This window comes from Cyanistes caeruleus, chromosome 11 (assembly GCF_971803275.1).
Source record: "Cyanistes caeruleus chromosome 11, bCyaCae1.hap1.1, whole genome shotgun sequence".
Taxonomy (NCBI): Eukaryota; Metazoa; Chordata; class Aves; order Passeriformes; family Paridae; genus Cyanistes; species Cyanistes caeruleus.
Window position 1 is genome coordinate 20622126 of NC_141711.1, and position 237811 is coordinate 20859936.

At 46.3% G+C, this 237811-nt stretch overlaps 8 protein-coding genes and 4 long non-coding RNA genes across 48 annotated transcripts; 5 read left to right on the forward strand and 7 right to left on the reverse strand.

The window, feature by feature from the left end:
- Window positions 1–1186: 1186 nt before the first annotated feature.
- LOC147651091 (uncharacterized) lies at window positions 1187–17766 on the reverse strand. The gene is made up of 3 exons (XR_015275062.1): window positions 16608–17766; window positions 9764–10004; window positions 1187–5240 (listed from the first exon to the last, which is right to left on the reverse strand). It is a non-coding gene; the product is annotated as an uncharacterized LOC147651091 (long non-coding RNA).
- Window positions 16239–32782, forward strand: LOC147651092 (TOG array regulator of axonemal microtubules protein 2-like). 2 transcript variants are annotated; one of them, XM_086846366.1, is made up of 6 exons: window positions 16239–17644; window positions 19325–19413; window positions 21176–21337; window positions 23458–23590; window positions 28845–28950; window positions 29676–32782. In XM_086846366.1, exons 3-6 carry the CDS (start codon window positions 21292–21294, stop codon window positions 29898–29900), a joined length of 510 nt encoding a protein of 169 aa, XP_086702492.1. In that variant the 5' UTR covers window positions 16239–17644; window positions 19325–19413; window positions 21176–21291; the 3' UTR covers window positions 29901–32782. The 2 variants fall into 2 exon arrangements, with proteins under 2 accessions (XP_086702492.1, XP_086702493.1); XM_086846367.1 differs by lacking the exons at window positions 16239–17644; window positions 19325–19413; window positions 21176–21337 and having other exon boundaries at window positions 23209–23590.
- Window positions 32783–56212: 23430 nt separating this feature from the next.
- LOC111921976 (E3 ubiquitin-protein ligase PHF7-like) lies at window positions 56213–63386 on the reverse strand. 4 transcript variants are annotated; one of them, XM_086845353.1, is made up of 16 exons: window positions 63218–63386; window positions 62847–63122; window positions 62428–62519; window positions 62241–62342; window positions 61859–61983; window positions 61620–61782; window positions 61427–61533; window positions 61097–61210; window positions 60832–60950; window positions 59860–60672; window positions 59256–59538; window positions 58235–58361; window positions 57717–57787; window positions 57417–57504; window positions 56624–56704; window positions 56213–56405 (listed from the first exon to the last, which is right to left on the reverse strand). In XM_086845353.1, the coding sequence occupies exons 2-10, from the start codon at window positions 62887–62889 to the stop codon at window positions 59906–59908; spliced, it is 1632 nt and encodes a 543-aa protein (XP_086701479.1). In that variant the 5' UTR covers window positions 62890–63122; window positions 63218–63386; the 3' UTR covers window positions 56213–56405; window positions 56624–56704; window positions 57417–57504; window positions 57717–57787; window positions 58235–58361; window positions 59256–59538; window positions 59860–59905. The 4 variants fall into 4 exon arrangements, with proteins under 4 accessions (XP_086701479.1, XP_086701477.1, XP_086701480.1 ...); XM_086845351.1 differs by having other exon boundaries at window positions 59256–59541; XM_086845354.1 differs by having other exon boundaries at window positions 59852–60672.
- A 5374-nt stretch (window positions 63387–68760) lies between these two features.
- On the reverse strand, window positions 68761–99382 carry LOC111943844 (membrane-anchored junction protein-like). Of its 14 annotated transcripts, XR_015275063.1 has the most exons (14): window positions 95922–99382; window positions 95163–95283; window positions 94827–94872; window positions 93453–93528; window positions 91581–91706; window positions 90238–90269; window positions 89354–89463; window positions 86948–87002; window positions 84083–84155; window positions 83832–83976; window positions 82992–83061; window positions 81961–82115; window positions 70865–70973; window positions 68761–69296 (listed from the first exon to the last, which is right to left on the reverse strand). XR_015275063.1 is itself a non-coding variant. In XM_086846368.1 (11 exons), the coding sequence occupies exons 1-11, from the start codon at window positions 95995–95997 to the stop codon at window positions 83019–83021; spliced, it is 903 nt and encodes a 300-aa protein (XP_086702494.1). In that variant the 5' UTR covers window positions 95998–99382; the 3' UTR covers window positions 82720–83018. The 14 variants fall into 14 exon arrangements, 7 of the variants coding, with proteins under 7 accessions (XP_086702498.1, XP_086702501.1, XP_086702494.1 ...); XR_015275064.1 differs by lacking the exon at window positions 81961–82115; XR_015275065.1 differs by lacking the exons at window positions 83832–83976; window positions 84083–84155.
- On the forward strand, window positions 69242–70866 carry LOC111945154 (uncharacterized). The gene is made up of 3 exons (XR_015275070.1): window positions 69242–69332; window positions 69550–69651; window positions 69966–70866. It is a non-coding gene; the product is annotated as an uncharacterized LOC111945154 (long non-coding RNA).
- Window positions 99383–105679: 6297 nt separating the features above from the next.
- Window positions 105680–113390, reverse strand: LOC147651093 (uncharacterized). Of its 2 annotated transcripts, XM_086846376.1 has the most exons (10): window positions 111120–113390; window positions 110759–110830; window positions 110598–110675; window positions 109844–110510; window positions 109119–109190; window positions 108661–108732; window positions 108387–108464; window positions 108201–108299; window positions 107448–107613; window positions 105680–106921 (listed from the first exon to the last, which is right to left on the reverse strand). In XM_086846376.1, the coding sequence occupies exons 4-10, from the start codon at window positions 109863–109865 to the stop codon at window positions 106477–106479; spliced, it is 954 nt and encodes a 317-aa protein (XP_086702502.1). In that variant the 5' UTR covers window positions 109866–110510; window positions 110598–110675; window positions 110759–110830; window positions 111120–113390; the 3' UTR covers window positions 105680–106476. The 2 variants fall into 2 exon arrangements, with proteins under 2 accessions (XP_086702502.1, XP_086702503.1); XM_086846377.1 differs by lacking the exons at window positions 108201–108299; window positions 110759–110830 and having other exon boundaries at window positions 111120–113287.
- An 833-nt stretch (window positions 113391–114223) lies between these two features.
- On the reverse strand, window positions 114224–125223 carry LOC147651094 (uncharacterized). Of its 10 annotated transcripts, none has more exons than XM_086846384.1 (24): window positions 122919–125223; window positions 122500–122568; window positions 122051–122122; window positions 121783–121854; window positions 121594–121695; window positions 121034–121141; window positions 120673–120744; window positions 120513–120590; window positions 120324–120425; window positions 119765–119872; window positions 119404–119475; window positions 119244–119315; window positions 119067–119159; window positions 118531–118650; window positions 118142–118213; window positions 117964–118041; window positions 117775–117864; window positions 117216–117323; window positions 116855–116926; window positions 116695–116766; window positions 116518–116610; window positions 115983–116102; window positions 115191–115353; window positions 114224–114659 (listed from the first exon to the last, which is right to left on the reverse strand). In XM_086846384.1, the coding sequence occupies exons 1-24, from the start codon at window positions 123013–123015 to the stop codon at window positions 114497–114499; spliced, it is 2268 nt and encodes a 755-aa protein (XP_086702510.1). In that variant the 5' UTR covers window positions 123016–125223; the 3' UTR covers window positions 114224–114496. The 10 variants fall into 10 exon arrangements, with proteins under 10 accessions (XP_086702510.1, XP_086702507.1, XP_086702514.1 ...); XM_086846381.1 differs by having other exon boundaries at window positions 116695–116772; XM_086846388.1 differs by having other exon boundaries at window positions 120513–120584; window positions 122057–122122; window positions 122919–125200.
- Window positions 125224–152257: 27034 nt separating this feature from the next.
- On the forward strand, window positions 152258–174920 carry LOC111942730 (TOG array regulator of axonemal microtubules protein 2-like). Of its 4 annotated transcripts, XM_086846393.1 has the most exons (12): window positions 152341–152972; window positions 154653–154741; window positions 156504–156665; window positions 158788–158920; window positions 161098–161204; window positions 161930–162118; window positions 163690–163842; window positions 165022–165138; window positions 166100–168339; window positions 169517–170887; window positions 173068–173517; window positions 174685–174920. In XM_086846393.1, exons 10-11 carry the CDS (start codon window positions 170815–170817, stop codon window positions 173301–173303), a joined length of 309 nt encoding a protein of 102 aa, XP_086702519.1. In that variant the 5' UTR covers window positions 152341–152972; window positions 154653–154741; window positions 156504–156665; window positions 158788–158920; window positions 161098–161204; window positions 161930–162118; window positions 163690–163842; window positions 165022–165138; window positions 166100–168339; window positions 169517–170814; the 3' UTR covers window positions 173304–173517; window positions 174685–174920. The 4 variants fall into 4 exon arrangements, with proteins under 4 accessions (XP_086702515.1, XP_086702519.1, XP_086702516.1 ...); XM_086846389.1 differs by lacking the exons at window positions 169517–170887; window positions 173068–173517; window positions 174685–174920 and having other exon boundaries at window positions 152258–152972; window positions 166100–166699; XM_086846390.1 differs by lacking the exons at window positions 152341–152972; window positions 154653–154741; window positions 156504–156665; ... (1 more) ...; window positions 173068–173517; window positions 174685–174920 and adding an exon at window positions 158532–158711 and having other exon boundaries at window positions 166100–166699.
- A 16347-nt stretch (window positions 174921–191267) lies between these two features.
- Window positions 191268–198625, reverse strand: LOC147651095 (E3 ubiquitin-protein ligase PHF7-like). 6 transcript variants are annotated; one of them, XM_086846395.1, is made up of 16 exons: window positions 198289–198625; window positions 197918–198193; window positions 197499–197590; window positions 197312–197413; window positions 196908–197032; window positions 196669–196831; window positions 196476–196582; window positions 196150–196263; window positions 195885–196003; window positions 194913–195725; window positions 194308–194590; window positions 193288–193414; window positions 192771–192841; window positions 192471–192558; window positions 191679–191761; window positions 191268–191460 (listed from the first exon to the last, which is right to left on the reverse strand). In XM_086846395.1, exons 2-10 carry the CDS (start codon window positions 197958–197960, stop codon window positions 194959–194961), a joined length of 1632 nt encoding a protein of 543 aa, XP_086702521.1. In that variant the 5' UTR covers window positions 197961–198193; window positions 198289–198625; the 3' UTR covers window positions 191268–191460; window positions 191679–191761; window positions 192471–192558; window positions 192771–192841; window positions 193288–193414; window positions 194308–194590; window positions 194913–194958. The 6 variants fall into 6 exon arrangements, with proteins under 6 accessions (XP_086702521.1, XP_086702523.1, XP_086702520.1 ...); XM_086846397.1 differs by having other exon boundaries at window positions 194126–194590; XM_086846394.1 differs by having other exon boundaries at window positions 194308–194593.
- A 4697-nt stretch (window positions 198626–203322) lies between these two features.
- On the forward strand, window positions 203323–216881 carry LOC111922080 (uncharacterized). The gene is made up of 7 exons (XR_015275071.1): window positions 203323–203712; window positions 204008–204108; window positions 204424–204477; window positions 204807–205383; window positions 206283–206475; window positions 208118–208297; window positions 212315–216881. It is a non-coding gene; the product is annotated as an uncharacterized LOC111922080 (long non-coding RNA).
- Window positions 204415–219368, reverse strand: LOC147651096 (uncharacterized). Its single transcript, XR_015275072.1, has 2 exons — window positions 218815–219368; window positions 204415–212492 (listed from the first exon to the last, which is right to left on the reverse strand). It is a non-coding gene; the product is annotated as an uncharacterized LOC147651096 (long non-coding RNA).
- On the forward strand, window positions 218849–232168 carry LOC111946077 (TOG array regulator of axonemal microtubules protein 2-like). 2 transcript variants are annotated; one of them, XM_086846400.1, is made up of 6 exons: window positions 218849–219857; window positions 221539–221627; window positions 223330–223491; window positions 225624–225756; window positions 228295–228400; window positions 229126–232168. In XM_086846400.1, the coding sequence occupies exons 3-6, from the start codon at window positions 223446–223448 to the stop codon at window positions 229348–229350; spliced, it is 510 nt and encodes a 169-aa protein (XP_086702526.1). In that variant the 5' UTR covers window positions 218849–219857; window positions 221539–221627; window positions 223330–223445; the 3' UTR covers window positions 229351–232168. The 2 variants fall into 2 exon arrangements, with proteins under 2 accessions (XP_086702526.1, XP_086702528.1); XM_086846402.1 differs by lacking the exons at window positions 218849–219857; window positions 221539–221627; window positions 223330–223491 and having other exon boundaries at window positions 225375–225756.
- The last annotated feature ends 5643 nt before the right edge of the window (window positions 232169–237811 follow it).

Sequence of the window (237811 nt, forward strand, 5' to 3'; positions counted from 1 at the left end):
AATAGCTCGGCAAGGAGTAGCCCTGGGAGCACCATCTCCCAGGAAAACCTTTCACCGCCGCTACAGTGGGGCAAAAAAAACTTCTAAAAAAACCCAAAAAACCAAAAAAGAAACAACTTCAAACACTGAATCACATACCAGCTCACCAAAGCGACCCCTCCCCTGCAAGCAGCTCTTGTTGCCCAGGGGGGAGGAAAGGCACGGAGGGAAGATCACCACTAAAGATAACCTTGGCTCTGCTCTGAGACCAGAGCTGCTATCCCGCTGAGAACAGATTTGATACAACACCCCCGCGGCTCCTGGGCTACAAGCCCCAGTTCTGGTTTACCACCCCGGGGCTCCAAGACAGGAGCTCGCAGGGAGGAAGCGAATCACTCCATGTGTCCCCACCGTGATCCAGTCCCTGTGGAAACATCGACCCGTGTTCACTCCTACTCCAGCACAGCACAGGAAACCTTTCCTCTTTTGCAACACAATTCCAAAAAAACCACAAACTTTAACGCAACAATCACACCTATTTACGCATTCTCACCTCTGTTCATTCAACTCCACCCAGTCACAGCAAGACAAGGTGCTCTTTACTTCCCTTGTTAATATCCGCCCATGGGCGCTGTAATATGTCAAATATCCCAAGCTTCTTGGATTATTCCTCAATTTGGCAGTTTTAAGTCCAAATTTCTTGGATTTTGTCAAATTTCTTGATCTTGTCAACTTGACAAAGTTTTAGAGAACCCACATTTTACTCTGTTTTCCCAATGGATTGTGCCAGGAAAACATTGGGCTCCCTTTCCTGAGGGGCTCACCCCTCCCCTGAGACCCAGTCCCAGTAACCCCGGGGGTATCTTGCAACCCCCGCTTCCTGCTCCCCCAAAGATTACTTACAATCCGTCTTCTTCTTTGGGTCTTTGTGCACAAGAATTATGAAACAAAAACACCGCGGTTTTTTTAGGGAGTCTTTTTTTTTTTTTTTTTTTTTTTTTCCCCTTTCCTTTGCATTATTCCTCTCCTTCTTGTCCTCGGGGTTTTGACCTGCAGCCGCTGGTCCACGCTAGGAGAAACAGAATGGGATCTGCTGAACTCAGCAGGGGCGCGCCTGTTTCCCCGTTCTGGATCTCTGGTGGTCCTAGAGGTGAGGTGCTTATCCCGGAAAGAGCCCCCAAAAATTCTTAAAAACGAGATTCACTTAATAAATTATAAAAAGAATTTAATATAAACAAAAGACAATTAGGAGACAAAAGAAATAAAGCAAAGGGTTAAAACGGCCGGGTGCCCTGGTGGGTTGCCAGGAACACACCTGGTATCTCAGGAACACTCCTTTTATCCCATCCTTGCTGTGAGAGGTTAATGCATATTCAAGCATGTCCCCTCCCTGGTTCTACCTTCTTGGATCATGTTATTTTCTGCTGGTCAGCATAATTTTTGCTGGTCATCATTATTCTTGCTGGTCAGCATTATTTTTGGAGTTTTGGTTTCCTTTTTGCTGCAGATGGTCACTTGTTGATAACGGCCTGGGCCCCTCATCCTTCCCCTGAGGGCAGCTGGTCTTCATATCTTCCGCTGATAACAGTTTGGGTTCTATTGTTCTCCTGATCACAACTTGGGCCCCAGTGTCCTTGCTCTCTGAGGTTTCCTTGCCTTGTACCTAGGAAATTCTTTTAAACTTAAGACTTGTTAGCATAGCTAAAAAGTATTTAATATATATATTCATCTGCGAAAGCCAATATCACAATACAAATTTATAACAGTGAATTATGGCAGAATTAGCCCATGGCAGAATTACAAGACTGTAAGTACTATAAAATGAAATAATTTTTTACATTCTTCTGTCTTTCACAGACCGTTCAAACTTATGTTGGCTTGATGTGACCAACAGAAGAGTTTGGCTCTGCTTTTAATTCAAACAAGGAGCAGAGCTGGAACCTGTTGAAAAGAATCTCTTCCCTTCATAGTTTAAGCAAACTGCCAGGGTTCTTTTTTTCCAGCTCTGGGCTGGAATTTAAAATTATCCCAGCAACAAACACTCCTGTAAAGTAACTGATATAAATTAGGGATTTGGTGTGATTGCTCACTAACCCCTGAGCCCCTCTGAGCTGCAGCTCCCTGTTCTCTTTGCAGACAGAGGCTGGCTATGGATGACAGTCGTGCGTCTGGCCTGCTGCACAGCACATCCACACAGGAGCTAAGGGATCATCCTTGCACAGCCCATCCTGGAAGAAGAGAGTTCACTGATGAATCCGACACCGTTTTATGGCATGGCAGCAGAATAAAGGCTAGAATTGGTCCTGTTCCAAGCCCTTTACATTTTGCTGTGTGTAATGGAGACAGGAACTACGAGTTTCCTATTCATGCACAATTTGCTGTCTGAGAGCACACAGTCCTCAAGGTCACAGGGGCTTGCAGATCTGTGTCTGAGATGACTTTAAAACAGAACCAACCTTTATGTGCAACACCTGTGCTTCAGAACTTTACAATACAAATCACAAGCTGATTCCGACTGTTAAGTGGGAAAAAACTAAACCAAAGAACAAACCAAAACTCTGACCCCACAAAACAAACAAAGAAAAGAACCACTAAGAAAAAAACCCAGAACCAACACCAAAAGCCCCACAAATCCAGAAAAAGATAAAAATCAGGTGAAGGAGGCAGAGATCCAAGAGCAACAAATGGGCAGAGGAACTACAAAAAGACAGGTAATAAGAAGGGGCAGATAAGAAGTGGCTATGGCACCAAACTAGCCAGGGCATCTGAGATACTCTTCTCAAAAGCCTTCTGAAAACCATCTGACACAAAAATAAACAGAAAATAAATGATGATGTCTGTGATAATGGGGCTCTGCATGTTTAGCTGTAATCTATCCACTGTGTGTAAGTTCTGTTTCCTTATTAAGTCACATCATCTGGCAAGGCTGTTTTTCTGTCCAAAGAAAAAACACTGCAGTGGAAAGGAGGCCAGCTTGGAAAATACTAAAAGCAAGAGCTAAAAATAATATGTTGTTTGGTTGGTTTGCTGTTTCCTCACGGGTTTTTTATCTGTATTTGAAAGGAGCTCCTTGGATGTTTATGCAAGCAAGAAGTCCTTTGTAAAGGGCTGTCTTTGTAAAACACCTGCCACTTCTGTGATGCAAGACAGAAACAGCTTCCCTTGGGCTGCAGCTGTGTAATAAATTAATCTATGAGTAGAAATTCGTAAAGGTATAATTAAAATATATATGTGATTGCGATGTCATAAAAATATAACATATAATGGGAATAAGTCCTTCTCCGGATCTGGTCGTGATTCTCCTCCGAGAGGCAACAGATTGCAGCCAAGTACCCAGATAACAATCGCAAGCAGGCACATCAGCCCAGAAAGAATAGACAGGACACGGGCCATCGAACGAACAAAGGAACGGGCCCGGACGAGATATCACCGAGCCCGAGCATCTCCGCCCTGCCCACCTGTGCTGGAGAAATGGAAAAACTAGACAAAGGAAGAGGAGACAGCCGAGATAGCCATCGGCTCCAGGATGAGTCCCACCACTCCACCCTAATGGCCCGGACCAAAATGATATCAAAAAGACATCCTGGACCTCTTTACATATGAGGGGCCTCTGCCCAACGTCTATTGACCCTATTCTCCAGTGCCAAGAAATCTATTCTTCGAACAATCAAGAACCTCTTAACAAAGGGTGCCTGCTTGGAATTTGGCCTCGGGACACAAACTTCCTATAAAAACCCAGGCCAAGGGACTCTCAGGCATGGATTTGGGAGCACCTATACCTTGCCTATAGACCCTGTCCACCCAGCGCTGCGCTGCTTATTTTATTGTGGTTTTTTCTCGTTGTTCAAATTTATTATTGTTTGATAATAAATTTTCTCTTTTATATAACCCGAAATTGCCTTTGCATTTATAACAGCTGGAAGGCTTGAAAATGTGTTCCAGAAACTCGTGATATGACAGAGTCTGATGAACACAATTTAATGTCATGAACTGCAAGTGTAAGTTACCTGATAAAATAATCCGAGTATTTCTATGGCAAGCAGCAGGAAAGGGCTGTGCATTGGAATGACAGGAAACAGCCCCAGAGTGCATGATGGACAAGTTTCCCAGCCAGAGCAGACCAGAAGCACTGGGAGCACAAAGAGACACACCCAGGAGGCCCAGCAACTCCTTGCTGAGGGCCCATTTCATGCAAGGACTGGCAGTCAGAATATTAAATCAATTAAAAATAAAAGGGTGGGGGCAGGCAGCAGTGAGGTGGCCTCAGAGGTTCAGCTCTGCACTCTGCTTTTGTCACCAATATTCTCCTAGTTCCTGTGTTGGTTTTCCTAGAGCATTTGTAGCCAACAGAGCTTCCAGTCCCTTTGATCAAATCAGTCTTAAGAGCAGTTTGAGGCTGTGTCAGTCATTTGGATGTGAGCACTGACAGGGCTCCAGGCAACAAAAGAACATTAAGTGCAGGCCACCCCTACAGCTTTTCATATTAATGAGCACAAAGCCTTTATTTTTGCAAAAGGAGGGAGGGATGTTGGGGGCATTTTTGCACCATCAGGTCGAGGTACAAGGCTGCGGATCTACACCGCACTGTGGTAAGGAGAGGAACACAGGTGGGGACAATCCAGGCTGTTAGCAGTGCCCCCACCCCTTCATTAGGGACATCACAATTGCTTTTTGAGCTCCTAAAGCAGCTGGTGAACAGCTCTTCTTCTTTTCTCGCCCCCTGCACACTGACAGGCAAGTTGAACAGAAAATCTGCCCCTCCCTCTATAATCTCTGAGCACCAAAGCAAAGAACCAACAAAAAAAACCCAAAAAAACCAAAAAACAAAAAAAAAACCAAACCGAAAAGAAAAGATCACTTTGTGCCCAGGCAGATGTTTTTAAGAGCTTTCTAAGATAGACTAAGCCAGTGCTAACACCATTAATCTCAACAAATATTTTTACTTCCAAAAGTATTGTGCTGAATGAAGTGTCACACATTGTGTGCCTTGCACAAAGCATGGGCCGGCTGCTGCCATGCACAGGTGGGTGCCGGGTCAGACCCTTTACCTTCAGAACCAGCCCTGCCTTCCTGAGGGACAGAAATTCATCTGTCAGAATCCCTTGGAGCTTCTGGAGCTGCTCTTGGCTCACCTGTGGATAACTGGGCTTCTGTGGAGAACTTTGAGCTTGGTTCCAGCACATGGGGTCTGCAGAATCTAAGCAGCATCTTTGTGGGGCTGAGAGGAATGACGCATTTGCCTTTACAAACAAGCTGTGGGTCTGCTGAGGAATAAAAATTGGATATGGAAAGAGAAAAGAAACTGGTGAAAAACCATAAATTCTATAAGAATTAAAAATTAAGAGGGAGAGTTATACATTAGAGGGGAATCTTAGGTATCAGGCACTCTGGGAAGTCTGTACCTCTCAAGTACCTCAGCCAATGGGGAAAGAGAGAGGGATGTGTCACCAGGAAATTAGGATATAAAGGAGGCTGCATCCTCCAAAAATTGGAGAGAACCCAGGGGAATGCCCCATGGCCTGGCCCTTTATTCGAATAAAGTGAAAGGACTCCTCTGTCTCTGTTTTGGACATAAACCTCTGGTGTTTGTGGATTAATTTTCCTGACAAATGGTGGCTTTGTCCAGGATATTTGCACCATCCAGGGCGGTGGGCAGCGAGCGCAGCTGAAGGCGCCTCACCCAGTTTTGGTGGCCAGCTCCCCTTGGTGGTGGCCAGCACTGGGCGATCGATTGGGTTCCCGAGACTGTCCAGGAGACAGACGAGAGGTGGACCAGGGGGGTCCATGAAGAGTCCACAGGGAAGGACCACGGAAAATCTCACTGGTGAGTAAAATGGGATCTTTGGGGAGCAAACTTGAGAGTGCACCCATGGAGGGTTGCAAAGGTAAAGCTGGGAAGGGCCCCCAGCAAAAGGAATGACAGTCCCATAATAGCCCCCAAAAATCCCTTGGAGAGAATGCTGAGCTCTTGGGACAGATTGTGCATTCACCAGGAGGTAACTGGGGAGATAATGGTAAAATATTCTTATTTTATGTGGCCAGAATATAAATTGCCAAAGAGGCTTATATGGCCGCCTTATAAAACCAATGGAATTTGTTTGTGTCAAATTTTATGGAACTAGGTAGAGGAGAATTGGAAAAGATACACTGAAAGGAAATGTAGATTGATATGGTTTTGACAAGCAGAAGGAGAAATCTATGTGTCAAGAGAAAGAGGAGGAAGAGGAAAACAGTGAAGATTAGGATGTTTTTCAGCACCTTCCCCTGTCTTGTAAGCCAGTGTTGCCAGCTGCAGGTCCCCTGTATCCTCAGCTTCTGGAGCAAAGGGATCAGGGCAATGCTGTTCCTATGGTCCCACCTGCAACTAATAATGGTGTAGTGGGAGGGGAGCAGCATATCATACCACCCCCTAGAACTAGAAGAGGAGCTCAGTTTAGGACATTAGAAGCCCCCCAGACCCAAGAGACAGGGGTACACCAGATGCCACTCGGCCAAGTTCCTTTGGGAGGTCAGGGGGGAGGGTTTGGCTTTGTCATTGTAGCACTTAGCACCCAGGATATAAGTGGATTGAAAAAAGAATTACCCCCATATTAAGATGATCCCATAGGGGTAGGGAAATGATAGAAGATTTGGGCAATGCAGATTATACCGAGAAAGATTGAGATTTTCTTTTGGGGGTTTTGTTTGGGTCATCAGAGAAACAAACGATTTTGCAGAAAGCTGGGCAGCTGTGGGAAGATGAACATCCACAAGCAGTGGGGGGGTCTGGACCTAATGCACCTACAGTGGATGATGCCAAGCCCCAGGCAGAGCCCCAGTGGGACCCAAATAAACAGGCCAGTGTGGCTCACCTCTGCAATTAGCATGCTTACTTGATTAGGGCAATCAAATCAGCGGCTCCCAGAACTAACAACATAGCTAAGGCTATGTGGTTAGAACAAGAAAAACATGAAAGCCACTCTCATTGGTTAGAGAGGATTAGGGATGCCTTGCGGAAGCATGGGGGGATGGATCCTGAAGGACCAGCCTTTGACACATGACTGAAGGTACAATTTGTTACTAAGGCCTAACCTGATATAGGGAAAGTGTTACAGAAAGATCAAGAGTGGCAGAAGAAGCCTCTAGAGGAATTGGTTAAGAAAACCCAGCAAATATATGTAAGAAGGGATGAGGAAAAAGCAAAGGCTAAGGTGAAAATATTTGCAGACTTTTTGCAACCCCTAATGAATACACCACAGGGTTCAAGGGGTCCCCCGGGGCAGAGGGGACGGCGTTGGCCACAAGGAAGTGGCAGAGGCGTTCCCTCCTCGACAGGGAGAGCCGACCCAAACAGCGGCTGGGGAGGAACCAGTGTGCTGCCTGCAAGGCAGAAGGGCATTGGCAAAGGGAATGTCCACAGAAACAGCTGGATCCTCAGGAGGAGGAAGTCCAGAGGATCATGAAACTGGATTGTTAAGAGTGTCAGGAGCTCCCATGATATCAAGGACCCACCACTTTAGAGCCCTTGAGAATTTTTAACGTGGGTCTGGATCGAGAGGAGGTGTGTTCTGGTACACACACAAGGACATCTTGATCCACCTTAAATTTTATACCTAAGGGGCAGAAACTGCCAAAAAGATCATTGGTTATTCAAGGAATGAGTGGAAAGGATGAAGGAGTGCATTTTATTCTCCCTCTCTTAATAGATGTGGAGGACAGGTTTAAAATGCATGAATTCCTCTTTCTTCCTAATTGTGATTGTAATTTAAGAGGAAACGATTTGATGGCTAAAGTGAAAATGCAAATTAGGATTGTAAAAAATGACACGGAGTCCAACACTGTAATATCTTTGTGGAAAATGTCTGAAAAGGCTTATGCTAAAATAAACCTGGACGTGTGGTGAGACCCAAAGAAATACAGGAAACTTGACACAGAGCCTCTCCAAATGACTTTGAAGCAACCAGGACAAGTGGTGTCTAAAAAGCAATACCCTCTTTCAAGGGAGGGAAAGAAGGGGTTACAGCCTGTCATTGAGTCCCCGCTACAAGCAGGTCTTTTAGGGCCGTGTATGTCTCCCTACAACACCCCTATCCTGCTGGTTAAAGCACCAGCTAGAACCTACAAGATAGTGCAAGATTTAAAAATAATAAATGAAATTGTCAGATCAAGGCATGCCACAGTTCCAGATCCCCTCTACAATCCTGAACCAGATCCCTTCTTCACATCAGTATTATTCAGTCCTGGATTTGAAGGATGCTTTCTAGGGGAGTCCAATTGCAGAAGACAGTAAGGAGTATTTTGCCTGTGAGTGGGAACAAGAGGAAGGAAAGAAAATAGGGAAGCAACAATTGACATCGACAGTGCTCCTGCAGGGATATCCAGAGTCACCGGTTTTGTTTGGGAAAGCTTTGCAGAAAATATGAAAAGAGTTTACTCCAGCCTCAGGAGTTAGGTTGTTACAGTATGTGGATGATTTGCTTTTATCAGGGAAACAGGAAAAGGTAGTTGAAGAGGCTACTGTAAAGCTGCTTAATTTTCTTGCTAAAAAAAGACTTGAGTGTCCAAAAAAAAAGGACAGTTAGTAGAAAAAAAGGTCAAATGTTGAGGACGTATTCTGACTGGAATGTTAAATGTATTGATCCAGAAAGAATACAAGAGATTTTACTGGTACCATTAGCCCAGCCGAAAAAAGAGTTACAGCAGTTTTTAGAGTTATTGGGGTAGTGCAGAGTATAGACTGAAGATTTTTCTGTTGTGGCCAGACCTTTATATTTCTTTTTAACCCAAGACAATCCTAATGTCATCCTATGGACACCAGAAGGAGAGCAAAGCTTTAGAGAATTAAAATACAAATTGGTTAATGCTGCAGTCTCAGCCCTTCCTGACTCAGAAAAAGAATTTGAACTATATGTGAACGTAAAACAGGGTGATGCTAAAAGAATTTTGGTGCAAGAGCATGGGGGAACACGGAGGCCTGTTGCCTATTTTCCCAAGCCCTTAGAGCCGGTGGCCAGAGGCTGGCCCCTTCGTCTGCAAAACTGTGCAGCCACAGCTCTGATCATGGCTAGAGCCTGAAAGCTGACAAGGGGGAAGGTATCTGATTGTTAAAGTTTCACATCAGATTAAAGCTTTGTTAACTAAGAGACCCTCTAAGTAGATGACCAGTGCTCAGTTTTTCCAGTATGAGTCTTGTTTAATGGAACCAGAGGATTTAGAATTTAAAATTAGGAAAAGGTTTAACCCAGCCTCCTGTTTGAACAGCCCTGAAGAGGGGGGACAGGAAGAAACCCATGACTGCATTCAGGTAGTAAATCTCCAGATGCAAATGAGAGAAGATTTATGAGATAGTCCCTGGCCTGAGGGAGAAAATGTGTTTATAAATGAGTCTTCAAGAGTGCTAGAAGAGAAATTATTTACAAGATATTCTATCGTCAATAGAAAGCAATTAAGAAAAAAAGGAGGCGGTTACTGCCCACCTGGTCAGCTCAGACAGCAGAACTGTGTGGGCTTGTGAGAGCCTGTGAATTATATCAGGATGTAGAGAATATTTTAACAGAAGGTGGGCATGATATTTTAGTAAAAGCCTGTCTGCACAAACCAGCCTTTGGTATAAGTTGCAATATTAAAGGCTAATGTCCTTGAAACTTTCCTGAAGCAGAGAGAATGAAGAAAAACAATATCCTTGTGTCTAAGAGAAAAAATGTAAACCTGTGTGTATAAGCCAATGGTAACATGCTTAGCCCGCGGACCCTGTAAAACCCTATAAGAGTGTGCTAAAGATAGAAATAAACGATGCTTGCCATACTTCTGTGAAGACTGGTGAATAGTCTGAGCTGTTTCTCAATATCTGGCGCTCCGAACAGGGACCCTGCGGGCAGGGGGCTTCGGCAGGTCGGTGTGCGGAGAGACTCAGTTACGGACCATGGCTGGTGGAGCGGATCCGTGTGCGGAGAGACGCGGTCTCGGATCGGTACCGGGTAGGCTCGCCCGTGTGCGGGGAGACACTTTTAGCACCACAATCTTACCTAAGTTCCAACTTTACTACCCTGCAAGAAGAGAAACCTGATTTAAAATGGTTTCCACCTGAACCAGGGGGACATGGGGGAAAGCACTGAAGTGTGCACAGAGAACAAAGGCACCCCCAGGGCAGAGGCAGTGCAGAAGAAGCTCCAAGGCCACGCTGGACAAATATCAGCAATTATGGAAACAGTTGAAACAAAAACAGGTGGCTCAGACAGCTTCAAAGAGAGACAAAATAGCCAAAAAATCGCTAACTATATGGTATCTAGTTTGAAGTTCATCACTGTAATTAAAAGTTGATAAGCTGCAATGGTCACCATTGTTACCACCTGGCCCTGAGAGGCTTTTCATGTAACATCGCCTGGTGCCCTTTTTCCTCTATCTGTGAACAACGCGAGAAATATTGAGAGAAAGAACTGCATTTGTTAAAGTTAACTTTGTGAGGTTTTTTCTTTCTCTCTGTTTTTCCTCTCTGCGAGAGTATGTGGGGGATGATGGAGACATTACTCAGACCTTCTAGAGATAACAGCAGCAGAGCAGCAGCAGAGCGGGAAGTTCACCCCCCTGCTACCTCTCTAAGAAAAAGCACCGGGACAGTATCCAGTTTGTTAAAAAGTCATGAATCATTGGGTTTTTAAAATGTTTCTGTATACCCTGTTAGAGTGAATTTTGTGTTTTAAGTAATTATGAGTTAATGCAGTTGCAGTTTTTTGGAGAAAAGTATTGTGATTCTTTGAAAGTTTAAAAAGCCCCTTGTTTAAAAAGTGTTTAAGGTGAATATTACCAGAAGTAAAAGTTACCTTGCAATAATTAGTTTTAAAACCTAATGTTAAAATATTGAATGATTTAGAGCTCCTAGGAAAACAACCTTCCAATTAAAGTTATCTACAAAAGAGATTTATGGTTTCAAAAATAATTAGCGAGGAGAACTTTACTGTAAAAGACAAAGTGAAGTTAAGCATATATTACACATTTGTTTGTTTTTTTCCACAACTTTAATAAGATAATTTCAATGTGAATGTTTTTTGTTATAAAAACACGCGTAACATGTAAATATATATTCCAATTTGGACTTCAGATTGTAATTAAGAATTGGACTTGATGTTTCTGAAAAGTGCTACAAAAGCTGAATGGCAACTTGCCAAATCATGTGTTGCTGTGGTTTTTCTTTAGTAAAAGTGCACTTTAAAATCCTAACCGATTTAAGCATATACTAGGCAAATTCCTTTTATGAATAAGTATTTTAGCAACATTTGTAATTATTGTGAGTTATTATTAGAGCAAATTGACATAGAATTCTTGTGTATTTCTTATATTTTTCTAATCATTGTAGTGAATCCATGCTACTGTTATATTGTGTCTAAAAAGTATATGCCAAATTTTCAGCTGCCTTTTCATAATAATAGAGGAAGATTAAGTTACGCTTTTATTTGATATAGATTAAGTATTAATAGAATAAAGCAAAACTAACTTTTATTATGTTTAAGTTTGAATGTTTTTAAGTTAAGTTTTATAAATTTGATTTTCTTTTAATGTTTTGTTATTTCCTTTTGTTATAACTAATTTTCATCATGTTTAAATATGGTTCAATTTGAATTGTTCTATGTTTGGTTAAACATATTTGTTTAAACTGTAAAGGATAGTTATTTCTTTTAGAGAGATGGAGATGACTACAACTAAAACAGCTGTGATAGAACACTGATGAACCTGCTTGTGGATAAAAGTGAATGCAGTCTGTGACACCCTTGATTTCATTGGGAGTTCTTTTGTTTGTTGCAATCACTGCAGTTTTTGTTTTTTATAGCTTTCTTATTTTTCAGTGTTTCCAGAATTCCAAGAAAATGTACCATTGCTGAGAGTCAGCTGCCATGGGAGAGGCTTCAGATTAAACCAACTGCTGAATGGTTGAATTGGTCTGGTACCTGAGGCTTCTGATCATTTGCTTTGTACAAATGCATTTTAACAGTTTGCTGTGCTGTAAGCATCTCATAGCTGCTACTATTGAGAACCTTGTTTTAGAAATGAGTTTAGAGGCATCTTTCCAGTTTAAAGCCAGGCCCTGGCCAAGCCTTGACTTTATCTGGACAGAATGTTTGCCAACAGATCCAGATGTTTTCTGCACCAAATCACTATTTGAGTCACTTTTTGACTCAGCAATTTGACCCTATTAATATGACAGCTGGATCAATTTTGAAGTGAGCTTGGAGAATCATTTCTGGAGGTGGTTGTCCAATCCTTCACTGATTTCTTTTGTTTGTTTGCAGACCCCATGATGCTGGTGCAGTATTTTATTGGTTAGTGGTAGTTTGATATTATATATGTTATTAATAATGTTTATGATTTATTTGATTTTTAACTGCTATGGCTTTTTATTTATTGTGTATATGGTTTTATGTTAATGTTGATGTGTATGACAGAAGTACATCTCATTTTATTATTTTTTAAAAAAAAAAACCAAAACGGGGGGAATTGATGCCCTAGAAGCATTTGATTAGTGTAATATGTACATTAGAAATTTGGACCACAATAATGAAATATTTATATTGAAAGTTTAGAAAGATCATATAACTTAAATTTCCAATTGGGTGAACCATAGCTAAGCCAAAATGCTTCATTAACTTCAAGGGGAGAAGAGTCTGTGTTTTGTTGGCAGGTTCAAAGAGGTCACCTGTCCATCTGACCAGACTGTCTGCCTCTGAACACATGAGATCCAGTAAACAGAGAAGTCACCACACAGCCTTGGTACTCCAGACAAGATCAAAAGTGGAGCTGTCAGGACACAGTTGTGTCTGAACACTACACAGACAGTTTGCTAACAGAAATTTTGTGTTGTTCTCATGATGTTGTGTCTCTACCAATTTTTCAGTTATTCTCTGTTTTAAGATTTAGAAGAATGTGAAGAACAAGCTGAACATCGATGCCCTCAGTCAGTCACCGATCAGCTGCCAGTTGACATCACAGGAGCAGCGGACATTCCAAGACTGAATCACGTTAAATCATTGTTTGTGAGAAGAGTTTTATAGAAGATCTAGAAGAGTGTAGAGACTCTATCTAACTGTATATAAAGCAAATTGTAATTGTATTTGACCCTTTCAGCAAATTGCTTTCACGCTTAGATTGCATAAATACCAGAGCACGTGTGTTAAAAGGGGTTAGATAACAGTTTAAGATAAAGAATGTAGCTTGTGTGATAATTGTTATTTGTAGGTTATTGATAACTTTAGAAAAGATATTAGTATGAAGTATAAGTATTCCCCCTTCAAGAGTTAATATAAGCATATTTGAAAGTTCATTTCACATTAATGCCTTAATTGTGAGTCTGCAGGCATGGTGTCATTTGCATGGAACACACTGCTTATGGTAATTGTGCTGTGTATAGTCCCAGCTGTCTGCTGATATCCAAAAGTGACAGAACATTTGGGTCACTCTAGCACACTTGAGTGGCCAAAAAATCGATGTGTTTTAGCCTAGCCACACCTGGAGATCCTTTTCACACCTGTCTCATAGGAGTCCCTGAATGGGATACTCAAGTATTTAAACGTTTAGTTTACAATGAAATTCGATTGAATCAATTGGCAATGTTATGAGAGTGCAATCGCACTGTTGGCTTCACATTAAGACAACTTGAAGCCTGCTGGCAAACAAAAATTATCAAAGTTCTCAATGTTACCATAGAGCCCCCAGAAGAATTGGACTTGTTAGGTTCCACCAATACCTCAGGTGGATGAATAATGTTTGAATCCCCAACAGAAAGCCACTCCAACAAAGTAATGCAACACTGAGCTCCAGTTAACCCTATAGTTGATCTTGTTACTAACACTGAAAGTAAAGCTTTTATTCACGGTGCAATCTCACAGGACAATTACCAAAGCGATTACCTAGTTCAATATTCCTAATCTGTGGAGATAGAGCATGGAATGGAATTCCTGCTAGTCCACATGGAGGACCCTGTTATCTTGGGAAACTTACATTGTTCCATCCAAGCTTGCATCAATTGCTGAATGTAGCTGGTAAAATAAAAAACATCAAACAGTCAAAGCGAAGCCTGAATGAATTACAATGTAATGATGTTAGAGACCCAGACTTTTGGAATCGTGGTATAATATGGGCAACCTCCTTCTTTACTCCAGGAGCAGCTGCTGCTAAAATCTTGTCAACTCTAGAAAGGCTCGCTTATCAGACTAGAAAAGAATTCTACTAAACATCCACAATGTTAAGTGAACTTTCAGCCGATGTGAGTAGTGTACATCATGCAGTATTGCAAAATACTTGCAATATTGCAACTACAACAGCTACAGGATGGGTTACATGCCCTGAAAGAAGATAGTGACCCCATTGGAAGTTGGTTTGCCAGCTGGGGCATCACTGGATGGTTGTGGCCTCTTGTGCTAGAAGAGGGATGGATTTTACTTATAATGTAATTGGGATGGTGGTTTTAAGTTGTATGTTATCCTGTCTTCATAGAAGTGTAATGTAACTTTTCTTTAAAAACTCCTTTCTCTGTTTCTCTGTTTCTGCTGTATCTCTTCTGTATTTTTCTGTCTCTTCCCAGATTTCTCAGCCTCCTTTGGACTGAATTCTTTTGGGATTCTCCCTCGTGGGGAGCCCTGCTTATCTCAGTTCTTCTGATTTGAAGAAAACTCTGGAGCTCATAAGAATCTCGTTTCTCATGTTTATTAAAAGGTCATCACAAAACTTAACAGGTCTCTCCAGGCTGGCTACACAAGGCTAATCTTTGCAATCTGGTACATTTCTTTCTTCTGATGGTACAAACAAGGCCTTGTGGCACACTTTGTGTCTGATGCACAAAATGGCCCTGAACTACGTAGTTCTTTAATCTTTATACCTATTGTTACCTAATTAACAATAGACACGTATATTATTTTTCTTAATGACCCAAAGACCCATCACCTGTGTGCAGCACTGTGGCATTTTCTGTCCAATCACTTACTATTACCCAAAAACCTCTAGGAGAAGAACATGAAGAAGAAAGAGGAAGGGACAAGAGACAACACTCTAAATCCTCCATCTTGTCTCCTGTTCTCTAAACTAACTTTTTCACCCAGTGATTTAAAAAAACTTTCTAATCTACACACACTTTTAGCTTTTATTATCTACCTTTAACATTTGTTCTCATATATCACCATGAAAACATGCTCATGAATTTCATGTTATATGAAATTCAGTGTTTTTCTGGATCTTATAACTAAGTATCAGAAACAAGGGCACACACTCTGTATTCCAGACTCCAACAGGTTCTGATCACTCAGAGCAACCAGAGGTTTTTCAGGAAGCAGAAAGCCTTTATTTTGGGTTTTTCAACCCTTTTTTAAGGTGTTCCAATACAGGTTATCTTGACTGGTAGAAAGAACAAGACCTCCCTCATCCCACTGGTTGGATAAGAGAAAAACACTCTCAGGACATCTGTGTCTTGTTTTGGGAAAGCAAACCTTACTCTCACTGACACTCCTTGAGAGAGAAAATGTTCTCCAAAGACTTTCCCTTGGAAACAATCAGCCCCTGAGAGCTTGAATGTCTCTCAGGTTCAGAAAATCATGTCCACAGTCAGGCTGTGTCCCTGGTGTTGTTCTTGATGGTTCCTTCTTTTCCTGGGCACTCCAGTGGAGGAGGTGCAGGCCCAGGTGATGCCACTGAAGGAAATGTGCCCTCAGCCCAGGGACGCTCAGCTTGGACTCCCCCAGCCCCTCGGGGCCCCACCGCTGGTCACAGCAGCCCCTGCCTGGCTCCTGCCTGCCCACACCATGGTCAGCCCTGGCAGCTCCTGGACATGGAGCTCAGCCAGGGCTGGTGCTGTGTGGGCTTTGCTGGTGCTACCAGCCGGACACTGGGCTAACAGCTCCATCTCTTTATTGGAACGGATGAAGGGGCCATCACCTACACTGGCAGATGGGCTCACCTTCAGTGCTGTTTAGAAGGCAGGGCCAGGGGGCTCAGGGACACAGGAAGGGCCATGTTGGTCTCAGGTGGGGCTGGAGGGTGCTGGGCTGGGCCTGGGGTCTCTACAAGAACTAAGGATTGGGCTAGGCTGGGGCAGAGGAAGACCAAAAAAGGGACTGAAGGGACCTTGGGGATACCCATGGGGAGAAGAGTTGGCCGTGGGATCTACAGGGTTATAGGAGGATTCCTCCTGTTCTGGGATGGCTGCTCTGGGATCCTCTTCTCAGAGCTCTTGAGAGAGCTGCCCTGCCCCTCATTACTGAAGAGGAGCTGCTCAAGCTGTTGGGGTGTTTAGTGCAGCCACTGTCCTTCAAATGCTGTCCAGAAGTGCTCCTGTGGAGAGAGGAGGTGGCTGAGGCCTCCAGCTGCCGCTGGCACACAGAGACCCTCCTGCACAGCAGGGCCCAGAGCGGCCAAGGCTCCCCAGCACGGCTGCAGCTGCTGGCACAGCTTGGCCCAGCTGCAGAGCTGCCCCTCAAGGCCCCGGCGAGCAGGGGATGGCTCTGGGCAGGGTCCCTGGCCAGGAGCAGGCCCCAGAACGCCTCTGCCTTTCAAGGGCAATCTCGTTCCCGCTCTTCTTCCACCCTTCCTCAGTCTCACTGAGAATGTTTCCTGTCTACAATAGACTTTCAAAAGAAGCTGTTTGAGGGAAAAATGAACAAAACACTCACCGTTTTCTCTTCCAGGCATAGCAGATTCCAAAGCAGAACAACATGAAGATAAGTTCCAAACAAAGCACGCCTGCTATTATCCCTAGCCAACAGAGTGTTCCCTGACAGAAAGCCCTTTCAATGCCCTGGGAATCAGGAACATGAGTTGTGGTGCTGGCTCCATCTACGGAAGCAATGGGCAGTGTGAGCCCGTGCTGTGCTCTGCTGCTGAGCTGGCAGCATGCTGGATACGGCCAGGACGTTCTCTGTTTGCCCCAGAGCTGGGGTCTGCAGGCACCTTGCTGCCCCTTGGCACAGGCTGTGCCACCCAACAGAGCCCAGAAGGCCGGGAGCAGAGCCCAGGGACAGCGCAGCCGCTTGGGCAGTGGCTCCTTCCAGGGACTCAGGCCAAAGCCATCCCTGAGCAGCCAGAGCCACCCCTGACCCTCCCTGCTCTGTGATAGCTCCCCCAGCCCAAGGGGACAGAGCCAGGCCCTGTCAGGAGCCAGTGCAGGCCCTGCCCAGTTGGGAGCCAGAGCTGGCTGTGGCCCTGGGCTCTCAGCAGGGCTCCCACTCCCTGCTCCTGTGCCTTGGGCCTCTGGGCGCTCAGGGCCAGCTCTGGGAGCAGCTGCAGAGGGAGTGATGTTGGTGCATGAGTCCCATTTCCCAGGGGCTGGGAATGAGCTCCGGAGGCCTCGGAGCTGAGGCACCTCCAGCTTTGGCTGCCGCCGCACTGTGCAAGGGCCGGCCCTGGGGGGAGAGCTGCTGGCACACAGCCCCGCCGAGGGCTGAGCCCAGAACAGCAATTACCTCCTGTGTCTGGGCCTGTGCCTGGCATCGCCTTCTTTCATGCAGCAGAGTCTGGCACAGAATCTCTGCTTCCTTCAGGAATGGTTTCCTGCTGCACAGGCTCTCGTTTCATTCCTGGAGAATGGAAGAGGGAGAGCTGGATCAGATGGGGCTGTTCCTCATTGTGGAGGTGCCATCTTCAGGAGGCAATATTTGTGAAAGGCATGGATAAGGATCAGCAAACATGCAGGATTTCAGGATTGTCCCAGGTTGGTCCCTTCTCCAAACAGTCCCAAGACCTGATCTAGCTGGAGACTGAGAAATTGCAGGGGATCTCAGCGTGTGCATGGCCTGTGCTGCAGTTTGGGCTCCCTGTCAGCTGATGCCAAATGCCTTCCTGCAGAGGCTGGGGAGAAGCTGCAGCCAGGCCAGGCTGGGAGACAGCCCTGCAGGCTGTGAAAGCATCAGCGGGGCCCAGGAGCCCCGGCAGAGGCAGCAGAGCAGCGCTGCCCCCAGGGTCACTGCCAGGGAGGACAAGGTGAAGGCTGAGCACGGCTCAACCTCACGCAGAGCTAAGGTGGGATCTGGGCTGCTCTCTGGCAGGAGGAAGGGTCTTGTGCCAGCCCAGAGAGCCTGTGCTCATCCCCAGGGAACAGTTCTGCCCTGCATGTGCCCCCTGCAATGAGCTGTGCTGCTGCCAGTGCCCCGTGTAGCTGTAGGGCTGCTCAGCTGTGGGGCAGGGACAGGAGCAGGAGGCTGCATGTGCAGCTGAGCCATGGCTGCAAAGCCCAGGGCTCTGGGCTCCCTGCTGTCCCAGGCCAGCCCAGAGGCCAGGGGGTTCCTGTGGTAGCTCTGTGCAAGTGGGACAGGGTTTTCCCCCTGGCTCACTTCAAGTGGCTGCTGGCAGGAGCATGTTTCCCTGTGCAGCTATTTAGAAGTTTGCAGGAAGTCTGTCCCATGAAATATGGAGCTCCAGATGTTTTAGGTTTGCATTGTGGCCTCTGTTACATTTTGTGTGTCCATTTTGCAGACATGAATGACTGCAGTGGTCCCAAGGAGGTTACCCTGGCGTCAGAAGTTTCCCTGCCAACTTCCCAGATGCTCTTACCTTCCAAGGCCTTGCCTTCCATCTAGAATTGCCTTTTTCCCTCAAAGGATTTATCTAACTCTCCTTTATTTTTAAGCTGACCATTCTGCAGGGGTAAAAAATCCTGATTTAAAACACTGGCTATTTTCTGCTTTGCTGCCACTTGATTTTAGCCTCTGTGAAGTTGTTGTATAGAATGAGTAGTTCTCTGAATTTTTACAGCTCTGTTGGATAGTATTTCAGAATGAGCTGCATTATTCTACTTGCATTAAGAAAATCAGCTTTTAGTCAGTCTGTCCCAAAAGTGGCCCAATCTCATACAGTTTTGAATGAAAATCCTTGGGGAAGGCAAATTATCTAGTGTCAAGAACAGAGTTCATGTTTAGGTACCACTCCTGCACTCCTAAGCTTTTCTTTCAATCTCCTCTAAAATACTCCAGCAAAGAGAAGAAAGTGTTGATTTAAATGCCCACAGGTATTAGAACCAGGGATTTCTTTTAGAAACCCGAAGGAAGATGTTTACTAAAATCAGCATAAGGGCAGATAAGAATCTCTGCCAAGAGCAATCTCCATCTCTGCCCTTCTCTTTCAAACACCGAGGCTCTCCAGCATCCAGGGGCTGAGGCCTTCATCATGCAGCAGGTTTCAGTCTGCTGGCCAACAGAGTAATGTCCTGTCTGCTGCCAGTAGCACATCCACTGGGAGAGGGTCCAGGCATATGTACCTTGCTGCTCTCTTACACAATCTCTGTGTCTTATGAGAGCTCTGCAGTCTGGAACCTGTCTTGCCTGTTGCCCACATGACGTTTTTGAGGGCTTGAAGTCTGCCAGAGGTTTACACGAACCTTTGCTTCCATTACCAGGCCTCCCACTGAGCCAAGCCAAGGAGAAGGATTATCCCAGCAGAACTGGTCTTAGGAGTGACAAAGACCTGAGGGATGGCTTTGGAAAGGTAAGGGATAAAGACATAGATGAGCAGACTTCCTTCAGGGTCCTTCAGAGTCCTTCAGAATCCCTCAGAGCTGAGTCCTTCAGAAGCCAGGAAGTGAGAAACAGCTGCCATTCCAGGCCATGAGTGTTAAGCAAGAGCAGTTACCCCTCCTTGCTGCGTATTGCACGTGGTTTTTATTCTGCTGCCATGGCCTGTAGGAACTGAACTGCCTGCTCACTGGGCATGTGAGCTCTTCATCTGTCTTGGAGCACTCTGATGACTTTTGTGCTTCAAGCAGGGCTTCCTGTCATAGGTTGCAGTTGGAGCAGTGTAAGGTTGTGGTCCTAAAGTCTTCCACCTCCCTGTGTGTAATTGCCAAGGTGAGGACAGGAGACATGCTTGTGAAACTATTGGAATGAATATGGAGCTGCATTAAAGGCTGTGGCACTCTATGGACCCTGTGCTCCTGATGAGATGTTGTGTCTGGTTTGGGTGTCTCTGCTTACATCTGTGATGTATTTCCATTGCAATTAGACCTAGTTGCAATGCATTGTGCAAGTTGGCTCAAAAGAACTTAGAGTGGAAGGTTGAGGAGCTTATTGAGGAAGAAGTGAAGAAAAGGACACAAAGGAAAACATCCTTGCAGCTGCCTGCACAGACAGTTGACAGTGGGAATGCAGAAGAAGCAAGTAGGTGGTGGCTACACTTGTAGTCTTTTTTGACCACTTGCTTGCCCTTTGCACGGTGCTGCAATCAGACAGGGGGGCTGCTCTGATTGCATCTGAGTGGAAGCTTGAAGAGGAGTTCTTTCTTCTCCCCCAAGAAATATACAGAAGCCCATAGCCTCACTGAGTCAAAAACAGAATATCAGTTTCCCACCTTCACCTCCAAAGCCTTTCAGAGTAGAAAATTTTGTCTTGCAAAGTTGACTGAGGCTTCAGACTCTCTCCTGGAGAGCAGCCTCCAGGGAAGGGGAGTCCAAAAGAATGCTCTTCAGCCATGGTGGAACCGAGAAGAAACAAAATTCAACTGCTTCTAATGGAAACACCAGAGATCCTCCTCCTGCCACAGCCTGCAGAGGAGCTGGCACTGTAGAGCTGTGCTGAAGCCCCAAGCCAGTGCTTCTGCTGTAGCCCCAGGAGCCAGCAGTGTTCCTGACTGAATCCTGGCTGAGGGGCTCTGACTGCAGTGCTGTGTGCGCTGCCCCCAGGGTGGCAGCAGGGACCTTAGGAGGCAGCACTCAGCCCCAGGGCATCACGCAAGGCTATCTGCACTTTCATTTGGTAACTTCCCCAGCCAGCCTCTGAAACAGGAAAACAAAAGCAAAGCAATACCGGGTTTTCCCTGTTTATTAGGGGAAGCATCACTGCAATTTGGTTTTAAACTAGAAGAGGGTAGATTCAGATTAGATACTAGGGGGAATGTTTTTATAATGAAGGGGATGAAGCACTGGAAGGGTTTGCTCAGAGAAGCTGTTGTTGATCCAACCTTGAAAGTGTTCAAAGCCAATTTACATGGGGCTCTGAGGAATCTCATCTAGATGAAGATGTCCCTGCTGACAGGGGTTGGACTAGATGGTGCTTAAAGGTGCCTTCCAACTCAAACTCTTCTAGGATTCTGGGATTCTGGGATCACTGTCCCATGTTAGTGTGCCAGTGTTATACTTGAAGTTCTTTGGGATAACAAAGAGATGTTACCCAACTCCAGCAAGTTTTCTGGCCCTTTCCATCCTCACCCTGTGCAGCAGCCTTCACTTACAAGCTCCTCTTTGGTCTCCCCACAGGCTTTAGCCGACTGCCTATCAATGGCACAGCTTCCAGTGTGCAGAGAAAACACCCTGGTAGTGCCTTGAAGAAGAAGGTCTTGAGGAAGCAGGACAATGTGCCCGTACTGCCCAATATGCCCATCATCCATGGGGATGGCAGCTTCCCACAAAATTCCTCAGGTAAGCCTGCTCCGAGGCAGCTTCTTCCCACACAGGTTTTTCCTGCCCCAAGAAGCCCAAACTGCCACCTGCCTCACCCAGCAGGGTCCCTAGCCTGTCCTGAGAATGAACAGCAAATGTACTTTTGAGTCACTCCAGCTCTGCAGTAGTGGAGCAGCTGGTTCTTAGAGATCCATTGGAAAGTGGAGCTGAATAAAGTAGTGGTGAAGGCCTAAGCTCTGGCTTTTGCCCCACCTGATAGTCCAAACTACAGCACTGGTGCCAGGAGGCAGCTGTAACTGCAGGGATGTGGTGTGGGGCAGTGTGCCAGGGTGTGCTCACTGGGCACCCACGAGTACCACCACGATCAGTTGTCCACTCACCATCTCGGCCCTCTGCCCGTGCTGCTGTCCAGCTCTGCAGCCAGATTTCTGCTATCCCAGCAAGGGCTGTCTCTGCATGGCAGTCAGCCCTTGGTGCAGTCGTGCTGCTGCTCCCAGAAGTGCCCAGTGGCTCCTCACTGCTGCCATCCCACGGCCTGCAATGCCAAGAGGGAACAAGCAGTGCCTCCTGTGTCCCCCCAGCCAAGTACAGTGGCCGTATGTAGCAGGTGACAGCCGGGCGGGGCTGCCTGGTGCTCCCAGGCTGTTTGCTGCCTGCAGTAAATACCCAGCAGATAGTCCCAGTGGCTCTTGTCTCTCCCTTGTGGGTAGAGTGCCTGTGCTATCATTCCAAGTAGGGAGAAATGAAAAAGAAAGGAGCTAGGATTGATACTTGGAATGCTCCTTTCTAGAGGTGCTACTTCCATGTTCAGAATTGACCAGAACTAGCGTGACGTGGCTCTCCATTGATAGTGAACCTAGATGTGTATGTCTGCACACTTCTGCAGTGACATCACTGATGTCAGTGTCTGGGGTACATCAGTGACATCCACATTAGCTCCTGGCTGAATATTTTAGATGTTATGGTATACTTTGTGAGAACAGGCAAGGTAGCACATAAACCCTGGAGAGTCTAGAGCAGTTCATCTGGGTTCTGTGCAATGTTTATACTCCATCATTGTAGACAGCTCAGATGTTTTCATCCACACATTAGTAAATGATCTTTTGAGTGCACAACATGAAATTTTGGATGGACAGTGCTTTTGATGACAATTTGGTTTCATAAGAAATGCTTTTATCATCTGATTTTTCTCATACCATGTACATTTTTTTCCTTACAAAAAAATTCAGTTAAGGAAAAGCCTGGACACCTGATTATCAAGAGCATGTGTCTGGCAACCATTTGCAGCTGTATTTGCATATTTTTATCAGAGTTTGCATTTGGAAGGCTATTTTATCAACTGTCTAGACTGGAAATTGCATTTTTCCACAAGTGAAGGCTTAGGCACTGCTGAGTTCACAAATATGAACATTTGATGACAAACAAATTTCACCTCAGCATCTTTGAAATACAGCCAGTGTGTACCTATGCAAGAGCAAAGATTCATGATGCTTGGAAAGAGCAAAATCCATAAAGTACTCCCTGGCCAACAGTAAGCTACAATGCATGTGCAGTCAGCTGCCTGCTGTCTAGAAGATTTGAAGGCAATGGAAAGAGAGGCGCTGTCAGGAGTGAAGGGTCAGGTATCGCTGCTCCCTGGTCGCTGCTGCGTGGGGATTCAGCCGGGCCCAGCAGGGCTGGGTTGTTCAGCCTTGGCTTGGGGCTGTGGCAAGGCAGCTGCAGGTGCTTCCTCAGGGAGCTGCAGAGTGCCTCTGTCCTCGGGGCTGGGGGAAATCAGGGTGCTGAGACAAGAGAGGCAGCTGAGGGGTTCCCTCCTGGGGTAGCAAGTGCTGCTGGTGGGCGCTGTCTGGCAGGCAGTGGGAGCTCGGCGGCCTCAGGAAGCTGCCGCTGCCTGTGGTAGCTGTGGCACTTGGGAGCTGGTGTGTGTGGGCAGCTGTCAGCTTTAGCCTGGAGCTGTGCCCAGCTGGGGGGGCTGGGAGAAAGCAAGCAGCCCAAGGAGCCAGGCAGCAGGGAAGTGTCTGAGCCAGTGCCACTTTGTCCCACATGGAAGCCTGGCTGGGAGATGGGGCTGCAGGCCGCTCCATGGCGGGGTGCCTTGCCCGGGGCTGCAGCGCTCATGGCTGACCCTGTCCTTACAGAGACCTGGCAGACGGCCACTGGTGCCAAGCGTCGAGAGGAGCCGCTGCGTGGGAACAGGCAGAAGGACACAGCCTCTTGTGACCCACAGCAGGCCTTGCTCAAGGCACTCTCCTTGCTGGGCAGCGATGACTGGTAAGAAAGGCCCCGTTCACTCTGTCTCCCTCTTAGCGTTAAGGTAGCTCAGAAGTGGATCTTGCTAGTGCCTCTGAGCCCCAAGAGCCCAGAGGGCCAAGGAGCACCAGTGAAACCACTGCAGAGCAGTGGGAGGATAAAGATCTGACAGCAGCCTTTCCTTGGCCTTGGTCTGCAGCAGTGCTCCAGCTGCAGCAGGTCCCTGCTCTTTGCTGGCTTTGCCTGCTGCTCCATGGAGCTGCAAAGGAAATCTTGAGGGAAGAGAGAAAGCTGTGGGACAAGATGATTTGCTGGCTGAAGGCAGAAGCAGGACAGCAGCACTTTTGAGTGTAGAGATTTGGGTGCCTTGGGGCACTGGCCCAGTGGGACTGAGTAAGGTTTCTTCTCTCTGGTCCCACTGCTGACAGCAATGGCAGCTGACAGGGTCTCCCTGGCACCTCCTGCATGTGAATGCCACAGGCAGCTCCAGGGAGTTCCTCTTTCTGAGAAATGGCCTGACTTGTGCTTTCAAGTCCCTCAGCCTGTCATTACTGCAGAAGGGCTCATGGCAGAAGAGAAGGAAAAAGAAATATAATCCTCTAGGAATCTTGCACTTTTGGAATTCAACTTTTTCCTTCAACTTTTTCCTTCTCACTGCATCATATGGGCCTGAGATGCCTGGTCAAAACTCACATCGTGTCCCAAAATTTGACACAGGCAGAAGGAGGCCCAGAGCTGCTAACCTGACAAATGTTAGTTGGTATTGTTAGCGTTCAGGAACACAGAATCATGGAATGATTATATGAAGGTGCTTTATTGAAGAGCTCTGGGTGTCAGGGGTACTCATACCCAAATCTGACCCGCCTTGGTTTCGAGTTGAACATGTTTTTATACTCTATCATTATATAACTTACATATTAATTATTAAACTTACATTGTTCTATTGTATCCATTGTTTTTACTCAAGCAGGAATTTCTCGTGATCCCCTCAAAACCCCCTCACATTGTTTCTCATGTTCTTTAAACAATAATTATATCTAATCACATCTAACAATTGTATCATTCATCATATACTGATTACACAGGTGCAGTTTCACATGATCTTTAGCAAGCACAAGGCCGACCATTCCCAGGACCTACTTTTCCCAGGGCGTGCCAAGCCTAAGTTTCTTTCTAAGTCCCCAAATTTTCTATGATTTTAAAACCTTTTACTATCAGTATTGATTGTCTTTTTGATGTCTGTGTTAGCATCCACTCACTGGTGAATGCTTCATTCACATGGGGATAAGGACTCCATTCACATTGGGATAAACATGAAAAATCTGCTACAATGCATCTCCATGTGCAGTCGCCTTTGCTTTTCTCTTTCTCTTCTGATTTCTCTTCCCCATTTCTCTTTGGTGCCCTGTGAGGTGCAGAGAGCATCTGCAGGTGTGGGGGTGTCTGGGTGACACTCAGGGGTGCCCGTGGGATCGATCACCAGCCCTGTGCTGCATCCCTGATGCCTCACCAACCTTCCTGGAGCTGAGGGCCTGCACAAAGCAGGCGCTGAGAGATGGAGTTGTTGTTTGCACGTTTTAAATAACACATTGCTGTTATGGGGGTTGTTTTAGGTAGGGGGTTTTGCCAGAGTTTCAAGTGTTCTTGCCCAGGTGTGGAATCTTCTGGGACATGCCGCTGCTTTTTTCTGGGCAATGTGGAGGAGGAGTGGAGTGGGTGACAGACAGGCCTAGATTGCAGAGTGGAAAGTCAGCTCCAGAGTGCCAGTGCAGTCTCTTACTGCTGAACTGCCTGCTGGGGCTGGTAAAGAAGGAAAATGCCCCAGGAACAGCCCAATGGGACTGTGTCTCAGGGACAGGAACAGGGAGGTGACAGGAAACAGCAACTTGGTCTGGTCTCACAGCTTCTAGGAAGCAGTGACAGAGGAACTTCATGGGCCAGAGGTTTCAGAAAGGCTGTCTTGTAAAACTGTCGTTCCGATTGGGAACGGCTAGGAAGAACGACAATGGACTCTCAAGGGAGTCACGACAGGAGAAATCCTAGTTTATTGCTTCAGCTCTGTCTTATAGACAGATACGTGGAAAAGTACAGAAAGGAAACTCTTATTGGTTAACAAAGTACTACATCACTATTATTGGTCAGGGGCACTTTGCCCCCCCTGACTCTTTCCTGCAAGGAGAAACAACAGGTTGCAAAACAACACCTGCAAGGCTGTTTAGTATCTCTGAGAATTGTTTTAATTCCTTCTCATGAATTTCCCAGGCTAGGCTTCAGTCAGGCCGGAGAGCTATGTGGCCTGCAATAACTACAGGCACTCTGGTTCAGATTTAGCATCCACAATTCACCTTTTTCGCTTAGGAAAAAAAAAATAAAAATGTACTGTGTTTGTAATTTTCTGTTGGGCCTTTCAGAAAAGGAACAAACACAGCACAAGAGGTTTCTTTTACTAGAAATTGGAATGGATGCTGATTTAGAATTAATTTAGAATTTTGGTTTATGTTTTGGTATTTAGGATTTGTTCTCCTTGCAAGGATTTGATGGTTGAGTCTAATATTTCTAATTCAGTGAATTAATACACACACTATACAAAACTATATACAACATTGTTAGTCTGTTCGAATTGACAGTCTAACATGTCAATAGAGTAGTTTGAAAGAACACCAAAGTGATAACAAAGTGATAAAAACAATGCACAATGCAATTTATATGCAATTTGATCCCCTCTTCTTATCCCGCTTTTTATTTTTTTTTCTTTTTTTTTTTTTTTTCTTTTTTTTTCTAAATACAATTGAGGGATTTTTGAGGGATTTATAAAGTTTTCATGGTTGCTGTTATTGTTCATCGGGTTTGAACAGTAGTTCATGAATTTCAGGAAGGTTTAGGGAATTTGAAGTTACCATCTCTTCACGGCTGTTTGTCAGTTCTGTAAACACAAAATTTAAAAGATACAAAGTGAGTGAGTAAATTTGGGTCCCGCAGGACGCTGGCACGGCTCAGGCCGCTGGAGTTGACAGACTTCGTCGAGGCATCTCCTCGGGTCGATGCAGAAGGTCCCGGTGGAGTGGCTCACCGTTGTCTTTCTCTCCCCCCGCCACCTTTATGGGTGCGGGGGGGCCGCTGCTAGAGTTCAGATCGGGAGCGGAGCACGGCAAGCGCTCTCTCTCTCTCCCGCGCCTCCCCGCTGGAGCGCGGGGGGAGCGTGAGGGCGAGCCGTCTCGCGCACGCGCGCGGGGAGAGCGAGGTTCGCCGGGCCCCCCCCACCGCGCTTTCTCGCCGGTGTTTCGGATGTGCGGGGGGGGCGATGCTTGCCACGGGCCTGGCCCCGGCCCCAGATTTGGGTTTGAGTTCAGGTTTTTCGGGGTTTTCGCGGCCGGCGGCGGCGGGCAGGCGCAGGGGGAAAGCGAAGCTGTTGCTTTTCTTCTCCCCGCCGCTCCTCTGCCCGCGGTCGGCCAGCGGCCGGCCGGACCCCGGCTGGTGGCGGCGGGCAGGCGCAGGGGGAACGCGGCCGCTGCCTCCCTTCCCCCCGCCGCGGCGGCGGCAGCTCGCCGCGCTCTGGATCCGCGCTCGGCCTCTCCGGCGGCAGTGGCCCGCGCGCCGGGCGCGGGGGAGCCGAGCGCCGACTCTCTCCCCCTCCCCCGCCGCGCTGACGGGCCGCAGCGGGGATGTCTGCGCTTTTGTTCGCGGCACAGAAGGAAGAAGCTGGGACAGCTCGGAGGCGCTGGAGAAAGCAGGTTCTGCGGCGGCCGGCGGTGGCGCTTTTGGCGCCAGCGGAGGCTCTGCGGGTGGCACAGGCGGAGGTGGGCAGTCTCCCGTTGGCAAAGCCCGCGCGCCCAGCTCCGCGGATGGCGGCCGCTCAAACGTCTCTGTAGAGGGAGATCTCTGGGCTGCGGGTTGCTCTCGCTCACCGCTAAAGTCCTCCGAGGGTCTGGGCAGAGCTAAAAGAGCACTATGCAGCTCATCCACGGTTTCATCTCTCGGTCCCTTATCTTGTACAAAGGAGGCACTCCCGGCATCTAAGTTTTTCATCCCGGTTTCACTGTCCTCAGACTGGCTCCGTTTCAGCGTTTTAAAAAGCACTCCCCAGGTGGCTGCTAGGCTACACACGCTGATATCTCCGTTCATGAATTTTGACCGTAAATGGTGCTCTATCGACAGCCAAAGTTCGAGATTAAAGGCATTGTCCATAGTTATATTAAAACCTTGCTCTTTAACCCACTGGAATAAAGCACGCATGGCATCTTCAGAAACACTGAGTCCCATGCGGGGCAGGGCATCCTGCCATGCAAGGTAGGCAAGCTGTTCATCAGCTGAAGTGCAGTCCTTCATTATGAGGACTTTATCTTGGCGGCTCCGCGAATGTAATCACACACACGCTAACGGCTCGGACCCGGGGATTTTGAGCTCTGCTTCGCCAAGACGACCGTTCCAAACCTACTCACCGGCAGGCTCCACTATCCCGTTGGTTTCCAGAACCAGCTTCCTCTTGGAAAGCCCGGGAGAATTCCACTCACCCCTCTAGGGGGAAGGGCTGGCTTTTTCCCGCTCGCTGCTTACCCTCAGGGGATTAGCAGATCACGTCGGTTGCCTTCTGACCTCAGGGGTCGGCTGCAGTTTATCTTGGGTTACTGGACCTCAGGGGTCGGTTCAGCATCACGTCGGGGTCACCAGATGTCGCTTTGATTGGGAACGGCTAGGAAGAACGACAATGGACTCTCAAGGGAGTCACGACAGGAGAAATCCTAGTTTATTGCTTCAGCTCTGTCTTATAGACAGATACGTGGAAAAGTACAGAAAGGAAACTCTTATTGGTTAACAAAGTACTACATCACTATTATTGGTCAGGGGCACTTTGCCCCCCCTGACTCTTTCCTGCAAGGAGAAACAACAGGTTGCAAAACAACACCTGCAAGGCTGTTTAGTATCTCTGAGAATTGTTTTAATTCCTTCTCATGAATTTCCCAGGCTAGGCTTCAGTCAGGCCGGAGAGCTATGTGGCCTGCAATAACTACAGGCACTCTGGTTCAGATTTAGCATCCACAGTAAAACGGCCACAAATGAAGACTCTGAGAAAAACCCTCTATTTGCCTCTTGGATTTGTGTATGTTTTTGACAGCCACAGCATCCTGTGGCAACAAGTTGCACAATTCGCTTAAGTGCTCCTTGAAAAGCACCTCCCACTGAGGTGCCCCTGAGCTGCCAGCCTGTTCATTTCAGAGGGTGCTGCCTAGTTCTTGGGTGGAGAGAAAAACCAATCTTTTTGGTACTTGCCTTTCAGGGAGCTGAAGGAGAAGGCACTCTCCAGCATCAAACAGCTGGCTGGGTCCCATTCAGAAGTCGTGCTTTGCAGACTTTGTGAAATTTACCTGGCAGTTACCAGCGAGGTGAGAACATTCTTCTGAATTGTCCCCTGTACTTCATACATGGTGTGTAGAGTAGATATGTGCATGTTCATGTCCATGTGTGCTCAGGAATTGCCTCCAGTTCTGTTTTTAGACCGTATATTTCTAGTGTCTGTCAGCTAGGGTGTGTGTGTGCATGTAGCTGTATTTCCTGGTAGGTTGGGTGTCTGACACTCATCTTTGAGTGAGGTGTCATTGTAGTGCAAGGTGCAAATGCACAAACTGAGACACTAATTATGTTATTTACCAGAGTCCTAACCTCTGCCTGAGCTGTAATTCAACACTGCCAATTAGTCTGTAGACTTGAGCCTGTGCTTTCCGTTTCTTGGCTGAGTGCTTCAACTTCTGGTGTTGCTTTTTTGAACAGGAGCACATGATTCTTTTGTCTTTATGACTTGGGCCTTATGGTTTGCTAGCAGCCCTTGTTTAATTTGTTTGTTTCCAAACAAAAGGACCTAAAATCAAAGGGGTGAACATTATAGAAGAGTTAAGTGAAATTGTTTGTTTTTAGGCCTGCTGTCAGCAGGTCTGAGGCCAGAAATTGGTGCCAGACTAAGTGTCTTTCTGTGCTTCAGCTCTCCTGCTCTTATTGTGCTTTTTGTTCCCCTGGACAAATTGGGATGTGTTGCCATTTCCTGAGACTTTTGTCTAAGGCCACTGGTTTTCTTTTCAAGGTGATTCTTATGTTTCTCTCATCACTTCCCCAGGTGAGCAACCTCTGCTCCAAGGTGTCCTACACTGCAATCGTCACTCTTGGAGAGCTCTTTGCAACCTTGAAGAAGGACATGGACTCCAAGGTGGATGAGGTTGCTCAGGTCCTGCTCCCGATGGTTTGGAATTCCCCTGAGTTTGTTGAGAAAGCAGCCAATCAGACCCTGGGGATCATGGTTTGTAGGAGACGGATTCGGGAATCAAGAGAGGACCCAATATGAGTTAGCTGCTTGTTCTAAATTTATTACAACCTTAGCTACATTTTTATAGTATTTTGAAAAGGCAACATGCGATCTGTATTCTACTAGGTTTGGATAATTGCTATTTTTCATGCGTTAATTTCTACATTTCCATTGGTCCAGCTCATAACACCCAAGATCTATAAGATACTTTTTAGTGAAACTTATTAAGATACATTAAGCAGTTATAAAATAAAATTAATAATCCTGTTTTACATGAACTCTTAACCCATCCTGTCAATCCAAGCTAATCAGCCAGTCCATCAATCCTAACATCTCCTTTGATCTTCTGTGTATCTCTAAACACTTTGTCTACTTATCTATATTAAAAAGTTTTAAAAATGGATAATATAAAATTGAGTAAAATACAAAATACACTATATTTAACTAAAAAGCTAAAAGCTTATAAAATGGATACTATAGTTTGCATTAGTAAATATAAAGCACATGCAGTAACTAAGTATATTTTAAAGCATTTAAAATATACTTATGCCTTTCTATAAACAAAATGTTAACTTTTTCTAGTCGGCTTTTAACAAAGGACACAAGCTTATTTAAAATACATGGTCTAAAGATTAGCACGAGTAAAATCATCACAACTGGTCCAATCAGGGTAGACACCAGGGTGGTTAGCCATGGAGATTGATCGAACCAGGACTGGAACCAGCTTTGCTGGGCTTCTCTCTCTGCTTTCCGTTGAGACAGCCTGTCTCGCAGCTCTGCCATGGTGTCTCTCACTACTCCGGTGTGGTCTGCGTAGAAGCAGCATTCTTCTTTCAGGGCGATGCAGAAGCCTCCCTGCTGCATGAATAGAAGGTCGAGACCTCGCCTGTTCTGCAAAACAACTTCAGAGAGTGAGGAGACTGATTTTTCTAGAAAGGATATGGATTTCTCAATTCTCTGTAGATCCTCATCTACAGTCATCTGTAGCTGAGAGAGGCTCTGACTCTGGGTTACCAGAGCGGAGACACCCGTGGCTGCTCTGGTCGCTCCCAAGCCGAGCAGCATTGCTATTGACAGTCCTGCCAGCAGCTCCCTTTTCTGAAGGCGGCCTGCTCGCTCAAGGTACTGGTTCACTTCCTCTTTGGAGTGGTATAGAACTCTGGGAATGATAACACCTAATGCACAAAAGACAACAGAGGAATTAAAGCTTTGGGTATAAATGCAGGGGCTTAGCCCACTGCTTCAGGTGTTATGACTATAAACAGCACAATTACTATAAGCAGTTTACCATGTAAATGACACCATACTTGCAAACTCACAGCTAAAACTTAAAAGTTAAATGAACTTTCAAAGATACTTACACTACCTCTTAAAGGAAAAATACTTACACTTTATACTAATGACAATTACTACACAGGCTAAACACTTTACCTTAAACTATTATTTAACTACTTTTAACACACGTGCTCTGGTATATATGTAGTCTAAGCGTGAAAGCAATTTGCTGAAAGGATAAACATACAATTACAATTTGCTTTATATACAGTTAGATGGAGTTTCTACACTTCTTAGATCTTCTATAAAATTTCTCTAACACGATTCAGTCCTGGAATGTTCACTGCTCCCGTGATGTCAGCTGGCAGCTGATCGGTGACTGAGGCCTTTGATGTTCAAGTTGTTCTTCACATCCTTCTAAATCTTAAAACAAAGGATAACTGAAAAATTGATAAAGACACAACATCATAATAACAACATAAAATTTCTGATGGCAACTGTCTGTGTAGTGTTCAGACACAACTGTGTCCTGACAGCTCCACTTCTGATCCATGTCTGGAGTACCAAGGCTGTGTGGTGACTTCTCTGTTCACTGGATCTCATGTGTTCAGAGGCAGACAGTCTGGTCAGATGGACAGGTGACCTTTCTGAACCTGCCAACAAAACCAGGCACTTCTCCCCTTGAAGTTAATGAATTACACTAATCAAATGCTTTTAGGGTATCAATCTCCCCGGTTTTCTTTAAAATATAAAAATGAAATGTACTTTTGTTCAACATTAACACAAAACTATATACACAATTAGTAAAAACTTATAACAGTTAAAAATCAAATAAATCATAAACATTATTAATAACATATGTAATATAAAACTACCATTAATTACTAAAACACTGTACCAGCATCCTATAGTTAATAAACAAACAAAACCAAAAAATCATCAGTGAAGGATTGGATAATCACCTCCGGAAATGATTTTCCAAGCCCACTTTAAAATTGATCCAGCTGTCATATTAATAGGGTCAAATTGCTGAGTCAAAAAGTGACTCAAATAGTGATTTGGTACAGAAAACATCTGGATCTGTTGGCAAACATTCTGTCCAGGTAAAGTCAAGGCTTGGCCAGGGCCTAGGCTTTAAACTGGAAAGATGCCTCTAAACTCATTTCTAAAACAAGGTTCTCAATAGTAGCAGCTCTGAGATGCTTACAGCACAGCAAACTGTTAAAATGCATTTGTACAAAGCAAATAATCAAAACCTTTAGGTACCAGACTAATTTAATCATTCAGCAGTTGGTTTAATCTGAAGCCTCTCTTAATGGCAGCTGATCTTCAGCAATGGTACATCTTCTTAAAATTCTGGAAACACTGAAAAATAAGAAAGCTATAACAAACAAAACTGCAGAGATTGCAACAACTCAATAGAGCTCTCAGTGAAGTCACAGGTGTCACAGACTGTATTTATTTCTGTCCACAAGCAGGCGTTCATCAGTGTTCTATCACAGTTGTTTCAGTTGTAGCTGTCTTCATATCTCTAGGAAAATAACTATGTAATTTAAACAAGTGTCTCCAATAAAACATAAAACAATTTAAATTAAACAATATTTCAACTTAACAATAATTATTTATGACAAAAGAAAATAACAAAACTTAACTTTAAAAAAATATCCAAGTTATACAACTTAACTTAAAAACATTCAAGTCTAATTTTTAAACTAAAATTCAAAACCCAAATTGGTATATATGCTGTTATATGTGTTTTATATAACAAAAAGATTCACATTAAAATTTCATTATTAAAATTGTCAAAAAACCAAGCAAATGGGTAATATATGGTTAACATAACTTTGAGATTACTGAAACAAAACAAAAATCTTTTAAGTTTCTTGGGATGCATAAATATCATCATTTTCCATGTTATTTTGTAAAAACAAAACCAGCAGATATTATTAAAAATACAACATCTGTATATATTTCACTATAAAATATCTATAAACTTTTTAATCTATTTTTGAAGGCACTTCATTCAATAGAAACTTATTTTTAAATCTCAATCTTGATTACAACAATTTGCTGATTTATAAACAATACAATTTACAAAGCTTCTAATTTTTGAATTGTCCAATTAAAACTCTCTTTTTTATCCCTCTTCAAAATGTCCAGATTTCTGTTGTTTCTCTTTTGTTTTGTTGCTTTGCTTTCAGTCTTATGGGGGGCTGGGGGCGGGGGGGAGGTGAACCGCTCGCTCTGCTGTTGTAGCTCTGCTCCCATGCCCCTTCACATTTTCTACTGTTTTTTTTTCTGAGGACTCGGGCTCTGAGCATTCATCGCTCGTATCTCGATCAGCGTCAGAGTTCGACTGGCTGGTTACTTCCTGTTTTCTGTGCCTTTTTGTTGGGCTCCGGCCCCGCCTGCCACCCCTGTGGGTGGGCTGTTCCCTCCCTCCTGGTTCTCCACGCCTTTTGTTCCACCCTCCATTCCGCCTTTCACCCTGCCTTTCACTCCGCCCCTCACTCCAGGCTCTGTTCTGCCCCCTGTTCTCTCCTCTTCCTCCCTTTGCATTCCAATCATTCTGTACCCATCCTCCACTTTCTTCTCCACAGTTCTTATCTCTCTCAACTTCCTGCCTGTGCCCATCTTTCAAGGCCAGTCTTTGTTCTTTGTTAAAGACATTTTTTCCCGCTTTATAACTTTTTTTCTCAGCGCCATCTTTGAGTCTTTGGGGGGATGTTTCTCCCCTTCCTGTCATTGCTACATTTCTGGCTTCTTCTGTTAAATTTTTCCAAAAATCTCTTGCTTTCTGTTGCCCTTCTGAGGGCAGCTCAGGGTTTGGGGTTTTAGGGGGCATATCGTCCTCCTGTGTCCCCTTCTGCTCAGCTGAGCTGCTCTCATCTGGAGGCTCTAAAGTTTGTGTTGTAGCACTGACTCCTAGTTTTGGGGTGACCAACAGACAGCTTTTTGCTGCTGTCCAGGTTTCTTGCTTTTGTCTAGCTTTTTTCAAGGCCTTAACGACCTTACCCCATGACTTAAGATGTTTTATATTACCAGAATCTAGTTTCATTAGCCAGAGCTCTGGTACATTTCTCCCACACCTCAGGGTGAAGAATGTCCACTGGCTGCTCTATAACACCGATTTGTAAAAGCTGTGTAACAGCAAGCATAAAATCCTTAGATTTACAATCTACCCCCCACTGTTTATATAATTCAGATACGACCTTTATCAACGATTCCATCTTTCTTCTGGGCCCAGGATTTCCCTCGCCAAGATTAGTCCAGCTATCTTGGCCGCTGCTCGGTGGTCCAGGGTATCCTTGCTTTCTGAGTTTCTTGTCACGTTTCTTCCCACTTTTCCTCCCGGGCTTCGGCACCATATGAAGGTTTTTAAGCAAGGCAGGCACCCTGGCCAGCGCCAGCACGGTGGCTATCTCCAGCCACACGGGCCATATCCCACAGCATCAATGTGATGGATGGCATAAATGGTGTTTTATTGCAGGGGAATTTAACATTTTATAACCTAGGGTCATTGTGTTACTCCCATCTGCTTACGTCATCGTTAGGTGCTACTGGCTAATTGCAGGAGGTTTTACTATCCTAGAGAGAGGGGTGGGTTACTCCTTTCCGTTACATCCTGATTTCTTCCGCACCGCAAGGCCTTAAACTACAACAGCATTTAGATAAATACAATAAGCAGCATCTGATGAATCTGCTAGATCAATTTCTTGTGGCTCAAGGCCTTCTGGAAGATGATCATTTCAAACATCATAATTCTCTATACACTGTGAAAAATTGTTATGGCCATTCCCTAGACGCTTTGTCTTAAAAATGTCCTGAGTCTCTTTCATTGCCTTGTCTAACAAAGTCCATCTTGATTCATTGACTGGAACACCAATCAGACAAGTAATGAAAGGAGTCTGAGGTGTAGACAGACTAGCACAGAAGGTCGTGGTATTTAAACTACGAGTGAGTGAAACCCATACATTTTCCCGTGGATCTATGTTAACGTGCCTGTTATTAAAGGTAAAATTACGAGAATGAAAATGCCAGTTGCCATTTTGAACTCTTTCCCACTGTCTATGTGAAATAGTACAGTTTCTGCACTGTGCTGCAATTATATTAGTTTTCTGAGCAAGTTTTGTAAAAGTTGCTGTTTTCTGAATTCTAAATATTAGACTGGCTCTTTCTAAGGCACCCACATTTTCCCATAATGCTAAGGCTTCTGCCTGTGTTAAAGAACAATTTAAGTATTTTGTCAATGCAGTAAGCGGAATTAAATGGTGAATTTCTCTATAACACCTAAGACACCCTCCATGAGATCTTGATCTCTGATATTTCCACAAATCTCTTTTACAACCTCCACACACAATTCTTATCTACAATTTTTCTGTGGTTTTACAATAGTAACACCTTATACCTTCTAATTTTTCTTTAACCTGTTGTAGATAAACAGAAAAAGAAACACTTTCAATATATGGATTTCTATAATCAACTGGTACACCTAATAGATAATTGACTTCTCTCACTAATGGTTCAAGGGCAAGTTGCCACCGTTTATTTTCTCGCCACCGTCTACTTTCTTGCAGTCTGGCTGTGATATCCCGCTGTTGATGTGGTTGATCGCGGCTCGTGTCCATTTACTCGGCACCCATAACGGTCCTGTAAGGGTATCAACACACACGTAGCCTCGGCCATTAAATAGGACTTTGGCTGGTCCTATCCAATGTCCTGTTTTAGGATTTCTGTAATCAACAGATATTTCATTAGTTACAACACCTGATTTTACACATCCATTGTGTATGACAACTGGAGGATCTTGACAATCTGCAAAAACACACAAATGGTTAATTACAAAAAGAACTTTATCTAATTTTTCTTTTGGATCAGAGATGTCTCTGAATTTGTTAAGATATTCCTTTCAGGTTCTGTTGGTTCGTTCCACTATTGCTTGTCCTGTAGGAGACTTTGGGTCCCTTCAATATGCTCAACTCCCCATTGCTGCATGAATTTTCTAATATTGTCACTGGCATATGCAGGGCCATTATCAGTCTTAATTTGTTCTGGGACCCCCATAATAGCAAAACATTGCGTTAAATGCTTCTTTACATGCAAACTCTTTTCTCCTGTCTGGGCTGTAGCCCATACCAATTTTGAGCAGGTATCTACAGTAACATATTTTAATCTGCCAAATTCAGAAGCATGGGTAACATCCATCTGCCATTCCTCTAGGGCTTTCAACCCTCTAGGGCTGACTCCTATCCCTAACCCAGGACCATGATGACTACATTGTGGACATGCTTGTACAATTCCTTGTGCTTCTGAAATTGATAATGAGAACTGTCTTCCTAGGCCCCTTGCATTTTGATGAAACTGTTCATGAGCCATACGAGCAGCCTCAAACTGATTGAGAGGAACTCTCCTCTGCACCCAACTAGCTAATTGATCTGCAAGATGATTGCCAAGACTAAGGCCTTCTTGAAATTTATGACTTCCAATATGTATTACACAATATGGTGCTGATCTTAATTGTGTAGTTTGTTGTATTTGTTGAAACAACTGCATAAACCGTTTATTTTGAGTTTCCTTAATAAAAGCATCCTCAATCCTTTGTAAAACACCTGCAACATACAATGAATCTGTAACCACATGAAGGGGACAATTTATCCACCGACACATAGCCCAACAAACAGCTGCTAGTTCAAGTGCCTGTAATGAGTCTCCCTGTTCAGCACGCAAAATATGATAAGTCCAAGATCCTTGTTGCTGCCAGACAATTGCTGCTCATCTGGTTGTTTTACGAGCATCTGTAAAAACTGTATGTCCCTCTTTTAAAGGCATTAATGAATGTTTAGGCAATTGAATCCAGTTATGATCTTTCAATATTTGAATAACTTTACTTTTTGGAATTTCATTAGTTACTTGCCCATTACATGCCAATAATGCAAGCTGAAGAGGATAAGAGTGAGGCATTGTCCATTCAAGATCAGCAGCAGTCATTGGGATATGAATACTCGCTGGTTCATTTCCCGAAATAGCAATTGTACGATCACAACCTTTTTTAATTGTCTCTCCCACTTGTTCCATCCGGGTCTGTAAGCTATGCTTAGGTTGCATTGATACAAAGACCCACTCAATTACGTAAACCAGATCTTCTCCCCCGTTTTTCTTTTGCCATTGGACAATAATGGCACACACTGAACAAGGCTGTGAAATAGCAAGCAAACAAAGAGGCAAATTTATTACACACTGTGACGACCATCTTTTAACAAGTAAAGAAGCGAGATATGAAATACACTGTTGCTTTTTTTCTGTGAGGACAATTGGAGCAGCAGGGTTAGTTCCTTTTAATAAAGGTCGCAAGGGGGCAAGATCTTCATTAGTAATTCCAACAACAGTGCGGACCCATTGTAAATCACCCATTAAAGTTTGCGCATTTGTAAGATTTTGTATTTTGTAATTCAGTGTTGCTTTCAGTGGACGTATTATGCTGTTACTAATTTGCCACCCTAAGTACTTCCATGGGGCAGTTTCTTGGATTTTCTCAGGAGCAATTTGTAATCTAGCATTAGCTAATATTTGTGTGAGCACCTTTAATTGTTCATCTGTAAAAGGGTGTTCCTGTGCAATGAGAATATTGTCCATATAATGATAGATGATAGATTGTGGCCATTGTTCACGTATTGGCTGCAAAGCTGTGGATACAAACAGCTGACACATGGTGGGACTATTGCACATTCCTTGAGGCAGTACAGTCCATTCATATCGCTCACTAGGTTTCTCTTTATTAATTGCAGGTAATTTGAATGCAAACCATTTTGTATCATCTGGATGTAGTGGAATAGTGAAAAAACAGTCTTTCAAATCAACAATTAACAGTGGCCACATCTGTGGTAACATTGCAGGTGAAGATAATCCTGGTTGTAAAGCTGCCATGGCCTGTATTTGTTCATTGACCTTTTGTAAATCATGCAAAAGTCTCCATTTCCCTGATTCCTTGAGTACGACAAAAATAGGCGTATTCCATGGACTTACTGATGATTTAATATGTCTTGCATTAAGCTGTTTTTTAACTAATTCATGTGCTTTTTGCAGCTGTTCCTCACTTAGCGGCCCCTGCTCCACCCACACAGGATCATTAGTTTTCCAGGTCAGTTGTCATGGGGCTGGCTGCACTGCAGGGACCACTGTGAGAAAACTCAGTCTGGGGTAGTTAGTACTAGTCCCCATTGAGTTAAACATTCTTGACCAATGAGGGCAAATGTTCATTCTGGCAAAGGTATTACTGTTGCAACTGCACGGGCCTTTTTCCCTTCAAGCACAAATGTTAGGATCAGGTGTGACTAAAGCAGCTGCAGACACTCCTCCAACTCCATCCACAGCAGTTGCAGTTGTTTGCAATGGCCAATAGCTTGGCCAAATTTTGTTAGAAATGATGGTAATATCTGCACCTGTAACTAACAGTGCTTGTATATTTATTTGTTCTTTTCCATTTATGATAGTTATTTTTTGAACAGGACGATCATGCATTTGTAGTGTTAGATATGCAACTGGTCCCGTTGAACCAAAGCTAGCATCTCCTCTCATGGGTCACATAGGTTTGGATCCTTTCATCATTGCAGATACAAGATTTTGAAAGGGAATTATTTGTGCAATTTTACTGCCTTGAGGTACAAACAAAGGCGGATGCAGTGTATATGCAACCATTTGAATAACTCCCGTGTAATCTGCATCAATGAGTCCTGGTATCACTAAGATACTTTTTAAGCCTGCCAATGAACGTTCTAGCAATAATGCTCCTACATCATGTTTAGAGGAATGAATTGGACCTTTGAAAGTTGTAGGTATCTTTTGTGGCCGATTATCAATAAGGGTAACTCCTACTGCTGTTTCCAAGTCGATTCCCAGGCTCCCTGCGGTTGCGGGGCATAGCTCTGGGTCTCGGGGGCAGTTGCTGTTATCCATGCGTGACTGCCTTTCGCGCTCTTTCGCCCGTTTCCCGAACACCGACATGCCATGGTAGCATGAGTATTAGATTGGCAATTATTACACCAGACATGGCCTACACATTGCTTTCATAAATGCCCAGTTTTTCCACACCGAATGCAAACATTTGTCGGTCGGGAGCGTCCTCCTTTTACAAGAGGTTTTAAAGCTGCAGCAAAAGCTTAGTTTTGGGTGGTTATTACATTTAACATTGTTTCATTTTGTTTTTTCACAGCAGTAGCCACAGCCTCTGACATAAAAGCAGCTTGTTGTTGATACACTGCATTGGCCATGCGTTCTAACATTGTTCCCAAGTCAGCTGTGTGTGGGAGAGCAGTTCGTATCATTTTAGCTTTTGGATTTGCATTTTCAAATGCAAAAGTCCTTGTTAGTTGTTCTCGTACTTCAGGAGTTAGGTCTGCTGCCTGATGGAGTGAAATGACAAGTCTGTTAATAAAAGAGATCAAAAGACTCATTCATTCCCTGTTTGATAGTGGTGTAGCTTGGTGTCCTTTTATCAGCTGGAATCCTCCACAGGGCTTGCTTTGTTTCCTCAGCAGATACATTATGCAAATCTGCTGGAAATTGTAATTGCTGTGCCGCTGAGGCATAGATACCTTTGCTCATTAACATATCGATAGTGGCACCATGAAGAGGATCAATTGGCTGTCATGGTGTATTTATAATTCTCTTACAGCCAGATTCCCATTCTCGCTCTCCTAGTACATACTGTGAGGGACAGAGTAATAGTTTTGCTATGGCCATACAATTGTCAGGTGACAAAATATTAGGTGCAAAAATATAATTAATCATTTGCTTAGAGGGCTCTGAATGTAGTCCATATTGAGTAATTTTATTTTGTAATTGTTGCATTAATTTCCATTCAAAAGGTGTATATTGTGCTCCAGGCTGGCCATTATCAAGAGTTCCTTGCTGTACTGGATAGTGTGTGGAGAACAGGCAGCTGCAGCTTCTCATTGTCCTTCTAAAATAACATCCCTGATTACTCCAGACCAGCGACTATGAGATTCGACTGATCGTATCTCCATTCCCCCTGAAGTGGTAATTATCATGTCACCTACTGGCTGCCTTCCATGAGGATTTAGATTGCTCATGTAACATGCGATCTATATTCTATTATGATTGGATAATTGCTATTTTTCATGTGTTAACTTCTACATTTCATTGGTCCAGCTCATAACACCTGAGCTCTATAAGAGACATTTTAGTGAAACTTATTAAGATACATTAAGCAGTTATAGAGGATACATTCTGCAGAATTCACATCCTGACAAACTTCATAAGATACATTCACAAGATACATTCAGTAGATTTCTTATCCTAAATTCTCATCTATTCTTCATTGTCTTATCAACAATTAGTCTTCTTTATTTCTTTGACACAATATTTTGCTAAGGACTCATGCTAACTCAAAGTCAGGGTTGTGCAGGCCTTCTAGGGAGCTATGGCCTCGAGAAGCAAGCCATTCTTCAACATTTTGTGACCTAGGAGGCTGCCATGACTTCAGCCTCTTGTGACCCCAGAGTCTGCTGTGACCTCAGCTTGTTGTAACCCCTGAGATTCCTCTGACCTTGGCCTGTTGTGTCCTCAGAGCCTTCTGTGACCTCAGCCTGCTGTGATCCCAGAGCTTGCTGTGACCCCAGAGCCTGATGTGACCTCATTGCCTTGGCTGTACCCCCTGAGTGTACCCACAGTGACCCTTCTACTTCACCGCCAAGCTGGGGTGCTGTGGGGTGGCCGGGAGTGCTGGTGCTCTTCTTTCCAGGGTGACTCCTGCTTCTGAGACTGTGTCTGAGAGCTGCCAAACCAGAGGGTCTCTGGGCTTCCTAGGGGCAAAGAAGAGTCACACATTCTTGGCCACAATGCTGGAGCTACAGAGCTGTTCCTGTGGAGAGAAGAGGTGGCTGAGGCCCCCAGCTGCTGCTGGCACACAGAGACCCTCCTGCACAGCAGGGCCCAGAGCGGCCAAGGCTCCCCAGCACAGCTGCAGCTGCTGGCACAGCTTGGCCCAGCTGGAGAGCTGCCCCTCAAGGCCCCAGCGAGCAGGGGATGGCTCTGGGCAGGGTCCCTGGCCAGGAGCAGGCCCCAGAGCGCCTCTGCCTTTCAAGGGCAATCTCGTTCCCACTCTCTGTCCTGCCCACCTTGCTTTGCCTCTGCCCACTGCTCCTGGGGCTGCTCTTGGCCAGGCAGCCTCAGTGGCAGCCAGCACTGGCTGCAGCCCGAGCGGGCTCCCCAGGACAAGGCCCAGCAATTAGGAGGCCAATGAAAGGCCTGGGCAGCAGCAGAACTCTCAGCAGAATTCTGTGGACTACCATTGACTACAAACAAGTGCACAGCAGCATGACTATGTGTCAGGCTACCAGTGCTGTGTGCAGAGTTTTAAGAAAACCCTGGAAAAAACCCAAAAAATTACTGTCTGATCTTGTACACTTTCTGGACCCCAAAATAACAGCATTTAAGCACAAGTGGCACAGTGAACAGTGTCACTACTGTGTCTATCATGCAGGAGTTGAGCACGTCCTGGGGGCAGACAGTTCTTGAGAAGTGTTATGCTCTGAAGCCGCATGATCAAGTCCAGGGGGGCTGCACTTGCTGGTGACAGGCATGGGACTCCAAGGAGATGTGCTTCTCCTCAGGAAACCATTTATTCAACACAGGAACCAACTCAGCTTAGATCCAGCGACAGAAAGCTCCAAACAGGGGCAGGGATCCCCAATCTCCCCAGGGAGAAGGGAGCACTGTCTGGGGGAAAGGGGAACCAGGCTGCCTGCTCACCTGCTCGCCATGCTCGCTGTGGAGCAGCCTGGGCAGCCCTGTCAGGCAGGGCCCCTGCCAGGAGCAGCAGGAGGAAGAGGTGCAGAGCAAGGGCCATGATGCCTTGCCCTCTGCCTGTCCCACAGCTCTTGCTGCTACCACTGTCCTGTCACCGCTGTCCCAATGTCTGCACCACTGCTGCCGCTGCTGCAGCTGCCGCAACATTCATGGTCAAGGACTGACTGCTCGGTCCTCGTGGTGCTGTGCAAGTGCGGGGCTCTGGGACCTCTGTGACCACAGAGCCTTCTGTGACCTCAGCCTGCTGTGACCCCAGAGTCTGATGTGACCCAAAGCCTGCTGTGACCTCAGCCTGTTCTGACCCCAGAGCATGCTGTGTCCTCCGCCTGCTGTGATCTCAGAGCCTGCTGTGACCTCAGAACCTACTGTGACCCCAGAGCCTGTTGTGACACCAGAACCTGCTGTGAATTCTGCCTGATGTGACCTCAGCCTGATGTGACCTCAGTCTGACGTGACCTCAGAGCCTGCAGTGACCTCACTCTGCTGTGACGCCAGAGCCTGCTGTGATCTCAGGCTGTTGTCACCTCAGCCTGTTGTGACCTCAGCCTGCTGTGATCCCAGAGCTTGCTGTGATCTCAGCCTTTTGTGACCTAAGAGCTTGCCCTGGCTTCAGCCTCTTGTGACCCCAGAGCCTGCTGTGACCTCAGCTTGTTGTAACCCCTGAGATTCCTCTGACCTTGGCCTGTTGTGATCCAAGAGATTTCTGTGACCTCAGCATGCTGGGAGCTCAGAGTCTGTTCTGACCTCAGCATGTTGTGACCCCAGAGATTGCTGTGACCTCAGAGCTGTCTGTGACCCCAGAGGCTACTGTGACTTCAGAGCCGTCTGTGACCCCAGAGGCTACTGTGACCTGAGAGCCGTCTGTGACCCCAGAGGCTACTGTGACTTCAGAGCTGTCTGTGACCCCAGAGGCTACTGTGACTTCAGAGCTGTCTGTGACCCCAGAGGCTACTGTGACCTCAGCCTGCTGTGATCTCAGTCTGCTATGTCCTCAGTCTGCTGTCACCTCAGTGTGCTGTGACCCAAGAGATTTCTGTGACCTTGGCCTGTTGTGACCTCAGAGCCTGCTGTGACCTCAGCCTGTTTTGACCCCAGAGCCTGTTGTGATGCCAGAGACTGTTGTGAATTCAGCCTGCAGTGACCCCAGAGCCTGTTGGGACCTCAGAACCTGCTGTGACCTCAGAGCTTGCTGTGACCTCAGCCTCTTGTGACCTCAGCCTGTTGTGACCCCAGAAACTGATGTGACCTCATTGCCTTGGCTGTACCCCCTGAGTGTACCCACAGTGGAGCTTCTACTTCACAGCCGAGCTGGGGTGCTGTGGGGTGGCCGGGAGTGCTGGTGCTCTTCTTTCCAGGGTGCTTCTGAGACCATGTCTGAGAGCTGCCAAACCAGAGGGTCTCTGGGCTTCCTAGGGGCGAGGGAGAGTCACACATTCTTGGCCACGATGCTGGAGCTACAGAGCTGTTCCTGTGGAGAGAGAAGGTGGCTGAGGCCCCCAGCTGCTGCTGGCACACAGAGACCCTCCTGCACAGCAGGGCCCAGAGCGGCCAAGGCTCCCCAGCACGGCTGCAGCTGCTGCTGGCACAGCTTGGCCCAGCTGGAGAGCTGTCCCTTGTAGATAATATTTTATATATTAGTAAAGACCTGTCTGCACAAACCAGTCTTTGAAGTAAGTCATGATATTAAAGGCTAAAGTCCTTGAAGACTTCCTGCTGAAGAGAGAGTAAAGCAAAACAATATCCTTGTGTATGAGTGTTGTGGTTTTAAAGCAGCAACTAGAAAATCTCTAGAAAACTTACTTATCTCTTGCTGTGAGATGTGAATTAGAACAAGAGCAAAACATGTTTAAAACTTAAAATGAATAAAGAAAGCTTATTAACAAAACTACAAGAATAAGAAAATCAAACTATAACCTCCAGAAAACTCCTTTTTCTCCCACTACCCAACAATTCCCTTGTTTACATGACAACATAGAGACAAAAAACTTTGGAACTTTGGTGTTTAAAACAGTCCCAATTCCTGATAGAGTCTTTTCATCAGCCTTTGTAGAGAAACAGAAGTCTTCTTCTGCTAATCTATGGACTTTCTCACAAGAAAATTATTTCTGTTATAGCTTTCTATTTCTCTGATGCCAGCTGCCCGAAATCTGCTATCAGTTCTCTCCTCCCATTTCACATCACTCTGAGGTGTGTATGGGTCAATGAGTCTAGGGATGTCATTTTAAGGATGAGTTATTCAGAGGTAAAAGTTCTCTTCATCTGTCTCTGTGAGCCTCCCTGGAAACAGAAGTTTTCTCTTTGCCCTTCAAGGCCCCAAATCTTCAACTGTTACTTCTCCCCCCTCTGTTCCAGCACCTCACTGTATCACAATTACTCCACCTTTTGCTCAAAATCCACACTTTGAACATTCCATTCCTCCCAATATACTCTGTCATGAATTAAAGGAGTTTTTTTTCAGGACGCTATTGTCCATCTCCATAGCTTTAACAGAAAAATATTTCAGCTTAATTAAAGCATCTCCTTATTCTCTCTTCCTCATCTAAAACTTAACTCTTTTCTTCGCTGTCTTTGATGGCTTTATGATGTCTTCTTCATGTTATCTCTTTCTCTCTCTCCTTCTCTCTCTCTGGGAAAAAGGATTAATCTGTAAGTCTCATCCAGGTAGTAAAAGAGTCAAAGTCTTGGAAAGCTGCAGATGTTCATGGTGTCAGGTTTCAGTTCAGCAGCAGAAACTGCAAACCCAGTCAGGCCGGCCGGCTCCGTTTGTCTTCCCCCCGCCCTCTGCAGCCTTGTCCGGCCTGGACGGGGGAGGGGGAGGAGGCCGAGACAGAGCCTGTTACCTCCTCAGAATCAGGAAACCAAAGAGAGCAAGAGAACCCTGGCTTTACATCTTAAGGTGATGTTCACAAGTTGATCTTACTTCTGAATGGTTAAAACCAACACCAATTCTCAGAAATGACCAATAATTGGTCAGAGGAAAAACTCCCATCAGCCTCCAGCAGCTTCAACTTCTTCCCAGCTCCCGAAGCTATCTTAAAGGTAAAGTCACCCCATGACAATAAGAGAAAAAATGTAAATCTATGTGCATTAGCCAATAGTAATTTGCTTAGCCCGCAGATCCTGGCAAGCCCTATAATAGGTGTGCTAAAGATAGAAATAAACGGTGTTCACCTTTACTTCTGTGAAGAGTTGTGAATAAGCTGGTGGTCTCTCAATATCGGGTGCTCCAAACGGGACCCTGCGGGCAGGGGGGCTTCGGCGTTGGTGGAGCGGATCTGAGCGCGGATAGACGCTACCTCGGATTGGTACCGGACAGGCAACCTGTGCGCGGTGAGACGCGGTGGTGTGACACGGAGCCGGATTTTTCCCCAGCCAGCTCCTGGCACCGAGCCAAGAGTGGGCTGCTCCTGGAAAGCAGGGCAGCTTAGGGCTGATGCTCTACAGCAGTGGCTGTCCAGCGTCGAGGGCAGGAGCAAGGACGAGGGAGAGGTCTTCCATGTGGTTTCCAAAAGGGATTTATTCTCTTGAAGGTTCCAGGGAAGAAAGACAAAAGATACAAGGGTACAGCAACTTATGTGTGGGTGAGGAGCAAGGGGAGTGTACAAATAATAAACCAATAGGGAAGACTTAGGGGAGGAGCACAAGGCAGGGTTACATAATACATAAACCAATGGGGAACACAATGGGAGGAGAGTGGGGCACATGTGTTGCCCTGAAAACTCTCTCTTTCTTCTCACCACACCTCGACCTGTGTCCGTGTGATCTATTCATCTTCAGCGGCAACACACATGGGCCAATGGGGCTTGGAAGAATAGGGGAATTCCAAAGGGGGTGGTCCAGGAAGGGGAGTGGCACAAGGGAGGATTGACAGCTTTATGGGAGGGGGAACAGGGAACATTCGGGAACAAGGGGCAGATATCAGGGTGGATTGGCAGCTGGGGTAGGAGGGCACAACTGGGACCAAAGTATTAACATGGCGGGGGTGGTAGAATTTAACAATAAAGAATGTAATTGAATCAAATATAATGAACAACAATGCACTGCAACAGTGCTGTAAGACGTGGAATTGGAATTCAGGTTGCTGGGGGAGACCGAGTGCGGAGGAATAAGTGAGGGGGCGCGATCCTCCCCGCGCCGTGCGCCGCCAGCATGGAGGTTGAATTTGCAGCGGCAAAAAAACTGCTTCTGAGTATTCTCGTTAAACAAGGTGAAGCAGTCAAGGAAAAGGACCTGGAAAAGCTTGTTGTGTGGGCTTAAAACCATGGGCACTTGGCAGTGCCCCCTCTGCTCTTTGCAGTTGCGGAATGGACGGATAGAAGGGCTCTGATGTGGGAAATGGCAATCACTGGAAAGAGTAAAGACGTAATAGCACTCAGTTCGATATGGAAAATTGTGTTAAATACCTTAAGGAATATGAAGGCAGAGTCCAGAGTCGTAGCCGCCGATGTAGAAGCCATGGCACATCCCGAAACGCACGTGGCACCACAGTCACCTCCTGCCACATCAATCAGCCGTCTGGGAGCTTTCTTTGGGGTTGGGCACGTTTGGCCAGCGAAGGGGTTCACAGGAAGGCAGTGTAGCACCGTATCGGAAATTTTAAAAGCTCAGGAGTGTGCCAGGGCAGGCAGGACCGTGGCAGCAGAGCCCAAACCTGAAGTTACTCCGCCGGATGTGGATGTAGAAATGACTCGTCTCTGGAAGGAGATGGCGCCAGCCCCAGGCAGGCACAGCCTCACACATCATCAGAAATCAAAGCCCCAATTGCCAGCCCCCATCTACTGTTCACTGGGGAAAGCTGCAGGACGTCCCTCTCCCCCCTTGGCGTGTTGATACATTCAACAGACAGGCAACCACCGGCAGCAGATGAATCAGTCAATTGTAATGGTGCATCTAAAAAAGATCTATTAGGGAGGCAACAACAAATAAAACAGCTCGTGCAACAGTTGCAAGCTCAGATTGAGCAGACACTACGTGCAAACGAAGTACAGCGGTATCAAGAGAAAGCAGCTCTGCATCAAACACTGAAGCAGCAGGGAAGAGTCTGTTCAGCTACGGCAGGATGTGATATGTCCTGAACTATTTGCTTCACTTTTGGACACACTCTTAACACTACAATCTTACTCTACATATCTAACTATATGGTATCTAGTTTGAAATTCATCACTAATTAAATAATTAATTAAAGTAATTAATTAAGTAATTAAGTAATTAAAAGTTGATAAGCTGCAATGGTCACCATTGTTACAACCTGGCCCTGAGAGACTTTTCATGTAACATTGCCTGCTTTTGTAAAATCGTGCCCTTTTTCCTCTATCTGTGAACAACAAGAGAGAAATTGAGAGAAAGAACTGTATGTGTTATAGTTAACTTTGTGAGTTTTTTTCCTTCTCTCTGTTTTTCCTCTCTGCAAGGGTATGTCGGGGATGACAAAGAAAGATAACAGCAGAGCTGCAGCAGCAGCAGAGCGGGCAGTCCTTCCCCCCTGCTCCCTCTCTAAGAAAAAGCACCAGGTTAGCACCCAGTTTGTTAAAAAGTCATGATTCATTGGATTTTTAAAATGTTTTTATATACCCTTTTAGAGATAATTTTATAGTAATAGAGATAATTTCAAGTAATTATGAGTTTATGCAGTTGCAGTTTTAAGAGTTTTACTAGAGAAATTATTGTGATTCTTTGAAAGTTTAAAAAGGCCCCTTTTCAAAAGAAGGGGTTAAAGGTGAATATTAACAGAAGTTACCTTGCAATAATTAGCTTTAAAACCTAAGGTTAAAATATGGTATGATGTACAGCTCCTAAGAAAACAACCTTCCAATTAATGTTATCTACCAAAGAGATTTATGGTTTAAGAAATAATTAGTTCACAGAACTTTACTATACAAGAGAAAGTTAAGTTAAAGCATTTATTACCCATTTGTTTGCTTTGTCCACAACTTTAATAAGGTCATTTCAATGGGAGTCATTTTGTTATATAAAATACATATAACTGCATATATACCAATTTGGATTTTGGATTTCAATTAAGAATTGGACTTGATGTTTCTGAAAAGTGCTACAAAAGCTGAATGGCAACTTGCCAAATCCTGTGTTGTTGTGGTTTTTCTCTAGAAAACTGCACTTTAAAATCCTAACCAACTTAAGCATATACTAGGCAAATTCCTGTTATGAAGAAGTATTTTTAGTAAAATTTGCAGTTATTGTGAGTTATTGTCAAAGCTAGAAGACATAGAATTGTGATGTATTTGTTACATTTTTATAATGTCTTTATAGTGAATCCATGTTATCGTTATATTGTGTTTAAAAGGTACATATCAAACTTTTAGTTGCCTTTTTGTAGGAACAGAATGAGATCATGTTATGTTTTTATTTAATATAGATTAAGTGTTAATAGAATTAAGAAAAGTCCAGCCTGTATAGTAATTGTTATATTAGTATAAAGTATAAGTATTCCCCCTTCAAGAGTTAATATAAGCATATTTGAAAGTTCATTTAACATTAATGCCTTAATTGTGAGTCTGCAGGCATGGTGGCATTTGCATGGAACACACTGCTTATGGTAATTGTGCTGTGTATAGTCCCAGCTGTCTGCTAACTGACATCCAAAAGTGACAGAACATTTGGGTTACTCTGGCACACTTGAGTGGCCAAAAAATCAATGTGTTTTAGCCTAGCCACACCTGGAGATCCTTTTCACACCTGTCTCACAGGAGTCCCTGAATGGGATCCTCAAGCATTTAAAGGTTTAGTTAGTAACGAGACTCGACTGAATCAATTGGCAATGTCGCAAGAGTGCAATTGCACTGTTGGCTTCACATTAAGACAACTTGAAGCCTGCTGGCAAGCAAAAATTATCAAAGTTCTCAATGTTACCATAGAGCCCCCAGAAGAATTGGACTTGTTAGGTTCCACCAATACCTCAGGTGGATGAATAATGTTTGAACCCCTGACAGAAAGCCACTCCAACAAAGTAATGCAACACTGAGCTCTAGTTAACCCTATAGTTGATCTTGTTACTAACACTGAAAGTAAAGCTTTTATTCATGGTGCAATCTCACAGGACAATTACCAAAGCGATTACCTAGTTCAATATTCCTAATCTGTGGAGATAGAGCATGGAATGGAATTCCTGCTAGTCCACATGGAAGACTTTGTTCCATCCAAGCTTGCATCAATTGCTGAATGTAGCTGATAAAATAAAAAACATCAAACAGTCAAAGTGAAGCCTGAATGAATTACAATGTAATGATATTAGAGACCCTGACTTTTGGGATTGTGGAATAATATGGGCAACCTCCTTCTTTACTCCAGGAGTAGCTGCTGCTAAAATCTTGTCAACTCTAAAAAGGCTCGCTTATCGGACTAGAAAAGAATTCTACTAAACATCCACAATGTTAAGTGAACTTTCAGCTGATGTGAGAAGTGTACATCATGCAGTATTGCAAAAATCGAGCTGCAACTGACTTTTTGCTCTTAGCACAAGGCCATGGTTGTGAGGAGTTTGAAGGCATGTGCTGCTTGAATCTTGGTGATCATTCAGTTTCCATCCATAAGCAACTACAACAGCTACAGGATGGGTTACATGCCCTGAAAGAAGATAGTGACCCCATTGGAAGTTGGTTCGCCAGCTGGGGCATCACCGGATGGCTGAGGCCTCTTTTGCTAGAAGGGGGATGGATTTTACTTATAATGTAATTGGGATGGTGGTTTTAAGTTGTATGTTATCTTGTCTTGGCAAAAATGTAGAACAAGTCACATCCAAAGCCTGGTTTGTGCAAAAAGAGAATCAGGGAACTGTAGATAATATTCTAACAGAAGGTGGGCATGAAAGGCCTGTCTGCACAAACCAGCCTCTGGAATAAGTCGTGATATTAAAGGCTAAAGTCCTTGAACCTTTCCTGCAGAAGAGAGAGTAAAGCAAAACAATATCCTTGTGTACAGGAGGAAAAATGTAAACCTGTGTGTATTATCCAATGGTAACTTGCTTAGCCCGCAGACCCTGTAGAACCCTATAAAAGGTGTGCTAAAGATAGAAATAAACGGCGTTCACTTTTCCTTCTGTGAAGAGCCGTGAATAGCTGGCGGTCTCTCAATACACCTCTGTCCCTCCATTGGGAACCACAAGAAGAACGACACAGACTCTCTTGTGCATTGAACAGGAGAGCGAGGTTTATTACCTCAGATCTTCTTTTATAGACCGATACATGAAAGTACAGAAAGGTACAACTCTTATTAGTTAGTAAACTAACACATCACTGTTATTGGTCAGTGCGGTACACCACCCCTCAACCTTCTCTTGCAAGATAACAAGGAACAGACAAACAGCACCTGCAAGGCTGTCTTCTATCTCTGAGGGTTGTTTGAATTCCCCGTTACGATTTCCCAGGCCACTTTTCTCAGGCGAGACTGAGAAAGTTATGCGGCCTGCTTTTCCACAGGCACTGTGCTCCCTGCTTTTGCTCACAGTTAGCATCCATACACCGCTGCCAGAGAAGCTGTCTTTTCCACCAGAGGAACTTGAGATAGTTAAAGAGAGTGGGGCAGAGGAAAGAGGGGGTAATTGGTTTACAAGGGATAGTAAGCAGTGGATACCAAAAGCTCTAGCTTTACAGTTGTTAAAACAACTTCATGAAGGAAGTCATTGGGGCTCCCAAGGAATAGCAGAAGCCTTCCTCAAAATGTACGCTGCTGTGGGTCTTTTTACTCTGGCAAAGCGAGCTATTGAGGGTCATCTGATTTGTGCTAAAAACAGTAACTGAGTTACAATGAAACTTGCCAGGGGAGGGAGGCCTTGGCCTGTACATCCCTTCCAGACATGCCAGGTAGATTTTACTGAAATGCCTCGAGTGGCAAGATTTAAATATCTTCTGGTAATAGTATGTCTGTTAACAGGGTGGCCAGAAGCGTTTCCAGACATTTCAGCAACTACAAGACCAGTTAGTAAAGTATTTTTGGAACAAATAATTCCAAGCTATGGGACTGTGGAGGCAACAGACTCAGATAGGGGCACTCATTTTACAGGAAAATTTCTTAAAGGAGTAATGACTGCTTTAGGGATACAATGGAACCCCCTGGCACCCCCAGAGTTCGGGCCAAGTTGAACAGATGAATGGGGAAATGAAGAAACACATTCTGAAGCTGGTGATAGAAACTAAGATGCAGTGGGTACAGCTCTTGCCACTGGCTTTTGCAAGAGTGAGTATGGATGCTAACAGTGAAGCAGGGAGCATAGTGCCTGTGGAATAGCAGGCCACATACCTTTCTCAGTCTTGCCTGGGAAAATGGCCTGGGAATTCATAAAGAGGAATTCAAACAATCCTTAGAGATAGAAGACAGCCTTGCAGGTGCTGTTTGTCTGTTCCTTGTTTTCTTGCAAGACAAGGTTGAGGGGTGGTGAACTCTACTAAGAAATGATGGTAATGTGTTAATTTACTAACCAATAAGAGTTTTCCTTTCTGTACTTTTCACGTATCGGTCTATAAAGAAGACCTGAGATAATGAACTGAGAGAAATTTTCCAGTTCGACTCCACAAGAGAGTCTGTGTTGTTCTTCTCGTGGTTCCCAATAGAGCGACAAATAAGGGCCAGACCCAGGGGGGATATTCAACTATCTCCCTTTGAATTGATGTTTGGAAATCCTTATCCTTGTAATTCTCTGCCTGGGGCAGGGCTAAAGATAAGTGATGTATATTTAAAACAATTTGTGGCCCAGATACTGACTCTTGTGAAATCTCTTCAACAGGAAACTCAGCTGGCACAGACCTTGTCTTTGGACTTTGCTGTTCACAACATCCAGCCAGGAGACCGGGTCCTAGTTAAGGAGTGGAAAGAAGCACCACTGGTGGTTAAGTAGCTTGGACCTTTCCAAGTGTTGCTGACCACAGAAACAGCCGTCAAGAGAGCTGAACACAGGTGGACCCATCGCACTTGGGTCAAGATCTCTGAAGCCTCGGAGATTTGGACATCTCAGCTGGAGGAGAAGGATGGGAAGCTGTGACTGACACTCCACAGGAGTGGACCAGAGCAGGAGCCAGTGCGCCGACATCGGGGGGAGCCCCGAGTGCCTCCCCACAGACTGCCTGCTGAAATAGTTTGTGTGGGCATCCCTTCTCTCCAACCTCCAGTCATTAGAGGCCAATCCTGGCTGTCATGGCTTTCTTTATGTTAAGCTGTTTCTGTGCCTTCCCTCACCACAGGTGGTGCAGGAGACAACATGAAAGTGAAAATTAGGTGGGGAAATTAGATGACACCATTAGAATGTTTCTCTTAATAATCTTACCTTTATACTGTCAGGCTGGGGCCAAAATTGGGAAAATAATTTTTTAACCTTAGGAGAAGAAGTAGCAGAAACCTTTAACCTTAGCAATTGCTGGGTCTGCAGAGGCCCAGGGGAATCTGAAAACTGGCCATAGGTGGCCAGCCCAGTCAAACCTTAATAGTGAGTTAGCACCCTGGATGAGGTCCATAATAGAAACAAGATTTTGGGATGAAGAAAGAAATCCATGACAGCTTCATTCTTCTGAAAGAGGCATTTATTGTCTAAATACAACAGGAAGCATATACAGGAGAATGGGACATGTTTCCATGGTTACCTCATGAGCTATAGATTAAACAAATGCTTTTTTGTGCTGCAGCAACTCTAACCTTTTTACCATGCATCATCCCTTGCTTAGTACAAATTATTCAACGTGTGATCAAAGAGATGCAAGTATTAGCTATGCCTACTGATCCAGAGATGGCGGCAAAAGGACAGAAATTGATGTCACTGCAAATAATTGCAAAATCAAAAAAGACCCAGGAACAAGGAATTAAGTCAACGATAACTAAAGTTTGTAAAGACAATTATTAAAAAAATAAAAGGAACAGGATTGAGAGGAATAACAGATTTGTCTTTACAAATAAGCTGTGGGTCTGCTGGTAGGTAAAACTAGCACTGAGAGATAAAAGAATCAATGGGAAAGATTCCACTGACCGATGAATGGAAAAAAGATATTTGCCTTTACAAACAAATTGTAGGTTTGCTGATAAATGAAATTGGATATTGAAAGATGAAAGAGACAATGGGGAAAAACCATAAATTCCTAAGAATTAAAAATGAAGAGGGAGGGTTATACATTAGAGGGGAATCGTAGGTATCAGGGGATTTACCAAAATATGGATATGATCTAGTATCAATATCCAACTGGATAGACAAAAACTCTCTAATTATTTTAATTAGAAAGGATATGTTTAATTAGCGCTGGACTGGTGCTGGGTCATCCCTAATGTGCACGCAGCCCTGAGTACAAATGGTAAAAGGCTTTGATTTACAAAAGTATTGAATACAAATACATATTCATAACTCAGTTACCACCCACTCTCCATTTCTCATGTTAATGAGGAAAAAGGAAATTAAGCACGCCTGGTTTGTTCTTTGAAATAAGTCGGTGGTCTTTTTATGAGTAGTGGTCCTGGAAGGGAGAAAGGAATGCATCTTGACCTTCCTACCTTTCAGGGTAAGATGACAAAAGGGCCAGATGGGCGTCTGTCTGCGCTCTTAGTTTCTTGTTTTCGTGAGCCTTTCTGATTTACTCTTGTCTTTATCAGGTTTTCTGTTTTCTTTCTTAAGCCCAACTGAGTCAGCGTCTCCATCTTCTACCCTTGGTAAGGCCTCCCCATTTGCCCTTGGTGTCTCGGTTTTAGAAGACTGGTGTCTGCTAGGGAGGGCAGGAGCCTCCCTTGGAATAAAAAAATGTAGACCTCCTCCCTCCAAATTATTATAATACTGAAATCAAGGGGCCTCTCAGGCAGAGATCTGGGGATAGGAATAACAGTTCTTTACTAGTATTTATAACAAGGCAAACAAACAACAATAACTACAGCATTAGCAAGAAAACAGAACCAGGGACCCCGTGGCAGCTTTCTTGGCCGAGACGGGAAGGGATGGAGGAGAGGCTTTGCTTCACAAACCCCCTCGGGCGGGCAGTCCCGGTGCTCCTGCAGGGCTCTGAGGAACAGTCAGCTGGAACAGCAGGGATGAGCAGAGATCCCGGAGCACTGGCTGAGGTGTAGGGAGACACCATCGCAGGATGACACATCCTGGTCATCCCCCGATGTGTTATCCATCTCCCAACGTGTCTCAATGCATCCCAATGTTCCACCAGGCACATTGGGCCTCCAGTCCAGCATTCCACTGCCCTCCAAAGTAGAGGCCAGACCCCCAGAAAGAAAGGCCAACCATGCAGCTGGCTGTGGGACAAAGTCTGGCTCCCAGCAGCTCTGTGGAGCCTCTGGCACAGGAGCCTCCTCCACCAGCTGGCTCTGAGGGCTGAGAGCCAGCAGCAGCCCCATCCTGCGCCCTGCCCTCAGCCCTTGGGCCGCTTGGGGAGGCCTCGAGGCTGCCGCTGATGGGGCTGCCTGGCTCATTCCAGCACTGCTGCGTCTGTGGCCAAAGCAGGGCCACCCTCACGTGCTGCAGGGAAAACTGTGGCACATGGGAGTGTGACAGCTGTGCTGGTATCGGCACGGGTATAAGGCCAAAGAGCCGGGTGCCCCTGGGCTGGAGGCAGTGCCCAGGCTGGGCTTGGCAGAGCCTGTCTGCTCCTTGGGGGCTGGGGGCACTGCTCTGGCCTGGCCGAGGCCTGGGGAGCCCTTGGCCATCCTGCTCGGCCTTAGAGCCTGCACTTGTGAGCCAGAGTTCAATGTCCCCAGCCTGACCAGACACTCAGGGCTGGAGCCTTCCTGTGGTTACGCAGAACCTGAGGCCATCAGAATCTGCCTCTGCACGCTCCACCTCCAGGGGCCAGCAACCGCAGGAGCCCCCAACATGAAGCATACCAAGAGTCGCTGCCATCTTGCTCTCTGGAGAGCAGCAGCTGCAGCACACAGAGTGAGGCAATAGCAGGGTCAACATACAGCAGCTCCCCAGGCCATGGGCACCATGAGCAGTGCCTGTTGTAGTTATAGTAGTTGTAGTAGTAGCAGTATTAGTAGTAGTACTTAGCGGCCTCAGCAGAGTTATAGACATGCTGGGCCTGATCACTGGGGAAACAGCTCCTTCCAGCAAAGGGAAAACCTCCCAAGTGTAACCAACATTAAAAAGGGCCACCTTCATAATTTTGCAAGTATGTTAAACTCTTTACCAAGCAGTCAGCTATTCCTATGTGCAGTTCTAACAATGTAATGCTGGGATTTGATACAGTTGCCCCTCAAATACCCCAGGTAAAGAGAGCTGAGTGCTTTGATTCCAGGGAAACCATGAGTAAGTATTAAGAGAAGTATGCTGCTATGTAGCAGTTCTGTAGTTAGTCGAGCATTCTTCCTTTCTGCCATGGAGGGAGAGGACTTGCACGTGGAGGACACCATGGTGTTCCTGCACAGGGACTCACCACTGACCAGAATCATGTGTGACAGGGAGCAGGAGAGCTCTGATGGCAGGGAGCCAGGTGGGGGCAAAACAGCCCTCCCACAGCCTGGCCCAGGGGCTGTCGGGGTGGCCAGCGTGGGGCCCAGAGCAGAGGCCGGGGCAGGCAGGAGCTGCTCAGCCAGGCCAGGGCTGGGAGCCTCCTTCCTCCTCAAGTGGAGCCCAGCTGGGCCAGGGGGCAGCTGTTGGGAGCCCCGTGCCCGCAATGGCCGCTGCTCTCCAAGGCCTCCAGTCCTGCCCATCAGCCAGGCACGCAGGCAGGGACAGAGCAGCCCTTGGGGCCGATGCTGCGGGCTGAGAGCCCCACAGAGCTGCTCATGCCCACTGCCATTGCCTCTGTCCCCTGCAGCATGCATGCTGTGTTGTCCTGTAAAGGCCAACCCCTGCATTGCCCCAGGCCCTGGCAAGTGCCCCTGTGCTGCTCCTGCATTGCCCAGGGCACCCACAGGTGTTGCTCGTGCCTGACAGCGACCAGAACCAGCGCCGAGTGTGACAGCTCTGTTGCTCTGGGCACAGCTGTCAGGCCAAGCCCCCTTTTGGTCTTGGCAGAGCCCGTAGGCTCCTGGAGGGCTGGGGGCACTGCTCCGGCCCAGCCTGGCCCAGGCCTGGGAGGCCTTTGACATTGCTGATTGCCCTCACAGCCTCCAGGGCTGAGCCGGAGCTCAATGGCCCCAGCCTGACCGGACAGTCTGGACTGGAGCCTTCCCGTGGCTCCCCGGAACCCGAGAGCATCAGCGCCAGCTCAGAAACACTGCCTAAGCGGGTTTGCCAGTATTGTTTCTTGTTAGATCCTTGAAAGGATTTAAAAGGTAAGGTTGTTTGGCAACTTCTTCAAGGAACAAATAGGACAGGATTCTTTTCAAGAAAGGGTTTATTAGTTTGGGTTCAGTTTCCGTTTGGAATTCTTATGCTTCCTTAGACGATCCAGAAATTAATGAAAATCTAACATATTCCTAGGAGAAGTTTTTGAATCCACTACTTGCAGAAGTCTCTAAATTCACTGTTTCTCTTAAACACTTCCCTTACATCTAGTTAGCTAGCTGCTCCTGTAACATACAGAGATGCAGTGGTTTACCTGGCTGGACATCACAACATCATGTTACACACACCTGTATACTAACAACCTTTTGTTCCCTGACAGTTACAAAGTTTCAGGCTCTTCTGGAGGTCCTGAATTAATTTTGCATGCACATCCATAGCCGTGTTCCCTCCCCATGCTCAGCATTCAGCCACAGTTACCAGGGAACAGATGTTCCATACTCACCTCAAACAATAATCTACATCTGTCTTCCCAACCCACTTTTTCTTCACTGAGCTCTACAGATCTACAAAGTAACTCTGGGCCCTGTGCACAAAACAAAACACAACACCAATCAGTAGGGTTCAACCCTTCTGATTCTGCTGCTGCTCCCAACAATCATGAATGAACAACACAACAGTCAAGTCAGAAGCTCTATTCTTCACGTCCCTCCTATTCTCTTGCCCCCCACCACATGTCGGCTTCAGCAGAAATGTTCCCTACTGCAGCCTGGTGTACTAAGAAAAATGAAAGGCAGCAGCTGTCTCCCTGAACCTGCTGAAATCTAAATTGCAGTGAAACAGCAGCTCTTGCATTAAATGCTCAGCAGCAGGATCCCACAGCTGCCCCCAGAAGTGCTGCCTGGCAAGGGCTGAGATCTCCATTCTGACACACCCTGTAAATCAGACGGGCTGGAAGATTGCAGGGCAGTAACTGTATGAACACAGCCATACATTTCATCCGCGTTATCTAGCAAGTCTCAAGAAACAAACGTCATTTAAGCCTGACTTGAGACTATATTCTACAAAATAGAACAAGCAATTTTTTTGGCAGCCTGTGTAATTTTTCGAGGCTGTGTATGTTTTCTTTTGTTGTTGTTGTCTTTGTTTTTAAATCGAAAATTCATTGGGTTCAGAAGAGAAAGCCCCAGATTCATTAGGATGAAGAACCGCACGCACATATGTCACTGACAAGAGCACTCGGCATTCCTCAGATTAACACCAGAAAGACAGGAAAAAGTTAAAGGTGATAGACCTACCTGAAAGGATCCTAAATGTCTCAGTAACCTGTCTAGTGACTATAATTTTGCTAAGCTCTAAAAGTTCCTATAGCTATGAGGCAATTATCTGAAAGAAAGGAAAGACAGAAAGCTGCTCAGCCTTTATTTTTTACCAGGACTCTCTCATGGGATCCACCACAACTTTGACCACAAGAAAGGATGGCAAATTTTGACTACAGAGCATTCATAACCAGGCAGCATTTTTTCCTCCTTACTCAAGTCCAGTAAGGGTTTAAAAGGGAAAAATATACAAAAGGGGCTGAACAAGTTGTGTTGTACCTCTTAGGCATTCATCATCTATGGAGAAGAAGAAAATTCTAGCACTTTCTGTGTGTGGTAGAGAAAAAACCCTAGAAAAGTACAAAGGGGTTTTAGCATCCTAAAAGGTCCTATCAAATCCCATGAGCATGAGTTAGAGCTGTAGTGCCTCAGAGAAATGGTACACGGAAGAGCTTTACTGCATAGTATGCAAATAAAGCCTTCTATTAAAAAACCCCACTTTTTACAAGAAAACTGACTGTGTCTTTGCCTTTTGGCAAAACTCAGTTTGGGGTTGGCCAAACCAAAACAACCCAGTCAATTTCTTGTGCTCATCTTCTCTCTCTTCACATTCAACTTCACATCCAATGGGCTGCTGGGACTCTGGACTCCACACAGCACCAATGCTTTTCCAAGATGACTTTCCTTGCTCAGAGGTGTGCAGTGTCAGTTTCCCATTTCCTTCAGTGCTGCCATTCATATTCCCACAGCATCCAACTACTACAGCCAAGTAGACAACAAATACAAATGGAACTTGCCTTTCTTGGTGCTTTTCAATTTCTGACATCTCCGGCTCATCAGCACCCTCAGAAGTGATGTCTTGGAAATGTGAATCCTCTTGCCACCGGAAGTTTTCCGGTTTTATTGTTCCAAGTACGTGAGGCTCTGCAAAACCAGCACCAAAAGAGAAAGCAAGCCAAAACCAGATTATTTCTCTGCTTGCCAGGAAAAATTCCTTCTTTCAAGTGAAATATGTACACTGGAGAAGACAGATTTAGGACGGACAGAATCTTCTCCTCCCTGATTTTCTGAGCTGTAGCTCTGCTCCAGGATTTTCCACTTTGTTCAAGGCATCTCCTATGTATTCTTCAACATTTATCATCACATCCAGAAGACAGTGAATAGCTTCTGAATTCAGCACAAGTGTGGGGGGCTTGTTGCTTTGTGTTGTTCTTTGTTAATATTTTGGATAACTTGGCACGGCTTCCTTTCATTCCTACCTGACTGTGACTTGATTAAATATTCCTTCATCTTCATTTCATAAGGCCTTATTTTATCTGAGCTTAGGACACCCCAATGATCCTTCAGTGTCATTCAGTTTCACTTTTCTGAAGGTCCAGGAATAGAATTTGGTAACTAACAGAATGTTCATGGAGCTTGGGGTCAACTCCAGGATTTTGCTCCTCCCTCTGCCTTAACACCCATTTTCCTTAAAATCCTGTTGCGTTCCATGTAACTTGGTATGACTGCTGTGTCACCTTTGTCCCTGTTTGAGAACTTTAGGGCATGACAACAAGCTTTTTCACCACTCTGCAAAAATCCCAATGCCTTCTCAAGGCGTGCCTCTTAAAATTCCTGAGATGCAAGCAGGAGTTACCTCTCATTAATCTCCCACAGCCTTGGCAAGTAGCAATGAAGATCAAAATGCTTCAGCGTAAGTACTGACTTCTGCTGCTGATCATCCTCTGGATTATGACCTTCTTTACACCATCTTGCTCTACAGTGCCTGCCAGAAGCCGTTCCTTAGAAATGGCTCTGTTAGGAGGGTTCTGCTGTTACCTTCTTTGATGCCCAACTCCTCTGTGTCTCCAAAGAAGGAAAACTTGAACGCACTCGACTCCTGAGTTCTGTCTTTTTCAGGTAAAGGTCTCGGACATTCGTCTGGGGCAGAGTCCTGTGCATCCTCTTTGTCCCAGGCTATTCCCACGGTCTTTTCCGGTTTGCCTTTTGAAGGTCCAATCAAGTCTTTAAAATCAGCAGCAGTGTCACAATCGATTTCTCCAGACACTTGAGGCAGTGTCTCACTCTCTTCTTTCTTCTTCTGCTTCACTGAAGGAAGGCTCTACTGAAATGAGATGGTTTAAGGATAGCAACTCAGCACACGGCCTTTTCAAAGACAGCTTCCCTAAGAGCCACCTTGCTTTTCATGTCTCCCTAAACATATCCAAGCCATTAAGGACTGGTTCACGTTCAAGGGTAAGCAGTGGGGAAATATCTGTCTAAAGGCACCAATGAGTGTCCTTTTTAATTAGCTATGTCCTTAAGTGGCTTTTCCCTTAACAATACACAGTAACAGAAACCAAGAATCATAGAAATGCCAAGAGCTAATTCGGGTTTTCCCACAGACCTGCAAATCTCAAGGTCCCTGTACTGACCTTCTCACCTTCACTTACAGCAGCAAACGGAAGGACTAGAAAGAAAAGATGACACTACGTGCTGCTGTTAGAGGTCCGAGTTGAGGCCCGACGTGGCTGGCGGGAGCGGTTGCTCCAGCGCGACGTCCCCGATGGTGTCCCCCTGCGCCTGGGCCTCTCAGCACTTGCTGCTGTCCTCCTGCTCCTGTCCTGGTGACTCCTGGATTGGACAGGTTGATTTGAGGCCCGACGTTGCAGGCGGGAGCGGCTGCGTCTGGGGGACGTCCCTGAGGATGTCTCCCTTCGCCTGGGCCTCTCTGCCCTCGATGTTCTCCTGCTGCGCCTGTCTCGGCAACTCCTCGACCGGGCAGGTGGACTCTGGGCATGAGCTTGCTGCCGGGAGCGGCTGTGTCTGCGGGAAGCCCGCGATGGTGTCTCCCTTTGCCTGCGCCTCTCTGCACTTGATGTTCTCCTGCTGCTCCTGTCATGGCGACTCCGTGACCGGACGGCTCCATCTGAGGCCCGCCTTTGCTGGTGAGAGCGGCTTCGCCTGCGGACAGGCCCAGCATGTCTGGAATGGACCCTGTCCTCAGGGCCCGTCCAGCTGCTGGATCTTGCCCTTGCTGTGCGTGGGCTGCCGGTGTCTGCCAAGGAAGAAGCTGGACACCGGAGGCTTCTGTGACTGCTGGTCCCTGGAGTTGGAGACTGGGGAGCCAGATGCGATGGCACTGCGCTGCTGGAGCTTGGCCTGATGGCCTCAGATTCTGACAGGCCATGAGCAGGCTCCAGTCCTGACTGTCTGGTCAGGCTGGGGCCATTGAGCTCCGGCTCATCCCTGGGGGCTGTAAAGCCAAACAGAAATGTCAGAGGCCTGCCAGGCATGGACCAGGCCATGCCCGACCACAGCACTGCCCCCAGCCCTCCAGGAGCCCATGCGCTTTGCCGTGCCCAGCCTGGGCACTGGCCCCAGCCCAGGGACACCCGCCTGCTTTGCCTCATACCCGTGCCAAGACCAGCACAGCTGTCACACTCCCAGTGGGTTGTCCTCACTGTCAGGCCAGAGCAGCGCCTGTGGGTGCCCTCGGCAGCACAGGAGGAGCACAGGAGCAGCTCCCAGGGCCTGCGGAAGCAAACGGGTTGATGGCTCTGAAGACAAAGTGTCCCAGCATGGGATTGTGCAGCCGAGCTCCTCTGGCTCTTTCCGCTTTGATCCCTTCCCGAGACACAGGTTCCCTGCAGAGCCCCGGGTGCAGCTTCCCAACTCACCCCTCTTCCTCTGCCTCCTCCCTGCCTCCTGGGTAAAGGCATTCCCTGGCATTGCACGTGTTGTGCCTCTCTCCTAGATCTGCAAAGGCGTCATTGTCCTCCCATGTTGGGTCTCTAATGGAGAAAGGAAAAGCTGATGTGTTTCTGCTGCCCTGACCCCATGGAGGTAACAGGGTGTCCCTGCTCTTCCTCCAATGCTTTTCCAAGTCCCGTGAGAAGCGGAAGTCCAAACTCCCTGGATGGGGCAGGGTCTGGACTTCTGGGGCAGGGCCTGGCACAGCACAGCACTTGCACCCTCCTGCCTTGTGAGCCCCGCAGAAGGACACCAACCTGATGGGGATGCGAATTCCCATGACAAACAGTTCAACAAGGAATGTCTCACGGTCTCTGCAGAGGGGGCAGCAGAAGGAAAAAAGACCAGCGCGCATGGCCTGTCCCTGCAGGGCAAACAGAAGCAGTGTGAGCCAGGCCCCGGTGCTGCTGAGCACCTGCTGTGTCCCAGGCCTGAGGGCATGGCTCCCACCTGGAGGCAGTCCCTGTGGAACCAGGCTCTTTTGCACGCCGGGCACACGATGGTCTTGTAGGTCATTCTGTCCTCCACTGGCTCCATGCAGATGGGGCATTCGGTGCCCGGCTCTGGAGTCACCTGCACGTCCTGCTCTGGACGGTGCTCAGGGCAGAAGGACCTGGGGGCAAAGGGATGGGCATAATGAGAAAGACTTGGTCCTTCCCTGGGGGTGGCCAGGAGGGGAGAGGGGCTACCTGAATGGGGCAATGTACAGATTGACACAGCCGCCCTCCTTGGCACAGGGCAGGTGGAACCATCTGTCGCAGCCTTCCTCGCAACACATGATGGTGGCCCCGCTCTGGCCACAGACGCAGCAGTGCTGGAATGAGCCAGGCAGCCCCATCAGCGGCAGCCTCGGGCTCCGGGCAGGGCGCAGGATAGGGCCGCTGCTGGCTCTCAGCCCTCAGAGCCAGCTGGTGAGGGAAGCTCCTGTGCCAGAGGCTCCACGGAGCTGCTGGGATCCAGACTTTGTCCCACAGCTGGCTGCATGGCTGGCCTTTCTTGCTGGGGGTCTGGGATAAGCTCTGGCCAGCCTCTCCTGGCACAAATGTCCCTGCTCTTTTGCCAGGCTCTCACCTTCTGTGCCGCCCGCCTGACTGCAAGTTGGATATCTCGAGGCAGAAAACCCAGGAGTCCAACACGTTCATTTTGTTGCCGAAAAAGAAGAGTGGCAAAATACTACAGAAAATGGGAAGAGCTGATGAGGACAGGGTGGCAGGGACTGCCCATTCCAATGCTGGGTGGAGTGCCCCGAGCCACTCACCAGGCAGAACATGTGGGCACAGAGCCCGTATTTCTCTTTTCTGTTTCCGCAGATGTCCGGGTCAGCCTCTACACGGCGACACAACACGCATGCTGCAGGGGACAGAGCCAATGGCAGCGGGCATGAGCAGCTCTGTGGGGCTCTCAGCCCGCAGCATCGGCCCCAAGGGCTGCTCTGTCCCTGCCTGTGTGCCTGGCTGATGGGCAGGGCTGGAGGCCTTGGAGAGCAGCGGCCATTGCGGGCATGGGGCTCCCAACAGCTGCCCCCTGGCCCAGCTGGGCCCCACTTGAGGAGGAAGGAGGCTGCCAGCCCTGGCCTGGCTGAGCAGCTCCTGCCTGCCCCGGCCTCTGCTCTGGGCCCCATGCTGGCCACCCTGACAGCCCCTGGGCCAGGCTGTGGGAGGGCTGCTTTGCCCTCACCTGGCTCCCTGCCATCAGGGCCCTCCTGCTCCCTGTCGCACATGGCGGCTGTCAGCGCTGAGTTCCTGTGCAGGAACGCCGCTGTCTCCGCCAGGTGCTGGTCCTGTCTCTCTCTGCGGGAGAAAGAAGAGTGATGGGAGTTTGCAGAACAGGCCCAGAGCTACGAGGGTGCTACTCCCTGGTAAGCCCTGCGTGAGCCCTGCTCCTGTCCGCCTTCTGCTCCCGTCGTCGCGTTCAGGAACACCGCCGTCTCCTCTGGATGTTCCTGCGCTGATTCTGGGAAGGGAGAGGCAGGTGAGCCTGCAGCACAGGCCCAGAGGCCCGAGGTGTGGGGCCCCTCTGGTCCCTGGGCAGCTGCTTCCCTGCCTTACCTTCTCCTCCCGTTGCCAGGTCGCACTGACACACGGCCTGAGCCCAGCCTTCCCTTTTGGGGCTTTGGTTGCACGTGTCACAATGGCCACTCTGACATCAGCATCTTGCTCCCAAGGTTCAGGCAGCCATGGCCTCAGTTGCCCGGCAGCCACTTGAGGCCGCCCCCTTGGGAACCGAGATTCTGAGATGGTTCCAAGCCTTTGGTCAGCACGGAACCAGGCCAGAGACTCCTGCAGCAAGTGCAGGGTCCAATCCCAGGCCCCAGGGCAGTCATCGATGGTGGCACTGTAGGCACAAAGGTGCTGTTCAGGCACGGCCATGCCAGGGCTCTTGCCCCTGGCAGTTGGTTGCCCAGAGAGCTTGTGCAGAGTCTCTTGCACTGCACAGATTCCAAACCTGCTCTTGGTGCACCGACGTTTTCCTCAAGACCTCTCTGCAGTAAACTGAGATGAACCTGATTTCATGCCCGTGCTGATCACCGTTGGGAACAGGAGATAAAGCTGGGGACCACTGCAGCTGCCTCCCAACCTCAATTCTCCTGTCATCTAGCCATCTAATGAATTTGACATTTCATATTAAGTGGAAAAATTAGCATTAAGCTCCTTAGAAAGATCATTCTTTACATTGACTCAATGGAAACCCGGGAAATTCAATGGAAGATTACCTTGTATCTGACTGGAGAGCTTGCGACAGTACTCAGCTCAGGAGTCAAATGCTTTTCCCACATTAAAGAACTTTGTCAGTTTGGTCCATGCTTTCCTTCTAGCAAATACATTGAAAAAAGTAAAGACGGGACACACACAAACAGTTCTTGTAGAGTTTTCGCATTCACGTCTTTGCAAACACGCTCCTGCAAAATCCAGATCATTGACTGCTAGAACAGTCAGCGGGATCCCAGGGAAACAAGGCAGGGGCTGACAAGCAGAGATAACCTGCACCTGCCTGATGCTGGGGCACCGGGAGTTCATCCATGTTCCTGTCTCCAGGGGAGAGCCCCCCTGGGTGGAAAACAATGCTTTCACTGAACTAGGAGGGAGGCACAGCAGGGGCAATGCCAGGGAATGCCTTTACCCAGGAGGCAGGGAGGAGGCAGAAGAAAAGGGGAGAGTTGGGAAGCTGCACCCGGGGCTCTGCAGGGAACCTGTGTCTCGGCAAGGCATTGAAGCAGAAGGAGCCAGAAGAGCTCAGCCATGCAATCCTGAGCTGTGGACACTTTGTCCTCAGCACCAGGAACCCGTTTGCTTCTCCAGGCCCTGCGAACTGCTCCGGTGCTGCTCCCGCAAGTTATGCATCGACACACAGCCACCGACTCTTTCTCAACCCTTTTCAGCACCACGCAGTAAAATGTTGTCACTGCTGCACAACCTAATTACTAAAAGTCTAATTATTCAAAGTCCTGCAAAGAAGCAACTTACATTCAAAGCATACACACCAAAAACCCCAAACCCTGGTACAAATCTTGAATTGACACAAGAAACATGTTCCTATTCAGAAACACAGGCTAACACTTTTGGACAATATTTTTTCCTATTAGATCTTTGAATGGATTTCAAAAGTAACATTGTTTGGCAAGTTCTTCAAGGAACAAGCAGGAAACACATGTGAACTCTAAAAGAGGATTTATTGGCTTGCTTTCACATTCCTTTTGGAATCCCTATGCTTCATCCAGCATGCCAGAAAGTGGTGAACATCCAGCTTCATATTAGGAGAAGTTTCTGAATTTGCAGTTTGCCTCAAAGACTTTCTTTACACAGTTAAGGAACTGGTTCTGTAACTTACAGAGATTGAGTGGTTCCCCTGACTGGACATCACCACATGACCTTATACATTCCAATATGCAAAACAACTATTCTTGCCTAGCAATTACAAAGCTTCAAGCTCTTCTAGAGGCTTTGTCCTGAGCAACTTCATTAGGTCCCTCTCTGCTCGGCTGTCGAGCCTGTCCAGGTCACTCTGGAGAGCAGCACAGCCTTGTGGTGTATCAGCCCCTGCTCCCGCTTCTGTGCTATCAGCAAACGTGCTGAGGGAGCGCTCCGTCCCTTCTGCCAGGTCACTGGGGAATAAGGCAAACAAGGCTAGCCCCAGCACGGCCCCCTGAGGTCACAACCCCTCTGAGTTTGGAGCTCCACTGTCCACTTCTCCACCCCACTCTCCCTCAGCTGCCTCAGGAGCATGTGATGGGAGGCAGGGACAAAGCCTCGCTGAAGTTCCGACTGACAACTCAGCCACTGCTCTCCCCACACAAACCCAGCCAGTCACTGCAGCAGAGGTGGCTATGCTATGAGATTCCTCAAGCATGGTTTTCCCTTCCTGTTATTCCAGAGCTTTGGAGATGACATCCAGGAGGAGGCGTTCTGTCACCTGTCGGGAGATGGAGGAGAGGCTGATGGGCCTGCAGTTTCTTGGCTTCTTCTTGGTGCCCTTTGGCAAGACTGCAGTGATGTAGGCTTGCCTGCAATGCTCATGCCTCTCTTGTGGAGCATCACTTTGCCTGACCGGCTGAGAAAGTGCCCAGTGCCGGGCCAGGAGCAGAGATTTCCCTTGGCCCCAAAAGGGAAGGCTGGGCTCAGGCCGTGTGTCCGTATGGCAGGGAGCCAGGTGAGGGCAAAGCAGCCCTCCCACAGCCTGGCCCAGGGGCTGTCGGGGTGGCCAGCGTGGGGCCCAGAGCAGAGGCCAAAGGAGGCAGGAGCTGCTCAGCCAGGCCAGGGCTGGCAGCCTCCTTCCTCCCCAAGTGGGGCCCAGCTGGGCCAGGGTGCAGCTGTTGGGAGCCCCGTGCCCGCAATGGCCGCTGCTCTCCAAGGCCTCCAGCCCTGCCCATCAGCCAGGCACGCAGGCAGGGACAGAGCAGCCCTTGGGGCCGATGCTGCGGGCTGAGAGGCCTGTGAGGATGCACACGCACAGCACCATTGGTTTGTTACCACAGAAAGGAACGTGTTTGCACCAGCCTACCAGCAGAAAACACCTATTTTGCAACAGTCCATTACTAAAACATTGCCTTTGCAGGAAACCTGCATGGATGGATCAGGGATCAGCATCCATGCTCGCACAAAACAACAGACTTCTTTTACTGAATACTGACTAACTACAGAAATACTACACAATGGCAGATTTCTCATACTAACTCATGTCTTGCCTGTGAGAGAAATGAGAGATCTATCTTTACAAAGACGCTGTGGGTCTGCTGGCAGATAAAACTAACATTGAGAGATATAAAACTACGGGAAGGATTCCACCGATTAATGAATGGAAAAAAACATATTTGCCTTTACAAACAAACTGTAGATTTTCTGGTAAATGAAACTGAATGTTGAGAGATGAAAAAAACAATGGGGAAAACCCAAAAATTCTATAGGAATTAAAAATGAAGAGGGAGGGTTATACATTAGAGGAGAATCGTAAGTATCAGACATTCTGCAAAGTCTGTACCTCTCAAATACCTCAGCCAATGGGGAAAGAGAGAGGGACAGGGAAATTAGGATAAAAAGGAGGCTGCGTCCACCAAAAACTTTGAGAGACCCCAGGGGAATGCCCCATGGCCTCTCCCTTTTTTTGAATAACGTAAAAGGACTCCCGTGTCTCCTTTTTGGATATAAACCTCTGGTGTTTGGGGATTACTTTCCCTGACAACAAGGCACAGAGAAGAAAACAAAAATTAGAGAACCTTCAAAGAACCAGGTTTTCTTCTTTGTCTTCTCAGTACTTGCTCTTTGAACTTTTCTCATCCTACTTGTCCCTCCTCCAAACAAGGCACTTTACAGCTTTTTTTTTGTCTCAGTGGTGTATTTCTCCAATTGCTGACTTGCCATTTAAGCTCCGGTTTATCAAAAATACACAACAAGGGATTCTCCATGGAGGAGGGTTGCAAAAGCCTCTGGATTCCTGACCATTCACCTGTGCCAATGCTCACAGTTATCTCCTAACACACCTGAGCTTCTTGTCTTTCTCTGAGGGAAGGATTTAGCTCAAGTCTAGGAAACGGGGCAGGGGAGACTGAAAGCTTCCCCTGAGATGCTTTCTGGAAGGCCTGCAAGGACCCTGTCTTTCTTCGGGACAGAGTGTGATCATTATGCACAGTGTCTTGCCCTAGATGCCCCCTCTATTCCAGAAGGACTTTTGTCCACTTCATCGCTAGTCTGAGCCTCCACTTCCAGGGCCTCCAACCTGCTCTGTAAGGTACTACATGTGTAAGTCGACTGCGAGGTTTCAGAATAAAGCAGTCAGCATGGCTCTAACTAGGTTTTTTTAGTCAGGCTTACAATATATTTTGAGAAGGAGGAGAGAAGGGGGAGATTCCACACCAGAATCCAGCACAGTCTGGCCAGCTTTCTCAGCTGGGTTCTTGAAGCACAATGCCCAGCGCTCGCACTGCGCCATCTTTACCTGTGTTCTGGTGACCGGGACCATCCCATGGTCAGGCCCAGGATGATGTTGGTGCCAAAGCCCTGTTGCCTGCAAACATCACACTCTTTTTTTACCCAGCTGGAGCTGAGTTCAGCCTATTTGCTGAGTTGTCTTTATCCGAGTTTTCCTTATCTTGGCAGTTCTACCAGATGTCTTTATGGCCCCTAAATCCTGCATCCTTTGTGTCCCCTGGCAGTGGGCATCCTTCTTCTCAAGCTTTCTCAGCCTCCCTCTGGGGCTGAGATCCGTGAAACTGAGCCTTAAAAAGACAATTGTAGCAACAAGCCCTTTGCTTTCCTAACACCTGGACATCAGTTGGAGCTCGCAGGCTGCTGTGTGTGTCACAGGTGAGATGTCTCTTCTTGTGGATCAGGCTTGAAAGTGTGTAAAGCTCAAGCACGAAAGGCCATCCTTTCTTCAGGAAATGTGACCTAGGCCGCAGTTTGCAACAGCTCCGCGCCCGCCCCTTCCTGAGAGCCAGACCGCTGGCGGCGCCATTCCAGGGCTCAGGGCGCTCCCTGCTGGGCCAGAGCCGCCATGACAGCGCGGGCGCCGTGCGGCGGGGGCTGGACGGCGGGAAGGGGAGAGCGGGCGCGAGGGCCGGGGCGGTTGGTGCCCAGAGCCGGGCTGGCGCTGCTCCCTCAGAGCGTTCCCGGCCCGCGCTCGGGAGCCGTGCGGCTCTTGCTCGGGCTCTGGGAGAAGCGTGCGGCCGCTGCTGGGCCCCGGCCCGCAGATCTCGCTACTGGCCGAGGCTGGCCGAGGCTGCAGTGCCAGAGCTGCCGTGCGGCGTGGCACTGCCAGGGCCTCCCGGCCGGGCCGGGCTGGAGGTGCCCACACCTGAGGGAAAGCCCGCCATGGCAGCGCCGGGGCCGCTCCTACCCCGGGGCCGCCGGCAGGAGCCACGGCTGGGACGTGCCGACAGACCGGCACTGCTTGCACGTCTTCAGTAGATGGAGGTGGTGCCCGTGACTAGGCTGCAGGGCTCCAGTGTCAAAGGGCTTTGAAAAGTGTAAATTACTCTATTTTTACTACATAGCTTTGTGTATTGTGAAAAATGAGGTACACATTTTTTAAAATGGAATTTAGAAGTCTAATAGAAAGACAAGTAGGATGATAAAAACAGGGCTAGGAGACCTTCTTCTCCTGTTTTAAAGCCTTTATTAGAATCAGCTTGGGGTGGGGGCCCGACGGGGCATGCGCACATTGCCGTCTCTCCCTGAAGCGGCTCGGTGGAGGAGGAGGAATGCGGCTCTTCCTACGGGGTGCAATGTAGGCAAAGCTGGGATCTCCGTCCTCGCGGTTAAACCCGGAGTCCCCTTTGGCTTGAAAGTCCAGGGGTATCATCTCTAGCGAGTCTCTTATCAGTCATGGCGAGGAGAGCGGAGTTGGCGGATAGTGTCTTTTGATCCGACTCCAGGGCACTGCTCTTGGTTTCTTTATTCCGTGTTCCGATGCTCCATGGATCAGGTTTTTCATCTGGGATGGTGTTTTTCGGTGTCTAATTTACAGAAACCCCGGTTGCCATGTTGGGAAGTCTCCGGTCGCCATGTTGGGAAGTCTCCAGTCGCCATGTTGGGAAGTCTCTAACTCCGGCAGTGATAGGGTAGGGGTAACAAGGAACACTTTGACATGGAACTCAGAACCGGAACACTTCTAACTCAGAACCTGGAACAGAAGCTGTAAAGAACACTTTGTCAAAAACCCCGATTTTAGGTAAGGCCTGCTCATATCATAGGAGATAATGTAAAATATACGGATGTGGCCGGGTGTCTCTGCTTTCAGCTAAGACAGCACACTTTGTTAACAAAGGATTGTCCCTTAAAAGCAGAACCCTACTACATAGTCATAAATTCTCATACAGAATTCAGACATTCTTCTTAAGTTTTAGATGTTCTTTTGTTTAGTTTTTAACTTCCCCTCTTCTCAATAGATCAATCTTCTTGGTGCCACTGGGTTTTACCCTCTCCTATAACGGGTGCAATAAATTCCTCTCTTGGAGGGTTTGGAGGACTGCTGTCTTCATCTGGACAAGGTAATCTAAGAATGCAGGGGGGTCTCTGACTATCTTTTCAGTCTCTGGGTTATATAAACAAAAGTAGTTTGTGCTTAAATACCATGTTATAGCCTAACATCTATATGTATTATACCAGTATTTCTAAGTTTCATCAATAACAGAAATAAAAGAACCTATATTAACGCACAAAGTTTTCTAACCTTACACATATAACTTCTATTTTAATATTTGCAAAAAGCCAATAATAGAGTATGCACTTAGAACATGTAGGAAATTAAGTCACTTTTTTTAAACTTTTTTTTAAAAATCTTCTTCTCCACTTCTTTTTCCAGTTATTTGATACCGTGAATTACGGCAGAATTAGCCCATGGCAGAATTACAAGACTGTAAGTACTATAAAATGAAATAATTTTTTACATTCTTCTGTCTTTCATAGACCGTTCAAACTTATGTTGGCTTGATGTGACCAACAGAAGAGTTTGGCTCTGCTTTTAATTCAAAGAATGAGCAGAGCTGGAACCCGTTGAAAAGAATCTCTTCCCTTCATAGTTTAAGCAAACTGCCAGGGTTCTTTTTTTCCAGCTGTTATAAATTTGTATTGTGATATTGGCTTTCGCAGATGAATATTATATATTAAATACTTTTTAGCTATGTATGTACTTTTTTTCTTGCTAACAAGTCTTAAGTTTAAAAGAATTTCCTAGGTACAAGGCAAGGAAACCCCAGAGGGCAAGGACACTGGGGCCCAAGCTGTTATCAGGAGAACAATAGAACCCAAACTGTTATCAGCAGAAGATATGAAGACCAGCTGACCTCAGGGGAAGGATGAGGGGTCTGGACTGTTATCAACAAGTGACCATGTGCAAAAGAAAGGAAACCAAACTCCAAAAATAATGCTCATCTGCAAGAATAATGATGACCAGCAAAAGTAAATGCTGACCAGCAGAAAATAAAAACTGTACAAAAGCATAATCTAAGAAGGTGGAATCAGGGAGGGGACGCTTTGAATATGCATTAAACCTTCACAGCAGGGGGGGATAAAAAAGAGGGTTCCCCGAAATACCAGGTGTGTTCCTGGCAACCCACCAGGGCACCCAGCCGTTTTAACCCTTCGCTTTATTTTTTTTGTCTCCTAATTGTCTTTTGTTTATATTAAATTCTTTTTATAATTTATTAAGTGAATCTCGTTTTTAAGAATTTTTGGGGGCTCTTTCTGGGATAAGCACCTCACCTCTAGGACCACCAGAGATCCAGAACGGGGAAACAGGCGCGCCCCTGCTGAGTTCAGCAGACCCCGCTCCATTTCTCCTAGCGTGGACCAAGCGGCTGCAGGTCAAAACCTTGAGGACAAGAAGGAGAGGAATAAAGCAAAGGAAAGGGGAAAAAAGGATCCCTAAAACTGCGGTATTTTTGCTCCATAATTCTTGTGCACGAAGACCCAAAGAAGAAGACGGATTGTAAGTAATCTTTGGGGGAGCGGGAAGCGGGGGTTGCAAGATACCCCCGGGGTTACTGGGACTGGGTCTCAGGGGAGGGGTTGGCCCCTCGGGAAAGGGAGCCCAAGGTTTTCCTGGCACAATCCACTGGGAAAACAGAGTAAAATGTGGATTCTCTAAAACTTTGTCAAGTTGAGGATTAAATCTAAGAAATTTGGACTTAAAACTCCCAAATTGAAGAATAATCCAAGAAACTTGGGATATTTGACATATTACAGTGCCCATGGGTGGATATTAACAAAGGAAGTAAAGAGCACCTTATTGTCTTGCTGTGACTGGGTGGAGTTGAATGAACAGATGTGAGAAATCATAAATAGGTGTGATTGTTGCGTTAAAGTTTGTGGTTTTTCTTGGAATTGTGTTGCTAAAGAGGAAAGGTTTCCTGTGCTGTGCTGGAGTAGGAGTGAACACGGGTCGATGCTTCCACAGGGACTGGATCACGGTGGGGACACATGGAGTGATTCGCTTCCTCCCTGCGAGCTCCTGTCTTGGAGCCCCGGGGTGGTAAACCAGAACTGGGGCTTGTAGCCCAGGAGCCACGGGGGTGTTGTATCAAATCTGTTCTCAGCGGGATAGCAGCTCTGGTCTCAGAGCAGAGCCAAGGTTATCTTTAGTGGTGATCTTCCCTCCGTGCCTTTCCTCCCCCCTGGGCAACAAGAGCTGCTTGCGGGGGAGGGGTCGCTTTGGTGAGCTGGTATTTGGTTCAGCGTTTGAAGTTGTTTGTTTTTTGTTTTTTTGGGGCTTTTTTAGAAGTTTTTTTTGCCCCACTGTAGCAGCGGTGAAAGGTTTTCCTGGGAGATGGTGCTCCCAGGGCTACTTCCTGCCGAGCTATTGGGACGGAGGGGCGGGTCAGCCTCAGGAGTGCAAGGGAACTCCCAGAGCTCCGGCCCACGGTGAGTCAGGCCGAACCCTGATAAGATCAGGGCACGGAGGGTGCCCTGAGGGGATGAGTTCAGCCCATCCCTTTTGAGTAAAGTGAGGGCAGGGGCCTTCTAAGTCTTGGTGCCCCTGCATTGTTTAAACTTATTTTGGAGCTCTCGAGCCGCAGAGCTGTGTTTAGGCGGCTGCAGGCAGGCTGGATTGAACCACAGATGCTGGTTCGGGTTCCCTGCTCCAGGCACAGGGGGATCAGAGGAGCTCTCAGTGACTCCTGAAACCTCCTGAAGCTGTGAAACAGGCCGGGAACATGCCCAATGGTGAGAGAGCTGGGTGAGTCCCTCTGGGACCCAGGTTTTCTATGCCGGGGTCTTATGAGACCTCGGGCACATTAAGTTCTGTGATATCGAGAGTAAGGACTGGTGTCAAACTGTCTCAGAGAGCTTTTTCTTAGCCAGATGTGTGAGTGAGATATGGAGCAGTACTGGCGTATGGTATCAGCTCCAAACCAAGGGATCTGCAAGTTGCAAGCCTTTGTTTTACCAGGTTCTGAGAGAATTCCGTGTATGATGGTGCTGTGGGCTTCTGCAGCAGTAAGCTGTGTCGCTGCTTAAAATTTGAGATTTCAGGAAGAGCAGAGAAGTTTTGGAGAGAAACTTAGAAGAATTCCAAGAAGTGCATCCTGGGAGAAAGTGGAAAAAAAGTGAGCTCTGTTTGTTTTTTTTCTTGAGTGACTGCAATATTTATTTTGTAGAGAAACAAGCCCATTTCTTAGTATGCCTTCCAATTTCTTTAGTGAATATCGTAGAATTTTGTGGTTGATTTTAATTTTAAAGGCAAGTTACAGTAATTTGCATAGTAGTCACTTCTTGAGATGAAAACTTATCAGTTTGTCAATAAGTGTTAGAGCTGTTAACCCTAATGTTGTTTGTATTCCGTGCTGATGGGCACAGCCCATGGTTCTTAACAGCAGAACCTGGTACCAGCCTAAAAGCAAAATCCTGTGGATTGTTGTAAATCTTTTTACTGCTGCTGAAAATTATTTTGTCTTTTCACAATATGAAATGCTGATCATCTCTCTGATGATTTCTAAAAAGAGTTATTGTGATGGTGTGTTTAGCTGAAGATCAGGCTCAGAACTGCCATGATTTCTTGTTCTTTTGAATTTGCCAAGAAAGTGCACATGTCTCTAGGAGTGCTTGTGTTGTTTTGCAGCTGTGCGTATTACAGAAGCAGAAGTGGACCCAGTTAAAAGATCAGAATTAAGATGGTTGGTGTTTTGAATTGAGAAAAGAATTGTGGAGACTCTAAACTTGGTCTATTTTAATAAGTACATGTGTTAATTTAGAGATGAGTCTTTTTTTGTGAAAGAAGAGTTTGAAAACAATTGTAAAACTAGTTCTTGCTATAGATGGTTCATAGTATATAAGCTGCAAGTACTGTTGAAACATAAAGGTATTGTCAGAAGCTTGTCAATGTATCTAAATGCCTGTAAAAATAAAAGACCTGATCATATCTTGTCATGAGAAAAGTTACACTAGAGATTATTCACATTAAGCAGCTGTGTGAAGATGAACTCCTTTGTACTTGTAGAAGAAAATTTAGAGAAGAATGATGTCTGTGTCTTCATTTCTAGCTTGACTGAAGATCTGTTCAAGGCAGTAGAAATAGTAATTGCAGATTTGTTTTCGTTGGTAAAAGTAGCTGGCTAGCTGACTGGTCTCTGTGTCTAGCGCCTTTGGTGGCTTTGGGGAGGGTCCCCAAAAGGAGGTGTTTGAATTTGTTGTTGATTCTGAAGCAAAGTGATTTGTGTAGTGGAGATTCTGGAGGGATGTGGTGTAAAGAGTGGTGAGATGATAGTGGCAGAGAGAAAGAGAGAGAGGTTTGCGATTCCTTTCATTAGATTTGTAGAGATTTTTAGAAAGAGGGCGAGAAGTGTCTTGTTGGCTCCGAAGAGTGAGCACTGGCTTGTGGGGAGAAAAACTTTCAAGCGCGATTAGAGGTGAGAATTGTGCCCGAAATAGGGGATGTTAGGAGCATCTGGAGCACTGGGTTAAGAGTTGCTAGGTTTAGGTGTTGTTTTATTGCTTTTATGTAAAGCGGCTGCAGCAGGACCCGGTCCCTGTGAGTGGCGAACAGCAGGGCCTGGTGTGGCGGTTCCCGGTCCTCTCCCACCCCATGTGAAGGGTGCAGAGCGCGGTTCGTGAGTGGCGCTGCTGGAGCGGGACCCGCCCTGTCTGTGCCGGGGTCTCCAGGGGTGCGGGGTGCCGGCAGTGCTCGCCGGCCCGGCAGCGGTGCTGGGTGAGGTTTGCCGCTGAAGAGCAAGCTGGCCCAGCAGAGGAGCCCCAGACCAGAGCGCTGTGGACTCCGGGCTCTGCCCCCCGGCAGTGGCGGGAGCTGAGTGTGTTTGAAAATGCCAGTCCTGTGTGTGAAGGGACGGCACAGCAGGGAAAGAGGGGACACGGGCTTTGTCCCAGGGTCAGCACGTCAGCAAGTGACTGGCAAGGACACAAGTGGGCCCCTGCAGAGCGAGCGGCTGAAACAGCCTGCTCAGCCCAGAGCTGCAGCAGCAGGGGTGGGGGAGAGAGATAGCCTGAAAAACTGCTGTCAATGGGAAAGAAGGAACGGAACAAAGGTCGAGAAACAGACCGGTGGATGATGAGACCAAAGCAAAAGTAGTCTTGCTCGTCAGATTCTGAAAACCTCATCAAGGAGTTTAATTTCTTGAAATAGGATCTCTTTTTTTCTCTTATTTTTTTCTTCCCTTTCTTTCTTTTACTCTTGTTGTTAAAAGGAAGGGGTTTGTTCTAAGAAACCGATAAAAGAAGTTTGTGAAGCTAAACAAGTAAACAGTAACCAAAGGGTAAAAAGGTAATGAATGTAATTTATTTGAAGTCAAAACTAACCTAGCCTTTTTTGTTTAACTAATTTGAACGCGCAGAAAGAGATTGGCTCCTATGTTAACTGTTAAATTTCGCTTAACCCAAGAATTTTAAAGAATACTGATGGAAACTTTTGATGTGATGTTTTCATTCTCCCTGTGTTATTAAGAAATTGTTTTCAGGTACTACTGATAATTAAGGCAGAGAAGCTGCAATCTGGACCCAAGAGTGAAGTTGGAGTCACACCAGTAAGATCAAAAGACCTGAGGACTGGACTGTAACACCCAAACCCAGTGATACCAAATGTACTCTTGGGCAGAGACCGGCGGTAATGAACTGAGACAATCCAAATGATCCAAGGAATGAGCTAAGAATCACACCTAACTGGAAAGTAAGACCAAGTCTGTATCAGTAGTTTCAAGTCCTGCCTGGACAAGTTCTGGGACACTTTCTATATCCACCTTGGGGAGGAAAACTCCCACTCCAAGCAGGAGGACTGGGGCTGTTTTGGTTGGGAAATCCTCGTATATTTTTGCTTTTGCCTGTGATTTGTATAAAGGAGGGGGGAGAACCACAACTTCCATCAGTGCCACATCATATATATTGTCTAAATCATCCCAATACGGGACATGCTATCTGGATTAAATATAAGTGTTTAAATTAGAGAATAATAGGTATTGTGGTTCACAAAGTTAAGCCTCTCATTGCAGGAAGTGTTGGGTGCCAAATCTATTAAGAATAACTTAAATGATAACTTTTTTTCCAGATGGGAAATTACTAGTGTGTGTTGAGTGGGAAGTACCTGAGGAACGGTGGGAAACTGCTGTTAAAAGGTGTCAAAAGAAATTTGCTTGGAAATTACAAAAGAGGAAGTGACAAGGAAATAGGGGGCAAGACCAGACTGACCACTACAACTCGCCACCGAGAAGAATATAAACACCTGCTGTGAGCTGCAACCTCATAGGCAGGATTGGTGGGGGTGTAAGCCATCCTGGACCCCTATTATTCCTTCTTCTGTCACTTATCCTTTTTTTCCCTTTTGGGACACCAGCAAAGCCATGTTACAAATGCTATTGAAAGCTTTACATGGAAAGACACCGGGGTTTCTTTCTTATTACCCACACCAGTGTCAATAATCACTGTTACAACCCATCCAAATTAAGTACCTGTATGCATAAAAGGGAAAATATTAGACCACAGAAAATCTAGGAACAAGTAGTAACAGCTTAGAAAACAACTGCCCAAAAAAGAGAAAAAGATGGATTTGCTTCACAGTTGTTGCCAGGAGAAATAAGCAAGATTTGGTAAGAGAGCAAATGGTAAGTGAAAAGATAAAGCCAACACAGCAACCTAGACCTGTATTAACCTTATGTCAGGACATGTAAGCAAAGCTCAAACAGCAATTAAATGGAGAAAATTTCTTCATGAAGTGAGAAATACTCCTGGTAAAAAGTATAAAGCTGGTAATAAAACTTGTACATAGTAAGTTCCAGAGAAACCAACTCTGTATTAGACCCAACGGAAAGTAAAAGAAAAAAATTGTGTACATGGTAATAGAACCAGATTCTTCCAGTGTAATAGTACAGGGAAAAATCCTTACTCTGGAATCCCAGAAATAGCCAAATTTTGGGGAAATATAAATCAACAGAAAAATGACTATTAGAAAGCACCAGAGGTCTTATTTTGGGATATGTGAGAAAAGGGCATACCCAAAGCTCCCTTCACAATGGAAAGGGAGTTGTACTCTGAGAATGATTCAGCTAGGATTTTTCTTTTTGTCAGGACGAGACAGAAATCAGTTGGGGGTGTTGGTTTTTGAGGTCCTAAAAAGAAATAAAAGGGAATGGTTTTGAGCACCTCAAAAATGGGGAGATGAGAAATAGCCCCTGAACGCATATTGGAAACATTCTTGGGCACAAGATGGAAGTTGGCGATATCAAACCCCAATTTTTGCATTATGAAACTCCAAGCTGTTGTAGAAATCATAACCAATGAAACAGCTGGAGCTATGGAATTAATAGCCAGTCAGTGATGCAAAGGCACAGCTGCAATATATCAAAATAGACTGGCTTTAGACTATTTATTGGCTAAAAGAAGGGGTGTTCTGTGAGAAAATTAATACATAAGATTGTTGTTTTCAATGACAATAAAAATGCCATTCTAGATATCGCCAAGGATATCAGAAAAATGGCCCATGTGCCGGTCCAAAAAATGAAAATCAGTAATGACCACTAACTGGTGGGATAATATATCAGGGATAGAGTAGTAGAAGAAGCTAAGTTTCTTCTCCTTGTAGCAGTGCTACAGCTGGTTTAATATTTCTTCCTTGTTTAATCCCCTGTTTAATTTGGCTAATCACCAAAGTAGTGCAAGGCATGCAAATAGTAGCAATGCCTACAGACTCAAAATTGGCTACATCTGGAACGGCACAAAAAAAAAAAATAAAAAATTCATGAACGAGTGCTAGAAGCCAGAAAACAAGAATTATTGCTCAAGCCAAATGATTTATAAAAAAGAAGAGGAGGGGTTTGTTATAAATTTGTATTGTGATATTGGCTTTCGCAGATGAGTATTATATATTAAATACTTTTTAGCTATGTATGTACTTTTTTTCTTGCTAACAAGTCTTAAGTTTAAAAGAATTTCCTAGGTACAAGGCAAGGAAACCCCAGAGGGCAAGGACACTGGGGCCCAAGCTGTTATCAGGAGAACAATAGAACCCAAACTGTTATCAGCAGAAGATATGAAGACCAGCTGACCTCAGGTGAAGGATGAGGGGCCCGGACTGTTATCAACAAGTGACCATGTGCAAAAGAAAGGAAACCAAACTCCAAAAATAATGCTCATCTGCAAGAATAATGATGACCAGCAAAAATAAATGCTGACCAGCAGAAAATAAAAACTGTACAAAAGCATGATCTAAGAAGCCAGAACCAGGGAGGGGATGCTTTGAATATGCATTAAACCTTCACAGCAGGGGGGAATAAAAGAGAAATACCGAAATACCAGGTGTGTTCCTGGCAACCCACCAGGGCACCCGGCCGTTTTAACCCTTTGCTTTATTTCTTTTGTCTCCTAATTGTCTTTTGTTTATATTAAATTCTTTTTATAATTTATTAAGTGAATCTCATTTTTAAGAAATGTTAAAAGTTATAAAATGTTATAAATATTAAAGTTTCCTTAATGGAAGTTAATTTGTTAGTCACCTCCCTATGCCTAAGATAGACTTGATGCAAAAAATTGAGATAGAGAGTAGTTGTAATGTAATTAGCTTGAAACAGTGGCAGTACTTGCTGCTAAACTAAATCATGTTTATACAAATTCATGCAAAAGAAATTTTAGTTCAAGAGCATAAGAGAACACGGAGGCCTGTTGCCTATTTTTCAAAACTGTTAGACCCAGTGGCCAGAGGCTGGACCCATTGTCTGCAGAACTGGGCAGCCACAGCTCTGATAATGGCTGAGGCCCAAAAGCTGACAAGGGGGGTTATCTGATTGTTAAAGTTTCAGACCAGATTAAAGCTTTGTTAACTGAGAGAGCCTCTAAGTGGATGACCAGCTCTCAGCTGTTGCAATATGAATCTTGTTTATTAGAACAGGAGGATTTAGAATTTAAAAGCAAGGAAGGTTTTAACCCAGCCTCCTGTTTGAATGGCCCTGAGGAGGGGAGCCAAGGCAAATTCCATGACTGTATTCAAGTAATAGATCTACAAACTAGGGCAAGGAATGATTTGCAAGACATCCCGTGGCCTGAAGGGGAAAATGTGTTTATTGATGTGTCTTCAAGGGTGATAGAAAGAAGACGATTTACAGGATACTCTGTCCTAAATGGAAAGCAATTAAAGGAAGGGGGGAGGTTACCAGCCACCTGGTCAGCTCAGACGGCCGAGCTGTATGCCCCTGTGAGAGCCTGCAAGTTATACCGAGACAAGACAGTAAATATTTTTACTGATTCTAAATATGCATATGGTGTGATACACACATTTGGGAAACTGTGGGAAGAGAGAGGTTTATTAACCTGCAGAGGAAAACCGTTGGCTCATGAGAATTTAATCTCCCGCCTATTGGAGGTGGTGAATTTACCAAAAAAGGTAGCAATAATACACATCAAGGGACACCAGGCAGGGTGCTCGGAAGAGGCAGTAGGAAATAGACTGGCTGATGAAGAAGCTCGGAAAGCTGCATTGTTGCCAGAAATCTCTAAGTTACTTCCCTTGCTCCCAGTAACCACCCCCTTGCCAGAGAAGCTGTCTTTTCCACCAGAACTTGAGATAGTTAACAAGAGTGGGGCAGAAGAAAGAGGGAGTAATTGGTTTACAAGGGATAGTAAGCAGTGGATATCAAAAGCTTTAGCCTCCCAACTGCTAAAACAGCTCCACGAAGGGAGTCATTGGGGCTCCCGAGGGATAGCAGAAGCCTTCCTCAAAATGTACGCTGCTGTGGGTCTTTTTGTTCTGGCAAAACAAGCTGTTGATAGTTGTTTGATTTGTGCTAAGACAAATAACAAAGTTACAAAGAAACTGGCCAGAGGAGGGAGGCCTTGGGCTGTAGTCCCTTCCAAAGATGCCAAGTGGATTTTACTGCGATGCCCCGGGTGGAGAAATTTAAATACCTTTTGGTAATATTATGTCAGTTAACAGGGTGGCCAGAAGTGTTCCCAGCTGTTTCAGCAACTACAGGGTCAGTTATTAAAGTATTTTTAGAACAAATAATTCCAAGATATGAGATGGTGGAAGCGATAGACTCAGATAGAGGAACTCATTTTACTGGAAAAGTTCTTAAAGGAGTAATGACTGCTTTAGGGATACAATGGAACCTCCACACTCCCTGGCATCCCCAAAGCTCAGGCCAGGTTGAAAGGATGAATAGAGAAATAAAAGAACATCTTCTGAAGCTAGTGATAGAAACGAAAATGCCATGGCTGCGGCTCTTACCACTGGCTTTAGCAAGAATAAGGGACAGACCCAGGGAAGATATTCAACTGTCTCCTTTTGAATTGATGTTTGGAATTCCTTATCCTTGTAATTCTCCGCCTGAGGCAGGGGTAGAGGTAAGTGATGTATATCTAAAACAGTATGTGGCTCGGATACTGTCTCTTGTGAAATCTCTTCAACAGGAAACTCAGCTGGCACAGACCCTACCTTTGGACTTTGCTGTTCACAACATCCAGGCAGGAGACCGGGTCCTAGTTAAGGAGTGGAAAGAAGCACCACTGGAGGCTAAGTGGCTTGGACCTTTCCAAGTGTTGCTGTCCACAGAAACAGCTGTCAAGAGAGCTGGACACAGGTGGACACATCACACTTGAGTCAAGGTCTCTGAAGCTCCAGAGATTTGGACATCTCAGCTGGAGGAGAAGGATGGGAAGCCGTGACTGACACTCCACAGGAGTGGACCAGAGCAGTAGCTGGTGCGTCGACATCGGAGGAAGCCCCGAGTGCCTCCCCACAGACTGCCTGCTGAAATAGTCTGTATGGGCATCCCTACTCTCAAATCTCCAGACACTGGGAGCCAATCCATGCTGTCATTGCTTTCTTTATGCTAAGCTGTTTCTGTGCTTTCACTTGCCACAGGTGGTGTAGAAAACAACATGAAATTGAAAATTAGAAATTAGATTATAACACTATTAGAATGTTTCTCTTAATAATTTTACCTTTATATTTCCAGTTAAGTTGGAGTCTAAAGTGGGAAAATAATTTTTTACTTTAAGAGAACAAGTAGCAAAGACCTTTAACCTTAGAAACTGTTGGGTCTGCGGGGGGCCAGGGGGATCTGAAAGCTGGCCATGGGTGGCCAGCCCAGTCGAGCCTAAATGGTGGGTTAGCACCCTGAGTGAAGTCCATAATAGAACAAGATTTTGAGACAAAGAAAGAAATCCATGGCATTCATTCTTCTGAAAGAGGCATTTATTGCTTAAACAGAACAAGAAGCACATATGTGGGAAAGAGCGTTTGTGACTGAACTTTAGGTTTAGATTGTTGGACCCCCAACTGCCCTCCTTATGACTGTTCCAGATATCGAGGCAGATGGAATCAAACGCATGTTAAGCTCACTAATGGTAGCTGAGTAAGATGTTCCATAATTACCAAAAAGATTTTGAAGGCTGTAAAGCAGTGGGGAAGGATAAGTTTTTTTTGACCCTTTATTTTTAAGCTGCCCCCGGGATAATTCCACAAGTCAGACACATGTTGTCTGAGACTATCAGTGGAAATGGCAACACCAGAATGAAACTCAAACCCTTTTCAGTAAGTTCTGGTCCAGATCTAATAAAACAGATCTGGGATGTGATTGCAAGTGGAAACCTCATGTAGGAGGTTAGAAATGTAAATATTGTGATTCTTATGGCAAGGCAACTATTGTTGGTGGACCCCTAGGCCCTGGAAGCAAGCTGTATTTTGACCCGCCAGTTGATGATAAAAATTGGAAAGGTCCCTTCACTAATGGGACCTGGGCTCTAAAGGGGCATTACTGGATTTGTGGCCAAAATGCTTACCGCAGGCTATCTCCAAACTGGTCAGGAATATGTTATGTGGGGTATATTAGACCATTGTTCTTTCTGCTACCACAAGTTCAAGGAAATCAGTTAAGAATCAAAGTATATGATGATCTAATTAGAGAGAAGCGGTCCATTGATACATCCCTGGTTGGAAGGAGCACCCAAAAGTGGGGAAAAGATGAATGGCCACCTGAACAAATCATACAACACTATGGACCAGCTACCTGGAACCCAAATGAATTAATATCAGGTGCCAGAGAACCCATTTATAATCTAAATCGAATAATTAGGTTGCAAGCTGTCTTTGAAATGATAATCAACCAGACAGCTACAGCTCTTGACCTTCTTGCTGACCAGTCTACTCAGATGAGAAATGCAATATTTCAACATCGGATGGTATTAGACTATTTATTAGCAGAAAACGGGGGGGGGGTGTAGAAAATTTAATGACTCAAACTGCTGTTTGCAAATAAATGACAATAGAAAAGTGGTAAAACAAATAACAAAAGGAATAAAAAAGTTAGCCCATGTACCGGTCCAAACATGGAAAGGATGGGAATGGGACATGTTTTCATAGTTACCTGGTAGCCTGTAAGTCAAACAAATGCTTTTTTCCTCTTATGTGTTGTAGCAACTCTAATCTTTTTACCATGCATGATCCCTTGCTTAATACAACTCATTCAACATGTGATCAAAGGAATGCAGGTAGTAGCCGTGCCTACTGATCCAGAGATAGCTACAAAAAAGCAGAAAGTAATGCCACTGCAAATAATTGCAAAGCCAAAAAAGAGCCAAGAACAAGAAATTAGGTCAATGATAACTAAAGTTTGTAAAGACAATTATTAACAGAAATTAAAAGAGGAGGGATTGAGAGGAATGATGAGCTTGTCTTTACAAACAAGCTGTGGGTCAGTTGATAAGATGTAGCTATCAGTGAGAGACAACAGAAACAATGGGATGGATTCCAGTAGAAGATCAAAGAGACACTGAAAGAACACTATGAATTCCATAAAAGTTAAGAAGGGATTATGCATTGGGGGTGGGGGGGGAAGGTATCACCGCCGGTATCAGGCGTTCCAGGAAGCCTGTACCTCTCAAGTACCTCAGCCTATGGGGAAAGGGAGAAGGGACAAGTGGCCGGGAATTAGGATAAAAAAGGAGGCTGCGCCCTCCAAAAATTTGAGAGACCCCAGGGGAATGCCCCATGGCCTCTCCCTTTATTCGAATAAAGTAAAAGGAATCCTCTGTCTCCTTTTTGGACATAAACCTCTGGTGTTTGTGGATTAATTTTCCTGACAAGTATCTTCAGCATGGGTAAGTCTGATTAAAATAACACACAGTTCCAAGCTGATTCTAGTTTTATTAGAATACCACATAACGTAAAATTCACAATTTACGACACTTAAGGGTCAAAATCTTGCTCTATTCCAAAACCTCTAAGATGTGAAGAAAAACCCAACAGGTTGTTCTAACCCAACATCTTCAGAATGTTACTTTGAAAACGTTAGCAAAGTAGAATTTAATTTAAAGCATTTAAGAGCTGAGACATGCAATGTGAAAAGCTGAATTACAGAAGAAACATTGCAACCCAATATTCATACTACAAATCTACCTTTCCGCAACAATTAGTACTTCCAGGTCAGTTTTTTCCACCAAAAAGATGTTGTAGTGGTGAAAAGATGCTGGGGAAACAATAACAACAAAAAGAGCATATTAGACTTCTCTGAAAATCATGAAAAAGCTAATTTCTGTCCAACAGAAAGACACAATGCCAGTACAAAATAATACAAAGGGAAACTGAAAAAACAGAGGAAACAATAACTTGTGCACTAATGGTCTGGTCTCAGTCATTAAAGGAATGGCACACATTACAATTAACAAGGAGTTTTATTTTTTAAAACACTAACAAAAACCAGCAGCTGCCAATATCCAGCTGCTGCTGTGCAGTGATGGACAGCACTCACAGGATCCAGCCTCAGCAGCATGAAATAACTCCTTTAGGCAAACAGCAGGTGTCTGCACAGTGACACTGATTTCCATTTGAAATGGTGACTTTGGGAGTCAGAGTTACAAAGTCCAGATTTGCTCAGTGGCCAAATAAAGGTCACATGAAGCTTAATGGGGCTGAAGGTCCATCTGGGAAGACCCTTTTAGCTGGCACTTCTCAGCTGAGGAAAGCCACTTTGTATAAGGGCTGAGATGGAGATTCAGTGACTCTCTTATCAGGAGTTTTTCCTAAAGACAGTTCAGAAGAGGAACATTTAGTGGGAATGCTGCCCCTTAGCACAAGATAAAACAACATCCCTTTCTTTGCCTTGGGGGACTTTGGTTCCATCACAGAAAAGATGTCTCCATTCTTCAAAATGATGGAAAACAACCTGGCACTGCCAACCTTTGACATAGGCTTGGACAGCGCCAGGATTGCCTCTGCTCATCAGTGCAGGATTAGTACCTTCTCCAGAACTGTGAAAGACCTCTTCCCTCTGACTTTGTGCTTCCTTTCTTTCCTGTTTGCTCCATTTGCTGCAGCAGCTGCACTGCACCCTCAGCCTGACTGGCTACTCTTTTTTGTTCAGGGGCAAATTCCACAGGTTCCCCTGTAAGAAACAGCAGCAAGAACAAAACCACAACCTCACGCTCTACACACTTCCTGTGTACCCAGGGGAATGAAAACTCAGTGGAATCCAGGAATTCCTTACTCACAGCAACTCAGCTGGTCACAGTCTTTAGTAAGGGATGCTGGGTTAAACTCAAGCTCATTTACTTTGGAGGAATTCTAAAAGGAAAAGAAACCCAAGAACTGTTACATAATACTAAATTCTATTGTACAGAAATTTTTGTTGGTTTGCTTCCTGAAAGTATTAAAAAGCAAGCTCTACACTCCTTGTTGTGTGGTTTCATTTGGGGATTTTTTTCTGCTATGATGAAGCTTTCTTCACTAAGGTATTTTTACACCTCCCTCATCAGGACATAACAAGATGTAATTCATTTAGAAGACTTTAGCATAGCAGACAGTGAACTAATAGTAGCTATGGAATAAGCAGAGATTTCAAAAAACATGAAGAGCTGTGGGAAATGCCAGTCCCTGGACAGTGCAGGCCCTTGGGCACTAGCCCTTCTAAGACATAGTCCTGGGATATAGACTTAACTCACAAGGGACAAAAATGAAAAGTGCCAGAAGCAAGAGGTGGGCCAGGGATACCCATTAGGTATCACTAATCAACACTGATCAACAACACAAAGTACTACAAAAAACCAAAAGAAACATATAAAACCACAACAAAATCAGCAGGTAAGCTTCTAAAAGAGAGTAAACCCTAAAACAATGACAGGTCCTGATGGTGTTTCCCTTGCACTAATCTCAGAACCATTTAGGTTGAAAAGCCCCGTAAGATTGATTGCTAACTGGGCACTGCAAAAGCCATCAATAAACCCTGTCCCCAAATGCCACACCTAAACTCAGGTTAACACAAAATTCCAAACCTCTGATGGCCTGAGATCTTTGCAGTTTAGTCTGAGAGCATTAATTAAGTTAGGAAAATTGTCTGGAATGACAGGCAGAGTGTCTCTTTCTTTCTTTGACTTTCACTGGTGCACTGTGTAAGTGAAAAGACACGCAGGTTTGACTACATTCATCCTGACCAGATGTCACCATCACAGGCCTGGGAGACATCTGGATGACAGCTGAAAATGCAATCCATTTAACAGTCATGTGCCTGTGGCACTTCTTTACTCCTCGTTCCAAACCCAACGTCCTAAAGTCAATCCCACGTGTACTATGTAGACTGACTGACCTCCTGTTTAATGAGACCCTTCTCTTTTTGAGAAGCATTATAAAATACTGGGTGGATTTGAAACCAAAGCCATACACTGTTGAAAAAATAAGAAAGAGTGTTGGAAGAATGACCAGAAAAGCTCTGATAAAGTACAGGAGCTACTGACATGTTTTTATCTTAAACCTAATCTTTCTTCTCATCCTGAATTGAAAGGAAAAAAACCCAACAAAACCAAATGGAAAGCATGTCACACAAATATTTGGCTTTCATCTTCTAAGAATGCATGTTAGGAAGAGGACTTCTGCCCATGATTTCAACAGCACTAGTGACACCTGATCTGGTGTTCATCAACAGAACAGTGTCCAGACATCCCTCTCAGTGTAACAGTGCCTTCACTAGTGCAATTTTGAGGACAAGTAATGATGCCACAAGCAGCTGCTCCAGAAAAGGTTCTTCTCACCTGAGTTGGTATCTGCTGAGTTGATTTTTACATCACAGTTCCAGTTTACCCAGAAAGTGCTCAAGACATGTCCTCCCACATTAGTTAACACAAGAGGAACTTGCAGTGATCTCTGCCACCTGTAGTATGTTTCTCAGGGTCCAAGCTGCTAACCTGGAGCTCCAGCTTTCAAGGACTCTAATGTCTTGAAAACTGTACAAAAACCAGAGGAATTCTGGAGACACTGATTATAGCAAAGTGGGGAATAAAAAAGCATCATTCAGAAAACGATACTTATCTCACCAACAGTGTTTTGAGTACTTGAGGAAAAGCCAGAGAAGGCATGTGTAGACACCTGTCACTAATACTGCAAAGGTAAGCAGAGCTGGGGGGGAAAAGGGATACAAGTTTTACAGACAAATAAACCTGCTTGTTTTAGAGAAGTTATTCTTTACTGAATGTTCCCAAGGAGTTATCAGGCAGTCTTCTCCTGTCTTGCAAATCCAACAGACCTGTCAAAAAACCCTGCTCTGAAAGAAAGTTTTGGGCTTCCTTCGTGGGCAAACCCAAGAGAAATGTGTTTGCCTCCTTGGAAAAAAAACACTTCCAAAGAGTTAGAGAGGGGGGGAAAAGCCAGAAAGGTGATAGTGTGGTAGGGATTTGAATTGAATTTAGAATGGGTATCCAGAAAATAGATGAAGTGTATTTGGGAGGATGTGCAACAGCCAGGAGGACACGGGCATTGGGGTATGCCTAAGAGCAGCTCTGTCTGAGCAACCTTGGAGCCTGTGGGCTACAAGAGAAAGAATCTTCTCCTCCTAACAAGGTCTTTGGAGAACAGTGGCTTTAGAGACCAACAGCCAATCCCTCTGGAACAATCCTGTCATGAATCTGCCTTCTGATGCCATAGTGAGAAAAGGCATGGCAGTGTTTCAGCCACAGGGTGATGCCTGCATGGCCATCAGCAGAGAGAGGTGGGGAGTGGCACATGGTCACAGCGAAGCCAAGGTAAAGATGCCAGCACCCACTGTTGGCCCTTTGTGGAATCCTCCATAAAGGGGCATGTGAGATGACAGAGGACTGGAGTCCTGGAGAAAAGGCAGGGCATCCCTCAGGCTCACATCTCAGAGGCTGAGCTTACCCCCAAGCTTGTAGCTTGACAGTCAGAAAAGCTTGTGTCATCTCAAAAAAACCATAATTCATCCCTTTGCAGTCTGGAGAGGAGTAAAAATTTATTAGGGTGATGCAGGGAAAAAGGAGACTAATTACCTGCAGGCATTTTTATGCTTGCCACTGTAAGGGTCCAGGACTAAATAGGTGCTGTTGTCTCTTTCTGAATATTCTGTAGCTTACCTTTTCAAATCCATGCTCTGCTTTACTCATCTGGTGAAGACACTCTGCTCCAGTTCTAAAGATAAGCAAATAAAAACTGAGTTTACAATAAGTCACAAGAAGGAATCAGCTACTCCAAGTACATCACTAGAAACCAGGACTATAGTAAAACTCTACTCAACAAGATAGATACCCTTAATCTGTATTTGTACTCATGTTTCAAACTCTTCCTTAAAAATGAAAATATGCACTCATTTTGCTTTTCTATGACAAACAAGCAGTTAAAAAGCGTTAAATGAAAAGGGGGATGAGCAGATAGCTGAGAGAGCTTGTGAATCTTACAAGGTTACCAGAGCAGATAGCAAAGAACCACAGAAAGATCTTGCAAGGCTTGGTTGTGGAGCATTAAAATGACAGAGGAAACTCCATATGGAGAAGTACAAAGAGATGCATGTGCAGAAAAACCATCCCGGCTTCACTTGAGGTGATCAGAATCACTGGCAGTGTCACTTGGAAATTCTGATTTCTCAATGCTCAGTAGCACCCCAAGAAAACCCAACCCCCCCAAGAGAACTTAGGAGCAAAAGAGCTTGTCCAGAAAGAAGACAGAGAGCTGGTCTCACTACAGCAGACACACTCCTTCCTGGGGCAGGGAAGATGCTCAGCCTGAATGAGCTCTCCAGTATAACAGTGTAACTGGAAAAAAATGACAGAAGGCTTGAAGCTAATGCTCACAAATTTGATTTTGAATTCAAGCATACACTTAGGAATTATGGATTGTTCTAATCATACCTGCTGAGGCAAGATACAGGACCTACAGAGAACTGCTAGACTGGATCATGAAATAGTCTTTTTTCACCTTGTATTTTATTAATCTACAACTTGATTGTCTTTGGCTAAAAGAAATAAAAGCATTCTGAATCCTGGGCTCATTCTTCCCTCATATCCAACAGTTGTACTGAGAGTAGAAACAAGCCAGGGGGATGGGGGAGGGATTAAAGGACTACATTTGCATGAGCAGGAGAAGAACTGGCTTCAAACTTTGTTAATATCCCTGCATGAAACACATCTGGGAATTGGGAAGGATATAAGGCAACAAGGTAGATGATTGCATATAGTCTGTACATGGGAGGGGAAAGGTGTGTGTAAACACTTCTGACCATGGATGGATCCACGACTGTTTGACACATACTTGTAAGGATCCAATACAGGTATACATTTTCTTCTTTTAAAAAAAATAAAAGAAGCCTGCCAGCCTGAAAATAACACTGGGTCTCTGAGAGGTAGTCAAGAACTAAGCCCAAGGTTAGCCAAGAGCCAGTTCTGTACCCCCACACTGAAGGTGTCCAACAACACCCTGAGCTGAATTAGGCAGAGCTCTGCCAAATCACTGTCTTCAAGCAGTGATCTCTGCCCTCTGCTCAAGGCTGCTGAGGCACCTCTGTCCCAGTCTGGAGCAGAAACCCCAGTACATGACTGGGACTCACCGGGGTAAACTGAGGCTTTGAGAGATGAGGCTGTTTAGCCTGGAGAAGGCTTAGGTGGGATCTTACCAATGTACACCTGATAGGAGGGAATGAAGAACAGAGAGCCAGGCTCTCTTCAACCTTCTTGTCTTCTGGCAGGACAAGAGGAAAAAGGCACAGACTGCAAAACATGGAATTAAATTTGAACACAAGAAAAACCTTTTTGACTAGAACTGTGGTCATACACTGCAAGTGGCTCTCTCTCACAGTTGTGGTGGTTCCACCCTCAGAGTCTACTCAAGACCTGAGGGAAATTGCTTTGGGTGACCCTGCTTGAGCAGGAGGGCTTGAACTCGATGATATCAAAGGACCTGTCCAACCTCAACCATTCTGTAAAATCCAAAGCTAGAGATCTACTTGGGAATCACCATGAGAAGTATAGCTTCTCACATGGTGAAGTTGTGGGAGAATACTCCTGTGTACACACAACATATGCAATTTCTCGAGACTTTAAAGCAGTTGGAAAAGAGCAAGTTCCAAGGTGTTTTGCCATCAGCCTTGAGCCAAGAGGGCAGAATTCATCAGCTGGCTCAATGGAGCAGGCTGGGAGGCAGGTGGAAAACTGGTTCCAGTTCTTCCCTTGCTGTCCTAAACTCAGGTGTGCAAGTCAGTGCACTGTTCTGTCTGGCTGCTGAGCTATCACCTCACTGTGACTCAAAAGGTGATGTGAACACAGAGGAATTAAACAGGCAGAGCTTTGGTGAATGGTATGGGAACTTGGAAAATACAGGACCACTTTCTTCCCAATATAAGCAACGATGCTTAGATTGTGTTACCCAAGGAAGAAAAGGAAGAAGAAAAATGGGGCAAAGGATTGCACAGAAATGAAACATGAAGAAGGTACAAGAGACATTAAAAATATTAATATGTGTCCTGGGAGACTCTTTTGGAGTCAACTGACCTGTCCATACATGATTGTGGGCATGAGATATCATCTCTGACTTCCACTCTTCTCCTCTTCACTACTTCTTTCGTTGCAGTACTTTCTGACACTTCGTTTCTTCTCCTGACCTTCAAAACATTGCAAACTGGGTAGTGATAACAATTGATTTTGACTTTTCTATTTTAGAACAAAATTCATAGTTAATGTACATTCATATTTTGCAAAAATTGTCCCTGCTTATACACTGAAAACCAAAAAAGGATTCAGGACTGAAGAAGCAAGCACTGGCAGGTCAGCCAGAGAATTATGCTCAACCGTTTTAAACAAAGTATTTCTTTCTAGGATATCTTATTTCCTCCATTTTCAGAGGACTGCCAAGGAATGTAAGTAGCAGGAATGCAGAGGTAGAAAAAAAATCCGTAGGGGAATCTGGACACTTCTTTGGGGAAATTTGGATTTGAATTATTCTTCTTTAATTCACTTCAGACACTTACCTATATTGAAAATAAACCTACCCTGAGCTCTCATTACACAAAACCTCCTCAAATAAGCATAACTTTGCTGTTTACAACACAGTACCTGGGGAACTAAATTACTCAGCAATATCAACCTCACAGATTCTTCCAGTGAGAAAAGACTGGACAGCTCACTCAGGCTGGCAGAAAATCCGGGGAACTCAAGGCAGCAGGCTCTTAGGTCCTGATACAAGACTGCTTTCGAGGCCCAGCAGAACTACTACAAGAACTTCTCTCCCTTGGATGGCTCCAGGTGAGAATTTGGTGCCACTTTACACTGACTGACTAACTCCTAGTGGTAGGAGAACTCTAGCATTGCCTAAAGGCATATATTCTGCTTCTCAAGAATACTTAGAACAACAAAAGAAAACCAGATGCACAACTTACAAGCTTATTACTGCCCTTTTTTACTTCTTTACCTGCAAGAGAGGTATAAAACTTGGTGAGTATTTAGACTGGACTTTAACTAACTGAAAAATACATTTTTGCACTGCAGTTCCTCTTCCAGGAGCAAGATAAACTACTGGACCTGCACAAGATACACTGAAATTGAAAATGTTCAAATACAGCTCTTCCTGAACCAGAATTCCTGGCTATGAACACCAGATATCAATGGGATGTGACAATTGCTTGTCTTCAAGAAGTCAAAGGTGTCTTCAGAAGACAAGGGCCTGAAGAACAGTTAGCATCTCACTGTGCTTTGGGCACCAGATGGAAGATGCAAGGACATCTGGAACACAGCCCCTAGAGAATACTGGCCAGCTGTAGGATGTATGGGGTTCACATGTATTTCCCTGAAAACAAATCCCCACCAACAGAAATTTGAAACATCAAGTCTGAAAGGAACAGAGCCTTATACTGATCCTAATTTTAGAATAGTAATGCACTACAACTATCTGGATAGGGCAATTAAATACTGGAACAGGTGTAGAGGGAAGTTAGTGAACTCTCCATGGCTAGAAACTTTTACATCCAAACATGGGATGTTTGATAGTCTAAGAAATTATTAGTTTCTTAGACTTCTTCTTTCTCTTGGTCATTTTATAAAGATCACATTATCAGCTAAGCAGTCATTAAAAAAAAAAAACCAGTAACTTTTTTCAGAGCTTGATAATCAGAACAGGAAATAGTAAGAATACTCAGTTTTCACAAAAGAAGTTTAAATGTAGAGTCCTTAAGGAGGCCTTAGTTGCAGCCTGAGGTTGTTCAGAGAATTCACAGAAAACCTGGAAAACGAGACACTGTTGAGGGGAAAAAGTTTGCTAATTATATAAAAGAGGCTATTACCATGATTACTATCATTATTTTTTTACAGAAATCCATTCTTTCTTTAGTAAAATAGCAACAAAGAGTGGGATGTTCTCTGTCAACAAACATAGTAAAGCACAAGGAAGAAAAAGGTGTCCCATATACATGCATGTGCTGGCTCCAGCCCAATGACTGACATTAAAAATGAAGGTTGGGAGCCAATGGGCACTGCTTCATAAAAATACCAACTAAAGAGTCAGCCGTGGTTGGAAAGACAACAGGAAATTCAGGGAATTTTAGAAAAGCAATATGAGACAACAAAGTACACCCTGTTATGCTCTATTTCAGACTCATGGTACAGTTATCCCACATGCAGTTTTGTTTTCTCTGATTCAGATACAGTAGGAGAAGGAAAAGAGAAAAGCAAGACATAGATCATAGATGTTTCCCAAAATTACCCAAACACAATCACAGTGACTTACCACAAGATATACTTTGCTGAAATGAGTTCAATTCTAGGTACAACTTACAAATGTAGGGATAAGGCACAAGATGGACATTCTCATGTTTGAATTTCATCTTTGATACTCGCTCCCATTTACTCAAATCTGAGAAGAATGGTAAGACTTAAAAACACAACACTAACATTTCAAAGGAATACAAGTCCTGAAGATATCTCCTAAAGCTTCAAAAGACACAGCACACTGCACATGTGCACAAAGGAGCAAATACAACCTGCTACTATGAACTTGTGTAACGCACTACAGGAAACACTTACCCAGGTTTACTTATCCACACTGCCCCGTCAGTCACCTGTATTAAGAGTGTTCTGTTCCCTTAACTGTGTCTGCCTTTAGTATTGGCACCCTCCTGCAAAAAACCATGCCAGGCTCTTCTAAACCTATGAATAAAAAAACCCCCTCAGCAGTCTTCCCAATTAAAAAGGAATTATTTTAAAATTTTATTTAAAAATTTTATTTAAAAATTGAAAAAGATTTGGATTCATAGAAGCAGCATCATTACTTCACAGTTCAAAACAGGAGGAAAAAGATAATTTACATGACAGCCACCACAGTTATAGCCTTTCCTTCATGTGAGTGCAGGTCTGACATCCAGGAGCTTCTGCTTGGAAGAACAACTGGTGCTGGACATGTCTCTTCACACACCTCTGATCTCAGGGAGAAAAAGGTGAAATGTATACTGTCAGTCCACATTTGCTAGCAGAAACTAACATCCCAGGGACAGACAATGATGAAACATTGATACAATCAGTTCCTTTAAGGACTGAAATTGCCTGGATTTTGGCTTGAAGGACTCATAGCTGGTGATTAACAGAGTCGCTCTACAGAGAGGAGCCTGACACACCAACTGAAAGACAACTCCTCATGCCAGGCCTCTGAGCTCACAGTTCTCTTCCAGGCCCAGTGCTGCCTGAGCATGTGGATGGACTTACAAGCTCTAGAAATACAAGTTTGTGAACCAAACACTCCTCAACACACAGGCAGAACTGGCTGAGCTTAGAGAAGCAAACCAATAATGGCTGGGTTGGCTGCCTCCTGTATAATGATGCTCTTGGCTACATTATCTTCCTGCCTCTAACAGGAATAGGTTGCTGTCGTATGTACCTGCTTCAAACAGAGAAAGAGGATGGCCTCATTCCTGTCTGCTATTAGGAGGCATAATGCAGTCTTCAAAGACAGGAGGGGAATGCCTTGGAGCTCTTCATGACTCCTGGGCACTCAGAATCACAGGAGGTGATGCCAGATCTGATCCAAAAGCTGACACACCTTTAAGATGGAAAATGCTAACATTTAACTGAATTACTTTTCTCTTCAACAAAAGCCTCAGGAGAGTAACTTCTTAACCCATTACACAACAGCAACTACAACAGAAATATGAAGTCATCTCTTTTTTCAAATTACTGTTGTTTTAAATTAACAATCTGCAGAATATGTAGCAGACACGACTAAATTCTGTCCAGTTGCACAAGCCAGAAGACAAAAACGAAGGCCAGTCCGTGCATTCTGATGAAAAAACACCTAGAAAGCAGAGGAGCCTGCAGTACAGCTGCTAGCTAGAATAATCCAATCTCAAATGCCACAGCACTTCTATATCAAAAGTGAAATCCCAGGAAACCACACTCCTCAAAAGCTGTGCATGCCAATATTCATGTATAGTATCAGCTTCTCTATGACCATGCTGTGCAACTGCACAGAGCTTTTACAGTACTGTCTGTGGACAGCAGCCCAACGCCTCTGCAAACTTTAGGGAAGATGGAAAAGATCTGCTGACTGGTCCCAAAGGAGACAAGATACAAGTCATTGAATCTTCTACGAGTAGGGAAGAAAGGATACATGGAAAGACAGTGAAGTGGTCTGTAGAAAATGGATGTAAATCATCAAGATTTCCAAGGATTACTCGAAAAACTTCCTGGAGAGGCCAAAAAAATAAACAAAGGAAAAATATTAAAAACATCGTCACAATTCCACTGTCAAGTACACTCTCAAGGCTTGGGGAAAAAATTAACATTACTTTCCAGTTTCTGTGAATTATGGAAGACCAGGCTTGAATTATGGAAGACCAGGTTCTATATACTCTGCTTTTCCTTCTCCCCTTCTCCTCCCCACTCCCACCTGCCATTTTAGAGTGCACTGCACTGACAGACTCATAGAAATTTAGGTGAATGAGTATCTTAATCTAGAATTAATAGAAGAATTACTATGGAAAAATGAGGAAAATCATATTTAAGAAGCTTTAAATTTAAGGAGTGTCATTTCATTTTTCCAGCAAAACACACATAGCATTTACCTACTCTTCTTTCTCTGAATATTGACCCAAATCAGTTACAAGGGAACTGCAGTTAAGCCCCAACAAGCTCCTCCTCTACAAACACAAAACTTTTTCTTGTAATACCTTTTAATATTTTCAAAAGTGAAAAAAAAAGAAATGTAATTCTTCCTATCAATTAAAATCAGCACATTTTCTTCAGTAAGGTTTTTAATGCAATTACTATATTCTGAATATCTTTAGAAATTAATAGGAAGGAACATTTTTAAGCAGGCAATATATTTGTCTCAATTTCTTAGTAATGGCAGAGTCCTTCTTATGTCTCAGGAAGAAGATAATAACACAACTCATCAATTGTGACCATCAATTTGTGTCCAAAATTTGGACACAAAGCAATGGCATCATTAAAGGAACACCCATGGGTTCCACAGCTGCAAGGAAAACACATGCAATTTAGCATTAGATTAGCCTCCATCAAGCCAGCCCACCAGTATTGCCACAGCTCCTGAAAAACCAAGGGGTATTAACAGCCAGTCAAGCCGGACAACTTGAAATTGATGGTCAGTTTTGAGGTGGAGACTAAAATCCTGAGAAAGAGCTCCTGCAAGAATCACTCTGAAGAGGAATCAGATAGAAACTGTCACTAACTCAACAGGAAATGTTGAAACATGGAAACAGCAGTTTCCATTTGTCCAATTTTAAGAGTCAGTAGCTTCTTTGGAATATTTCAAACAAAAGCATGACTCTTCTACACTAAATTTTGTCTGTTGAGGAATATTTTTCATTAATGTAATTTTTTTTTTCCACACTCAGACTCTCCAGGAAGTTCCCCATTATTCACACCTGAAATGCTGCATTTGACAAAATACTGTCAGTGCCATAACAAGCATTTGCTCACCTAACACCCATCTGAGGTCCTATGGACCTGCCTCAGCTCCTACCTCTGACTCCTTGGCAGCACTTTCAGTGAGACTGAGATTGGGAGAACTGTGAAACAAAGAGAGAGCTGGAACCATCCCAGTCAAAATGCAACAAAGCTACATTTCATGTAAGAGTTTAAACAGCAACAAAACATAATTCCCACTGAACAGGAAAAAATACTTAACAGGCAGATTAATTCCTCATTTATTACTCTTAAAAAAACATCCCTTATTCCAAGGATTGCTCTGTGCAAACTTTCTACCCACTTGTATTCTGTGTTTTAAGGTCTTGTATTAACTCACTACCACATGCAGTCAACAGACAGCAGGCTGACTTCTTGGCTTTAACACACGTACCTGTTGAAGTTGCCATACCGGATTTTAAACTTGTACACATGCCTGCCAGCATGAAGAAACCTTGTTTCGGGCAATGGATAGGTGAATGGTTTCAACGACATCTCTCTCCCCGAACGCCAGACTAGCAAAGCAGGAGAGTCAAAGGTTAAGTCCTAACCCCCCTCACCACATCTCGTTCTGTCATACGAAAAGATTACATGCAGGTTTTTTTCTCCAGGGGACATCAGCAGAGAGAACTCTCCTACCAGTCAGCAAAAGGCTGATCGGAGTGTCCGTTTCAATAGCGCCTATTTTTGAGCAGGATCCGAGGACAGACCTAGAGCAGACGGTCACCCCGTCTTCAGCTGTGCTGCCCTGCACCTGTTTCTGCCGAGGTCCCTGGAGCTTTAGTGGCCTCCCGCCCCGGGGCCGGCAACCCCCAGCCCCCTCCGCAGAGCCTCATGGGGCCCGCGACCCCCTGAGGGGGAGCCCCGGCTGCCGCGGATCCGGGAATCCCCGCGAGTCCGGCCCGCAAGAGCTCGTTGCTCCCCGCCCCCCCCGCACTTCCCCGCTGCCCCTCAGCCGCCGCCGCCGGCACCAGCGGCGAGCAGTGCCCGGCTGCCCCCGGGGTGGGGCGGAGAGCCCAGGCCCGCTGGAGCAAGGCCGGGCCCCGTTGCGGACGCCGGCCCAGCGTCTGCCCTGCCAGACGCGAGATGGCGCCGCCTTCCCAGAGTCGGGGGCGGCCTGAAAGGTCTCCGGACAACTCCGGCGCCTACCGACCCCCCTCAGCTCCGCGTCCACCGGGCCGGGGCTGCCGACTGAGCGGAGCCGAGTGGCGCTCAGCCGAGCCCAGCATAACCGAGCCGAATGGAGCCGAAGCAAGGCGAGCCCAGCCCAATGGAGCCGAACCGAGCCGAACGGAGCCGAAGCAAGGCGAGCCCAGCCCAATGGAGCCGAACCGAGCCGAATGGAGCCGAAGCAAGGCGAGCCCAGCCCAGTGGAGCCGAACCGAGCCGAACTGAGCCGAAGCAAGGCGAGTCGAGCCCAATGGAGCCAAAGGGAGCCGAATGGAATCAAACCGGGCCGAATGGAGCCGAAACAAGGCTAGCCCAGCCGAATGGAGCCGAACTGAGCCGAAGCAAGGCGAGCCCAGGCGAGCCCAGCCGAGCCCCGATGCAGGTAGCGAGGAGGGACGTGGCCCAGAGCGGGTCCGCAGCTCTCCAGCCCCTTTCCTCTGAGGGGTAGCGGAGCAGGACGTGGTGGTGGCGGATGCTGGAGCTGGGCGGGCTTGGGCTGCTGAGGTGGCATCTCAGATGAGACAGAGGCTCCAGCAGGCACTAGACCTGCCACGAGAGGGGCTGGGGGTCGATCCTTAGCTACCACAGCACGTCTTTCTTTTCCTTTTCTGACTCACACAGCTCCTCTTCTGCTGCAGCCCCTGTTGTCCTCCCTTTATGTAACTGGAACATTTTATATACTACATCTTTTTAAGAAAGACTGGAATTGAAAGATCTTCCCTCTTCCCACGGTGTTAATACCCAGGGACTTACACAGCGTCCCTCGCCATCCACTCAGTGGGATGATCTCAAGTGCAGTTCCTATAAGCAGCTGCACGATGCAGCCCCTCAGCATTGGTAAAGACATGATGTAGAGAATAATTCAGCAGCTGCAGAACAGTTCGATTTTCACTGGCTTTTGGTTTTAAGAAAAGGAAAATAAGCTTAGGGAGTCAGGAAGTGAATTGACACATGAATTTCATGCACAAGCAGGAAATCGATAACTACGGGGAAATGATGTTCAAGCAAGCAGATAACGCAGTGGAAAACAAGCTTCACTAACAAAGCTAAACCCACCCTTTTGGGTGCATCTCAGCAACAAGGGCTATGTCCTGCTTGAGCTGCTCTTCAATAGCAAATGGGCGGCTCTAAGTTGGTTTTACAGTAGGATAGCACCCTCAGGAATCCTACTGCACTACTGCCAGATAAAGTGACCTCAAAAGCTGGAATCCAATTTATTTTTTTTTTAATTGTCTTAGCACTACTGTGCTTCCTGATATCCTCTGGTCATTCCTGGAACACTGTATGCACCTCCCCCTCTTACCCAGACTAGAGAAAATGCTGAGGGGGGAAGGCTTGCAGATGTAGTTCATCAAGTTTAACCCACAGCCACCTTTAATGTATGCCTGTCTTTCCAACATTTTCATGTCCAAGATCAATATATTTTATACACTACGTTCTTGTGCTCAATATTCCATTGATATGAATAAATGAGGAAAAAAACTGGTTCCATTCCCCTTCTCTAAGAAAATTATATGGTTTCTTTCAGCTGTACTCTAAAGAACTGAGATATGTGCCATGCAAAACTATTCAAATTAATGCCTAAGATGTTTAGGCACTTAGGAATTTTATTCCATTTTGTGTTTCAAAACAATTCCAGTAAACAAATATTTTTGGTAATAAAATAATAATCCAGTAATAAAGTATTTTTGGTTTATATAAAACACATGGTAAGCTCTTAAGGTGAGGTTTGGGCACAGGAAGTTGTCTGAGATTGACTTTTTGTGACAGTGACATGGCAATACTCTCTTGTGAGCAATTCCAGTATCTCCCAGTCCTGGCTGCTTCTGAAGAGAACCTGTGCCAAGGCAGGGGAAGGTACTTAGGCATTCTGAATATTTCTTTGTATATGCTCTGAAAAATGTCATTTGAACATAATATGTGGGAAACAGTAAAGGTAAGAGGACTTTCAGAAGCTGTGAAAATAGGCCTCAGAAGAGAAAAAGCAGAGAACTTAGAGCTAGCTGCAGCTGCAAAGCCTAAAAGTAAAGAAGATACAATATGCAAGGACATGAAACAATAGTTGAGTTGTTAGGCTTGGCTAAGCTGGACCTTAAGACTGCAGAAAAACAAGCTTACAAAATAGTAGAAGGTTTTAAGCTTAGTAATAGAATATAACAAACTGTTAATAGAAAGCAAACAAGCATTGTTTGGAGGTATACATGTGCTTTTAATGTTTGGCTAGAACAACTGTCTGTAAGCTTTAGCAATATGCTATTGCCTGAAAAACTTATAAAATGTTCTGTAACAAAGAGATTTTGGAGCTGCTTGTGGTAGACGTGAGCTTGTGCCATCTCCTGTGTCTGTAGCTGAGACTGGTGCCTGAAATAAAAGCTTCAGCCGGTGGTCCCATCCCGTTTGTGAGAAAATTACCCTCCAACAGTAATACTTGAAAAACAGTGAATATGGCCAATGTGATAATTTAACAGTGTGACTGTATTTTTAATTAAAAAAAAAAAAAAAGTTGTTTTCCAGTACTTTTTAAGGGATTATTATGAATATCCTCTAGACAGGTGGTAACGTCTTGCTCTGCCTTGGTAAGAAAACCCAGTGTTCTTCAGTCAGTTTTGCTTTTGTGGGCCTACTGTGTTAGAAAAAGAATTTGTTTCTTTTCAATGCTTGTTAGACCACCCAAAATTTTTTCTTCATTCTCTTGCTGTTATATACCTAGATGTGACTTGTTTGAATGTGTTACCAACAAGTTTTCAGGTTTATCTTTCTGCAGGATTACTATGGAGGAAAAAAGCCTCAGATGGGAAATGCTTGAAGATCTACCAAAAACATTTCAACACTGTGCAGGAATGCTCAGACAGAAACTACTGTTGTACCAAAGATAGGCACGTGTTTACTATAATTTGTCTCTGAGAGGTAAATTCATTCAGGTAAAGCTTTTAATTTCTTATGTATGTAATTTTTCAGTATGTAGCTGAAAAGACCAAGAATTTTGTCATTGTCTTAATCCATATCATAAACCAGAATCAAAATACTAAAATAAATGCGGCAGACTAGACACAACTATTTGGAAGACGTTAGAAGTGAAACCAGACCTTTGCATATATTTGTTCTTGTACTATATACACTCTAGAAACTGGATACATTAAAATTATATTTTAGCAACAGTAGAGTATGGTAATTTGCTGTATTCACAGAACACATAACAGCAATTACCTAATAGATTTTCAATACATTTTAGTATTTGATAAAGTTCTGTGTTATGTATGCAAGAATATAATTTTTAATGTTAATGCCATTGTCGTGGTTTTAAAGCAGTAACTAAAAAATTACTAGAAAACTTACTTATTTCTTGCTGTGAGATGTGGATTAGAACAAGAGCAAATCAGGGGTAAAACTTAAAAGGAATAAAGAAAGTTTATTAACAAAAGTACAAGAATAAAAAAACTAAAATAAAACTTCCAGAAAACTCCTTTTTTTCTCCCACTACCCAACCATTCCCTTGTTTACATGACAACATAGAGACAAAAAACTTTGGAACTTTGGTGTTTAAACAGTCCCCAATTCCTGCTAGAATCTTTTCATCAGTCTCTGTAGAGAAACAGAAGTCTTCTTCTGCTAATCTATGGAGTTTCTCACGAGAAAACTATTTCTGTTATAGTTTTCTATTTCTCTGATGCCAGCTGCCCAGAAATCTGCCATCAGATTTTCTCCTCCCATTTCACATCACTCTGAGGTGTGTATGGGTCCATGAGTCTAGGGATGTCATTTTTAAGGATGAGTTATTCAAAGGCAGAAGTTTTCTTCATCTGTTTCTGTGAGCCTCCCTGGAAACAGAAGTTTTTTCTTTGCCTCAAGCAGCCTGTGATAGACTGGCATTTAAGAAAACAAAGAGAAACACCTAAGGAAGTTAAAACCGCTGGAGGCTGGTGGGAGTTTGTCTCCTAGCCAACAGCTGGCCATTTCTAAGAATTGACAGCAGTTTTAACCATTGAAAAGTGAGATCAACCTGTGAACACCACCTTAAGACCTAAGCCTGGGAATTTCTTTGTTTCCTGGCTGTGAAAGGTAACAGAGCTCCAGCTGGCTTCCCGTCCCCGGCCCAGCCCATGCGGCCCGGGCAGGGGCTGGGCTGGGCCCAGCGGCTCCAGGCCGGGAGATGGGGCCTGCGGGGCTTGCCCTGGGCTCTGGCCGGGCCAGGCCGGTCCCTGGCTCGGCTGCAGTTTTTGCTGTGACTGAATTCACCAGAGACTGCCGAGTAAAGAGAGAAAAAGCTCTTGACCTGTGGCGGGCTGAGACAGTGACCACACTCTCCAGAGCAGCCATGAAGAATCTTCCATTGCAGACAGCTCCAGCTGCTGCTCCGGCAGAGATCACAGAACCATCTACAAAGCCTGGGCAAGATTTTAACCTTTTCATTACCCAGATAAGACTTGCAGATTAATCCTTTTACTCAGAGAGAGAAAAAGAGAGTAATCAACATGTAAAGAGACTTTATAAACTATAAGAGACAGTAAAGAAAAGAATTAAGCTTCAGAAAAGGTAGAGAATAAGGAGATGCTTTAATTAAGCTGAAATATTTTTCTGTTAAACCTATGGAGATGGACAATAGTGTCCTGAAAAAAACTCCTTTAATTCATGACAGAGTATATTGGGAGGAATAGAGTGTTCAAAGTGTGGATTTTGAGCAAAAGGTGGAGTAATTGTGATACAGTGAAGTGCTGGAACAGAGCGGGGAGAAGTAATAGTTGAAGATTTGGGGCCTTGAAGGGCAAAGAGAAAACTTCTGTTTCCAGGGAGGCTCACAGAGACAGATGAAGAGAACTTTTGCCTTTGAATAACTCATCCTTAAAAATGACATCCCTAGACTCATGGACCCATACACACCTCAGAGTGATGTGAAATGGGAGGAGAGGACTGATGACAGATTTCTGGTCAGCTGGCATCAGAGAAATAGAAAACTGTAACAGAAATAGTTTTCTCGTGAGAAACTCCATAGATTAACAGAAGAAGACTTCTGTTTCTCTACAGAGACTGATGAAAAGATTCTAGCAGGAATTGGGGACTGTTTAAACACCAAAGTTCCAAAGTTTTTTGTCTCTATGTTGTCATGTAAACAAGGAAATGGTTGGGTAGTGGGAGAAAAAAAGGAGTTTTCTGGAAGTTTTATTTTTTTTTATTCTTGTACTTTTGTTAATAAACTTTCTTTATTCCTTTTAAGTTTTACCCCTGTTTTGCTTTTGTTCTAATCCACATCTCACAGCAAGAAAATGAGTAGGTTTTCTAGTAATTCTTTAATTACTGCTTTAAAACCACAACACAGCCCCAAATCTTCAACTATTACTTCTCCTCTGTTCCACCACCTCACTGTATCACAACTACTTCACTGTTTTGCTCAAAATCCACACTTTGAACATTCCATTCCTCCCAATATACTCTGTCATGAATTAAAGGAGTTTCTTCAGAACACTATTGTCTATCTCCATAGCTTTAACAGAAAAATATTTCAGCTTATAAAGCATCTCCTTATTCTCTCTTCCTCATCTAAAACTTAACTCCTTTCTTCACTGTCTTTGATGATTTTATGATGTCTTTTTTCATGTTGATTGTCTCTCTCTCTGGGAAAAAGGAGTAATCTGTACGTCTCATCCAGGTAGTAAAAGAGTCAAAGTCTTGGAAAGCTGCAGATGTTCATGGTGTCAGGTTTCAGTTCAGCAGCAGAAACTGCAAACCCAGTCAGGCCGGCCGGCTCCGTTTCTCTTCCCCCCGCCCTCTGCAGCCTTGTCCGGCCTGGACGGGGGAGGGGGAGGAGGCCGAGACAGAGCCTGTTACCTCTTCAGAATCAGGAAACCAAAGAGAGCAAGAGAACCCTGGCTTTACATCTTAAGATGGTGTTCACAGGTTGATCTTACTTCTGAATGGTTAAAACCACCACCAATTCTCAGAAATGACCAATAATTGGTCAGGAGAAAAGACTCCCATCAGCCACCAGCAGCTTCAACTTCCTTAGCTCCCAAAGCTATCTTAAAGGTAAAGTCACCCTATGACAGCCATGATGTCACAATTATTTTATTTTGAGGAGTAATAGATTAAAATTGTTATTTATCATGGGTTTTACAGTCAGGAGTGGTAATTTAACCAAAAGTGTCGAAATAGTTCCCAAGCTGCATGTTATCGGCTTATTATTAGTTTTCTTTGAATAGCAGAAAATGAGACATACTTGATTTGTTATATTTTGCAATTCAAAATATACTAGTATTAAATATTAATGTCATTACTGTCACACTATGCTTGTGCAGCTGTGGACATCATCAAGCCTAAAATAAATACAGAATTTCTGCTTATACTCATTTATGTATTAAAGCTTTTATTTTGTATTCCAACACAGGAGTATTTGCTGTTGTTATATTTCTATATTCCAGCCCAGAGCCGGAAAAAAATGAAAGAACCCTGGTAGTATGCATAAGCTATGAAGTGAAAAGATTCTTTCCAACAGATTCCAGCTCTGCTCTTTGTTTGAAGTAAAAGAGGAGTAAAACTCTTCTGCTGGTCACATTGAACCAACGTAAGTTTGAATACTCTGCGAAAGACAGAAGAGTATAAAAATTACTTCATTTTATAGTACTTCAGCCATAATTCAGCCATAGGATAATTATGCTGTAATTTACTTGATTACACTCAATTAATCAAAGAACTGGAAAAAGAACTGGAAAATAAGTTTTTCTAAAACTAAGTTTAAAAAAAGTGAATTAATTTCATACACAAAGCCATGTAGTAAAAATATAGTCATTTAAACTTCTCAAAGCCCTTTGATAATGGAGCCCTGCAGCCTAGTCACGTGCAGTGCAGCCTCAGTTTCCTCTTGGAGCCCAAATCTGCTAAGGGTCAGGGCTGGGATGAGCCTTCACCCAGAACTGGCTCCAAGACTGATTGGGAGTCAGTCCAGAACAGGGCTCACACAAAGAGCAAAGTCTCAAGGCCAAAGCCAAAATTTCATCAGGTTGGATTGGTTTTAACACTGAATTGTAGCAAATTTGCTTGTCCAGTAACATCACTGTTACCATGAAACTTTACATGAGCTCTTAAATAACCTCTGTCCTATCATGAAATGCATTGCCAAATATTGTGAACTTGCTTTGCCTCTGCCTGCTGTTCCTGGGGCTGCTCTGGGCCAGGCAGCCTCAGTGGCAGCCAGCACTGGCTGCAGCCCGAGCGGGCTCCCCAGGACAAGGCCCCGCAGTGAAGAGGCCAAAGAAAGGCCTGGGCAGCAGCAGAACTCTCAGCAAAGTTATTTGGGCAATGAAGGACTACCCACAAGTGCACAGCAGCATGACTGTGGACAAAAATCAACAACTTTCCATCTCATGTCGTAAAGCTTCCAAATCCCAAAACAGCAGCATATCAGGACAAGTGGCACAGTGAACAGTGTCACTACTGTGCCTATCATGCAGGACCTGTGGACATCCTGGGGGCAGACAGTTCACTGCATCCTCGACATAGACTCCTGTTTCAGTGATAACATCTACAGAAGCAATGGGCAGTGTGAGCCCGTGCTGTGCTCTGCTGCTGAGCTGGCAGCATGCTGGATATGGCCAGGACGTTCTCTGTTTGCCCCAGAACTGGGGCCTGCAGGCACCTTGCTGCCCCTTGGCACAGGCTGTGCCACCCAACAGAGCCCAGAAGGCCGGGAGCAGAGCCCAGGGACAGCGCAGCTGCTTGGGCAGTGGCTCCTTCCAGGGACTCAGGCCAAAGCCATCCCTGAGCAGCCACAGCCACCCCTGACACTCCCTACTCTGTGACAGGTCCCCCAGCCCAAGGGGACAGAGCCAGGCCCTGTCAGGAGCCAGTACAGGCCCTGCCCAGTTGGGAGCCAGGGCTGGCTGTGGCCCTGGGCTCATGGCAGGGCTCCCACTTGGGGCTGCTCCTGTGGCTTGGGCCTGTGATTCCAATGGCCTGTGCATGCAGCACTTCAAGCAAGTAATGCCTGGCTCTTAATATTAAAGTTGTGTTAAAGACATTTATTCCCAACTTTGACAAGATGAAAGAACTGAAGCCAGTTTTTGTAAAATGCCTGCATAAGCACTACCATAAATCACAGCCAAAAGGTGCCCCACAAGGTATCCCACAAACATGGACCAAGCAGCTGCTGATCCTTTTTTAATCCTGGCTGCATTGCAGCCCCCCAGGCACCAAGAAGAAAAGGCTCTTACTGAGAGCAAGCAAACTTAACCCTCTGCCAGGACACAAATTTAGAGGGCAAAAAATTTAAAAACGCCACACCAGCAGCCATGCTTCCCAGTGAGAAGGGTTGGAATTCTCTGCCCCTCAACACTTCCCCAGCAGGTTCACAAAGGTAACTGGGATTGAAGCTGTGCCCTCGGAACCAAGAGAGCCAGCCTCCCTTCAGGGTGAGAAGCCACTGCCCCAGTTATACCCCTGGGTGCCTCCTGTGCCCCAGAGAATGGCCATAGCTGTAAATGTCTGTTTGGCTGCAGCACAGGGCCAGGCTGAAGCTTGGCAGCCTCATCAGACCCCACAGCTGCAGCCATTCCCTGCCAGGGCCCTCACCAGGCCCAGCCCGGCCTGAGCAGCCCAGACTGGCCTCAAGGGATGGGCTTCACTTGCCCACTGTGCCCACAGGCAAGGCCCAAGGGCTCGCAAGAGGTTTTCTCCAAGCACTGCAAAACCTCAGCCAAGAGTGTCCCCTTTGCTGTGCTGAGAAGAGTAAAAAACCCTCTCAATTAAACCCTACTGCACACCTCATGTGAGAACACTGCACACTTCAGGAGAGAGCCGAAATTTGCCCTGCGTGCCTCATGAGGTGCAGGCCCAGGTGATGCCACTGAAGGAAATGTGCCCTCAGCCCAGGGACGCTCAGCTTGGACTCCCCCAGCCCCTTAGGGCCCAGCCACTGGTCACAGCAGCCCCTGCCTGGCTCCTGCCTGCCCACACCGTGGTCAGCCCCGGCTTGTTGTGTCATTCCCCTCTGGCTGTCAGCTCGGGGAGTGCCCACTCCTCCCCCGTACCCCACTCCGGGGGGAGCGCCAGAGGTTGAGGCTTTTTTCCTCTGTCCTTCCCCGCTCCCTGCCGGGGCCCAGGTTTATCGTTGTTACTGGAGTTTCCTTTTTCCGGACCCCTCTGTTTGAGTCCTTGCTGCCGGGGGCCGTGCCGACCGCCCTCCCCCTCTGCCCCGCCGCGGGGATGCAGCGGGGAGCCTGAGGGGACGGAGAGAAAGCGCCGCTGTCATTTCCAGCAGTTGGGGCCGCTCTGTGTTTCTCCGGCCCCGGCCCAGGAACGTGCGGGGGACTCAGCCTTTTGGTTTCCCGAGGATAGTGAAGTGTTCTCGCCGGTGGTCCCTGGGGCATTTCCGTCTCCTGTGTCCCATCTAAAGGAGGTCGGGTGACTGTCCCCCGCCCCGCTCTCCCCGAATACCCAAGTCCCCTCCTGTGAGTTTACTCCTACACCTTTGTAGGCATTCGAAGGAGTCTGTGTCTGTTATTTCTTATCTTAGCGTGTTTAACATTGATTTGTAAAAAGTTGTTAAGTTTGCTAGCTGTGAAAAATAATTGGTTCTTTCTGAAACTCGCACCCTCCAAAGAAGTCCTGTTAAAATAATCAGCCCAGACCCCCAAACTTTGCCTCTTCCTGGCGTTCCCTTTGCAAGAATACATTGTGAAATATAACCCAGAAGAGTCCCCCTTATGGCTTCTGTTATAAATTGTCGTGACAAAATAGAAGGGACAATTTATATAATAATTAATGAAAGCCAATTTTTATTAATTCAGCAAGCAGTAAAGCAAGCAAAAACCCAGCTGGGGGCGAGCCGGAGGACACTTCCTCTTAAGTGTCCTGCACATGGCGCGCGCCTTGGCTGAGGAGGTTCCCTTTTTTATACAGTCCCTGCATCTGTGTCTTCCTGGATCGCATCAGCACCTGCGCCTCCTGTTGCTAGGGGGTCTTCTTCTGCCTCTTGGTGGTCGTGGGTAGGCAATTGTCCTTAATAAGGAGATGTTCTACTTCCCCTTTGTACAGCCGGATAGCATTTTGCAGCTCCAGATCTGCAGTTTCAGCTTCTTGCCTTCACAGCCACATATGTGGTCATTGTGGTTAGGCGTTTCTGCAATGTTAGCTTTTTTAAAACAACCTTAGCAATCATGTTTTAGTAATAATATTTAATTTGATTAACAAATAATAAAAATTTATTACAGCTTCTTTACTTGGTCTATAGACTTGTGCTCAGAGGGAATTGGACTGCTCAAATCCTGATCTAAACCCAGACAGCAGCTCTGGCCAAGATCCATCCTGGCAGTGGGCCGGAGAGAGAAGAAAACCTGTATTTGAGCTAGCTGGAAAACTCTGGCTTGAGTCACCGGCTGCTCCTGGACATGGAGCTCAGCCGGGGCTGGTGCCGTGTGGGCTTTGCTGGTGGTACCAGCCAGACACTGGGGTAACAGTTTCAACTCTTTATTTGAACGCAAAACATGGGCCAATATTTAAACACAAAACATGGGCCAAGGCCTGCTCTGGTGGACAGGGGCTGCCCACCTTCAGTCCTGGCCAGGGTGCAGGGCCAGGGGGCTCAGGGGCAGAGGGTCTCGCTTTGGAGGTTTGGGTTTTATGACGCCCTCAAAACGGGGCTGCACCCGCAGCAAAGCAGATGGGGACAGAGCTGAAGCGCAGGGATAACAGGTCAAGTGCTCGCTGACTAAAGTCTTTGTCAGGTCTTCTGAAGGTGCAGAGGTGCTCCTGATCAGAGAGGAGGCAGCTGAGGCCCCATCTGCTCCTGGCACAAAGGGCACCTCCTGCACACTAGAGAGCAGATCCAGGGGGGTCTGGGGCATAGGGTTTAGCTTTGGAGGTATAGGTTTTGGGACACCCTCAAAATGGGGCTGCAGCACAGCAGATGGGGACAGATTTAAAGACCAGGGATGACAGGTCAGCTTCTCGCTGAGTGGAGTCTTTGGCTGGTCTTCTGAAGGTGCAGACGTGCTCCTGTGGAGAGAGGAGATGGCTGAGGCCCCCAGCTGCCGCTGGCACACAGAGACCCTCCTGCACAGCAGGGCCCAGAGCGGCCAAGACTCCCCAGCACGGCTGCAGCTGCTGGCACAGCTTGGCCCAGCTGCAGAGCTGCCCCTCAAGGCCCCGGCGAGCAGGGGATGGCTCTGGGCAGGGTCCCTGGCCAGGAGCAGGCCCCAGAACGCCTCTGCCTTTCAAGGGCAATCTCGTTCCCGCTCTTCCTCCTGCCCACCTTGCTTTGCCTCTGCCTGCTGCTCCTGGGGCTGCTCTTGGCCAGGCAGCCTCAGTGGCAGCCAGCTCTGGCTGCAGCCCAAGTGGGCTCCCCAGGACAAGGCCCAGCAATTAGGAGGCCAATAAAAGGGCTGAGCAGCAGCAGAACCCTCAGCAGAGTTCTTTGGGCTACCAAGGACTATCCACAAGTCCACAGCAGCCTCACTGGGAATGTTTACTATGAGCAGCCTTTCAAGAAGCTGTTTGACGTAGAGATCAGCAAAACACTCACCCTTTTCTGTTCCAGCAATACCAGATTCCAGCACAGCACATCATCAGAAAAAGGGCTCCAGCAACCAAAATGGCCATTAGCTTAATCAAACCATGTGTTCCCAGGCTGAAAATTCTTCTCATGCTTTCCCAGATAGTCTGAGCATGAGTTGTGGTGCCGGCTGAATCTGTGGGAGCAATGGGCAGCGTGAGCCCGTGCTGTGCTCTGCTGCTGAGCTGGCAGCACGGTGGATATGGCCAGGATGTTCTCTGTTTCCCCCAGAGCTGGGGCCTGCAGGCACCTTGCCTCCCCATTTTGCACAGGACATCTCAGTACCCAAAACCCCTGAGCTTGCATGGTATAATTCCTCTGCGCTGTGCTGGTCTTCTTCAGGCAATACTTGTCAAAGATATGGATAAGGATCAGGAACAAGCCCATGCTTTTGGAACTGCTCTGGAGCCCTCCCTCTTCCAAACACCCCCTATAGCTGATCTAGCCCGAGACCGAAAAATTTCAGGGGATCTCAGGATGTGCATGGCCTGTGATATACTTGGGGCTCCCTGTCAGCTGATGCCAAATGCCTTCCTGCAGAGGCTGGGGAGAAGCTGCAGCCAGGCCAGGCTGGGAAACAGCCCTGCAGGCTGTGAAAGCAGCAGAGGGGAAGTGAGGCTGCCATGGATCCCTTCCTGCTGTGCTGGGCACGGCGTGTCCAGATGTGCAGAGAAAGTCCCTGGGTGCTGAGTCTCAGGAGAAGGCTGAGGGACATGGACCCACCTTGTCCTCCCTGCACTTCTTTCTCTGTTGGTCTCAGGAAATCATTTGATGATAGAGACTTTTTGGTTCCATTATCTTGGGTCTTTCTTTTTGGAGGACCTTAACACAAAGTATTTCCATTTCCCAGGAATGGATCCCAAAAAACCAGTCCCCAGCCTGTGGGGTCAGGAGGGACACACCACTTACCCCTGCGATGGGAGCCAGGCTTGGGTGCAGTAACCACCTCAAGATCTGGGGAAGTGCTCCCTGCAGACACACCTGTAACTAAACAGCCACAGAAGCTTCTCTCATCTCTGCTGATCTGCACAGGCAGCTCTGAGCTGCAGGAGCTGTGAGGGGATCGCGCAGGCCAAGGGCACACACGTGCACGGCTCTGTCCTGGCACCTGCAGCGATGCTGCCCTGACCGAGCTCTGGGCTCTGAGCTGGCCGCTCTCCCTGGGGGAAAGGCCTTGACCTACCCTCACCACCTCTCTGAGGCTCAGTCCTGGGTGTGGGTTGAGAAGCTGCATCACCTTCACCAAGCGGCTTGGCTGCAAAGAAAGGCAGGACAGAACAGCTGCTGTGGCTCTATAGGAGATTCTCAGGGTCCCTGGGGCCAGCAACGGAGCCGTGCAAGGCACAGGCCCGGGGCACAGCCCTGGGCCTGGCCCCTTCCCTCTCTGCTCCTCTCCGTGGCTACACAGAGCATGCAGAAAGAGACACTGGTATTGCACATGGGAAGAAGATTGACAGCTAAACGCTCCTTCCTGCCACTGACAGGGATCCTGTGGGATCCCTCCAGGCTGCAGGAGGCAGTGGGACAAGATTTCCAGAATCCATGACCCCTGAGATTATGTTAAGGGAAATGGCACATGGCTGAGCTCTTGCAACCTTGACATTGATTATTCTGTAAGTAAAAAGGGAATTGAGAACTTGCCTCCAACATCCTCCAAGAATTTCAGACCATTTTCCACCAGGGCTTCCACGTAATCCATATCACAATCCCAATCTACAACGGAGCACACATGAGAACACTTTTCAGTCCATTCTGGGATCCCCTTCTGCCTTAGGGGACTGGGCACTACAAGGGGTTTGGGTAAGGCCATGGGAGCTATGTGTCAATGGACAGGGCCAAATCTGTAGAGGGGCCTGGGGAGCTCTGGGCTGGCTCCTGGTCACTCTCCACCCTCTTTCCGTGCCCTGTGCAACATCCCTGGAGAGGAAAGTGGGGCAGCCGGGGGCTCCTGGGAGCTCTCTCCCCTCCCAAAGAGAAAACCCTCCCTAAAGCCCTGGGGAAAACAACAGCAGGCAGTGCCACAAATATCCCTTCCCCGCTCCATCCCTCCTGCCCTCCCTCTGCTGGGACAGCTCCTACAGCCCAAGGGGACAGAGCCAGGCCCTCTCAGGATGCAGTGGAGCCTTGACCTCCCCCTCTGCCCATTCCCCACCATGGACACCCTTTTGCAGCCACTGCTGGGTTTTGGGACGTGTCTCCCATGCAGGGAGCCCAACAGGACTGATCAGTAGCCGACTGTCCTGAGCCTGCTGGGGATAATTCCTCTGGGCTGTGCCGGTCTTGTCCAGGCTGTGCCTGCACTGCCAAGCAGCAGAGATGGCAGCTCAAGCCTCAGCAGGGCTCAGGCCCAGAGGCACAGCAATTACCTCCTGGGACTGTGCCTGGCATGGCCTCCCTTCCTTAAGCAGAGGCTGCCAGTGAACCACTGCTTCCTCCGGGAAACACCGCCTTCAGCACAGCCTCTTCATGCACTTCTGCAGAAAGGAAGAGGCAGAGCTGGATCAGATGGAAACATTCCCCATTGGGGAGGTGGCATCTTCAGAAGGCAATGCTTGTCAAAGGCATGGTTAAAGATCAGGAAAATGTCCATGCTGTTGGGGCTGGGCCATAGCACTCCTTCCTGCAAACAGCTGCCCCTCCTGGTCTGCCCCAAGATCAGGAAATTGCAGGGGATCTCAGGGTGTGCATGGCCTGTGGTGCACTTGGGGCTCCCTGCCCGCTGATGCCAAATGCCTTCCTGTGGAGGCTGGGGAGAAGCTGAAGCCAGGCCAGGCTGGGGAACAGCCCTGCAGGCTGTGAAAGCAGCAGCAGGGCAGCGAGGCTGCCATGAATCCCTTCCTGCTGTGCCGGGCACGGCGTGTCCAGATGTGCAGAGGAAGCCCCCGGCTGCTGAGTCTCAGGAGAAAGCTGAGGGACATGGACCAACAAGGTGCTGTTCTCCCTGCTTGAATTCCTTCAGCATTTTCCACATGACTTCAAAAGGCCCCAGGGATTTCTTGTCTGATGTGTGTTTGGTCTTTTCTGTTGGAGGAACTTAAGAAGAAATATTTCAACCTCCCAGGAATGGATCCCAGAAAAGCAGTGCTCAGGCTGTGGGGTCAGCAAGGACACACTACTCACTGCTGGGATGGGAGTCAGGCTTGTGTGCAGCATCCAGCCCAGGTGCTGGAGAAATCCTCTCTGTAGACACACCTGTAACTAAAACAGCCACAGAAGCTTCTGTCACCTGATTCCTGACAGGTTGTCAATGATTATTCCTCCATGGGATACTGAGAGCATACCTGCAGGAGGCCCAGTGGGCTTCACAACTTTATGCAGCCAAGCTAATGGAGAAACCTTGCCAGGAACCTTATCTGGAAGGGTGCACACATGAGAACCTTTTTTAGGGTATTCTGGGATATTCTTCAGCCTTAGGGAACTGGGCACTGCAGTGGGGCTGGGTAAGGCTGTGGGAGCCACATCTGTCCTGAATGGACATGGCCAAAGCTGCAGAGGGGCCAGGGGAGCTCTGGGCTGCTTCCTGGTCACTCTCAACACCCTTTCCATGTGCTGTGCAACATCCCTGAAGGGCAGGCACTGCCAAGCAGCAGCGATGGCAGCTCAAGCCTCAGCAGGGCTCAGGCTCAGAGGCACAGCAATTACCTTGTGTTACTGTGCCTGGCATGGCCTCCCTTCCTGCAGCAGAGTCTGGCACAGAATCAATGATTCCTTCGGGAATTGTTTCCTGCTGCACAGGCTCTCGTTTCATTCCTGGAGAATGGAAGAGGGAGAGCTGGATCAGATGGGGCTGTTCCTCATTGTGGAGGTGCCATCTTCAGGAGGCAGTATTTGTGAAAGGCATGGATAAGGATCAGCAAACACCCAGGATTTCAGGATTGTCCCAGGTTGGTCCCTTCTCCAGACAGCTCCCTGGGGCGGGGGACCGGGCCCTTGGCCAGCTCCTGCGGGGGAGCAGCTGAGCCCCTCCACAGGCCCAGTGAGAGAACGGGGCCCCCAGAGCCCGGCAAGGGTGGGTGTTGGTGGGGAAACCCAGGGCATACCAGCCCTGGAGAAGATGAAGATATGTTTACAGCTGCTCCTGTAGTATATAATAAAGGCAGAGGAGCAATGCAAATCCAACCTCGGCCTTTCAATTACCAAGTGATCAGAGAGTTATGTAAAATAAATAAATAAAAAAAATTTGGCACGGATAGTGAGGTTTTAAGTGGAATAATAAGAACTATATTGAAATCACAGGATTTAATTCCTGCTGAGCTTAAAGATTTATTCCAGTGTCTACTGACTCCTGCTAATCATTCTAAATCATCCTCAGAATCACCCTAAAATAGGCACATTTGTAAACAAAGTATCACATGTGAATCACAAACACAAATCCAGTTTAGCAAAGAGGCAAGGCAGCATGACAGGCAGTTCTGTGTTAGCATTAGCAGTCAGGTTAAACAAATCTATTTTACGGAATGCCCTCTTCTTCAGTGCCTGCCCTGATGCTCTGCCATCTCACACACTGGAGTGTGATTCACATACTGCAGCCCAGGGTTAGGTTTTTGCAATATTTTAAATGGGTGTGGTCAGCACGATTGCTGGGGATAAGTTACTAGAGAACTAAACAAAATGTGTGCACCATCCCAGGCTGGACCTGACTAGGCCCATGAATTTTAGAAAGATGAGGACAAGGTAGCAGAGCAAATAGAACAATATAAAAATCAGCTGAAAATAAAAGGAGGAAATGGTAAAGGAGGTTTATTGGTTAACAAATGGTTATTTGTGCACTTTTGGGGGTTTATTTATCTTGGGTGCAAAGCAAAATCAAAAGCTCCCAAATGCCCAAAAGATTGGAAATGTAGAATGTACTCCATAGCAGACTGTCAGACCACTGGATCCTTCAAACAATGTTATCATGGTGCAAGAGTGGCAGCTTGAGCTGGTGCCTCTGGGGGACCCTGAACCAAGAACCCCTGGGCTTTTATACCCTCCCAGCTGAATTGTGATAGTCTGGGGTCTTCCTGCTGTGTGCCAGTCACTGTGTCCCCAGGCCCTCTGCTGAGCTATCCCTCTCCTACAGTCAAGTTTAGTCCATCAAATTTGGCTTTCCTCTCTGATCCACCATGAGGACCACAAGAGCACACCGTCCTGAGGGTGTAAAAATACCTGCTCTTGCTGGAATATTGCTATTGTGTGTTAACTCTGAAGGCAGAGAGGGCATCTGTAGGGATGTGAACTCGTTTCCCTTGTCCCAGCCGTGCTGCACACAGCAGAGCTCCTGGGTGCTGGTGCTGGCTGGGACAGCACCACGGGCCTGACAGGGAGTTGCAAACAAATTGTTTTAAAAAAATCAGCACACATTAGAACACACTATTTAGCCTGGGATTTGAAGTTGTTTCTCAGTTCATCTTTAGAAAGGCCTAAAGAAGTCTCCTATGAATTGTTTCTCTCCCTGGCAAGTTCAGTTGCGGCCCCGAATCGCCCTCAGCATTCCCAAGGTGCTCACTCGGAGCCCCGTTCTGTGGGGAGAGCGCGGCACAGAGCGAGCCGCTCCCGCCCGGGCTGCCCACAGGCCCGGAGAGCCGGGCAGGCCCCACGGCTGCTCTGGCATCGGTTCTGTTCCCCTCTGTGCTGGCTGGGGCCCGGTGCCGCCGCTCTGCCGGCTGGGCTGTCTGTGTTCCCAGCACAGATGGAGGCAGTGCAGGCCATGGCCCCTCGTCTCGGGGTGCTCAGCACCACCCGAGCCGTGCCCGTGCAGCAACCACCTCGGCCCCTCGGCCCTGCCATCCCGGCACGGCGGCTGCCCCTGGGTGCCCCTGGGCCGTGGCAGCTCCGAGCCGGACCTGCCCCAGGAGGGACCCCGGGAGGGACCCCGTCCCCTGAGTGCCTCAGAAGAGACTCCAGCCCCACTGTATGCAGCAGGAGGGACACAAAGCACCAGCAGGCTGATGGGAGCCCACAGCCCTCTCCACATCTCAAATAAGAATGCAAACCCCCCTCATGTACCTCAGGAGAGACCCCATCATCCTGCACACCTTGGGAAAGATCCCAAACCCCCTGCATGCCTCACATAGGATTCCAAATCCCTTGCACGACTTACAGGGAACCCCAGTGCCCTCCATACCTCGGAGGGAACCTGAAGTATCCCTGTGTGTCACACAAGGGACCCCAGCCTCCCGTGTACCTCATGGGGGACTCCAAAGCCCCCACGTGCCTTACAGGGAAGCCCAGCCCAGCTACACTGAGTGTTTTGACCTGGAAATCAAGTGTAGTTGCAGCTGGGTTCTTGTGCCTCCAGTGCTGTTTGTCAGCCCCATTGGGGCCCACAGCTACCTGGCCCTTCCCTTCCCTTCTGGCCCTTGCCCAGAGCAGCAGAGCCTGTGCAGCACCCTGCAGGATTGGTGATGGCCCACCAGTTAGGTCCTATCAAGTGTGTGTTAACTGGGGAGAGACTTTGTTTTCCCTGCTGACATTGCTGGTCAGGCTGTGTCCCTAGAGATGGTCTTGATGGTTCCCTCTTTTCCTGGGAACACCAATGGAGGAGGTTCAGGCTCAGGTGATGCCACTGAAGGAAATGTGCCCTCAGCCCAGGGATGCTCAGCGTGGCTTCCCCAGCCCCTTAGGGCCCAGCCACTGGTCACAGCAGCCCCTGCCTGGCTCCTGCCTGCCCACACCATGGTCAGCCCCGGCAGCTGCTGGACATGGAGCTCAGCTGGGGCTGGTGCTGTGTGGGCTTTAGTGGCGGTACCAGCCGGACACTGGGGTAACAGCTCCATCTCTTTATTTGAAGAGAAGAAGGGGCCATCACCTACACTGGCGGATGGGCTCACCTTCAGTGTTGTTTAGAGGGCAGGGCCAGAGGGGCTCAGGGACAGAGGAAGGGCCATGTTGGTCTCAGGTGGGGCTGGAGGGTGCTGGGCTGGTCTTTGGGTCTCTACAAGAACTAAAGAACGGGCTAGGCCGGGGCAAAGGGAGATCAAAAAAGGGAGTGAAGGCAGCTTGGGGATATCTATGGGGAAAAGAGGGGGCAGTGGGATCTACAGGGTTATAGGAGGTTTCTTCAAAGAGAGCAGTCCTGGGATCCTCTTCGCAGGGTTCTTCAGACGGCTGCTCAGGCCCTTGTTACTGCCAGAGGTGCTGCTCAATCTGTCTGTGTGTTTAGTGCAGCCACTGTCCTTCAAATGCTGTCCAGAAGTGCTCCTGTGGAGAGAGGAGATGGCTGAGGCCCCCAGCTGTCGCTGGCACACAGAGACCCTCCTGCACAGCAGGGCCCAGAGCGGCCAAGGCTCCCCAGCACGGCTGCAGCTGCTGGCACAGCTTGGCCCAGCTGGAGAGCTGCCCCTCAAGGCCCCGGCGAGCAGGGGATGGCTCTGGGCAGGGTCCCTGGCCAGGAGCAGGCCCCAGAGCACCTCTGCCTTTCAAGGGCAATCTCGTTTCCACTCTTCCTCCTGCCCACCTTGCTTTGCCTCTGCCTGCTGCTCCTGGGGCTGCTCTTGGCCAGGCAGCCTCAGTGGCAGCCAGCACTGGCTGCAGCCCAAGTGGGCTCCCCAGGACAAGGCCCCGCAGTGAAGAGGCCAAAGAAAGCCCCAGGCAGCAGCAGAACTCTCAGCAGGGTTATTTGGGAAACCACTGGCTACCCACAAGTCCACAGCAGCCTCCCTGGAAATGTTTCCTGTCTACAATAGGCTTTCAAAAGAAGCTGCTGGAGGGAAAGATGAGCAAAACACTCACCATTTTCTCTTCCAGGCATAGCAGATTCCAAAGCAGCACAACATGAAGATAATCTCCAAACAAAGCATGCCTGCTATTAGCTCTATCCAGCAGAACATTCCCTGACAGAAAGCCCTTTCAATGACCTTCTGGGAACCAGGAACTTGTGTTGTGCTGGTTGCATCTACGGAAGCAATGGGCAGTGTGAGTCCATGCTGTGCTGCACTGCTGAGCTGGCAGCATGCTGGGTATGTCCCGTACATTCTCTGTTTCCCCCAGGGCTGGGGTCTGCAGGCACCTTGCTGCCCCTTGGCACAGGCTGTGCCACCCAACAGAGCCAAGAAGGCCGGGAGCAGAGCCCGGGGACAGCACAGCTGCTTGGGCAGTAGCTCCTTCCAGGGACTCAGGCCAAAGCCATCCCTGAGCAGCCACAGCCATCCCTGACCCTCCCTGCTCTGTGATAGCTCCCCCAGCCCAAGGGGACAGAGCCAGGCCCTGTCAGGAGCCAGTGCAGGCCGTGACCAGTTGGGAGCCAGGGCTGGCTGTGGCCCTGGGCTCATGGCAGGGCTCATGCGTGGAGCTGCTCCTGTGCCTTGGGCCTCTGGGCACTCAGGACCAGCTCTGGGAGCAGCTGCAGAGGGAGTGATGTTGGTGCATGAGTCCCATTTCCCAAGGGCTGGGAACGAGCTCCAGAGGCCTCGGAGCTGAGGCACCTCCAGCTTTGGCTGCCACCACACTGTGCAAGGGCCGGCCCTGGGGGGAGAGCTGCTGGCACACAGCCCCGCCGAGGGCTGAGCCCAGCACAGCAATTACCTCCTGTGTCTGGGCCCGTACTCATGTGTGCCATCCCATTCCTTCCTGCAGCAGAGGCTGCCGACGAGTGACCGCTGCCTGCAGGAAATGCTGCCTTCCACAGAACCTGTATGTCCATGTCTTGAGAAAGAAAGGAGCCAGCTGGATCATATGGAACTGTTCCCCATTTGGGTGGTGGCATCTTCAGGAGCCAGTATTTATCAGTGACAGGGACAGGAAAGTGCCCAGGTTATTTGGCCTGGGCCAGGGCCCTCCCTCCTCCAAACAGCTGCCCTTTCTGATCTGCTCAGAGACTGTGGAATTGCAGGGGATCTCAGGGTGTGCACGGCCTGTGCTGCAGTTTGGGCTCCCTGTCAGCTGATGCCAAATGCCTTCCTGTGGAGGCTGGGGAGAAGCTGCAGCCAGGCCAGCTTTCATGAGCCTTGCAGGGCATGAAAGCAGCAGGGGGCCGTGCAGGGCACAGCGTGTCCTGATGGGTAGAGAAAGCCCCTGGCTGCTGAGTCTCAGGAGGAGGCTTAGGGGGACATGAACCCACCAGGCCCTTTCTGCAGTTCCTCCACAATTTGTTTCCAGATGTTGTTTGACTGCAGTGATTCCTTCTCTCCTGTACGTTTGTCACTCGGAGGACCTCAACAGAAAACATTTCCATTTCCCAGTGGTTCCCACAAAACCAGTGCTCATCCTGTGGGGTCAGCAGGGACACACTACTCACCCCTGCGATGGAAGTGGGGCTTCTGCACACTAATCAGCAAAGGAGCTGGGAAAGTCCTCTCTGCAGACACACCTGTAACTCAACAGCCACAGAAGCTTCTGTCACCTGGTCCCTGACAGGCTGTCAATGATTATTCCTCCATGGGACACTGAGAACATACCTGCAGGAGGCCGAGTGGGCTTCAAAACTTTATATAGCCAAGCTAATGGTGAAGCCTTGCCAGCAACCTTATCTGGAAGGGAGCACAGATGAGAAGATTTTTCAGAGTGTGCTGGGATCCCCTTCAGCCTTAGGGAACTGGGCACTGCAGTGGGGCTGGGTAAGACCGTGGGAGCCACAGCTGTCCTGAATGGACATGGCCAAAGCTGCAGAGGGGCCAGGGGAGCTGTGGGCTGCCTCCTGGTCACTCTCAACACCCTTTCCATGCTCTGTGCAACATCCCTGAAGGGCAGGCACTGCCAAGCAGCAGAGGTGGCAGCTCAAGCCTCAGCAGGGCTCAGGCCCAGAGGCACAGCAATTACCTTGTTTTACTGTGCCTGGCATGGCCTCCCTTCCTGCAGCAGAGTCAGGCACAGAATCACTGCTTCCTTCAGGGAATGTTTCCTGCTGCACAGGCTCTCGTTTCATTCCTGGAGAATGGAAGAGGGAGAGCTGGATCAGATGGGGCTGTTCCTCATTGTGGAGGTGCCATCTTCAGGAGGCAATATTTGTGAAAGGCATGGATAAGGATCAGCAAACACCCAGGATTTCAGGATTGTCCCAGGTTGGTCCCTTCTCCAAACAGCCCCTCGACCTGATCTAGCCGGAGACTGAGAAATTGCAGGGGATCTCAGGGTGTGCATGGCCTGTGCTGCAGTTTGGGCTCCCTGTCAGCTGATGCCAAATGCCTTCCTGTGGAGGCTGGGGAGAAGCTGAAGCCAGGCCAGGCTGGGGAACAGCCCTGCAGGCCATGAAAGCAGCAGAGGGGAAGTGAGGCTGCGATGGGTCCCTTCCTGCTGTGCCGGGCACGGCGTGTCCAGATGTGCAGAGAAAGCCCCCGGCTGCTGAGTGTCAGGAGAAGGATGAGGGACATGGACCCACCTTGTGCTCCCTGCTTGAATTCCTTCAGCATTTTCCACATGACTTCAAATCGCTCCTGGGATTTCTTCTCTGAGGTGTGTTTGGTCTTTTCTGTTGGAGGTAATTAAGAAGAAATATTTCAACCTCCCAGGAATGGACCCCAGAAAAGCAGTGCTCAGGCTGTGGGGTCAGCAAGGACACACTACTCACCGCTGGGATGGGAGTCAGGCTTGTGTGCAGCATCCAGCCCAGGAGCTGGGGAAATCCTCTCTGCAGACACACGTGTAACTGAAACAGCCACAGAAGCTTTAGTCACGTGGTCCCTGCCAGGTTGTTAATGAATATTCCTTATTATATATATATATAATTATATATATAATGAATATACCTGTAGGTGGCCCAGAGGGCTTCAAATCGTCATATCTCAGGGCTAAGGAACGAGCCTTCCCCGCAACCAAATCTAGAAGTAAACCAAGATGAGAATCATTCCCATGGTGTGCCAGGGCTGGCTGTGGCCCTGGGCTCTCAGCAGGGCTCCCACTCCCTGCTCCTGTGCCTTGGGCCTCTGGGCACTCAGGACCAGCTCCGGGAGCAGATGCAGAGGGAGTGATGTTGGTGCATGAGTCCCATTTCCCAAGGGCTGGGAACGAGCTCCAGAGGCCTCGGAGCTGAGGCACCTCCAGCTTTGGCTGCCGCCGCACTGTGCAAGGGCCAGCCCTGGGGGGAGAGCTGCTGGCACACAGCCCCGCCGAGGGCTGAGCCCAGCACAGCAATTACCTCCTGTGTCTGGGACCGTACTCATGTGTGCCATCCCATTCCTTCCTGCAGCAGAGGCTGCCGACGAGTGACCGCTGCCTGCAGGAAATGCTGCCTTCCACAGAACCTGTATGTCCATGTCTTGAGAAAGAAAGGAGCCAGCTGGATCATATGGAACTGTTCCCCATTTGGGTGGTGGCATCTTCAGGAGCCAGTATTTATCAGTGACAGGGACCAGGAAAGTGCCCAGGTTATTTGGCCTGGGCCAGGGCCCTCCCTCCTCCAAACAGCTGCCCTTTCTGATCTGCTCGGAGACTGGGGAATTGCAGGGGATCTCAGGGTGTGCACGGCCTGTGCTGCAGTTTGGGCTCCCTGTCAGCTGATGCCAAATGCCTTCCTGTGGAGGCTGGGGAGAAGCTGCAGCCAGGCCAGCTTTCATGAGCCTTGCAGGGCATGAAAGCAGCAGGGGGCCGTGCAGGGACCAGCGTGTCCTGATGGGTAGAGAAAGCCCCTGGCTGCTGAGTCTCAGGAGGAGGCTTAGGGGGACATGAACCCACCAGGCCCTTTCTGCAGTTCCTCCACAATTTGTTTCCAGATGTTGTTTGACTCCAGTGATTCCTTCTCTCCTGTACGTTTGTCACTCGGAGGACCTCAACAGAAAACATTTCCATTTCCCAGTGGTTCCCACAAAACCAGTGCTCATCCTGTGGGGTCAGCAGGGACACACTACTCACCCCTGCGATGGAAGTGGGGCTTCTGCACACTAATCAGCAAAGGAGCTGGGAAAGTCCTCTCTGCAGACACACCTGTAACTCAACAGCCACAGAAGCTTCTGACACCTGGTCCCTGACAGGCTGTCAATGATTATTCCTCCATGGGACACTGAGAACATACCTGCAGGAGGCCGAGTGGGCTTCAAAACTTTATATAGCCAAGCTAATGGTGAAGCCTTGCCAGCAACCTTATCTGGAAGGGAGCACAGATGAGAAGATTTTTCAGAGTGTGCTGGGATCCCCTTCAGCCTTAGGGAACTGGGCACTGCAGTGGGGCTGGGTAAGACCGTGGGAGCCACAGCTGTCCTGAATGGACATGGCCAAAGCTGCAGAGGGGCCAGGGGAGCTGTGGGCTGCCTCCTGGTCACTCTCAACACCCTTTCCATGCTCTGTGCAACATCCCTGAAGGGCAGGCACTGCCAAGCAGCAGAGGTGGCAGCTCAAGCCTCAGCAGGGCTCAGGCCCAGAAGCACAGCAATTACCTTGTTTTACTGTGCCTGGCATGGCCTCCCTTCCTGCAGCAGAGTCAGGCACAGAATCACTGCTTCCTTCAGGGAATGTTTCCTGCTGCACAGGCTCTCGTTTCATTCCTGGAGAATGGAAGAGGGAGAGCTGGATCAGATGGGGCTGTTCCTCATTGTGGAGGTGCCATCTTCAGGAGGCAATATTTGTGAAAGGCATGGATAAGGATCAGCAAACACCCAGGATTTCAGGATTGTCCCAGGTTGGTCCCTTCTCCAAACAGCCCCTCGACCTGATCTAGCCGGAGACTGAGAAATTGCAGGGGATCTCAGGGTGTGCATGGCCTGTGCTGCAGTTTGGGCTCCCTGTCAGCTGATGCCAAATGCCTTCCTGCAGAGGCTGGGGAGAAGCTGCAGCCAGGCCAGGCTGGGGAACAGCCCTGCAGGCCGTGAAAGCAGCAGTGGGGAAGTGAGGCTGCGATGGATCCCTTCCTGCTGTGCTGGGCATGGTGTGTCCAGATGTGCAGAGAAAGCCCCTGGCTGCTGAGTCTCAGGAGAAGGATGAGGGACATGGACCCACCTTGTCCTCCCTGCTGCATTTCCTTCAGCATTTGCCGTATAAGTTCAGATCGTTTCAGGGATATCTCTTCTGCTGTATCTTGGGTCTTCTCTCTTGGAGGACCTTAGAACAGAATATTTCCATTTTACTGGAATGGATCCCACATAACCAGTGCTCAGCATGTGGGGTCAGCAGGGACACACTACTCACTGCTGTGTTGAGAGCTGGACTTGGATGCAGTAACCAGCTCAGAAGCTGGGACAATGCTCTCTGCAGACACACCTGTAACTGAACAGCCACAGAAGCTTCTATCACCTGATTCCTGACAGGTTGTCAATGATTATTTCTCCATGGGACACTGAGAACATACCTGCAGGAGGCCCAGTGTGCTTCACAACATTATGCAGCCAAGCTAATGGAGAAACCTTGCCAGGAACCTTATCTGGAAGGGTGCACACATGAGAACCTTTTTTAGGGTATTCTGGGATATTCTTCAGCCTTAGGGAACTGGGCACTGCAGTGGGGCTGGGTAAGGCTGTGGGAGCCACAGCTGTCCTGAATGGACATGGCCAAAGCTGCAGAGGGGCCAGGGGAGCTCTGGGCTGCTTCCTGGTCACTCTCAACACCCTTTCCATGCTCTGTGCAACATCCCTGAAGGGCAGGCACTGCCAAGCAGCAGCGATGGCAGCTCAAGCCTCAGCAGGGCTCAGGCCCAGAGGCACAGCAGTTACCTCCTGGGACTGTGCCTGGCATGGCCTCCCTTCCTGCAGCAGTGTCTGGCACAGAATCACTGCTTCCTTCGGGAATGGTTTCCTGCTTCACAGGCTCTCGTTTCATTCCTGGAGAATGGAAGAGGGACAGCTGGATCAGATGGGGCTGTTCCTCATTGCGAAGGTACCATCTTCAGGAGGCAGTATTTGTGAAAGGCATGGATAAGGATCAGCAAACACCCAGGATTTCAGGATTGTCCCAGGTTGGTCCCTTCTCCAAACAGCCCCTCGACCTGATCTAGCCGGAGACTGAGAAATTGCAGGGGATCTCAGGGTGTGCATGGCCTGTGCTGCAGTTTGAGACTCCCTGTCAGCTGATGCCAAATGCCTTCCTGCAGAGGCTGGGGAGAAGCTGCAGCCAGGCCTGGCTGGAAGACAGCCCTGCAGGCTGTGAAAGCATCAGAGGGGCTGTGAGGATACCATGGATCCCTTCCTGCTGTGCCGGGCACGGCGTGTCCAGATGTGCAGAGAAAGCCCCCGGCTGCTGAGTGTCAGGAGAAGGATGAGGGACATGGACCCACCTTGTCCTCCCTGCTGCATTTCCTTCAGCATTTGCCGTATAAGTTCAGATCGTTCCAGGGATTTCTCTTCTGCTGTATCTTTGGTCTTCTGTCTTTGGGGAGCTTAGAACAGAATATTTCCATTTCCCAGGAATGGATCCCGCAAAACCATTGCTCAGGCTGTGGGGTCAGGAGGCACACACCACTTACCCTGGGAGCTGGGCTTGTGTGCAGTAACCATCCCAGGAGCTGGCAAAGTCCTCCCTGCAGACACACCTGTAACTAAACAGCCACAGAAGCTTCTCTCATCTCTGCTGATCTGCACAGGCAGCTCTGAGCTGCAGGAGCTGTGAGTGCATCACGCAGGCCGAGGGCACACACATGCACGGCTCTGTCCTGGCACCTGCAGCGATGCTGCCCTGGCTGAGCTCTGGGCTCTGAGCTGGCCGCTCTCCCTGGGGGAAAGGCCTTGACCTACCCTCACCACCTCTCTGAGGCTCAGTCCTGGGTGTGGGTTGAGAAGCTGCATCACCTTCACCAAGCGGTTTGGCTGCAAAGAAAGGCAGGACAGAACATCTCTTGTAGCTCTGTAGGAGATCCTCAGGGTCCCTGGAGCCAGCAAAGGAGCCGTGCAAGGCACAGGCCCGGGGCACAGCCCTGGGCCTGGCCCCTTCCCTGTCTGCTCCTCTCCATGGCTACACAGAGCACACAGGAGACACTGGTATTGCACATGGGAAGAAGATTGACAGCTAAATGCTCCTTCCTCCCACTGACAGCAATCCTGTGGGATCACTCAGGGCTCCAGTGGGACAAGGTTTCAAAAACGTATCACCCCTGATATTATGTTAAGGGAAGTGGCACATGGCTGAGCTCTTGCCACCTTGACATTGATTATTCTGTAAGTAAAAAGGGGAATTGAGAACTTGCCTCCAACATCCTCCAAGAATTTCAAGCCATCATTCATTACTTCCAGGTAATCCATGTGATGATTCCAATCTAGATTGGAGCACAGATCAGAACCATGTCCATGGTGCATTCTGGGATCCCCTTCTGCCTTAGGGGACTGGGCACTGCAAGGGGTTTGGGTAAGGCCTTGGCAGTCAGATGTCAATGGACATGGTCAGAGCTGCAGAGGGACCTGGGGAGCTGTGGTCACTCTCAACACCCTCTTTGCAGTCCCTTTGCAACATCCCTGGAGGTGTGGCAGGAGCAGCCCAGGGCCCCTGGGGACTCTCTCCCTCCCACAGAGGAAACCCTCCCTTATGCTTTGGGGAAAACCATTCCCAACGCTTCCCAGGGAGAAGGGAGTGCTGTCTTGAGAAAGGGAAACCAGGCCGTGGGCTCACCTGCTCCCTGTGCTCGCCAGGGAGCAGCCTGGGCAGCCCTGTCAGGCAGGGCCACTGCCAGGAGGAGCAGGAGGAAGAGGCGCAGAGGAAAGGCCATGGTGCCTTGCCCTCTACCAGTCCTCCAGCTCTTGCTGTCACCACTGTCCTCACAACGCTGTCCCAGTGTCAGCACCGCTGCCACCGCCGCTGCTGCCACAGCCGCTGCTGCCGTCGCCGCTGCTGCTGTAGCCGCTGCTGCTGCTGTAGCCGCTGCCACCACCGCTGCTGCTGCTGTCGCCGCTGCTGCTGTAGCCGCTGCTGCTGTAGCCGCTGCTGCCACCGCCGCTGCTGCCACCGCCGCTGCTGCTGTAGCCGCTGCTGCAACAGTCGCAGTCAAGGACTGACTGCTCCGTCCTTGTGGTGCTGTGCAACCACGGGGCTCTGCCACCTCTGTGACCTCAGAGCCTGTCGTGACCTCAACCTGTGTAACCCCAGAGCCTGCTGTGACCTCACAGCCCCGGCTGTACCCCTTGAGTGTTCTCCCATCTGACTGCCCTGATTGTAAATCTTTTACTTCATCAAAGGGCCATTGATAAACAAAACCTTGGTTTTGTCTGCTGACATTGCTGGTCAGGTGTTGCTAGAGGACACGAACTATAGAACGAGGGTTCCAATCACACACAGCAACCAGAGTTTTTTTCAAGAGGCAAAAATCCTTTATTCTGGGGTTTTTCAACACTTTTATAAGGTGTTCTGATACAGGTTATCTTGACTGGTAGAAGGAACAATACCTCCCTCATCTCATTGATGGGAAAAGAGAAAAACACTCTCAGAACATCTGTGTCTTGTTTTGGGAAATGAAAGCTTATTTTCATAAACAGTCCTTGAGAGAGAAAAACTCCTCAAAAGACTTTCTCTTGGGAACAATCAGCTCCCGAGAGCATGAAATTCTCTCAGGTTCAGAAAATCATGTCCACAGTCAGGCTGCGTCCCTGGTGTTGCTCTTGATGGTTCCCTCTTTTCCTGGGCACTCCAGTGGAGGAGGTACAGGCCCAGGTGAAGCCACGGAAGGAAATGTGCCCTCAGCCCAGGGACGCTCAGCTTGGACTCCCCCAGCCCCTCGGGGCCCCACTGCTGGTCACAGCAGCCCCTGCCTGGCTCCTGCCTGCCCACACCGTGGTCAGCCCCGGCAGCTCCTGGACATGGAGCTCAGCCAGGGCTGGTGCTGTGTGGGCTTTAGTGGCGGTACCAGCTGGACACTGGGCTAACAGCTCCATCTCTTTATTTGAAGAGAAGAAGGGGCCATCACCTACACTGGCGGATGGGCTCACCTTCAGTGCTGTTTAGAGGGCAGGGCCAGAGGGGCTCAGGGACAGAGGAAGGGCCATGTTGGTCTCAGGTGGGGCTGGAGGGTGCTGGGCTGGGTCTGGGGTCTCTACAAGAACTAAGGAACGGGCTAGGCCGGGGCAAAGGGAGATCAAAAAAGGGAGTGAAGGCAGCTTGGGGATATCTATGGGGAAAAGAGGGGATCTACAGTGGGATCTACAGGGTTATAGGAGGTTTCTTCAAAGAGAGCAGTCCTGGGATCCTCTTCGCAGGGTTCTTCAGATGGCTGCTCAGGCCCTTGTTACTGCCAGAGGTGCTGCTCAAGCTGTCTGTGTGTTTAGTGCAGCCACTGTCCTTCAAATGCTGTCCAGAAGTGCTCCTGTGGAGAGAGCAGGTGGCTGAGGCCCCCAGCTGCCACTGGCACACAGAGACCCTCCTGCACAGCAGGGCCCAGAGCGGCCAAGGCTCCCCAGCACGGCTGCAGCTGCTGGCACAGCTTGGCCCAGCTGGAGAGCTGCCCCTCAAGGCCCCGGCGAGCAGGGGATGGCTCTGGGCAGGGTCCCTGGCCAGGAGCAGGCCCCAGAGCACCTCTGCCTTTCAAGGGCAATCTCGTTCCTGCTCTTTGTCCTGCCCACCTTGCTTTGCCTCTGCCTGCTGCTCCTGGGGCTGCTCTTGGCCAGGCAGCCTCAGTGGCAGCCAGCACTGGCTGCAGCCCGAGCAGGCTCCCCAGGACAAGGCCCAGCAACATGGGTGTGCATGGCCTGTAGGTGCTTTGTGAGGGAGTGGAGATTTTTATGGTGTAAGTTTCAGAAACATTTTAAGCTCCTGATCAAAATTTGAGATATATATATATATAAAAAAGGGGGTAATTATTGTGAGGTGCCCCAAGAAGGCAAAGATTTAGTTTCAGATAAGTACTGTTAAAGGGGAGGCAGGGCTGAAATGCTCAGCTAGTGTGAATTTTGACCTCCTGCTTTGGGGGATGGGCTGTGTGAGGCCTGGATGAAGTTGCCCCATTCCAGACTCTTTGTGAAGGGCGGCCCAGAGGAGTTGGGTTTGAGCCCCTGGGGTTTCTCCCTTGTTATGTTTCTAGTGGTCCTTGACTCTGAACTCCACCCTAGTTCTGTCCCTCAAAACCCCTCACCCTGCCTTTGTTCGGGGCTGTAACAGATTGCTATTGTTTGTTAATCAAATTTAATATAATAAGATTGTTTAATACGATTGCTGAAACTCTTTGCTTAATACAATGTGAGAGCTGAAACTGTGCAAGGCCAAACCACAATATCCAGCTGTATAAACAAGAGCTGAATCTGCAGAAAGGCCAAACCACAATATCCAGTTGTACAAACAATAACAAGAACATCTCCTCATTAGAAGTCATATAACTGGTATAGAACCAATGCCTGTGCACTCACATCAAGAATGAGGCAGATTACAACCACCTAGCAACTAGTGACACAAGCACAGATGCAACCCAGGAAAAGTAATGAAGACACGTATACAGGAAATATGAACTGTATATAAGGGGAAACTTTATCAGCCAAGGCACCGCTGCTGGTGGAGTGGAGACTCCCCGGCCCGCTTGCTGAATTAACTAAATTGATTTTCATGAATGATCATTTAAATTGGCTCTTGGATTTAGTCACGACAATTTATAACAGGGGCTCTCTGTCCCTGAATCTGAGTTTGTTCCCATGCTGAATAAATGGTTTCATGAACAGAAGCCTGTCTCGTTCCTGTCCCATGCTGGTTCCTAGTAATTGTAGCTTCTCTGGACATGATGCTGTGGTTGCAGACTGCAGCAATGGGTCTACCCATGTTCAGCTGTCTTGATGGCTGTTTCTGTGGTCAGCAACACTTGCACAGGTCTATGCTACTTTGCTTCTAGTGGTGCTTCTTTCTACTCCTTAACTAGGACCCAGTCTCCTGCCTGGATGTTGTGAACAGCAAAGTCCAAAGGCAAGGTCTGTGCCAGCTGAGTTTCCTGTTGAAGAGATTTCACAAGAGTCAGTATCTGAGCCCTGCCCCAGGCGGAGAATTACAAGGATAAGGAATTCCAAACATCAATTCAAAGGGAGACAGTTGAACATCCCCCCTGGGTCTGGCCCTTATTCTTACTAAAGCCAGTGGCAAGAGCCATACCTACAGCATCTTAGTTTCTATCACCAGCTTCAGAAGGTGCTTCTTTATTTCTCCATTTATCCTTTCAATCTGGCCCAAACTCTGGGGGTGCCAGGGGGTTCCATTGTATCCCTAAAGCAGTCATTACTCCTTTAAGAATTTTTCCTGTAAAATGAGTTCCCCTATCTGAGTCTGTTGCCTCCACAATCCCATATTTTGGAATTATTTTTTCCAAAAATACTTCAATAACTGACCCTGTAGTTGCTGAAATGTCTGGAAACTCTTCTGGCCACTCTTTTAACTGACATACTATTACCAGAAGATATTTAAATCTTGCCACTTGAGGCATTTCAGTAAAATCTACCTGGCATCTCTGAAAGGGATGTACAGGCCAAGGCCTCCCTCCCCTGGCAAGTTTCTTTGTAACTGTTACTTGTTTTGGCACAAATTAAACAATCTTTAATAGCTTGCTTTGCTAGGGTAAAAAGACTTACAGCAGCACACATTTTGAGGAAGGCTTTTGCCAGTCTTTGGGAGCCTTAATGCCTTTCATGAAGTTAACAACTGTAAGGCCAAAGCTTTTGGCATCTAATGTTTACCATTCCTTACAAACTAATTATTTTCACTTATTCTTTGCCTTACTCTTTTTAATTATCTCAAGTTTCACTGGCGGAAAAGACTGGTTTTTTGGTAGCAGTGCAGTTACTGGGAGCAAGGAGAGGATCTTCAAGACTTCTGGCAACAATGCAGCTTTCTGAACTTCTTTATCATCCTGTCAGTTTCCTATTGCTTCCTCTGAGCACTGTGCCTGCTGCTCCTTGATGTGTATTATCACCACCCATTTTGGTAAGTTCACTACTTCCAATAGGTGGGAGACAAAATTCTCAAGAGCCAACATCTTTCCCCTGCAAGCTAATAAACTTTTTTTTTTTTTTTTTTTTTTTTTTTTTAGTTTTTTTCTTTTTTTTTTTTTTTAGTTTTTCAAATGCTTGTATTACTTCATATGCATATTTAGAATCAATAGAAACGTTTACTCTCTTGTCCGCTGTCTGAGCTGACCAGGTGGGTGGTAACCTCTGCCTTTTTTTTAATTGCTATCTATTGATGATAGAGTATCTTATAAATCATTTCTCTTCTAGCACTCTTGAAGACTCATTTATAAACACATTTTCTCCCTCAGGCCAGGGACTATCTCATAAATCTTCTCTCATTTGCATCTGGAGATTTACTACCTGAATGCAGTCATGGGTTTCTTCCTGTCCCCCCTCTTCAGGGCTGTTCAAACAGGAGGCTGGGTTAAACCTTTTCCTAATTTTAAATTCTAAATCCTCTGGTTCCATTAAACAAGACTCATACTGGAAAAACTGAGCACTGGTCATCTACTTAGAGGGTCTCTTAGTTAACAAAGCTTTAATCTGATGTGAAACTTTAACAATCAGATACCTTCCCCCTTGTCAGCTTTCAGGCTCTAGCCATGATCAGAGCTGTGGCTGCACAGTTTTGCAGACAAAGGGGCCAGCCTCTGGCCACCGGCTCTAAGGGCTTGGGAAAATAGGCAACAGGCCTCCGTGTTCCCCCATGCTCTTGCACCAAAATTCTTTTAGCATCACCCTGTTTTACGTTCACATATAGTTAAAATTCTTTTTCTGAGTCAGGAAGGGCTGAGACTGCGGCATTAACCAATTTGTAATTTAATTCTCTAAAGCTTTGCTCTCCTTCTGGTGTCCATAGGATGACATTAGGATTGTCTTGGGTTAAAAAGAAATATAAAGGTCTGGCCACAACAGAAAAATCTTCAGTCTATACTCTGCACTACCCCAATAACTCTAAAAACTGCTGTAACTCTTTTTTCGGCTGGGCTAATGGTACCACTAAAATCTCTTGTATTCTTTCTGGATCAATATATGTAACATTCCAGTCAGAATACGTCCTCAACATTTGACCTTTTTTTCTACTAACTGTCCTTTTTTTTGGACACTCAAGTCTTTTTTTAGCAAGAAAATTAAGCAGCTTTACAGTAGCCTCTTCAACTACCTTTTCCTGTTTCCCTGATAAAAGCAAATCATCCACATACTGTAACAACCTAACTCCTGAGGCTGGAGTAAACTCTTTTCATATTTTCTGCAAAGCTTTCCCAAACAAAACCGGTGACTCTGGATATCCCTGCAGGAGCACTGTCGATGTCAATTGTTGCTTCCCTATTTTCTTTCCTTCCTCTTGTTCCCACTCACAGGCAAAATACTCCTTACTGTCTTCTGCAATTGGACTCCCCTAGAAAGCATCCTTCAAATCCAGGACTGAATAATACTGATGTGAAGAAGGGATCTGGTTCAGGATTGTATAGGGGATCTGGAACTGTGGCATGCCTTGATCTGACAATTTCATTTATTATTTTTAAATCTTGCACTATCTTGTAGGTTCTAGCTGGTGCTTTAACCAGCAGGATAGGGGTGTTGTAGGGAGACATACACGGCCCTAAAAGACCTGCTTGTAGCGGGGACTCAATGACAGGCTGTAACCCCTTCTTTCCCTCCCTTGAAAGAGGGTATTGCTTTTTAGACACCACTTGTCCTGGTTGCTTCAAAGTCATTTGGAGAGGCTCTGTGTCAAGTTTCCTGTATTTCTTTCGGTCTCACCACACTTCCAGGTTTATTTTAGCATAAGCCTTTTCAGACATTTTCCACAAAGATATTACAGTGTTGGACTCCGTGTCATTTTTTATAATCCTAATTTGCATTTTCACTTTAGCCATCAAATCGTTTCCTCTTAAATTACAATCACAATTAGGAAGAAACAGGAATTCATGCATTTTAAACCTGTCCTCCACATCTATTAAGAGAGGTTGAATAAAATGCACTCCTTCATCCTTTCCACTCATTCCTTGAATAACCAATGATCTTTTTGGCAGTTTCTGCCCCTTAGGTATCTTAAAAACGAGATTCACGTAATAAATTATAAAAAGAATTTAATATAAACAAAAGACAATTAGGAGACAAAAGAAATAAAGCAAAGGGTTAAAACGGCTGGGTGCCCTGGTGGGTTGCCAGGAACACACCTGGTATTTCGGGGAACCCTCTTTTTATTCCCCCCTGCTGTGAAGGTTTAATGCATATTCAAAGCGTCCCCTCTTAGATCATGCTTTTGTACAGTTTTTATTTTCTGCTGGTCAGCATAATTTTTGCTGGTCATCATTATTCTTGCAGATGAACATTATTTTTGGAGTTTGGTTTCCTTTCTTTTGCACATGGTCACTTGTTGATGACAGTCCGGGCCCCTCATCCTTCACCTGAGGGCAGCTGGTCTTCATATCTTCTGCTGATAACAGTTTGGGTTCTATTGTTCTCCTGATAACAGCTTGGGCCCCAGTGTCCTTGCCCTCTGGGGTTTCCTTGCCTTGTACCTAGGAAATTCTTTTAAACTTAAGACTTGTTAGCAAGAAAAAAAGTACATACATAGCTAAAAAGTATTTAATATATAATATTCATCTGCAAAGGCCAATATCACAATACAAATTTATAACAAACCCCTCCTCTTCTTTTTTATAAATCATTTGGCTTGAGCAATAATTCTTGTTTTCTAGCTTCTAGCACTCGTTCATTTTTTTTTTTTGTGCCGTTCCAGATGTAGCCAATTTTGAGTCTGTAGGCATTGCTACTATTTGCATGCCTTGCACTACTTTGGTGATTAGCCAAATTAAACAGGGGATTAAACAAGGAAGAAATATTAAACCAGCTGTAGCACTGCTACAAGGAGAAGAAACTTAGCTTTTTCTACTACTCTATCCCTGATATATTATCCCACCAGTTAGTGGTCATTACTGATTTTCATTTTTTGGACCGGCACATGGGCCATTTTTCTGATATCCTAGGCGATATCTAGAACGGCATTTTTATTGTCATTGAAAACAACAATCTTATGTATTAATTTTCTCACAGAACACCCCTTCTTTTAGCCAATAAATAGTCTAAAGCCAGTCTATTTTGATATATTGCAGCTGTGCCTTTGCATCACTGACTGGCTATTAATTCCATAGCTCCAGCTGTTTCACTGGTTATGATTTCTACAACAGCTTGGAGTTTCATAATGCAAAAATTGGGGTTTGATATCCCCAACTTCCATCTTGTGCCCAAGAATGTTTCCAATATGTGTTCAGGGGCCATTTCTCATCTCCCCATTTTTGAGGTGCTCAAACCATTCCCTTTTATTTCTTTTTAGGACCTCAAAAACCAACACCCCCAACTGATTTCTGTCTCGTCCTGACAAAAGGAAAAATCCTAGTTGAATCATTCTCAGTGTACAACTCCCTTTCCATTGTGAAGGGAGCTTTGGGTATGCCCTTTTCTCACATATCCCAAAATAAGACATCTGGTGCTTTCTAATAGTCATTTTTCTGTTGATTTATATTTCCCCAAAATTTGGCTATTTCTGGGATTCCAGAGTAAGGATTTTTCCCTGTACTATTACACTGGGAGAATCTGGTTCTATTACCATGTACACAATTTTTTCTTTTACTTTCCTTTGAGTCTAATACAGAGTTGGTTTCTCTGGAACTTACTATGTACAAGTTTTATTACCAGCTTTATACTTTTTACCAGGAGTATTTCTCACTTCATGAAGAAATTTTCTCCATTTAATTGCTGTTTGAGCTTTGCTTACATGTCCTGACATGAGGTTAATACAGGTCTAGGTTGCTGTGTTGGCTTTATCTTTTCACTTACCATTTGCTCTCTTACCAAATCTTGCTTATTTCTCCTGGCAACAACTGTGAAGCAAATCCATCTTTTTCTCTTTTTTGGGCAGTTGTTTTCTAATCTGTTACTACTTGTTCCTAGATTTTCTGTGGTCTAATATTTTCCCTTTTATGCATACAGGTACTTAATTTGGATGGGTTATAACAGTGATTATTGATATTGGTGTGGGTAATAAGAAAGAAACCCCGGTGTCTTTCCATGTAAAGCTTTCAATAGCATTTGTAACATGGCTTTGCTGGTGTCCCAAAAGGGAAAAGGATAAGTGACAGAAGAAGGAATAATAGGGGTCCAGTATGACTTACACCCCCACCAATCCTGCCTATGAGGTTGCAGCTCACAGCAGGTGTTTATATTCTTCTCGGTGGTGAGTTGTAGTGGTCAGTCTGGTCTTGCCCCCTATTTCCTTGTCACTTCCTCTTTTGTAATTTCCAAGCAAATTTCTTTTGACACCTTTTAACAGCAGTTTCCCACCGTTCCTCAGGTACTTCCCACTCAACACGCACTAGTAATTTCCCATCTGGAAAAAAAGTTATCATTTAAGTTATTCTTAATAGATTTGGCACCCAACACTTCCTGCAATGAGAGGCTTAACTTTGTGAACCACAGTACCTATTATTCTCTAATTTAAACACTTATATTTAATCCAGATAGCATGTCCCATATTGGGATGATTTAGACAAGGTATATGATGTGGCACTGATGGAAGTTGTGGTTCTCCCCTCTCCTTTATACAAATCACAGGCAAAAGCAAAAATATACGAGGATTTCCCAACCAATACAGCCCCAGTCGTCCTCTTTGGAGTGGGAGTTTTCCTCCCCAAGGTGGATATCGAAAGTGTCCCAGAACTTGTCCAGGCAGGACTTGAAACTACTGATACAGGCTTGGTCTTACTTCCCAGTTAGGCGTGATTCTTAGCTCATTCCTTGGATCATTTGGATTGTCTGAGTTCATTACCGCCAGTCTCTGCCCAAGAGTACATTTGGTATCACTGGGTTTGGGTGTTACAGTCCAGTCCTCAGGTCTTTTGATCTTACTGGTGTGACTCCAACTTCACTCTTGGGTCCAGATTGCAGCTTCTCTGCCTTAATTATCAGTAGTACATGAAAACAATTTCTTAATAACACAGGGAGAATGAAAACATCACATCAAAAGTTTCCATCAGTATTCTTTAAAATTCTTGGGTTAAGCGAAATTTAACAGGTAACATAGGAGCCAATCTCTTTCTGCACGTTCAAATTAGTTAAACAAGAAAGGCTAGGTTAGTTTTGACTTCAGATAAATTACATTCATTACCTTTTTACCCTTTGGTTACTATTTACTTGTTTAGCTTCACAAACTTCTTTTATCGGTTTCTTAGAACAAACCCCTTCCTTTTAACAACAAGAGTAAAAGAAAGAAAGGGAAAAAAAAAATAAGAGAAAAAAAGATCCTATTTCAAGAAATTAAACACCTTGATGAGGTTTTCAGAACCTAACGAGCAAGACTACTTTTGCTTTGGTCTCATCATCCACTGGTCTGTTTCTCGACCTTTGTTCCGTTCCTTCTTTCCCATTGACAGCAGTTTTTCAGGCTATCTCTCTCCCCCACCCCTGCTGCTGCAGCTCTGGGCTGAGCAGGCTGTTTCAGCCGCTCGCTCTGCAGGGGCCCACTTGTGTCCTTGCCAGTCACTTGCTGACGTGCTGACCCTGGGACAAAGCCCGTGTCCCCTCTTTCTCTGCTGTGCCGTCCCTTCACACACAGGACTGGCATTTTCAAACACACTCAGCTCCCGCCACTGCCGGGGGGCAGCGCCCGGAGTCCACAGCGCTCTGGTCTGGGGCTCCTCTGCTGGGCCAGCTTGCTCTTCAGCGGCAAACCTCACCCAGCACCGCTGCCGGGCCGGCGAGCACTGCCGGCACCCTGCACCCCTGGAGACCCCGGCACAGACAGGGCGGGTCCCGCTCCAGCAGCGCCACTCACGAACCGCGCTCTGCACCCTTCACATCGGGTGGGAGAGGACCGGGAACCGCCACACCAGGCCCTGCTGTTCGCCACTCACAGGGACCGGGTCCTGCTGCAGCCGCTTTACATAAAAGCAATAAAACAACACCTAAACCTAGCAACTCTTAACCCAGCGCTCCAGATGCTCCTAACATCCCCTATTTCGGGCACAATTCTCACCTCTCATCGCGCTTGAAATTTTTTCTCCCCACAAGCCGGTGCTCACTCTTCGGAGCCAACAAGACACTTCTCGCTCTCTTTCTAAAAATCTCTACAAATCTAATGAAAGGAATCACAAACCTCTCTCTCTTTCTCTCTGCCACTATCATCTCACCACTCTTTACACCACATCCCTCCAGAATCTCCACTACACAAATCACTTTGCTTCAGAATCAACTACAAATTCCAACACCTCCTTTTGGGGACCCTCCCCAAAGCCATCAAAGGCGCTAGACACAGAGACCAGTCAGCTAGCCAGCTACTTTTACCAACTAAAACAAATCTGCAATTACTATTTCTACTGCCTTGAACAGATCTTCAGTCAAGCTAGAAATGAAGACACAGACATCATTCTTCTCTAAATTTTCTTCTACAAGTACAAAGGAGTCCATCTTCATACAGCTGCTTAATGTGAATAATCTCTAGTGTAACTTTTCTCATGACAAGATATGATCAGGTCTTTTATTCTTACAGGCATTTAGATACATTGACAAGTTTCTGACAATACCTTTATGTTTCAACAGTACTTGCAGCTTATATACTATGAACCATCTATAGCAAGAACTAGTTTTACAATTGTTTTCAAACTCTTCTTTCACAAAAAAAGACTCATCTCTAAATTAACACATGTACTTATTAAAATAGACCAAGTTTAGAGTCTCCACAATTCTTTTCTCAATTCAAAACACCAACAATCTTAATTCTAATCTTTTAACTGGGTCCATTTCTGCTTCTGTAATAAGCACAGCTGCAAAACAACACAAGCACTCCTAGAGACATGTGCACTTTCTTGGCAAATTCAAAAGAACAAGAAATCATGGCAGTTCTGAGCCTGATCTTCAGCTAAACACACCATCACAATAACTCTTTTTAGAAATCATCAGAGAGATGATCAGCATTTCATATTGTGAAAAGAGAGACAAAATAATTTTCAGCAGCAGTAAAAAGATTTACAACAATCCACAGGATTTTGCTTTTAGGCTGGTACCAGGTTCTGCTGTTAAGAACCATGGGCTGTGCCCATCAGCACGGAATACAAACAACATTAGGGTTAACAGCTCTAACACTTATTGACAACCTGATAAGTTTTCACCTCAAGAAGTGACTACTATGCAAATTACTGTAACTTGCCTTCAAAATTAAAATCAACCACAAAATTCTACGATATTCACTAAAGTAAAGAAATTGGAAGGCATACTAAGAAATGGGCTTGTTTCTCTACAAAAGAAATATTGCAGTCACTCAAGAAAAAACAAACAGAGCTCACTTCTTTTTCCACTTTCTCCCAGGATGCATTTCTTGGAATTCTTCTAAGCTTCTCTCCAAAACTTTTCTGCTCTTCCTGAAATCTCAAATTTTAAGTACCGACACAGCTTACTGCTGCAGAAGCCCACAGCACCATCATACACGGAATTCTCTCAGAACCTGGTAAAACAAAGGCTTGCAACTTGCAGATCCCTTGGTTTGGAGCTGATACCATACGCCAGTACTGCTCCATATCTCACTCACACATCTGGCTAAGAAAAAGCTCTCTGAGACAGTTTGACACCAGTCCTTACTCTCGATATCACAGAACTTAATGTGCCCGAGGTCTCATAAGACCCCAGCATAGAAAACCTGGGTCCCAGAGGGACTCACCTGGCTCTCTCACCATTGGGCATGTTCCCAGCCTGTTTCACAGCTTCAGGAGGTTCCAGGAGTCACTGAGAGCTCCTCCGATCCCCCTGTGCCTGGAGCAGGGAACCCGAACCAGCATCTGTGGTTCAATCCAGCCTGCCTGCAGCCGCCTAAACACAGCTCTGCGGCTCGAGAGCTCCAAAATAAGTTTAAACAATGCAGGGGCACCAAGACTTAGAAGGCCCCTGCTCTCACTTTACTCAAAAGGGATGGGCTGAACTCATCCCCTCAGGGCACCCTCCGTGCCCTGATCTTATCAGGGTCTGGCCTGACTCACCGTGGGCCGGAGCTCTGGGAGTTCCCTTGCACTCCTGAGGCTGACCCGCCCCTCTGTCCCAATAGCTCGGCAGGGAGTAGCCCTGGGAGCACCATCTCCCAGGAAAACCTTTCACCGCTGCTACAGTGGGGCAAAAAAAACTTCTAAAAAAACCCCAAAAAACCAAAAAACAAACAACTTCAAACGCTGAATCACATACCAGCTCACCAAAGCGACCCCTCCCCCGCAAGCAGCTCTTGTTGCCCAGGGGGGAGGAAAGGCACGGAGGGAAGATCACCACTAAAGATAACCTTGGCTTTGCTCTGAGACCAGAGCTGCTATCCCGCTGAGAACAGATTTGATACAACACCCCTGCAGCTCCTGGGCTACAAGCCCCAGTTCTGGTTTACCACCCCAGGGCTCCAGGACAGGAGCTCGCAGGGAGGAAGCGAATCACTCCATGTGTCCCCACCGTGATCCAGTCCCTGTGGAAACATCGACCCATGTTCACTCTTACTCCAGCACAGCACAGGAAACCTTTCCTCTTTAGCAACACAATTCCAAAAAAACCACAAACTTTAACGCAACAATCACACCTATTTATGATTTCTCACATCTGTTCATTCAACTCCACCCTGTCACAGCAAGACAATAAGGTGCTCTTTACTTCCCTTGTTAATATCCGCCCATGGGCACTGTAATATGTCAAATATCCCAAGTTTCTTGGATTATTCCTCAATTTGGCAGTTTTAAGTCCAAATTTCTTGGATTTTGTCAAATTTCTTGATCTTGTCAACTTGACAAAGTTTTAGAGAACCCACATTTTACTCTGTTTTCCCAATGGATTGTGCCAGGAAAACCTTGGGCTCCCTTTCCTGAGGGGCTCACCCCTCCCCTGAGACCCAGTCCCAGTAACCCCGGGGGTATCTTGCAACCCCCGCTTCCCGCTCCCCCAAAGATTACTTACAATCCGTCTTCTTCTTTGGGTCTTCGTGCACAAGAATTATGAAACAAAAACACCGCGTTTTTTTTAGGGAGTCTTTTTTTTTTTTTTTTTTTTTTTTTCCCCTTTCCTTTGCATTATTCCTCTCCTTCTTGTCCTCGGGGTTTTGACCTGCAGCCGCTGGTCCACGGTAGGAGAAACAGAATGGGATCTGCTGAACTCAGCAGGGGCGCGCCTGTTTCCCCGTTCTGGATCTCTGGTGGTCCTAGAGGTGAGGTGCTTATCCCAGAAAGAGCCCCCAAAAATTCTTAAAAACGAGATTCACTTAATAAATTATAAAAAGAATTTAATATAAACAAAAGACAATTAGGAGACAAAAGAAATAAAGCAAAGGGTTAAAACGGCTGGGTGCCCTGGTGGGTTGCCAGGAACACACCTGGTATCTCAGGAACACTCCTTTTATCCCATCCTTGCTGTGAGAGGTTAATGCATATTCAAGCATGTCCCCTCCCTGGTTCTACCTTCTTGGATCATGTTATTTTCTGCTGGTCAGCATAATTTTTGCTGGTCATCATTATTCTTGCTGATCAGCATTATTTTTGGAGTTTTGGTTTCCTTTTTGCTGCAGATGGTCACTTGTTGATAACGGCCTGGGCCCCTCATCCTTCCCCTGAGGGCAGCTGGTCTTCATATCTTCCGCTGATAACAGTTTGGGTTCTATTGTTCTCCTGATAACAACTTGGGCCCCAGTGTCCTTGCTCTCTGAGGTTTCCTTGCCTTGTACCTAGGAAATTCTTTTAAACTTAAGACTTGTTAGCATAGCTAAAAAGTATTTAATATATAATATTCATCTGCGAAAGCCAATATCACAATACAAATTTATAACAGTGAATTATGGCAGAATTAGCCCATGGCAGAATTACAAGACTGTAAGTACTATAAAATGAAATAATTTTTTACATTCTTCTGTCTTTCACAGACCGTTCAAACTTATGTTGGCTTGATGTGACCAACAGAAGAGTTTGGCTCTGCTTTTAATTCAAACAAGGAGCAGAGCTGGAACCCGTTGAAAAGAATCTCTTCCCTTCCTAGCTTATGCGAACTGCCAGGGTTCTTTTTTTCCAGCTCTGGGCTGGAATTTAAAATTATCCCAGCAACAAACACTCCTGTAAAGTAACTGATATAAATTAGGGATTTGGTGTGATTGCTCACTAACCCCTGAGCCCCTCCGAGCTGCAGCTCCCTGTTCTCTTTGCAGACAGAGGCTGGCTATGGATGACAATCGTGCGTCTGGCCTGCTGCACAGCACATCCACACAGGAGCTAAGGGATCATCCTTGCACAGCCCATCCTGGAAGAAGAGAGTTCACTGATGAATCCGACACCGTTTTATGGCATGGCAGCAGAATAAAGGCTAGAATTGGTCCTGTTCCAAGCCCTTTACATTTTGCTGTGTGTAATGGAGACAGGAACTACGAGTTTCCTATTCATGCACAATTTGCTGTCTGAGAGCACACAGTCCTCAAGGTCACAGGGGCTTGCAGATCTGTGTCTGAGATGACTTTAAAACAGAACCAACCTTTATGTGCAACACCTGTGCTTCAGAACTTTACAATACAAATCACAAGCTGATTCCGACTGTTAAGTGGGAAAAAACTAAACCAAAGAACAAACCAAAACTCTGACCCCACAAAACAAACAAAGAAAAGAACCACTAAGAAAAAAACCCAGAACCAACACCAAAAGCCCCACAAATCCAGAAAAAGATAAAAATCAGGTGAAGGAGGCAGAGATCCAAGAGCAACAAATGGGCAGAGGAACTACAAAAAGACAGGTAATAAGAAGGGGCAGATAAGAAGTGGCTATGGCACCAAACTAGCCAGGGCATCTGAGATACTCTTCTCAAAAGCCTTCTGAAAACCATCTGACACAAAAATAAACAGAAAATAAATGATGATGTCTGTGATAATGGGGCTCTGCATGTTTAGCTGTAATCTATCCACTGTGTGTAAGTTCTGTTTCCTTATTAAGTCACATCATCTGGCAAGGCTGTTTTTCTGTCCAAAGAAAAAACACTGCAGTGGAAAGGAGGCCAGCTTGGAAAATACTAAAAGCAAGAGCTAAAAATAATATGTTGTTTGGTTGGTTTGCTGTTTGCTCACGGGTTTTTTATCTGTATTTGAAAGGAGCTCCTTGGATGTTTATGCAAGCAAGAAGTCCTTTGTAAAGGGCTGTCTTTGCAAAACACCTGCCACTTCTGTGATGCAAGACAGAAACAGCTTCCCTTGGGCTGCAGCTGTGTAATAAATTAATCTATGAGTAGAAATTCGTAAAGGTATAATTAAAATATATATGTGATTGCGATGTCATAAAAATATAACATATAATGGGAATAAGTCCTTCTCCGGATCTGGTCGTGATTCTCCTCCGAGAGGCGACAGATTGCAGCCAAGTACCCAGATAACAATCGCAAGCAGGCACATCAGCCCAGAAAGAATAGACAGGACATAGGCCATCGAACAAACAAAGGAACGGGCCCGGACGAGATATCACCGAGCCCGAGCATCTCCGCCCTGCCCACCTGTGCTGGAGAAATGGAAAAACTAGACAAAGGAAGAGGAGACAGCCGAGATAGCCATCGGCTCCAGGATGAGTCCCACCACTCCACCCTAATGGCCCGGACCAAAATGATATCAAAAAGACATCCTGGACCTCTTTACATATGAGGAGCCTCTGCCCAACGTCTATTGACCCTATTCTCCGGTGCCAGGAAATCTATTCTTCGAACAATCAAGAACCTCTTAACAAAGGGTGCCTGCTTGGAATTTGGCCTCGGGACACAAACTTCCTATAAAAACCCAGGCCAAGGGACTCTCAGGCATGGATTTGGGAGCACCTATACCTTGCGTATAGACCCTGTCCACCCAGCGCTGCGCTGCTTATTTTATTGTGGTTTTTTTCTCGTTGTTCAAATTTATTATTGTTTGATAATAAATTTTCTCTTTTATATAACCCGAAATTGCCTTTGCATTTATAACAGCTGGAAGGCTTGAAAATGTGTTCCAGAAACTCGTGATATGACAGAGTCTGATGAACACAATTTAATGTCATGAACTGCAAGTGTAAGTTACCTGATAAAATAATCCGAGTATTTCCATGGCAAGCAGCAGGAAAGGGCTGTGCATTGGAATGACAGGAAACAGCCCCAGAGCGCATGATGGACAAGTTTCCCAGCCAGAGCAGACCAGAAGCCCTGGGAGCACAAAGAGACACACCCAGGAGGCCCAGCAGCTCCTTGCTGAGGGCCCATTTCATGCAAGGACTGGCAGTCAGAATACTAAATCAATTAAAAATAAAAGGGTGGGGGCAGGCAGCAGTGAGGTGGCCTCAAAGGTTCAGCTCTGCACTCTGCTTTTGTCACCAATATTCTCCTAGTTCCTGTGTTGGTTTTCCTAGAGCATTTGTAGCCAACAGAGCTTCCAGTCCCTTTGATCAAATCAGTCTTAAGAGCAGTTTGAGGCTGTGTCAGTCATTTGGATGTGAGCACTGACAGGGCTCCAGGCAACAAAAGAACATTAAGTGCAGGCCACCCCTACAGCTTTTCATATTAATGAGCACAAAGCCTTTATTTTTGCAAAAGGAGGGAGGGATGTTGGGGGCATTTTTGCACCATCAGGTCGAGGTACAAGGCTGCGGATCTACACCGCACTGTGGTAAGGAGAGGAACACAGGTGGGGACAATCCAGGCTGTTAGCAGTGCCCCCACCCCTTCATTAGGGACATCACAATTGCTTTTTGAGCTCCTAAAGCAGCTGGTGAACAGCTCTTCTTCTTTTCTCGCCCCCTGCACACTGACAGGCAAGTTGAACAGAAAATCTGCCCCTCCCTCTATAATCTCTGAGCACCAAAGCAAAGAACCAACAAAAAAAACCCAAAAAAAACAAAAAACAAAAAAAAAACCAAACCGAAAAGAAAAGATCACTTTGTGCCCAGGCAGATGTTTTTAAGAGCTTTCTAAGATTGACTAAGCCAGTGCTAACACCATTAATCTCAACAAATATTTTTACTTCCAAAAGTATTGTGCTGAATGAAGTGTCACACATTGTGTGCCTTGCACAAAGCATGGGCCGGCTGCTGCCATGCACAGGTGGGTGCCGGGTCAGACCCTTTACCTTCAGAACCAGCCCTGCCTTCCTGAGGGACAGAAATTCATCTGTCAGAATCCCTTGGAGCTTCTGGAGCTGCTCTTGGCTCACCTGTGGATAATTGGGCTTCTGTGGAGAACTTTGAGCTTGGTTCCAGCACATGGGGTCTGCAGAATCTAAGCAGCATCTTTGTGGGGCTGAGAGGAATGACACATTTGCCTTTACAAACAAGCTGTGGGTCTGCTGAGGAATAAAAATAGGATATGGAAAGAGAAAAGAAACTGGTGAAAAACCATAAATGCTATAAGAATTAAAAATTAAGAGGGAGAGTTATACATTAGAGGGGAATCTTAGGTATCAGGCACTCTGGGAAGTCTGTACCTCTCAAGTACCTCAGCCAATGGGGAAAGAGAGAGGGATGTGTCACCAGGAAATTAGGATATAAAGGAGGCTGCGTCCTCCAAAAATTGGAGAGAACCCAGGGGAATGCCCCATGGCCTGGCCCTTTATTCGAATAAAGTGAAAGGACTCCTCTGTCTCTGTTTTGGACATAAACCTCTGGTGTTTGTGGATTAATTTTCCTGACAAATGGTGGCTCTGTCCGGGATATTTGCACCATCCAGGGCGGTGGGCAGCGAGCGCAGCTGAAGGCGCCTCACCCAGTTTTGGTGGTCAGCTCCCCTTGGTGGTGGCCAGCACTGGGCGATCGATTGGGTTCCCGAGACTGTCCAGGAGACAGATGAGAGGTGGACCAGGGGGGTCCATGAAGAGTCCACAGGGAAGGACCACGGAAAATCTCACTGGTGAGTAAAATGGGATCTTTGGGGAGCAAACTTGAGAGTGCACCCATGGAGGGTTGCAAAGGTAAAGCTGGGAAGGGCCCCCAGCAAAAGCAATGACAGTCCCATAATAGACCCCAAAAATCCCTTGGAGAGAATGCTGAGCTCTTGGGACAGATTGTGCATTCACCAGGAGGTAACTGGGGAGATAATGGTAAAATATTCTTATTTTATGTGGCCAGAATATAAATTGCCAAAGGGGCATATATGGCCACCTTATAAAACCAATGGAATTTGTTTGTGTCAAATTTTATGGAACTAGGTAGAGGAGAATTGGAAAAGATACAATGAAAGGAAATGTAGATTGATATGGTTTTGACAAGCAGAAGGAGAAATCTATGTGTCAAGAGAAAGAGGAGGAAGAGGAAAACAGTGAAGATTAGGATGTTTTTCAGCACCTTCCCCTGTCTTGTAAGCCAGTGTTGCCAGCTGCAGGTCCCCTGTATCCTCAGCTTCTGGAGCAAAGGGATCAGGGCAATGCTGTTCCTATGGTCCCACCTGCAACTAATAATGGTGTAGTGGGAGGGGAGCAGCATATCATACCACCCCCTAGAACTAGAAGAGGAGCTCAGTTTAGGACATTAGAAGCCCCCCAGACCCAAGAGACAGGGGTACACCAGATGCCACTCAGCCAAGTTCCTTTGGGAGGTCAGGGGGGAGGGTTTGGCTTTGTCATTGTAGCACTTAGCACCCAGGATATAAGTGGATTGAAAAAAGAATTACCCCCATATTAAGATGATCCCATAGGGGTAGGGAAATGATAGAAGAAGATTTGGGCAATGCAGATTATACTGAGAAAGACTGAGATTTTCTTTTGGGGGTTTTGTTTGGGTCATCAGAGAAACAAACGATTTTGCAGAAAGCTGGGCAGCTGTGGGAAGATGAACATCCACAAGCAGTGGGGGGGGTCTGGACCTAATGCACCTACAGTGGATGATGCCAAGCCCCAGGCAGAGCCCCAGTGGGACCCAAATAAACAGGCCAGTATGGCTCACCTCTGCAATTAGCATGCTTACATGATTAGGGCAATCAAATCAGCGGCTCCCAGAACTAACAACATAGCTAAGGCTATGTGGTTAGAACAAGAAAAACATGAAAGCCACTCTCATTGGTTAGAGAGGATTAGGGATGCCTTGCGGAAGCATAGGGGGGATGGATCCTGAAGGACCAGCCTTTGACACATGACTGAAGGTACAATTTGTTACTAAGGCCTAGCCTGATATAGGGAAAGTGTTACAGAAAGATCAAGAGTGGCAGAAGAAGCCTCTAGAGGAATTGGTTAAGAAAACCCAGCAAATATATGTAAGAAGGGATGAGGAAAAAGCAAAGGCTAAGGTGAAAATATTTGCAGACTTTTTGCAACCCCTAATGAATACACCACAGGGTTCAAGGGGTCCCCCGGGGCAGAGGGGACGGCGTTGGCCACAAGGAAGTGGCAGAGGCGTTCCCTCCTCGACAGGGAGAGCCGACCCAAACAGCGGCTGGGGAGGAACCAGTGTGCTGCCTGCAAGGCAGAAGGGCATTGGCAAAGGGAATGTCCACAGAAACAGCTGGACCCTCAGGAGGAGGAAGTCCAGAGGATCATGAAACTGGATTGTTAAGAGTGTCAGGAGCTCCCATGATATCAAGGACCCACCACTTTAGAGCCCTTGAGAATTTTTAACGTGGGTCTGGATCGAGAGGAGGTGTGTTCTGGTACACACACAAGGACATCTTGATCCACCTTAAATTTTATACCTAAGGGGCAGAAACTGCCAAAAAGATCATTGGTTATTCAAGGAATGAGTGGAAAGGATGAAGGAGTGCATTTTATTCTCCCTCTCTTAATAGATGTGGAGGACAGGTTTAAAATGCATGAATTCCTGTTTCTTCCTAATTGTGATTGTAATTTAAGAGGAAACGATTTGATGTCTAAAGTGAAAATGCAAATTAGGATTGTAAAAAATGACACGGAGTCCAACACTGTAATATCTTTGTGGAAAATGTCTGAAAAGGCTTATGCTAAAATAAACCTGGACGTGTGGTGAGACCCAAAGAAATACAGGAAACTTGACACAGAGCCTCTCCAAATGACTTTGAAGCAACCAGGACAAGTGGTGTCTAAAAAGCAATACCCTCTTTCAAGGGAGGGAAAGAAGGGGTTACAGCCTGTCATTGAGTCCCCGCTACAAGCAGGTCTTTTAGGGCCGTGTATGTCTCCCTACAACACCCCTATCCTGCTGGTTAAAGCACCAGCTAGAACCTACAAGATAGTGCAAGATTTAAAAATAATAAATGAAATTGTCAGATCAAGGCATGCCACAGTTCCAGATCTCCTATACAATCCTGAACCAGATCCCTTCTTCACATCAGTATTATTCAGTCCTGGATTTGAAGGATGCTTTCTAGGGGAGTCCAGTTGCAGAAGACAGTAAGGAGTATTTTGCCTGTGAGTGGGAACAAGAGGAAGGAAAGAAAATAGGGAAGCAACAATTGACATCGACAGTGCTCCTGCAGGGATATCCAGAGTCACCGGTTTTGTTTGGGAAAGCTTTGCAGAAAATATGAAAAGCATTTACTCCAGCCTCAGGAGTTAGGTTGTTACAGTATGTGGATGATTTGCTTTTATCAGGGAAACAGGAAAAGGTAGTTGAAGAGGCTACTGTAAAGCTGCTTAATTTTCTTGCTAAAAAAAGACTTGAGTGTCCAAAAAAAAAGGACAGTTAGTAGAAAAAAAGGTCAAATGTTGAGGACGTATTCTGACTGGAATGTTAAATGTATTGATCCAGAAAGAATACAAGAGATTTTACTGGTACCATTAGCCCAGCCGAAAAAAGAGTTACAGCAGTTTTTAGAGTTATTGGGGTAGTGCAGAGTATAGACTGAAGATTTTTCTGTTGTGGCCAGACCTTTATATTTCTTTTTAACCCAAGACAATCCTAATGTCATCCTATGGACACCAGAAGGAGAGCAAAGCTTTAGAGAATTAAAATACAAATTGGTTAATGCCGCAGTCTCAGCCCTTCCTGACTCAGAAAAAGAATTTGAACTATATGTGAACGTAAAACAGGGTGATGCTAAAAGAATTTTGGTGCAAGAGCATGGGGGAACACGGAGGCCTGTTGCCTATTTTCCCAAGCCCTTAGAGCCGGTGGCCAGAGGCTGGCCCCTTTGTCTGCAAAACTGTGCAGCCACAGCTCTGATCATGGCTAGAGCCTGAAAGCTGACAAGGGGGAAGGTATCTGATTGTTAAAGTTTCACATCAGATTAAAGCTTTGTTAACTAAGAGACCCTCTAAGTAGATGACCAATGCTCAGTTTTTCCAGTATGAGTCTTGTTTAATGGAACCAGAGGATTTAGAATTTAAAATTAGGAAAAGGTTTAACCCAGCCTCCTGTTTGAACAGCCCTGAAGAGGGGGGACAGGAAGAAGCCCATGACTGCATTCAGGTAGTAAATCTCCAGATGCAAATGAGAGAAGATTTATGAGATAGTCCCTGGCCTGAGGGAGAAAATGTGTTTATAAATGAGTCTTCAAGAGTGCTAGAAGAGAAATTATTTACAAGATATTCTATCGTCAATAGAAAGCAATTAAGAAAAAAAGGAGGCGGTTACTGCCCACCTGGTCAGCTCAGACAGCAGAACTGTGTGGGCTTGTGAGAGCCTGTGAATTATATCAGGATGTAGAGAATATTTTAACAGAAGGTGGGCATGATATTTTAGTAAAAGCCTGTCTGCACAAACCAGCCTTTGGTATAAGTTGCAATATTAAAGGCTAATGTCCTTGAAACTTTCCTGAAGCAGAGAGAATGAAGAAAAACAATATCCTTGTGTCTAAGAGAAAAAATGTAAACCTGTGTGTATAAGCCAATGGTAACATGCTTAGCCTGCGGACCCTGTAAAACCCTATAAGAGTGTGCTAAAGATAGAAATAAACGATGCTTGCCATACTTCTGTGAAGACTGGTGAATAGTCTGAGCTGTTTCTCAATATCTGGCGCTCCAAACAGGGACCCTGAAGGCTGGGGGCTTCGGCAGGTCGGTGTGCGGAGAGACTCAGTTACGGACCAGGGCTGGTGGAGCGGATCCGTGTGCGGAGAGACGCGGTCTCGGATCGGTACCGGGTAGGCTCGCCCGTGTGCGGGGAGACACTTTTAGCACCACAATCTTATCTAAGTTCCAACTTTACTACCCTGCAAGAAGAGAAACCTGATTTAAAATGGTTTCCACCTGAACCAGGGGGACGTGGGGGAAAGCACTGAAGTGTGCACAGAGAACAAAGGCACCCCCAGGGCAGAGGCAGTGCAGAAGAAGCTCCAAGGCCACGCTGGACAAATATCAGCAATTATGGAAACAGTTGAAACAGAAACAGGTGGCTCAGACAGCTTCAAAGAGAGACAAAATAGCCAAAAAATCGCTAACTATATGGTATCTAGTTTGAAGTTCATCACTGTAATTAAAAGTTGATAAGCTGCAATGGTCACCATTGTTACCACCTGGCCCTGAGAGGCTTTTCATGTAACATCGCCTGGTGCCCTTTTTCCTCTATCTGTGAACAACAGGAGAAATATTGAGAGAAAGAACTGCATTTGTTAAAGTTAACTTTGTGAGGTTTTTTCTTTCTCTCTGTTTTTCCTCTCTGCGAGAGTATGTGGGGGATGATGGAGACATTACTCAGACCTTCTAGAGATAACAGCAGCAGAGCAGCAGCAGAGCGGGCAGTTCACCCCCCGCTACCTCTCTAAGAAAAAGCACCGGGACAGTATCCAGTTTATTAAAAAGTCATGATTCATTGGGTTTTTAAAATGTTTCTGTATACCCTGTTAGAGTGAATTTTGTGTTTTAAGTAATTATGAGTTAATGCAGTTGCAGTTTTTTGGAGAAAAGTATTGTGATTCTTTGAAAGTTTAAAAAGCCCCTTGTTTAAAAAGTGTTTAAGGTGAATATTACCAGAAGTAAAAGTTACCTTGCAATAATTAGTTTTAAAACCTAATGTTAAAATATTGAATGATTTAGAGCTCCTAGGAAAACAACCTTCCAATTAAAGTTATCTACAAAAGAGATTTATGGTTTCAAAAATAATTAGCGAGGAGAACTTTACTGTAAAAGACAAAGTGAAGTTAAGCATATATTACACATTTGTTTGTTTTTTTCCACAACTTTAATAAGATAATTTCAATGTGAATGTTTTTTGTTATAAAAACACGCATAACATGTAAATATATATTCCAATTTGGACTTCAGATTGTAATTAAGAATTGGACTTGATGTTTCTGAAAAGTGCTACAAAAGCTGAATGGCAACTTGCCAAATCATGTGTTGCTGTGGTTTTTCTTTAGTAAAAGTGCACTTTAAAATCCTAACCGATTTAAGCATATACTAGGCAAATTCCTTTTATGAATAAGTATTTTAGCAACATTTGTAATTATTGTGAGTTATTATTAGAGCAAATTGACATAGAATTCTTGTGTATTTCTTATATTTTTCTAATCATTGTAGTGAATCCATGCTACTGTTATATTGTGTCTAAAAAGTATATGCCAAATTTTCAGCTGCCTTTTCATAATAATAGAGGAAGATTAAGTTACGCTTTTATTTGATATAGATTAAGTATTAATAGAATAAAGCAAAACTAACTTTTATTATGTTTAAGTTTGAATGTTTTTAAGTTAAGTTTTATAAATTTGATTTTCTTTTAATGTTTTGTTATTTCCTTTTGTTGTAACTAATTTTCATCATGTTTAAATATGGTTCAATTTGAATTGTTCTATGTTTGGTTAAACATATTTGTTTAAACTGTAAAGGATAGTTATTTCTTTTAGAGAGATGGAGATGACTACAACTAAAACAGCTGTGATAGAACACTGATGAACCTGCTTGTGGATAAAAGTGAATGCAGTCTGTGACACCCTTGATTTCATTGGGAGTTCTTTTGTTTGTTGCAATCACTGCAGTTTTTGTTTTTTATAGCTTTCTTATTTTTCAGTGTTTCCAGAATTCCAAGAAAATGTACCATTGCTGAGAGTCAGCTGCCATGGGAGAGGCTTCAGATTAAGCCAACTGCTGAATGGTTGAATTGGTCTGGTACCTGAGGCTTCTGATCATTTGCTTTGTATAAATGCATTTTAACAGTTTGCTGTGCTGTAAGCATCTCATAGCTGCTACTATTGAGAACCTTGTTTTAGAAATGAGTTAAGAGGCATCTTTCCAGTTTAAAGCCAGGCCCTGGCCAAGCCTTGACTTTACCTGGACAGAATGTTTGCCAACAGATCCAGATGTTTTCTGTACCAAATCACTATTTGAGTCACTTTTTGACTCAGCAATTTGACCCTATTAATATGACAGCTGGATCAATTTTGAAGTGAGCTTGGAGAATCATTTCTGGAGGTGGTTGTCCAATCCTTCACTGATTTCTTTTGTTTGTTTGCAGACCCCATGATGCTGGTGCAGTATTTTATTGGTTAGTGGTAGTTTGATATTATGTATGTTATTAATAATGTTTATGATTTATTTGATTTTTAACTGCTATGGCTTTTTATTTATTGTGTATATGGTTTTATGTTAATGTTGATGTGTATGACAGAAGTACATCTCATTTTATTATTTTTTTAAAAAAAAAAAACCAAAACGGGGGGAATTGATGCCCTAGAAGCATTTGATTAGTGTAATATGTACATTAGAAATTTGGACCACAATAATGAAATATTTATATTGAAAGTTTAGAAAGATCATATAACTTAAATTTCCAATTGGGTGAACCATAGCTAAGCCAAAATGCTTCATTAACTTCAAGGGGAGAAGAGTCTGTGTTTTGTTGGCAGGTTCAAAAAGGTCACCTGTCCATCTGACCAGACTGTCTGCCTCTGAACACATGAGATCCAGTAAACAGAGAAGTCACCACACAGCCTTGGTACTCCAGACAAGATCAAAAGTGGAGCTGTCAGGACACAGTTGTGTCTGAACACTACACAGACAGTTTGCTAACAGAAATTTTGTGTTGTTCTCATGATGTTGTGTCTCTACCAATTTTTCAGTTATTCTCTGTTTTAAGATTTAGAAGATGTGAAGAACAAGCTGAACATCGATGCCCTCAGTCAGTCACCGATCAGCTGCCAGTTGACATCACAGGAGCAGCGGACATTCCAAGACTGAATCACGTTAAATCATTGTTTGTGAGAAGAGTTTTATAGAAGATCTAGAAGAGTGTAGAGACTCTATCTAACTGTATATAAAGCAAATTGTAATTGTATTTGACCCTTTCAGCAAATTGCTTTCACGCTTAGATTGCATAAATACCAGAGCACGTGTGTTAAAAGGGGTTAGATAACAGTTTAAGATAAAGAATGTAGCTTGTGTGATAATTGTTATTTGTAGGTTATTGATAACTTTAGAAAAGATATTAGTATGAAGTATAAGTATTCCCCCTTCAAGAGTTAATATAAGCATATTTGAAAGTTCATTTCACATTAATGCCTTAATTGTGAGTCTGCAGGCATGGTGTCATTTGCATGGAACACACTGCTTATGGTAACTGTGCTGTGTATAGTCCCAGCTGTCTGCTAACTGACATCCAAAAGTGACAGAACATATGGGTCACTCTAGCACACTTGAGTGGCCAAAAAATCGATGTGTTTTAGCCTAGCCACACCTGGAGATCCTTTTCACACCTGTCTCATAGGAGTCCCTGAATGGGATACTCAAGCATTTAAAGGTTTAGTTTGCAATGAAATTCGATTGAATCAATTGGCAATGTTATGAGAGTGCAATCGCACTGTTGGCTTCACATCAAGACAACTTGAAGCCTGCTGGCAAACAAAAATTATCAAAGTTCTCAATGTTACCATAGAGCCCCCAGAAGAATTGGACTTGTTAGGTTCCACCAATACCTCAGGTGGATGAATAATGTTTGAATCCCCAACAGAAAGCCACTCCAACAAAGTAATGCAACACTGAGCTCTAGTTAACCCTATAGTTGATCTTGTTACTAACACTGAAAGTAAAGCTTTTATTCACGGTGCAATCTCACAGGACAATTGCCAAAGCGATTACCTAGTTCAATATTCCTAATCTGTGTAGATAGAGCATGGAATGGAATTCCTGCTAGTCCACATGGAGGACCCTGTTATCTTGGGAAACTTACATTGTTCCATCCAAGCTTGCATCAATTGCTGAATGTAGCTGGTAAAATAAAAAACATCAAACAGTCAAAGCGAAGCCTGAATGAATTACAATGTAATGATGTTAGAGACCCTGACTTTTGGAATCGTGGTATAATATGGGCAACCTCCTTCTTTACTCCAGGAGCAGCTGCTGCTGAAGGCTTGTCAACTCTAAAAAGGCTCGCTTATCAGACTAGAAAAGAATTCTACTAAACATCCACAATGTTAAGTGAACTTTCAGCTGATGTGAGTAGTGTACATCATGCAGTATTGCAAAATACTTGCAATATTGCAACTACAACAGCTACAGGATGGGTTACATGCCCTGAAAGAAGATAGTGACCCCATTGGAAGTTGGTTTGCCAGCTGGGGCATCACTGGATGGTTGTGGCCTCTTGTGCTAGAAGAGGGATGGATTTTACTTATAATGTAATTGGGATGGTGGTTTTAAGTTGTATGTTATCCTGTCTTCATAGAAGTGTAATGTAACTTTTCTTTAAAAACTCCTTTCTCTGTTTCTCTGTTTCTGCTGTATCTCTTCTGTATTTTTCTGTCTCTTCCCAGATTTCTCAGCCTCCTTTGGACTGAATTCTTTTGGGATTCTCCCTCGTGGGGAGCCCTGCTTATCTCAGTTCTTCTGATTTGAAGAAAACTCTGGAGCTCATTAGAATCTTGTTTCTCATGTTTATTAACAGGTCATCACAAAACTTAACAGGTCTCTCCAGGCTGGCTACACAAGGCTAATCTTTGCAATCTGGTACATTTCTTTCTTCTGATGGTACAAACAAGGCCTTGTGGCACACTTTGTGTCTGATGCACAAAATGGCCCTGAACTACGTAGTTCTTTTATCTTTATACCTATTGTTACCTAATTAACAATAGACACGTATATTATTTTTCTTAATGACCCAAAGACCCATCACCTGTGTGCAGCACTGTGGCATTTTCTGTCCAATCACTTACTATTACCCAAAAACCTCTAGGAGAAGAACATGAAGAAGAAAGAGGAAGGGACAAGAGACAACACTCTAAATCCTCCATCTTGTCTCCTGTTCTCTAAACTAACTTTTTCACCCAGTGATTTAAAAAAACTTTCTAATCTACACACTTACACTTTTAGATTTTATTATCTACCTTTAACATTTGTTCTCATATATCACCATGAAAACATGCTCATGAATTTCATGTTATATGAAATTCAGAGTTTTTCTGGATCTTATAACTAAGTATCAGAAACAAGGGCACACACTCTGTATTCCAGACTCCAACAGGTTCTGATCACTCAGAGCAACCAGAGGTTTTTCAGGAAGCAGAAAGCCTTTATTTTGGGTTTTTCAACCCTTTTTTAAGGTGTTCCAATACAGGTTATCTTGACTGGTAGAAAGAACAAGACCTCCCTCATCCCACTGGTTGGATAAGAGAAAAACACTCTCAGGACATCTGTGTCTTGTTTTGGGAAAGCAAACCTTACTCTCACTGACACTCCTTGAGAGAGAAAATGTTCTCCAAAGACTTTCCCTTGGAAACAATCAGCCCCTGAGAGCTTGAATGTCTCTCAGGTTCAGAAAATCATGTCCACAGTCAGGCTGTGTCCCTGGTGTTGTTCTTGATGGTTCCTTCTTTTCCTGGGCACTCCAGTGGAGGAGGTGCAGGCCCAGGTGATGCCACTGAAGGAAATGTGCCCTCAGCCCAGGGATGCTCAGCTTGGACTCCCCCAGCCCCTCGGGGCCTCACCGCTGGTCACAGCAGCCCCTGCCTGGCTCCTGCCCACCCACACCGTGGTCAGCCCTGGCAGCTCCTGGACATGGAGCTCAGCTGGGGCTGGTGCTGTGTGGGCTTTGCTGGTGCTACCAGCCGGACACTGGGCTAACAGCTCCATCTCTTTATTGGAACGGATGAAGGGGCCATCACCTACACTGGCAGATGGGCTCACCTTCAGTGCTGTTTAGAGGGCAGGGCCAGGGGGCTCAGGGACAGAGGAAGGGCCATGTTGGTCTCAGGTGGGGCTGGAGGGTGCTGGGCTGGGCCTGGGGTCTCTACAAGAACTAAGGATTGGGCTAGGCTGGGGCAGAGGAAGACCAAAAAAGGGACTGAAGGGACCTTGGGGATACCCATGGGGAGAAGAGTTGGCCGTGGGATCTACAGGGTTATAGGAGGATTCCTCCTGTTCTAGGATGGCTGCTCTGGGGTCCTCTTCTCAAAGCTCTTGCGAGAGCTGCCCAGGCCCTCATTACTGAAGAGGAGCTGCTCAAGCTGTTGGGGTGTTTAGTGCAGCCACTGTCCTTCAAATGCTGTCCAGAAGTGCTCCTGTGGAGAGAGGAGGTGGCTGAGGCCTCCAGCTGCCGCTGGCACACAGAGACCCTCCTGCACAGCAGGGCCCAGAGCGGCCAAGGCTCCCCAGCACGGCTGCAGCTGCTGGCACAGCTTGGCCCAGCTGGAGAGCTGCCCCTCAAGGCCCCGGTGAGCAGGGAATGGCTCTGGGCAGGGTCCCTGGCCAGGAGCAGGCCCCAGAACGCCTCTGCCTTTCAAGGGCAATCTCGTTCTAGCTCTTCTTCCACCCTTCCTCAGTCTCACTGAGAATGTTTCCTGTCTACAATAGACTTTCAAAAGAAGCTGTTTGAGGGAAAAATGAACAAAACACTCACCGTTTTCTCTTCCAGGCATAGCAGATTCCAAAGCAGAACAACATGAAGATAAGTTCCAAACAAAGCAGGCCTGCTATTATCCCTAGCCAACAGAGTGTTCCCTGACAGAAAGCCCTTTCAATGCCCTGGGAATCAGGAACATGAGTTGTGGTGCCGGCTCCATCTACGGAAGCAATGGGCAGTGTGAGCCCGTGCTGTGCTCTGCTGCTGAGCTGGCAGCATGCTGGATACGGCCAGGACGTTCTCTGTTTGCCCCAGAGCTGGGGCCTGCAGGCACCTTGCTGCCCCTTGGCACAGGCTGTGCCACCCAACAGAGCCCAGAAGGCCGGGAGCAGAGCCCAGGGACAGCGCAGCCGCTTGGGCAGTGGCTCCTTCCAGGGACTCAGGCCAAAGCCATCCCTGAGCAGCCAGAGCCACCCCTGACCCTCCCTGCTCTGTGATAGCTCCCCCAGCCCAAGGGGACAGAGCCAGGCCCTGTCAGGAGCCAGTGCAGGCTCTGCCCAGTTGGGAGCCAGGGCTGGCTGTGGCCCTGGGCTCTCAGCAGGGCTCCCTCTCCCCGCTCCTGTGCCTTGGGCCTCTGGGCGCTCAGGGCCAGCTCCGGGAGCAGCTGCAGAGGGAGTGATGTTGGTGCATGAGTCCCATTTCCCAGGGGCTGGGAATGAGCTCCGGAGGCCTCGGAGCTGAGGCACCTCCAGCTTTGGCTGCCGCCGCACTGTGCAAGGGCCGGCCCTGGGGGTAGAGCTGCTGGCACACAGCCCCGCCGAGGGCTGAGCCCAGCACAGCAATTACCTCCTGTGTCTGGGCCTGTGCCTGGCATCGCCTTCTTTCATGCAGCAGAGTCTGGCACAGAATCTCTGCTTCCTTCAGGAATGGTTTCCTGCTGCACAGGCTCTCGTTTCATTCCTGGAGAATGGAAGAGGGAGAGCTGGATCAGATGGGGCTGTTCCTCATTGTGGAGGTGCCATCTTCAGGAGGCAATATTTGTGAAAGGCGTGGATAAGGATCAGCAAACATGCAGGATTTCAGGATTGTCCCAGGTTGGTCCCTTCTCCAAACAGTCCCAAGACCTGATCTAGCTGGAGACTGAGAAATTGCAGGGGATCTCAGGGTGTGCATGGCCTGTGCTGCAGTTTGGGCTCCCTGTCAGCTGATGCCAAATGCCTTCCTGCAGAGGCTGGGGAGAGGCTGCAGCCAGGCCAGGCTGGGAGACAGCCCTGCAGGCCCTGAAAGCATCAGCGGGGCCCAGGAGCCCCGGCAGAGGCAGCAGAGCAGCGCTGCCCCCAGGGTCACTGCCAGGGAGGACAAGGTGAAGGCTGAGCACGGCTCAACCTCACGCAGAGCTAAGGTGGGATCTGGGCTGCTCTCTGGCAGGAGGAAGGGTCTTGTGCCAGCCCAGAGAGCCTGTGCTCATCCCCAGGGAACAGTTCTGCCCTGCATGTGCCCCCTGCAATGAGCTGTGCTGCTGCCAGTGCCCTGTGTAGCTGTAGGGCTGCGCAGCTGTGGGGCAGGGACAGGAGCAGGAGGCTGCATGTGCAGCTGAGCCATGGCTGCAAAGCCCAGGGCTCTGGGCTCCCTGCTGTCCCAGGCCAGCCCAGAGGCCAGGGGGTTCCTGTGGTAGCTCTGTGCAAGTGGGACAGGGTTTTCCCCCTGGCTCACTTCAAGTGGCTGCTGGCAGGAGCATGTTTCCCTGTGCAGCTATTTAGAAGTTTGCGGGAAGTCTGTCCCATGAAATATGGAGCTCCAGATGTTTTAGGTTTGCATTGTGGCCTCTGTTACATTTTGTGTGTCCATTTTGCAGACATGAATGACTGCAGTGGTCCAAAGGAGGTTACCCTGGCGTCAGAAGTTTCCCTGCCAACTTCCCAGATGCTCTTACCTTCCAAGGCCTTGCCTTCCATCTAGAATTGCCTTTTTCCCTCAAAGGATTTATCTAACTGTCCTTTATTTTTAAGCTGACCATTCTGCAGGGGTAAAAAATCCTGATTTAAAACACTGGCTATTTTCTGCTTTGCTGCCACTTGATTTTAGCCTCTGTGAAGTTGTTGTATAGAATGAGTAGTTCTCTGAATTTTTACAGCTCTGTTGGATAGTATTTCAGAATGAGCTGCATTATTCTACTTGCATTAAGAAAATCAGCTTTTAGTCAGTCTGTCCCAAAAGTGGCCCAATCTCATACAGTTTTGAATGAAAATCCTTGGGGAAGGCAAATTATCTAGTGTCAAGAACAGAGTTCATGTTTAGGTACCACTCCTGCACTCCTAAGCTTTTCTTTCAATCTCCTCTAAAATACTCCAGCAAAGAGAAGAAAGTGTTGATTTAAATGCCCACAGGTATTAGAACCAGGGATTTCTTTTAGAAACCCGAAGGAAGATGTTTACTAAAATCAGCATAAGGGCAGATAAGAATCTCTGCCAAGAGCAATCTCCATCTCTGCCCTTCTCTTTCAAACACCGAGGCTCTCCAGCATCCAGGGGCTGAGGCCTTCATCATGCAGCAGGTTTCAGTCTGCTGGCCAACAGAGTAATGTCCTGTCTGCTGCCAGTAGCACATCCACTGGGAGAGGGTCTAGGCATATGTACCTTGCTGCTCTCTTACACAATCTCTGTGTCTTATGAGAGCTCTGCAGTCTGGAACCTGTCTTGCCTGTTGCCCACATGACGTTTTTGAGGGCTTGAAGTCTGCCAGAGGTTTACACGAACCTTTGCTTCCATTACCAGGCCTCCCACTGAGCCAAGCCAAGGAGAAGGATTATCCCAGCAGAACTGGTCTTAGGAGTGACAAAGACCTGAGGGATGGCTTTGGAAAGGTAAGGGATAAAGACATAGATGAGCAGACTTCCTTCAGGGTCCTTCAGAGTCCTTCAGAATCCCTCAGAGCTGAGTCCTTCAGAAGCCAGGAAGTGAGAAACAGCTGCCATTCCAGGCCATGAGTGTTAAGCAAGAGCAGTTACCCCTCCTTGCTGCGTATTGCACGTGGTTTTTATTCTGCTGCCATGGCCTGTAGGAACTGAACTGCCTGCTCACTGGGCATGTGAGCTCTTCATCTGTCTTGGAGCACTCTGATGACTTTTGTGCTTCAAGCAGGGCTTCCTGTCATAGGTTGCAGTTGGAGCAGTGTAAGGTTGTGGCCCTAAAGTCTTCCACCTCCCTGTGTGTAATTGCCAAGGTGAGGACAGGAGACATGCTTGTGAAACTATTGGAATGAATATGGAGCTGCATTAAAGGCTGTGGCACTCTATGGACCCTGTGCTCCTGATGAGATGTTGTGTCTGGTTTGGGTGTCTCTGCTTACATCTGTGATGTATTTCCACTGCAACTAGACCTAGTTGCAATGCATTGTGCAAGTTGGCTCAAAAGAACTTAGAGTGGAAGGCTGAGGAGCTTATTGAGGAAGAAGTGAAGAAAAGGACACAAAGGAAAACATCCTTGCAGCTGCCTGCACAGACAGTTGACAGTGGGAATGCAGAAGAAGCAAGTAGGTGGTGGCTACACTTGTAGTCTTTTTTGACCACTTGCTTGCCCTTTGCATGGTGCTGCAATCAGACAGGGGGGCTGCTCTGATTGCATCTGAGTGGAAGCTTGAAGAGGAGTTCTTTCTTCTCCCCCAAGAAATATACAGAAGCCCATAGCCTCACTGAGTCAAAAACAGAATATCAGTTTCCCACCTTCACCTCCAAAGCCTTTCAGAGTAGAAAATTTTGTCTTGCAAAGTTGACTGAGGCTTCAGACTCTCTCCTGGAGAGCAGCCTCCAGGGAAGGGGAGTCCAAAAGAATGCTCTTCAGCCATGGTGGAACCGAGAAGAAACAAAATTCAACTGCTTCTAATGGAAACACCAGAGATCCTCCTCCTGCCACAGCCTGCAGAGGAGCTGGCACTGTAGAGCTGTGCTGAAGCCCCAAGCCAGTGCTTCTGTTGTAGCCCCAGGAGCCAGCAGTGTTCCTGACTGAATCCTGGCTGAGGGGCTCTGACTGCAGTGCTGTGTGCGCTGCCCCCAGGGTGGCAGCAGGGACCTTAGGAGGCATCACTCAGCCCCAGGGCATCATGCAAGGCTATCTGCACTTTCATTTGGTAACTTCCCCAGCCAGCCTCTGAAACAGGAAAACAAAAGCAAAGCAATACCGTGTTTTCCCTGTTTATTAGGGGAAGCATCACTGCAATTTGGTTTTAAACTAGAAGAGGGTAGATTCAGATTAGATACTAGGGGGAATGTTTTTATAATGAAGGGGATGAAGCACTGGAAGGGTTTGCTCAGAGAAGCTGTTGTTGATCCAACCTTGAAAGTGTTCAAAGCCAATTTACATGGGGCTCTGAGGAATCTCATCTAGATGAAGATGTCCCTGCTGACAGGGGTTGGACTAGATGGTGCTTAAAGGTGCCTTCCAACTCAAACTCTTCTAGGATTCTGGGATTCTGGGATCACTGTCCCATGTTAGTGCGCCAGTGTTATACTTGAAGTTCTTTGGGATAACAAAGAGATGTTACCCAACTCCAGCAAGTTTTCTGGCCCTTTCCATCCTCACCCTGTGCAGCAGCCTTCACTTACAAGCTCCTCTTTGGTCTCCCCACAGGCTTTAGCCGACTGCCTATCAATGGCACAGCTTCCAGTGTGCAGAGAAAACACCCTGGTAGTGCCTTGAAGAAGAAGGTCTTGAGGAAGCAGGACAATGTGCCCGTACTGCCCAATATGCCCATCATCCATGGAGATGGCAGCTTCCCACAAAATTCCTCAGGTAAGCCTGCTCTGAGGCAGCTTCTTCCCACACAGGTTTTTCCTGCCCCAAGAAGCCCAAACTGCCACCTGCCTCACCCAGCAGGGTCCATAGCCTGTCCTGAGAATGAACAGCAAATGTACTTCTGAGTCACTCCAGCTCTGCAGTAGTGGAGCAGCTGGTTCTTAGAGATCCATTGGAAAGTGGAGCTGAATAAAGTAGTGGTGAAGGCCTAAGCTCTGGCTTTTGCCCCACCTGATAGTCCAAACTACAGCACTGGTGCCAGGAGGCAGCTGTAACTGCAGGGATGTGGTGTGGGGCAGTGTGCCAGGGTGTGCTCACTGGGCACCCACGAGTACCACCACGATCAGTTGTCCACTCACCATCTCGGCCCTCTGCCCGTGCTGCTGTCCGGCTCTGCAGCCAGCTTTCTGCTATCCCAGCAAGGGCTGTCTCTGCATGGCAGTCAGCCCTTGGTGCAGTCGTGCTGCTGCTCCCAGAAGTGCCCAGTGGCTCCTCACTGCTGCCATCCCACGGCCTGCAATGCCAAGAGGGAACAAGCAGTGCCTCCTGTGTCCCCCCAGCCAAGTACAGTGGCCGTATGTAGCAGGTGACAGCCAGGAGGGGCTGCCTGGTGCTCCCAGGCTGTTTGCTGCCTGCAGTAAATACCCAGCAGATAGTCCCCAGTGGCTCTTGTCTCTCCCTTGTGGGTAGAGTGCCTGTGCTATCATTCCAAGTAGGGAGAAATGAAAAAGAAAGGAGCTAGGATTGATACTTGGAATGCTCCTTTCTAGAGGTGCTACTTCCATGTTCAGAATTGACCAGAACTAGCGTGACGTGGCTCTCCATTGGTAGTGAACCTAGATGTGTATGTCTACACACTTCTGCAGTGACATCACTGATGTCAGTGTCTGGGGTACATCAGTGACATCCACATTAGCTCCTGGCTGAATATTTTAGATGTTATGGTATACTTTGTGAGAACAGGCAAGGTAGCACAGAAACCCTGGAGAGTCTAGAGCAGTTCATCTGGGTTCTGTGCAATGTTTATACTCCGTCATTGTAGACAGCTCAGATGTTTTCATCCACACATTAGTAAATGATCTTTTGAGTGCACAACATGAAATTTTGGATGGACAGTGCTTTCGATGACAATTTGGTTTCATAAGAAATGCTTTTATCATCTGATTTTTCTCATACCATGTACATTTTTTTCCTTACAAAAAAATTCAGTTCAGGAAAAGCCTGGACACCTGATTATCAAGAACATGTGTCTGGCAACCATTTGCAGCTGTACTTGCATATTTTTATCAGAGTTTGCATTTGGAAGGCTATTTTATCAACTGTCTAGACTGGAAATTGCATTTTTCCACAAGTGAAGGCTTAGGCACTGCTGAGTTCACAAACATGAACATTTGATGACAAACAAATTTCACCTCAGCATCTTTGAAATACATCCAGTGTGTACTTCTGCAAGAGCAAAGATTCATGATGCTTGGAAAGAGCAAAATCCATAAAGTACTCCCTGGCCAACAGTAAGCTACAATGTATGTGCAGTCAGCTGCCTGCTGTCTAGAAGATTTGAAGGCAATGGAAAGAGAGGCGCTGTCAGGAGTGAAGGGTCAGGTATCGCTGCTCCCTGGTCGCTGCTGCGTGGGGATTCAGCTGGGCCCAGCAGGGCTGGGTTGTTCAGCCTTGGCTTGGGGCTGTGGCAAGGCAGCTGCAGGTGTTTCCTCAGGGAGCTGCAGAGTGCCTCTGTCCTCGGGGCTGGGGGAAATCAGGGTGCTGAGACAAGAGAGGCAGCTGAGGGGTTCCCTCCTGGGGTAGCAAGTGCTGCTGGTGGGCGCTGTCTGGCAGGCAGTGGGAGCTCGGCGGCCTCAGGAAGCTGCCGCTGCCTGTGGTAGCTGTGGCACTTAGGAGCTGGCGCTGTGTGGGCAGCTGTCAGCTTTAGCCTGGAGCTGTGCCCAGCTGGGGGGGCTGGGAGAAAGCAAGCAGCCCAAGGAGCCAGGCAGCAGGGAAGTGTCTGAGCCAGTGCCACTTTGTCCCACATGGAAGCCTGGCTGGGAGGTGGGGCTGCAGGCCGCTCCATGGCGGGGTGCCTTGCCCGGGGCTGCAGCGCTCATGGCTGACCCTGTCCTTACAGAGACCTGGCAGACGGCCACTGGTGCCAAGCGTCGAGAGGAGCCGCTGCGTGGGAACAGGCAGAAGGACACAGCCTCTTGTGACCCACAGCAGGCCTTGCTCAAGGCACTCTCCTTGCTGGGCAGCGATGACTGGTAAGAAAGGCCCCGTTCACTCTGTCTCCCTCTTAGCGTTAAGGTAGCTCAGAAGTGGATCTTGCTAGTGCCTCTGAGCCCCAAGAGCCCAGAGGGCCAAGGAGCACCAGTGAAACCACTGCAGAGCAGTGGGAGGATAAAGATCTGACAGCAGCCTTTCCTTGGCCTTGGTCTGCAGCAGTGCTCCAGCTGCAGCAGGTCCCTGCTCTTTGCTGGCTTTGCCTGCTGCTTCATGGAGCTGCAAAGGAAATCTTGAGGGAAGAGAGAAAGCTGTGGGACAAGATGATTTGCTGGCTGAAGGCAGAAGCAGGACGGCAGCACTTTTGAGTGTAGAGATTTGGGTGCCTTGGGGCACTGGCCCAGTGGGATTGAGTAAGGTTTCTTCTCTCTGGTCCCACTGCTGACAGCGATGGCAGCTGACAGGGTCTCCCTGGCACCTCCTGCATGTGAATGCCACAGGCAGCTCCAGGGAGTTCCTCTTTCTGAGAAATGGCCTGACTTGTGCTTTCAAGTCCCTCAGCCTGTCATTACTGCAGAAGGGCTCATGGCAGAAGAGAAGGAAAAAGAAATATAATCCTCTAGGAATCTTGCACTTTTGGAATTCAACTTTTTCCTTCAACTTTTTCCTTCTCACTGCATCATATGGGCCTGAGATGCCTGGTCAAAACTCACATCGTGTCCCAAAATTTGACACAGGCAGAAGGAGGCCCAGAGCTGCTAACCTGACAAATGTTAGTTGGTATTGTTAGCGTTCAGGAACACAGAATCATGGAATGATTATATGAAGGTGCTTTATTGAAGAGCTCTGGGTGTCAGGAGTACTCATACCCAAATCTGACCCGCCTTGGTTTCGAGCTGAACATGTTTTTATACTCTGTCATTATATAACTTACATATTAATTATTAAACTTATATTGTTCTATTGTATCCATTGTTTTTACTCAAGCAGGAATTTCTCGTGATCCCCTCAAAACCCCCTCACATTGTTTCTCATGTTCTTTAGACAATAATTATATCTAATCACATCTAACAATTGTATCATTCATCATATACTGATTACACAGGTGCAGTTTCACATGATCTTTAGCAAGCACAAGGCCGACCATTCCCAGGACCTACTTTTCCCAGGGCTTGCCAAGCCTAAATTTCTTTCTAAGTCCCCAAATTTTCTATGATTTTAAAACCTTTTACTATCAGTATTGATTGTCTTTTTGATGTCTGTGTTAGCATCCACTCACTGGTGAATGCTTCATTCACATGGGGATAAGGACTCCATTCACATTGGGATAAACATGAAAAATCTGCTACAATGCATCTCCTTGTGCAGTCGCCTTTGCTTTGCCCTTTCTCTTCTGATTTCTCTTCCCCATTTCTCTTTGGTGCCCTGTGAGGTGCAGAGAGCATCTGCAGGTGTGGGGGTGTCTGGGTGACACTCAGGGGTGCCCGTGGGATCGATCACCAGCCCTGTGCTGCATCCCTGATGCCTCACCAACCTTCCTGGAGCTGAGGGCCTGCACAAAGCAGGTGCTGAGAGATGGAGTTGTTGTTTGCACCTTTTAAATAACACATTGCTGTTGTGGGGGTTGTTTTAGGTAGGGGGTTTTGCCAGAGTTTCAAGTGTTCTTGCCCAGGTGTGGAGTCTTCTGGGACATGCTGCTGCTTTTTTCTGGGCAATGTGGAGGAGGAGTGGAGTGGGTGACAGACAGGCGTAGATTGCAGAGTGGAAAGTCAGCTCCAGAGTGCCAGTGCAGTCTCTTACTGCTGAACTGCCTGCTGGGGCTGGTAAAGAAGGAAAATGCCCCAGGAACAGCCCGATGGGACTGTGTCTCAGGGACAGGTACAGGGAGGTGACAGGAAACAGCAACTTGGTCTGGTCTCACAGCTTCTAGGAGGCAGTGACAGAGGAACTTCATGGGCCAGAGGTTTCAGAAAGGCTGTCTTGTAAAACGGCCACAAATGAAGACTCTGAGAAAAACCCTCTATTTGCCTCGTCGATTTGTGTATGCTTTTGACAGCCACAGCATCCTGTGGCAACAAGTTGCACAATTTGCTTAAGTGCTCCTTGAAAAGCACCTCCCACTGAGGTGCCCCTGAGCTGCCAGCCTGGTCATTTCAGAGGGTGCTGCCTAGTTCTTGGGTGGAGAGAAAAACCAATCTTTTTGGTACTTGCCTTTCAGGGAGCTGAAGGAGAAGGCACTCTCCAGCATCAAACAGCTGGAGAACTTCCCATTCAGAAGTCGTGCTTTGCAGACTTTGTGAAATTTACCTGGCAGTTACCAGCGAGGTGAGAACATTCTTCTGAATTGTCCCCTGTACTTCATACATGGTGTGTAGAGTAGATATGTGCATGTTCATGTCCATGTGTGCTCAGGGATTGCCTCCAGTTCTGTTTTTAGACCTTATATTTCTAGTGTCTGTCAGCTAGGATGTGTGTGTGCATGTAGCTGTATTTCCTGGTAGGTTGGGTGTCTGACACTCATCTTTGAGTGAGGTGTCATTGTAGTGCAAGGTGCAAATGCACAAACTGAGACACTAATTATGTTATTTACCAGAGTCCTAACCTCTGCCTGAGCTGTAATTCAACACTGCCAATTAGTCTGTAGACTTGAGCCTGTGCTTTCCGTTTCTTGGCTGAGTGCTTTAACTTCTGGTGTTGCTTTTTTGAACAGGAGCACATGATTCTTTTGTCTTTATGACTTGTGCCTTATGGTTTGCTAGCAGCCCTTGTTTAATTTGTTTGTTTCCAAACAAAAGGACCTAAAATCAAAGGGGTGGGCATTACAGAGGAGTTAAGTTAAATTGTTTGTTTTTAGGCCTGCTGTCAGCAGGTCTGAGGCCCGAAATTGGTGCCACACTAAGTGCCTTTCTGTGCTTGAGCTCTCCTGCTCTTATTGTGCTTTTTGTTCCCCTGGACAAATTGGGATATGTTGCCATTTCCTGAGACTTTTGTCTAAGGCCACTGATTTTCTTTTCAAGGTGATTCTTATGTTTCTCTCATCACTTCCCCAGGTGAGCAACCTCTGCTCCAAGGTGTCCTACACTGCAATCGTCACTCTTGGAGAGCTCTTTGCAACCTTGAAGAAGGACATGGACTCCGAGGTGGATGAGGTTGCTCAGGTCCTGCTCCCGATGGTTTGGAATTCCCCAGAGTTTGTTGAGAAAGCAGCCAATCAGACCCTGGGGATCATGGTTGAGAACGTGAGTCCTGCACAAGCACTGGCTGCTCTCATGGACAGGGGAGACAAGTAGTTTCTTCTTCTTTTAGTGATCTTCTTCACCTTCTTGTGTGTGGGTGGGGAAAGGGATGAGAGACAGAATGGGAATGGTGGGAGGGAAGGCTCCTGCACCCTGCATCTTCTGTGAACTCAGTGACTTTGTTCTCCCACCAACCTCACTTCTTTCCTCTTGTCACCTATTTCTGCCCTCCTGCAGCCTATTAGTTCACAGAATCATAGAGCTGTAGAATGTGGGGAGTTGGAAGGGGCCCATCAGGACCGTCGAGTTCAGCTCCTGGCCTTGCACAGAGCACCCCAAGGATCACACCAAGTGCCTGAGATTGTTGTTAAAATGCTTCTTCAACTCTGTCAGGCTTGGTGCTGTGAGCACTGCCCTGGGGAGCCTGTTTCAGTGCCCAACCACCCTCTGGGTGAAAAACCTTTTCCTGATATCCAACCTAAACCTCCCCCGACTCAGCTTCCTGCTGCTTCCTGGAGTTCTGCCAGCCTGTCAGAGCTTCCCAGAACTGGTGAATGGTGGGGAAGGGAAAGTGCCTGCAAAGGCTAAGGATAGAGCCTTGGGCTTTTGTGGGGAGAGGGACAGTTGCAGTTGCAGCTGTGAGCGCTCTTTGATATTTCACAGTGCCAAGCACAGAGGCCTGGGGAAAAACCACACATCCTCATTATGCCATTAGCTTGAGAAAGAAGGAGGGGACTTGCTGGGGTGAGGAGCACATGGGGGAGAATGTGCTGGATGGGGCACAGCCTGCACAGCAGGTGCAGCTCCTGCCAAAAGGAGTCTTGTAGTACTGTCCTGGCCTTAGAGCTCTACTTTCTATTCAAACTGATGTTTCATGTTAGCCTTGAGATGATGAATCACTCTACTGGCACCTTCACAGGCTGACTGCCATGGGACAGCTGAAGCAAATGCTGCCTTCAGTGTTGGTGCTGGGCCTGATAGTTCCCAAGAGACACTCTCTAGAACAGGACAGCCTGGCTAAACTGCCTGCCACCCCTTCCTCAGCTTTGGAATAGGGTAAAACATTCAGATGTATCCCATGCCAAGCCTCCCAGAAGGAACAGGCAGCATTGCTGGATATTCTGCAACGTCAAGCCCCACAGCAGGTTTTTCCCTGCATTTGTTTTTTATCAAAGGTCTGCAGATTTTGGGATAAATGGGTGGAAAGAGCCTCAATCCTGCTGCAGCTCTGTGTAGTGAGTGTCCTCTGATAAGTCAGCATGAGTTGTCATTAATTTCTAAAGAATTTTTATGTAATCTATTTCTTTAATCTTTCTCAGAGCAGATTTTGGGAAAGAAATTGAATATCAGATAATGCAGGGAGACCAAAATTCCTCCCTCTTCCTTTCAGGCAGTCCTTCTGTTCAATGCTAACTTTGTGTTTATCTGAGGACAAAACCTCCTACAGGTGTCTAAAGTTGCAGGAGAACCCAGGCCTCCTTTGCCCAGCAACAACAGGGAGCATTCTCTGGCCAAGGCCTGTGCTGCTGTGCCTCCTTCTCCCTGTGTCCCAGTGTTTGCTCTCTTCTTCCCAGGAGCCGCTACGTCCAGGTGCGGAAGTGTGCGGCCAAACTCCTCCTGTCCTTGATGGGGAAAATTGGAGTCACGAAGCTCGCAGACACACCCAGGGCTGAGAGCCTGGCACAGGTGGCAGGGAAACTTGCTCAGGACTGTCACAAGGACACAAGGTAATGATCTTCATTTCACCTCCTAAAACAGGAAATCTGTTTGGTGTCTGGCATTAAAAGGGAAATCCAGAAAAGTGTAGGAACTACAGGAAATAATACTTTACCTCTCCGTGTGGCTAAGGGTCATAGAATCATGGAATACGCTGAATTGGAAGGGAATCATCAGGGTCATCGAGTCCAGCTCCTGGCCAAGTGCAGGACACCCCAAGAGACACTCCATGTACCCAAGAGCATTGTCCAAACGCTTCTTGAGCTCTGTCAGCCTTGTTGTTGTGACCAGTGCTCTGTGTTCCCTGGGGAAATGACTGTACTGGGTAACCTGAGCATGTCCAGCAAGAAGGAGCATTGCCAACTTCCTGTGACTTGAAGGACTCTTGACTGTGATCAAAAGAGCTCAGATTAGCCAGACTAACAGTTTTGTTTGGCCTTAGGTGCACAACCCAATGCCAAAGTGGTGGCTAATGTTCATCACTGAAGGATCCCAAACATCAATTTCTCATTAACTTAGGACTTTCCTAGAAATATTTCAGGGACCTTTAGCCAAAGTATTCAGTCTTTCTAAACCTCTCTTGCAGATTTCTATAATGCTGCTATCTGTGGCTGAATGACCTCCAAATTGCTTCTTGAAGACCACTGCGGTTTCCTAGTGGCAAAATCAACCCAAACCACCAAAATCCCCTTACTTTGATAATTATATTCATTTACGTTGATGATTAGATTCCCATTAATAACTGCCAATAACACAGGAACAACTAGCTGCCCCTGTCCATACATATGGTATAGAAGAATCAATAGGAAGCATGAGGTGTTTTGTCCTGGCTTCCCTGCCAGTCAAAGGAAGGCAAATTATTGTGCAATGGCAGCAAGACACTGCTAATGGTTTCTGACAACAAAGCAGATGTGTTTTGCTTGTTCCCTGGGATCCATTGATCCAAGAGCCACACACACAGTTTCAGAATGAAATGGTATTTTCTGTTGCCTCATATTCTCCTCTTGCCTCTTGTGTTCAGCTGACAGCACTGTGCAGCGACAAGTGGAGGTAAATGTCTCTCTTTGCTGAGTAGGTAATGCCTTCTTATGCAAGGATTGCACCTGATGAGTTTGAGGTATCAGCCTCTTCTGTTAACACTCTTCCTATGTTTGTTCACTTTTCTTTCTTCTCCTTCCTTTGTTCCTTAGGCACTATGGACAGGAGATGGTGAAGATGTTGCTAAATCATCAAAAATTTAAAAGGCTTTTGGAGCAATCTGTTTCTACCATGACCTGGAAGATATTCTGTCAAGAATTAAGAAGAAAGTAAGTGTTTGGCAGGAGAAATGTCTCCTTTGTGCAAGGATTGCCACTACTAATATGAGTTCAAACGTACCTAATCAGTCTTTATCTCATTCTTCTTCTTCTGAATCACTTTGCTTCTGGGAATGAGCTGTTAATCCTCAGCCTGTTCATCTGCAGACTACAAAGGAACTGATATTCTTAGGGAAGAAGTGGGGTTTTGAATATTTTGAATATCACAAAGGGGAAAAGGGAAGAGGAGAAAATGGGGTTTCATTTCAGCGTAACCCCTCACCATGCTCTCCAGACTCTGCCCCCAGTAAAGGAATTAAGTGAGAATTGTGCTTCTGAAGATAACAGAATCTTTGGAAAAGACATTGGACATAGTAGTGCCATGAAAATTTCCAAATATACAAAAGATGTACAGTCAATCCCAATTACAACAATTACTGTCTGTCTGCTGGGAATACTGCCCTGCTCTCGAGCCCTGTGGAGCTAGAGGAAGCTTAGTGAATTCAGCAGAGTCCAGTGGAAAACCATAGGCTTGTTTGTGGGTTTTTGTTTTTATTCTTCTTATCTACATTATAGAAGGGAGTGTGACTTTGTGGAGGAACAGGGAGAGCAGGTGTTGAATCAAATCAACTTCCAACACAATGGGCCAGCCCCCAGGGAATCTAAATTTTTCTGCCGCTTCCTTTAAGAACACTCATTGCCTACCAGTTTGCATTATTCCCATTCCTGCTCAAGACTAATGAAATTGGGATTTTAGAGTGCTGCTCAGTATGGCAGCACCCATAACCTGCCTTGGGCTATTGAGAACAAAGAGTTGGCATCACTGAATCTCTGGTCCATTTCCTTCTGTAAGCCAGGAAATGTCTCCCTAAGCCTTGGTAGCCGTGATCCTGAGGTTCTAACCTTTGTTTTAAACAGGGACTTTCCTACTGTATATTCTAAAGAGTCATGGGCTTTCTTTATGTCTTTGTAGGAGATGGAAAACCAGAAGAGTGAAGGCCCATCTAGCTAGCTAGATGACTACTAGCCAGGCCTCTACAGCTGATGTTTTCAGGAGCATCCAAATAATCGGGAACATCAGGAACTCAAGGATGGTTTTGCTCTCCATTTTCTATAACAGGACATAAAAGACTAGCTCTGATTTTTGGAGGGTGGCGGGGGGGGTGGTGTTATTTTCTTTTTTCCTTTTCTCTCCCATCTCCCTCCTCTTTAAAACAAACCAAACAATTATAAGCAAGGTTATTCTGTGTATTGGGGACACATGACCCGGCACCAGCAGCAGCACAGAGGTACATTTTGGTGTAAACTGGCAATTTGGGCTAGGCAACGAGGGCAAGAAGGGGAAGAGGGAGGGAGTTAAGAAGACTTGTGAACTGTCACAGTGTCAGGTATGACATTGGCAGTCGTCTCTCGTCGTGGCCCTGGTAGCAGGACGGTTTGGCCTCTGTCTGGTTGTTGGTCTGGTGGCAGGTCGGTTCGGTGGACTCCGACAACGTCTCCATTTCCAGGCTGCAGTGGACTGCTGTTTTTCAGGACCTGTGTGGGTCTCAGGAGACTTTGAAAGTTCTGAGTCAAGATGCCAGTGAAGAAGAGCAGCGATTCCTCAAAGAAGCCCCAGGCCACATTGCCTTCTAGTAAACAGTACTGAGCACTTTTGTTAGATGGGACAAAGCACATGACAAGCTTTACATGTGTCTTCCTCAGGAAATTCTTTCTGCTGGAGATGACCTGTGCTGGATTGTTTCCATCCCCTACAAATGCCCTATGATAAAAATTGGCTACTTCTGCATTACACTGAACACAGCTTCTCTGGAGAGGTTTCCACAGAAATTGGGTGACAAAAAGACACCCATTGGTTGTGGCTCAGACGATCCAGTGCACTGGCAAGGGCAGTGTTGTGGAGGCGTGGAGAGGGCTGTGTCTCTGCTGCCTGACTCGGGACAAGTAAATTCAATCAGGGCTGTTCTTTTTCATCAGAGAGGAGTCTTTTTCAGATTGGTGTTTTGATGAGAAGTCCCAGTCAAGAAGCAAGATGCCATTCCCCAAAAAAGCAGCTCCCATGCAAGTTATTTGGCCTGGCTGATTCATGGCTTTCTTACTCTCAAACAGTACCAAGTTTGAGTAGTAAGTATCAAGGCAATTCCTAAGCAACATTGGTCAACAGGTGTCTCAATGTGGATTTATGATATTCCTGTCCTTCACACTGTTTGCTTGATGGACAGCATGTTTGGTTTATTTCCCCCTGTGCTGCAGTCCAAATTTAAGACAGGAATTTGGTCCTTGCTGTCCTTTCTGGCAGGGGCAGAGCTACTTGTACCTGTACTCCTCTGATAACAGAGAGTTATTTAGCTCTGTCATGCTCAGTGGTGGCAGAAGAGTGACCACATGCCTCAGTAGCATAGCTAGGATCTTGGAATGCTCATGGAAGAGACAGGTTGATCCAGGAGAATTGTTCCCTGTGGGTTTGTTAAGTTGTGGATCTAGTCTCTGGGGAAGCAAACATCATGTTAGCATAGTGCTGGGATGTCTGTTTTGACTATTCTGATTTTATCTCTGTTACTGATTTCCTGGATCCTTCAGATATGCCCCTGTTCATCTGTTCAGATGCATCTGAGCTACTGTTACAGATTGTCATGCCTGGTGTAGAGACACTTCTCCAGAGTGATGAGTTTCCTTATTATAAGACACACATGTCCCCTATGAGGAGGCATTTAAACTTGGAAGTAATGTCCCTCTGTCCCCACAAAGCAGTGAGACCTGTGTGCCTGGAAGCCATCTGAAGGTAGATCAGATACATCTCATCCTTGGTTTACCTGAGTGAGCACTGGTGAGAGTGTTACTCACAGATTGTCTCCTGTAATAATTGTCATGAGGTCCATGTTGTTTTTCAGAGCCTCATGATTTTCCAGCTTGAAATCACATCATTAGGGAAGCTCCTCGAGATGTTTTGCTCACAATTAACTGAAGGTATTATCAACACCAAGTTCTAATATGGTTTTATTTCCCAGGGTGAAGTCTACCTCTGAGGAACACCTCCTACACCGTGCAAAAGCCCAGGTCACGTTACCTCCACCTGTGGAAGAAACGGAGCCGCTCCAGAAGCTTTACAATCTCCTGGAAGCCAAGGGGTTTCAGACACAGCTGGAATGAGTGGCATTCCTTCTCGAGCTGTGCAAAACCAGCCCCCAGCTCATCTCCACTAACATTGTCCAAGTATGTAGGGTATCTTCATTGTTCCTTTCCTTTAGCTCCTTTCCCAAGCCTGGAGCAGTGAAGTTCATTCTGTGTGTCTTGGCACTACATCCTGGCAGTTTGGGACAGGCTGGTCCCTCTTACACAGACAAATTTCATTTGGGTCCAGGCTTCAGAACAAGTTCTTTCAGTCCAGCTGTATTTGTCAGGCAGGGGCCTATTGATGCTGTTCATCAGATGATGACAGAGTTTGCTGCTGCTGTAGCTCCTGCTGTCTCCTACTCCCAGCTGGGTTAAGTGAAGGGAATACCAGCGCTGAAAGCATGGCAATTATTCTCTCGATAAAAAATGGTTGATCATGAGGAAGAGAAGTATCAGGCTGGGTTGGTTTAAACCCATATTTTTTGAAAGGTTACTTCAGTAAAGACCACCTTGTCTTGCACAGGCACAGCTCCGGGTTACTCATATCCATCTTTGTCCCTATTCCTCTTGGTAGAGATGGTGCTCACCCTCCCTATGGGGGGCCTATTTTACTCTCTGGAAAGGGAGGAAAATGACTAAGAACAGATCTGTGCCTTCACCTCCCAGAAGCTGCATTTCCCTTTCTCCAGAAAATGGTGCCTGATAATGTGGTTGTCAAGGGACTGAACCTGCTCTAATGAGAGCTGTAGAGCACATTAAATTTCAGAAACCTTCCTGTTAGTTAGACAAATGGTGTGGATCCTGGAAGAGGTGATCAGAGCCCTGCACTTCTCCAGACCCAGAGACAGACAAAAGAAAACTTAGATCTCCTCCAGCCATAGTTTTGGCAAAATCAAAACTGCCCTCAGTACTTGAGGCAAGTGCATAGAAAAATGGGCACATTAAATATCTGGTTCCATACTTCTAAAGCAAAGGTCATCTTTTTGAATTAATAAATGGAATTGATTTAATGATTTACAGGTGGAGAGAAACACCACAGGAATTATTCTTTCCCCACTCAAACCTCTTCAAAATAGATGAAAATCTTTCAACCAGCATGAGGTTGTGCAACCACTCCAGTGAGTGGCCCCCAGGAAAACAGTGACATTGTGCAAGCAAGTGCTGACCTGTCCAAAAGGATCAGATTCATCTTTTACGTTGCTGAGTGCGCTTGTCCACATCCCCTCTTCAAACAAGGACATTGTAATCCAGCTGTCATGTTGTTTGTTCTCTCCAGATTTTTGATTATTTTGTCCTGAGAATATCTGACAGCCACGAGAAGGTGAAGCAGAAGGTGCTGGACGTGCTGTCAGAAATCACAGGCATCCTGGAAGATGCCTTGAGCCCGGTGATCATCCATTTGGTTGAAGGAGTTACAAAGAACCTGAACTCAAAGGATCCTGGGGTTCATGCTGCAGCTGTGAAAGCACCGGAAGAATCCATTTCTCATTTAGACAAGGCTGAGCCCTGACATGGACTCTCCTCAGCTGTGTCTCTGCCTCTGCCACACAAGAGATCACTGAGAGCCCTGATAGCTCTTGTTGTCTGTGGAACACTGCAGCTGACATCCACCAGAAGCTGTGGAGCTGCAGTCCCTACACACCAGTCCCCCAACAGGCTTGAATGTGCATCAGCATTTCCCAAAGGTCCCAGGAGCCCTTGGCTCTGTGCTGCTTGTCTGAAGAGGAAGCCCTGGACTACAGCTTTGCTAGAATTCAGAGCCAAGGGGGTTTTGGAGTTTGCTTGGGCCCCATTTGACTCCCCAAATGAATAGCTTGGCTGTTGGCATGAAGGGACACAGGCCCATCAGAGCTTCTGCAGAGCAGCCTCCTGGAAGGCTCTACATTATAGGCATTAGCTGCCCATTTCCCACCTTTCTTCTTTGGCTTCTTTTTTCAAAGGAGAACTTTTGATTCACCAAGTTCATTTCCTTATAACAAACAGGTAGAAATCCAGCTGTCAATGATGCCTTGTTCCACATGTTGTTTTGCATGGGGCAAGATGGCTGTAGCAAATAGCTACCTAGGCAAGGGCTGCTGCAAATTTCTTTGCCACACAGATTGATGTCAGCTCTGAAAATGCCGCACTGGGGAATGTGCCTGAGCAATGAAGTGTTAAAAAGGCAGGTCTTCCAGGGGAGTTTCCACTTTCTCCACCTCAGCTGTTCTGTGAGCACATGAACTGCCTGACTCAGTGCCTTTCTGTGTTCCAAGTTTGCTCTGGGATGCAAACCCTTTTCACTGCTTACATGTGATTGAACTCTTGAGGTCCCTGGTGTGAAATGTTTAATGTAGCTCCTGGTACAGCAGACGACTTTGGATCTACAATTGTGCAAGGAGATCTTTTCTTTTGGAATTAAAAACCCTCCCAAGGAAGCTGGAAGGAAAGAAGAAAAGGATTCAAGGATCAGCAGAAATTCACTTGATTTTATAAAATGGGCTTGCCCCTGCCCTTTCCCACCCCACTGTCCTTTCACTTAGGACTTCTGAAGAGTGAGCAGAAACGTGTGTTTCTCTTGTAGATAAAGTATCACTGATGAAAGAGTTTGGCCACCGATGGAGTCAACTGAGTGGCCAAGCTCTGCTGGATGTCACAGAGCGTATCACAGGTATGGCCAACCCTTCTAAGCCAAGAGGTCTTCCAAGGGAGAATGTACAGGGAATGCCTGTGAATAGACAGTAGAGTAGCTCCTCCAAATCAGGAGGTGCTGAGCTTGTCCCTCCTGCCCAACACCCATGGCAGGTGTATTGGGCAGGTTTTCCTGGCTGCTGCTGTGGTGTGCAGCATCTGAGACGGGGGCAGCGCTCGGCCTCGGGGCTGAGCTCTCACTGGGGCATGTCAGAACCCACCTCCAGGAAAGGGAAGGGCTAAAAATACCCTAGCTGGCTCCTCTCTTGGAAGTTCAGGGACATCTGTGATCCTTGAGGGAAAGTGGTGGCAAATGCTGTTTCAGGGGATCAGTTTGTTTTGTCCTCACTGAATCCTTATTTTGGTCTTGGAAGGTTTTGAGGCTGAACCCTGCAGGGCCTGGGGCTCCACAGCTTAGGTCAAAGCTCAACACACATATTAGAGGCACAGATTTAGTGCAAGGGTAGCATTTGTTGGCAGAGAGGCAGAAGCAGAGTGCTGAGGCTCCCTGCCTGTGCTGTCCAAGTGGCATTGAGCTGAGCATTTCAGGGAGTGCAAACAGTGTCTTCCTCTGTCAACGCTGTCCAAAATGCTGCAAATGCAGCTGCTAATTGATTCCTCAGAGGAGCTTGCTATGGCAGCAACAGCCAAGGAATGGAAATGTGATCGTCTCAATATATAGTAGAGAAGATGATTTATGGCCTTGCTATGGCCTTGCTGGGGCTAAATCCACCACTAATTCTGCCAGCACCTTTAAATGCAAGGTTTAATACACTTTGTGTCTCCATTATGAATCTCAAAAGGGCATGTTCAGCGATTGGGAATGTCAAAGGCCTATTAAAGAACAGTTGAATAAAGTAGATCTCCAGGAATAGGGAGTTTAATTTTGCAGTTATTTTGATCTCTTTTTCAAAAGAAGGAATTAAACATAAATTAGGACTACTTTAGAAAGAGCAGATGCACTCTCTGAGATTTAGTAGGAGCACACAGCTCTTTCTCTTCTCGACTTCCATACTGACCAGCATCTTTAATTGCATTTAAACTCAAATGAACTCCCGTTTTTAAATGGATACCATAACGCTTTTCCCACTTAGAAGCATTGGTTTTGGGTACTTCCAGGAGCTGTTGAAATGTTGATGACTGCTGGTGGATTAACAGCATTGAGAAAATGCAGTCTTTTCCACCACAGAATAATAAATGGCTCCTACATAACATTTTACCTGTTCAGAAAATGAGAATGGTCTCCAGACCATTTCAGCTTTTGATGTCTCAGCCAAATCTGCTGTGCAAGGAGCCTGTTGGTAGTCAATTTTTGTCTGTGTTTGATGTAGTTCAGTTCAGAAAACAAGCGGAGAGGATGCTTCTGACACAATGTGAGAAAACACTCATGTTTTGGTTAAATTGCAGTCCCCTGGGTAACAGTTTTCTCTCTCTTTCCTCCTTTCTGTCTGCATTGTAAGGAAAAATGCCATTAACATTGGGAGGGGAAATGCCATTGAAATGTGGAGATGCTCAGATGCCATGGCAATGGGGTGTGGGTCATTATCTAAGACACCCTGAGGTTTGGAGCAGCTGTTTGTTGGAAGCCACAAAAGCATTCTGCCAATGACACCAGCAAGTCACTGATGTTTCTAATCCAAGTGTCATCAGTATTTATCTCAAGAGGGCTGGAGTTTTGAAGTGTGGTCTAACAGGCCCCTTTACTGTGTGCCACTGAGCAAAGGGAAGAGCCAGATTAGACTTTTGGCACTTGACATCAAGGGTCACAAAAATGGAATCATCCTTTTTATTGAAATTCCCTCAATTGCCTCTCTATGGTGCACGTCTGGATTTTCAGTGTGGGTTTAGACAACTTCTTAATGGAAATAAAAGGCAATTTGACATTTCAGGCACTGTCCCTGCAGAAACAGGTCACGAAACGGATTAGTAAAAGTACAAAGTCTGCCAGAGCTACAAGGCCCTGTTTGGAGGAATTAGTTCTGGGGTTTGGTGGTTCTGTTTCTGGGAGGATCAGCTGCTTTGCCTGTTTCTGGCTCATGGGGGTCTGTGTGCTCTTTCTCTGATCTTAGCCAGAGAGGCTTCCACGAGGCAAAACTTGGAGGTAGATCCTTGTTTGCATTAAGGTTGGTGGCTAAGAAGCTTGTGTCTCTCTCCTGGCAGTGCTTGTGGAATGGGTTTATCCCAGGAGCCCTGAAGTCGTCCAGCACTACGCCCTGCCCGTGCTCTGGTCCTTCCTGGGGAACAAGGCGCTGCCTGTGCGAAGTGCCAATGTCCGCACTGTGGTCACCAAGCTTGCCTCTGCCCTCTACGAGGTGATGGGCACCAAGCTGAGGAAGTGTGCTGCCAGCCAGCCTCCACATGTGCGGGAAAACCTCTCCAGCATCTTGGGCTGGTGAAGGCCTGATGCTCTCCAGAAAGCTGAGGAAGAGCTGAGTTGGACACCTCCGGATGTGACTTTTTTGCTGTTTCAAAAGCGATGAAACACTGAGGAAGGGTTTGCATCCGCTCCCACTCTCTCCACTGCCCTTCCTAGTCAAGGCATGGGGGGCCTGAAGCAACTTCTGATTGAAGACAAGATGAAGGCTGAGCAGGGCTCAGCCTCACACACAGGTGAGGGATGGGGTCTTGTGCCAGCCCAGAGAGCCTATGCTCATCCCCAGGGAACAGTTCTGCCCTGCATGTGCCCCCTGCAATGAGCTGTGCTGCTGCCAGTGCCCTGTGTAGCTGTAGGGCTGCTCAGCTGTGGGGCAGGGACAGGAGCAGGAGGCTGCATGTGCAGCTGAGCCATGGCTGCAAAGCCCAGGGCTCTGAGCTCCCTGCTGTCCCAGGCCAGCCCAGAGGCCAGGGTGTTCCTGTGGTAGCTCTGTGCAAGTGGGGCAGATTGTCCCCTGGCCTGTCTCAAAGGGCTGCTGGCAGGAGCATGTTTCCCTGTGCAACTATTTAGAAGTTTGCAGGAAGTCTGTCCCATGAAATATGGAGCTCCAGATGCATTGGGTTTTGTTGGGGGTTAGGTGTCTTTTTTTAGTTCTGGCTTGCCCGTGGAATTTTTACCCATTAGTTGCGGGGACAACCTAACTGTGGGTACTTGGTGGGTGCTTGACAAAAGACAGAGTTTGGCTGGGCCCAGGAGGGATAGGGGGCAGGAAAAAGGAGGGTGGGGACAGTTTGGTGGGCTTTCTTCAGGTTTGGAGAAGAACACTTTGGGCTTGGAGTTATTGCGGTGGGGAGAAGGGAATTTCACCATCACCCAGACGGAGCTGCTGCTGCTTCTCCTTCTTCCCTCTTTGTTGGTGGCCTCGCACCCCCTGTCCTGCGTGTGGCAGTGCCAGCCACCGCCACAGAGCTGCTGATCCACCTCAGCCACCAGCCCAGGATCTCAGCTCATCCCTGCTGTTCCAGCTGACTGTTCCTCAGAGCCCTGCAGGAGCACCGGGACTGCCCGCCCGAGGGGGTTTGTGAAGCAAAGCCTCTCCTCCATCCCTTCCCGTCTCGGCCAAGAAAGCTGCCACGGGGTCCCTGGTTCTGTTTTCTTGCTAATGCTGTAGTTATTGTTGTTTGTTTGCCTTGTTATAAATACTAGTAAAGAACTGTTATTCCTATCCCCAGATCTCTGCCTGAAAACCCCTTGATTTCAAAATCATAATCATTTGGAGAGAGGGGGTCTGCATTTTTTCATTCCAAGGGAGGCTCCTGCCCTCCCTAGCAGACACTTGTCTTCTAAAACCAAGACAGGTTTGCACTGCAGTTTCTGTTACAATTTGTGTTTCCATTTTGTAGACCTGACAGGCTCTACTCTTACCAAGAAGTTTTGTCTGCATACTTCCTATGTGTCCTTACTCACAAAGTCCTGCCTCCCATCCTGAAGAGCTCTCTTTCCACCGAGTCCAGGAAGAAGCTGCTGCCTCTCAAAAGAGTGATTGAAGAATAGGATTTATGTGTTAGGCTTTACTGTTACATGTGTTCATATGTTATGATATTTTGATGTAGGTTTGAATAAATGTGCTTTGATTGTATCTTTCAAATTGTGATGATATTTTAATTTTATATATATATATATATATATGTGTGTGTGTATATATATATATATATATGAGATCCGGGGGGGTTTAATTTTAAATAAATTAAATTTTAAAAAAAACAAGCAGGGAATGTGAGACCAGGACCTGCTAGCCTAGAGGAGATGTGCTGAGGTTATGGGAGTGCAGCTCACTTGATGTCCCAGTGTCTCAGCACATTCTTTCCTCACTGGGCCTCTCTTCTTCCACTTTTGCCATGTTTTCTTTGTGTCATTTGTGCTGCTGTTCGTGACTTGGCATTACAATGGGGCTACCCACTGACATGTTTGGGGGACAATAGACCCAAAAGATCCTGTATAGTCAAAAGTTTTCTACCTACATGTATTCTATGCTCACAAAAGGCCTGAGCAAAGAAACAAAGAGAAGTGTGCCCAAATCCCAAAGCTTTGCTCCTTTGCAACCTCACGCCGATCTGGCTCAGCGGTATCTTCAATCACAATTTCATAGGAGTGGTTGTGTATTTCCCTGGAAAAGATGCACAGCTTTGGAAAAGTCAGCTATATGTACATTTATCCAGGACAGCAGTCCAAGTGTCTTGTTTGCAACTTATTTGCAGAAGGATGAGTGGACTGTGAGCTCAACAGGTGACAAGGGTTCCTCAAATCTATCTGCACTCCAGCCTGGGTGCCATTCAGCCCAGGGGTATGGGATCATTTGTTACCATGGACCAGTGCTTGCCAGCATAATGAATTCCTGCGTAGCTGGAACATGCAATCCTGGGTTCAGCTCCATGTCTTGGTGGGCTGCATGTTCATCGACAATGCTACCTTTCCAGAATTTTTTTTTGCTGCTTCCTTTCGTATTCATTTGAGGTTTTTCACTTCACATTTCAACTTAGGTTGCCTTTGGGAAAACCACTTCTCGGCCCAGTGCAAACTGGAACCTTTTGACAGCAAAGTCCTCATGGTTGCCAGCTTCTGATGTTACAGGAGAAAATGCATGTGAATGTGATAATTAGGTTTTCTGAAGTGGCTGCCTAACTTTGAGTCTAGTCCTGGCCTAGTAAAGCCCAGGCAGGGTGGCATGTTGCAGGGAAAACTAGTCTGTGAGCTTATGGGGTTGCCACCATCAGCAGAGTGAATGTGTCCTTTGGAGATTCCTCTGGAGAGAAAATGAGGGACCCACTCCATGCTGCAGTATTCTCTTAGATCTTTCTAAAATATCTTGGAAAAGGCAGTGGAACTTCACATCTCCTTGCACACCCACTGTTTGAATTGGGGCATTTTTGTCCCTCCTCAAAGCCATTGCTCTTGCACACCACAAACATGAACATCCACAAATGGGAATGATGCATGGTCCCCCTGATGGTGCTTCAGAGTACGGGGAAGTGAAGATCTGGGTAGCTACCAATATGAACACTTAATTAGCATTTCATGCTCCTTCAAGATATCCAGATCTCAGGGCTTTTTGTTTCAAAGCAACCACTGTACTGGCTCTAGGGAAGAACAGTAAATGGGAAACAGCGACTGCCAGCTCTGCATTGCAGGAGTGTGGGGGAAGACCTGAAGTGTCTGTGTCAAAAGGTGAATGGGAAGAGTGTAATTGCCAAAGCCAAAGCTTCATTAGGATAGCAGGATCTGTTCTTTAGTGCATGCTTGCAAGAAGATCATTAGGGACCTTCTTTTTGTATCTCCTGCAGGAAAGGAACTCTTAATAATACCGTGCTGCTTAAACCCACATTGGGATGTAGCTCTGTAGTGGTTCACAATGAGGCAGACTGCCTGCTTTGTCCCTGCCCACCCTGGTGATCCTGCGAGGGACTGTAGTGTATACCATGCACGTTTTGCCTCCAAGAAAGGCTTGGGTTTGCTTCTTAGTGTGGAATAAATATTAGAGTAATAAAATGGACAATTAAATTGCCCATTTTGGAGGGCATGCTCGTGCTTTCATACGTCAGCCTTGCACCTCATGCTCCCAAGGCTTGTTCCTCATCATGAAACAGTTTAATAGAAAAACAGAGATCCCATGTTACATCTGAATGCAATTGCTTTAGATCATTAAGAATTTTGCTGGCAGGTACAGGACAAAAGTCTTCTGACACTCACTTGCAGTTGCCCTGGATTTTGGCGGCCCTGTGTGGAAAGCTTCTGTAGGTGGAGTGTTTGGAGTTGGTTTTATGGTGTTTATGAAAGATGTGCAGAACAGTGTGCAGGGCTCTCCTAGCAGAAAACTGTTTGTCCAATGTGATAAATGATGCTCAGGTGTTCTTCAGAAGTCAACTTGTTTATTTAAAAATGAGAAACCACTGAGGGCTGAGGACAAGATAAGCCAGACCCCAAATGGCAGTCTGGATAAAGAGTTACAGCCACACGACAGGCTGGGTGCTTCCTTCCGAAACAGAGTTCCTCAGGAAGACCCGGTGCTGGGCACCCCAGAGGTTTAAAGTCTCTCACAATGTCGGATTGGTGCGTTTTTCAATCCACAGTTTGATTGGTCTAAATACAGACCTTTGATTGGTCTTTAAGATCATGCAACCTCCACCAATCATTTCCAAAACTCAACACTCTATTGGTCCCTTCCTTCGGCCAGCGAGGATCCACATGTCATCTGGGGCTGTGACTTCATTTTCCTAGAAGGTTCCATTCTGCTCTGCCTTCGTTAACCTCAAACCCCCCCTTCTATTGTTCAAAACCGGCTACCACATGTTTCCGTACACCCGGACAATCATACGCAACAAACAAACATCATTAGAACTTCAACTTTCTTAACCAACTAGGGAGTTGCACTATTTATAACAATTCCCCCCTCTGAAGCTTTGACCTGGCCTAGGCCCACATCAAACTCTTATGCAAATACAAATGATTAAACTCTTTCTTCATAAATCCAATAGATTTTTCTAAGCTTCTGGTACTTCCTATAAATTTATTGGGCTGTCTGAGGACCGTGGTCTTTCTCTTGTGCTTCTGTTTTTGTCAAATTGATTGTCCCAATCATTTCAGCCTTTTCGGCATTCAGTCTTTGTCCAAAACTGATTTTGAGGGAGTTTTGCACCGTTCTAGTAATGGTTTGGATTAGACAGGGAACCATACAAGGAAGGAGAATAAGACTTATTAGTGACCCACCAGTATGGATGCTAAATCTGAACCACAGTGCCTGTAGTTATTACAGGCCACATAGCTCTCAGGCCTGACTGAAGGCTAGCCTGAGAAATTCATGAGAAGGAATTAAAACAATTCTCAGAGATACTAAACAGCCTTGCAGGTGTTGTTTTGCAACCTGTTGTTTCTCCTTGCAGGAGAGAGTCGGGGGGGCAAAGTGCCCCTGACCAATGATGGTGATGTAGTACTTTGTTAACCAATAAGAGTTTCCTTTCTGTACTTTTCCACGTATCTGTCTATAAGACAGAGCTGAAGCAATAAACTAAGGAATTCTCCTGTTGTGACTCCCTTGAGAGTCCATTGTCGTTCTTTACCGCCGTTCCCAATCGGAACGACACACCAGCAATTAACAACACCTTTGTCCACCAGTCACCATTCCAGATATTATCCCACCACTTAGCTTGGAAAAATGGGGTCCATTTCTGCACGGGAACATGAGCTAGTTTCCGGATATTGGCTGTAATGTTTCTAATGATTTCACTATGATTGTCTATCTCGACACAGCATTCAGATGAGTTGAATTTTCCCCATTACGCTCCCTCTTCAGCTTGTAAACAATCTAATGCTAACCAGTTTTGATAAATCATTGTTCGCATCTGCCTGGATTGTGCTGAAATCAAATCAGTAGCTAGGGAGGATTGATTTGAAATTATTTCTATCAATGCCTGTAGGAGAATGATGCAGTTCAACATGTAAATAGGCGTTCTGTAACCCCATGACGCATCTTGGGCCCAAGTGGCAGGGCCATATGTTGCTACAACCCACTCAGGTGGCCATTCGTCCTCCCCCCATCTTTGGGCTCCCCCTATCAGTATCTGCCTCCTTTTTCTTTTTAACTCATCACCAAGGGGTACCCCCAGATGTGGTCCACTAATTTGTGGAAGGAGGAAGAATGTGTGCTTAATAATGCCCAAAGTGCAACTTCCCACCCAGCTTTGGGGGAGCATTACATACCTTGTCTTCCCACAGATCCAAAAGAGGCCTTTTGGGGCTCTCCAGTGTTGGGGTGCTCTCGTTACTATAAGGCCATTTCTTGTCCAAAATTTTGAAAGTCGGGGTTTGTCTAGAAAAGGGTTAGCCTCCCTAGTAATGCGCTCATATAATTTTTCCTTTTCAATGTACCAACTTCCTTGTTTTTGTTTCTTAGACCAATACAGCTCTGGTGCCGGAGGGATCCACCACTGATGCATATTATTGGATACAAGGTATTGCTTAAAATGGAGCTCACCATCACCTAAGTGATGTAACTGGGACCTCTCGTCCATAAGCATTCCTCACCAATTACCTAGGACTTCAAATTCCGTATTTCTTCCTCGGCTCTTGTATCAGCTCCAGGTTCTCCTTTCTCTTGTAGCCTTAATAAATTCTGTGAGCTCAGCGGAATTCCCTCCCACGGCCAAATTTCCTCCAGTTGCGTGTCCCCACAAATCCAACAGGTACTGATATCAAATTCACGGCTTATTTTCTCTACCAAATCTAGAAATAAGTTCTTACCTCTCATCACCTGAATTTCCTGACCACTTTTGATTACCCCTTTTATTTCTTTTTCCTTAATTATATCTGCCTCGGATCCCCCACTTTTCACCCGCTGTTCAATAAGTTTTTCCCTGAGCAGATCCGTTTTTCTTTGGCAGGGCATTCTCCCAATAGTTTCTGTTTAAAATTCTCTGTGTTTTCAGAAAGCCAATACGTGTTGCTGTCCTCAAGACAGGTTGTTATTTGTGAAAAGTTGATAGAGGAGGGGTTTGGATTAGAATGTGTTCTGTGGACAGCTATCCACGAGTCCCCTGCATACAGGGGGTAGTAGCATCTATCACACGACACGGTCTCTCCTTGCCAGCTATTCATTAATAGGAGGACTGATATTAACAGGGGTCCCAGTACAGGACACTTTCCCACCCATATCCTTTACCTTTCTGAAGGTTCTGTGACTCTGTGGCTAAAGTGCTTCCTGATCCGGTCTTGCTCCCTGCAATACTTTTTTATTGGCTACTACTTCTTTTTCTGTTGCAGGAGCTCACTCCCCTCTTGTATCCACTTGTCTCGTTCCTCTTTTTGTAGCCTGATTGCTAAGTGCATGGAAGAATGCTCCATCCTCTTTCCAGACTCTGTGGATCTGTAACAAGGAATATCAGAAGTTAAGAACATATTTTTATGTTAACAACATCTTATAGTTAATAACACTAAAAGCATTTAAATCACCTGAACTTTAAAAGTTATACAATTAAATAAGTCAATACCTTTTAAATAAGCTAGGATAGCTCATTAAACATCATTGCAGCTTATGGTTCAAATCTAGCAATGACGATCTGTTATTCCGTTCCTCCTGATGGTTCACACTGCTTCTTCTTCAAAACCAGCTTCGTGTCCATTTCTTTGATCGAGGTCCAGTCGGTGGAATTGAGGATTGCTGCATAGGAGCAAGGACAGGTTCTTGTACCCTTGAAACATGTGTCCATTCCTTCTCCTGTGTGTGAACAGCTGTTTCCATGATTAACAGGACCTGAAATGGACATTCCCACTTCAGACTTAATGGCTGATCTTTTCAGGTTTTAATCAAAACCCAGTCCCTGGGTTGGTACTTGTAGATTTAAAATCCGATAGGAGACCTCTGAGGGAGATATCCTTTCTGTCTTAATTCCTCTAAGGTGCTGGCTGTAGTTTGGATATACTTTCTTATACTCTGCTCTCCTTCCTCATAGTTTCCAATATTACCTGGGGTAGTTAAGAAGGGTAAACCAAACGTCATCTCGTAAAGGGGCAGAATCCCTAAGTCCATCCTAGGTTTAGTCCTCACTCTCATTAGAGCTAAGGGAAGACACCTCAGCCAATCCATTTTCATCTCCTCAACTAACTTTGTAAGGGCCACCTTTCCTGTTTGGTTCACCCTCTCGACCCTTTCTGAGCTTTGTTGTCTCCAAGGGGTATGGAGCTTCCAGGTGATGTTCAATGCATTTGTTGTTTGCTGTAAAATTCTTGCAATAAAATGTGGGCCTCTATCCAAATCGACAGTATTCACTATTCCATATCTTGGTATAATCTTTTCTAATAGAATCTTACTGACCACCTCTGCTGTCGCCTTGGCAGCTGGAAATGCTTCAGCCCTATGACTAATTGGTATTTAAACCTTTGTATTTGAGGTAACTGTGAAATCAATTTGTACATTTTGAAAGGGTCTCCTAGCCAATTGTCATGGAGTTACTTTACCTTTGAGGGAGTTGGAGTTGCTGGGAAGTGCTTGGAGTCTTTTCTCCTGACTAATTATCGGTCATTGCTGGGAATTGACAGCAGTTTAGGCCATTGAAAAGTGGGATCAACTTGTGAACCCTACCTTAAAATGTAAAAGCAGAGCTCTCTGGGTTCTCTTTGTTTTCTGGCTGTGGAGGGTGGCGGAGCTCCAGGCCTCCCGTCCCTGCCCAGGCCATGCGGCCGGGCGGGGATGGGGCCGGGCCTGCCCCGTCTCCCGGCCGGGAGATGGGGGGGCCTGGGGAAGGTTTTCCTCGGGCCCGGGCCGGGCCGAGCCGATCTCTGGCTCGGCTGCAGGTTTTGCTGTAACTAATTCACTAGAAACTGCCCAGTGAAGAAAGAGAGAGGCCCTGGACTTGCAGCGGGTTGGAACAGCGACTACACGCTCTAGAGCAGCCATGAGGAACTTTCCATCACAGACGGCTCCAGCTCCTGTTCGGCAGAGATCTCCAAACCATCTACAAAAGCCTGGGCAAGATGTTAACTCTTTCATTACCCAGATGAGACTTGCGGATTAATCTTTTTATCCAGAGAGAGAGAGAGAGATCAACATGAAAAGAGACTTTATAAACTACCAGTGACAGGAAAGAAAAGAAGCTTCAGGAAAGGTAGAGAATTAAGAAGATGCTTTAATTAAGGTGAAATATCTCTCTGTTAAAACTATGGAGATAGACAATGAAGTCCTGAAAATAACTCCTTTAATTCATGATATAAGATCTAGAGAGGAATAGTGTTCAAAGTGTAAATTTGAGTAAAGAGTAATTATAGTATAGTGAAGTGCTGGGAGATTAAAAGCCTTGAGAGGCAATGAGAAAACTGTTGAGAGATTTGAAGCCTTGAGAGGCCATGAGAAAACTGTTTTCTGGTGAAGCTCACAGAAACAGATGAAGAAGACTTTTTTTTTTTGCCTTTGAATAACTTATCCTTAAAAATGCTATCTCTAGACGCATGGCCCATACACACTTCAGAGTGATGTGAAAATGAGAGGAGTGAACTCTAATAATAGCAGCTCTGAGCAGCTAACATTAGGGCAATAGAAAACTATAACAAAAATAGTTTTCTTGTGAGAAACTCCATAAATTAACAGGAAGAAACTTCTGTTTCTCTATAAAGATTGGTAAAAAGACTAGCAAGAATTGGGACTGTTTTAACCATCAGAGTTCCAGAGTTTTTGTCTCTGTTGTCATGTGGACAAGGGAATAGTGAGTAGATAGGGGATGGAAAGGTTTTTCTGGAAGTTTATTCTGGTGTTCTTATTATTGTGGTTTGTCAATAAACTTTCTTTTTTTTTCCCTTTTAAGTTGTATGCCTGTTTTGCTCTTATTCTAATCCGTATCTCACAGCAAGAAGTAAGTAATTTTCTTAGTTAGTGGTTTAAAACCACGACACCAATCATCTTCCTCCTTGAGGCAATTTTCACGTAACTTTCTTATTTATTCATTGGCAAATCATACCATTTTGGGTCAGCACTGTTGCAATTTCAAACATTCCAGTACAAACATAAGTTTTCATAGAATGATCACAGAGGGCTTGGGTTCCCCAATGGCTTGAAGCATGTAGATTTTCTAATATTTTCCTACTTAGTGCTTTATTCAGCACTTGTCTGCCATCAGGCATTCTCCATTTACCTTTCCCATCTTTATTAGCACCATGTTTTTGTAATGCCTCAATTTTTTTTCATTAAATACAGGATCTTCTCCATCCTTTTCATCTCCATCATCTCTGCCTTTTAGATCTGTTATTCTAAAGACCTTCTCAATACTGCCCAGTGCAGCTTTGCTATTTGATCTGCTAAGTGGTTCCCTTTGACCTCCACTGAGTGTCCCTTCTGGTGTCCTTTCACATGCACTACTGCCACTTCCAAAGGTCCTTTCAGAGCCTCTAACACTGCTTTAATTAGGCCCTCATGCATCAATGCTTTCCCCTTTGAGTTTATAAAACCTCTCTCAATCCCAGTCTTTCCGAACGTGTGTACTACCCCACAGGCATATTTGGAGTCCGTGTAGATGGTTCCGCTCCTTTGACTGAGCCATTGCAATCCTCTCAACAACGCGTAAATGTCACAACACTGCGCAGACCATGTCGTAGGAAGTCTTCCCCCCTTGATTGGTGTCGTGTCTTGTCCATTTACAACTGCATATCCCAAAACCTGCTTCCTGTTTATGGCATTTGATGAACCGACTATAAAAAGGACCTCTCCTTCAGTTAATGGGTGCCCTTGCAGATCCTCGCTAACTTTTGTCTGCAGGTCAATAACTCCAAGGCACCAATGTTCTAGCTCCCCCTCTGGTTCCCCATATAGGAACTGGGCTGGATTTTCAACCTTTGTGGTAGCTAACTCCAAATTTTCCTTATTCCTCAGGATCAGTTTGTATTTTAAAAGCCTGCTCTCTGGGACCCACTGACTGGCCCTTTTACTCAGTATGCTTTTAAGATCCTGTGGGGTATACACTTTAACTTTGTTTCCAAATGTTAATTTATAGCTTTTCCCCACTAGGGTTACAGTAGCAGCAACAGCTTGGAGGCAGGTCAGCCATCCTCTTATATCTGGGTCAAACAGTTTGGACAGGTATGCTGTGGGTTCTCTGACTCCATACCATTCTTGCACAATGACTCCGTAAGCTGCTCCTTCTTCAATATTTACAAACAGTTCAAATAATTGGTTTAAATTGGGTAGGCTTAACACTGGAGCTGTTGCCAATTTCTCTTTCAATTCCACTAACTTTTTCTTGTCCTCTTTGTTCCAGCTTATGGGGTCATCCCCTACTAAGTTTTCATGTAAAAATTTAACTAATTTTGTATGCCCATCTATCCATAACTTACAGTATCCAATTAATCCTAATAATTTACTTATATCTGTTTTGGCTTTTGGTGCTGGTAGTAATAATATTCCCTGCATCCAATTTGAATCTAACTTCTTGTAACCTTTTCCAATTAAATGACCCAAATACTTCAGATTCTACACACCGTAATTCCTTTTTGGATACTTTCAAACCCTTTTCTCTCTGACAGTTCAATAAATTAACAGTTCTTTCTTGTACCTCTTCCTTCATTTTCCCCAAAACCAATAAGTCATCCACATATTGCAAGACTTGTGTTTCCCCACTTGGTGTAAACTCCTTCATACTTTCTTCCAGGGCCTGGCCAAATAGATGGGGGAACTCTGTAAATCCCTGAGGTAATCTGGTCCATTGCAATTGTTGTCTCCTCCCAGTTTCCTCATCCTGCCATTTGAAAGAAAACAACCCCCGACTCTCCTTCTCTAATGGACAGGACCAGAAGGCATCTTTCAAATCTATCACGCTGAACCATGCATGCTCTGATGGTACTTTATGGAATAGGTTGTATGGACTAGCCACGACTGGATAACGTGTAATGGTTCACCTCCCTTAGATCTTGCACTGATCTGCACCTGCCATCTGCCTTTTGAATGGGTAGTACACGAGTATTGTGTGGAGACATGCACGGTTCCAAAATTCCATTTTCAATCCCTTCTTTAATTATAGGCGCTAATCCTTGTCTGCCCTCTGCCAAAATGGGATATTGCTTAAGTCTTCTAGGAGGTGTATCTAGTTTTATTTTCATTTTTATGGGGGGAATGATTAATAATCTGTGATTTCCTGTCTCTGCCCACACCTTTGGATTTATTCCTTTCTCATCCTCCTCCTTCAGCACTAACAGTCTTACAACCACGCATCCCCCTTCTGGCACCACCCCTATATTTATTTGTTCCTTGAGGTCCCGACCTAATAGATTGCACTCTAGCCCTAGTATAAACAACAAGTCTGCACATCCTTCTCTAAAATTTCCTTTTATTGACAATTTCTCTACAATAAAAGCATCAAAGGGATTGTTCTCAGCACCTCTCACTTTGCACTTTTGGTTACTCAGCTTACAACCTTTGGGTCCTTCTGATACACTTGATTTATCAGCTCCAGTATCTACCAAAACTTCATATTCTTTGCTCTGGGGGCCTACTTCCAAATTTGCCAGAGGCTCTCTTTGGTGTCCTATTTCATTCCCCAGAGCACAGAGCCTCTCACACCTCTAATCTTCACCTTTTAAGATCTTTTCCAGTACATCCTGCTCCTTTGCTACTACCTCATCCATTCTGCTTTTCTTACAGACTCTCCTGCTATGACCCTTCTCGTTGCAATAGAAACAAATCATGTCTGTAGAAACAAATCAATGGGATTCTTCCATCCTTGTCTGAATCTCTCCTCTCTTCTACCCCTTCTTACGGTCCACTACCTCCTGCTCCCGCCTTCTCACTTTTCCCAGCTCTTATGCTTTCCTTTGCCACTGCTACCATAATTTTGGCCTTTCTTTTTGTCTTTTCCTCTTCCCTCCTTAAGTACACTCTCTGCACTTCCTTCAACAATTCATTTAGACCTTTCTCCTGCCACTCATCTAACTTCTCTTGCTTTCTTCTGATATCAGTCCAAGCCTTAGTTACAAATTGAACTTGCACTAACACTTGGCCTTCTGGACTTTCTGGGTCCACGCTAGAAGAAAGTTGGAAATGTCTTTTTAATCTCTCGAGGCAAGTACAAGGGGCCCCATCTTTCTCTTGCTGGCTGTCAAACGCTAGCTTAGCGTTGTTGGCTCTTGGTAACGCCTCCCTTATTCCTCTTATTATCAGTGTCCTGTAATCTCTCATGTTCCTTCTTTTGGACTCATTTGGGTCCCAATTTGACTGGATGAGCGGTGCCTTTTCTTTTCCCCTTGGGCCTGCCCAATTTTCCTGTTCCCAGATTCTCCTGGCAGCCTCAAATCAACCGTGTCTCTTCTGAACAGAAGAGCACACCTAGTATCGAATTTAATTCTTCCCAAGTGAATATACTTGGGCCTAAAAATTGATCTAATTGATTTGATATTCCAGTTGGGTCCTCCAATAAATTTTTGATTTCCTTCCTAAAATTTCTTACCTCGGAGGCAGTTAATGGAACATTAACAAAACCTATTCCCCCTTGAGCATCTCCCATCAGTACTTCCCTCAAGGGAAATAGTTTTTCAGCTCTCTCCTTTTCATTCTGAATCTTCTTGGCCTGGAACCTTGTGTTGCAACTGTGATATCTTGAGCTTTCATCTGGCCTCCCCTGCTCTGTTTCTATTTTATTTTCACAACAATAAGCTTTTTCTGCTTTGTCTGTCCTTGCTCTACACGCACTTTCCTTTGAACTACCTGTACTGAGGTTAGCTTCCTCTCCAGGGAGCTGGGACGTGGGGGAGAAATGAAGAGAGACATTTTGAAAGGTGCTTGGGGCAGGAATGAGTGTACAGTTGTCACGATCCACAAGGTGGGATTCCTGATGTGGTTCTTTTAGTCGGTCTTAGAGTACAAAAGATTATCAGCAAACCAAGGACTTAAACAGCAAAACACACTTTATTGAGTGCTCATCAGCACTAATATGCGATAGAGAGAAAAGAGGAGAAAGCAAAGCATAAGAAAAGAGAGTAAGGGGATTACAGCTACCAACATCAAAGTCCACTCAGCCGTCCGACGATGCAGAGTCTTCTGTCTGTTGGGGAGATCTCAAAGGAAGGTAAATTTGGGGTGTAATTTTATAGTTTTTACAAAGCAAGGGGCACAGGGCCAAAACCAGAGGAGATTGATGATCATTGTGATGAATTCCATTGTGTGGGGGGCAGGTGTAGGGTACAGAGCAATCCACATCTTGCAAGCCTCTGTTCACCAGCAGGAACGAGGGCAGTGCACCGTGCAACCACCTGCAAACAGTCACTTACCAAACATCCACCTCAGCTAGGCCTGAACCCCTAAACCAAATCCCTTGTGATACTCAGAGTCTCAGTCTCTGTCCTTCAGACGGTTGTGAGACAGATGAGAGAATCTTTGGACTGTCTCTTACACCACCCCATGGCTCACAATTGTCATTAAGCGAGGTCTTTCTGCACGATGTCATAGTGCTGCTGTGAAGTTCTTCTTTGAAGTCTTCAGGACTCGTTACAGTTGGTAGTATATCCTGGAAAAAACAGAGACAGGTGGTAGGGAAAGGATAAGGGACAGAAAAAGGAAAAAGAAAAAGAACAAAAATCAATATATTGATGTCAAAGAAAACTGATCAATATATATAATTTTAGCTAAGGCTAAAATATTGGTTTCTTATCAGAAAACAAACAATCAATTTTATTCTAAAATACAACATAATAAAATTAATTAACCTCATAGTCACAATGGCCAATTACTTATTGTAGTGCCTGAATAGTTCGTCAAGTATCAATAACCTTAGGCGTAACAGCAACATGTAAAGCAGTCATTCCAAAACACAATGTATTTCTTTCCTTTTTCTAATCTTTTCCAAAATTTCGATTAAATTCTGGTGAAGCAACAATTGCTTTACCGGAATGAGGTTCATTCCAATTGGAGCAGGCACTAAATGATGAATCAAAGTATAATTAATCTGCAAAAGATAATACGAAGTAAGTGGACCTAAGTAAGAAAAGTCACATCCTATGATCTCAGTAAAATTTCATACACAAAAATTTGAATGATTCTTAGAATCCACTACTATGTTTTCCACAAGCATACTATCACAAGCAGTTCTCAAGCATACACATCCATTGCCTATATACACAAGTACTGTTTCAGAAGTCTCATTAGGATGGATTTCAAAATGACAGATGTAGGAGACGAGTTCGGGAATCAAGAGACAACCCAATATGAGTTAGCTGCTTGTTCCAAATTTATTACAACCTTAGCTACATTTTTATAGTATTTTGAAAAGGTAACATGCGATCTATATTCTATTATGATTGGATAATTGCTATTTTTCACATGTTAACTTCTACATTTCATTGGTCCAGTTCATAACACCTGAGCTCTATAAGAGACATTTTAGTGAAACTTATTAAGATACATTAAGCAGTTATAGAGGATACATTCTGCAGAATTCACATCCTGACAAACTTCATAAGATACATTCACAAGATACATTTAGCAGATTTCTTATCCTAAATCTTTATTCTTCATTGTCTTATTAACAATTAGTCTTCTTCATTTCTTTGATACAATATTTTGCCAAGGACTCATGCTAGCTCAAAGTCAGGGTTCTGCAGGCCTTCTAGGGAGCTATGGCCTCGAGAAGCAAGCCATTCTTCAACAGCAGCAGAGGTGGCAATGAGATTCCTCAAGCGTGGTTTTCCCTTCCTGTTATTCCAGAGCTTTGGAGATGACATTCGAGAGGTTGGGCCTGCAGTTCCCTGGCCCCTTCTTGCTGCCTTTTTGGAAGACTGCACTGATGTTGGCTTTCCTGCACTGCTCACGCCTGCCTCACATGGCATCACTTTGCCTGACCAGCTGGCAGAGCGTCCAGTGCCGGGGCCAGGAGCAGAGATTTCCCTTGGCCCCAAAAGGGAAGGCTGGGCTCAGGCCGTGTGTCAGTGCGACCTGGCAACGGGAGGAGAAGGTAAGGCAGGGAAGCAGCTGCCCAGGGACCAGAGGGGCCCCACACCTCGGGCCTCTGGGCCTGTGCTGCAGGCTCACCTGCCTCTCCCTTCCCAGAATCAGCGCAGGAACATCCAGAGGAGATGGCGGTGTTCCTCAACGCGACAACGGGAGCAGAAGGCGGACAGGAGCAGGGCTCACGCAGGGCTGACCAGGGAGTAGCACTCTGTAACGGGGTGACTTTACTTTTAAGATAGCTTTGGGAGCTAAGAAGTTGAAGCTGCTGGTGGCTGATGGGAGTCTTTTCTCCTGACCAATTATTGGTCATTTCTAAGAACTGACAGCAGTTTTGACCATTGAAAAGTGAGATCAACCTGTGAACACCACCTTAAGATGTAAAGCCAGGGTTCTCTTGCTCTCTTTGGTTTCCTGATTCTGAAGAGGTAACAGGCTCTGTCTCGGCCTCCTCCCCCTCCCCCGCCCAGGCCGGACAAGGCTGCAGAGGGCGGGGGGAAGAGAAACGGAGCCGGCCGGCCTGACTGGGTTTGCAGTTTCTGCTGCTGAACTGAAACCTGACACCATGAACATCTGCAGCTTTCCAAGACTTTGACTCTTTTACTACTTGGATAAAATGTAAAGATTACTCCTTTTTCCCAGAGAGACAGAGAGAGAGAGAGAGAGAGAGAATCAACATGAAGAAGACAGTGAAGAAAAGAGTTAAGTTTTAGATGAGGAAGAGAGAATAAGGAGATGCTTTATAAGCTGAAATATTTTTCTGTTAAAGCTATGGAGATAGAAAATAGTGTTCTGAAAAAAAACATCCTTTAATTCATGACAGAGTATATTGGGAGGAATGGAGTGTTCAAAGTGTGGATTTTGAGCAAAAGGTGGAGTAATTGTGATACAGTGAAGTGCTGGAACAGAGTGAAGAGAAGATTTGAGGCCTTGAGGGCAATGAGAAAACTGTTTTCCAGAGAAGCTCACAGAGGCAAATGAAGAGAACTTTTGCCTTTGAATAACTCATCCTTAAAAATGACATCCCTAGACTCATGACCCATACACACCTCAGAGGGATGAGAAATGGGAGGAGAGAACTGATGACAAGATTTCTGGGCAGCTGGCATCAGAGAAATAGAAAACTGTAACAGAAATAGTTTTTTCGTGAAAAACTCCATAAGTTACCAGAAGACTTCTGTTTCTCTACAAAGGCTGATGAAAAGACCCTAGCAGGAATTGGGACTGTTTTAAACACCAAAGTTCCAATGTTTTTTGTCTCTCTGTTGTCATGTGAACAAGGAAATGGTTGGATAGTGGGGGATAAAAGGAGTTTCCTGGAAGTTTATTCTAGTGTTCTTGTAGTTTTGTTAATAAACTTTCTTTATTCTTTTTAAGTTTTAAGCCTGTTTTGCCATTGTTCTAATCCATATCTCACAGCAAAAAATAAGTAATTTTTCAGTTACTGCATTAAAACCACAGCATTTATTTGGTGAATTGGCCGGAAAAACAAAATTAGCAAATCTAAACCACTACACACTCTCATGGCGCTGGACATGTCTTGCAAACTTTCCACACTCTTCTTGCTCTCACAGAGAGAGGGAGAGGACCAGCACCTCGAGGACACCGTGCAGTTCCTGCACAGGGACTCACCACTGACCAGAATCATGTGCGACAGGGAGCAGGAGGGCCCTGATGGCAGGGAGCCAGGTGAGGGCAAAGCAGCCCTCCCACAGCCTGGCCCAGGGGCTGTCGGGGTGGCCAGCGTGGGGCCCAGATCAGAGGCCGGGGCAGGCAGGAGCTGCTCAGCCAGGCCAGGGCTGGGAGCCTCCTTCCTCCTCAAGTGGGGCCCAGCTGGGCCAGGGGGCAGCTGTTGGGAGCCCCGTGCCCGCAATGGCCGCTGCTCTCCAAGGCCTCCAGCCCTGCCCATCAGCCAGGCACGCAGGCAGGGACAGAGCAGCCCTTGGGGCCGATGCTGCGGGCTGAGAGCCCCACAGAGCTGCTCATGCCCGCTGCCATTGCCTCTGTCCCCTGCAGCATGCCTGCTGTGTCGTCCTGTAAAGGCCACCCCCTGCATTGCCCCAGGCCCTGGCAAGTGCCCCTGTGCTGCTCCTGCATTGCCCAGGGCACCCACAGGTGTTGCTCGTGCCTGACAGCGACCAGAACCAGCGCAGAGTGTGACAGCTCTGTTGCTCTGGGCACGGCTGTCAGGCCAAGCCCCCTTTTGGTCTTGGCAGAGCCCGTAGGCTCCTGGAGGGCTGGGGGCACTGCTCCGGCCCAGCCTGGCCCAGGCCTGGGAGGCCTTTGACATTGCTGATTGCCCTCACAGCCTCCAGGGCTGAGCCGGAGCTCAATGGCCCCAGCCTGACCGGACAGTCTGGACTGGAGCCTTCCCGTGGCTCCCCGGAACCCGAGAGCATCAGCGCCAGCTCAGAAACACTGCCTAAGCGGGTTTGCCAGTATTGTTTCTTGTTAGATCCTTGAAAGGATTTAAAAGGTAAGGTTGTTTGGCAACTTCTTCAAGGAACAAATAGGACAGGATTCTTTTCAAGAAAGGGTTTATTAGTTTGGGTTCAGTTTCCGTTTGGAATTCTTATGCTTCCTTAGACGATCCAGAAATTAATGAAAATCTAACATATTCCTAGGAGAAGTTTTTGAATCCACTACTTGCAGAAGTCTCTAAATTCACTGTTTCTCTTAAACACTTCCCTTACATCTAGTTAGCTAGCTGCTCCTGTAACATACAGAGATGCAGTGGTTTACCTGGCTGGACATCACATCATCATGTTACACACACCAGTATACTAACAACCTTTTGTTCCCTGACAGTTACAAAGTTTCAGGCTCTTCTGGAGGTCCTGAATTAATTTTGCATGCACATCCATAGCCGTGTTCCCTCCCCATGCTCAGCATTCAGCCACAGTTACCAGGGAACAGATGTTCCATACTCACCTCAAACAATAATCTACATCTGTCTTCCCAACCCACTTTTTCTTCACTGAGCTCTACAGATCTACAAAATAACTCTGGGCCCTCTGCACAAAACAAAACACAACATCAATCAGTAGGGTTCAACCCTTCTGATTCTGCTGCTGCTCCCAACAATCATGAATGAACAACACAACAGTCAAGTCAGAAGCTCTATTCTTCACGTCCCTCCTATTCTCTTGCCCCCCACCACATGTCGGCTCCAACAGAAATGTTCCCTACTGCAGCCTGGTGTACTAAGAAAAATGAAAGGCAGCAGCTGTCTCCCTGAACATGCTGAAATCTAAATTGCAGTGAAACAGCAGCTCTTGCATTAAATGCTCAGCAGCAGGATCCCACAGCTGCCCCCAGAAGCGCTGCTTCCAAGGGCTGAGATCTCCATTCTGACACACCCTGTAAATCAGACAGGCTGGAAGATTGCAGGGCAGTAACTGTATGAACACAGCCATACATTTCATCAGCGTTATCTAACAAGTCTCAAGAAACAAACGTCATTTAAGCCTGACTTGAGACTATATTCTACAAAATAGAACAAGCAATTGTTTTGGCAGCCTGTGTAATTTTTGGGGGCTGTGTATGTTTTCTTTTGTTGTTGTTGTCTTTGTTTTTAAATCGAAAATTCACTGGCTTCAGAAGAGAAAGCCCCAGATTCATTAGGATGAAGAACCGCACGCACATATGTCACTGACAAGAGCACTCGGCATTCCTCAGATTAACACCAGAAAGACAGGAAAAAGTTAAAGGTGATAGACCTACCTGAAAGGATCCTAAATGTCTCAGTAACCTGTCTAGTGACTATTTTTTTCCTAAGCTCTAAAAGTTCCTATAGCTATGAGGCAATTATCTGAAAGAAAGGAAAGACAGAAAGCTGCTCAGCCTTTATTTTTTACCAGGACTCTCTCATGGGATCCACCACAACTTTGACCACAAGTGAGCATGGCAAATTTTGACTACAGAGCATTCATAACCAGGCAGCATTTTTTCCTCCTTACTCAAGTCCAGTAAGGGTTTAAAAGGGAAAAATATACAAAAGGGGCTGAACAAGTTGTGTCGTACCTCTTAGGCGTTCATCATCTATGGAGAAGAAGAAAATTCTAGCACTTTCTGTGCGTGGTAGAGAAAAAACCCTAGACAAGTACAAAGGGGTTTTAGCATCCTAAAAGGTCCTATCAAATCCCATGAGCATGAGTTAGAGCTGTAGTGCCTCAGAGAAATGGTACACGGAAGAGCTTTACTGCATAGTATGCAAATAAAGCCTTCTATTAAAAAACCCCACTTTTTACAAGAAAACTGACTGTGTCTTTGCCTTTTGGCAAAACTCAGTTTGGGGTTGGCCAAACCAAAACAACCCAGTCAATTTCTTGTGCTCATCTTCTCTCTCTTCACATTCAACTTCACATCCAAGGGGCTGCTGGAACTTTGGACTCCACACAGCACCAATGCTTTTCCAAGATGACTTTCCTTGCTCAGAGGTGTGCAGTGTCAGTTTCCCATTTCCTCAGTGCTGCCATTCATATTCCCACAGCATCCAACTACTACAGCCAGGTAGACAACAAATACAAATGGAACTTGCCTTTCTTGGTGCTTTTCAATTTCTGACATCTCAGGCTCATCAGCGCCCTCAGAAGTGATGTCTTGGAAATGTGAATCCTCTTGCCACCTGACTTTTTCCAGTTTTATCGTCCCAAGTATGTGAGGCTCTGCAAAACCAGCACCAAAAGAGAAAGCAAGCCAAAACCAGATTATTTCTCTGCTTGCCAGGAAAAATTCCTTCTTTCAAGTGAAATATGTACACTGGAGAAGACAGATTTAGGACGGACAGAATCTTCTCCTCCCTGATTTTCTGAGCTGTAGCTCTGCTCCAGGATTTTCCACTTTGTTCAAGGCATCTCCTATGTATTCTTCAACATTTATCATTGCATCCAGAAGACAGTGAATAGCTTCTGAATTCAGCACAAGTGTGGGGGCTTGTTGCTTTGTGTTGTTCTTTGTTAATATTTTGGATAACTTGGCACGGCTTCCTTTCATTCCTACCTGACTGTGACTTGATTAAATATTCCTTCATCTTCATTTCATAAGGCCTTATTTTATCTGAGCTTAGGAACACCCCGATGATCCTTCAGTGTCATTCAGTTTCACTTTTCTGAAGGTCCAGGAATAGAATTCGGTAACTAATGAATGGTCATGGAGCTTGGAGTCAACTCCAGGATTTTGCTCCTCCCTCTACCTTAACACCCATTTTCCTTAAAATCCTGTTGTGTTCCATGTAACTTGGTATGACTGCTGTGTCACCTTTTTCCCTATTTGAGAACTTTAGGGCATGAGAACAAGCTTTTTCACCACTCTGCAATAATCCCAATGCCTTCTCAAGGCGTGCCTCTCAAAATTCCTGAGATGCAAGCAGGAGTTACCTCTCATTAATCTCCCACAACCTTGGCAAGTAGCAATGAAGATCAAAATGCTTCAGTGTAAGTACTGACTTCTGCTGCTGATCATCCTCTGGATTATGACCTTCTTTACACCATCTTGCTCTACAGTGCCTGCCAGAAGCCGTTCCTTAGAAATGGCTCCGTTAGGAGGGTTCTGCCGTTACCTTCTTTGATGCCCAACTCCTCTGTGTCTCCAAAGAAGGAAAACTTGAAAGCACTCGACTCCTGAGTTCTGTCGTTTTCAGGCAAAGGTCCCGGACATTCGTCTGGGGCAGAGTCCTGCGCATCCTCTTTGTCCCAGGCTATTCCCACTGTCTTTTCTGGTTTGACCTTTGAAGGTCCAATCAAGTCTTTAAAATCAGCAGCAGTGTCACAATCGATTTCTCCAGACACTTGAGGCAGTGTCTCACTCTCTTCTTTCTTCTTCTGCTTCACTGAAGGAAGGCTCTACTGAAATGAGATTGTTTAAGGATAGCAACTCAGCACACGGCTTTTTCAAAGACAGCTTCCCTAAGAGCCACCTTGCTTTTCATGTCTCCCTAAACGTATCCAAGCCATTAAGGACTGGTTCACTTTCAAGGGTAAGCAGTGGGGAAATATCTGTCTAAAGGCAGCAATGAGTGTCCTTTTTAATCAGCTATGTCCTTAAGTGGCTTTTCCCTTAACAATACACGATAACAGAAACCAAGAATCATAGAAATGCCAAGAGCTAATTCGGGTTTTCCCACAGACCTGCAAATCTCAAGGTCCCTGTACTGACCCTTCTCACCTTCACTTACAGCAGCAAACAGAAGGACCAGAAAGAAAAGATGACACTACGTGCTGCTGATAGAGGTCCGAGTTGAGGCCCGACGTGGCTGGCGGGAGCGGTTGCTCCAGCGCGACGTCCCCGATGGTGTCCCCCTGCGCCTGGGTGTCTCAGCACTTGCTGCTGTCCTCCTGCTCCTGTTCTGGTGACTCCGGGATTGGAGAGGTTGATTTGAGGCCCGACGTTGCGGGCAGGAGCGGCTGCGTCTGGGGGACGTCCCCGAGGATGTCTCCCTTCGCCTGGGCCTCTCTGCCCTTGATGTTCTCCTGCTGCGCCTGTCTCGGCAACTCCTCGACCGGGCAGGTGGACTCTGGGCATGAGCTTGCTGCCGGGAGCGGCTGTGTCTGCGGGAAGCCCGCGATGGTGTCTCCCTTTGCCTGCGCCTCTCTGCACTTGATGTTCTCCTGCTGCTCCTGTCATGGCGACTCCGTGACCGGACGGCTCCATCTGAGGCCCGCCTCTGCTGGTGAGAGCGCCTTCGCCTGCTGTCAGGCCCAGCATGTCTGGAATGGACCCTGTCCTCAGGGCCCGTCCAGCTGCTGGATCTTGCCCTTGCTGTGCGTGGGCTGCCGGTGTCTGCCAAGGAAGAAGCTGGACGCCGGAGGCTTCTGTGGCTGCTGGTCCCTGGAGTTGGAGACTGGGGAGCCAGACGTGATGGCACTGCGCTGCTGGAGCTTGGCCTGATGGCCTCAGATTCTGACAGGCCATGAGCATGCTCCAGTCCTGACTGTCTGGTCAGGCTGGGGCCATTGAGCTCCGGCTCATCCCTGGGGGCTGTAAGGCCAAACAGGAATGTCAGAGGCCTGCCAGGCCTGGACCAGGCCATGCCCGACCAGAGCACTGCCCCCAGCCCTCCAGGAGCCCATGCGCTTTGCCGTGCCCAGCCTGGGCACTGGCCCCAGCCCAGGGACACCCGCCTGCTTTGCCTCATACCCATGCCGAGACCAGCACAGCTGTCACACTCCCAGTGGGTTGTCCTCACTGTCAGGCCAGAGCAGCGCCTGTGGGTGCCCTCGGCAGCACAGGAGGAGCACAGGAGCAGCTTCCAGGGCCTGCGGAAGCAAACGGGTTGATGGCTCTGAAGACAAAGTGTCCCAGCACGGGATTGTGCAGCCGAGCTCCTCTGGCTCTTTCCGCTTTGAGCCCTTCCCGAGACACAGGTTCCCTGCAGAGCCCCGGGTGCAGCTTCCCAACTCACCCCTCTTCCTCTGCCTCCTCCCTGCCTCCTGGGTAAAGGCATTCCCTGGCATTGCACGTGTTGTGCCTCTCTCCTAGATCTGCAAAGGCATTGTTGTCCTCCCATGTTGGCAGTCTGACGGAGAAAGGAAAAGCTGATGTGTTTCTGCTGCCCTGACCCCATGGAGGTAACAGGGTGTCCCTGTACTTCCTCCAATGCTTTTTCATGTCCCCTGAGGGGCAGAAATCCAGACTCCCTGGATAGGGCTGTCTTGGACTATTGGGGCAGGGCCTGGCACAGTATGGCACTTACACCCCGTCTTGTGAGTCACACTGAAGGACACCAACCTAATGGGGGTTCGGATCCCCAGAAAGAACACTTCGACAAGGAATGTCTCACGGTCTCTGCAGAGGGGGCAGCAGAAGGACGAAAGACCAGCACACATGGCCTGTCCCTGCAGGGCAAACAGAAGCAGTGTGAGCCAGGCCCTGGTGCTGCTGAGCACCTGCTGTGTCCCAGGCCTGAGGGCATGGCTCCCACCTGGAGGCAGTCCCTGTGGAACCAGGCTCTTTTGCACGCCGGGCACACGATGGTGTTGAACGTCTTCCTGTCCTCCACTGGCTCCATGCAGATGGGGCATTCGGTGCCCGGCTCTGGAGTCACCTGCACGTCCTGCTTTGGACGGTGCTCAGGGCAGTAGGCCCTGGGGGCAAAGGGATGGGCATAATGAGAAAGACTTGGTCCTTCCCTGGGGGTGGCCAGAAGGGGAGAGGAGCTACCTAAATGGAACAATGTACTGTGTCACACAGCCGCCCTCCTTGGCACAGGGCAGGTGGAACCATCTGTCGCAGCCTTCTTTGCAGCACAGGATGGTGGCCCCGCTCTGGCCGCAGACGCAGCAGTGCTGGAATGAGCCAAGCAGCCCCATCAGCAGCAGCCTCGGGGCCTCCCCACACAGCCCCAGGGCTCCGGGCAGGGCGCAGGATGGGGCCGCTGCTGGCTCTCAGCCCTCAGAGCCAGCTGGTGAAGGAAGCTCCTGTGCCAGAGGCTCCACGGAACTGCTGGGAGCCAGACTTTGTCCCACAGCCGTCTGCATGGCCGGACTTTCTTTCTGGGGGTATGGGCTAAGCTCTGGCCAGCCTCTCCTGGCACAAATGTCCCTGCTCTTTTGCCAGGCTCTCACCTTCTGTGCCGCCCGCCTGACTGCAAGTTGGATATCTCGAGGCAGAAAACCCAGGAGTCCAACACGTTTCTTGGCTTGCTGGAAAAGCAGTGTGGCAAAATACTGCAGAAAGGGAGAAGAGCTGATGAGGACAGGGTGGCAGGGACTGCCCATTGCAATGCTGGAGAGAGTGCCCAGAGCCACTCACCAGGCAGAACACGTGGGCACAGAGCCCGTATTTCTCCTGTTTGTCGCCGCAGATGTCTGGGTCAGCCTCTACACGGCGACACAACAGGCATGCTGCAGGGGACAGAGCCAATGGCAGCGGGCATGAGTAGCTCTGTGGAGCTCTCAGCCCCCAGCATCAGCCCTAAGGGCTGCTCTGTCCCTGCCTGCGTGCCTGGCTGATGGGCAGGGCTGGAGGCCTTGGAGAGCAGCGGCCATTGCGGGCACGGGGCTCCCAACAGCTGCCCTCTGGCCCAGCTGGGCCCCACTTGAGGAGGAAGGAGGCTCCCAGCCCTGGCCTGGCTGAGCAGCTCCTGCCTCCCCCGGCCTCTGCTCTGGGCCCTACGCTGGCCACCCCGACAGCCCCTGGGCCAGGCTGTGGGAGGGCTGCTTTGCCCTCACCTGGCTCCCTGCCATCAGGGCCCTCCTGCTCCCTGTCGCACATGGCGGCTGTCAGCGCTGAGTCCCTGTGCAGGAACGCTGCTGCCTCCGCCAGGTGCTGGACCTCTCTCTCTCTGCGGGAGAAAGAAGAGTGATGGGAGTTTGCAGAACAGGCCCAGAGCTACGAGGGTGCTACTCCCTGGTAAGCCCTGCGTGAGCCCTGCTCCTGTCCGCCTTCTGCTCCCGTTGTCGCGTTGAGGAACACCGCCGTCTCCTCTGGATGTTCCTGCGCTGATTCTGAGAAGGGAGAGGCAGGTGAGCCTGCAGCACAGGCCCAGAGGCCCGAGGTGTGGGGCCCCTCTGGTCCCTGGGCAGCTGCTTCCCTGCCTTACCTTCTCCTCCCGTTGCCAGGTCGCACTGACACACGGCCTGAGCCCAGCCTTCCCTTTTGGGGCTTTGGTCGCACGCGTCACAATGGCCACTCTGACATCAGCATCTTGCTCCCAAAGTTCAGGCAGCCATGGCCTCAGTTGCCCGGCAGCCACTTGAGGCCACCCCCTTGGGAACCGAGGTTCTGAGATGGTTCCAAGCCTTTGGTCAGCACGGAACCAGGACAGAGACTCCTGCAGCAAGTGCAGGGTCCAATCCCAGGCTCCAGGGCAGCCATCGAGGGTGGCACTGTAGGCACAAAGGTGCTGTTCAGGCATGGCCACGCCAGGGCTCCTGCCCCTGACAGTCAGTTGCCCAGAGAGCTTGTGCAGAGTCTCTTGCACTGCACAGATTCCAAACCTGCTCTTGGTGCACCGATGTTTTCCTCAAGACCTCTCTGCAATAAACTGAGATGAACCTGATTTCATGCCCATGCTGATCACCGTTGGGAACAGGAGATAAAGCTGGGGACCACTGCAGCTGCCTCCCAACCTCAATTCTCCTGTCATCTAACCATCTAATGAATTTGATATTTCATATTAAGTGGAAAAATTAGTATTAAGCTCCTTAGAAAGCTCATTCTTTACATTGACTCAATGGAAACTCGGGAAATTCAATGAAAGCTTACCTTGTATCTGACTGGAGAGCATGCAACAGTACCCAACTCGGGAGTCAAATGTTTTTCCCACATTAAAGAACTTTGTCAGTTTGGTCCATGCTTTCCTTCTAGCAAATATTTTGAAAAAAGTCAAGACATGACACATAAAAACAGTTCTTGTAGAGTTTTCGCATTCACGTCTTTGCAAACACGCTCCTGCAAAGTCCAGATCATTGACTGCTAGAACAGTCAGCGGGATCCCAGGGAAACAGGGCAGGGGCTGAGAAGCAGAGATACCCTGCACCTGCCTGATGCTGGGGCACTGGGAGTTCATCCATGTTCCTGTCTCCAGGGGAGAGCCCCCTTGGGTGGAAAACAATGCTTTCACTGAACTAGGAGGGAGGCACAGCAGGGGCAATGCCAGGGAATGCCTTTACCCAGGAGGCAGGGAGGAGGCAGAAGAAAAGGGGAGAGTTGGGAAGCTGCACCCGGGGCTCTGCAGGGAACCTGTGTCTCGGCAAGGCATTGAAGCAGAAGGAGCCAGAAGAGCTCAGCCATGCAATCCTGAGCTGTGGACACTTTGTCCTCAGCACCAGGAACCCGTTTGCTTCTCCAGGCCCTGTGAACTGCTCCGGTGCCGCTCCTGCAAGTTATACATCAACACAGAGCCACCGATTCTTTCTCAACCCTTTTCAGCACCGGACAGCAGCACGCAGTAAAATGTTGTCTCTGCTGCACAATCTAATTACTAAAAGTCTAATTATTCAAAGTCCTGCAAAGAAGCAACTTACATTCAAAGCATACACACCAAAAACCCCAAACCCTGGTACAAATCTTGAATTGACACAAGAAACATGTTCCTATTCAGAAACACAGGCTAACACTTTTGGACAATATTTTTTCCTATTAGATCTTTGAATGGATTTCAAAAGTAACATTGTTTGGCAAGTTCTTCAAGGAACAAGCAGGAAACACGTGTGAACTCTAAAAGAAGATTTATTGGCTTGCTTTCACATTCCTTTTGGAATCCCTATGCTTCATCCAGCATGCCAGAAAATGGTGAACATCCAACTTCATATTAGGAGAAGTTTCTGAATTTGCAGTTTGCCTCAAAGACTTTCTTTACACAGTTAAGGAACTGCTTCTGTAACTTACAGAGATTGAGTGGTTCCCCTGACTGGACATCACCACATGACATTATACATTCCAATATGCAAAACAACTATTCTTGCCTAGCAATTACAAAGCTTCAAGCTCTTCTAGAGGCTTTGTCCTGAGCAACTTCATTAGGTCCCTCTCTGCTTGGCTGTCAAGCCTGTCCAGGTCACTCTGGAGGGCAGCACAGCCTTGTGGTGCATCAGCCCCTGCTCCCGCTTCTGTGCTATCAGCAAACGTGCTGAGGGAGCGCTCCGTCCCTTCTGCCAGGTCACTGGGGAATAAGGCAAACAAGGCTGGCCCCAGCGTGGCCCCCTGAGGTCACAACCCCTCTGAATTTGGAGCTCCACTGTCCACTTCTCCACCCCACTCTCCCTCAGCTGCCTCAGGAGCATGTGATGGGAGGCAGGGACAAAGCCTCGCTGAAGTTCCGACTGACAACTCAGCCACTGCTCTCCCCACACAAACCCAGCCAGTCACTGCAGCAGAGGTGGCTATGCTATGAGATTCCTCAAGCAGGGTTTTCCCTTCCTGTTATTCCAGAGCTTTGGAGATGACATCCAGGAGGAGGTGTTCTGTCACCTGTCGGGAGATGGAGGAGAGGCTGATGGGCCTGCAGTTTCTTGGCTTCTTCTTGGTGCCCTTTGGCAAGACTGCAGTGATGTAGGCTTGCCTGCAATGCTCATGCCTCTCTTGTGGAGCATCACCTTCCCTGACCGGCTGAGAAAGGGCCCAGTGCCGGGGCCAGGAGCAGAGATTTCCCTTGGCCCCAAAAGGGAAGGCTGGGCTCAGGCCGTGTGTCCATATGGCAGGGAGCCAGGTGAGGGCAAAGCAGCCCTCCCACAGCCTGGCCCAGGGGCTGTCGGGGTGGCCAGCGTGGGGTCCAGAGCAGAGGCCAAAGGAGGCAGGAGCTGCTCAGCCAGGCCAGGGCTGGGAGCCTCCTTCCTCCCCAAGTGGGGCCCAGCTGGGCCAGGGGGCAGCTGTTGGGAGCTCCGTGCCCGTAATGGCCGCTGCTCTCCAAGGCCTCCAGCCCTGCCCATCAGCCAGGCACGCAGGCAGGGACAGAGCAGCCCTTGGGGCCGATGCTGCGGGCTAAGAGGCCTGCGAGGATGCTCACGTACGGCGCCATTGGTTTGTTACCACAGAAAGGAACGTGTTTGCACCAGCCTACCAGCAGAAAACACCTATTTTGCAACAGTCCATTACTAAAACATCACCTTTGCAGGAAACCTGCATGTATGGATCAGGGATCAGCATCGCTGCTCGCACAAGACAACAGACTTCTTTTACTGAGTACTGACTAACTACAGAAATACTACACAATGGCAGATTTCTCATACTAACTCACATCTTCCCTGTGAGAGAAATGACAGATCTATGTTTACAAAGAAGCTGTGGGTCTGCTGGTAGATAAAACTAACATTGAGAGATATAAAACTATGGGAAGGATTCCACTAATTAATGAATTAAAAAAACCATACTTGCCTTTACAAACAAACTGTAGATTTTCTGGAAAATAAAACTGGATGTTGAGAGATGAAAAAAACAATGGGGAAAACCCATAAATTCTATAGGAATTAAAAATGAAGAGGGAGGGTTATACATTAGAGGAGAATCGTAAGTATCAGGCATTCTGCAAAGTCGGTACCTCTCAAATACCTCAGCCACTGGGGAAAGAGAGGGACCGGGAAATTAGGATAAAAAGGGGGCTGCATCCACCAAAAACTTTGAGAGACCCCAGGGGAATGCCCCATGGCCTCTCCCTTTTTTTGAATAACGTAAAAGGACTCCCGTGTCTCCTTTTTGGATATAAACCTCTGGTGTTTGGGGATTACTTTCCCTGACAACAAGGCACAGAGAAGAAAACAAAAATTAGAGAACCTTCAAACAACCAGGTTTTCTTCTTTGTCTTCTCAGTACTTGCTCTTTGAACTTTTCTCATCCTACTTGTCCCTCCTCCAAACAAGGCACTTTACAGCTTTGTTTGTCTCAGTGGTGTATTTCTCCAATCGCTGACTTGCCATTTAAGCTCCGGTTTATCAAAAATACACAACAAGGGATTCTCCATGGAGGAGGGTTGCAAAAGCCTCTGGATTCCTGACCATTCACCTGTGCCAATGCTCACAGTTATCTCCTAACACACCTGAGCTTCTTGTCTTTCTCTGAGGGAAGGATTCGGCTCAAGTCTAGGAAACGGGGCAGGGGAGACCAAAAGCTTCCCCTGAGACGCTTTCTGGAAGGCCTGCAAGGACCCTGTCTTTCTTTGGACAGAGTGTGATCATTATGCACAGTGTCTTGCCCTAGATGCCCCCTCTATTCCAGAAGGAATTTTGTCCACTTCATCGCTTGTCTGAGCCTCCAGTTCCAGGGCCTCCAACCTGCTCTGTAAGGTACTACATGTGTAAGTCGACTGCGAGGTTTCAGAATAAAGCAGAAAGCAGTCAGCATGGCTCTAACTAGGTTTTTTTAGTCAGCCTTACAATATATTTTGAGAAGGAGGAGAGAAGGGGGAGATTCCACACCAGAATCCAGCACAGTCTGGCCAGCTTTCTCAGCTGGGTTCTTGAAGCACAATGCCCAGCGCTCGCACTGCGCCGTCTTTACCTGTGTTCTGGTGACCGGGACCATCCCATGGTCAGGCCCAGGATGATGTTGGTGCCAAAGCCCTGTTGCCTGCAAACATCACACTCTTTTTTTACCCAGCTGGAGCTGAGTTTAGCCTATTTGCTGAGTTGACTTTATCTAAGTTTTCCTTATCTTGGCAGTTCTACCAGATGTCTTTATGGCCCCTAAATCCTGCATCCTTTGTGTCCCCTGGCAGTGGGCATCCTTCTTCTCAAGCTTTCTCAGCCTCCCTCTGGGGCTGAGATCCGTGAAACTGAGCCTTAAAAAGACAATTGTAGCAACAAGCCCTTTGCTTTCCTAACACCTGGACATCACTTGGAGCTCGCAGGCTGCTGTGTGTGTCACAGGTGAGATGTCTCTTCTTATGGATCAGGCTTGAAAGTGTGTAAAGCTCAAGCACGAAAGGCCATCCTTTCTTCAGGAAATGTGACCTAGGCCGCAGTTTGCAACAGCTCCGCGCCCGCCCCTTCCTGAGAGCCAGACCGCTGGCGGCGCCATTCCAGGGCTCAGGGCGCTCCCTGCTGGGCCAGAGCCGCCATGACAGCGCGGGCGCCGCGCGGCGGGGGCTGGAGGGCGGGAAGGGGAGAGCGGGCGCGAGGGCCGGGGCGGTTGGTGCCCAGAGCCGGGCTGGCGCTGCTCCCTCAGAGCGTTCCCGGCCCGCGCTCGGGAGCCGTGCGGCTCTTGCTCGGGCTCTGGGAGAAGCGTGCGGCCGCTGCTGGGCCCCGGCCCGCAGATCTCGCTGCTGGCCGAGGCTGGCCGAGGCTGCAGTGCCAGAGCTGCCGTGCGGCGTGGCACTGCCAGGGCCTCCCGGCCGGGCCGGGCTGGAGGTGCCCACACCTGAGGGAAAGCCCGCCATGGCAGCGCCGGGGCCGCTCCTACCCCGGGGCCGCCGGCAGGAGCCACGGCTGGGACGTGCCGACAGACCGGCACTGCTTGCACGTCTTCAGTAGATGGAGATGGTGCCCGTGACTAGGCTGCAGGGCTCCAGTGTCAAAGGGCTTTTAAAAGTGTAAATTACTATATTTTTACTACATGGCTTTGTGTATTGTGAAAAATGAGGTACACATTTTTTAAAATAGAATTTAAAAGCCTAATAGAAAGACAAGTAGGAGATAAAGTAAAATATACAGATGTGGCCGGGTGTCTCTGCGTTCAGCTAAGAGAGCACACTTTGTTAATAAAGGATTGTCCCTTAAAAGCAGAACCCTACTACATAGTCATAAATTCTCATACATAATTAAGACATTCTTCTTAACTTTTAGGTGTTCTTTTGTTTAGTTTTTAACTTCCCCTATTCTCTATAGATAATCGTTTTGATGCCACTGGGTTTTACCCTCTCCTATAACGGGTGCAATAAATTCCTCTCTTGGAGGGTTTGGAGGACTGCTGTCTTCCTCTGGCCAAGGTAATCTTAAGAATGCAGGGGGGTCTCTGACTATCTTTTCAGTCTCTGGGTTATATAAACAAAAGTAGTTTGTGCTTAAATATCATGTTATTGCCTAACATCTATATGTATTATACCAGTATTTCTAAGTTTCATCAATAACAGAAATAAAAGAACCTATATTAACGCACAAAGTTTTCTAACCTTACACATATAACTTTTATTTTAATATTTGTGAAAAGCCAATAATAGAATATGCACTTAGAACATATAGGAAATTAAGTCACTTTTTTTTAACTTTTTTTTAAAAATCTTCTTCTCCACTTCTTTTTCCAGTTATTTGATACCGTGAATTACGGCAGAATTAGCCCATGGCAGAATTACAAGACTGTAAGTACTATAAAATGAAATAATTTTTTACATTCTTCTGTCTTTCACAGACTGTTTAAACTTATGTTGGCTTGATGTGACCAACAGAAGAGTTTGGCTCTGCTTTTAATTCAAACAAGGAGCAGAGCTGGAACCTGTTGAAAAGAATCTCTTCCCTTCCTAGCTTATGCGAACTGCCAGGGTTCTTTTTTTCCAGCTCTGGGCTGGAATTTAAAATTATCCCAGCAACAAACACTCCTGTAAAGTAACTGATATAAATTAGGGATTTGGTGTGTGTGCTCACTAACCCCTGAGCCCCTCCGAGCTGCAGCTCCCTGTTCTCTTTGCAGACAGAGGCTGGCTATGGATGACAGTCGTGCGTCTGGCCTGCTGCACAGCACATCCACACAGGAGCTAAGGGATCATCCTTGCACAGCCCATCCTGGAAGAAGAGAGTTCGCTGATGAATCCGACACCGTTTTATGGCATGGCAGCAGAATAAAGGCTAGAATTGGTCCTATTCCAAGCCCTTTACATTTTGCTGTGTGTAATGGAGACAGGAACTACGAGTTTCCTATTCATGCACAATTTGCTGTCTGAGAGCACACAGTCCTCAAGGTCACAGGGGCTTGCAGATCTGTGTCTGAGATGACTTTAAAAACAAAACCAACCTTTATGTGCAACACCTGTGCTTCAGAACTTTACAATACAAATCACAAGCTGATTCCGACTGTTAAGTGGGAAAAAACTAAACCAAAGAACAAAACCAAAACTCTGACCCCACAAAACAAACAAAGAAAAGAACCACTAAGAAAATAAACCAGAACCAACACCAAAAGCCCCACAAATCCAGAAAAAGATAAAAATCAGGTGAAGGAGGCAGAGATCCAAGAGCAACAAATGGGCAGAGGAACTACAAAAAGACAGGTAATAAGAAGGGGCAGATAAGAAGTGGCTATGGCACCAAACTAGCCAGGGCATCTGAGATACTCTTCTCAAAAGCCTTCTGAAAACCATCTGACACAAAAATAAACAGAAAATAAATGATGATGTCTGTGATAATGGGGCTCTGCATGTTTAGCTGTAATCTGTCCACTGTGTGTAAGTTCTGTTTTCCTTGTCTTAAAAACGAGATTCACTTAATAAATTATAAAAAAGAATTTAATATAAACAAAAGACAATTAGGAGACAAAAGAAATAAAGCTAAGGGTTAAAACGGCCGGGTGCCCTGGTGGGTTGCCAGGAACACACCTGGTATCTTAGGAACACTCCTTTTATCCCATGCTTGCTCTGAGAGGTTAATGCATATTCAAGCATGTCCCCTCCCTGGTTCTACCTTCTTGGATCATGTTATTTTCTGCTGGTCAGCATTATTTTTGGAGTTTTGGTTTCCTTTTTGCTGCAGATGGTCACTTGTTGATAACAGCTTGGGCCCCTCATCCTTCCCCTGAGGGCAGCTGGTCTTCATATCTTCCGCTGATAACAGTTTGGGTTCTATTGTTCTCCTGATAACAGCTTGGGCCCCAGTGTCCTTCCCTCTGGGGTTTCCTTGCCTTGTACCTAGGAAATTCTTTTAAACTTAAGACTTGTTAGCATAGCTAAAAAGTATTTAATATATATATTCAACTGTGAAAGCCAATATCATAATACAAATTTATAACACTTGTTAAGTCACATCATCTGGCAAGGCTGTTTTTCTGTCCAAAGGAAAAACACTGCAGTGGAAAGGAGGCCAGCTTGGAAAATACTAAAAGCAAGAGGTAAAAATAATATGTTGTTTGGTAGGTTTGCTGTTTGCTCACGGGTTTTTTGCCTGTCTTTGAAAGGAGCTCCTTGGATGTTAATGCAAGCAAGAAGTCCTTTGTAAAGGGCTGTCTTTGCAAAATACCTGCCACTTCTGTGATGCAAGACCGAAACAGCTTCCCTTGGGCTGCAGCTGGAAGGCTTGAAAATGTGTTCCAGAAACTCGTGATATGACAAAGTCTGATGAACACAATTTAATGTCATGAACTGCAAGATGTAAGTTACCTGATAAAATAATCCGAGTATTTCCATGGCAAGCAGCAGGAAAGGGCTGTGCATTGGAATGACAGGAAACAGCCCCAGAGTGCATGATGGACAAGTTTCCCAGCCAGAGCAGACCAGAAGCACTGGGAGCACAAAGAGACACACCCAGGAGGCCCAGCAACTCCTTGCTGAGGGCCCATTTCATGCAAGGACTGGCAGTCAGAATACTAAATCAATTAAAAATAAAAGGGTGGGGGCAGGCAGCAGTGAGGTGGCCTCAAAGGTTCAGCTCTGTACTCTGCTTTTGTCACCAATATTCTCCTAGTTCCTGTGTTGGTTTTCCTAGAGCATTTGTAGCCAACAGAGCTTCCAGTCCCTTTGATCAAATCAGTCTTAAGAGCAGTATGAGTCTGTGTCAGTCATTTGGATGTGAGCACTGACAGGGCTCCAGGCAACAAAAGAACATTAAGTGCAGGCCACCCCTACAGCTTTTCATATTAATGAGCACAAAGCCTTTATTTTTGCAAAAGGAGGGAGGGATGTTGGGGGCATTTTTGCACCATCAGGTCGAGGTACAAGGCTTCGGATCTACACCGCACTGTGGCAAGGAGAGGAACACAGGTGGGGACAATCCAGGCTGTTAGCAGTGCCCCCACCCCTTCATTAGGGACATCACAATTGCTTTTTGAGCTCCTAAAGCAGCTGGTGAACAGCTCTTCTTCTTTTCTCGCCCCCTGCACACTGACAGGCAAGTTAAACAGAAAATCTGCCCCTCCCTCTATAATCTCTGAGCACCAAAGCAAAGAACTAACAAAAAAAACCCAAACAAACACACACAAAAAAAAAAACTGAAAAGAAAAGATCACTTTGTGCCCAGGCAGATGCTTTTAAGAGCTTTCTAAGATTGACTAAGCCAGTGCTAACACCATTAATCTCAACAAATATTTTTACTTCCAAAAGTATTGTGCTGAATGAAGTGTCACACATTGTGTGCCTTGCACAAAGCATGGGCCGGCTGCTGCCATGCACAGGTGAGTGCAGGGTCAGACCCTTTACCTTCAGAACCAGCCCTGCCTTCCTGAGGGACAGAAATTCATCTGTCAGAATCCCTTGGAGCTTCTGGAGCTGCTCTTGGCTCACCTGTGGATAACTGGGCTTCTGTGGAGAACTTTGAGCTTGGTTCCAGCACATGGGGTCTGCAGAATCTAAGCAGCATCTTTGTGGGGCTGAGAGGAATGACGCATTTGCCTTTACAAACAAGCTGTGGGTCTGCTGAGGAATAAAAATTGGATATGGAAAGAGAAAAGAAACAATGGTGAAAAACCATAAATTCTATAAGAATTAAAAATTAAGAGGGAGAGTTATACATTAGAGGGGAATCTTAGGTATCAGGCACTCTGGGAAGTCTGTACCTCTCAAGTACCTCAGCCAATGGGGAAAGAGAGAGGGATGTGTCACCAGGAATTTAGGATATAAAGGAGGCTGCGTCCTACAAAAATTGGAGAGAACCCAGGGGAATGCCCCATGGCCTGGCCCTTTATTCGAATAAAGTGAAAGGACTCCTCTGTCTCTATTTTGGACATAAACCTCTGGTGTTTGTGGATTAATTTTCCTGACAAATGGTGGCTTTGTCCGGGATATTTGCACCATCCAGGGCGGTGGGCAGCGAGCGCAGCTGAAGGCGCCTCACCCAGTTTTGGTGGCCAGCTCCCCTTGGTGGTGGCCAGCACCGGGCGATCGATTGGGTTCCCGAGACTGTCCAGGAGACAGACGAGAGGTGGACCAGGGGGGTCCATGAAGAGTCCACAGGGAAGGACCACGGAAAATCTCACTGGTGAGTAAAATGGGATCCTTGGGGAGCAAACTTGAGAGTGCACCCATGGAGGGTTGCAAAGGTAAAGCTGGGAAGGGCCCCCAGCAAAAGCAATGACAGTCCCATAATAGCCCCCAAAAATCCCTTGGGGAGAATGCTGAGCTCTTGGGACAGATTATGCATTCACCCGGAGGTAACTGGGGAGATAATGGTAAAATATTCTTATTTTGTGTGGCCAGAATATAAATTGCCAAAGAGGCTTATATAGCCGCCATATTAAACCAATGGAATTTGTTTGTGTCAAATTTTATGGAACTAGGTAGAGGAGAATTGGAAAAGATACACTGAAAGGAAATGTAGATTGATATGGTTTTGACAAGCAGAAGGAGAAATCTATGTGTCAAGAGAAAGAGGAGGAAGAGGAAAACAGTGAAGATTAGGATGTTTTTCAGCACCTTCCCCTGTCTTGTAAGCCAGTGTTGCCAGCTGCAGGTCCCCTGTATCCTCAGCTTCTGGAGCAAAGGGATCAGGGCAATGCTGTTCCTATGGTCCCGCCTGCAACTAATAATGGTGTAGTGGGAGGGGAGCAGCATATCATACCACCCCCTAGAACTAGAAGAGGAGCTCAGTTTAGGACATTAGCCCCCCAGACCCAAGAGACAGGGGTACACCAGATGCCACTCAGCCAAGTTCCTTTGGGAGGTCAGGGGGGAGGGTTTGGCTTTGTAATTGTAGCACTTAGCACCCAGGATATAAGTGGATTGAAAAAAGAATTACCCCCATATTAAGATGATCCCATAGGGGTAGGGAAATGATAGAAGAAATTTTGAACAATGCAGATTATACCGAGAAAGATTGAGATTTTCTTTTGGGGGTTTTGTTTGGGTCATCAGAGAAACAAACGATTTTGCAGAAAGCTGGGCAGCTGTGGGAAGATGAACATCCACAAGCAGTGGGGGAGTCTGGACCTAATGCACCTACAGTGGATGATGCCAAGCCCCAGGCAGAGCCCCAGTGGGACCCAAATAAACAGGCCAGTATGGCTCACCTCTGCAATTAGCATGCTTACTTGATTAGGGCAATCAAATCAGCGGCTCCCAGAACTAACAACATAGCTAAGGCTATGTGGTTAGAACAAGAAAAACATGAAAGCCCCTCTCATTGGTTAGAGAGGATTAGGGATGCCTTGCGGAAGCATGGGGGGATGGATCCTGAAGGACCAGCCTTTGACACATGACTGAAGGTACAATTTGTTACTAAGGCCTAGCCTGATATAGGGAAAATGTTACAAAAAGATCAAGAGTGGCACAATAAGCCTCTAGAGGAATTGGTTAAGAAAACCCAGCAAATATATGTAAGAAGGGATGAGGAAAAAGCAAAGGCTAAGGTGAAAATATTTGCAGACTTTTTGCAACCCCAAATGAATACACCACAGGGTTCAAGGGGTCCCCCGGGGCAGAGGGGACGGCGTTGGCCACAAGGAAGTGGCAGAGGCGTTCCCTCCTTGACAGGGAGAGCCGACCCAAACAGCGGCTGGGGAGGAACCAGTGTGCTGCCTGCAAGGCAGAAGGGCATTGGCAAAGGGAATGTCCACAGAAACAGCTGGACCCTCAGGAGGAGGAAGTCCAGAAGATCATGAAAATGGATTGTTAAGAGTGTCAGGAGCTCCCATGATATCAAGGACCCACCACTTTAGAGCCCTTGAGAACTTTTAAGGTGGGTCTGGATCGAGAGGAGGTGTGTTCTGGTACACACACAAGGACATCTTGATCCACCTTAAATTTTATACCTAAGGGGCAGAAACTGCCAAAAAGATCATTGGTTATTCAAGGAATGAGTGGAAAGGATGAAGGAGTGCATTTTATTCTCCCTCTCTTAGTAGATGTGGAGGACAGGTTTAAAATGCATAAATTCCTCTTTCTTCCTAATTGTGATTGTAATTTAAGAGGAAAAGATTTGATGGCTAAAGTGAAAATGCAAGTTAGGATTGTAAAAAATGACATGGAGTCCAACACTGTAATATCTTTGTGGAAAATGTCTGAAAAGGCTTATGCTAAAATAAACCTGGACGTGTGGTAAGGCCCAAAGAAATACAGGAAACTTGACACAGAGCCTCTCCAAATGACTTTGGAGCAACCAGGACAAGTGGTGTCTAAAAAGCAATACCCTCTTTCAAGGGAGGGAAAGAAGGGGTTACAGCCTGTCATTTAGTCCCCGCTACAAGCAGGTCTTTTAGGGCCGTGTATGTCTCCCTACAACACCCCTATCCTGCTGGTTAAAGCACCAGCTAGAACCTACAAGATAGTGCAAGATTTAAAAATAATAAATGAAATTGTCAGATCAAGGCATGCCACAGTTCCAGATCCCCTCTACAATCCTGAACCAGATCTCTTCTTCACATCAGTATTATTCAGTCCTGGATTTGAAGGATGCTTTCTAGGGGAGTCCAATTGCAGAAGACAGTAAGGAGTATTTTGCCTGTGAGTGGGAACAAGAGGAAGGAAAGAAAATAGGGAAGCAACAATTGACATCGACAGTCCTCCTGCAGGGATATCCAGAGTCACCGGTTTTGTTTGGGAAAGCTTTGCAGAAAATATGAAAAGCGTTTACTCCAGCCTCAGGAGTTAGGTTGTTACAGTATGTGGATGATTTGCTTTTATCAGGGAAACAGGAAAAGGTAGTTGAAGAGGCTACTGTAAAGCTGCTTAATTTTCTTGCTAAAAAAAGACTTGAGTGTCCAAAAACAAGGACAGTTAGTAGAAAAAAAGGTCAAATGTTGAGGACGTATTCTGACTGGAATGTTAAATGTATTGATCCAGAAAGAATACAAGAGATTTTACTGGTACCATTAGCCCAGCCGAAAAAAGAGTTACAGCAGTTTTTAGAGTTATTGGGGTAGTGCAGAGTATAGACTGAAGATTTTTCTGTTGTGGCCAGACCTTTATATTTCTTTTAAACCCAAGACAATCCTAATGTCATCCTATGGACATCAGAAGGAGAGCAAAGCTTTAGAGAATTAAAATACAAATTGGTTAATGCCGCAGTCTCAGCCCTTCCTGACTCAGAAAAAGAATTTGAACTATATGTGAACATAAAACAGGGTGATGCTAAAAGAATTTTGGTGCAAGAGCATGGGGGAACACGGAGGCCTGTTGCCTATTTTCCCAAGCCCTTAGAGCCGGTGGCCAGAGGCTGGCCCCTTTGTCTGCAAAACTGTGCAGCCACAGCTCTGATCACGGCTAGAGCCTGAAAGCTGACAAGGGGGAAGGTATCTGATTGTTAAAGTTTCACATCAGATTAAAGCTTTGTTAACTAAGAGACCCTCTAAGTAGATGACCAGTGCTCAGTTTTTCCAGTATGAGTCTTGTTTAATGGAACCAGAGGATTTAGAATTTAAAATTAGGAAAAGGTTTAACCCAGCCTCCTGTTTGAACAGCCCTGAAGAGGGGGGACAGGAAGAAACCCATGACTGCATTCAGGTAGTAAATCTCCAGATGCAAATGAGAGAAGATTTATGAGATAGTCCCTGGCCTGAGGGAGAAAATGTGTTTATAAATGAGTCTTCAAGAGTGCTAGAAGAGAAATTATTTACAAGATATTCTATCGTCAATAGAAAGCAATTAAGAAAAAAAGGAGGCGGTTACTGCCCACCTGGTCAGCTCAGACAGCAGAACTGTGTGGGCTTGTGAGAGCCTGTGAATTATATCAGGATGTAGAGAATATTTTAACAGAAGGTGGGCATGATATTTTAGTAAAAGCCTGTCTGCACAAACCAGCCTTTGGTATAAGTTGCAATATTAAAGGCTAATGTCCTTGAAACTTTCCTGAAGCAGAGAAAATGAAGAAAAACAATATCCTTGTGTCTAAGAGAAAAAATGTAAACCTGTGTGTATAAGCCAATGGTAACATGCTTAGCCCGCGGACCCTGTAAAACCCTATAAGAGTGTGCTAAAGATAGAAATAAACGATGCTTGCCATACTTCTGTGAAGACTGGTGAATAGTCTGAGCTGTTTCTCAATATCTGGCGCTCCAAACAGGGACCCTGAAGGGGCTTCGGCAGGTCGGTGTGCGGAGAGACTCAGTTACGGACCAGGGCTGGTGGAGCGGATCCGTGTGCGGAGAGACGCGGTCTCGGATCGGTACCGGGTAAGCTCGCCCGTGTGCGGGGAGACACTTTTAGCACCACAATCTTACCTAAGTTCCAACTTTACTACCCTGCAAGAAGAGAAACCTGATTTAAAATGGTTTCCATCTGAACCAGGGGGACGTGGGGGAAAGCACTGAAGTGTGCACAGAGAACAAAGGCACCCCCAGGGCAGAGGCAGTGCAGAAGAAGCTCCAAGGCCATGCTGGACAAATATCAGCAATTATGGAAACAGTTGAAACAGAAACAGGTGGCTCAGACAGCTTCAAAGAGAGACAAAATAGCCAAAAAATCGCTAACTATATGGTATCAAATTTGAAATTCATCACTGTAATTAAAAGTTGATAAGCTGCAATGGTCACCATTGTTACCACCTGGCCCTGAGAGGCTTTTCATGTAACATCGCCTGGTGCCCTTTTTCCTCTATCTGTGAACAACAGGAGAAATATTGAGAGAAAGAACTGCATTTGTTAAAGTTAACTTTGTGAGGTTTTTTCTTTCTCTCAGTTTTTCCTCTCTGCGAGAGTATGTGGGGGATGATGGAGACATTACTCAGACCTTCTAGAGATAACAGCAGCAGAGCAGCAGCAGAGCGGGCAGTTCACCCCCCTGCTACCTCTCTAAGAAAAAGCACCGGGACAGTATCCAGTTTGTTAAAAAGTCATGAATCATTGGGTTTTTAAAATGTTTCTGTATACCCTGTTAGAGTGAATTTTGTGTTTTAAGTAATTATGAGTTAATGCAGTTGCAGTTTTTTGGAGAAAAGTATTGTGATTCTTTAAAAGTTGTTATAAAAACACGCATAACATGTAAATATATATTCCAATTTGGACTTCAGATTGTAATTAAGAATTGGACTTGATGTTTCTGAAAAGTGCTACAAAAGCTGAATGGCAACTTGCCAAATCATGTGTTGCTGTGGTTTTTCTTTAGTAAAAGTGCACTTTAAAATCCTAACCGATTTAAGCATATACTAGGCAAATTCCTTTTATGAATAAGTATTTTACCAACATTTGTAATTATTGTGAGTTATTATTAGAGCCAATTGACATAGAATTGTGATGTATTTCTTATATTTTTATAATTATTATAGTGAATCCATGCTACTGTTCTATTGTGTCTAAAAAGTATATGCCAAATTTTCAGCTGCCTTTTTATAATAATAGAGGAAGATTAAGTTACGCTTTTATTTGATATAGATTAAGTGCTAATAGAATAAAGCAAAACTAACTTTTATTATGTTTAAGTTTGAATGTTTTTAAGTTAAGTTTTATAAATTTGATTTTCTTTTAATGTTTTGTTATTTCCTTTTGTTGTAACTAATTTTCATCATGTTTAAATATGGTTCAATTTGAATTGTTCTATGTTTGGTTAAACATATTTGTTTAAACTGTAAAGGATAGTTATTTCTTTTAGAGAGATGGAGATGACTACAACTAAAACAGCTGTGATAGAACACTGATGAACCTGCTTGTGGATAAAAGTGAATGCAGTCTGTGACACCCTTGATTTCATTGGGAGTTCTTTTGGTTGTTGCAATCACTGCAGTTTTTGTTTTTTATAGCTTTCTTATTTTTCAGTGTTTCCAGAATTCCAAGAAAATGTACCATTGCTGAGAGTCAGCTGCCATGGGAGAGGCTTCAGATTAAGCCAACTGCTGAATGGTTGAATTGGTCTGGTACCTGAGGCTTCTGATCATTTGCTTTGTATAAATGCATTTTAACAGTTTGCTGTGCTGTAAGCATCTCATAGCTGCTACTATTGAGAACCTTGTTTTAGAAATGAGTTAAGAGGCATCTTTCCAGTTTAAAGCCAGGCCCTGGCCAAGCCTTGACTTTATCTGGACAGAATGTTTGCCAACAGATCCAGATGTTTTCTGTACCAAATCACTATTTGAGTCAGTTTTTGACTTGGCAATTTGACCCTATTAATATGACAGCTGGATCAATTTTGAAGTGAGCTTGGAGAATCATTTCTGGAGGTGGTTGTCCAATCCTTCACTGATTTCTTTTGTTTGTTTGCAGACCCCATGATGCTGGTGCAGTATTTTATTGGTTAGTGGTAGTTTGATATTATGTATGTTATTAATAATGTTTATGATTTATTTGATTTTTAACTGCTATGGGTTTTTATTTATTGTGTATATGGTTTTATGTTAATGTTGATGTGTATGACAGAAGTACATCTCATTTTATTATTTTTTTTAAAAAAAAAACAAAACGGGGGGAATTGATGCCCTAGAAGCATTTGATTAGTGTAATATGTGCATTAGAAATTTGGACCACAATAATGAAATATTTATATTGAAAGTTTAGAAAGATCATATAACTTAAATTTCCAATTGGTTGAACCATAGCTAAGCCAAAATGCTTCATTAACTTCAAGGGGAGAAGAGTCTGTGTTTTGTTGGCAGGTTCAAAGAGGTCACCTGTCCATCTGACCAGACTGTCTGCCTCTGAACACATGAGATCCAGTAAACAGAGAAGTCACCACACAGCCTTGGTACTCCAGACAAGATCAAAAGTGGAGCTGTCAGGACACAGTTGTGTCTGAACACTACACAGACAGTTTGCTAACAGAAATTTTGTGTTGTTCTCATGATGTTGTGTCTCTACCAATTTTTCAGTTATTCTCTGTTTTAAGATTTAGAAGAATGTGAAGAACAAGCTGAACATCGATGCCCTCAGTCAGTCACCGATCAGCTGCCAGTTGACATCACAGGAGCAGCGGACATTCCAAGACTGAATCACGTTAAATCATTGTTTGTGAGAAGAGTTTTATAGAAGATCTAGAAGAGTGTAGAGACTCTATCTAACTGTATATAAAGCAAATTGTAATTGTATTTGACCCTTTCAGCAAATTGCTTTCACGCTTAGATTGCATAAATACCAGAGCACGTGTGTTAAAAGGGGTTAGATAATAGTTTAAGATAAAGAGTGTAGCTTGTATGATAATTGTTATTTGTAGGTTATTGATAACTTTAGAAAAGATATTAGTATGAAGTATAAGTATTCCCCCTTCAAGAGTTAATATAAGCATATTTGAAAGTTCATTTCACATTAATGCCTTAATTGTGAGTCTGCAGGCATGGTGGCATTTGCATGGAACACACTGCTTATGGTAATTGTGCTGTGTATAGTCCCAGCTGTCTGCTGATATCCAAAAGTGACAGAACATTTGGGTCACTCTGGCACACTTGAGTGGCCAAAAAATCGATGTGTTTTAGCCTAGCCACACCTGGAGATCCTTTTCACACCTGTCTCATAGGAGTCCCTGAATGGGATCCTCAAGCATTTAAAGGTTTAGTTTGCAATGAAATTCAATTGAATCAATTGGCAATGTTGCAAGAGTGCAATCGCACTGTTGGCTTCACATTAAGACAACTTGAAGCCTGCTGGCAAACAAAAATTATCAAAGTTCTCAATGTTACCATAGAGCCCCCAGAAGAATTGGACTTGTTAGGTTCCACCAATACCTCAGGTGGATGAATAATGTTTGAATCCCCAACAGAAAGCCACTCCAACAAAGTAATGCAACACTGAGCTCCAGTTAACCCTATAGTTGATCTTGTTACTAACACTGAAAGTAAAGCTTTTATTCACGGTGCAATCTCACAGGACAATTACCAAGGTGATTACCTAGTTCAATATTCCTAATATGTGGAGATAGAGCATGGAATGGAATTCCTGCTAGTCCACATGGAGGACCCTGTTATCTTGGGAAACTTACATTGTTCCATCCAAGCTTGCATCAATTGCTGAATGTAGCTGGTAAAATAAAAAACATCAAACAGTCAAAGTGAAGCCTGAATGAATTACAATGTAATGATGTTAGAGACCCTGACTTTTGGAATCGTGGTATAATATGGGCAACCTCCTTCTTTACTCCAGGAGCAGCTGCTGCTAAACTCTTGTCAACTCTAAAAAGGCTCGCTTATCGGACTAGAAAAGAATTCTACTAAACATCCACAATGTTAAGTGAACTTTCAGCTGATGTGAGTAGTGTACATCATGCAGTATTGCAAAATACTTGCAATCTTGCAACTACAACAGCTACAGGATGGGTTACATGCCCTGAAAGAAGATAGTGACCCCATTGGAAGTTGGTTTGCCAGCTGGGGCATCGCTGGATGGTTGTGGCCTCTTGTGCTGTAAGGGGGATGGATTTTACTTATAATGTAATTGGGATGGTGGTTTTAAGTTGTATGTTATCCTGTCTTCATAGAAGTGTAATGTAACTTTTCTTTAAAAACTCCTTTCTCTGTTTCTCTGTTTCTGCTGTATCTCTTCTGTATTTTTCTGTCTCTTCCCAGATTTCTCAGCCTCCTTTGGACTGAATTCTTTTGGGATTCTCCCTCGTGGGGAGCCCTGCTTATCTCAGTTCTTCTGATTTGAAGGAAACTCTGGAGCTCATTAGAATCTTGTTTCTCATGTTTATTAAAAGGTCATCACAAAACTTAACAGGTCTCTCCAGGCTGGCTACACAAGGTTAATCTTTGCAATCTGGTACATTTCTTTCTTCTGATGGTACAAACAAGGCCTTGTGGCACACTTTGTGTCTGATGCACAAAATGGCTCTGAACTACGCAGTTCTTTAATCTTTATACCTATTGTTACCTAATTAACAATAGACACGTATATTATTTTTCTTAATGACCCAATGACCCATCACCTGTGTGCAGCACTGTGGCATTTTCTGTCCAATCACTTACTATTACCCAAAAACCTCTAGGAGAAGAACATGAAGAAGAAAGAGGAAGGGACAAGACACAACACTCTAAATCCTCCGTCTTGTCTCCTGTTCTCTAAACTAACTTTTTCACCCAGTGATTTAAAAAAACTTTCTAATCTACACACTTACACTTTTAGCTTTTATTATCTACCTTTAACATTTGTTCTCATATATCACCATGAAAACATGCTCATGAATTTCATGTTATATGAAATTCAGAGTTTTTCTGGATCTTATAACTAAGTATCAGAAACAAGGGCACACACTCTGTATTCCAGACTCCAACAGGTTCTGATCACTCAGAGCAACCAGAGGTTTTTCAGGAAGCAGAAAGCCTTTATTTTGGGTTTTTCAACCCTTTTTTAAGGTGTTCCAATACAGGTTATCTTGACTGGTAGAAAGAACAAGACCTCCCTCATCCCACTGGTTGGATAAGAGAAAAACACTCTCAGGACATCTGTGTCTTGTTTTGGGAAAGCAAACCTTACTCTCACTGACACTCCTTGAGAGAGAAAATGTTCTCCAAAGACTTTCCCTTGGAAACAATCAGCCCCTGAGAGCTTGAATGTCTCTCAGGTTCAGAAAATCATGTCCACAGTCAGGCTGTGTCCCTGGTGTTGCTCTTGATGGTTCCCTCTTTTCCTGGGCACTCCAGTGGAGGAGGTGCAGGCCCAGGTGAAGCCACTGAAGGAAATGTGCCCTCAGCCCAGGGACGCTCAGCTTGGACTCCCCCAGCCCCTCAGGGCCCCACTGCTGGTCACAGCAGCCCCTGCCTGGCTCCTGCCCACCCACACCGTGGTCAGCCCTGGCAGCTCCTGGACATGGAGCTCAGCCAGGGCTGGTGCTGTGTGGGCTTTGCTGGTGCTACCAGCCGGACACTGGGCTAACAGCTCCATCTCTTTATTGGAACGGATGAAGGGGCCATCACCTACACTGGCAGATGGGCTCACCTTCAGTGCTGTTTAGAGGGCAGGGCCAGGGGGCTCAGGGACAGAGGAAGGGCCACGTTGGTCTCAGGTGGGGCTGGAGGGTGCTGGGCTGGGTCTGGGGTCTCTACAAGAACTATGGAATGGGCTACGCCGAGGCAGAGGAAGACCAAAAAAGGGACTGAAGGGACCTTGGGGATACCCATGGGGAGAAGAGTTGACCGTGGGATCTACAGGGTTATAGGAGGATTCCTCCTGTTCTGGGATGGCTGCTCTGGGGTCCTCTTCTCAGAGCTCTTGAGAGAGCTGCCCTGCCCCTCATTACTGAAGAGGAGCTGCTCAAGCTGTTGGGGTGTTTAGTGCAGCCACTGTCCTTCAAATGCTGACCAGAAGTGCTCCTGTGGAGAGAGAAGGTGGCTGAGGCCCCCAGCTGCCGCTGGCACACAGAGACCCTCCTGCACAGCAGGGCCCAGAGCGGCCAAGACTCCCCAGCACGGCTGCAGCTGCTGGCACAGCTTGGCCCAGCTGGAGAGCTGCCCCTCAAGGCCCCGGCGAGCAGGGGATGGCTCTGGGCAGGGTCCCTGGCCAGGAGCAGGCCCCAGAACATGTCTGCCTTTCAGGGCCCATCTCTTCCCCTCTCTTCTTCCACCCTGCCTCAGTCTCCCTGGAAATGTTTCCTGTCTACAATAGACTTTCAAAAGAAGCTGTTTGAGGGAAAAATGAACAAAACACTCACCGTTTTCTCTTCCAGGAATAGCAGATTCCAAAGCAGAACAACATGAAGATAAGTTCCAAACAAAGCACGCCTGCTATTATCCCTAGCCAACAGAGTGTTCTCTGACAGAAAGCCCTTTCAATGCCCTTCTGGGAATCAGGAACATGAGTTGTGGTGCCGGCTCCATCTACGGAAGCAATGGGCAGTGTGAGCCCGTGCTGTGCTCTGCTGCTGAGCTGGCAGCAATCTGGATATGGTCAGGACATTCTCTGTTTGCCCCAGAGCTGGGGCCTGCAGGCACCTTGCTGCCCCTTGGCACAGGCTGTGCCACCCAACAGAGCCCAGAAGGCCGGGAGCAGAGCCCAGGGACAGCGCAGCCGCTTGGGCAGTGGCTTCTTCCAGGGACTCAGGCCAAAGCCATCCCTGAGCAGCCACAGCCACCCCTGACCCTCCCTGCTCTGTGACAGCTCCCCCAGCCCAAGGGGACAGAGCCAGGCCCTGTCAGGAGCCAGTGCAGGCCGTGCCCAGTTGGGAGACAGGGCTGGCTGTGGCCCTGGGCTCATGGCAGGGCTCCCACTCAGGGCTGCTCCTGTGCCTTGGGCCTCTGGGCACTCAGGGCCAGCTCTGGGAGCAGCTGCAGAGGGAGTGATGTTGGTGCATGAGTCCCATTTCCCAGGGGCTGGGAATGAGCTCCAGAGGCCTCGGAGCTGAGGCACCTCCAGCTTTGGCTGCTGCCGCACTGTGCAAGGGCCAGCCCTGGGGGGAGAGCTGCTGGCACACAGCCCCGCCGAGGGCTGAGCCCAGCACAGCAATTACCTCCTGTGTCTGGGCCTGTGCCTGGCATCGCCTTCTTTCATGCAGCAGAGTCTGGCACAGAATCACTGCTTCCTTCAGGAATGGTTTCCTGCTGCACAGGCTCTCATTTCATTTCTGGAGAATGGAAGAGGGACAGCTGGATCAGATGGGGCTGCTCCTCATTGCAGAGGTGCCATCTTCAGGAGACAATATTTGTGAAAGGCATGGATAAGGATCAGCAAACATGCAGGATTTCAGGATTGTCCCAGGTTGGTCCCTTCTCCAAACAGCCCCAAGACCTGATCTAGCTGGAGACTGAGAAATTGCAGGGGATCTCAGGGTGTGCATGGCCTGTGCTGCAGTTTGGGACTCCCTGTCAGCTGATGCCAAATGCCTTCCTGCAGAGGCTGGGGAGAGGCTGCAGCCAGGCCAGGCTGGGAGACAGCCCTGCAGGCTGTGAAAGCATCAGCAGGGCCCAGGAGCCCCGGCAGAGGCAGCAGAGCAGCGCTGCCCCCAGGGTCACTGCCAGGGAGGACAAGGTGAAGGCTGAGCACGGCTCAACCTCACGCAGAGCTAAGGTGGGATCTGGGCTGCTCTCTGGCAGGAGGAAGGGTCTTGTGCCAGCCCAGAGAGCCTGTGCTCATCCCCAGGGAACAGTTCTGCCCTGCATGTGCCCCCTACAATGAGCTGTGCTGCTGCCAGTGCCCCGTGTAGCTGTAGGGCTGCTCAGCTGTGGGGCAGGGACAGGAGCAGGAGGCTGCATGTGCAGCTGGGCCATGGCTGCAAAGCCCAGGGCTCTGGGCTCCCTGCTGTCCCAGGCCAGCCCAGAGGCCAGGGGGTTCCTGTGGTAGCTCTGTGCAAGTGGGACAGGGTTTTCCCCCTGGCTCACTTCAAGTGGCTGCTGGCAGGAGCATGTTTCCCTGTGCAGCTATTTAGAAGTTTGCGGGAAGTCTGTCCCATGAAATATGGAGCTCCAGATGTTTTAGGTTTGCATTGTGGCCTCTGTTACATTTTGTGTGTCCATTTTGCAGACATGAATGACTGCAGTGGTCCCAAGGAGGTTACCCTGGCGTCAGAAGTTTCCCTGCCAACTTCCCAGATGCTCTTACCTTCCAAGGCCTTGCCTTCCATCTAGAATTGCCTTTTTCCCTCAAAGGATTTATCTAACTCTCCTTTATTTTTAAGCTGACCATTCTGCAGGGGTAAAAAATCCTGATTTAAAACACTGGCTATTTTCTGCTTTGCTGCCACTTGATTTTAGCCTCTGTGAAGTTGTTGTATAGAATGAGTAGTTCTCTGAATTTTTACAGCTCTGTTGGATAGTATTTCAGAATGAGCTGCATTATTCTACTTGCATTAAGAAAATCAGCTTTTAGTCAGTCTGTCCCAAAAGTGGCCCAATCTCATACAGTTTTGAATGAAAATCCTTGGGGAAGGCAAATTATCTAGTGTCAAGAACAGAGTTCATGTTTAGGTACCACTCCTGCACTCCTAAGCTTTTCTTTCAATCTCCTCTAAAATACTCCAGCAAAGAGAAGAAAGTGTTGATTTAAATGCCCACAGGTATTAGAACCAGGGATTTCTTTTAGAAACCCGAAGGAAGATGTTTACTAAAATCAGCATAAGGGCAGATAAGAATCTCTGCCAAGAGCAATCTCCATCTCTGCCCTTCTCTTTCAAACACTGAGGCTCTCCAGCATCCAGGGGCTGAGGCCTTCATCATGCAGCAGGTTTCAGTCTGCTGGCCAACAGAGTAATGTCCTGTCTGCTGCCAGTAGCACATCTACTGGGAGAGGGTCTAGGCATATGTACCTTGCTGCTCTCTTACACAATCTCTGTGTCTTATGAGAGCTCTGCAGTCTGGAACCTGTCTTGCCTGTTGCCCACATGGCGTTTTTGAGGGCTTGAAGTCTGCCAGAGGTTTACACGAACCTTTGCTTCCATTACCAGGCCTCCCACTGAGCCAAGCCAAGGAGAAGGATTATCCCAGCAGAACTGGTCTTAGGAGTGACAAAGACCTGAGGGATGGCTTTGGAAAGGTAAGGGATAAAGACATAGATGAGCAGACTTCCTTCAGGGTCCTTCAGAGTCCTTCAGAATCCCTCAGAGCTGAGTCCTTCAGAAGCCAGGAAGTGAGAAACAGCTGCCATTCCTGGCCAGGAGTGTTATGCAACAGCAATTACCCCTCCTTGCTGCGTATTGCACGTGGTTTTTATTCTGCTGCCATGGCCTGTAGGAACTGAACTGCCTGCTCACTGGGCATGTGAGCTCTTCATCTGTCTTGGAGCACTCTGATGACTTTTGTGCTTCAAGCAGGGCTTCCTGTCATAGGTTGCAGTTGGAGCAGTGTAAGGTTGTGGTCCTAAAGTCTTCCACCTCCCTGTGTGTAATTGCCAAGGTGAGGATGGGAGACATGCTTGTGAAACTATTGGAATGAATATGGAGCTGCATTAAAGGCTGTGGCACTCTATGGACCCTGTGCTCCTGATGAGATGTTGTGTCTGGTTTGGGTGTCTCTGCTTACATCTGTGATGTATTTCCATTGCAATTAGACCTAGTTGCAATGCATTGTGCAAGTTGGCTCAAAAGAACTTAGAGTGGAAGGTTGAGGAGCTTATTGAGGAAGAAGTGAAGAAAAGGACACAAAGGAAAACATCCTTGCAGCTGCCTGCACAGACAGTTGACAGTGGGAATGCAGAAGAAGCAAGTAGGTGGTGGCTACACTTGTAGTCTTTTTTGACCACTTGCTTGCCCTTTGCACGGTGCTGCAATCAGACAGGGGGGCTGCTCTGATTGCATCTGAGTGGAAGCTTGAAGAGGAGTTCTTTCTTCTCCCCCAAGAAATATACAGAAGCCCATACCCTCACTGAGTCAAAAACAGAATATCAGTTTCCCACCTTCACCTCCAAAGCCTTTCAGAGTAGAAAATTTTGTCTTGCAAAGTTGACTGAGGCTTCAGACTCTCTCCTGGAGAGCAGCCTCCAGGGAAGGGGAGTCCAAAAGAATGCTCTTCAGCCATGGTGGAACTGAGAAGAAACAAAATTCAACTGCTTCTAATGGAAACACCAGAGATCCTCCTCCTGCCACAGCCTGCAGAGGAGCTGGCACTGTAGAGCTGTGCTGAAGCCCCAAGCCAGTGCTTCTGCTGTAGCCCCAGGAGCCAGCAGTGTTCCTGACTGAATCCTGGCTGAGGGGCTCTGACTGCAGTGCTGTGTGCGCTGCCCCCAGGGTGGCAGCAGGGACCTTAGGAGGCAGCACTCAGCCCCAGGGCATCACGCAAGGCTATCTGCACTTTCATTTGGTAACTTCCCCAGCCAGAAGCATCACTGCAATTTGGTTTTAAACTCTAGAAGAGGGTAGATTCAGATTAGGTACTGGTGGGAATGTTTTTATAATGAAGGCGATGAAGCACTGGAAGGGTTTTCTTAGAGAAGCTGTTGTTGATCCAACCTTGAAAGTGTTCAAAGCCAATTTACATGGGGCTCTGAGGAATCTCATCTAGATGAAGATGTCCCTGCTGACAGGGGTTGGACTAGATGGTGCTTAAAGGTGCCTTCCAACTCAAACTCTTCTAGGATTCTGGGATTCTGGGATCACTGTTCCATGTTAGCGTGCCAGTGTTATACTTGAAGTTCTTTGGGATAACAAAGAGATGTTACCCAACTCCAGCAAGTTTTCCCTTTCCATCCTCACCCTGTGCAGCAGCCTTCACTTACAAGCTCCTCTTTGGTCTCCCCACAGGCTTTAGCCGACTGCCTGTCAATGGCACAGCTTCCAGTGTGCAGAGAAAACACCCTGGTAGTGCCTTGAAGAAGAAGGTCTTGAGGAAGCAGGACAACGTGCCCGTACTGCCCAATATGCCCATCATCCATGGGGATGGCAGCTTCCCACAAAATTCCTCAGGTAAGCCTGCTCCGAGGCAGCTTTTTCCCACACGGGTTTTTCCTGCCCCAAGAAGCCCAAACTTCCACCTGCCTCACCCAGCACAGCTTGGATCTTGGGTCCCTAGCCTGTCCTGAGAATGAAGAGCAAATGTACTTTTGAGTCACTCCAGCTCTGCAGTAGTGGAGCAGCTGGTTCTTAGAGATCCATTGGAAAGTGGAGCTGAATAAAGTAGTGGTGAAGGCCTAACTCTGGCTTTTGCCCCACCTGATAGTCCAAACTACAGCACTGGTGCCAGGAGGCAGCTGTAACTGCAGGGATGTGGTGTGGGGCAGTGTGCCAGGGTGTGCTCACTGGGCACCCACGAGTACCACCACGATCAGTTGTCCACTCACCATCTCGGCCCTCTGCCCGTGCTGCTGTCCGGCTCTGCAGCCAGATTTCTGCTATCCCAGCAAGGGCTGTCTCTACATGGCAGTCAGCCCTTGGTGCAGTCGTGCTGCTGCTCCCAGAAGTGCCCAGTGGCTCCTCACTGCTGCCATCCCACGGCCTGCAATGCCAAGAGGGAACAAGCAGTGCCTCCTGTGTCCCCCCAGCCAAGTACAGTGGCCGTATGTAGCAGGTGACAGCCGGACGGGGCTGCCTGGTGCTCCCAGGCTGTTTGCTGCCTGCAGTAAATACCCAGCAGATAGTCCCAGTGGCTCTTGTCTCTCCCTTGTGGGTATAGTGCCTGTGCTATCATTCCAAGTAGGGAGAAATGAAAAAGAAAGGAGCTAGGATTGATACTTGGAATGCTCCTTTCTAGAGGTGCTACTTCCATGTTCAGAATTGACCAGAACTAGCGTGACATGGCTCTCCATTGGTAGTGAACCTAGATGTGTATGTCTACACACTTCTGCAGTGACATCACTGATGTCAGTGTCTGGGGTACATCAGTGACATCCACATTAGCTCCTGGCTGAATATTTTAGATGTTATGGTATACTTTGTGAGAACAGGCAAGGTAGCACAGAAACCCTGGAGAGTCTAGAGCAGTTCATCTGGGTTCTGTGCAATGTTTATACTCCGTCATTGTAGACAGCTCAGATGTTTTCATCCACACATTAGTAAATGATCTTTTGAGTGCACAACATGAAATTTTGGATGGACAGTGCTTTTGATGACAATTTGGTTTCATAAGAAATGCTTTTATCATCTGATTTTTCTCATACCATGTACATTTTTTTCCTTACAAAAAAATTCAGTTAAGACAAAGCCTGGACACCTGATTATCAAGAACATGTGTCTGGCAACCATTTGCAGCTGTATTTGCACATTTTTATCAGAGTTTGCATTTGGAAGGCTATTTTATCAACTGTCTAGACTGGAAATTGCATTTTTCCACAAGTGAAGGCTTAGGCACTGCTGAGTTCACAAACATGAACATTTGATGACAAACAAATTTCACCTCAGCATCTTTGAAATACAGCCAGTGTGTACCTCTGCAAGAGCAAAGATTCATGATGCTTGGAAAGAGCAAAATCCATAAAGTACTCCCTGGCCAACAGTAGGCTACAATGTATGTGCAGTCAGCTGCCTGCTGTCTAGAAGATTTGAAGGCAATGGAAAGAGAGGCGCTGTCAGGAGTGAAGGGTCAGGTATCGCTGCTCCCTGGTCGCTGCTGCGTGGGGATTCAGCCGGGCCCAGCAGGGCTGGGTTGTTCAGCCTTGGCTTGGGGCTGTGGCAAGGCAGCTGCAGGTGTTTCCTCAGGGAGCTGCAGAGTGCCTCTGTCCTCGGGGCTGGGGGAAATCAGGGTGCTGAGACAAGAGAGGCAGCTGAGGGGTTCCCTCCTGGGGTAGCAAGTGCTGCTGGTGGGCGCTGTCTGGCAGGCAGTGGGAGCTCGGCGGCCTCAGGAAGCTGCCGCTGCCTGTGGTAGCTGTGGCACTTGGGAGCTGGTGTGTGTGGGCAGCTGTCAGCTTTAGCCTGGAGCTGTGCCCAGCTGGGGGGGCTGGGAGAAAGCAAGCAGCCCAAGGAGCCAGGCAGCAGGGAAGTGTCTGAGCCAGTGCCACTTTGTCCCACATGGAAGCCTGGCTGGGAGATGGGGCTGCAGGCCGCTCCATGGCGGGGTGCCTTGCCCGGGGCTGCAGCGCTCATGGCTGACCCTGTCCTTACAGAGACCTGGCAGACGGCCACTGGTGCCAAGCGTCGAGAGGAGCCGCTGCGTGGGAACAGGCAGAAGGACACAGCCTCTTGTGACCCACAGCAGGCCTTGCTCAAGGCACTCTCCTTGCTGGGCAGCGATGACTGGTAAGAAAGGCCCCGTTCACTCTGTCTCCCTCTTAGCGTTAAGGTAGCTCAGAAGTGGATCTTGCTAGTGCCTCTGAGCCCCAAGAGCCCAGAGGGCCAAGGAGCACCAGTGAAACCACTGCAGAGCAGTGGGAGGATAAAGATCTGACAGCAGCCTTTCCTTGGCCTTGGTCTGCAGCAGTGCTCCAGCTGCAGCAGGTCCCTGCTCTTTGCTGGCTTTGCCTGCTGCTCCATGGAGCTGCAAAGGAAATCTTGAGGGAAGAGAGAAAGCTGTGGGACAAGATGATTTGCTGGCTGAAGGCAGAAGCAGGACAGCAGCACTTTTGAGTGTAGAGATTTGGGTGCCTTGGGGCACTGGCCCAGTGGGACTGAGTAAGGTTTCTTCTCTCTGGTCCCACTGCTGACAGCAATGGCAGCTGACAGGGTCTCCCTGGCACCTCCTGCATGTGAATGCCACAAGCAGCTCCAGGGAGTTCCTCTTTCTGAGAAATGGCCTGACTTGTGCTTTCAAGTCCCTCAGCCTGTCATTACTGCAGAAGGGCTCATGGCAGAAGAGAAGGAAAAAGAAATATAATCCTCTAGGAATCTTGCACTTTTGGAATTCAACTTTTTCCTTCAACTTTTTCCTTCTCACTGCATCATATGGGCCTGAGATGCTTGGTCAAAACTCACATCGTGTCCCAAAATTTGACACAGGCAGAAGGAGGCCCAGAGCTGCTAACCTGACAAATGTTAGTTGGTATTGTTAGCGTTCAGGAACACAGAATCATGGAATGATTATATGAAGGTGCTTTATTGAAGAGCTCTGGGTGTCAGGGGTACTCATACCCAAATCTGACCCGCCTTGGTTTCGAGTTGAACATGTTTTTATACTCTATCATTATATAACTTACATATTAATTATTAAACTTACATTGTTCTATTGTATCCATTGTTTTTACTCAAGCAGGAATTTCTCGTGATCCCCTCTCAATCCCCTCACATTGTTTCTCATGTTCTTTAAACAATAATTATATCTAATCACATCTAACAATTGTATCATTCATCATATACTGATTACACAGGTGCAGTTTCACATGATCTTTAGCAAGCACAAGGCCGACCATTCCCAGGACCTACTTTTCCCAGGGCGTGCCAAGCCTAAGTTTCTTTCTAAGTCCCCAAATTTTCTATGATTTTAAAACCTTTTACTATCAGTATTGATTGTCTTTTTGATGTCTGTGTTAGCATCCACTCACTGGTGAATGCTTCATTCACATGGGGATAAGGACTCCATTCACATTGGGATAAACATGAAAAATCTGCTACAATGCATCTCCTTGTGCAGTCGCCTTTGCTTTGCCCTTTCTCTTCTGCTTTCTCTTCCCCATTTCTCTTTGGTGCCCTGTGAGGTGCAGAGAGCATCTGCAGGTGTGGGGGTGTCTGGGTGACACTCAGGGGTGCCCGTGGGATCGATCACCAGCCCTGTGCTGCATCCCTGATGCCTCACCAACCTTCCTGGAGCTGAGGGCCTGCACAAAGCAGGCGCTGAGAGATGGAGTTGTTGTTTGCACGTTTTAAATAACACATTGCTGTTATGGGGGTTGTTTTAGGTAGGGGGTTTTGCCAGAGTTTCAAGTGTTCTTGCCCAGGTGTGGAATCTTCTGGGACATGCCGCTGCTTTTTTCTGGGCAATGTGGAGGAGGAGTGGAGTGGGTGACAGACAGGCCTAGATTGCAGAGTGGAAAGTCAGCTCCAGAGTGCCAGTGCAGTCTCTTACTGCTGAACTGCCTGCTGGGGCTGGTAAAGAAGGAACAGCCCGATGGGACTGTGTCTCAGGGACAGGAACAGGGAGGTGACAGGAAACAGCAACTTGGTCTGGTCTCACAGCTTCTAGGAAGCAGTGACAGAGGAACTTCATGGGCCAGAGGTTTCAGAAAGGCTGTCTTGTAAAACTGTCGTTCCGATTGGGAACGGCTAGGAAGAACGACAATGGACTCTCAAGGGAGTCACAGGAGAAATCCTAGTTTATTGCTTCAGCTCTGTCTTATAGACAGATACGTGGAAAAGTACAGAAAGGAAACTCTTATTGGTTAACAAAGTACTACATCACTATTATTGGTCAGGGGCACTTTGCCCCCCCTGACTCTTTCCTGCAAGGAGAAACAACAGGTTGCAAAACAACACCTGCAAGGCTGTTTAGTATCTCTGAGAATTGTTTTAATTCCTTCTCATGAATTTCCCAGGCTAGGCTTCAGTCAGGCCTGAGAGCTATGTGGCCTGCAATAACTACAGGCACTCTGGTTCAGATTTAGCATCCACAGTAAAACGGCCACAAATGAAGACTCTGAGAAAAACCCTCTATTTGCCTCTTGGATTTGTGTATGTTTTTGACAGCCACAGCATCCTGTGGCAACAAGTTGCACAATTCGCTTAAGTGCTCCTTGAAAAGCACCTCCCACTGAGGTGCCCCTGAGCTGCCAGCCTGTTCATTTCAGAGGGTGCTGCCTAGTTCTTGGGTGGAGAGAAAAACCAATCTTTTTGGTACTTGCCTTTCAGGGAGCTGAAGGAGAAGGCACTCTCCAGCATCAAACAGCTGGCTGGGTCCCATTCAGAAGTCGTGCTTTGCAGACTTTGTGAAATTTACCTGGCAGTTACCAGCGAGGTGAGAACATTCTTCTGAATTGTCCCCTGTACTTCATACATGGTGTGTAGAGTAGATATGTGCATGTTCATGTCCATGTGTGCTCAGGAATTGCCTCCAGTTCTGTTTTTAGACCGTATATTTCTAGTGTCTGTCAGCTAGGGTGTGTGTGTGCATGTAGCTGTATTTCCTGGTAGGTTGGGTGTCTGACACTCATCTTTGAGTGAGGTGTCATTGTAGTGCAAGGTGCAAATGCACAAACTGAGACACTAATTATGTTATTTACCAGAGTCCTAACCTCTGCCTGAGCTGTAATTCAACACTGCCAATTAGTCTGTAGACTTGAGCCTGTGCTTTCCGTTTCTTGGCTGAGTGCTTCAACTTCTGGTGTTGCTTTTTTGAACAGGAGCACATGATTCTTTTGTCTTTATGACTTGTGCCTTATGGTTTGCTAGCAGCCCTTGTTTAATTTGTTTGTTTCCAAACAAAAGGACCTAAAATCAAAGGGGTGAACATTATAGAAGAGTTAAGTGAAATTGTTTGTTTTTAGGCCTGCTGTCAGCAGGTCTGAGGCCAGAAATTGGTGCCAGACTAAGTGTCTTTCTGTGCTTCAGCTCTCCTGCTCTTATTGTGCTTTTTGTTCCCCTGGACAAATTGGGATGTGTTGCCATTTCCTGAGACTTTTGTCTAAGGCCACTGGTTTTCTTTTCAAGGTGATTCTTATGTTTCTCTCATCACTTCCCCAGGTGAGCAACCTCTGCTCCAAGGTGTCCTACACTGCAATCGTCACTCTTGGAGAGCTCTTTGCAACCTTGAAGAAGGACATGGACTCCAAGGTGGATGAGGTTGCTCAGGTCCTGCTCCCGATGGTTTGGAATTCCCCAGAGTTTGTTGAGAAAGCAGCCAATCAGACCCTGGGGATCATGGTTTGTAGGAGACGGATTCGGGAATCAAGAGAGGACCCAATATGAGTTAGCTGCTTGTTCTAAATTTATTACAACCTTAGCTACATTTTTATAGTATTTTGAAAAGGCAACATGCGATCTGTATTCTACTAGGTTTGGATAATTGCTATTTTTCATGCGTTAATTTCTACATTTCCATTGGTCCAGCTCATAACACCCAAGATCTATAAGATACTTTTTAGTGAAACTTATTAAGATACATTAAGCAGTTATAAAATAAAATTAATAATCCTGTTTTACATGAACTCTTAACCCATCCTGTCAATCCAAGCTAATCAGCCAGTCCATCAATCCTAACATCTCCTTTGATCTTCTGTGTATCTCTAAACACTTTGTCTACTTATCTATATTAAAAAGTTTTAAAAATGGATAATATAAAATTGAGTAAAATACAAAATACACTATATTTAACTAAAAAGCTAAAAGCTTATAAAATGGATACTATAGTTTGCATTAGTAAATATAAAGCACATGCAGTAACTAAGTATATTTTAAAGCATTTAAAATATACTTATGCCTTTCTATAAACAAAATGTTAACTTTTTCTAGTCGGCTTTTAACAAAGGACACAAGCTTATTTAAAATACATGGTCTAAAGATTAGCACGAGTAAAATCATCACAACTGGTCCAATCAGGGTAGACACCAGGGTGGTTAGCCATGGAGATTGATCGAACCAGGACTGGAACCAGCTTTGCTGGGCTTCTCTCTCTGCTTTCCGTTGAGACAGCCTGTCTCGCAGCTCTGCCATGGTGTCTCTCACTACTCCGGTGTGGTCTGCGTAGAAGCAGCATTCTTCTTTCAGGGCGATGCAGAAGCCTCCCTGCTGCATGAATAGAAGGTCGAGACCTCGCCTGTTCTGCAAAACAACTTCAGAGAGTGAGGAGACTGATTTTTCTAGAAAGGATATGGATTTCTCAATTCTCTGTAGATCCTCATCTACAGTCATCTGTAGCTGAGAGAGGCTCTGACTCTGGGTTACCAGAGCGGAGACACCCGTGGCTGCTCTGGTCGCTCCCAAGCCGAGCAGCATTGCTATTGACAGTCCTGCCAGCAGCTCCCTTTTCTGAAGGCGGCCTGCTCGCTCAAGGTACTGGTTCACTTCCTCTTTGGAGTGGTATAGAACTCTGGGAATGATAACACCTAATGCACAAAAGACAACAGAGGAATTAAAGCTTTGGGTATAAATGCAGGGGCTTAGCCCACTGCTTCAGGTGTTATGACTATAAACAGCACAATTACTATAAGCAGTTTACCATGTAAATGACACCATACTTGCAAACTCACAGCTAAAACTTAAAAGTTAAATGAACTTTCAAAGATACTTACACTACCTCTTAAAGGAAAAATACTTACACTTTATACTAATGACAATTACTACACAGGCTAAACACTTTACCTTAAACTATTATTTAACTACTTTTAACACACGTGCTCTGGTATATATGTAGTCTAAGCGTGAAAGCAATTTGCTGAAAGGATAAACATACAATTACAATTTGCTTTATATACAGTTAGATGGAGTTTCTACACTTCTTAGATCTTCTATAAAATTTCTCTAACACGATTCAGTCCTGGAATGTTCACTGCTCCCGTGATGTCAGCTGGCAGCTGATCGGTGACTGAGGCCTTTGATGTTCAAGTTGTTCTTCACATCCTTCTAAATCTTAAAACAAAGGATAACTGAAAAATTGATAAAGACACAACATCATAATAACAACATAAAATTTCTGATGGCAACTGTCTGTGTAGTGTTCAGACACAACTGTGTCCTGACAGCTCCACTTCTGATCCATGTCTGGAGTACCAAGGCTGTGTGGTGACTTCTCTGTTCACTGGATCTCGTGTGTTCAGAGGCAGACAGTCTGGTCAGATGGACAGGTGACCTTTCTGAACCTGCCAACAAAACCAGGCACTTCTCCCCTTGAAGTTAATGAATTACACTAATCAAATGCTTTTAGGGTATCAATCTCCCCGGTTTTCTTTAAAATATAAAAATGAAATGTACTTTTGTTCAACATTAACACAAAACTATATACACAATTAGTAAAAACTTATAACAGTTAAAAATCAAATAAATCATAAACATTATTAATAACATATGTAATATAAAACTACCATTAATTACTAAAACACTGTACCAGCATCCTATAGTTAATAAACAAACAAAACCAAAAAATCATCAGTGAAGGATTGGATAATCACCTCCGGAAATGATTTTCCAAGCCCACTTTAAAATTGATCCAGCTGTCATATTAATAGGGTCAAATTGCTGAGTCAAAAAGTGACTCAAATAGTGATTTGGTACAGAAAACATCTGGATCTGTTGGCAAACATTCTGTCCAGGTAAAGTCAAGGCTTGGCCAGGGCCTAGGCTTTAAACTGGGAAGATGCCTCTAAACTCATTTCTAAAACAAGGTTCTCAATAGTAGCAGCTCTGAGATGCTTACAGCACAGCAAACTGTTAAAATGCATTTGTACAAAGCAAATAATCAAAACCTTTAGGTACCAGACTAATTTAATCATTCAGCAGTTGGTTTAATCTGAAGCCTCTCTTAATGGCAGCTGATCTTCAGCAATGGTACATCTTCTTAAAATTCTGGAAACACTGAAAAATAAGAAAGCTATAACAAACAAAACTGCAGAGATTGCAACAACTCAATAGAGCTCTCAGTGAAGTCACAGGTGTCACAGACTGTATTTATTTCTGTCCACAAGCAGGCGTTCATCAGTGTTCTATCACAGTTGTTTCAGTTGTAGCTGTCTTCATATCTCTAGGAAAATAACTATGTAATTTAAACAAGTGTCTCCAATAAAACATAAAACAATTTAAATTAAACAATATTTCAACTTAACAATAATTATTTATGACAAAAGAAAATAACAAAACTTAACTTTAAAAAAATATCCAAGTTATACAACTTAACTTAAAAACATTCAAGTCTAATTTTTAAACTAAAATTCAAAACCCAAATTGGTATATATGCTGTTATATGTGTTTTATATAACAAAAAGATTCACATTAAAATTTCCTTATTAAAATTGTCAAAAAACCAAGCAAATGGGTAATATATGGTTAACATAACTTTGAGATTACTGAAACAAAACAAAAATCTTTTAAGTTTCTTGGGATGCATAAATATCATCATTTTCCATGTTATTTTGTAAAAACAAAACCAGCAGATATTATTAAAAATACAACATCTGTATATATTTCACTATAAAATATCTATAAACTTTTTAATCTATTTTTGAAGGCACTTCATTCAATAGAAACTTATTTTTAAATCTCAATCTTGATTACAACAATTTGCTGATTTATAAACAATACAATTTACAAAGCTTCTAATTTTTGAATTGTCCAATTAAAACTCTCTTTTTTATCCCTCTTCAAAATGTCCAGCTTTCTGTTGTTTCTCTTTTGTTTTGTTGCTTTGCTTTCAGTCTTATGGGGGGCTGGGGGCGGGGGGAGGTGAACCGCTCGCTCTGCTGTTGTAGCTCTGCTCCCATGCCCCTTCACATTTTCTACTGTTTTTTTTTCTGAGGACTCGGGCTCTGAGCATTCATCGCTCGTATCTCGATCAGCGTCAGAGTTCGACTGGCTGGTTACTTCCTGTTTTCTGTGCCTTTTTGTTGGGCTCCGGCCCCGCCTGCCACCCCTGTGGGTGGGCTGTTCCCTCCCTCCTGGTTCTCCACGCCTTTTGTTCCACCCTCCATTCCGCCTTTCACCCTGCCTTTCACTCCGCCCCTCACTCCAGGCTCTGTTCTGCCCCCTGTTCTCTCCTCTTCCTCCCTTTGCATTCCAATCATTCTGTACCCATCCTCCACTTTCTTCTCCACAGTTCTTATCTCTCTCAACTTCCTGCCTGTGCCCATCTTTCAAGGCCAGTCTTTGTTCTTTGTTAAAGACATTTTTTCCCGCTTTATAACTTTTTTTCTCAGCGCCATCTTTGAGTCTTTGGGGGGATGTTTCTCCCCTTCCTGTCTTTGCTACATTTCTGGCTTCTTCTGTTAAATTTTTCCAAAAATCTCTTGCTTTCTGTTGCCCTTCTGAGGGCAGCTCAGGGTTTGGGGTTTTAGGGGGCATATCGTCCTCCTGTGTCCCCTTCTGCTCAGCTGAGCTGCTCTCATCTGGAGGCTCTAAAGTTTGTGTTGTAGCACTGACTCCTAGTTTTGGGGTGACCAACAGACAGCTTTTTGCTGCTGTCCAGGTTTCTTGCTTTTGTCTAGCTTTTTTCAAGGCCTTAACGACCTTACCCCATGACTTAAGATGTTTTATATTACCAGAATCTAGTTTCATTAGCCAGAGCTCTGGTACATTTCTCCCACACCTCAGGGTGAAGAATGTCCACTGGCTGCTCTATAACACCGATTTGTAAAAGCTGTGTAACAGCAAGCATAAAATCCTTAGATTTACAATCTACCCCCCACTGTTTATATAATTCAGATACGACCTTTATCAACGATTCCATCTTTCTTCTGGGCCCAGGATTTCCCTCGCCAAGATTAGTCCAGCTATCTTGGCCGCTGCTCGGTGGTCCAGGGTATCCTTGCTTTCTGAGTTTCTTGTCACGTTTCTTCCCACTTTTCCTCCCGGGCTTCGGCACCATATGAAGGTTTTTAAGCAAGGCAGGCACCCTGGCCAGCGCCAGCACGGTGGCTATCTCCAGCCACACGGGCCATATCCCACAGCATCAATGTGATGGATGGCATAAATGGCGTTTTATTGCAGGGGAATTTAACATTTTATAACCTAGGGTCATTGTGTTACTCCCATCTGCTTACGTCATCGTTAGGTGCTACTGGCTAATTGCAGGAGGTTTTACTATCCTAGAGAGAGGGGTGGGTTACTCCTTTCCGTTACATCCTGATTTCTTCCGCACCGCAAGGCCTTAAACTACAACAGCATTTAGATAAATACAATAAGCAGCATCTGATGAATCTGCTAGATCAATTTCTTGTGGCTCAAGGCCTTCTGGAAGATGATCATTTCAAACATCATAATTCTCTATACACTGTGAAAAATTGTTATGGCCATTTCCTAGACGCTTTGTCTTAAAAATGTCCTGAGTCTCTTTCATTGCCTTGTCTAACAAAGTCCATCTTGATTCATTGACTGGAACACCAATCAGACAAGTAATGAAAGGAGTCTGAGGTGTAGACAGACTAGCACAGAAGGTCGTGGTATTTAAACTACGAGTGAGTGAAACCCATACATTTTCCCGTGGATCTATGTTAACGTGCCTGTTATTAAAGGTAAAATTACGAGAATGAAAATGCCAGTTGCCATTTTGAACTCTTTACTACTGTCTATGTGAAATAGTACAGTTTCTGCACTGTGCTGCAATTATATTAGTTTTCTGAGCAAGTTTTGTAAAAGTTGCTGTTTTCTGAATTCTAAATATTAGACTGGCTCTTTCTAAGGCACCCACATTTTCCCATAATGCTAAGGCTTCTGCCTGTGTTAAAGAACAATTTAAGTATTTTGTCAATGCAGTAAGCGGAATTAAATGGTGAATTTCTCTATAACACCTAAGACACCCTCCATGAGATCTTGATCTCTGATATTTCCACAAATCTCTTTTACAACCTCCACACACAATTCTTATCTACAATTTTTCTGTGGTTTTACAATAGTAACACCTTATACCTTCTAATTTTTCTTTAACCTGTTGTAGATAAACAGAAAAAGAAACACTTTCAATATATGGATTTCTATAATCAACTGGTACACCTAATAGATAATTGACTTCTCTCACTAATGGTTCAAGGGCAAGTTGCCACCGTTTATTTTCTCGCCACCGTCTACTTTCTTGCAGTCTGGCTGTGATATCCCGCTGTTGATGTGGTTGATCGCGGCTCGTGTCCATTTACTCGGCACCCATAACGGTCCTGTAAGGGTATCAACACACACGTAGCCTCGGCCATTAAATAGGACTTTGGCTGGTCCTATCCAATGTCCTGTTTTAGGATTTCTGTAATCAACAGATATTTCATTAGTTACAACACCTGATTTTACACATCCATTGTGTATGACAACTGGAGGATCTTGACAATCTGCAAAAACACACAAATGGTTAATTACAAAAAGAACTTTATCTAATTTTTCTTTTGGATCAGAGATGTCTCTGAATTTGTTAAGATATTCCTTTCAGGTTCTGTTGGTTCGTTCCACTATTGCTTGTCCTGTAGGAGACTTTGGGTCCCTTCAATATGCTCAACTCCCCATTGCTGCATGAATTTTCTAATATTGTCACTGGCATATGCAGGGCCATTATCAGTCTTAATTTGTTCTGGGACCCCCATAATAGCAAAACATTGCGTTAAATGCTTCTTTACATGCAAACTCTTTTCTCCTGTCTGGGCTGTAGCCCATACCAATTTTGAGCAGGTATCTACAGTAACATATTTTAATCTGCCAAATTCAGAAGCATGGGTAACATCCATCTGCCATTCCTCTAGGGCTTTCAACCCTCTAGGGCTGACTCCTATCCCTAACCCAGGACCATGATGACTACATTGTGGACATGCTTGTACAATTCCTTGTGCTTCTGAAATTGATAATGAGAACTGTCTTCCTAGGCCCCTTGCATTTTGATGAAACTGTTCATGAGCCATACGAGCAGCCTCAAACTGATTGAGAGGAACTCTCCTCTGCACCCAACTAGCTAATTGATCTGCAAGATGATTGCCAAGACTAAGGCCTTCTTGAAATTTATGACTTCCAATATGTATTACACAATATGGTGCTGATCTTAATTGTGTAGTTTGTTGTATTTGTTGAAACAACTGCATAAACCATTTATTTTGAGTTTCCTTAATAAAAGCATCCTCAATCCTTTGTAAAACACCTGCAACATACAATGAATCTGTAACCACATGAAGGGGACAATTTATCCACCGACACATAGCCCAACAAACAGCTGCTAGTTCAAGTGCCTGTAATGAGTCTCCCTGTTCAGCACGCAAAATATGATAAGTCCAAGATCCTTGTTGCTGCCAGACAATTGCTGCTCATCTGGTTGTTTTACGAGCATCTGTAAAAACTGTATGTCCCTCTTTTAAAGGCATTAATGAATGTTTAGGCAATTGAATCCAGTTATGATCTTTCAATATTTGAATAACTTTACTTTTTGGAATTTCATTAGTTACTTGCCCATTACATGCCAATAATGCAAGCTGAAGAGGATAAGAGTGAGGCATTGTCCATTCAAGATCAGCAGCAGTCATTGGGATATGAATACTCGCTGGTTCATTTCCCGAAATAGCAATTGTACGATCACAACCTTTTTTAATTGTCTCTCCCACTTGTTCCATCCGGGTCTGTAAGCTATGCTTAGGTTGCATTGATACAAAGACCCACTCAATTACGTAAACCAGATCTTCTCCCCCGTTTTTCTTTTGCCATTGGACAATAATGGCACACACTGAACAAGGCTGTGAAATAGCAAGCAAACAAAGAGGCAAATTTATTACACACTGTGACGACCATCTTTTAACAAGTAAAGAAGCGAGATATGAAATACACTGTTGCTTTTTTTCTGTGAGGACAATTGGAGCAGCAGGGTTAGTTCCTTTTAATAAAGGTCGCAAGGGGGCAAGATCTTCATTAGTAATTCCAACAACAGTGCGGACCCATTGTAAATCACCCATTAAAGTTTGCGCATTTGTAAGATTTTGTATTTTGTAATTCAGTGTTGCTTTCAGTGGACGTATTATGCTGTTACTAATTTGCCACCCTAAGTACTTCCATGGGGCAGTTTCTTGGATTTTCTCAGGAGCAATTTGTAATCTAGCATTAGCTAATATTTGTGTGAGCACCTTTAATTGTTCATCTGTAAAAGGGTGTTCCTGTGCAATGAGAATATTGTCCATATAATGATAGCTGATAGATTGTGGCCATTGTTCACGTATTGGCTGCAAAGCTGTGGATACAAACAGCTGACACATGGTGGGACTATTGCACATTCCTTGAGGCAGTACAGTCCATTCATATCGCTCACTAGGTTTCTCTTTATTAATTGCAGGTAATTTGAATGCAAACCATTTTGTATCATCTGGATGTAGTGGAATAGTGAAAAAACAGTCTTTCAAATCAACAATTAACAGTGGCCACATCTGTGGTAACATTGCAGGTGAAGATAATCCTGGTTGTAAAGCTGCCATGGCCTGTATTTGTTCATTGACCTTTTGTAAATCATGCAAAAGTCTCCATTTCCCTGATTCCTTGAGTACGACAAAAATAGGCGTATTCCATGGACTTACTGATGATTTAATATGTCTTGCATTAAGCTGTTTTTTAACTAATTCATGTGCTTTTTGCAGCTGTTCCTCACTTAGCGGCCCCTGCTCCACCCACACAGGATCATTAGTTTTCCAGGTCAGTTGTCATGGGGCTGGCTGCACTGCAGGGACCACTGTGAGAAAACTCAGTCTGGGGTAGTTAGTACTAGTCCCCATTGAGTTAA

Excerpts from the sequence above, each read along its gene's own strand:
- LOC147651092 (XM_086846367.1), top strand. The coding sequence starts at position 23,382 with ATGGGGCTGCAGGCCGCTCCATGGCGGGGTGCCTTGCCCGGGGCTGCA. Across the intron at positions 23,591-28,844 it reads TTGCTGGGCAGCGATGACTG|GGAGCTGAAGGAGAAGGCAC; the intron begins GTAAGAAAGGCC and ends CTTGCCTTTCAG. Across the intron at positions 28,951-29,675 it reads ACCTGGCAGTTACCAGCGAG|GTGAGCAACCTCTGCTCCAA; the intron begins GTGAGAACATTC and ends TCACTTCCCCAG.
- LOC111921976 (XM_086845353.1), bottom strand. The coding sequence starts at position 62,889 with ATGTGCGACAGGGAGCAGGAGGGCCCTGATGGCAGGGAGCCAG. Across the intron at positions 62,520-62,846 it reads CCCTGATGGCAGGGAGCCAG|CATGCGTGTTGTGTCGCCGT; the intron begins GTGAGGGCAAAG and ends TGTCCCCTGCAG. Across the intron at positions 61,783-61,858 it reads CTGTACATTGCCCCATTCAG|GTCCTTCTGCCCTGAGCACC; the intron begins GTAGCCCCTCTC and ends CTTTGCCCCCAG.
- LOC111943844 (XM_086846368.1), bottom strand. The coding sequence starts at position 95,997 with ATGCTGGGCTCGGCTGAGCGCCACTCGGCTCCGCTCAGTCGGCAGCCC. Across the intron at positions 83,977-84,082 it reads CTGTGACCAGCTGAGTTGCT|GGGAACCTGTGGAATTTGCC; the intron begins GTGAGTAAGGAA and ends TGTTTCTTACAG. Across the intron at positions 83,062-83,831 it reads CTTTCACAGTTCTGGAGAAG|CATCTTTTCACCACTACAAC; the intron begins GTACTAATCCTG and ends TTGTTTCCCCAG.
- LOC147651093 (XM_086846376.1), bottom strand. The coding sequence starts at position 109,865 with ATGCCAGGCACAGTCCCAGGAG. Across the intron at positions 109,191-109,843 it reads GCCAGGCACAGTCCCAGGAG|ATTGGGATTGTGATATGGAT; the intron begins GTAATTGCTGTG and ends GCTCCGTTGTAG. Across the intron at positions 108,465-108,660 it reads GCCTCAGAGAGGTGGTGAGG|TTACAGGTGTGTCTGCAGGG; the intron begins GTAGGTCAAGGC and ends GTGGCTGTTTAG.
- LOC147651094 (XM_086846378.1), bottom strand. The coding sequence starts at position 123,015 with ATGGCCTTTCCTCTGCGCCTCTTCCTCCTGCTCCTCCTGGCAGTGGCC. Across the intron at positions 122,123-122,499 it reads ATTCTTGGAGGATGTTGGAG|CCAAACCGCTTGGTGAAGGT; the intron begins GCAAGTTCTCAA and ends CTTTCTTTGCAG. Across the intron at positions 118,042-118,141 it reads GCCCTCTGGGCCACCTACAG|TTACACGTGTGTCTGCAGAG; the intron begins GTATATTCATTA and ends TGGCTGTTTCAG.
- LOC111942730 (XM_086846389.1), top strand. The coding sequence starts at position 162,024 with ATGAGGTTGCTCAGGTCCTGCTCCCGATGGTTTGGAATTCCCCAGAGT. Across the intron at positions 163,843-165,021 it reads GACTGTCACAAGGACACAAG|GCACTATGGACAGGAGATGG; the intron begins GTAATGATCTTC and ends TTTGTTCCTTAG. Across the intron at positions 165,139-166,099 it reads TGTCAAGAATTAAGAAGAAA|GAGATGGAAAACCAGAAGAG; the intron begins GTAAGTGTTTGG and ends ATGTCTTTGTAG.
- LOC147651095 (XM_086846395.1), bottom strand. The coding sequence starts at position 197,960 with ATGTGCGACAGGGAGCAGGAGGGCCCTGATGGCAGGGAGCCAG. Across the intron at positions 197,414-197,498 it reads GTGCCCACGTGTTCTGCCTG|TATTTTGCCACACTGCTTTT; the intron begins GTGAGTGGCTCT and ends CCCTTTCTGCAG. Across the intron at positions 195,726-195,884 it reads CTGTGCTGGTCTCGGCATGG|CCCCCAGGGATGAGCCGGAG; the intron begins GTATGAGGCAAA and ends TTGGCCTTACAG.
- LOC111946077 (XM_086846402.1), top strand. The coding sequence starts at position 225,548 with ATGGGGCTGCAGGCCGCTCCATGGCGGGGTGCCTTGCCCGGGGCTGCA. Across the intron at positions 225,757-228,294 it reads TTGCTGGGCAGCGATGACTG|GGAGCTGAAGGAGAAGGCAC; the intron begins GTAAGAAAGGCC and ends CTTGCCTTTCAG. Across the intron at positions 228,401-229,125 it reads ACCTGGCAGTTACCAGCGAG|GTGAGCAACCTCTGCTCCAA; the intron begins GTGAGAACATTC and ends TCACTTCCCCAG.